Here is a 288,358-nt window from a genome sequence, read left to right as displayed (position 1 = left end):
CTCTTTGATCTGCTTGACTTGAGTTTCCCCAGCCCTCCCTTGTTGAGGAGAAAGGAGTCCTCTCTGCATCCCGCCTGGCTCCGGAAGGTCTGCATTGTGATTTGGGGCAAGTTTGACTATTCATTTAAGTGTTGCATTGCCTTATTTTGTCCTCCTTGCCTGGCGACTCTGCCAGAGAGGTCGCCCTGGGCAGGACCTAGGCAGTTGGTTTTCTCAGCTTGTGCTCTCCCTCACTCCCTCACCTCCTCACTCCCTCACCCTCTCACCTCCCCACCCTCTCACCTCCTCACTTCCTTACCCCCACACCTCCTCGCTCCCTCATTCCCTCACCTCCTCACCCTCTTACCTCCTCACTCTCTCACCCCCCCAACCTCCTAACCCCCTCCCCCCCACCTCCTCACCCTCCTACCTCCTCACCTTCTCACCTTCTCGCCCCCTCACCCCCCAACCTCCTCACCTCCCAACCTCCTCACCCCCAACCTCCTCACCCCCCCACCTCCTCACCCTCTCACCTCCTCACCCCCCAACCTCCTCACCTCCCAACCTCCTCACCCCCAACCTCCTCACCCCCAACCTCCTCACCCCCCCACCTCCTCACCCTCTCACCTCCTCACCCTCTCACCTCCTCACCCCCCCACCTCCTCACCCTCTCACCTCCTCACCCCCGCTACCTCCTCACCTCCACCAGAGAGTATGGAGAGTATTGGGGCTGAGCATGGGCAGGTGAGGGAGCGCTTGGGGAATGCACGAGCACCTGCGGGAGATGAAGGACTGACTGGGGCCACTGCGGGGAACGTGGTGACCTTGGGTCACTCCGGGGCCTGGGCAGATTTCTTCTAGTAAGTGGCAGGGAGGGACAGAAGAGGAGGCTGGAAGCCATAGCCTCGTGCCCAGGAAGGAGGAGAACCTCCTCTTCCCCTCCCTTGTCCTCCTCCCCGCACTTTCTCCTACTCCTCCAACTCCATCGCTCTTTTCTCTTCTCTTTCCTTCTTCTCCTTCCCCTCCGCTCCTTCCTCCTCCTATCAATCAAAAATGATACTCCAGGGCCCATTTTTAGGGCAGCCCTCCAGGGATTCCTACACTCTATGAAGGAAGGCAGGCAACAGGCGAGTAAAGTCCATGGGTACCATGGGCACTGGCAGATGCTGCAGGGACAGAATACAGGTCAATGAGGTGGGGGATGGGGAGCCACTTTAGTCAGGGAGCACCACTCGTAGCGGGAGCATTTAGGTGGAGGTGTGGGTGAGGAGGAACAAGCCACCATGTAAAAATCTAGGGGGAGGAACAGCCAGGAGCAGGCTGGAGGGTGTGAAGGAGCTGAGGGACAGAGGGAGGGAGCGAGGGAGGGCCGGGGGGAGCAGGAGGCAAGACTAGGACGGACAGCGAGGAGGGCTGGCAGGCCCCAGGAAGGAGGGCAGGGCATATTCAATCCTAATGAAAACTGAAAGGGAGAGATGTGATTATGCTGCATGAAATATGGATTATCAGCAGGCAAGGGTCGAGGTTGAGAGACCAGGAGTGGTGATGGTGGCTTGTATTGGGATGTAGCAGCGCTGATGATCATGAGAAGTGGTCAGACTTGCGAAAGGCTCTAGAGGTACAGACTATATGACTAACAATGAATTCAGTATGGGTGTGAGGGAAGACAAAAAGGAAGGAAAACTTGAAAACAAGTTTTTCATGTGAGCCACTAAATGGTGTCATTTACTGAGATCAGGACATGTTGTGTGGAGAGTGAGTTTGGTGGAAGGAGGGGTTAGGTGGAGGACCAGCTATTAGATTTTGGCCATCTTGGGTATGAGAGAAGGCATCTGAGAAGGCTGCACATCCTCCAGCCTGCTCTTGGCTGTTCCTCCCCTGAGATTTTTACATTAAGACAGCTGGCCATGCTGATGTGGAGTTCAGGAGAATGCCAGGCTATAAATTGGAGAGTCATTAGCACAGAGTTTAAAGCCACGACCCTGCATGAGCTCACTTGGGAGGAGACTGTGGATAAAGAAGAGGAACAGGCTGAGGACAGAGCTCCGGGGTTTCTCAAGATGTAGAGGCCTGGGGTGGCAGGTAGGGGGTCAAAAAGAAAGCTCAGAATGGCTGGCAATGAGGTAGAAGTTGAGAGTGGTTCTGTGGAAGCAGTAATTGTCAACTCTTGGTGTGTAAAAAACAACCCCCAAACCTCCATGATGTGTGAGGATGAGCGTTTACTTCACTTACCAGTCTGGTTTAGTTGGGCCTTGGCTCATCCATGCTGGCTCCGTTCTGCCGTGCACATCTCTCATTTTTCTCCCGGGACCAGTGGATTCTTCTCATGGTGATGGCAGAGGTGCGAGACAGCAGAGACTTTTCAAGTCTTTAGTCACAGCACACTGGCTAGCCCTCCATTGATCAGAGCAAGTCATACTGCGAAACCAAAGTTAAGGGGAGTGGGAAATAGACGCCCCTCTTTGATAAGAGGAGCTGCAAAGTCACTTGGTGAAAGGTGTGCCTGCAGGGAGGGGTGAAGAACAGCAGCTGTCAGGGCATGTACCAAGTGAGGCAGAGAGGAAATTGTTTCCAGAAGGAAGGCTTGGCCAGTAATGTCAAATGCCTCCAAGAGGTCAGGTAAGATGAGGACAGGAACGTGGGCCAGACGGCCACCATTGGAGACCTTGACGGGGCAGTTAGTTCCAGCAGAGTGCTGGGGATGACACGCTCACTGGAGTCAGCTGAGAAGAGACAGGAATCGAGAAAGTAGAAATAATGTCTACAGACAATACTTCCAAGGTTTGCTGTGAGAGCCTGAGGGGCACAAGGTATAGCTGGAGAGGGGTGCAGGAAGGGTCCCCCAACCCTTTCTCCCCTCCTCCTTCTCCTCTTCTCTTCCTTTTCCTCTTTTCCCTTCTCCCCATCTTCCTCCTTCTCCTCCTTTTCTGCCTTCTCCTCCTTATTGTCTTCTACCTCTTCCTCCTCCCTCTCCTCCTCTTCTTCCTTTGCTGCCTCCTTTTCCTTTTTCTCCTTTTCTCTTGCTGCCTCCTTGATCCCAGGAGTCAGCACTAAATCCATACTAATAATACTAAGTCAATATTTAACTATAGTTCAGCATTATAGATTAAATGAATTTCTGAAGGCCTGACTACTAATTATTAGAACTGTTCTTGGGGAAGTTGTATCCTGAGTAACAACAGCCAACTTAAAAAAAAACTTTTAATTTGGGATTGTAATGTGTGTGTAAACATCCATTAATAACACACACACCCCCAAGAAGTCCTGGTTTATGCCTAAGTCGTGCCCAGTCCTGGAAGTCACTGTCAGGTGTGCTTGATGAGAGACAGGGAGGAGGCTCTCTGTGATGCTGATTCATTTGTGGGTAAGGGGCCTGAAGGAAGGGGAATAGGGTAATGAAGAGAAGAACCATGGGAGGGAGAGGGGTGTGGTAACTGCTGTGGACATTGTGCTTTGGACCCAGGGCCCAAGAACTTCTGCCAGCTGTGGGGAAGGGACTGTGGGGAGAGGGAGAGCCTCTGAGGCTCAGGGCATAAAGCAGGCTCCCGGGGTCCCCAGGATGACAAAGTGCTGGGACAGAGTTGGAAGCCAGGATGCTGATAGCAGGGCTAGTGTTGGAGAGAACAGACAGGCCAGAGTGTAGCTGCGCTGGTGCACAACCATGGGGGCTCCTGGGTGTAACGGGACAGAGAGGACCTGGTTGAGTAAGTGGGGACAGGCACCAATGACATTTGAGTTGGAACTGATGTTGCACCTATATTTGTTGGCTGGCTTATACACATGGACAATGACACACACCCTTTAGCTTGTCCCCTGCGCTCATTTCAGTCATCTTTGCTAGGCATTGTGTGCTAAGGTGTGCAGGACAATGGGCTTAAAGAAGTTTGGGGCTGCTTATTCTTCTTGTGCAAGTCACTTTAGCTTGCTTGGCCTCAACTTCCCCATCTGTGACATGGATATAATTAAATTTAACTATTCTCTAGAGCTGTTTGGGAGCTCTTTGTAAACTATGATACACGCGCATATGTAATACATATCTATATAAATCTGCATCTCTGTAAAGCACAGCTGTACCTATGTGAATTCATACATAATTAGGATAGATTGTAGCAACTTCAAACATTCTGTCCCATCATATACAGGATGTCCCAGAGCACATTCTGGATCCAGGCTACCTTCCTTTCATTTCTCCAACAATTCTACTGAAATAGCCTAGACTCAAGGGGATGACATTCCTGATCTAGAATGTCCTCCAGCCTCACATCCACTGAATGAAATCTCACCCATCCTTTAAGACCCCCACTCAATGCCACCTTCTCCATGTAGGTTTCATGGATCCCCGGTGTGATCTTTACTTTATCCTCTGAACCTGCACAGCTCTTTGCACCTTCCTGTGGGATCGTCACATTCAGCTTTGGGTTATAGGTACTTTGTAAGTGACTCAAATTTGCATTTATCGAGTAAATGAATGAAGTGTGAATTACTCGTTTCTTCAACAAACACAGAGGGAACAAAGATTGTGTCCCATTGTGGGAGAAACGGTGTCTGCCCCCCAGGGGTTTACAGTCTGCTGAGGAGTCTAATGAGTCATCATGGTGCCTTTCGTGGTGGAGGCCACATGAAAGGGGTGCCAGGCTCATCAGACACTGCAGTTATGTGACCCCAGGCTTCTGCTGGGAGGCAGGGGTCATTTAGAATCTGTGTGGTACAAACTCACAGATGCCAGTTGGGCATGGATCGTTTAAATCAGCAAAAGGCCTGTGGGGAAGTTGTTTGGGTGTAGGGACTACCTCAAGAGTCAGTCTTCCCTCCCCGGTTTCTCCCACATTCAGGCCAATTTTCCCACTTTCCTTCTATAGTTACAATTTTATCTCCATAAATTCTCCAAGCTAGAACCTCATAGTGCATTAGGGCTTTGCCTTCAATGCATTACCAACTTAATTCATCATGCTGCTCTAACTGATGGCTGCTCAGAGTCCAATAAATCACTCTGCACTTCCAAGCTCATGGCTTAATGAATGTGGAGCTTCGGAAAGAGACGGAGCTGATTCTCTGTCTCCCTTCCCTGGCAGTCTCTTCATTAGGAAAACCCATTTTAACTCAACTTGGGGGAAAGGTGGGGCAACAGTGGGGTGAAGTATGGGGGCACAAGACTAGGAAGGGGCGGAATTAGGGTCCAGGTTTCCTCCCTCCCTGCTTCCCTTCCTTCTTTCCCTCTTTTTTTCTTCCTTCCTTTTTATTTTAACAAGTATTTATTGAGCACACACTTCAGTGCAATAAAAGCATGCCCGAAATTCCAGAAACCAAATCCCTGGGTTTGCTTATCCTTGCCTTAAATATATGCACCCTCCAAGAATCTTTAGTCAATGCTGTCTCTGCTGAAGGGGTACCCCCAGTAACCATGGACACCTCACCACAGTGTAAACTGGTGGATCAGGTAAACCCTGGCACACACTGAGCTCCCAAGGGGGAGCAGTGGAAGGATCCAGGGAGTGACCCTGGGGAGGATGGGCTCAGGAGGGTCAGCATGGTAGGGGGCTCTGATCAGTAAATATGAAGATTTTGGCTCCTGATAGACCCCAAAAGGAGATCTGCAAACATACATTGCATTTATGACATAAACTGCATAATGATGAAATTATGCTCATGGAAGTTTGGGCAAGTCACTTTACATCAATACTCTTTTCCATATTTGTAAAATGAGGATGTTCTCAATTATTTTTGCTTAGGAATTTATCCTAAGAGAATAGCTAAAGGCTATACACAATGACTCAGCTACAGGGATGCACAATGGCGTTGCTTGTAATTGCAAAACATTGAAAATAATCGGTGTCCAACAACCCTGCAAAACTAGCAAATTACATGCTGGTACTTCACATAATGGTACACCCGCACAATAGATTAAAATGCAGTCTTTTAGCTTAGGTAGCACTGTCTGTATCTATTCAGGTTGGCCTACCTATCAGAGAGGAAGAGGGAGACATGGAGATGTCATGCATGATAAAATAAGTTTAAAAAGTAGTTTTCAAAAACTGATATGTTTAGTGAACTTCTATCTGGTTTACAAATATAGCTACATCTATATGAATATCTAGATGTAGGAAGAGCCTGAAGGAGTATGAGAGAACATTTGGAAGGACAAACACTGAATGTTCATAGTGTTACCTCTCCACGATGAGGTTAAGGATGACTTTGCTTTTCTTTTCTAATTATCTGCATTTTCTAATTTTTCTACAATAAGCATGGGCTACCTGTGTAATAAAACATTAAAATTAATAAACCTGTAGACCAAGATTCACAGTGGCATTATTTACAAACAGCAAAAATGGAAATAATCTAAATATCCATCCACAGATGCCTGGATAAACAAACTGTGGTATATACACACAGCCTTGAAAAGGAAGGATATTCTGACACATGCTACCACACAGATGAACTTGAAGACATTTTTCTAAGTGAAATAAACCAGTCACAAAAGGACAAAGATTATATGATTCCACTTATATGAAATGCCTAGAATAGGCAAATTCTTAGAATCAGAAAGTAGAATAGTGGTTATCAGGGGCTAGGATATCAGGAGTGGATAACATGGAATTTATATTTAATTCTACATTTATTACACAGCAGTTAGTATTTAATGGATACAGAGTTTCTGTTAGGGATGAAAAAAAATTTCTGGGTGGGATTGTGGTGATGGTTGGTCAATAATGTGAATGTACTTAATACCACTGAATTGTATACTTACAAATGGTTAAAAGGGTAAATTTGGCCAGGTGTGGTGGCTCATGCCTGCAATCCCAGCACTTTGGCAGGTGGAGGCAGGAAGATAGTTTGAGCCCAGGAGTTCAAGATCAGCCTGGGCAACATAAGGAGACCTTGTCTCTACAAAAAATAATAATAATAAAAAATTAGCTGGGCATAGTGGTGGGCATCTGTAACCCCAGCTACTAGGGAGGCTGAGGTGGGAGGATCTCTTGATCCCAGAAAGTTCAGGCTTCAGCAAGCTATGATCACACCACTGCACTCCAGCCTGGATGACAGAATGAGACCCTGTCTCCAAAAAAGAGGGTAAATTGTATGTTGTACCACAAGAAAAATAGATAATGGATAGATGGATCAATCAATGGATAGATAGATAAAATCAAATGAAGAGGTGCTTCGCAGTGGCCCTTCTAGGTCAGACACTGTGCTGCTATCCATCTCTGCAAGTCTCAGCCAGGAGGAGAGGAGGAGAGGATGAGAAGAAACAGCTCAATTCTCTGGAGTCCAGGGGTGGAGCAAGGGCTCCCAGGAGTCCACTTGTGTTATTAGAGAGTCAGGGCCTTGGCTCTCCCCAGGACGCCGTGGCTCTGGCTGCCTAGTGAAGAGACCTGGAGGCTGGGGCAGAAGTGGGGAGCGTTATTTTCACAAGGCTAATTAACCAAATGTGTTTTCACATTAGGTTTTGCTGCAAAGAGGATATTAGAGCTAATTAGACTCACAGCTTTGGACGGACCTCTGAATAACCAATAAGTTATCTCTTATGGAAACATGCTAGCCAGCACAGCCATCCTCTGCCTTAATCGCACGTCTCTGCGGCCATAAGGTACCAATGCTCCCACGTTAGAAGATTTGCAGTTGATTGGAGACAGAATTCTAGGAAACCTTTCCATCTGCAGCAGGAAAGCTTTCCATGACTCAATGGAGGCTGGACTCTCACTAATCTTCATCATGAGCTCTTGCCTCAGGCAGGTCAGATTCTCTACCAATCTCATCTGTGCTGGGGCCCCCTGCCTAATCTCACCGTGGGAGATCCTTCATGGGGAGACTTTCCCAGCTCACTGAAAAGGTGTCTTCCTTCCTCAGCACTGAGCTGCCCCCAATAACTCCTAAGGATAGGCTGCTGTAGCCAAGTTTCTAAGGGGCTCTGCACCCCACCCTCACCCAGCCACAGCAGATTGGCCTTGGGGTGGACACTGGCCCAGGAGAAACCATTCCAGAGGTGAGGTTGAGCCAATCCAATTCTCTTGTGGGGGAATCTGGAATACAGACATGGAGAAAATGGTTCTGTTAGCTTCATAGTGCTTTTGTCTCTGGTTGACAGACTCTAACTGTTAAGCAAACGTTTAGTAAGGTTAAATAATTCCAGCTGACCCAGGAAAGAAAGGAACTGAGACAGCTTGAGACACAGAGCAGTAGGATCTCCTGGGCTGCCACTAACGTTCTAAACTATTCATTGTGTCTTCCCTTTCTGAGTTCAAATTTGCATGAGAAACCGGCTGGCTCAACTTGGGTCAGGTGTCTACCCTTGGGACAATCAGTTCCAACCAGGGGCAAGATCACATGGGCAGAAATAATTCCTGGGGGCTCACCTTGAGTTTTAGGTGTCTTCCCAGAGAAGGGGGCATTTTGAGGGCCAGGTAGCCACATTGAGAGGTACCTAGGGGGGTTACCAAGATGAAGACAGAGCAGACGAAGGCGGTGTGCAGAGGCAGAAGGGAGAGAAACAGAGGCAGGAGATGCGGCAGAGACTGGGAGGACAAGGAAGGGGTTGCCCTCACATTGAAAGTTTAAGGGTGGGCTTCAACTCACATCTTGGAGTCCCGTCCTCTGTGGCCATCATCTGAGAGGCTCTTGATAAAATCATTTTGCACATGTTCCATTTATTGCTCCCCTCATGAGAAGACGTAGCTGCCTGTGAATCTGACAGCACTTGTGAAGCTGGGGTGGAAGGAAGGATTTGCTGTTATCTGATCATGACCATTTTTGCCTGGCTATGCAGGCAAGGGCTACTTTGCTAAAACTTAATTCTAAAGGTGACTGCATCTGTTTCCACCTCCCACTGCTGCTTAGCTTCCACTGGCTCCTACAAACTGAATATAAAAAACTAAGAGACAAGTGAGCATCGGCACCCCTGCTGGGAAGGGCCCACTTTTCCCATTCAAGTTGGGGTATCAAGGTTTTGAGAGCTCAGAATATGATGAAGTGCACAGCTACCACCTCTCTGGGATGAAAGAACTGAGTTGTTCATGTACTTCCTGGCATTTCTTACCGTCTCACCAGTTTCTGGCTTGGAGGACATTTTGCTCAAATTCTCTGCAAACTACCTGCAGCTGTGGCCCCTTGGAAAGCATGGTGACCTGAAAGAATCAGGACAAAAGGAGAGCACCACAGGGCAGTGGGTGCCAGGCGTGTGGAGCCACCTGAGCATGGGACACCCCTCGGGAGGGACAGTCAAGCAGAGGAGAGAAGGTGAGAGTGTTCACCTCAGGAGATAATGAGTGATATGTATGCGTCAAAGGTGTTACTGATATGGAGGGTGGATATGGGGAAACTTTTAGGAAAGGGTAGTTGCTTTCAGGTTGTATTTTTGAAGGCAAGGACAGCTGCGGGTTGGTGGGCAGCACAAAGGTTACATGCAGGTAAAAGACAAGCCCAACATCTGGGCATGAAAGACAGTTGGCTGTAAGGGACCTGTGCAGAGTGGGTTGGGAGAGGTCAGGACTGGTCTTTAGGAATCTGCCAGAAGGAAATGGCTTACATCAGAGATTCAGAGCTGGGGCTGGAGAGAGAAGATGAAATCCACATGATGCCACTGACCATTAGCAGAGAGGAAAGACAGGCAGTTGGCCAAGCTCAGCCGTGGACCAGGCCCTGCTTGTGTCAGAGCCAACAGCCCTCCAGGCCCCTGTTGATTGTGAATTGACTTGAGGGTGTCTGGGAGAGGCCCAGGCCTGAGTGGGTGGAGGAAACGAAGCCAAAACCCAAGTGAGGTTTTGAAGGGGTCTATGAAAAGACCAGTGTCAGGAGGAACTGGGTTCTAAGGCAGCATCATGTCCCTCCTTTAGGACTTGCTTTTCTCTGTCCACTTGGTAGCAGTGACAGATTGCTAGCAGATGTTTTTGCACAAAATGACCCTGCCCACTGGCCCTATTGATTGTCTCAGGAGTGGACACAGTCTCTGACCTTGGCTAGGGGAATTCCTTCCATGAGCATATGGGATCAAGGCTAAAGGATTCCAGCTTCTGTTTGGGATGGATCCTTGAACAGAGTGAATGTAAATACTGGGGAGAAACGAGCAAGGTTTCCTCCATGTGTCTGCATTGCAAAGAAAGTGACTTTGCAGAAACGGAGAGAAGAATTGGGCAGGTAAACAGATAAGGTAGGGTGGGAGGAGAGAAGCAGAAGTGCGTTTTCTTCTTCTTATGGCCTCTTCCTCAGGCCTACGACCCCTGTGGCCTTGAGTCCCAGGAGACCCCTCTACAATATCTTACATTCTTAACAGTGGGGATATTGTTCCTTAGGGGACAAAATCAGTTCTTGGGGGTCAAAAAGAGCCAATGTTTTGTGGCCCTCCAAAGGGTTATGGTCCCTAAACAGATATGTAGTACATCTGTGGTATTGAAACTTTATGGGAGGCTGGGACCTTGACAGCCAGATAAAAATGTCTGAAATAGTTCCTAGGGGAGTGATGATGAAAAATAAGTATGGGAAACACAGCTCTAAATCTTTGGAATGTCTTCACCTCCCCACTTCTTTTTCTCTGTAACTTCCAGTCTACTCAAATGAAGACAGACATCCTTGGCTGGTGGCCATGTTGAAGGGCTGGGGAGGAAGAGGGGCTGCTGGGAATGGCTTGGCTGAGGGGTCTCTGAGACAGCAGAGACCCCTCAGGGTGACCAGCACTAGACAAACAAGGTGGGAGCCAATGGGCAGGACCAGGGAGGGGCTCTGGGTGGATCCTCTCGAGGAGACTGGGGTTGGGGAGGGAGTGAAGCCACTGGGCTTAGCCAAGGCCTTCATTGGAAGCAGTTGCAAGAGCATTTCCAACAGGAGAGGAACATCAGCTCTGATAGTCCTCATTGTTCCCAAGGTCATGGAATCCATTCTCAGCTCTATGTGGCTGTGTTTTATGATTGTGTCTGTATTTGCACTCCTGAGAACTGAGGTTAGAGTTGGATGGTGTTGAGTGCAAAAGTCCCTCAGGCATAAAGTAGGAGATGCAACCCAGTCCAGGGCAGACAGGGTCCCACCAGTACCCCAGACTTGGGTTATGCAGATGTTAGCACCAGGGCCTGTTTATTTCTTTTTTAAAACAACTTTCTTGGGATATAATTCATGTACAACATAATTCACCCATTTGTAGTGTACAAGTCAATGGCTTTTTGTATATTCACAGATGTGTGCAGCCATCACCAGTCTATTTTAGATCATTTTCATCACCAGAAAGAGAAATCTGGTATTCTTTGGCTATCAACAACACTTCCCCACCCTGCCCCTTCATTCCTTCTCCAGCCCTGGGCAGTTACTAATCTACATTCTGTCTCTATAGATTTCCAAATTCTGGACTTTTGTATACATGGAATCATACAATATGTGGTCTTTTATGACTGGTTTGTGTCACTTAGCATAATGTTTTCAAGGTTCATCTAAGCTGCAGCGTATGTCGTATTTTATTCTTATGGATATAGCAAATTCTTTTTCATCCATTTGTCCATTGTTGGGCATTTGGGTTGTCGCTATCATTTGGTTCTCAACAATGCTGCTACAAACCTTTGTGTACAAGTCTTTGTGTAGACATATGTTTTCACTTCTCTTGGGTACATGCCTAGGAGGGGCATGGCCAGGTCATATGACAACTCCATGTTTAGTCATTGGAGAAACTGCCAGAATCTTTCCCAAAGCAGCTGCACCTTTGTATATTTCACCAGAAGAGCATGAAAGTTCTGATTTCTCCACATCCCCGACAACGTAGGTTATTATCTGACTTTTTGATTCTCACCCTCTGAATGGTATAAAGTGGTATCCAGATATGGTTTTGAATCAGTGTCAAGTTTTGCAGTGGGACATGGTGGTAGGGGGGAGGAACATGCCAGAATACTTGAGGGTGGGCACACAGTGACTGTGACATGGTTCCAAGATCAGTCCCCTGAGGGCAGGGGCCTAGCCAGGGGTGGGAGGGACAGGCACTTAGGTCACTTCCCCAGGACAGATGGAAGGGACTGGGGCTCCAGTGAGGTGAGCTAGAGATCAGGCTGGACTTTAAGAATCAGAAGAGGATATGAGCTACTTAGGGAAACTGAGGTAGAAGCTATGTCAAATGGATGACAAACACTCCACATATAGACCCTCTCCACTGCTGCTGCCACAGTAGACATCACTAATTGATCATTTCATTCTTTCCTGATCATCCCAGGAACAGTCTGAACATTACAGTCTAGGCAGCCACTACCAGCAGATAGGGGTTGGCATAAGATAGAGCACTTACCTGTAATCCCTAGACGAGGCCCACATGGGAAGTAGGGACGGGGAGGCCTGACTCAGGAAGCACTCACAGCTCAGAACTGGAGCCTGGAGAACAAGACGGATGCTGGAGCCCACTGATCATGGGGGGATGAGGTTGTTAACACTCCCTGACCTGCTCAGGGTGGGCTCCTGACGGGGGCAGTGCAGCTGAGCACAGGCCAGGGACAAAGCGAGGCTGAAACAGATCATTCTCTTACACACCTAAGGATGAGCTGGAGAAGGCTGGTGGTAGGATGATCAGAGGGACAAAATGATCCTTCCATGAGGCACCACTGGACCCGGAAGACCATCTCACTAGGGAGAGAGCTTGCTGTATAGGAGGCTATTGGTGGGCATGGGTGTCCCTGGGGAGTAAGGGGCACTAGGCAGGACAAGAGGACAATAAGCCCCAGGGCCAGGCGTCTCTGGCAATGCATAGCCAGAGAAGACAGACAGGACTGGCTGAGGCATTAGGAGTCTGGTGACCAGGGTCAGCAGTGGGCCAGGCAGGCCAGGCACAGAGCTCAGATGTGGGCTGGGCTGGTTTGTAAAGGGTGCTGTCAGAAGTCAGCCTGGAAGGGGCCAGCAGACCAGAAGGAATCTGAGAAAGGCAACCTGGAGAGGTGGCACCCCCGCCACAGCCTGCCAACAACCAGAAGGACAGGTGCTCAGAGCAGCACCAGGAGTGGAGGCTGGGGGCTCTTTCTGGCCTTGGCTTTAGGGTGTCAGGAGCCTGGTATGGGGGACAGTGGGCAATGAGGAGCACCAGGCTGGGTGAGGATCATGTAGAAGGAATAATGCAGTGTCTGAGAGAGAAACAGAGCTAGTTCCAATGAGAGAAAGAAGTTTTATAAACATAAAATGTCAATAATGATCAAACCACAAGCAGGGGCTGACCGTTTCACTGGTCTCTTTATTCATGAAGCAGATTTTTGGCCAGAAAATGTCAGATCTGAAGCATATTGTATGCTCAGAGCTGGCATCCTTGAGGCAACAGATGGGGAGCTGGCATCTCTAGGTCTTTGAGTTGAAATGACAATTGGAAAAGAGACTTAGGAACCAGCTACTGTATTTTCAATATTATTATTTTTCCCTTTGGGTGATCCTCAGTTGCACACAGAAGCATGTTTGATAGATGTTCTACTAATCCTTTAATAGGACTTATTGGACCTAAACACAATAAAAGTTTTGCTTGCTATCTTGTAGTCCTTCTTATCAGAAAAATAATGTTTTGAGAAGCAAAACTGGAATCTAGAATGTATGCCTGTATTTATTCATTTATCCGGCAAACAGTAACTGAAATACCAGCCACGAATCTTAGAGAGACTCTGCCCCACCATAAACAACATTTTTTTCTGCATTCCAGTTCTGAACTAATTGAAAAATAAGATGAACAATGGCAAGGCTGATGGAGACCAAAATATGACCATTATTACTGATCAAATCTTGGTTGAAAGATGTATCTTGTAGCAAGAGCAAATGGGCTTATCAAACATACCTAGTTGCAGAAGGTGCTGGGTGTCCCCAGGCCCCCTCCCAAAAGCAAAGCCAGTGATGTATCAGTGAGCCCCTGACTCCCAGGAGGAAAAAGGAAGGAGCTGGGCCCAGGCAAGTATGCACAGTTTGTTCTTCCCCAAATCACTAATCAAATAAAATCACATTTCCTGCCTACGGTTAAGCAAATTGCAGGGCAGAAGACAATGATAGGAGTCTTACGTTTCCATGTGAGAGAAACCTTTAGGAATTGGTAAAAGTTGTTTCCCTCCAGGCATTTCAGGGGATGGAAATAATAAAATTAAAGATAGTTGGTATTTATTGAGAAAGTAACATATGCTAGACATTTTTCAAGCACTTTTATGTCTATTATATAATTTAGTCTTTAAAAGAACCTCATAAGGTATATATTTGTATTGTCCCCATTTTATAAATGAGGAACAGAAAGGGCAAGGAACTTGTCCAAGGTCACACAGCCTGAAGGAGGTGGAGCTGAGTCTTCATTGTAGGCAGCCTGACACCAAAGGCCCCTCTTAGCTTCCAATTAATAAAGCACAGGTCTTGCCTCAGCCTGGTGAGGAGATGATACTGGTTCATAAATCACTGATATAAGTGCATAGATGAGAGGTGCAGATAAAGATGAAAGGTTACTCAGAGAGAGAAGAGATGTCATCAGAGGTCCTTGTTATCCAAGGATAATTGGTGATAAGAAAAGCTCATGAAAATGGTGGCATTTACTAGCAAATGGCATGACAACACTTTGATTGGGACTTTGTCTTGATAAAGTAAAAACTATGAATAAGATTATTCTATTTTTGATTTAACACAAATTAAGTTATAATTACACATTTTCACCCATTTTTAGAATGAATGAAAACTGAATCCAGGGTTGATTAGAGATTTTTTTTCATAACTGTCAGTCAAAACTGTGTAAGTTTCGCATAAGACAACCTTCTTCACCTCACTTTTGACTTTCACAGATTGATCAAAAGGGCTGTCTTTTCCCCAAAAATACTTGAAGGCTTTATTCATTTTTCAAGAGCCTCTCCTAATTGTTTGGTATTCAATTCACTGTTTTCTAAAACTCAGAGTTATCATCCTCTTTGATAATCTCTTCTTCAACTATTATGTGTCAGTGACTTATCATGAGATCAACGTCACTTTTATTGACTTCATGAAATTCCTTATCTTTCCCAAGATCCATCATTGAACTATGCAATCAATTTGCATTGTATTGTGCATTATACTGTAGCTGTCTGTGGCAGCCGTCCATCAGGGAAAAACTGATCAGCAGAGGCTGAGTAGGGCGAGTGCTGGTGTTAACCAGGGTCAAGTGGGACTAATTTTATTAGGGGTCAGTTCCTCAGTCAAAATTTGCATAATAAGACAACTTTTATTTCCCATGCACCCAGTACCTGTGAGACACAGACATAAATACATAGATAACAATGGTAAGGCCTCAAAGAGGAGAAGACATTTGTGCTGGGTCTTAAGGAGGAGATGATTTAGACATGCAGAGACCAGGGAACAAGGCCTTTTAATAGGAGGAGAGAGCGCCAAGAGCAGCAGAGGTGGTTAAGTACAACGTGTGTATCAGAAGCAGCAAGCAGACCCAAGAGCAAATGCTGGCGAGCAGCGAAGATAATGCCAAGACAGGTAGGTTTGCAGCCAGATCATAGAGGTCTTAGAATAATGGACTTTGCCAGGCCCGGTGGCTCACGCCTGTAATCCCAGCACTTTGGGAGGCCAAGGCAGGCGGATCACAAGGTCAGGAGATCGAGACCATCCTGGCTAACATGGTGAAACCCTGTCTGTAGTAAAAATACAAAAAAATTAGCCGAGTGTGGTGGCGGGTGCCTGTAGTCCCAGCTACTCGGGAGGCTGAGGCAGGAGAATGGCGTGAACCCAGGAAGCAGAGCTTGCAGTGAGCCGAGATCATGTCACTGCACTCCAGCCTGGGCAACAGAGCGAGACTCCGTCTCAAAAAAAAAAAAAAAAAAAGGAATAGTGGACTTTATTTTGTAAGACAATGGGGAGCCATGGATGGCTATGAATCCTGAGCTCAGCGTGGAGTTTGGCCATATTTGAAATTCAAAAAAAATTGTTGAAAAACGCTGATATTAGCGATGATAGGTACTGAATTGCAGCACACACCAGTATAACAAAATCTGGATGTCAAAAATACCTATTTCTGACTAATACCTGGATGTGCAAACTAGCTAATTACTTGCTTACTTAAATGTTTGTTGCAAACAGAAGACTATCCCCTTTGGAGTTTCTTGTAATGAAATTTGAGTTCCATATTGGAAATTATCCTTTTTCAGAAGGGACACTAGTACATGCATTACAGATAGAGGAGCTATTTCTTAAACTAAGACTTAAATTAAATTCAGCCATTGTACATCCCAGTGTGCTTTTTGAAGCTGCTACTATAAAGCATGAACATTTGACCTGGCTATGGGGAAGATGAACACAGGGCATGAAGCTTGCTTTGAGATCTAATTGGAACTATTTGTATTCCAAATTTTAGTTCCTACTAATCTTTCAGTAACAGCAACCAAGGAGAAGCTCTGTGTTTGGTTGAGCCTGTGTGTGCACAGGCATGCACGTGATCCTGTGCCCACAGGTATGTTAAAAAATCAAGCACAGCCAACATTCCTTAGGAGATAGGAAGGTTTTGCTGGGGGAAAACAAGAGCTCCTAGAACTTTCTGAGGCCTATAGTCATGTCTGCTGAGCCACACTAGAGAACTTGCCGAGCCCTTTGTACCATGAGAGTAGCAGATGATGTTCAATTTCTCACTCTGTAACTGCAGTGATTAAAGACCTACAAACTCCCTCGTTCTTTTTTGGCAAAAAACCCAAAGGTATGCCAGAAATAAGATAAGATTTGAAATATGCAATAGGCAATGCTAATACCCTCTGCAGTGACTTTTCAGGTAAGGAAGAGGGAATAAAAAACAATGAATGCTAATTAGTTTACATTAATCAAAATTGTATTTTTTTTCTTTCCGGAGCTCTTAAGTGTGAGGAAGCAGATTATTCAAATTTCACCCCTGTTTTTCAAAAATTAATAAGGGCCATACATTAGTGTAACATTCTGCCTGCTTCATAGAATATATTAGTAAAGGTTTTAATTACTGAAATTATACAGTCATAAAAAGATGATTTAATGAAAGCAATCATATCATTTGCATTCTGGGCCTGCCTGCATGCACGCGCTGCACAGAGCAGTAAATTACACAGAAGTGCAGTTGAATAATTATCACCATTGCAATTCTGCCGGAGGACCCTGTGCTCAAATGACTTTAAGTTCCAAGTAAATACCTGTTTGTTGGACAAGAAAACAAGCTTCATTTGAGCAGGAGGATTAGACATGACAATGGAGTCCTAAAATCCCTTTTCTTTCCCAATACCCAGAGCTTGTCTTTCCTGGAGGAATCCATAATGACCTCACCTCAGATAAGGGAAAATTAATTGGTTTGCTCTTTTGTTGAAGAGGGTTTTGTGGTGGTTAAAATAATTAGAGCTGAGTCTGGAAGTGATGGCTGGGGTATTAAAAAAGACATGGTTTTATTAACATGCGACAGGACAACAGGTGGGCGTGTGGAACTGGGTACAGGGAGGGGTTGTGCCTGTCTGTTTTGCAGAGCCAGAAACTAAGTGTGGGTAAGTGGAGGTGGACCTGTCTCCCAGGGCCTCCTGGACTCTTCCCACAAAGGAGGGGCAGACATGAGGGACACATGGGTAATATGGACAAGGGCCACTGAAAACCCTTTAAGGAACCATCTGGAATTCTGTACCGTGTAGTGGTGGTGGCCAGTTGGAAGGGTCAAGGGCCTGAATCATTCTATTCTACTTAGATCTGCTAAGATGTGAATTCTGGTTTCCCAAGTTAAATTCTGCCAAGTCTCCCACCTATTACAACCTCCCAATAAAATACACCCCTCCATGGACTCTAGGGTCCATCCTTAAATGTGTGCATGTTGCCAGGACTGCAGAGATGAGGGGGTATGCTTAAGCCATTGTTTCTATTCTACCAATCCGGTCTTCTAATGTTCATTGTGAAGCTGCTATGCATAAGGCCCTGTGTTGGGTTGGCATAGGTTATGGGGTGTGGGGGATGACATTGTTCCCACCCTATGATAATGATTTTAATGCAAGGTAGACTGGCATTAGAAAGATAGATATTCAGTGTTACAGTGGCTTAATGATGGGTGAATAACAACACCACATTTAAATGAGCTGAGTAAGAGATTTGTGGGAAAAGCCACATTGAAGGACAGGGAAGAGACGGGGTCAGGGATTTCCAGAAGGTGGGCACAGCATGGGCAGAGGCAAAGGGTGAGAAAGTGTAAGGCGTGTTAAGAAAACAGGGAATGGTTTGTTTTAGGTGGGGCAATCGACTGTAAGGCTGGGTCGGAGGGACGTGGGAAATAGGTAAGAAAGGCAAGCTGGGGTGCCTTGGGAAGGAGGCCTTGAACACCAGGCCAAGGAACCTGCACTTTATTCAGGCAGCAACAGAGAAGGATTGGAGGATTTAATGAGGGATGCGTGTTGAGGCTGACATCTGGGGCTTTCATGTGCAGGAGAGGGAGGAAGCAGGGGTCTGCTGGGTCTTCGGTGTTACAGTTGCACTGATGAGCCACAGTAAAGCTGAAACAAGGGAGAGGAAACACTGGTAGAAAACCTCTCAGGCCCAGACAGCTGATGAGATGGGAGGGAACTGGGAGGAATCAAAGGTAACCAAGAGTCAATGTGTGCACCAGGCAGAGTGGATCCTAATGGAGAGGACGCTGATAAGTGAGAGGAGTGGTTATGTGGGGGAACACAGTGAGTGTTAGCACTGGCTTCCACAAGAAAGTGCAATCTGACCACTTTACAGGTGTGTCCTGGTGAGCCCGGCCACGTATGGGTCATCAACCGAGACAAAGGCTCACTCTCATTTTCCCTGTAAGCATTTGATTGTTGGTGATGGAATGAGAGCTGAGAAAAAGCCTGAGAGGCAAACATTTGCTTAGAGGTTCAAGTGCCAAACTGCACCATGATGTCACAACTCAGACACCTTCCAGATGGCCAAACATTTGATTGAAACCAGCAACTAAAACTACCATTGTGGTTCTAGTCATGACAGAGTAGCTTGTATCAGACTAACTCCTACCTGCTCAAACAACTGTAAAAGCTGGACAAAATACCTAACTGATTAAAGGCATTTGAGAGAAACCAGGGCAGGCAAGACTTGAGCTGCCATGATCTTTGAGAGAAGGCAAGCTTCACATTCTCCCTGGCTCTTGTCTTTTTCTTTTCTTTTCTTTTCGTTTTCTTCCTTTTCATTTCTCTTCTGTTTTCTTTTCTTTTTCTCTTTTCTTTCATTTTGAGACAGATTCTCACTCTGTCACCTAGGCTGGAGTGCAGTGGCACAATCATAGCTCACTGTAGCCTCAAACTTCTGGGAGTTTGCAGTGAGGTATGATTGAGTCTCAAACTCCTAGGCTCAAGTGATCCTCCTGTCCCAGCCTCCAGAGTAGCTGAGACTACAGGCATGCACCACCCTAATTTAAAAAAAACATTTTTTTGTTCGTTTTGTTTTGTTGTTGTTGTTTTTGGTAGAGATGGGTGTCTTGCTTTGTTTCACGGGCTGTTCTCAAACTCCTGGCCTGTAGTGATCCTCCCACCTTGGCTTCCCAAAATGTTGGAATTACAGACATAAGCCACCACCCCTGGCCCATCTTGGCTCTTTCTATTGAGATTAGAGCCCCAGCAGAGTGATATCTTGCTGAGCTAAGGAGATGGAGGTTAGCGTTTCCAAAGTGATTGGGATTGGAGAGTGAAAAACCTGGGGAAGAGGAAACTGCAAGGAGGGAGCCCCCGAGATCTGCACACCAATCCCCTCAAGTCGTTGCTGACTTCTAAACTGCATGCAGTGGCTCAGGGAACGCCAACAAAAATAACCACCAGGAAGAGAACAAGCTGAAGTAGAGTGTTCAGCTCTTGGGTGGTGCTAGGGACACAAAGATTGGAGTTCAAGTTCTGCCAAGGTGGAGGGCCTTTGTAAATACCCCGGGCTTTCAATAGAGCCCCTGGAAAGGTCACACTTAGAAGTAAGGACCATACCCTAAGAATAAGGGCAAAAAATATCTTAGCAGATTTATTTGGGGGGAATTTACATACTGATCCTAGAAGTCATATGGAAACTAAAAGGATCTAGACTAGCTAAGGTAAATCTTAGAGAAAAAGAGCAAAGCTGGAATATTTATACTAGTAGCTACCAAAATTTCTTATGTGGTAGTGGCAAAGATAGCCAAATAGACCAAAGGAACAGAATAGAGAATTAGGAGATAGGCCTACACATATGTAGTCACCTGATCTGAGTCAAGGGTGCCACTGCAATTCTATGGGGGCAAGGGCTGTCTTTTACATAAGTGGTGCTGGGTCAATTAGATATCCACATCCAAAAAAAAAAAAGAAAAAGAAAAAGAACCTTGACCCGTTACCTCCAAAAGTAATTTCAGGCATATTGTAGATATAAATACAAATGGTAAAAACAATACAGTCTCTAGAAGAACAACATAGAATATTTTCATAATCTTGGGGTAGACAAACAGGACAAAAAATGCAGCAGCCACAAAAAGAAGATTGATGGTAGGAACTTGTATTCTCCAAAACATACCATTAGCAGAGTGAAAATGCAAGTCATAGCCTGGGAGATGGTATTCACTGAATAGATACCTAAGAACTCACATACAGAATAGTTAAAGAAACTCTATAAATCAAAATACAAAGTAGATAATTCAACTTAACTTCATAAAAGGGTAGGCAAAAGACTTGAACAGGTACTTCATAACACAGGATATCCAATGGTCAGTAGCATATGGAAATGGATTCGACACAAGTACTCATCATGGAAAGACAAATTAACACCACAATAGATACCACTACACCCACCAGAACGGCTAAAATTAGGAGGACTGAAAATATGATTAGTAAGGATGTGGAGCAACTAGAACTCTCATATGTGAGAATGTAAATTATTACAACCCCTTTGGAAAACTATTGACAGTCATCATTAAAACTAAACATAGATGTAATGTACCATCCAGCAATTTCATTCGTAGGTGTACAACCAGTAAAAATGAGTGTTCATGTCCATTAAGAATGCAAATCAAAACCACAATGAGATACCATCTCACAGCAGTCAGAAGGGCTACTACTAAAAGGTCAAAACATAATAGATGCTGGTAAGGTTGTGGAGTAAAGGCAACACTTATACACTGTTGGTGGGAGTGTAAATTGGTTCAACCATTGTGGAAAGCAGCATGGCAATTCCTCAAAGAGCTAAAAGCAAAACTGTTAGGTTGGTGCAAAAGCCTCAATTACTTTTGCACCAACCTAATACCATTCGACCCAGCAATCCCATTAATGAGTATATGCCCAAAGGAATATAAATCATTCTACTATAAAGACACATGCTTGTGAATGTTCACTGCAGCACTATTCACAATAGCAAAGACATGGAATCGACCTAAATGCCCACCAATGAGAGATTGGATAAAGAAAATGTGGTCCGTATACACCATGGACTACTCTGCAGCCATAAAAAAGAAAGAGATCTTGTCTTTTGCTGGAACATGGATGGAGGTAGAGGCCATTATCCTTAGTAAACTAATGCAGGAGCAGAAATCCAAATACCACATGTTGTCACCTATAAGTGGGAGTTAAATGATGAGAATTCATGAACACAAAGAAGGGAACAACAGACACTGGGGACTACTTGAGTGTGGAGAGTGGGAGGAGGGAGAGGAGCAGAGAAAATTGGGTACTAAGGTTAATACCAGGTGATGAAATAATCTGTACAACAAACCCCCATGACACGAGTTTACCTGTGTAACAAACCTGCACGCGTACCCCTGAACCTAAAATGAAAGTTAAAAAAAGAATGCTTATAGCTGCTTTATTCATAATAGCTAAATGAATGGGAATGCTCATAACTATGTTATTCATAATAGACAAAGACCTGAAACAATCCGAATGTCCATCAACAATAAAATGGGTAAGAAACAACTTACTGCTTAACAGTGTTAAGTGAAAGTTTGCTGATGATTCCACTTATATGAGGTTCAAAACCAGGCAAAACGATAGCAATAACCTATAGTAATAAGAGGTCAAAATAGTAGTTACCCTTTGTAGGATATTGACTCTGAGGGATGTGAGGGAGCCTTCTGGGAAGCTAAAAATGTTCTGCATTATGGTCAGAGTGGTAGTAACACAGCTGGCATACATAAAAATTCACCAAGTTGTACCCCTAAAATCTGCACACTTCATTCTATGCAAGTCATGTGTGTATGCATGTATGTGTGTATATAAACACACACACTATTATGCTCAACAATAAGAATTGTTGCTTAAGTTCAGGATCCTTTTTGGGTGAATGCAAAGAGAGACAAATAATGAGCTATGGTGTACAAAATACTTTGATGTTGATGCCTTTGTCAGACCTCATGGGGGCTACAGTGTATAGTGATTCAGAGCACGGGCAGATGGTCCTAGATTGGATTCCTGATGCACTTTGACTTGACACACTTTCTAACTCTGCAACCTTGCACAATTTGCTTAACTTTGACAGCTCAGACTACCTATTGGTACAGTGGGGATAGTAATACCTGTACCATAGGATTGTTGGAGGATGATTTGGATATTGTATGTAAAGCACTCAGCACATGTCTCAATAAGGACTGGCATTATTGTTGTTAGGCTGGGACCTTCGTTTGTTTTTCAAAGATGAGGAAACTAAGGCTTAAAGGGATTGCTAAAAACCACATGGAGAGGGAGTGGCAAAGTCAGGACTGGAACTCATGCTTCTGATGAGTATACCTCCACTCGCTGCTCTCCCTCAGTGACGGATTCATGACTGTTAGAGCTGGAGGGAGCCAATGAGATCATCTTACTCGCCTCCCATATTTCAGGGATAAGTAACCCAGCCAGGTCCAGAGAAGTAAAATGACTTGGCCAAGGTCAGCCAGGAACAGAATCTGGGCTGAAATTTGGTCAGAGGACAGGCAGTTGAGAATAGCCCACAGAGGCCTCTTTGTGTGTGAGGGGGATTGCATGTCTTGGCAGGTTCTCAAAGCAGGTGCTCCTAACCAAGGGCTCCAGTGGAGAAGGTACCGGGGCAGTGGGAAACCTGCTCTCTGCTCTGTCTCCAGAGACATGCACTGCACTGCACAAGCAATGATGAGGCAAAGGGAAGGGGGATTGAGAAGAGAGATGTGGTGTTGCTGTCCTGTGGCCTTGGGAGAGAGAAACAGATGCAAGTCACCTGGGGCTCCGGGTGCCTTCTCATTTGTCTGGGAGGCCACAGAGCTGGGGTGGAGCTCCCATGTCACAAGGTCAGAGGTGCTGCTGAGGTCTGCTGAGCTCTCCCAAGGGGTCAACTTGGGCAGAATTAAAGCTACAGAGGCCTGTGTGGTGGGGGTGGATGGGTGGCCAGAGGCCCAGCTCTGGAGGGTCCCACCGCCTAAAAAGACTGAAAGAAGTCCATTCGCAAGTGCCATGAGGTGCAGGGTCCCTGTTGGGACTGCACTGTTTTCATCTCTGGGGCCAGTACAGCAAGACAGTCAGGCTGGCCAGTCAGAAATCTGCTGACGGAACTCAGGAGCTCCAGGGGAGCCAGTTAGACAAGGGTGGCCTGGTGCTTGGAGGGGAGGCCAATTCTCAAAAGAAGTGCTGTTACTGAATGCTTACTCTGTGCTGCACACTGTTCTAAGCGCTTTACATATGTTAATTTAAAAAATTCTCCCACCAACACTCTGAGGTAGAAAGTATCAAGTTTCCATTTAACAGATAAGAAAACTGAGACTCAGAGAGTTGCAGTAACTTGACTAAGAACACCCAGTAAGTAGCAGCGCTGGGCTCCAAACCCAAAGACTGCATTACTCTGAAGCACAGCACAGCAACTGTCACTTGGACCTGTCTCCTAGCCAAGTCCCAAGGACTGAAATCTGAGTCCAGTGGTGGAGCTGGGAGAGTAGGGAGCATGCAGGGAGAGCTGAAGTAAAGGCTGAAAGTTGTTTCATGAAATATCACATAGACTCTGAGGCACAGGTCAGCACAGCTTTAGTACTTAGATGATGAACCCGAAGAGGGAGAGAGTGCAGCATGCTTTGTGAAGTGGTATCCAGGGCTCATAGCCAGCTGCTTTGATACCCTGAGGGCTGTAGTACTCTGGAGGTGGCAACAGCTGTGCCTGGTGAATGCAGCAGTTCCCAGAGGAAAAGGCTGGAGGAGATACCTAAGCCCAAATGAGATAACCCTGTATCTCCTAGAAATACATGGGGGCACATTGCAAGGGACAAGGGAACTGACTCAGTAAGTGGCACCAGCCAACTAAACATGGGTTATGCCATGCAAAGCATCCAGGTTTTCCAGGTCTTCTGAATTTTGACTACACTGAACATCATCAGCTAGTGTTACTTTCCTTCACTTAGGGAGGAAGGTAGGCCTTAGGTTTCTCAAGCTGTAGCATGGGGGTCCAAATATTTGCTAGTAATTGTTTGATTAGGAGATGGGTTGTTGGACTAAGGTCAAGAGAAATTCTCCAGTGATGGTGGATACTGTGTGGGACTGCCAAATCCACATGTCCCCAGCAAGAATGAAGGCTTGATTCCCCCAGCAGCGGCTGGTTTATAGCCCTCACCTATATATACCCTCAGCAGAAGAAAGCTGCCTCACCCAAGTTCATGCCCCTTCCTGTGACCAGCCAGCATTCAGTGACTGGAAGATGCAAAGGTACAAAGGCTTGGGGACCCGTACAAAGGCAGTCCCATCTTTGGAGCTCCCTATGGGGTATGTTGAAGCCTTGGTTGTATCTCCATCTCAGCCCAGATCCTCCCCAACCCAGCCCTGCTGTCTTCACCTTCCTTTTAGGGAGCACAGCTCAATAGACTTCCTGTTGCCACTCCATCTCCCAGACACATGTCACAAGGGCCAAGGGATGGAATACGTCCTTCTCTTTAAAATCTTATGTAAAGCATAAGAAGAAAAGAGTTAAAGATCAGGATTGAAGATTTGAAGCCTGAAAATTCTGATGCCTGATCCCCACCTCACACCTAGGGATTGTGTAATCTTAGGGCTGAGGAACTCTGTAACGGCTGTTCAGATTTCCAATTTCTGGATGAATTTAAGAAGAGGAAAGCCTTTGAAAAATACTATCTCTGGTGAGCCAAATTAGCCAGATGACTGAACAAACAAGGAAGTATACAATCTAAACCAGCCATGGGACTTAATAATAAACTTAATAATACAAAAGGAGAACAGGCTTCCAAAACAAATGGCAGGAAACCACAGGATAAATGCAACTCTAGTTGCTATGGAGCTACAGTTAAAATGATGAAAGTTCATCATTAAGAAAAAAAAACAATAAGGACTTGTTGATGGGTTTCTCCATATCCTACTTAGATGGCCTCCTTGGGGAAGTCGTATAAGACAGCAATGGTTTGAAAGCAGAGATATGTGTTACCCCATGACCTTGGGCAATACACTTTCCCTGTCTGGAAAGCTGTGTAATTATAAGTTGAGATTGCATCGGTTTTCCCAAACTGTGTTCCACGGAACACCAGTGCAACACAAGACATTAACCATTGTTACATGCAAGAAAAGTTCTACGACTGAGCAAGTTTGGGAAAAGCTACATACTGTAGTACCCTTTTGAATATGCACGGTGCACATAATATATTAAAACACTGTTTCCCAGCATTTTTTGCATCCCTGCACACATGGAAACTGATGATACTTTATTTCTGTGACTCACTGGAGTAAACAGGAGGGGATTTATATTTACATATATTGCATTTGAAAAAGTTAATAAACTTGAGCTTGCTTTCACAGACTTTACTTTTTAATATCAGGTTTTATGTTTGAAATGAATGCATATAAATCTTAACCAAGATCTTAATAGTCAGCACTGGAAATAAAGTTTATTTGCACACATACATGATAGCAAATGGCACAATAATATCTCTTATTCTTCAACTGGCGGAAACTTCTCTCTCATCATTAGTAGGAATTTAGATAATTTGATCTCTTTAAGTTGTATTTTAAGGGTAAGATAACTCTTTAAAACTAGAAGCTCTGCCTTTTGTTTTATTGACAAATATAATGTCATGATAATATTAATGGATTTAGAATACAATCAAACTTGATCATATTGAGTATTTCTAAATAATGATGAAATTTTCCCTAAGCCTGCACATATGTTTCTCTATTGGTCTCTAGTCATTTTTAGAGTTGATATGTTAGTCCTGATTAATATTACTGGTAAATCATATTAACCTCAGTTTTCCTAAGTTAAATTTTTGTCCTGAATGCATAAACTTTGTCAAACACATTTATATGTTTTCACGCAGTTCTGGTAATTTTTAATTAATTTCAATCAGATGCTCAAAATTGTCAGTTAAACCATTTAGAAAAGTCATTAACTGTTCTTTAGTCTATCTGCATGGTGTGAATGATTTATAAAACAATTTTCAATTCTTCCTTTTGTTCATAGATTACTGACACAATACTTTCTCTGGCCAGCCAATGCACTTCATTGTGAAATATCAGAAATGGATGTTATGATACCATTTATTTAGATAAAGCTGAAAACTGATGGGACTATGCAGCTTGGATTTCATTAGACTCACCATTTTTATAGTATCATTCACGTGAAATTCAGATCTATAGGCAAACTTGTTCATATGAGGGCTTCCCTGTGAATAAAACAATGTATTATTTGCATCTCATGGTTTTCAGAATGAACTCTTTTTTTTTTCTTTTTTTTATTTATTATTATTATACTTTAAGTTTTAGGGTACATGTGCACAATGTGCAGGTTAGTTACACATGTATACATGTGCCATGCTGGTGCACTGCACCCACTAACTCATCATCTAGCATTAAGTATATCTCCCAATGCTATCCCTCCCCCCGCCCCCCACCCCACAACAGTCCCCAGAGTGTGATGTTCCCCTTCCTGTGTCCATGTGTTCTCATTGTTCAATTCCCACCTATGAGTGAGAATATGTGGTGTTTGGTTTTTTGTTCTTGTGATAGTTTACTGAGAATGATGATTTCCAATTTCATCCATGTCCCTACAAAGGACGTGAACTCATCATTTTTTATGGCTGCATAGTATTCCATGGTGTATATGTGCCACATTTTCTTAATCCAGTCTATCATTATTGGGCATTTGGGTTGGTTCCAAGTCTTTGCTATTGTGAATAATGCCACAATAAACATACGTGTGCATGTGTCTTCATAGCAGCATGATTTATAGTCCTTTGGGTATATACCCAGTAATGGGATGGCTGGGTCAAATGGTATTTCTAGTTCTACATCCCTGAGGAATTGCCACACTGACTTCCACAATGGTCAAACTAGTTTACAGTCCCACCAACAGTGTAAAAGTGTTCCTATTTCTCCACATCCTCTCCAGTACCTGTTGTTTCCTGACTTTTTTATGATTGTCATTCTGACTGGTGTGGGATGATATCTCATTGTGGTTTTGATTTGCATTTCTCTGATGGCCAGTGATGGTGAGCATTTTTTCATGTGTTTTTTGGCTGCATAAATGTCTTCTTCTGAGAAGTGTCTGTTCATGTCCTTTGCCCGCTTTTTGATGGGGTTGTTTGTTTTTTTCTTGTAAATTTTTTGGAGTTCATTGTAGATTCTTGATATTAGCCCTTTGTCAGATGAGTAAGTTGCAAAAATTTTCTCCCATTTTGTGGGTTGCCTGTTCACTCTGATGGTAGTTTCTTTTGCTGTGCAGAAGCTCTTTAGTTTAATTAGATCCCATTTGTCAATTTTGGCTTTTTTTGCCATTGCTTTTGGTGTTTTAGCATGAAGTTTTTGCCCATGCCTGTGTCCTGAATGGTAATGCCTAGGTTTTCTTCTAGGGTTTTGATGGTTTTAGGTCTAACGTTTAAGTCTTTAATCCATCTTGAATTAATTTTTGTATAAAGTGTAAGGAAGGGATCCAGTTTCAGCTTTCTACATATGGCTAGCCAGTTTTCCCAGCACTATTTATTAAATAGGGAATCCTTTCCCCATTGCTTGTTTTTCTCAGGTTTGTCAAAGATCAGATAGTTGTAGATATGCGGCGTTATTTCTGAGGGCTCTGTTCTGTTCCATTGATCTATATCTCTGTTTTGGTACCAGTACCATGCTGTTTTGGTTACTGTAGCCTTGTAGTATAGTTTGAAGTCAGGTAGTGTGATGCCTCCAGCTTTGTTCTTTTGGCTTAGGATTGACTTGGCGATGTGGGCTCTTTTTTGGTTCCATATGAACTTTAAAGTAGTTTTTTCCAATTCTGTGAAGAAAGTCATTGGTAGCTTGATGGGGATGGCATTGAATCTGTAAATTACCTTGGGCAGTATGGCCATTTTCATGATATTGATTCTTCCTACCCATGAGCATGGAATGTTCTTCCATTTGTTTGTATCCTCTTTTATTTCCTTGAGCAGTGGTTTGTAGTTCTCCTTGAAGAGGTCCTTCACATCCCTTGTAAGTTGGATTCCTAGGTATTTTATTCTCTTTGAAGCAATTGTGAATGGGAGTTCACTCATGATTTGGCTCTCTGTTTGTCTGTTGTTAGTGTATAAGAATGCTTGTGATTTTTGTACATTGATTTTGTATCCTGAGACTTTGCTGAAGTTACTTATCAGCTTAAGGAGATTTTGGGCTGAGACAATGGGGTTTTCTAGATATACAATCATGTCGTCTGCAAACAGGGACAATTTGACTTCCTCTTTTCCTAATTGAATACCCTTTATTTCCTTCTCCTGCCTAATTGCCCTGGCCAGAACTTCCAACACTATGTTGAATAGGAGTGGTGAGAGAGGGCATCCCTGTCTTGTGCCAGTTTTCAAAGGGAATGCTTCCAGTTTTTACCCATTCAGTATGATATTGGCTGTGGGTTTGTCATAGATAGCTCTTATTCTTTTGAGATATGTCCCATCAATACCTAATTTATTGAGAGTTTTTAGCATGAAGCGTTGTTGAATTTTGTCAAAGGCCTTTTCTGCATCTATTGAGATAATCATGTGGTTTTTGTCTTTGGTTCTGTTTATATGCTGGATTACATTTATTGATTTGCGTATATTGAACCAGCCTTGCATCCCAGGGATGAAGCCCACTTGATCATGGTGGATAAGCTTTTTGATGTGCTGCTGGATTCGGTTTGCCAGTATTTTATTGAAGATTTTTGCATCAATGTTCATCAAGGACATTGGTCTAAAATTCTCTTTTTTGGTTGTGTCTCTGCCTGGCTTTGGTATCAGGATGATGGTGGCCTCATAAAATGAGTTAGGGAGGATTCCCTCTTTTTCTATCGATTGGAATAGTTTCAGAAGGAATGGTACCAGTTCCTCCTTGTACCTCTGGTAGAATTCAGCTGTGAATCCATCTGGTCCTGGACTCTTTTTGGTTGGTAAGCTATTGATTATTGCCACAATTTCAGCTCCTGTTATTGGTCTATTCAGAGATTCAACTTCTTCCTGGTTTAGTCTTGGGAGAGTGTATGTGTCGAGGAATTTATCCATTTCTTCTAGATTTTCTAGTTTATTTGCATAGAGGTGTTTGTAGTATTCTCTGATGGTAGTTTGTATTTCTATGGGATTGGTGGTGATATTCCCCTTTATCATTTTTTATTGTGTCTATTTGATTCTTCTCTCTTTTTTTCTTTATTAGTCTTGCTAGCGGTCTATCAATTTTGTTGATCCTTTCAAAAAACCAGCTCCTGGATTCGTTAATTTTTTGAAGGGTTTTTTGTGTCTCTATGTCCTTCAGTTCTGCTCTGATTTTAGTTATTTCTTGCCTTCTGCTAGCTTTTGAATGTGTTTGCTCTTGCTTTTCTAGTTCTTTTAATTGTGATGTTAGGGTGTCAATTTTGGATCTTTCCTGCTTTCTCTTGTGGGCATTTAGTGCTATAAATTTCCCTCTACACACTGCTTTGAATGTGTCCCAGAGATTCTGGTATGTTGTGTCTTTCTTCTCATTGGTTTCAAAGAACATCTTTATTTCTGCCTTCATTTCATTATGTACCCAGTAGTCATTCAGGAGCAGGTTGTTCAGTTTCCATGTAGTTGAGTGGTTTTGAGTGAGTTTCTTAATCCTGAGTTCTAGTTTGATTGCACTGTGGTCTGAGAGATAGTTTGTTATAATTTCTGTTCTTTTACATTTGCTGAGGAGAGCTTTACTTCCAACTATGTGGTCAGTTTTGGAATAGGTGTGGTGTGGTGCTGAAAAAAAATGTAAATTCTGTTGATTTGGGGTGGAGAGTTCTGTAGATGTCTATTAGGTCAGCTTGGTGCAGAGCTGAGTTCAATTCCTGGGTATCCTTGTTGACTTTCTGTCTCGTTGATCTGTCTAATGTTGACAGTGGGGTGTCAAAGTCTCCCATTATTAATGTGTGGGAGTCTAAGTCTGTTTGTAGGTCACTCGGGACTTGTTTTATGAATCTGGGTGCTCCTGTATTGGGTGCATATATATTTAGGATAGTTAGCTCTTCTTGTTGAATTGATCCCTTTACCATTAAGTAATGGCCTTCTTTGTCTCTTTTGATCTTTGTTGGTTTAAAGTCTGTTTTATCAGACACTAGGATTGCAACCCCTGCCTTTTTTTGTTTTCCATTTGCTTGGTAGATCTTCCTCCATCCTTTTATTTTGAGCCTATGTGTGTCTCTGCATGTGAGATGGGTTTGCTGAATACAGCACACTGATGGGTCTTGACTCTTTATCCAATTTGCCAGTCTGTGTCTTTTAATTGGAGCATTTAGTCCATTTACATTTAAAGTTAATATTGTTATGTGTGAATTTGATCCTGTCATGATGATGTTAGCTGGTTATTTTGCTCGTTAGTTGATGCAGTTTCTTCCTGGTCTCGATGGTCTTTACATTTTGGCATGATTTTGCAGTGGCTGGTACCGGTTGTTCCTTTCCATGTTTGGTGCTTCCTTCAGGAGCTCTTTTAGGGCAGGCCTGGTGGTGACAAAATCTCTCAGCATTTGCTTGTCTGTAAAGTATTTTATTTCTCCTTCACTTATGAAGCTTAATTTGGCTGGATATGAAATTCTGGGTTGAAAATTCTTTTCTTTAAGAATGTTGAATATCGGCCCCCACTCTGTTCTGGCTTGTAGAGTTTCTGCCGAGAGATCTGCTGTTAGTCTGATGGGCTTCCCTTTGAGGGTAACCCAACCTTTCTCTGTGGCTGCCCTTAACATTTTTTCCTTCATTTCAACTTTGGTGAATCTGTCAGTTATGTGCCTTGGAGTTGCTCTTCTCGAGGAGTATCTTTGTGGCGTTCTCTGTATTTCCTGAATCTGAACGTTGGCCTGCCTTGCTAGATTGGGGAAGTTCTCCTGGATTATATCCTGCAGAGTGTTTTCCAACTTGGTTCCATTCTCCCCGTCACTTTCAGGTACACCAATCAGACGTAGATTTGGTCTTTTCACATAGTCCCATATTCTTGGAGGCTGTGCTTGTTTCTTTTTATTCTTTTTTCTCTAAACTTCCCTTCTTGCTTCATTTCATTCATTTCATCTTCCAACGCTGATACCCTTTCTTCCAGTTGATCGCATTGGCTCCTCAGGCTTCTGCATTCTTCACATAGTTTTTGAGCCTTGGTTTTCAGCTCCATCAGCTCCTTTAAGCACTTCTCTGTATTGGTTATTCTAGTTATACATTCTTCTAAATTTTTTTCAAAGTTTTCAACTTCTTTGCCTTTGGTTTGAATGTCCTCCCACAGCTTGGAGTAATTTGATGGTCTGAAACCTTCTTCTCTCAGCTGGTCAAAGTCATTCTCCGTCCAGCTTTCTTCCATTGCTGGTGAGGAACTGCGTTCCTTTGGAGGAGGAGAGGCGCTCTGCTTTTTAGAGTTTTCAGTTTTTCTGTTCTGTTTTTTCCCCATCTTTGTGGTTTTATTTACTTTTGGTCTTTGATGATGGTGATGTACAAATAGGTTTTTGGTGTGGATGTCCTTTCTGTTTGTTAGTTTTCCTTCTAACAGACAGGACCCTCAGCTGCAGGTCTGTGGGAGTAGCCGGCCGTGTGAAGTGTCAGTCTGCCCCTGCTGGGGTGTGCCTCCCAGTTAGGCTGCTCGGGGGTTGAGGGGTCAGGGACCCACTTGAGGAGGCAGTCTGCCCATTCTCAGATCTCCAGCTGCATGCTGGGAGAACCACTGCTCGCTTCAAAGCTGTCAGACAGGGACATTTAAGTCTGCAGAGGTTACTGCTGTCTTTTTGTTTGTCCGTGCCCTGCCCCCAGAGGTGGAGCCTACAGAGGCAGGCAGGCCTCCTTGAGCTGTGGTGGGCTCCACCCAGTTCGAGCTTCCAGGCTGCTTTTTTTACCTAGGCAAGCCTGGGAAATGTCGGGCACCCCTCCCCCAGCCTCGCTGCCGCCTTGCAGTTTGATCTCAGACTGCTGTGCTAGCAATCAGCGAGACTCCATGGGCGTAGGACCCTCCGAGCCATGTGCGGGATATAATCTCCTGGTGTGCCATTTTTTAAGCCTGTCGGAAAAGCGCAGTATTCGGGTGGGAGTGACCCGATTTTCCAGGTGCCATCTGTCACCACTTTCTTTGACTAGGAAAGGGAACTCCCTGACCCCTTGTGCTTCCCGAGTGAGGCAATGCCTCGCCCTGCTTCGGCTCGTGCACGGTGCGCGCACTCACTGACCTGCGCCCACTGTCTGGCACTCCCTAGTGAGATGAACCCAGTACCTCAGATGGAAATGCAGAATTCACCCGTCTTCTGCATCACTCACACTGGGAGCTGTAGACCAGAGCTGTTCCTATGCGGCCATCTTGGCTCCTCCCAGAATGAACTCTTGATGTACAACCTTGACCACTCCCTGTCATTGTAGCTATATCATCTGGGCACAGATTTATGCAGGGTTCTGATAATATTTGTTTCAGTGCTTCCATTTATCACTTTGAATATTTCATCACCTGTGGTTTGCTTTGGTACTCCTTTGCAAAACAAATAAGTTTCTTTCAAGCCTTTTTCTTCAGGGATTTTTAGCCAATGCAATTATTGAGCCCAATTACTAATATTTGTAGATATATCAACCTGCAACAGAAACATTTTGATTCATTAATTTGCCACCTGAAATGCCATGATGCACTTACTAATCACATTATTTAAAGGGGCCCCTTTTCTATTTTCCTTGCCTCATTGGTCCCAAATGCAGGGCAGACAATTCAGGCATGTGGGTCAAATGAGCCATTATGAAATAATATGAGATAATTTGGCTTTTAATTACTAATGCATGACTTTACAGGTAGCTCCTTGAGTTAGATTTGATAACTAACTGATCTTTTAAAGTTACTTGTTTCTTATTTTGCACTTGAAGATACTTAGAAAATTATTTTTTTTCCTGGTTAAGGTGGATGTTTTGAGATAACATGCTGACATATTTTGCTTGGCATCATGAGTTTTTTTCTTGTTTTCTTCTTAATTGTGATTAAATATACAGAACATAAAATTTACCATTTTAACAATTTTTAATTTTACAATTCTGTGTTGTTAAGTACATTCACATTGTGGTGCAACCAATCTCCAGAACTTTTTTGTCTTCCCAAACTGAAACTCTATACCCATTAAACAACAACTCCCTATTTTCACCTACCCCCAGTCCCTGGCAATCACCCTTCTGCTGCCTCTATAATTTTGACTGCTTTAGATATCGTATATAAATGGAATCATAAAATTTTTTTTGTATCTTATTTCACTTAACATAATGTCCTCAAGATTCATCCATGTTGTAGCATTGCCAGAGTCCCTTCCTTTTTAGGGCTGAATAATGTTCCATTGTATGTATGTACCATATTATGTTTATCCACTTATCAGTTGATGGACACTTGGTTTCCTTTCACTTTTGGCCATTGTGAAAAATGCGGCTTTGAACATGGGTATACAAATATCTCTTTGAGTCCCTGATTTCAATACATTTTGTTATATACCCAGAAGTGGAATTGCTGGATTATATAATAGTTTTTTTTAAAATTTTTTAGCAAACACCATATTGTTTTCCACAGTGGCTACACCTTCTTATATTTCCACCAATAGTGCACAAGAGTTCCAATTTCTCTACGTCCTTGCCAACACTTGCTAGTTTCTCCTTCCTTCTTTCCTTCCTTCCTTCCTTCCTTCTTTCTCTCCCTCTGTCCCTCACTTGCTTCCTTCCTTCCTTTTTTCTTTCTTTCTTTCTGTCTTTCTTTCTTTCTTTTTCTTTCTTTCTTTCTCCTTCCTTCCTTCCTTCCTTTCTGTCTTTTCTTTTCTTTTCCTTTCTTTCTCTACCTTTATTCCTTCCCCTCCTGCCTTCCCTTCCTCCCTCCCTCCTCCCTTCCTTCTTTCCTTCCTTGTTAGCCATCCTAACAGGTGTGAGGTGAAATCTCGTTGTGACTTTGATTTGCATTTCCCTAATGATTAGTGATGTTGAGCATTTTTACATGTGCTTTGTGGCCATTTGAGTATCTCCTTTGGAGAAATGTCTATTCAAGTCCTTTGTCCATTTTTAAATTGGGTTATTTGGGTTTTTTTGTTGTTACGTTGTAGGAATTCTTCATATATTCTGGATATTAGCTCCCTTTTCAAATATGTATTGCAAATACTGCCTATCATTCTGTAGGTTGCCTTTTCATTTTGTTGGTTGTGTCCTTTGATGCACAGTTTTAACTTTTGATGTAATCTAATTTATCTATTTTTACTTTTGTTGCCTGTGCTTTTAGTGCCATTGATTCATTTTGATAACTTGTCCATCCCAATAGGACAAGGTTGAGGAAGAATTGAATTATCATGCAGTTTAATCCACGTTTCAGGAAATGCACATATTAGGGCCTAATTAGTGACTTGACTTTTTTTTTTTTGCCATGATTTTGCACATAGATCTGATGGAGTTTCTTGTGCCTGCATTGGTTAGGCATACTGATTAGATCTGTATTAAAAGTTCTGAGAAGTCTTGAAGGGAAAAAACAGGTTTAACTTTTTTAAACCAGGTTAACTTAGAATTTTCTGAACTTATATGAAAACATTTCTTATTTTACACAACACTTTGCAGGTTAGTGGAGTTTCATGAAAGACCACGTAACCGATAAAATCTGGGTTTGTTGACTTTCTGACATTCCTGAGTATGTGTTGGATGGCTGGTTCTGCTGACCTGGGTCAAGCTTAGTTCATTTCAGCTGAGCTCATCCATGCATCTCTGGGCAGTCATTGGATGGGCTGCTGGTGGCCTTGGCCGGGATGGTCCTGGCTGCCTCATGTGGCCTGTCATGGAGCAGTCTGGCTCAGCCTTATTTTCATAGCAGAAGTGGGGGTCTGAGAGACAGTAAAAGTGCAGAAACACCCCTGGAGGCCCGCGCGTGGGGCTGGCACAGTGTCCCTTCTGCCACGTTCTATTCATCACAGTGAGTCACACAGACAGCCTAGGTCTGAGGTAAGAGGGGGATACATCCCATCTCTTAATAGGAGGAGAGAAGCCACAAAGTCATATTGCAATGAAAGGGTGGAGAAGTGGATAATTAGAGCCATTTTTGCAATTGCTCTTCCACAATGGTGGTCAAAGTAGCTTTTTAGCAGGAAAACAAGCTGCCTGACCTCAAAGCAAAGACTCTACCCTGATTTCCATAATCTTGACAAGAAACATCAACTCCTTACTCTGAAGTTGCAGCAGAACCTGGCCTCCAGGTGTGCAGGCTTGGGGCAGATCACACTAAATGTGTTTCCCCCTTTCCCCCACCCAATTCACACTTTCAATATTTATGAAATTGAAAAAAGATTGAAGTAAACATGAAGGATAACTCAGGAGGGGAAAAGAAAGCAGTAAAAGCCACATATAACATGAGAGTTATGTGATGCAGGAGGAGGGCAGTGGACCTCGGCCCATCCCTAATGGGGGGCAAGGCAAGAATACAAGTACAAGAGTACAAGTGGAGGCCCATGCATCAAATGTCTAAAGACATAAAATTTCTGAATCAAGCCAAAGCACTGTGAAGGGAAATATGGTGTAGCCTCCCCCTTGACAAATAGACTTTCCCAACATTCTGTAGGCCAGGCTTACATTTAAAATTCTTGAACTTCTTCTTGTTCTGTGCTGGGAGCATGGGAAGAGCTGGCTCCTGGCCCCCAGGCCCTGGCCATGGTCCCTCCCCATCTCTTTCACTCCTTACTCCAACACACACTTCAAAGGGCCATGTGTGCTAGTGTACCCACACGTGAGTGTGCACACCCATGAGGATGCACTCACAGACATGTGCAAGCTCCATCCATACCCTCTGCCCACAGCTACCTACCTTTCAGGCAGCTCAGAGCTGGAGAGCACCACATGGACATCCTACAAGTGGGCTGGAGTCACCTGGGCAAGTGATTCTGGGTCCCTGGCATGGAGAGTGTGGACAGGGTGGGGTGATGATGGTGCAGACTTTGGGTGGTACGTTAGGCCATTCTCATTCCTATAAAGGATGGCCTGAGACTGGGTAATTTATAAAGGAAGGAGGTTTAATTGACTCACAGTTCCACATGGCTGGGGAGGCCTCAGGAAACTTATGATCATGGTGGAACGGGAAGCAAACACGTCCTTCTTCACATGACGGCAGGAAGGGGAAGTGCCAAGCAAAAGGAGGAAAAGCCCCTTATAAAACCATCAGGACTTGTGAGAACTCACTTACCATCACAGAACAGTAGCATGGGGGTAACCACCCCCATGATTCAATTACCTCCCACTGGGTCCCCCCCAACAACATGTGGGGATTATGGGAACTACAATTCAAGATGAGATTTGAGTGGGGATGCAGCAAAACCATATCAGGTGGCCTCTTTGTGCTGTGAAGTGGGTGTGATTAGAGGAGGGCAAAAGGAGAAACTCCAGTTACAGGGTCCAGAGAAGTGGCTGCTGTTGCCTAGGTCTAAGTGTGGTTTTGCATATGCCAGCTGGTTTCCTGGGTGATAATGGAGGATTTAGAGTTGATTTTAAGAAAGTAAATCCTAGATCCTCTTAAAGGTACTTCTTCCCCAGATGTCTATTTTCCCTAAGTTCCAGTCTAGTCACTAATTATGGCAGCAGTAGGGGCTGAGGAACGAAGGAGAGCAAAGCAAAAGCCAGGGATGATGCCCTGAGGAAGAGGACGAGGACCCTAAAGATGGCCTGAGACGGCAGTCGCAGCAGGCCAGCCTCTGCTGAGCACAGCTTGGGGATCTTGCTAGAACTACTTGCACATACCCACATGCAGAAAGTAAAACCAGCCCCACTAAGCTGATATGCCACCACTGAACAGCGTGCCTCAGGTCCAAAGACTTTCCCATGAATGTTCACAGCAGCTTTATTTATAAAATAGCCAGAAATGGAAAACAATCCAAATATCCATCAACATGTGACTGGATAAACAAATTGTGGTCAATGAACATGCAGATCATGGACTGCTCCTCAAAAATGAAAAGGAATAAACATTGATGCACACAGCATTGTAGTATGTACCAAAACAAGGGTACATACTGTATGATCCCATTTATATAGAAGTCTCGAAAAAGCAAACTAATCTACAGCAACAGAAAGGAGAGTGGTGGTTGCCTAAGGAAAGGGATGGAGCATGGTGGGAGAGAAGGAGTGGGAGGAGGCTCTTTGTGGTGATGGATATTTTCATTATCTTGATAATGGTGATGCTGTCACAGTTGTATACATACATCACAAATTATCAAATTGTACACTTCAAATGCATGCAATTTATAGTATATCAATCATATCCCAAAGAAGCTCTTAGAAACCAAAACAATATAAAAGAACCATGTATCCCATATAACTTCCCCTTAGAGTTGATGTTGGCCTCTTTAATAGAAAGTAGTAAGGCTGTGTCATACTTGATCTCAACTGAGTTTTTCTGAACAAGATGCTCTACATAACTTGGGCTCCAAGTGGTAGCGTTTTCTGTTTCCCAGGTTGAAGGGATTCCTTTGAGTGTTCCAGGCACCTCTGCATAGCCCAGGTCACCCTGTGACCTTCATTCTTTTCCAGCCCATTCCTCCATAGAGCCCTGTCTGAGATGAGATAAAGTGTCTGCGCTCTACAGAGGGGCATCTTCACTTCCACATTCCCGCGGACACCACCAGTGAGGCTATCTCTCCCCATCAGGGCGTCCAGACACTACCAAAGCTGAAAACGTGGTCTTCACTCTTTAATGCTGAATATTCTGGGCCAATAGAAATGCTTGGGACTGTGGGGTGGCTTCAGGATTCTCATTTCTGGGCATTTCTGCCATAAATCTCCTTGAGAGTCTCTTCTCTAAGAGAAATCCCAGCAGGCATCATGAGGATTAACTGGGTAATGTTCAAAAGCATCTCAGAGCATCTCAGGGCTAAATAGCACATGATTGCTGGAGAGAGACTATCCAGTGAAACCACAGAGGTGGAAGACAGTGGGAGGGAGGAAACCATCTCTTAGGGCTTACTGTCATCTCATCCATCATCTACCATGTGCTAGAGAGAGGGAAAATGATTTTCCACAATCGCTGTCCCTGAAAGCCTCATCTGCACTTTTTTTGTTGTAGAAAGAGATCACTATGAGACCTTTACCACTGCTGACCCAGAACCCATTTCCTTGTTTCTTCTCCCTAACAGAATCCTGATTTTCATTTAGCTATCCCATCCACTCCTCCCTCCCACATGTTAGAGGTTGAAATGTTCTCCTTCACTCCCAACACATTTGTGTGATGAAGACCTAACCTCGGTACCTCTATACCGTATTTGGAAATAAGGTCATGGTATATGTAATTAATTAAGTTACAATGAGGCTATACTGGAGTAGGGTGGGACCCCAATCCAATATGACTGATGTCCTTATAGAAGGGAAAATTTGGACACAGTGACAGTCATGCATAGAAAAAAGACACTGTGAAGAGACACAGGGAGAAGATGACCATCTAAAAGCCAGAGAGAGAGGGGTCTGGAGCAGATCCTTCCCTCACAGTCCTCAGAAGGAACCAATGCTGTGGAAACCTTGATTTTGAACTTCAAGCCTCCAGAAGTACGAGGCGATCAATTTCTGTTGTTTAAGCCACCCAGGTTGCGGTACTACGTTAAGACAGCACTAGCAAACGAACACACCATGCAATTCTTAGGGAAAAGCTGACCCATCTCTGTTTCCAAAGGTGAGTCTTGTCTGTCTTCCCCTTCCCCTGGCCACTTTTTCATTCAAGCTGTGCATGCGTTCTAGACAGTGTGGTGTGTAAATGAGATGCCTGGAACTGCTTGCAGCTATTTGGCAACCATGAGGAAGTTAGTCCTGGAGAAAGGAAACTAACTGGGTTTATGTTCACAGTCTTGAGCTGCTGGGTCCAAAGCTTGCCCTGGCTCAAAAGTTTCCAGTTTGTGAACTAATACGTCAACTTTATTATTCAAGGCAGTTCAGTCTGGGTTTTCTGTTTCTTGCTCCCCAAATCACTTTACCTTAGTGTGATATGTGTGGAGCTTTTAGGTAGGTTCCCAGTGAAAAACATGTAAAGAGAGCATCATTCTCTCTCCATCCATCTCTACTCCACCCTCCCTGCTTTCCTGAGTTCTTTCCATTGCTAATACCTTGATCTGAGGTGGGGAATAGACTTGGATCCACCAACACTCATTGAATGTTTTTCATTGCAAGATATATACTAAGCACAGAACCAAGCTAGAACCCCACCTAAATCTAGATCCCACCTAAAGGAGCTTAGAGTTCAATAAGGTAGATGATATTTACACAAATGACTGATACAAGGTAGAATATAATGCATAGAATAAATACTTTAAGATAAGCACATGGGAAGCTGCATAGGATCATAAAGGAGGGTAGAAAGCTAATGATATAAAGAGGCCAGACACAGTGGCTCATGCCTGTAATTCCAACACTTTGAGGGGCTGAAGCAGGAGGATTACTTGAGCCCAGGAGTTGGAGGCTGCAGTGAGCTATGATCGTGGCATTACACTCCAGCCTGGATGATGACAGAGCAAGACTGTTGAAAGAAGGAAAAAGAAAGAAAGAAAGAAAGAAAGAAAGAAAGAAAGAAAGAAAGAAAGAAAGAAAGAAAGAAAGAAAGAAAGAAAGAAAGAGAGAAAGAAAGAAAAAGAGAAAAGAAAGAAAGAAAGAAGAGAGAAAGAAAAAGAGAAAGAAAGAAAGAAAGAAAGAAAGAAAGAAAGAAAGAAAGAAAGAAAGAGCAAGCTAATAACATAAAGAAAACAGAATCCTTGTTGACCATTGGGGATCAGGTTTGAGTTGAACACAGGCCAGTATATGTTAAGTGTTTTTAATACGCTCAGGAGTGTGTTGACTACAGAGTAAAAGGCAATGAGGTGGTTGTTACCTCCACAGTATTCATTTTTCCTTCCACTTCCCTATCATTCCTGGTTTTTGTTTGGAGATCCATGTGGCTTCAGGTCAACTAATTTTGCCCTAGCCCTAGAGGTAGCATGCTTGTCCTAGGCAAAACTAATCAGCCCAATTTACCTCCCACCCCACCCAAACACATCTAGTGTGGCCATTCAGGTGTGGCCATGGGACTTTTTTCTTGGAGTACCAGGACAAAGATGTTCTTTCTTCCTCTGAGCCACGTGGGGTGCCCCTGCAAGGCCTGGAACTACTGCAATCATTTTTGCTACAATGTGTAAAGACAATCTAGGATAAAGCCAAAAGACAAAGGAGTGTAAAGGCAAGAATATTGGAGACAGAGGACGTAGGGCTTTAATAACTTCGAACCTCTCGATTAAACCATGCCTGAAAGCCACGCAATTTATAGACTTTTAGTTGTGTGAGTCAATACATTCTTTTTATTATTTAAGCCAATTTGTGTGGGACTATCAGTTACTTGCTTCTGCAACTATATTGATTGATGCAGAATTCAGGACTACAACCTTTTATGCAAAATCTCTAGAGTCAGGTATGTTTCTAAGTCAGAATTTTTCACATTTAGAAAGGTATCTTAGTTTGTTCCTGCTGCCATAACAAACACCACAGCCTGGGTCATTTATAAAGATTAGGAATTTATTTCTCACAGTTCTGGAGGCTGGGACGTCCAAGAGAAAGACGCAGGCAGGTTGGGTGCCTAATGAGGGGTCTCTGCTTCCATAATGGTGCCTTGTTGCTGCATCTTCACTTGGCGGAAGCCTGAAGGGCAAAGGGGCTTGCTAGTTCTCCCGAGTTTTTTTAATCAGGGCTCTGCCCGCATCACTTAATCACCTCCTAAAAGCCCCACCTCTTCATACTGTCACACTGGCAATTAAGTTTCAACACATGAATCTTGGGGGACATTCAGACCATAGCAAAAGGTAATTCAGCTCCCCACTATACATTACGTAATGCCGCAAGTGGGGTCTGGGCCAGCACTAGGCGAGCAACACATTAATATTTGCAGTGGAATGTATGAATATTCATTCTATGAGGATAAACGAAGACTATAGTCTTATATCAGTTCAGGTCATGTTTTACCGCCAAGGGAGTTCACCTCAAACTTTGAACAAAGCCACGTTCATTCTCAGAACTTTTTGGTTTCTAGAGTTGCAGGAAAGAAGATGGTGGATCAATCTGTACTTCTTCCTGCCCTTAAGTTCCTTCTAGTCCAGTTGGAAGACAGTATTTTCATAACCGAAGCCTTCTAGATAAAGGCAATCTGTAACCAGCGCTGGGTTCTGTGATGCAATCACTGTGCTGCAAGGGCTCTTAACACACTTTGGATAGTATTTATTCACAGAATAAACAAACTGGTCAATAAGTATGCATTGAGCATCTAATATGTTCATAGCATGAGCCTAGGCCCAGAGGAAAAACCAAAGGGATGTAAGAATTAACCAGTTTGTGTTTAAAAGGATCCTGGCAGATACAAAAGGCTAAATAGCAATTAATTGGTCAAATTAATATATGGTAAACCTGCAAACCTTAAGTTGTCCTCTCCCTACCAGAGGCTCCTTCAGAAAGAAAGCCAGGGCAGGTCTGAGGCAGTAGGGGAGGGGTGGGAAGAGAGTGGAGGGAGGCTGCCTGGCTGAAATCTTGGAGGAAGCCATCCCCAGAGCGTGTGGGACAGAAGAGTGGGCAAGTTATGGAGGCCCTTGAGTCCCTCGGTTGTCAGTTGCTGGTTTTGCACACTGCGTCAGCTTCTCCCGTGTGCCTCTCTGGCTGGTGAGCCTTCATTCCCCCCTGACTGGCTGCCCTGTCCCTCTCTTATTAAAGGATGCCTTGGGCACAGGCTGTTATCCTCATTTGGAAGGGTTTGGAAATTATACATGAGAGTAAGAAAATTCTGCTGTGGCTTTTTATGGTAGGCATCACTCTTAGCAAGCATGAGAACCTAGTTCTGTCCTTTGTAGAGGTTGTAGTGGTTATTATTACTATTATTACTACAATAAACTCAGTGACACACTGACAGTATGTGCGTGATATAATAAAAAAAAATATGACTTTGTTCTTTGTCTCTGGTTCCTGGCACCAGAGCTCTTAAATCCCTTGGGATTTTCTGCATGATAACAGTGTCTTTTTTGTTCTAATGAGACCGCTGTTTTTGGGTCCCTTGATAGCTTCAGGCTGGGGGCTCGTCACCAGAAAGACCAAGCCATTGTTAGAGGGTGGGAACTCTCAGCCACAACCCCAGCCTCCTGGGAAGGGGTGGGTTGGGAGATTGAGCTTATCATCAATGGCCAGTGATTTCATCCATCATGCCTATGTGATGAAACCTCCATTAAAAACCCCTAAATGATAGGGCTACGAGAGCTTCCAGGTTGGTAAACATACTGAGGTGCTGGGAGAGTGGAGCACCAGAGTGGGCATGGAAGCACAATGCACCCCTATCCCCATCTCTTGCCCTACACATCTCCTCCAGTTGGCTGTTCCTGAGTTACATCCTTTATAATGTAAATAAAATGTTTCCCTGAGTTTTGTGAGCCATTTTAGCAAATTATTGGACCTGAGGGGGAGTCATGGGAACCCCCAACTTTATAGCCAGCTTGTCAAGAGTATGGGAGGCCCAGGACTTGTGACTGTCTGAAGTTGAAGGGCGGTCTTGTGGGACTGAGCCCTAGAACCTATGGGGTCTGCGCTAACTCCAGGTGGTTAGAGTCAGAATTGAATTGAAATGTAGGACACCCAGTTAGTGTCTGGAGAGTTACAGAATTAGTTGGTAAAATCCCAACCATTTGGTGTCAGGAGGGGTGTCGTAAAAACAGTTCATAGGGTAGGACACAGCTCAAAACCTACAGCCAGATTCAGTCTCTGCTCAATCCCCACATGTAGGGATCCCCACTTTTGTCCCTTGACTTTCAGAACCATTTAAATGAGCAGTGGTCAGTTTGAGTAGAATTCATTGCTATTGGTAACTGAGTCATGGACATTTTCACAAGGATCTTTATCAGGCTTTTTAGACATGACTTCTTGCAAATCGTCCTTGGGGTAGCCATGAGAATGTGCCACTTGGGTCTTCCACTGCATGGAGCGAGGCTGACTGGTGCTGCAGATGCGCCCATCGCTGTACTGGCACCGAGGCCAGGCATCCCCCAGGCTGGTCCCAGTCAATGACTGAGCAAGGTGGAGGTGCTAAAGCAGATCCATTCCTGCAGGACGGGGGCCTCCTTTGAGGAGCCACTTTGATTTGGGAGATCCCTCATGGGCCTCGTCAAATCTTTCTTGGAACAGCACTACTGCAACTCTTCCAGCCCAATCAATCATCCTGCCTTCTCTCTCTCCTCCACAGGGCCCAGGCCAGCATCACAGTCTGAAGCCTTTCCTCCCTTCTCCTGCTTTTTCCTCTTTATCCTTCTGACATTTCCCCCAGTAAATCTCTTGCCATCTGCTTCCCAGAGGACCTGGACTAACACAGTCCCGAACAATTCTTTGATAGGAAGACCCATCGTTATGACAGAGGCAAGGGCTGTGTGACCTCCAGGCCATTTCCACCTTCCTCCTTGACCTCAAGACTCTTCTCAATTTGCGCTAGGGGACAAGCACATCTTTGTGCCAGTTGGGTTAGATAAGATTTTCCCTCTTGGCAAAAGTTCCCGCTTGGTGTGTGCTTATCTTTCCGATTGCTCCTGGCTGCTTTTGCTCTGAAACAGACACCAGCCTAGATCAAAGATGAAAATATCTAGAGCTGGCAGCCTAAAGCAGCTACCATACAAATCAGGATCTCAACCCCCTTCATTGTTTTAAATAGGAAAATGAATCTTCTGGTCCCTCAAATTACACCTGGTCATGTAGAGATAACAATGAATTATGTGCATTAGAGAAGCAATCCTTTAAGGAAGGCATGCATGTTTCACGGTATTTAAGTCCAGATTTGAATGTCAAAGGGATTGTATGTGTGGCATTTTACTGTAAATAATATGACAGATTCTTTTTCATCACCTCTAAAATACCAAAGAGAGGAAAACAAATAATATGGCTGTTTGGCCAGGTTGCTTCACCGTATCCCTTAAGTCCCTACGTGATGAGAAAATTGTGAAGGGAATGAGCTGGGGATACCAACATAGGCAGAAAGCACCAATCAATTCTGAATGTACTTCCCTGTGGCACATTTACACGAAAAGGGCACCAAAACGCCCACAAGAGCACCTGCCTCTCTGAGATTAGCAGGCCAGCCCTCAAAATTATCCTGCTCATAGAATCAACAAGGTTAGAGGTATAGAGAGGACTTGTTTGTGAGCTGGGCCTGTGCTCAGCACATCTAACCTTCTCTTGGGCCTTGCTGCCCTTAGAGACGAGGTCGCCGTGGCGGGAGCCCCAGGGTCCTACCTGGGTTGGTTCACCTCTCCCACAGACCTGAGCAGATTCCCAGCCTTGTCTCTCTGTGGTTCCCTCCAACCTAGCCCCTGTGTTTTGGTGGCCATTTAGGGTCCAATCCTGCCCTTGCCTTCACTTTGTACCCATGCATGTCTTTCTTTATCCCCCATGGTCTTCGCTGCTGCGGTTTCTAATATGTTTCTAATATGCTGTTTCTATTCTGTGTGTCTACATCATTAACACATGCTCTGTGTCGTTTAATAGGTTCTATTAGGCCAGGAGTGGTGGCCTACACCTGTAGTCCCAGCTTTTGGGGAGGCTGAGGTAGGAGGATCCCTTGAGCCCAGGAGTTTGAGGCTGCAGTGAGCCATGATAGCACCACTGAACTCCAGCCTGGGCGACAGAGCAAGACCTTGTCTCTAAAAAAATTTTTTTTAATTAATTAATTTTTTAAAATTCTATTACTACCCCAACTTTACAGATGAGTAAACTGAGACCCACAGAGATGATGTCCATTCTTCAGCCTGACTTTATAACCTGACATTTTTTCTATGTTTTCAAGGGCGTAGAGTACATTTTTACCTTAATATGCCCACCCTTACCTCTAATGTATCATGTCCAAACCTCACATAATCATTTCATCCTAAAATACATTATCTTCCCATCCCTGTCCCACCTCCTCACCATCTATCTGTCTGTCTATCTATCTATCTATCTGTCTGTCTATCTATCTATCTATCTATCTATCTATACATTTTATATACATTTTGTGATATGCATTTTATGTGTATATCTCTATATAAAATAGAGATGGGATCTCACTCTGTTGATCAAGCTGGCCTTGAACTCCTGGCATCAAGTGATCCTCCCATCTCTGCCTCCCAAAGTGCTGGGATTACAAGCCTGAGCCACTGCGCCCGGCCCCTGCCATCTATTTTTATTTACACTCTTTCTTCCTTCCTAATTACATTATTTCTAATAGTGCAGCTCCAATTTTTCCAGCTCCCAAAGACAGAAATCTAAATTTTCTCTCTTCATCATCACAAAGTCCTGTCATTAAAATGTCCTTCCTTCAAACGGTCATTCTTCTGTGGGTTGGAAGAAAAAGCATTACTTTAAGAGGCTGGCATAGAACTCTTCTCAGGGAGAGAACAGTATTGTTTAGAAGTTAAATTTAAGGGTATGTCTGGGCTACTCTGGGCACACTGCCTATAGGGTAACCCTGCTCCACAAGAAGCAGAAAAAATAAATAAATAAAATAAATACATTAATTAAAATTATTATTATTTTTTTTTTTTTTAAAAAAAGGGTGTTTCTGGTTGGAAAACAAGGCCCTCCGGGTATGGCTGGAGTAGGCTGGGGAGTGAAAGTCCTGAGAGGTCAGACAGCTGAAAGGAAGGGGCCTTGTTCCCCAGTAGCCACTTCCCTTATTCCTCTATTAAAAAAAAAAAAAAAAGGAAAAGAAATTCCTAAATTTGACAGGGCACAGGACTTCCCAGAAGAAAGATAGCAAATCCTAGTCCCGTTTGCAACTAAAGATGAACTTTTGCCCCGGTTCTAGCCAGTGGTAGACATGCGGAAGTGGCCAAGGCAACTTCTGGATATGTTCCACTTGAGTCAGAGAGAAGAAACCAGCTCCCAGAAATGAGACAGGCCAGGTGCGGTGGCTCACGCCTGTAATCCCAGCACTTTGGGAAGCCAAGGTGGGCAGATCACTTGAGGTCAGAAGTTTGAGAGCAGCCTGGGCAACATGATGAAACCCCGTCTCTACCAAAAAATACAAAAAAACTTAGCTGAGTGTGGTGGTGTGCACCTGTGATCCCAGCTACTTGGGAGGCTGAGGTAGGAGAATCACTTGAACCCAGGAGGTGGAGGTTGCAGTGAACCAAGATTGTGCCACTGCACTCCAGCCTGGGTGACAGAATGAGACTCTATCACAAACAAACAAACAAGAAGTGCGACAGAGTGACAGCATGAGTTCAAACAAACAGCATGAGAAATGGCTGTGCAAGCATAAGCCTTTGCAATCATAGAGATGACAATGCAGGGAGGCCATAGGTCTTCCTGGGGGATATAGGAGGGTTGAATGTATTTTTACTAAATCCCAAATGTGACTCCACTGCACGTTTGCATTAGATTTAGATTTCTCCAGTTTCCATTCCCGTAACTACCACTTCATGTCTAGATTAAGACAGTTTCCAAGCCTGTCTTTCTGTCTATTGTCTTTCTCTGCTGCAGTCCCTCTTGTATAAAGGCCAGATTTGCCTTTCTACAACACTAATGCAATCACAAACACGAATTCATCTGCTCAGGAGTCTAAATCCTTCCCGTTGCCTACAGGGCAAAATCCAGTCTTTATACTTGAAACCCCACTTTCCTTGCCAAGTCCTCCCCGTACCCCACAATCTAACCACCTCCCTTAATACAACCTCCTTTCTTCCAGCTATTCAGGCCAAAAATGCTGGAGTCTTCCTTGAGTGCTTTCTTTCTCTTACATCCCAGCCTGTATCCTAGGCAACTGTCAACCTGTTCAGACCACCTTAAAAATATGCTCAGCCTCCCCTACTTTTCACCTTCATAGCCACCCTGCTGGTCCTGCCATCATGTTCATTTACCTGGGTACTTAGATTCTCTCCTGACCTGGCTTCCTGCTGCCTCCCTAGTGGCAGCCCAGTAGCCAGAGAGAGGCTGCTAAAGCTCTCTTCATGTCACTCAGAGTAAAAAAAAGTCCTCTCTTTTTATTTTATTATTATTATTATTATTTGAGATGGAGTCTCATTCTGTCACCCGGGCTGGAGTGCAGTGGTGTGATCTTGGCTCCCTGCAACCTCTGCCTCCCAGGTACAAGTGATTCTTCTGCCTCAGCCTCCCAAGTAGCTGGGATTACAGGCCTGAGCCACCACGCCCGGCCAATTTTTGGATTTTTATTAGAGACAGGGTTTCACCAACTGGCCAGACTGGTCTTGAACTTCTGACCTTATGTGAGCTGCCCCCCTCAGCCTCCCAAAGTGCTGAGATTATAGGTGTGAGCCACAGCACCCAGCCAGAAAGTCCTTTCAATGGCCTATCAGGCCATATACAATGTCTCCCCATTACCTCATCAACTTGGTCAACCAGGCTCTTCTTGCTTGTTTCACTCCAGTGCTCCTGAAGATATGCAGATTTAGCTCCTACCTCAGGGCCTTTGCCCTTGCTAGTTCATCTGCCTGGATCATTCCTCCTTCGGGTCTTCAGATAGCACAATCTATCAACTCCTTCAAACCTTTGCTCAAATGCCACTTTCTCAGTTAGCCTGAGAAATATAACCATTATATTTCTCATGTAACCATAAATATTTCTATACATATAACCATCATATTTACATTTTGGTACTTTTCATCCTCTCCAGGTTGCCCTTTCATCTTCCTTGCTTTTTTTCTCTTCCATAGCACTTATCAGGTTCTGAAAAATGTACAGTTTACTTATTATTTTATTTGTTACATTTCTCTGCCCGCCAGAATGTATGCTCCATTATATTTTGGTATAGTGGACAGAGAGGTTTGTCCATCTTGTCTTTTGCTGTGTTCTCAGGCCCCAGCTCAGTGCCTGCACATAGTAGGTGCTCACTCATATTAGCCAGAGCTCTCCAGAGAAACACAGCCAATAGGATATGTATAGCTATCTATAAGAGTGGACACATTATGGGAATTGGCTCACATGATTATGGAAGTCAAATGCCATTTGCAAACTGAAGGCCCAGGAAAACCGGTGGTGTAATTCAGTCTGAGGCCAAAGGCCTGAGAACCAGGGAAGGGAAGGGGTGTGGATGGGGTTGCTGGCATAAATCCTGGAGTCCAAATGCCCCAGAACCAGGAGCTCTGATGTCTGGTGGCAGGAGAAGGTGGATGTCCCAGCTTAAGGACAGGGAGACACAATTTGCCCTTCCTCCACTATTTGCTCTATTCAGGCCCTCAATGGATGAGATGGTACCCATTCACATTGGTGAGGGCAATCTCCTTTACAGGGCCCACTGGTTCAAATGCTAAACTCTCCAAGAAAGACCTAGAAATAATGTCTATCATCTCTCTGGGCATTCCTTAGGCCAGTCAAGTTGACACATAAAATTAACCCTTCTATCACTCTTAGCTGCTGAATGGACTTTATTCACCTCCTCTCATCACCCCATCCCCTCTGGCCCAGTGTGTCACCCTCAGCTGGCCCCACCTAGCCTGCGTAGGTCTGCGTCAGTTCCTCACCCTGCTGGGGTCCTCCTTCCTTCCCTTAGCATTCATGCCTCCTCCATGCCTCCCTCTCAGCCCATTTCATTCCACACTGACTTCTCCCTCCTTTGGGTTCCTTTGCACTTGTAATATTTTGGACAAACATGGTGACTTGGCTTGATCCCATCACATGGGGCAGAAACTAGCCAAGTGTAGAATTTCTCAGAGATGAATTGCTTCTAATTTTTTTCCCCTAAAACTTGTGATTCAAGCAAAAAGAGAGGAAGAGGAAAATGGCATGTGGCCATTGCAAAGAGATGACAGCTCAGATAGACAAACACAAAGGCCATTCTCTGTAACACAGAGGACAAGGGTGTGAAGTTTGCAAGATCCAGCTCCAGGAAAACAAGTGGCAATCATGCCTGCTGAAGCCACAACACACGGTTGTTTGGAGAGGCCCAGAGCCAGCACACTGGGAAGTCTTGAAGGAAAGAGGGAAAGTGGCCCAAGCTGGCAACTGGTGGGGGCACTGGCATCTTGACTTTCCAGGGCCAAGTTATAAGCTGTCACTGAGATGTTCTCCCAGTCCTCAGAGTTTATATACAGTGTCCATACTTGGTGTTTGCACTAAGGATTATGGAGTGTCACTTGCGGATGAAATTTATTCACATAAGAATATGTTAGAGCATTTGGAAGGAATGCCATGTTTGGAAGAACAGTGCCTAGTTAACCTGCAAAAATATTCCAGGGGAGCCCTATCCCATAGAAAGGAAGTCCCTCTCAGGGGTGGATGGCAGCCCATAAGTTATGCACAAAGAGTCCACATACCAGAGCATTGATTTTTTTTTCCTCATTGTTTCACATATATTAGTCATTTCAAGGAAGTTAATAAATCTGTGAAGGGCCAGGATCGTGTCATGCTATACATGTTATACTTTCTCCTCCAAAATGCTTAGTTCTGAGCACATGCTAGGTTCTGGATAATTTTTGGATTGATGAAGTATAAATTAAAGGCAAATGTCTTCCTATTTCTATGTGAGGGCTTAATAAGTACAGATCTAATACCTAGCTGTTTTCTGAGAATCCAGCATTGGCACTATTTTATATTACCCTGTCCACATTTAAAAGGTGCCCCATGTAAAGTGAGAAAATAGATTCTGAAAAGGATTGAGGCAGCCTGGGAATTATTCCAAGAGAGACTGTTAATCAACTCATGGCACAGAATCAGAGAAGGATATTTTGGGCTGCAGAGGGCAAGCTCATGCAAAGCACAGTCACAGCCCTGGCAATTTCAGGCCCATTTGGATGAGTCAAGAGCGGGCTATGACAAGCCATTTCCAGAATGGTCTGTCCACCCACCTACCACCAGAATGCACCAGAGGCCTTGGCACCACCAGCTACCCTCTCTCAGCCCATTTCTGCTTACAGAGAGGTGTCCTTTGGAGAAAGACCAACTCTGTCCCACTTTCTGGGATCCATCATCTCTGGGACAGTGGCATTTACAGCTGTTCTCCTCCCTCCCTCCCAGCAAAGGCCCAGAGTAAATCACGTCTCCCAGGGACTGTTTGTAGCACTTGCTGGTATGAGCTGTGGGGCTCTGCAAGGACCCCTTTTTCCCATCAGCCTGCCGTCCAATCTTGGAGTAATATAAGGGGGTCCAGCTATTGGGGGTCATTGGGAGGATATAAATGGGCATTTGAAAACTCACTTTAAGCACCTCTCAGGACTGCTGAGAACCTTCTCTGCTTCCAACCAATCATGTCCATTCCAGAGGTTTGCATAAAACATTTCATCCCAGGACCAAGCAAATGCATTGTATTAGGTGATCTCCAATATCCCTTAATATCCCTTCCAGCTCCTGGAAGCTATGGTTCTAAATTCAGGGCTTAACTAGCAGATGATGAAGGCTCTTCACTTATTTTCCTTTGCTGCCTGCATTTGGTATTTCACCTTGTTCCTTATCTCTTCTGCCTTATGGAACTAAGGGTAAGGAGAAACTCAAATCCATCATTTTTGCAGTTTGTTGGCAGCTCTAATTCACCAGTTTTGTAATTTGTTTGCACCTGCTAGAAAAAGGTTTGTTGGGGAGGGGTGATGGAACTTGCTATGGTTTGAATGTATCTCCCAATGTTCATGTGTTGGGAACTTAATCCTCAATACAACAGTGTTGGGAGGTGGGGCTTAATAAGAGATGATTAGGTCATAAGGGCTATGCCCTCATGAATGGATGAATGTTGTTATTGATGGAGTGGGTTAGTTATCAAGAGACTGGGCTTATTATAAGAGCAAGTTCAGCCCCCTCCTGCTCCCTTGCTCTCACACTGTCTTGCCCTTTCACCTTCTGCCATGGGATGATGAAACACAAAGGTCCTCACGGGATGCTGTCACATGCTCTTGGACTTCCCAGCCTCCAGAATCATAAGCCAAATCAACTTCTATTGCTTATAAATTACCCAGTCTCTGGTATTCTGTTACAGCAACACAAAACAGCTAAGACACAACCATAGCCTGGTAGGGGAGACAACAATGCAATGGAATAAATACAGGTAAAGTTTCTTGGAAGCATAGACAGAAATTGACAAATTGCTCAGGAAAGGGAGAGAATACTTTGAAAAGTAATGTGCTGGCATTGGCTTCGGGTCTTAAGGAAAGCTTAGGAGTTGCCCAGGCCTTTAACTTTCCATCTGCCAAGAAACCACTGTTCCATCTGCCAAGCAACACTCCCTTCAGCAGTTCCTGTGGCTGGGTCTTCTCATCCTTTAAACTCGCATTTCACCTGTCACTTCCTCAAACCCAAGTGTCCGTTGACAGACACCTGGATGTTTTAAAATGTGGTATAAACATACAATGGAATATTATTCTGCCTTAAAAAGGAAGGGAATTCTGACGCATGCTACAACATGGATGAACATTGAGGACGTTATGCTAAGTGAAGGAAGCCAGTGACAAAAAGACAAATACTTTATAATTCCACTTATATGAGATACCTAAAGAAGTCAAATTCATAGAGAAAAAGAGTAAAATTGTGGTTTCAGGGTCTGGAAGGAAGGGGAAATGGGGAGTTAATGTTTATTGATTTACAGTTATTGATTTTCGGTTTGGGATGATGAAAAAGTTCTGGAAATGAATGGTGGCGATGGTTGCTCAATAATGTGAAGGTACTTAATGCCACTGAACTGTACGCTTAAAAATGGTTATAGTGATACATTTTATGTTATGTATACTTTGCAACAATAAAGAAAGTTTAATTATAGCAGAAAAATACAAATTACCATCTCAGAGAGGCTTTCCCTGGCCACCTAATTTAAAGAATTCACCCCACCCCAGTTCCTTATTTACTCTTTCTTTGTTCTATTTATTTCCTTCCTGTCATTCACCGCAATCTTGTACTTGTTTCTTGATAAGCTTCATAAAGACAGTGACCTTGTCTGTTTTGTTCGTTACTGCATCATTCTTACCTGTGCTTGGCGGACAGTAGGTGCTTAAGAAGTGTTTATTGAAGGAAAGATTGAAAATTCTATAAAATGCAAAGTGCAATAGATATGTCAAAATTGTTATTCATCGCACATGGCCTTTCTCTATCTGGAAGGATTCCATGTAGTGAGAATAGTTCAAGACCAAGGAAATCCAAATGCAGATCACCTTGTTGCTAAAGGCAGCAACAATTTGACTTGGAGTACCTTTTGAGATTGACTAATAAAAGGCTGAAGCTAAGCCAAGAAGTGGATTGATGAAGCTTCAACAGGTCATGTCTCCCTGAGGCTGCTTTTGGCTGCAAGAACAGAAACTTTAGCTCAGAGTGGTTTGGACAAGAAACAGTGTATTTTCTCACATTAAAAAAAAAAAAGCCTTGAGGTAGGGCTTCAGGGATTAGCTAACTCAGTGTCCTAGTAAGCCAGCAAGGCTCCAGTTTCTTTTCATTCTTCTGCTCTGCTCTCTTCCTCAAGTGAGCTTTATTCTTAGGTCAAGATGACTGCCTTAGTTCCATGTGTCACACCCGGACACAAAGACACACTATTTCTGCAGAAGAAGAGAAACTGTCTTTCCTTGTGTCTTTTTTCTGGGCAAGTGAAGGGATCTTTCACAGAAGCCTCACAGATTTCCCATGATGTGTCCTTGGCCAGAGATGCAAGCCATGGTCATGCCTAAATCAGTCACAGGCAAGGGGAATAGGACCACTATGATTGGCTTAGACTCGTATTGGCCTTTGGGATTGGGGATGTGCCCTCCCCAAAGGACATGGCAAGCTGAGGAGGGGAGATAAATTTTATCCTTGGATAAACTTTGGCCCCTTAGGAAGAAGGGAATACCTGTTGAAAAGGCAGACAGTAGCATCTATAGCAGGGTGAAATCGGGGGTTTGGATCCATGCCACAATATCCACCCTGCCATGGAAGCATGGATCATTCGAGGTGGGACTGACTGTGGAGAACTATAGCAGACCTCAGACCCCTGCTTTTTGCCCACCACTCACCTTAGCTTATCTTGCCTGGGGTCAGACTGGCTGCAAAGGGTGGAATAAAGTGATATATCCCTAGGAACTTGCTATTAAGCCATGAAAGGACAGGGAGGACACTTAAATGCATATTACTACGTAAAAGAAGCTAATCTGAAAAGGCTACATACTGCATGATTTCAACTCTATGACATTCTGGAAAAGGCAAATTGATCTGATTGATCAGCTTTCAAAAAGATCAGCAGTTGCCAGGGGTTGGAAGGCAGAGGAGGGAGTGGTGCAGAAGAGGCAGGAAATTCAGCAGGCCTTGGAGGCCGTGATGATGGGACATCATGGAGGGCTTTAAGCAGGAGCACGACATGACCTAACCTCTGCTGTCAAAGGATCACTCACACTGCTGTGAGGAGGATGTGCTATGGAGCGGGAAGGTGGGTGGCAGGAGTGGAGGCAGGCAGGGTTGAAAGACCACTGGAATCAACTAGCTCAGAGACAGCACGGGCTTGGTTTAGGGTTTCAGCTGTGGAGATGGAGAGAGGTATTTGGACGAAAGGCCCGCTTTGGAAATAGAGCCCAAAAGCCTTGCCAAACAGACTAAGTGTGCATGAAGGAGGAAAGAGGCAAATCAAGGATGACTTGTAGGTTTTTGGCCCAAGCAATGATGATGTCACTAACTGGGTGGGAAATATCGGGAAAAGGAAGGACCTATTTCAGTGAGGAGGGAAAAATCAAGGCTTATGTTTTGGACATGTGAAGTCATCTGGGTGGATCAGCCCTCTAAGTGGAGATGTGAGGAGGTGCTTTTGTGGAGTCTGGAACACAGAGCTGTAGATCCGAATCTGAGCAGTTTATGGATGGGTTTTAAATCTGGAGGAAATCACTTAGGGAGAGATTGCAAAAGGAGAGGTGAACTTACTAGCTGTGTGAGTTGAGCATGTTATTTAGCTTCTCAAAATGAGCTTGATTTTGAACTTGTCTACAGCGAGTTTTTTACTACCTGTCTTGCAAAGTTTTTATAAGAATTAAATTAGGTAATGTGTGTGAAAGAAACTAGCACAAGGCTCAGCTCATCGTAGAGTCTAAGGAAATATTTTTAAAAACTCTAGTATCCTCCATCTCATTTCTTTTGGAAATAAAAGTATTCGTATGAGCCATTAAAATCAGATCTACACAAAGTGAGTGTCCAGGATTTGACCTTTTTGTTCTCTGATTCATCAACTTTCAAAATATTATTCTGGGTCAGTTTTGTAGCATGTGCTCTGAGGGATGGATAAGGAAGGATTTATATCACATTTCCCTGCTAAGAGAGCCCACATTTCCTTAGATAGATGTGCAGGCAGGTGGGGTGGGGTGGGGTGGTGGTGGAATGGGGCAGGCATGGTAAAGGAAGTAAAAGGAGAAAAATAGTATATTAGGCAGCATATAATGGAACAGGGATGAAAAAGCTCAAGATTTCAAACCTTATTCCTCAGGACAATGGTGTCATTGGGCCAGAAATAGAAACATCGGAAGTGGGGTTCATTTTGGAAGAAGAGAGAAATGACATGAGCTCAGTTTTGGCCAGGCTGAGTGTGAGCTCCAGGCAGAGCTGCCTAGAGGAAAGGTCAGGCCCACAGCTAAAAATAAGGAGTTTATGTAGCTCAAGAGAGAGGCTGGACCAAGAGCTAGAGATCTAAGGATCCCCTGATGGAGGAGATGTTTGGAGTCTTGAGATTGGATGAGGTCACTGATGAAAAGTCCATGAAGATAGCCTTTTCTAAGATGGCTCTTTCATTGCTATTTCATATTTCATGTGGTTATTTATACTTGGCTTCCCTGTTTAATGGTAAATTTAGTTGCTCCTTCACTCTCTCAAAGGAGGCTTGATAAATTGCTTTGCCTCTCTTAGCTTCAATACCCTCGACTCTAAAATGGGACTACTAACACCTGCATAGGATTAAATGAGATTTTCTATTAGGGTGGTTAGCACAGTGAAGGGCACACAATAAGTACTCAATGAATATTAAATATTGTCTTGATTTTATTTATTTGATTCACCAGTAACTAAGCAGGCTCAGAGAAATGCATGGACATGGAGCACTTGGCCCCTGATATGAAGTGGGAAAATGAGCCTGTCCTTCCTGGGACCCAGCCTCAGGAATCCCATGTTGCAGGGTCTTCCCACTGCCCATGCTCCCTCACTGGGATTGGAGGCTGTCTCCGCACCTCCCACCTTCAGGAGACACCCAAGCTGAACCAGACCATTGTCACTTGCTCTTCACTAGTCTGTGCTCCCAGAGAGGGGGTTGAATAAAAGTTTAATTAGATTTCTCAGAGTTTCCTAATGCCAGCAAGAGAGCCCTCAGGGTGTCTGATGAGTCAGTAGCTTCGGGCTACTTCTGAATTATTTTTAGGGCCATAACAAGTCAGCTCCTAAGGCTTGAGTCTCTGGCTCAGCCATCACTGAACAGGCTTAGAGACAGGAGCACATGGTCCTTGACTTTCTGATTTCTCCCTCTCAGCAGCCAAGAATATCCTATGGGACGACTGGGCAGGGGTGTATAGGGCATGTGTTCTCTTAGAAACGCAGCTGCTCCTCCCCACCATTCCCCATCATCACCAATTTTTTTCCTAAGCGATTTTGAAACAACCACAAAAGGTTTAGAACTGGCTCAAATTCAGATCACATGGTGATGTGGCTCACAAAGGTCTCAGAAGCCAGCTGTGTTCTCATGTCCAAGAAGAAGACCAGGCTTGGCCATTGCTTGAAAAGTAGCAAGCATTCCCAGCCCCCAACCCTGGCTTGGAAACATGTACACATGTCTTTAGATAACTCAAAGAATAGCCCAAATTATTTTTTAAAAAAATTTAGTTTTGACGTAATTTTTCAATTTAGAGAGAATTTACAAGAATAGTAGAAAACATTTTACTCTAATGCCTCAAATGTTAACATTTTACTACATTTGTCTTATCCTTTTCCTTCTTACCATATATATTGATTGTTGATGTAATAACTGATAAGATTGCTGCAATGTTATTTTCCAGTCTATAGACTTTATTCAAATTTCATCAATTTTTTCTGATAATTTCCTTTATAGCAAAAAAAAAAAACACCCAGGACTACGTATTCAATTGTTGCATCTCTTTAGTCTCCTTTAATATGGAACTGTTCTTGAGTCTCTCTTCATATTCATGATGTTGACTTTTCTTCATAGTACCAGACAGTTATTTTGTAGAATGTCCCTTAATTGGGGTTTTTCCAATGTTTCCTTGTGATTGCATTTGGGTTGCATGCTTTCAGTGGCAATGCTGTAGGAGTGGTGTTGGGTTCCTCTCGGTGCAGCTTATCAGGAGGCACCTGCTGAACCCTTGTCTCATTACTAGTAATGTGAACTTTGATCCTTTGGTTAAGGTATGAGGACTAAGCTCTGATTTTTTATCTTGCCCAAGTTCCTCTCTAAGGGGTCTGGGGAGTCATGCCCTGCAAACCATGGATTCTCATCAGATGGGTTTTATTTGACCCTGTATATTGTGACTTGCTTTTCAATCTGACTCTGGCATAACATTATGAGACAAGGAAGAAAATATTTCACTCCAAAATATATCTTCTTGCCATGACTTGAAATTGCCCTGCAAAACCTCTTGTGGGAAAAATCCACATTCTATAGGGAATCCCTTCTCCCCTTTGTTTTCCTTCCTTTCCTTCCTGATCCAGGAGATAATCAACTAAGAGCCAGGCACCCTTTTAGGTCTGAAAAGAAACATTTTACAACCTGCTCTCTCTTTGAAGTCTGCTGAGAGATTCCTCTGCACTGTAAAACTTGGTTGCCACAATCCTTTGTCTTAACCTGAACATTCCTTTCCATTAATCCCAGGTCTTCAGATAAACTCAACCAATTGTCATCCAGAAAACGTTTAAATTTACCAATAGCCTGGAAGCCTCTGCTTTGAGTTGTCCCGCTTTTCTGAACCAAGCCAATGTATTTCTTAAATGTATTTGATTGATGTCTCAGGCCTCCCTAAAGTATATAAAACCAAACTGTACCCTGACCACCTTGGGCACATGTTCTCAGGACCCCCTGAGGGCTGTGTCACAGGCCATGGTCACTCATATTTGGCTCAGAATAAATCTCTTCAAATATTTTACAGAGTTCGACTCTTTTCGTTGACAGGTAACATCAGCCAAGTTTCTCCATGGTAATATTACTTTCTAAAATAATAATGTTATTTTACTTTGTAAAGTTACTTTGTAATTAATAAGCATCTTGTGGGAAGGTACTTTGAGATTACAAATATGTTCCTTCAAATTTTACTCACTAGCTTTAGCATCCATTGATGGTTCTGGCCTGAATCTATAATAATGACGATGGTTGTCAAATGCTGGGTTTTGTTTTTCAATATTATTCCTTTTACATGTATTTGTTGACTTTCTACTGTAAGGAAATCTATCTTGTTTATTCATTTATTTATTTACTAATTTATTCCCTCATATTTAAAAAACAAAACTGTCAGCATAAAATTAATCCTGGTGTGAGCATTTTTCCTTGATCCCTCAGCGAGAGTAAACTTGTCTAGGCCTGTCTGGTGAGCTGGTCAGCTGGTTAGAGGAGTCATTTTGCAAGACGTGAATTGCACTGGAGCCCTGAGTGTGGCTGAGGGGAATTTGTGTTGGGTTTCTGGACCAGGGGCAGGGTTGAGACAGCAGCAGGTGAAGGCTGAAGACACTGTCTGGCATGAAAGACTAGGAGTCTAAGAATATGATCAGCAGGTATGTGTGTCCCTGTGACAAAGTAGGACTCACTGTGGGGGACAGCAATGTTCATTATACGTATTCTGGAAACACAGCACCCTGTACTGTAGAACACCTGAAACCAGTAGCAGTGGCAGTGCAGGGGAACAGGGGCATTGGGGGCTCACTCCAGCCATGCCAGCCACTCTTACTTTCAGGAGGATGGGAGTAGGAGAGAGGCAGAACATGGCCCACATGTCAATCATGATGGCTGCACTCACTATCCAGTTCATGAACATGGGGGCCTCCTCTGTGTACTTCCAGGGGCAACCTTGCAGGGGCCTAAGAGCTTATGTAAGCAGGCTGAGACCAAAGCCAATTAAAGTTGAGGGGTATTTCATGCTAGAGGCTGGAGACACCATGGGATATGAATTCTGATCCATACTGTGTTTTAGTCTGGCAAACAGTCCTTGAAATTTTTAACTAATCAAAATAGAGGCAGGGCTTGGATTTGATCCAGAGCATGGTGCCAAGTTGATAAGCGGCTCCATCTGCCAGCCTCCCATGCTTTTCAACACAATTTGGTTGTGTCCTGCTCATTCATGGGTCCTTCCTTGGGTTTTGCATGGCACAGCAACAATCCTTCTCCTGCAGTGTACTACACATACCCCAAAGGAACCAACTCTGAGCTAAGCACTTGTGTAGAATGGCAAATGCATAATAAGACTTGTGTCAAAGAAAATACCCAAGGAAGAGAGCATGAGGCTATGTGGTTGCATGAGAAAAGCAGCTTCACCAAATCTACCAATTAGCTCCCCAGGGAATTATTTAATCCCATCTTTCATTTAATTGAAGACCAGAACATTATTATCTCTGGCATGTGAAGAAGGTATCCTAAAGAAAATTTACAATAGTATTAATTTATCGTTGATTCAAAGATAACTTGAGCTTCCTAAATTACAGTTCCGTTGTATTTGGGTATCACATCAAATCAAGCCCAGTGCACCTGTCTTTAAGAATGAAGAGATATGACGTTAGGAAGCCTTAATTTGAAACGCTGGGTGCATTTTTCATTGTTTTCACTTTAGCCATTTTTGCCTGGAAGTTGCTGGTGGTACAGTGTTTTATACAATACAGTCTTTACATCAAGTTTTAGAAAACATGCCAAGATTTACAAAGCAGGATAGCCATGCTCTCAAATGTTACTTCTGAAGTTATTTTCTTGACACTTTGAGATAAGCTAAAACTTCACTCCTGTAGCGGGGCTAGATGGTGTCCCAGTATCTCAGACACCTGTCTGGCCACGTAGAGTGTACCAGAGGTAGTTCCCTCTTTACAGGTCAGGGATGGGCACAATGAGCTCATCTGTTGCCCTTGGAAGCTGCATGTGTGAGGGCCTCCCACGCCCCCTCATGCAGAAGTCATCCCACCTGGATTGGGGAGTCACGTGGAGCTCACCAAATAGCTGTCAGAGAGCCCTGACCTGGCCAGCAGGGCCCTTCTCACAGAGCTGTAACATTTCAATTTCAGTAAATTTTACTGGCAGCCAGCGCGGGAGCAGATGCTCTGGGATGAGAGTTCAGGAAGAACAAATAGTACCTGCCGTCAAAGGATGGATAACCTACTCGGGATTCAACCAATATTTATTGAGGAAAACATGGTAGTGAATGAACAGAGCCTGGGACTAGAATCACTGGGTTTGTGTTGGGCTCTGAAATCCTGTCACTTAGGGCAGTCTGCTTGACCTCTTGGCACTTCTGTGTCTTCCTTGTAACTGGAAAACAGCAGTTCTTACCTTGTAGTTTCTTGTGAAGATTAGCGAGAGAAGGAAGACACAGTGCCGGCATGGTGTTTAGAGCAAAGTAAACAGAGCTCAGTAAACAGTAGCTGCTTTAAGTGTCTCCTGAGTACTGGACGCTTTCATCTACGTGACGTTCCATCAACCCTATGATTAGGCCCCATTTACAGAGGTGGCATCTCAAGGCCAGAGAGCCGAGGGGCTTGCTGGTAGTTGGTGGTTCATGAGCAGTACAGCTGCGCTGGACTCTGGCCCTTCTGGCTCCAGGCTCAATGCTCTCCTCATCCCGACAGAATTGGCCCTTGTGGTGTCAAGATCATCGATTGAGAAGAAATATTCCAGCATCTTCGAAGCAAACACAGCACTAATAACAATGATCTCTTACCTTTATATAACCCCTTTAATTTTCCTGAGCACCTTCACATCTATTATCTTCGATCCCGTCTGTTCCAAAGCGTATTCTTTTTTGTTCAATAATTTTGCAAAAATTATTTCTACCAGGACTTTTTCTGCTGCAAAGCTCTGGATGCACTAAAGCGTGGCAGGATTAATGTTCTGGATGGTGTCTTCTTCAGCCTGGGCAGGGAGTAGGATGCCTTTCCTTCTGGGCTGATGAGGAGCTGTTTCTATTTTGGGCTTTGGGTGGCTGTCCTACCCAGCGCACCTCGCTGGAAGCTCCTTTCTTGCTTTATTTCGTGAACTACAGGAGCATTTCCTACTTTCCACACTACTTAAACTCATGTTGAGGTGAAGCAGAAGTCACGTTGGTAGGATGCTTGGACCAATTGCTCATTCCTATGTCCCTCATGTGTGTGTCTGTGCACCTGTGTGTATATTGGTTGTGCTCTCCAGTTGCCCTGTCTAATGAGGGAAGCTCAGTGAGCACTGATCACTAAAGTCTTGCTGATCTTGTTTCTTAGGGCTCCCTTCCAAGAGCCCAAATGTTGACCCTCCTCATGTTCCCTCTTTATCTCCTTTGCTTTGGGCTGCTTGCATTAATGTAGATTATCTCAAATGGGTTCATTATATTTCTTCTCTTTGAGCAAGGTTATTTTTCAAACACTAAGCACAAATAATTATTCAAGAAACACTTTGAAGAAACATTTGAGGAAAACGCTGCAATCCAAAATCTATTTTGGAAGCTTTTAGAAAAAAAAGAAAGAAAGAAAGAAAGAAAGAAAAAAAAAACAGGAAATCTGATGGGGGTTGGGGGAAGCAGGCGCTACATTCTTTTCATGATAAATGCCTGTGCCCCCAGTGGGCAGGGGTGAGGGTGGGCGCAGGAGGCTGCCTAACTAGTCCCTAATGGACTGAGAAGGTATTCCACAGCCTCTCAGCTCCAAACCAAAATGCCCTAGACTCAAGCAGCTCTTACCATTAAGATAAGAATGAAAGGTCACTTGTGCTCGTTCTCAGATTTGCAGGAAGGAGAGTAAAGTCAGCAGTTGACTTAACATCTCTAGAGGCCTCTGCCCCTCCCCATGCTGAATTTACCATCTGGCATTGGTGCATGTGACCTTGGCAGGAGTTTCAATGACAAGACAATATCAGTGCATGCTGAACAAGCCACCTCTGGGGAGTGGAGTGTTCCCAAAGTGTCTTTGGAGGAAATACATTTAAATGTAAAGTCATCTGCTGAGTTACTCTCTATTTGTTACCTCTGTTTTCTACTCACAAGTCACTAGATTTTTTTTTTTTTTTTGACAGGGTTTCATTCTGTTGCCCAGGTTGGAAAGTAGTGGCGCAATCACATCTCACTGCAGCCTCAACCTCCCTGGCTCAGGTGATCCTCCCAACTCAGCCTCCTCAGTAGCCCAGAATACAGGCACACACCAACACGCCCAGCTGATTTTTGTATTTTTTGTAGAGATGAGGTTTCACTGTGTTGTCCAAGCTGGTCTCAAATTCCTGAGCTCAAGTGATCCACCCACCTTGGCTTCCCAAAACTCTGGGATTATAGGTGTGAGCCACCGTTCATGGCTACAAGTCACTAGATTCTTAACGGAGAGGACCACGAGGAATAATAAAACTGATAACAACAATAGCTGCCATTTTTCAGAACTTTCTGAGCCAGATGTTTCACATATGTTTTCTTCTTCACTTCACACCAATCTGGTGAGCTGAGCAGCATTAGTATGTTCATTTTCTAGCTGAAAAACTGAGTCTCCCAGTGGTGATGTCCTTTGTGAAAGGCCAGTCAATTGGTAAACAGCAGAGCTAATATTTAAACCAAACACTGCTTGACTCCAAATTCCATACTTACCTCAATACTGCACACCACATTCCTGTGCCACTTCTGTCCATTAGTCCCTCATCGAAGGGTAACCACTAACCTGATTTCCATGCAGAGATTAGTTATGCCTGTTTGTGTTTTATGTAAATGAACTCATATAGTGGGTGATGTTTTGTGGCTGGCATCTTTCACTCAACATGAAATTTGTGAGATTCACCCACATGAATGAATATGGTTGTAGACCATGCGCTTTGCTGTATAGAATTTCAATGTGTGACTATGTCTCAATTTATTTATCCATTCTACCATTGATGGACATTGAATGGTTTCCAGTTCTTGGCTATCACAAAAAGTGCTTTTATGAATATAACATATAAACTTTTAAGATTGTGGATAAAATCACATCATCTATGTAGAAATCATATCATCTGTGAATGAGAGTTTTAAGGGTTTTTTCTCCTTTCCAAACCTTATACCTTTTATTTCCTCCCTCCCTCCCTCCCTCTTTCTCCCTCCCTCCCTCCCTTCCTTCCTTCCTTCCTTTCTTCTTTTCTCTTTTTTTTTTTTTTTTCCTGACAGAGTCTTGCTCTCTCGCCCAGGCTGGAGTGCCGTGGTGGAATCTCAGCTTACTGCAACCTCCGTATCCCAGGTTCAAGTGATTCTCCTGCCTCAGCCTCCCGAATAGCTGGGACTACAGGTGCATGCCAACAAGCACGGCTACTTTTTTTGTATTTTTAGTAAAGAGGGGGTTTCACCTTTTTGGCCAGTCTAGTCTCAAAGCCCTAGCCTCAAGTGATCCACCCACCTGAGCCTCCCAAACTGCTGGGATCCCAGGAGTGGGCTACCGCACCCAGCCTCCTGTCTTTTTTCGTCCTGATTTTAAAAGCCTTCTCTGTTTTATGCTTAAAAATAATATTTACTGTAGGTTTTTGGTAGACTCCCTTTATCAGATTAAGGAAATCTGTTTTTAATCTGAGCTAGTTAATTAAAAATAAATAAATAGTATTTTGAATTTCATCAGATGTGTTTTCTCCATCTACTGAAAAACAATATTGTTTCATTCTTTTAATATGCTAATGTGGTGAATGATAATTATGGATTTCCTAAAGTTAAGCATTATATTCTTGGAAAAATCCCAGCTTAGTCCTGATGTACAGTATTATCTTTTCCCATAAACTACACGATTCATTTTGCTGATATTTGTGTAGGATTATTGCCTGTATATTCATGAATGAGGTTTTCCTATCACTTTATTGGATTTTTTGAGTTTTAGTATCAAAGTACAGTGCACTCATATAAATAGTTGGGGACTATCCTTTTTCTTTTTTTTAACCTTTTTTTTCGGGGTGGGGGGCAGGTTCTGGCTCTGTCGCCCAGGCTGGAATGCAGTGGGAGCAATCTCAGCTCATTGCAACCTCTGCCGCCTGGGCTCAAGCAATCCTCCCACCTCAGCCTTCTGAGTAGCTAAGATTACAGGTGCCTGCCATTACGCCTGGCTAATTTTTGTATTTTTTGTAGAGACGGAGTCTCACTATGTTGCCCAGGCTGGTCTCAAATTCCTGAGCTCAAGCAATCCACTTGTCTTGGCCTCCCAAAGTGCTAGGATTACAGGCGTGAGCCACTGTATTCTCAAAGAGTTTGCATAAGATTAGATGATATACTCTGTGAATGGTTGGTAGAACTTACCTGTAAAATCATCTGTGCCCAGTGATTCTCTTTGTGGGAAAATTAGACAATTGATTCACTTGTTTTAATGGTTATGAGCTATTTGGACTTCGTAATTTTTTTTTGAGTTGGTTATTTTTAAAAGAATGTGTGTTTCTTCTAAGCTTCTGCTTCTTTATGCATTCTTTGGCATATAGTTTTTAATAGTACACTATTATCTTTATAGTCTCTGCTGGATCTCTCTGTATATCCCTCTTTTTATTTTTAATATTGCAAATCTCTTTTTTTCATTTTCTTTTTTCTTCTTTTCTCTTTCTTTCTTTCTTTTCTTCTTCTTCTTCTTTTTTTTTTTTTTTTTTTTTTTTTTTTTTTTTTTTTTTTACAAGGCCTCACTCTGTCACCCAGGCTACAATGCAGTGGTGCAAACATGGCTCACTGCAGCCTCGACCTCTCAGGCTCAAACCATCCTCCTGCCTCAGCCTCTTGAGTAGCTGAGATTACAGCCATGAGCCACCACACCCAGCTAATTTAAAACAAAAAATTTTTTTTCAACTTTAAGTGCAAGGGTGCATGTGCAAAATGTGCAGGTTTGTTGCATAGGTAAACATGTACCCAAACTGGGTTTGAACTCCTGGGCTCAAGCAATCTGCCCACCTCAGCCTCCCAAAGTGCTGAGATTATAGGCGTAAGCCACCATGCCCAGCTACAAGCTACTAGATTCTTAATAGAGAGGACCATGAAGAATAATATTGATAATACTGATAAAAACCATAGCTGTCTAACAATCCTGTTAGAAGTTTAGTCATTTTATTTTTGTTTCCAAAGAACCAATTTTTGGTTTTGTTAATCAACTCTGTCACATCTTTGCTTTCTATTTTATGAATGCCTGTATTTATAGTTATCTTTCTTTTACTTTCTTGTATGTATTCTGTTGTTCCTTTTCTGATTTCTTAAGTTGGTTGCTTAGCTCATTAATTTTTAGCTTTTCTTCTCTCATGTTAATAAGCATTTGAGTCTCTATATTTCTCTTGTATTACCTTTTTCACTTCATGCCATAAGCCTTGGTATATGGTATTTTTATTATTGTCCAGTTCTAAATACTTTAAAATTTCTGTTAATGATGCTTTAATCCACAGAGTATTTTAAAATGAGATTTTAAAATTCTAAGCATATGTTTTTGAGTTCTAATTTAACTGCATTGTGATTAGAAAACTTGGTCCATAGGCTATTGAATATTTGAAAATCTTGATACTTCTCTTATGGCCTATCCCATGGTCAATTTTTGTCAATTTTTCATTGTTATATGGACTTTACATGTGTCCAATAAACCAAACTTGCCGATTTTTTATATTTTGACTTTTTTGTTTATCAATAAATAAAAGAGGTATCTTTGAACATGTCTCACTCTGATGATGAGTTTAACTCCTCTTTGTGTTCTATTGATTTTGCTTTACATATATGTAAGATTTTCTAGAATTGCTTCATCTTCCAGATCAATCATTTTGTTATTATACAGTGGTCCTGTCTGTCTATATAATGCCTTCTCTATTAAAGTCTGTATTCCCTGACAGCAGAAAGCTTTCTTTTGGTTAATATTTGTTTAATGTATCTGTCACTTCCAACATTTCCTTCTCCTTATGTTTAAATGTGTCCCTTGTGAATAGCATAACTGAATTTTAAAAATATCTAGTGTGACAATATTGATCTATTGTGTGATGAATTTAGTCTTTTTCATTCACTGTGGTGACTGATGCATCTGTATTCCTCTGTACTATTTGTTACTTTTTGCATCTTATTTATTCCATTTTTACTATGCCTATTTTCCTCTTCTTGAATGTTAACACTTTGAATTTTGGTTGCTTTCTTATTCCATTTTTTCTTCTACTTGTCTGGAAGTTATGCCATATTCTATTTCTGTTCTTTTGCGGTTTCCCTTGAAATTTTACCATGCAAATCTACTAAACTCTAACATTAGAATCTCAACCCTCCTATCAAACCACGTAATAATTTCTTTTTCTTTTTTTATTTCAACAGCTTTAGGGGTACAAGAGGTTTTTGGTTACATGGATGAATTGTATAGTACTGAAGTCTGGGCTTTTAGTGTGCCTGTCACTCAAATGTTGTACATTGTATTCAATGAGTAATTTTATTTTATCTCTCATGCCTCACCCACCCTCCTCACTTTTGAGTCTCCTGTGTCCATTCTGTATGCCTCTGCATACCCATAGCTCAGCTCCCATTATAAGTGAGTAGAGGCCACTCAAATTTATTTCTTCTCCCAACTTTCATTCTATTGTCTTTTTGTATTTTGATTTTGTCCTTTAAACATTTTTATTTCCATAAATTAGATGTGGAAATTAGATGTCATTTTTATAGATGATGTTTGTTAACATTTACTTATTTATTTATTTTGCAAGATCATTTTTCTTCTTTCCAGAGTGCATTTTATAAATGTTTCTTTGGCTTCGGTCTGCTAGTAGTAAATTCTGTTTCTGTTTCTCTGAAAATGTTTTCATTTTACTCTTATGAGTTAAGATATTTTTGCTGGGTGGACAATTCTAGGATGACTGTTATTTTCTCTTGGCACTTAGAAGGTATTATTTCACTGTCTCTTGGCTTTGGTTTTTGCTGTTGAGAAAGTTGCTGCCAGTCTAATTGTCATTCCTTTGTAGGTGATGCATTTTCTTTTTAAAATGCCTTTAAGAGATTCTGTTTGTTTTTGGTGTTCAGCATGTTACTTTCAATATGCCTACAGTTGGATTTACTGTCTTTGTATTTTCTGGAGACTGTCATGGGATGCTTACTGCGTCAATGTACTCATTTTTCATTGTTCTAGAAAGAAATCTTTAATTTGTTCTCTCTCCCATTTTCTCTATTCCTTCCTCCTGGACCCTGATTTGCTATTGAAACTTCTTGTTTTATCTTCTGCATCTCTTAACGTCTCTTTCACATTTTATATATTGTTTCTCTGTGTTGTATTCTGGGAAATCTCTATGGACCTATCTTCAAGTTCTCTAATTCTCTCCTCAGCTATGTTTAGTATGCTATTTACTGCCACCCTTTGCGGTTTTTGAAATAGCAAAAAACTATATTTTTTATTTCGAAAAGTTGCATTTCTTTTTCAAATATGACTAGTCGTATATGCCATTCCCTTCTGCTTGCCCGTTTTTGTGATGATATTTTTTCTTAAACATTTTATATGTGGTTTTTCTCTCCTCTGATTCTGATAATTCTAATATTTAAAGTCTGTATGGGTTTTAATATTTTTATTTCTATTGATTATCACTCATTATGATTTGTTTATTTGTGTGAATGATCTTTGTGAACTCATATTGGACTCATCTTAATCTGTGAAAAACTTGAGAGCTTAAATTGAGGATGCCTGCTCAAGAGTGGATTTGTGTTTGCTTCTGCCAGGAACCAGGGACACAATTACCCTGGACCAATGTCATCTCCTTTCAGGGTCTCTGGTCTAAACTGGGAATCTCAGAGTCAGCTTATCCTTATTGCTATATTGTTGTTTGTCCTCAGAGGAATTCTGCCTTTATGCATACAGACTCTCTCTCTCTCTCTCTCAATGTGTGTGTGTGTTTGTGTGCATGAAGTCCCTGTGGAGGTTTCCCTTACTTCCAAAATCCCAGCAATGCAAATAAATTGTATTTTAGGAAGCAGATAGCTGTTTGAAAGCAGGAGGGCCCTCAAGACAGCGAATCCCCCACACTGTGGGAAGTAGAGGTTTGGGCCTGTTTTTTGCATTAAATGGAGAGGGAGTATGAAAATCCAAGGAAACATGGAAACATTTCATTGCCATTAAAGCTACCCCAAATAAATGTTGGTTACTGTTTGTGGCACATACTTTCCTACATCTCATCTTATGATTGTTCTCAGGCTCTCTTGTGTGTACAAAGCTGTCCAATAACACCCTTGCCAATTCTACCCCATTCTGGTAACAGCCCCCATGGCCCAATTTGCACACTAGATCAAGTATAATGCTATATGCTCTAATACTATAATGGACACAGGTCCAAGGGAAGGGCTTGTGACCAAAGCTGGCCCCATCCAAGTCTTCTTCTGGAATTCTCCATATCAGAGGCAAAGAAGTCTCTCTTCTTGCATTGCAAATGGGATGCACATAAGCCTGAGGCTTTTGGTGGCCATCTTCCATGCCACATGGAAGTGTCCATCTTTAGCCTTGATTAACACATGGGTCTATTTCTGAGCTGAGGCTGTAAGGAAGATATTTTAAAAATGATTATAAAGAAGGAGGGCTTGTCACTGACAGCACATACATTCAGAGGGCTACAGGAGGACTCCCTCACTGTGCCACAACTGGGACCTAACCCTTCTGCCCCTTTGCCACTTTCAAGTCAGTAAAAGAGACATGACTTGTAGCAAGTGCCATCACCCACACAATACAAGTGACAATTAGGCCAATGCAGAAAATAAGACTTAGAACCTTTTGGAGTGGCTCCCCATTTTTTGAGAATTAGCTCACTTCTACTTAAACCACAAAATATAAACTTGCCAGCGAATCTGACTTCCTCGTTCCTTTGAGTTAGAACATCTGCAACATCAAAATGAAACAATAACTCCTTCTGAAGCACAGGAAAATTAGCTGGAAATAGTACTATTCTGGTTTCAAGTGCTATTAGAAGGGAAATGGGTCTAGTTATAACTAGACATAGAACTGGAAAATACCCAGAACTTTCTGACTTCTGAAAAAGACAAAATCAATTGGCAAGTGTTTGATGTCTCAAAAATAATTTTTTAAAGCTTATTATTGAAAGACTCTTGGATTATGTAAGATATACAAAAAGGAGAAGAATGCAGCTCCAGATAATTTTAATGACATTCCAGACCTAGGAAGGATTAATGCCTGAGAACACCCAATTGGGTCAGCATTTCCCCCCCAACCAATGCGGAATTGCTGCTATAGGATTAGGATGGAGGGAGAACATTAACAAAGGCTGTTCCAATGTAGAATTAATTCAGTTATGCAGTTGGGGGAGAAACACTTACATCCCCTAAAGTCACAAGTAACTTTTTTTTTTTTTTGAGACAGAGTCTTGCTCTGTCACCCAGGCTGGAGGGCAGTGGCGTGATCTCGGCTCACTGCAACCTCCGCCTCCCAGGTTCAAGCAATTCTACTGCCTCAGCCTCCTGAGTAGCTGGGATTACAGGCATGTACCACCACGCCCGGCTAATTCAAGTAATTTCTTTAAAACTTCTGAGGTCTATAAGTTTAAATGCAACTAAGCCAACAGTCAGTCTTTAAATTTCTACCATAAAAGACATGTATATTTTAATATTTGACAAGAGTTAGGTTAATTTGCCATTCATTCCTCCCAAATTCTGAGTGCACTTGCAATTCAGATTTTTTTAAATAAAAATTTGTGTCCGGCACTAGACTCAAGAAAAAATTACATAATAAAAACCAACATGGAGTTCTTATCATGTGTTAGGCACTGTTCTAAATTCCTTACATGTATTAATTTGTTTAATCATCACAACCCTATGAGTTATATACAGTACTTTATTCCCTTTAGTTGGATAAAGAAACTGATGCATGGATGGGTTAAGAATCTTGTCCAAAGTGACTGATTAGTTAAGGAATGAATCTTGGATTTTAACATGAGCAGTGTGGCTTCAGAGCTTGTGTTCTAACCATTGTGTCCTACTTCCTTTTAATTGTTAAAAGGCCACATAATGTAAGAAGACTGCATTGGGAGTCAGAAAAACCTGGGGCTCAAATTCCAGCTCTATCAGAATTTACTAGCAGCAGCATATCAGAAATCTTGCTCAACCTCACTGCTAAGCCTTAGTTTCTTATCTGTGAAATACTGTAATATGTACACCACAGAGATGTTATGAAATTAAAGGAGACAAATGAATATAAAAGAGCCTAGTATGTGTCAAGTGCCTGGCATATAGTAGGCCTTTGATAAGATTTGGCAATAGCCAAAGAGGGTAGGATGTTTTGATCTTGTAGCTTTGATCTGATATGTACTTAAATACAAATGTTTAAGTCAGAAAACCAAGGCTAATACATTTTCATTGAGCATTGAGAGAGTATTTTCCAACCACAAATCCCTTTAAGCCAATTCAATTCTGTGATCAGTTTTTAATGGTATAGTCTCTGCTTCCAATTTTTTAATTTTTGTTTTCAGTTTACAAAAACTTCTTTGTGTTAAGATCAATTGCATTTCTTTATTAGCGTTTTTGGCGATATCAAATGTGACCAATTATAGCCTCTGTCATTGTGGGCTTTCCTTTGTGGCAATTATTTCTTCCAAGTTCAACTTTCCTAGGTTGAATTCTGCATATGAAAGTGTTATAAAAACTTTGGTTCCATCATTCAAATTTAGTGTATCACAAATGTTACTATTTGCAGTTTTAGCCATCATTGAGTTTACTTTGTGTTAATAAATTTCTACCAAACCTAGTTTTTCTGGTGTCAACTTTTGAGGTTGTTATTGTTGACAACAAAATGTTATTTCTTTCTGCCATTTTCCCCTAGCAATATACAATGTGCAGTTTTAGTAATGTCAGTTTTATTTTGTTTTCATAAACTTTTTATTTTGAGATAATTATGGTTTCACATGCAGTTTTAGGAAATAATACAGAGAGATCCTGCATGCCTGTTACCTGGTTTCTCCCAGTGATAACATCTTGTAAACTACAATACAATATCACATCTAGGATATTGACATTGATAAAGTCAAGATACAAAACATTTCCATCACCAGAAGGATCCCTCATATTTAGATTTTATAACCACACCCACTTTCCTCCATTTCCACCCATTTACAGTCCCTGAAAGCCACTAATCTGTTCTCTGCAATTTTGTTATTTCAATAATGCTATATAATTAGAATCACACATTACGTAACTTTTTGGGATTGGCTTTTTTTTTTTTCTCAGCATAATTCATCTAAGCTATTGGATGAATCAGTATTTGGGGCCAGGTGGGGTGGCTCACGCCTGTAATCCCAGCACTCTGGGAGGCCGAGGTGGGTGGATCACCTGACGTCAAGAGTTTGAGACCAGCCTGGCAAACATGGCAAAACCCCATCTCTACTAAAAATACAAAAATTAGCTGGGCGTGGTGGTGGGCGCCTGTAATCCCAGCTACTTGGGAGGCTGAGGCAGGAGAATTGCTTGAACCCGGGAGGCAGAGGTTGCAGTGAGCCGAGATCGCACCATTGCACTCCAGCCTAGAGTGAAACTCTGTCTAAAAAAAAAAAAAAGTGGCTTTCTTTTTATTGCTGAGTGGTATTCCATGGTCTGGATGTACTACAGTTTGTTTAACCTTCAGCAATTGAAGGACATCTAGGTTAACCCTGTTTTTGGCTATTACAAATAAAGCTGTTATATTCACATACAGGTTTTCGTGAGACTGTAAGTCTTAATTTCTCAGGGATAAATGCTCACGAGTCCTATCACTGGGTTGTACAGTAGTTACGTCTTTAGTTTTTGAAGAAACTGCCACACTGTTTCCCAGAGTGGCTGTACCACTTTACATTCCCACTAGCAACATATGAGTGATCCAGTTTCTCTGCGTTCCTGTCAGCAATTGGTGTTGTCACTATTTCTTATTTTAGCCATTCTGACAGGTGAATAGTGATATCTCACTGTGGTTTTAATTTGCATTTTCCCACTCTGCAGCTTGTCATTTTATTCTTAAGAGTCTTTCATGGAGTAAACATTTATGATTCTGATAAATTCCAATTTATCAGGTTTTTTTAATCGATTGAACTTTCCGTGTCAAGTTTAAGAACTTTTTGCCTAACCCTGGATCCTAAAGATGTTCTCATATTTTTTTCTAAAAGTTTTGTAGTACTACAATTTACATTTAAGTCCATGATCCATTTTGAGTTAATTTTTATATAAGATGTGTGACTTCCCCCGTGCTTCCCCCCACCTCGGAGATATCCTCTTGTTCCAGCATCATTTGTTGAACAGGTTATCTTTCTCCATCAAATTGCTTTTGCGTCTTTGTTGAAAATTAATCAGACATATTTATATGGGTCTATTTCTGTTTTCTCTTTTATGTTCCTCTGATGTATGTGTCCCTTTACCAATACCACACAGTCTTGATTATGGTAGCTATAGAAAAAGTCATAAAATTCCTCCCACTTTTCTTTTTCAAAATTGTTTTAACTATTCTAGTTCCTTTGCTTTTCCAGATATATTTTAGAATTATCTTTCTGTATTTATAAAAATCTGGCTGGGATTTTGACAGAAATTGCAATTAATCAGTATGTTAGTTTGGGGGGAATTGACATGTTTATTATGTTGAGTCTTCTGATCTACGAAGAGTATGTTTCTCCATTTATTGAGGTCTTTTATTTCTTTCATCAGCATTTTATAGTTTTTAGCAGACAAGTCTTATACATTTTTTTTAGGTTTACATCTAGATATTCCTTTTTTTTAGTGATTGTCAATGGTATTGTATTTTAAAATTTTGGCAACACATATTCATTGATAATATATAGAAATACTATTGATTTTTTTAAATGTTGATCTTGTATCTTTCTACCTTGCTGAACTCATTCACTCTAGAAGATGCCTTAAAATTTTCTACATAAGCCATCCTATTATTTGCAAATAGGGGTAGTTTTATTTCTTTCTTTTTAATATGTATGGGTTTTATTTCCTTTTCTTGCCTTCCAGGCCTATGTTGAACAAGAGTGGTAAGTATCGACATCCTTGCCTTGTTTATAATTTTGGGGGGAAAGCATTCAGGCTTTCACTATTAGGTACGATGTTTGCTGTAGGTTTTTGTTTTGTTTTCTTTCATTTTTTTTCTTTTGTAGATACTGTTTATCAAGCTGAGAAAGTTTCCTTCTATTCTTACTTTTCTGAAAGTATTATCCATGAATGGGTGCTGAATTTTGTCATATGCTTTTTCTGCATCAATTGATATGTTCATGTGATTTTTCTTTTTTAGCTTGTTAATATCGTGGCTTATTAATATGATGATTGATTTTAGAATATTGAATTTGGAATCTAAATTGAATTCTTGGAATAAACTCCACTTGATTGTGGCATATAATTCTTTTCATATATTGTTGAATGCAATTTGCTAAGTTTTACTAGAGATTTTATGTTTATATTCATGAAGGACATTAATTTGTAGTTTTTGTTTATTTCATCCATTCTCTTTGCCTGGCTTGGAATTAGGGTAATACTAGCTTCCCGAAATGAACTGGAAAGTGCTCTTGGGCTAGAGATTTTTGGGGGGAGTTTTTAAATTGTGAATTTAATTTTATTAGTAGTTATGGGGATATTCAATGATCTATTTCATATTGGGTGAGTTGTGTTAATTTGTGTTTGGTCCATTCACATAAGTTGTCAAATTTATGTGTGTAAAGTTGTTCATGGTATTTCCTTATTATCCTTTTGATGTCTGCAGGGTCTGTAATGATATACCCATTTCACTCATTGTATTGGTAATTTGTGTCATCCTTTTTTTCTTTGTCAGTTTTTCTAGAGGGTTGTCAATTTTATTCAACTTTTCAAAGAACCAGATCTTTGTTTCACCCATTTTCTCTATTGTTTTTTATTTTTGCTTTGTTTTCTGCTCTTTATTATTTTCTTTCTTCTGCTTGCCTTGGGTTTATTTTGCTCTTTTTCAAGGTTCTTGAGTGGAAGCCTAGATAATTGTTTTGAGACCTTCCCTCTTTTCTAAAGTATGCACTTAACGCTATAAATTTCCCTCTCAACACTGCTTTAGCTGTGTCTCATGAATTTGACAAGTTTTATTTTTCATTCAGTTCAATGTGAATTTTTTATTTCCCTTGAGACTTCCAGTTTGATTTGTGGATTATTTAGAAGTGTTAAATTTCCAAGCACTAGATGTTTTCTTATTTTGTTATTGATTTATAATTTTGATTCTATTGTGATTGGAGAACACATTTTGTATGATTTCAGTTTTTAAAAATGTGTTGAGCTTGTTTCATGGCCCAGAATATGTTCTATCTTTGTATATGCTCCATGGCCTGGAAAAAAAATGCATATTCTCCTGTTGTTTGAGTCTTCTAGAAATGTTGATTAGATCTTGTTAGTTGATAGTGTTTTTGTATTCTTCTGCATCCTTGCTGATTTTCTGCTTATTGAAATCTTCAACTATAACTGTGGATTTATCTATTTGTCTTTCCAGTTCTATTAGTTTTTTTTTTCTTTTATTGGTTTAATTTTTTTTGAGATGGGGTCTCACTCTGCCACCCAGGCTGGATTGCAGTGGCATGATCTTGCCTCATTGCAACCTCTGCCTCTCAGACTCAAGTGATCCTCCCACCTCAGCTTCCTGAGTAGCTGGGACCACACGCATATGCCACCACGCCCAGCTACAGTTCTATTAGTTTTTGCTTCACACGCTTTGTAGCTCTGTTGTTTGATACATGTTTAGAATTGCTATGTCTTCTTGGTGGATTGACTGTATTGTAAATTTATAATGTTCCTCTCTGTTTCTGGTAGTTTTCTTTGCTCTGAAGTATACTTTATTTAATTTTAATATAATCAGTATTTTGCAAATATTCTCTCAGTTTATGGCTTATTTTCTCACTCTCTTGATCAATAATTTCTTTGTCTTTAGTTTTAGAAGTTTATGTTGTATCTTATGGATTTCTATGGGTTTACCCTTTTAGAGTTTAATACTTTATCACATTTGAAAAGTTTTCAGCCATTGTTTCCTTGAGTACTTTTTCAGCCCTCTCCTTATTGTACCTTTCTCCTGGATTCCCATACCATGAATGTTAGATCTTTTGTTATAGTCACATAGGCCCATAAGACTCTACTCATTTTGTTCCCCAATAAATTTTGTTTCTCCGTTTGGGTAATTTTTATTGTTCTCTCTTCCAGTTCACGGATTCTCTGCTTTCTCCCTTTATTCAGTTGTTGAGTCCATCCACTGAGTTTTTGATTATTGTTATTGTATTTTCCAGTTCTAAAATTTTCATTTGGTTCTTCTTTATACTTCTTATTTATTTGCTAAGACTTTCTATCTATTTGCAGATATTTCCTTTTTTTTTGTTTCAACGTGTTCATAATTGCTTGTTAAGGTATTTTTATTATGGTGGCTTTAAGTTCTTTTTAAGGTAAGTCTAACATTTGTCCGCATGTTGGCATCTATTGTTTACCTTTTCATTCAGTTTGGGATGTCCTTGGTTCTTGGTATAAAGTGTGAATCTCAGTTGAAACCTAGACATCTTGAGTATTATAAGGCTAGAACTTATTTAAACCTTTTGTTTTATCTGGCTTCCTCTGACACCACTCCAGAAGAGAAAGGGGGCCACTGCCTTATTACTACCAGCTGGGGACAGAACTCCAGGTCCCTACTCAACCTCCATTGTCACCTGAGGTGTGTGTGTGCGCACCTTTATTACTGCTGGTGGGGGTGGGAGTCCTGGCTCCCCTTCAGGCCTCTACTAATACCTCCCTGTCTAGGAGGTGTAGGAATGCCTCATTACTGGTTCCTATGTGGCCTCTACAGGGTGGCAGGGGCTGGGGGCCAAAAAAGGGGTATTCAGCCTTGTTCCTGGTGGATACTGATAGAAGTCCTAACTCCACTCATCTTCCTTTGACATCATCCAATGGGGAGGTGGGGAGGTGGGGAGGTGGGGAGAGATGCCTGGGGAGGCGGTGGTTGGAAGTCTGAGTTCCCCTGTGGTCTCTGCTGGCATTGCTAGGGCAGGAGGAGGGAGCTCCTTGTTTCAGCTTGCGAGGGTAAAAGTCTAGGTTCCCCCCTCAGTCTTTGCTGGCATGGGTAAGGGTGGAGTTTGTTGGAGTAGAGTGGTTATTGTCTAAAGTTTTTTTTCTTGTTAGCCTGCCCTTTCTTGATCCTTTGACTGGAAAGAGCTGACTTGTGTTGGGGCTTTTTTGTCTGCACTTGGTTTCTTGGGGTTATTCCTTTCTTTGGCTCCTGGTCTGAGATATATGAGGTCAAAAAAAGCCCAGGAAATTTACCACTGTGTGGCTCCTTGGGTCCCAAGGTCCCTAGCTGGTCTGTCGTCTCTCCACCTTTCAGTGTTCTCATGTTTGTTTTATGTATGATGTTGAGGGCTTTTAATTGTACTTAAGGGAAAAATAAGAAAAAGTAAGTCTACTCCATTTCTGTTAAATTCATTTTGTATAGATTAGTTCTACCAGTAATATTCACAAAGAATTGGAAAAAATACAAGTCTGTATTTATTTCTTGGAGCAAAAAGCAAAGAACATTAGGAAAAAATGCATGGGATATGGAGGTGAAGTCAAAACATCCTGTTTTATGGCCTTTATTTTGACTATGTATTGACCACCATGTTAAGTACTGTATAAAGAAGTCTAAGACGATGATCCTGGCTTCAAGTAGCATGTAGGCTAGTTAGGAAGCCAAGATGTGGATTGCAAAATAGGTATGCCATACAAGCAGTAACTACTAAGTACTCCATGAGCCATGCAGTTTGTCAGTGAAGAGTGATGTCAAGATGGGGCAGCCAGGGAAGAGGCAGAATGTGAACTAAGCTCAGAAAACCCAGGCATGGATATGGTAGAAGGGGGCAGCTGGGGAAAAGACACCAAAGTAGGGATAATGGAACTGAGAAAGGTGCAAGATCAGTGTTATTAACCAAAAAACCCTGCAGTACTTAACTATAGGGTATGTATCAGGTTCTGGGCACTGTGCCAAACACCTTACATGGATTAGTTTTTATCATCCTTTGCAACGTGCCTTTGAAGTACGAATTATTTTCCATTTTACAAACAAGAAAACAGGCTCAAAAAGGTAACTTCTCCAGTCTCACACAACTGTACTAAGAGGAAGAGCTAGGATTCATAACAAAGTCTGTCTGAAATGTCTTAAGCATTACTCTTGAATATTTGGGTTGCACATGGCATTTGGCCGGAACAGAGGATTAACTTGGGCAAGGAGAAGAGAATAAGGTTGGAAATTGAGGCAAGATATGTGAGCCCTTCCATTTTGAGCAAGGGGGCTGTCCCTGAACATTTCTGAGGAAAAGAGTAAGGGTCCTACAGTAGGCCTCTTTGGGCATACCAGGCAGAAGGGATCTGGGGCAGGGGAAGAAAATGGAATGGGGAAGAGGGCGTGGTTTCCATGATAAGAGCCAAGAAAGTGGACCTCAAACTGACCTCTGCACAAAATCCTTTGTCAGGTTACCTTTAATGTTTTAGAATTACTAATAAGATATAAATCTCCCAATGGGGCTTATTCTATTTCTCTCTCTCTAATACAAACGTGACACTAGGGGCTTTTTAAAGAAAGCATTTAGAGATTTCAATGAAGACTCTGAGATATGATGGGTTAATTTCTATTTAACTTTTGGCTCCTTATTTTTAAAATGTCATATTACTGAGTCATGCTTAGTCATTGACTCAGGGCCTGGTTAGGTTAATTAGACACAATGTGGGTAGACAGAATGACATCACATACCTCCTCCAAAAGAGACAGAGGAGAAATAGAGGGGAAGAGAAGGATTCCAATAGAATTTTATTTCATAAGACTGGATAGGACTGACCAAAAAAAGAAGCAGACCAAATAGATTCTAATGAGCTCTTAGATGATGTATTAGTCTGTTTTCACGTTGCTGATAAACACTTACCCAAGAGTGGGTAATTTATACAGAGAAAGAGGTTTAATGGACTCATTCCATGTGGCTGGGGAGGCCTTACAATCATGGTGGAAGGTGAAAGACAAGAGAGAATGAGATCAAGTGAAAGGGGTTTCCCCTTATAAAACAGTCAGATCTCTTTAGACTTATTCACTACTATGAGAATAGTATGGGGGAAACCCCACCCCCATGATTCAATTATCTCCCAAGGCCTCTCCTACAACACCTGGGAATTACGGGAGCTACAGCTCAAGATGAGATTTGGGTGAGGACACAGCCAAACTATATCAGATGGCCTGGCTGTGGTGGAACAGTCAAGACATAGTGCTGATGGAATTATAAACACTTCCTATCAACACAGGGAGGGAAGGCCAAAGAAGTTCACAATCATATAGGAACTACAGAGTGCTGTTTCCAAAAATGTTTCACAGAACATCAATTCCATGAAATTATCTGAGAAAAAAAGGGGGGAGGGGCATTAAACAAATAACTGTCTTTACTGCATGCCTTTTCAGAGTCTTTAAAATTTTAAAGTGCATTATGAACTCCCAAGAGAGGATATAATATGCAGGGTTCCCAAATCTACTCGTTCACAGGAATCCTCCCACTTCGCCCTTTTTAAAATTTCTTTTTGTCTTGGAGATTTCTTATGACCGGTACTTTATACTTCACCCTTTCATAAGTTCTGGGACAGGAAAAGACTTAAGACATATCACAGAATTGTATCCCTAACTATAGATTTTTCTCTGGTGTCTCCAAAATGTGCCTGTTGTGTGTTTCTAAGATTACTTGAGAGCTAAATGAGTATTTTCTATTCAAATCGAAATTCACAAAGCGAAGTCATTTTCATAGAAATTCCCAAAATTGGGAGGAGCCAAGATGGCCGAATAGGAACAGCTCCGGTCTACAGCTCCCAGTGTGAGCGACGCAGAAGACGAGTGATTTCTGCATTTACATCTGAGGTACCGGGTTCATCTCACTACGGAGTGCCAGACAGTGGGCGCAGGCCAGTGGGTGCGCGCACCGTGCGCGAGCCGAAGCAGGGCGAGGCATTGCCTCACCTGGGAAGCGCAAGGGGTCAGGGAGTTCCCTTTCCGAGTCAAAGAAAGGGGTGATGGACGCACCTGGAAAACCGGGTCACTCCCACCAGAATATTGCGCTTTTCAGACCAGCTTAAAAAACGGCGCACCACGAGACTATATCCCACACCTGGCTCGGAGGGTCCTACCCCCATGGAATCTCGCTGATTGCTAGCACAGCAGTCTGAGATCAAACTGCAAGGCGGCAGCGAGGCTGGGGGAGGGGTGCCCGCCATTGCCCAGGCTTGCTTAGGTAAACAAAGCAGCCAGGAAGCTCGAACTGGGTGGAGCCCACCACAGCTCAAGGAGGCCTGCCTGCCTCTGTAGGCTCCACCTCTGGGGGCAGGGCACAGACAAACAAAAAGACAGCAGTAACCTCTGCAGACTTAAATGTCCCTGTCTGACAGCTTTGAAGCGAGCAGTGGTTCTCCCAGCACGCAGCTGGAGATCTGAGAACGGGCAGACTGCCTCCTCAAGTGGGTCCCTGACCCCGACCCCTGAGCAGCCTAACTGGGAGGCACCCCCCAGCAGGGGCACACTGACACCTCACACGGCAGGGTATTCCAACAGACCTGCAGCTGAGGGTCCTGTCTGTTAGAAGGAAAACTAACAAACAGAAAGGATATCCACACTGAAAACCCATCTGTACATCACCATCATCAAAGACCAAAAGTAGATAAAACCACAAAGATGGGGAAAAAACAGAACAGAAAAACTGGAAACTCTAAAACGCAGAGCGCCTCTCCTCCTCCAAAGGAACGCAGTTCCTCACCAGCAACGGAACAAAGCTGGATGGAGAATGACTTTGACGAGCTGAGAGAAGAAGGCTTCAGACGATCAAATTACTCTGAGCTACGGGAGGACATTCAAACCAAAGGCAAAGAAGTTGAAAACTTTGAAAAAAATTTAGAAGAATGCATAACTAGAATAACCAATACAGAGAAGTACTTAAAGGAGCTGATGGAGCTGAAAACCAAGGCTCGAGAACTATGTGAAGAATGCAGGAGCCTCAGGAGCCGATGCGATCAACTGGAAGAAAGGGTATCAGCAATGGAAGATGAAATGAATGAAATGAAGCAAGAAGGGAAGTTTAGAGAAAAAAGAATAAAAAGAAATGAGCAAAGCCTCCAAGAAATATGGGACTATGTGAAACGACCAAATCTACGTCTGATTGGTGTACCTGAAAGTGATGGGGAGAATGGAACCAAGTTGGAAAACACTCTGCAGGATATTATCCAGGAGAACTTCCCCAATCTAGCAAGGCAGGCCAATGTTCAGATTCAGGAAATACAGAGAACGCCACAAAGATACTCCTCGAGAAGAACAACTCCAAGACACATAATTGTCAGATTCACCAAAGTTGAAATGAAGGAAAAAATGTTAAGGGCAGCCAGAGAGAAAGATTGGGTTACCCTCAAAGGGAAGCCCATCAGACTAACAGCGGATCTCTCTGCAGAAACCCTACAAGCCAGAAGGGAGTGGGGGCCAATATTCAACATTCTTAAAGAAAAGAATTTTCAACCCAGAATTTCATATCCAGCCAAACTAAGCTTCATAAGTGAAGGAGAAATAAAATACTTTACAGACAAGCAAATGCTGACCGATTTTGTCACCACTAGGCCTGCCCTAAAAGAGCTCCTGAAGGAAGTGCTAAACATGGAAAGGAACAACCGGTACCAGCCGCTGCAAAATCATGCCAAAATGTAAAGACCATCGAGACTAGGAAGAAACTGTATTAACTAACGAGCAAAATCACCAGCTAACATCATAATGACAGGATCAAATTCACACATAACAATATTAACTTTAAATGTAAATGGACTAAATTCTCCAATTAAAAGACACAGACTGGCAAATTGGATAAAGAGTCAAGACCCATCAGTGTGCTGTATTCAGGAAACCCATCTCACGTGCAGAGACACATATAGGCTCAAAATAAAAGGATGGAGGAAGATCTACCAAGCAAATGGAAAACAAAAAAAGGCAGGGGTTGCAATCCTAGTCTCTGATAAAACAGACTTTAAACCAACAAAGATCAAAAGAGACAAAGAAGGCCATTACATAATGGTAAAGGGATCAATTCAACAAGAGGAGCTAACTATCCTAAATATATATGCACCCAATACAGGAGCACCCAGATTCATAAAGCAAGTCCTGAGTGACCTACAAAGAGACTTAGACTCCCACACATTAATAATGGGAGACTTTGACACCCCACTGTCAACATTAGACAGATCAACGAGACAGAAAGTCAACAAGGATACCCAGGAATTGAACTCAGCTCTGCACCAAGCGGACCTAATAGACATCTACAGAACTCTCCACCCCAAATCAACAGAATATACATTTTTTTCAGCACCACACCACACCTATTCCAAAATTGACCACATAGTTGGAAGTAAAGCTCTCCTCAGCAAATGTAAAAGAACAGAAATTATAACAAACTATCTCTCAGACCACAGTGCAATCAAACTAGAACTCAGGATTAAGAATCTCACTCAAAGCCGCTCAACTACATGGAAACTGAACAACCTGCTCCTGAATGACTACTGGGTACATAACGAAATGAAGGCAGAAATAAAGATGTTCTTTGAAACCAACGAGAACAAAGACACAACATACCAGAATCTCTGGGACACATTCAAAGCAGTGTGTAGAGGGAAATTTATAGCACTAAATGCCCACAAGAGAAAGCAGGAAAGATCCAAAATTGACACCCTAACATCACAATTAAAAGAACTAGAAAAGCAAGAGCAAACACATTTAAAAGTTAGCAGAAGGCAAGAAATAACTAAAATCAGAGCAGAACTGAAGGAAATAGAGACACAAAAAACCCTTCAAAAAATCAATGAATCCAGGAGCTGGTTTTTTGAAAGGATCAACAAAATTGATAGACCGCTAGCAAGACTAATAAAGAAAAAAGAGAAGAATCAAATAGACACAATAAAAAATGATAAAGGGGATATCACCACCAATCCCACAGAAATACAAACTACAATCAGAGAATACTACAAACACCTCTACGCAAATAAACTAGAAAATCTAGAAGAAATGGATAAATTCCTCGACACATACACTCTCCCAAGACTAAACCAGGAAGAAGTTGAATCTCTGAATAGACCAATAACAGGAGCTGAAATTGTGGCAATAATCAATAGTTTACCAACCAAAAAGAGTCCAGGACCAGATGGATTCACAGCCGAATTCTACCAGAGGTACAAGGAGGAACTGGTACCATTCCTTCTGAAACTATTCCAATCAATAGAAAAAGAGGGAATCCTCCCTAACTCATTTTATGAGGCCACCATCATTCTGATACCAAAGCTGGGCAGAGACACAACCAAAAAAGAGAATTTTAGACCAATATCCTTGATGAACATCGATGCAAAAATCCTCAATAAAATACTGGCAAACCGAATCCAGCAGCACATCAAAAAGCTTATCCACCATGATCAAGTGGGCTTCATCCCTGGGATGCAAGGCTGGTTCAATATATGCAAATCAATAAATGTAATCCAGCATATAAACAGAGCCAAAGATAAAAACCACATGATTATCTCAATAGATGCAGAAAAAGCCTTTGACAAAATTCAACAACCCTTCATGCTAAAAACTCTCAATAAATTAGGTATTGATGGGACGTATTTCAAAATAATAAGAGCTATCTATGGCAAACCCACAGCCAATATCATACTGAATGGGCAAAGACTGGAAGCATTCCCTTTGAAAACTGGCACAAGACAGGGATGCCCTCTCTCACCGCTCCTATTCAACATAGTTTTGGAAGTTCTGGCCAGGGCAATCAGGCAGGAGAAGGAAATAAAGGGTATTCAATTAGGAAAAGAGGAAGTCAAATTGTCCCTGTTTGCAGACGACGTGATTGTTTATCTAGAAAACCCCATTGTCTCAGCCCAAAATCTCCTTAAGCTGATAAGCAACTTCAGCAAAGTCTCAGGATACAAAATCAATGTACAAAAATCACAAGCATTCCTATACACCAACAACAGACAAACAGAGAGCCAAATCATGAGTGAACTCCCATTCACAATTGCTTCAAAGAGAATAAAATACCTAGGAATCCAACTTACAAGGGATGTGAAGGACCTCTTCAAGGAGAACTACAAACCACTGCTCAAGGAAATAAAAGAGGATACAAACAAATGGAAGAACATTCCATGCTCATGGGTAGGAAGAATCAATATCATGAAAATGGCCATACTGCCCAAGGTAATTTACAGATTCAATGCCATCCCCATCAAGCTACCAATGACTTTCTTCACAGAATTGGAAAAAACTACTTTAAAGTTCATATGGAACCAAAAAAGAGCCCACATCGCCAAGTCAATCCTAAGCCAAAAGAACAAAGCTGGAGGCATCACACTACCTGACTTCGAACTATACTACAAGGCTACAGTAACCAAAACAGCATGGTACTGGTACCAAAACAGAGATATAGATCAATGGAACAGAACAGAGCCCTCAGAAATAATGCCGCTTACCTACAACTATCTGATCTTTGACAAACCTGAGAAAAACAAGCAATGGGGAAAGGATTCCCTTTTTAATAAATGGTGCTGGGAAAACTGGCTAGCCATATGTAGAAAGCTGAAACTGGATCCCTTCCTTACACCTTATACAAAAATCAATTCAAGATGGACTAAAGATTTAAACGTTAGACCTAAAACCATAAAAACCCTAGAAGAAAACCTAGGCATTACCATTCAGGACACAGGCGTGGGCAAGGACTTCATGTCCAAAACACCAAAAGCAATGGCAACAAAAGCCAAAATTGACAAATGGGATCTAATTAAACTAAAGAGCTTCTGCACAGCAAAAGAAACTACCATCAGAGTGAACAGGCAACCTACAACATGGGAGAAAATTTTCGCAACCTACTCATCTGACAAAGGGCTAATATCCAGAATCTACAATGAACTCCAACAAATTTACAAGAAAAAAACAACCCCATCAAAAAGTGGGCAAAGGACATGAACAGACACTTCTCAAAAGAAGACATTTATGCAGCCAAAAAACACATGAAAAAATGCTCATCATCACTGGCCATCAGAGAAATGCAAATCAAAACCACTATGAGATATCATCTCACACCAGTTAGAATGGCAATCATTAAAAAGTCAGGAAACAACAGGTGTTGGAGAGGATGTGGAGAAATGGGAACACTTTTACACTGTTGGTGGGACTGTAAACTAGTTCGACCATTGTGGAAGTCAGTGTGGCGATTCCTCAGGGATCTAGAACTAGAAATACCATTTGACCCAGCCATCCATTACTGGGTATATACCCAAAGGACTATAAATCATGCTGCTATAAAGACACATGCACACGTATGTTTATTGCGGCATTATTCACAATAGCAAAGACTTGGAACCAACCCAAATGTCCAACAATGATAGACTGGATTAAGAAAATGTGGCACATATACACCATGGAATACTATGCAGCCATAAAAAATGATGAGTTCACGTCCTTTGTAGGGACATGGATGAAATTGGAAACCATCATTCTCAGTAAACTATCGCAAGAACAACAAACCAAACACCGCATATTCTCACTCATAGGTGGGAATTGAACAATGAGATCACATGGACACAGGAAGGGGAATATCACACTCTGGGGACTGTGGTGGGGAGGGGGGAGGGGGGAGGGATAGCATTGGGAGATATACCTAATGCTAGATGACGAGTTAGTGGGTGCAGCGCACCAGCATGGCACATGTATACATATGTAACTAACCTGTACAATGTGCACATGTACCCTAAAACTTAAAGTATAATTTAAAAAAACAAAAATTCCCAAAATTTTCTCTCCGACCCTCTAAACTATCCAAGTGAATCAATAAACCAGTTCATGAGAGGAAATTGCAGCTATTTTACATGCTTTTTTAAAATCAATGTTCAATTATAATCAGATTACAAAAGGAATCACATTGCCACATCTCCTTCTGGCTGCGCACTGTAAGCCAGGCGTCCTTGGTTCTCAGTAACCCCTGTTCTGCTGACAGGCACGGAGCTGGGCCTCTAGTACCATCTGATCAAGGGAGCTGTTGGGAGGCGCTCTCTCCTCTCTCCTGGAGGCCTGAGGGAGCTTCTGGAACTCCTGGAAGTTTGGGTCTTTCCCTTGGGAAATGTGCTGCACCCTCTGCTCCTTTTTCTTAATGGCCTCCTTGATGCCCTCAATGTGACACTTTTCCTCCTTCTCGGCTTTCAGTTTCAGGATGTGGTGGTTTTTCTCCCTCAGGTGGTTGAGCTCCCGGAGGTGCTGCACCTTGTCCCTAGTGGTCTTGTGCACGTGACTCCTGGCCTGTCGGATCTTCTCATCCGCCAGCTCCACCAGAATTCTTTTGCGCATCTTCCTCTGTTCCTCTGACTCCCCTGCGCGCCACCTGGCCTGCTGCAACTGCTCTTCCTCCTTCTGGGCCTTCTCCCTCAGCTCGCGTTGCCGCTCCTTCCTCAGGCCCTGGTGTATCTCCTGGGACCGCTGGAAACTTTGTTCCAGGGACAGCTGCCTAAGGAGCTCCTCAGCCTTGGCCTGGCAGTCCATGAGGACCTTCCGGGCCTGGTAATTGATGAGGGAGCTCAGGTTGGTGTCCTGGACCTTCTTCTGGCCCTCCACGGCATGTAGGTGCCTCTTGCGACAGGCTTCCACCAGCCTCCTCTGCAGCTGCAGGCTGTGCTGCTCCCGGAGGTTCCGTAGCATCTTCTCCTGCTCCCGCAGGCGCCGCACCTGGCACTGTTTTCGGTGCTCTGCCTGGGCGCGCGCCTTCTCCAGCTTCTCCTGGCGCGGGCTCTCCTGGTCCTCTGGTTGCTCCTTCCACCGGCTTTCCCCCGGGGGCACGTTCTTCCTCTGGCTGTCCCGCCGCAGGCCGCGCTGCTCAGGGCTCTGGAGGGTCTTGCGCTGCTCCTTCTCCTGCCACTGCTCCTGGCTCTGCCGCAGCAGCAGCCGGCGCTCCCGCTCCAGGGTCATCTGGACCTTCTGATCCGAGCGCTTCAGCTCCTCCCAGGCCTTAGCCGCCTGCTGCTGCAGCTCCCGTATCCTCTGGGCCTTCTTGAGACGGGTCAGCACCAGGGCCACAATCTGCTGGTCCTGGGAGGACACCACCACCTCTTCCAGCTTGCTCTTCAGGACCTGGGTGTGCGGGCTCCGCATCTCTTTGCTGGAGGCCAAGGGCTGGGAGTCCCGGCTGGCTAATGACTCAACCTGGTCGCTGCTGTCTCTCTTCTGGGCGCACACGCAGGCTGAGTGCCTCTTGAACTTTTGCGAGGGCACAGAAGACCGCTCCGAGGGAACTGAGGAAGGGGACCAGCGACCTAGATGTCTGCCGAGTGGCACTGCCCACTGGTCTCCACCCTGTGCCTTTTCTACCCTGAATGTGCCACTCAGGGGAGTGCCAGCTCCTCCGGGGCAAGGCGGGGGCGAGTCTCCCTGGGCCAGAGGGTAATGCGGGCAGGGCTGCGGCCGCTGGGGTGGCAGCTGGGTCTGCGGCTGCCAAGCCGGGCGGGGCTTGGTTCCTGTCTCTCCCCAGGCATCTTCCAGGCGCCTGCTGCGGGGCCGGTGCTTCCTGGAACGTTCCAGGGGCCTGCGGGCCACATCGCTCAGGCTTCGGCTGCCCCGCAGTGAATCTGAGCACCCGCGCCTGCGAGGCCGCGGGGTGAACGAACAGTGCGGGTGCAGCCAGCACGCCCCAGCTTCGCTCTCCGCACCCGGAGTCCCGGCCCGGGAGCACGCGGTGGAGTCGGCTCCGGACCTCTGCCCGCCCAGCCGCTGCGTGGACTCTCGTTCTCCGCCGGGCCGCGGGGGTTCCCAGAGATCCCGGTAGGGCGGCTGGGAGAAGTGGCTGAAGCCTGCCATCCCTCCCTCTGGGCACGCGCAGCGTCTGCCCAAGGGGCCTGAGACCTCCCGAGGACGCTGCAGACACCCGCCCTGCCCCCCGGTCCCGAGGTCCGGGTCGCCTGTGACGCTCGGGCCACTTCACAATGCGCCTGGCAGCTGGGTCCTCGCAGTCTTCAGACCTTGCCCGGCGCCGCCCACCCCAGCTTTGCTAGCACCCGGAGCACCTGGAATGGGAAGGACAGGAGGCTGGGGATGGGGGTGGTGGGGGTCGGGTGGGGGAGAGAGGGGTTGTATGTTGGAGGAGGGAATATGTAGGAAATCAGGGTGACATTTAAAGCTGAGGGTGCATAGTGTCCCCCACCAGTGTTTCAGGGAGAAATTTGAACTCGCATTTGCACACAAACAGCAGGATTTTAAGAGAGCCCAGGTGAAGGCGTCACCCTCAGAATGGAAGGGGTGGGGAGAAGGGCCGGGGTGCAGTCTCAGGGAGGAGGTACCCTTAGCTGCAGAATCACCGTCCTGCACGTGTGTACCTCTGCAATGTGGTCAAATAGAACGGCTGTGGACGCGACACCACCCATTTGCCTTTTAAGTTAGCAAGCCCAAAGTATGCTTTAATGTTTACTTTTTAAGATTTTTAGAAAAGGTAGAAGACGACTCTATTTCCTAATATGGTAATTACTGCTTTTGTCAAAATGTGAATGCTGCGTGCACATTTCTGCAATAGCATTAGTGAACACCATGTTGAAATCACATTTTTTTTTCCCTTTTCCTCCAATTTTGTGGGATTCTCGTTCCTTGTTGAGGCACCCTTGGCTAATGGGAAAAGCACTGGATCTGGTAGAGAAAAAGAATTTGAATCTCCTCTACCACTCTTCACTCATGGGCTCTTGGGCAAATTCCCTAAGTTTCCCTGACCTCCAGTTCCAGCAAGGTGGAATGGGAAGTGGGGCCTCATCATATGGGCATTGCAGGACTGTTGTGAGGGTCAGATGAAATTATGCATCCAGAGGTTGGCACCAGAATACATTCAATAAATATTATTTTGGTGCCATGCTAAGCGTCAGTTAAAAGTTTTAAGGGTTGGGCTGGGTGGTGGCTCATGCCTGTAATCCTAGCATGTTGGGAAGGCAAGGCAGGAGGATTCCTTGAGCCCAGGACTTAGACCAGTCTGGGCAACATAGAGAGATCCTGCTTCTATATAAAAATTTTAAAAATTAGCTGGACATGGTGGGTGCATTTGTAGTGCCAGCTACTCTGGAAGCTGAGGTAGAAGGATTGCTTGAGCCCAGGAATTTGAGGCTGCAGTGAGCCATGATTGTGTCACTGCACCCCAGCCTGGGCAAGAGTGAGACTTTGTCTCAAAAACAAAGTGTTAAGACTTAAAGTAATATATGAATTTACAAATATTTCTGCAGATTCCTAGCTTAAGAAAAGAATGAAATTAATGTAATCCTAAAATAGTTTAAGTAAAGGATAGAGTGCTAGAAAGGGGAGACTCCAAGCTCTGTCGTGTCCACATCATACTGTGGATCTTGGCTAAGTCATTTCTCTTCTCTGGGGTTGCTGTGGTCTGAAGGTTTGTGTTTCCCCCAAATTCATATGTTAAAATTCTAACCCTCAAGGTGATAGTATTAGGAGGTGATTAGGTCATATGGGTGGAGCCCTCATCAATGGGATTAGTGCCCTTATAAAAGGAGCCCCAGAGTAATCCCTCATCCCTTCTGTCACGCGAGGACACAGTGAAAAGATGGCCATCTCTGAACCAGGGAGAGGATCCTCACCAGACACCAAATCTGATGTCTTGATCTTGGACTTCTTAGCCTTCAAAATGGTGAGAAATAAATTTCATTCATTTATATGCCACCCAATCTGTGGTATTTTGTTAATAGCATCTGGAAGAGACTAAGGCAGGGTTGCAATGAGGAAACAGTTCTGGATAGCATTCTCCAAGTATGACCATTCCTTAAAGAAGAAAAATGAGTATTTACCCACACCAGTCCTCTTCATTCACGTCTCCTTGAAGCATCACAGCAACCCCAGCTAGGAAGGACCAATAGCCTTGATAATATTTTCCACTGGACAAATCTGGGACTTGGCCATATTAACTGATTTCCCCAGGGTCACTTGGTCAATGGCAGGAGTTTTGACTTCAGATTTACTTCTCTTTCCATGATAGCGTGCTGCCTGCCTCTCGGGGAATACACTTTAAATTGAGCCATGCTTTTAAGAGAATTATGATCTGATGTACAGCAGAGGGTCATGGACACCATGTCCTTGAAGCCACGTGGTAGCAGCCTTAACTACAGTGGAAGGAGCCACTCTGCCTGGTTAGGATCTCACCAGCATGTCTATAGCTGGGGATAAGAAGTTTTTCTACCCTAGATTTTATTGGCACCATTTGTATCCTTGTTAAATAAATTATTTTATGTGAATATAGTCCTTACTAGATGGTAATTTAAAAAGTAAACCAAATTTGAATGGAATCATTTAACTTTTGAAGTTAGGAAATTTTTTTCATGTATTGAGTTGTGCTGATAGCTGAGTGTCATATCTCTCTGTTGATGCTTTGTAAAACATTTTGCAGGGACAGGTCAATACCCAGGCTACTCCCATAGAGCAGTGTTATGTGGGTGAAAGTATACTCACCTGAAAGCCAGGAGACCTGCCACCAGCCAGTTCTGCTAGCAGCTGAGTCACCTGAGCAGTCATTTCACCTTTCCTCATCCCTGTAAAGTCTCTTTCAGTCCCAAATGCAGCTGGAGAAAGGGTTCAATCTAGTAAATGCTTCAGCCTTTGTTCTGTAAAGCAAAAATGAGTTAATCCATGAAAAATGCTTAGAGCAGTGTCTGTCTGCATGTGGTAGCTGCCTTATAAATATTAGCCATTAGAATCATCATTATCATTATGCCAAGAGCACTAAAACCATGGCAGCGTAGAGCTGAATTTAAAGACTTAGTTTGGGATGGAGTCAGAATGAGAACCCAAGGGCTCAGATTTCCAGTTCGGGGCTCTTTGGCCTCTTGCTTCCTCTGAAGGTTCTCAGGATTCCTCAGGGAATTGTGTATGGCTCACTCACCTCTGCTGACGATGGAATAAAGGACACAGTCTTCACTTCATAATGTCACACACATTTATTGATAATCTGGGCCAGGATTAGAAAGATGATATTGCTATGAGAAACAGGTCTGGGTAGCAGATGTTTTAAGTGGTTAAACAGTTCACCTTAACAGATTTCCCAGGGGAAGGTGGGGGTGTGCTCTGTCTGAATTGTTTATAAGAGAGGGCTCCATACAGGATGACACTGGAGTGAAACCTGGAAGGACAGTTAGGATTGTCCAGACAGGGATGAGCAGGAAGACACCAGGCCGAGGAAGCTGCATGGACTGCAGTGTGGAGCCTCGAATGCCTGGCACATTGGGGTTGTGTGATTTGTGTAGCAGGGGCATGGAGAGTGTGTGCAGTGAAGTGGCAGGTGATGAGGCCAGAAAGGTAGGCTGGGGCAGATTCTGGAGGGCCTGCTATGCCAAGCCAGGAAGCATAGACATCCTCCCGCTGGGCTGCAGCATCCCAGCTGTGTCCGGAAGAGTTCCGGGATTCCTCAGAGCTGTGTTGGGCCCAGAGGGGCAGGGCTGGAGGACTTTAGGGCAGGCTCTGAGGCCTCTGTCCTTGCTTTACCCAGGGCAGCTTAGACTTTATCTGTTTTATATCTTGGAGCTCCTGATAACACTTCACTGAAAAAATTTGGGGTTCTTCTGTTTCAATCCTTTTTTATGAGGGTTGAAATCCACTGTATAGATCACAGGGAGAAGTCAATAAAACTCTTGAAACCAGGAAAGAAACCCAATGGGATCTAGATTTTAGAAAGCTCACCCTGGCAGCAGCGTGGATGATCAATTAGTAGGCTGGTTCAGCAGTCTGGGTGGGCAATAAGGAAACGCAAACCAGGGCAATAGCCAGGGGACAGGAAGGAATGGATTGGAGGAACAGGTCAGAGTTTGAGGGTTCATGTCATGGGGATGCTTTGATATGGAGAAGGAGGGTTTCTAACCCAAGTGGCAGTGATAGCAGATCTCCAGTCTAGGTGATCTTGAAGACAACAATCTTGGAAATTTGGTAAAAGAAGTTATAATAACAAGTGACCCCTACACAGAACAGCAAATAGAATGTCTGGAGTAAACCACCAAAACTTGAAAGAGAAACCTCTTCCTTTGAGGGTCCTGGTGGGGAAGCTCCAAGCCTTAGCACATCGTCACAGAGCCAAGGAAATCTTCCTCACCTGCATCTGTAGCCTGTTATGGAGACCCCTCAGAGGATCCCAGGCTGGAAGCTAAAGTCAGCTCTTTCCTGGGGCAGACGAAGGAGATGTTTTGCAAATGCTACACTGCCAAACATTCCCTTGATACTAAGAACAATCATTTTTATTTGGCAGAAAAAAATCCTCAATGTATTTTGCTGGATGCCTTAGAATGTGAGCCTTCTGCCAAATGAAGACCTGGACCTCCTAATTTGTTGGAGACTTGGCAAATATGGCAGAATGTGCTCTGACCCCACAATTCAAATTCATCTGTGGAATTGAAATGCGTTCCACGCCCTTCCTCAGAACAGATTGTTAGCTGTTGTGGTGACTTCCAATTCGATGTCTTAGCAGAGCATCTAATTCTGGGATGGGTCAAATGGGAGAAAAAAGCTATAGCTACTCTGTCTAATATGGCAGCCCGTACTCATACATGGTAGGTGCCCTTGAGCATGAATAATTTGAATTGATGTGTGCTGTAAGTATAAAATACACACTGGATCTCAAAAGCAGTATGAAAAAATGTAAAATATCTCAATACTTTTTTTTATATTGGTTACATGCTGAGATGATAGTATTTTGAACCCATTAGGCTAGATTAAATGTATTACTGAGATTAATTTCATGTTTCTTGTTACTTATATTAAAGTGGCTCCTAATAAAAATTGCACATGTGCATATACAATAGATATCACAGTACATGTCCTTTGGACAGAGCTGCTGTAGATTAATTGAGGTTCCCCAATATTCATGTAGTAAGCACAAGCTTTTAATATTTAGGTAATTTTTATTCTATATAAATGTATTGCTTTGAAACCACCTTTACTAAGAGGATAATATTTATGTGGAAAGTTCTTTTTTTCCTTAATGGCTGGATGATAGGGTAAATTATTAATTTCCTTTTTGTTTTGTTTTGTTTTTGAGACAGAGTCTCACTCTGTCGCCCAGGCTGGAGTGCAGTGGCGCAATCTTGGCTCACTGCAACCTCTGCCTCCCGGGTCCAAGTGATTCTCCTGCCTCAGCCTCCCAAGAAACTGGGACTATAGGCGTGCACCACCATGCCCAGGTAATTTTTGTATTTTTAGTAGAGATGGGTTTTCACCATGTTGGCCAGGCTGGTCTCGAACTCCTGACCTCATGTGATCTGCCCACCTTGACCTTCCAAAGTGCTGGGGTTACAGGCATGAGCCACCGTGCCTGGCCAGTTTTCTTTCTCTCTCTCTCTCTCTTTTTTTTTTTAGACAGAGTCTCACTCTGTCACCAGGCGGGAATGCAGTGGTGTGATCTCACTGCAGCTTCGACCTCCCAGGCTCAAGTGATTCTCCCACCTCAGCCTCTTGAGTAGCTAGGACTACAGGCATGCAGCACCATGCCTGGCTAATTGTTGTATTTTTTGTAGAGACAGGGTTTCACCATGGTGTCCAGCCTGCTCTCAAACTCCCAGGCTCAAGTGATCTACCTGCCTCAGCCTCCCAAAGTGCTTGGATTACAAGCATGAGCTACCATATGCGGCAATTATTAATTTTCAAAAATCAGTTTTGCAGTACAATTTCACAGGATTTCTGTTCTTTTATGCCCCACCTCCACTTTTTCCTCACTACACAGGAAAACATTCCCCTAAGTAACAGTATCTGAGAATACAGTACAGGACCACTCTCTACATGAGCCTATGAGATATGGACTGGTTAAAAATATCAGACCTGCAAAACAGTGAAAAAAAAAAAAAAAAGTATGCAAACACCCAGGGCAATAAGTGAAAAACTCATGTTAATGTAGTGCTAAGAATGAAAACTGCAGCCTATAAACTTCTTTTTTAAAAAAAGAAAATAGTGGGATAAGGGCCTAGAAATAGGAAAGTTGTTACCATGGAAACAATCACTTACCCACAATGCAAATATTCCATGAGTATGAGAGGTTATATGTATAAAAATGGTGGCAGATACATATTGAGCGGGTGTTAGATCATGGCTCTAAGTGCTTTATGTGCAAACCCTACCACAACTATGTGAAATAGGAACTGTTCTTTCTGGGCCAACTGTTCTTTCTAAGAGGGAATTGCTCAAGATCACGAAATTAGTCGGCAGGGGAGTCAGGATCAGATCCTGGTCCCTCACCCCAACCTCACACCGGATGGCCTTCTTGCTAGGACTGCATAATTATAGCCAGAGAAAATCACGTGTAGCCTGGACAGCATAAGAGTATTTTAAACACTTCTAGTTTTGCTGCACCTTAGGATTTTAATGTTTTTCACATTTGTAAACTTCATGCAATTAAAAGCAGGAGATGATAATTAACCAATTCTTATGAAGAAAGGAAGAACTCGAAATAAGTATGCTTAGAGTTGACAGTGAGTTCAATTCCACAGGGAGATAACAGGACTGAGCTGCAGTTACTGGATCACTCAAAACTGACACAGAAACACAAAACGGTGTGATAAAGTTGCTGATTTTTGAAATGTTATTACAAATAGTTTGTAATGTTAAAACACAGGAAGACATTGACCCAGTGGAAACTTGAGGAAATAGTCTCGCTTAATAACGTATCCACTTTGGAGTTCCTTCATCCTCAGCATCACATAGGCATTACATTGAATAATTTTATTTTTAATTTTAAAGAACGTGCTTTGTTGAAACTTTAAAAAAATGTGTGAGGCTTTTAAAGTTCCATTTTTAAAATGTTTTCGGTTTTTGCTAAAATTGAGCATGAAGTTTTCAACCTTAAAGGAAATTTGTTTTTCAGAAAGATAGAAGTGAGGGAAGATAGCACTGCAATAGAATTCTGGTGATGGATGGTTTCCTGTGATGGCTAACTGTGCATATATTGTAATATGCTGTGCATTGTGAATCCTTTGCTGATGTTAGGTAGGGTAGGGCACCCTCAGCCCACTTAAATTCTAGCCTCTGCATCCAGCAGATTTATTATACTATGAAAGAATTTTCAGTGGGCAACTCATAGTGTTCTTTTCACTCAAAGCCACCCACACATGGGGCTGGAGTAGAATTCAGAAACTGTGGGTGGCCCTGTCTGTGCATTCAGCAACTGCTTCTGTCCACAAGAACCGTTTGAAAGCACCTTCCTCCACCTACCTGGGTCTCTGCACGGCCATACCTCTGGTGAGAGTCATTAACTGTTCTCCCCTTTGCATGGAATGGGGTTCCTTCTTGAAGTCTTGGTTCAGACAAAGCCATCCCTGATCAGATTAAATTCTCTACTATACACTCTCACAGCTCCTTTAGAGTAGCAGCTTCTCGCCTTGGTGGGTGTGTTCATTGCAGGCCTACACTTGAGAGTTCTGTGAAGATTTGATTAACCAAGTCATCCTCCAGTAAGTTCCACGAGAGAAAGGATCTCACCTGCTTTTTTCACCCCCACTCAGGAACTTGATAAATATTTGTTGAATGAATGAAATAAATGATTGACTGCACTAAAAATTCACAGTGGCTCATGCCTGTAATCCCAGCACTTTGGGAGGCCGAGGCAGGTGGATCACGAGGTCAGGAGATTGAGACCATCTTGGCTAACACGGTGAAACTCTGTCTCTACTAAAAATAGAAAAAATTAGCTAGAGTGGTGGCACATGCCTGTAGTCCCAGCTACTCGGAAGGCTGAGGTGGGAGAATCACTTGAACTCAGGAGGCGGAGGTTGCAGTGAGCCGAGATTGCGCCACTGCACTCCAGCCTGGGAGACAGAGCAAGACTCTGCCTCAAAAAAAAAAAAAAAAATCAGTGTCTAAAGGTTGGGTGCAGTGGCTCATGCCTGTAATCCCAGCACTTTGGGAGGCTGAGGTGGGAGAATCACTTGAGGTCAGTAGTTCGAGACCAGCCTGGCCAACATGGTGAAACCCCGTCTCTACTAAAAATACATAAATTACCTGGTGGCATGGTGGCAGGCACCTGTAATCCCAGCTATTCGGGAGGCTGAGGCAGGAGAGTTGCTTGAACCCGGGAGGCGGAGATTGCAGTGAGCAGAGATTGCACCACCGCACTCCAGCCTAAGTGACAGAATGAGATTCTGTCTCAAAAAAAAAAAACCAAAAACAAAACTATAAAAAATAAAAATTCACAGTGTCTACGCACTGCTAAGCCAGTCAGTGGTAGGTGTCAGTGCCTCTATTTGCATATGTGCATCTAGTGCAGGGATGATTTCTAATCTTTTCTATCTGACTCAAGCCCCTGTCCACACTTTTGCCCACTCACTCTTTGCTCCTGTTCTCAGCCCCTACATTTTAAACAAGATCAAGGTCATCAAAGCAAACTTCCTCAACTTCCCCTTCCTCTGGGTCTTCATCCATTTTCTCCTCCTTTCTGACACAGGGTGGAAATTGACCCTGTCTCTTGCCAAAGCCCATTCCCCCTACTCTAATTCTGTACCTCCATCTTCCCCAGGCCCTTGCTGTCTCCTGCATCCCCTATTTTGACTCCTCTTTCTTCTTTTCTCTCTCTCCTTACAACTATGTTCAGGTGACTTCCATCTCCCATGACCCTTATAGTTTAGCTCTAGGGCAGCACTGTCCAACAGAACTTTCTGAGATAAGGGAAATGCGCTGTATCTGTGCTATCCAATATGGAGCCCACAGGTAGTTACTGAGCACATGAAATATGGCTGGCATGACTGAGGAAATAGACTTTTAATTTTATTTAATTCTAACTTATTAAAATTAAAAGAGGCACGTGTGGCTGGTGCCCTCCATATTGGACAGCAGAGTTATAAAATGTGAGCTCTGAAGTCATATTGCTTAGATTAAAATAAACTATAGTTTTGATCTCTGAACCATATGACCTTGGGCAACTTACTTAAGTTCTTTAAGTATTCAACTTCTTCATCTAAAGTTGTGATAGTAGTACTGAAGTATAGGTTTGTCATGGATGAGATAATTCGTAGCATTACATTTAGCAGATAGTGTATACTCCTAGCATAAACACTCAAAATTTGCTTCTTGTAGTTATCGTCATCATCATCATCTTTGTTATTCAGACATGTTCACATTGTTTTTTCAAACTTCAGCTCAAGATGCATTAATAATCAACAACATTAATTTCGTGGACTTTGGCTAGTATTTTTTAAAAAGAAATACTTTACAATAGAATAAGAAATATGAGTGGTTTTCATGTAGTAGAGGTAGATATGAAGTCGTGAAATGTTTGTTTCTATGGGTGAACTATGTACCAGGTGTTGAAGTAAAATATATTTCTTACCATAGGTTGCATTTTCTAAAAAAGTTGTGTTTCTCTAGAAGTGTTGTTTTAGAGTTTAGAAGGTCAAGACTATGTCCTAGAGGCCAAATCCAGTGGTCTCTTCTCAGTCTCATCTTGATTTCTTGGACCTATTTGGCACTGAGGTCCACCTTCCATTCGACTGAATTTCTTTCCTTCCTTGACTTACTTTGCTTACTTTTTCTTCTCTCCACCCAGTGTTTCTCCAAGGGTCACTTGGGTTCTTTTTTTAAAAAACAGTCTCACTTTGTTGCCCAGACTGGAGTGCAGTGGTTGGATTATGACTTACTGTAGCCTTGACCTCCCAGGCTCAAGCAATCCTCCTGCCTCAGCCCCCTGAGTAGCTGGGACTATAGGCACATGCCAACATGCCCAGCTAACTTTTAAAATTTTTGTAGAGACATGGTCTCACTGTTTCCCAGGCTGGTCTCAAACTCCTGGGCTAAAGCCATCCTGCTACCTTGGTCTCACAATCCCATGCCTGCTGGGATTACAGACGTGAGCCACAGCACCCGGCCCTCCAAGAGCCATTGGTGTCAAAATCAGTCTAGAGGTGTAAGAACATGTTTATTCTCCAAGGTGGGCCTCCTGATTGTGTCTCCTGTCACCCTTGCGACCTCTCCTCCCACACTGAATTCAGCTCATCTATGTAAACGATAGGATTTTGCAGACACGACAAGTGTGACTTATGAGGATTTGTCATAAAAGATCTTGTGGTCTCTGCCTTTCTCTCATGGATCACTTGCTCCTGGGGAGCCAGATGCCGTGTTATGAGGACACTCATCTTCATTTGGATCCTTTAGCCGAGTTAAATCTTCAGATCACTGCAGCCCAGCCGACAACTTGACTGCAACCTCGCCAGATGCCTGGAGCCAGATTCCTGATTTATAGAAACCATGAGATCAAAAATGTTTCCTTGTTTTTTAAGATGCTGAATTTTGGGGTAATTACATCAATAGAAAAGGAAGCGGGTGTGTGCTTTAAGCTGCATGTCCCTAGACCCCGTCCTGGGCCTACTGAATCTGGTTCCCCAGGGACAGCCTCAGGATGGCCTCACAGTTTGCATTAACATCTCTGGGTACTTTTTCTACCCTCTACAGTTTAAGACCCACTGCTCTTTTTTTGTTTTCACTGACTGTCCTCCCTCCCTCACTCCCTCCATTTCTTCCTTTTCCTATAGCACAGGTCCCAAAAGTTCTCTCCAGGGCCTCCTCCCTTTTCATCGTGCACTCCTTAAGCAAGTGCATCTATTCTGTGGCTTTAGCCGACAGTCTTGGAGCAGCTCAGGGACCTGCTTCTCTTCCTTGGAGCCCTCTACAAAGCTCGTGAGACTGAGTTTCCAACCGCTTACTGGGTATCTCCATATGGATTTTTTTCTGGCAACTCAAACCCAACATTTCCAACATTGAATTCATAACCATCCTCACAAAATCTCCTTTTTATTTGTATTCCCTGCTTTTGTTAGTAGGTTTATAGCTCAGTCTCTTAGACTCTAAGTCTTGACGTCATCTTTGCATTCTCTTTTTCCCTCACCCTCAGCACATAGGGGTCCCTGAGATCTTAACATTGCCCCTCTTCAGAGCCTCCCTTGGCTGCGGCTATTGCTCTTGTTCACACTTCATTATCCCTTCCCTGGATGGTTGGGAAGCTTCCTGATTGTCTTCTTGTCCTATTCTTTCCCCATCCAAACTTCATGCTTCCTAAAAGACTAGTATCTGGTTCAACTGATCATGACACTTCCTCACTCAAAATCCTTTGATGCAGTCTATCATTAATGGGCATTTGGGTTAATTCCGTGTTGCTATTGTGAATAGTGCTGCAATGAACATATGCATGCATGTATCTTTGTAACAGAATGATTTATATTCCTTTGGGTTTACACCCAGTAATGAGATTGCTAGGTCAAATGGTATTTCTGGTTCTAGATCTTTGAGGAATCGCCACACCATCTTCCACAATGGTTGAACTGATAGCATTCCTATGTATCTGCAGCATCACTGCATCTATGTGGTACATATACATCATGGAATACTACGTGGCTATAAAGAGGAATAAGATCATGTCCTTTGCAGGGGCATGGATGGAGCTGGAAGCCATTATCCTCAGCAAACTAACACAGGAACAGAAAACCAAACACCACATGTTCTCATTTATACATGGGAGCTGAACAATGAGAACACATGGACCCAGGGAAGGGAACAACACACACTGGGGCCTGTCGGGGGTGGGGTGGTGGGGAAGGGAGAGCATTAGGAAAAATAGCTAATGCATGCTGGGCTTAATACCTAGGTGATGGGTTGATAGGTGCAGCAAACCTGCCTATGTACCCTGGAACTTAAAAAAAAAATCATTTGATGGCTTCCCACTGTCTTTTGATAAAGTTCAAATTTTTTGGAGTAACCCCAGTAAGATGTTCCATCCGTATTTCTATCAGCCACCTTGCAATCCATCCCTAAACACACATGCTCCCTAGGCACAAAGGGTTGTCCACAATGTCCCAGACATGCCTTGAAGTTTTCCAGATATTTCTCATACTGTTATGATAACTATAGAATTAAAATTCTCCCTTGAGAATAAAAAATCATGATATAAAGCCCATTGCAAAATTTACTTGTGATGCAATCTACAATGGTAGATGTAGTCTGCTCCTGTGCCCTTCCATCCCAGCCCCCAAACCAGCCAGGGAGAAGGCAGGGTAGGGGTGTGGAAGCAAATCCCATCTGGCTTCTGGTTACTTTGTTGCCCTCTGATATGGTTTGGTTCTGTGTCCCCACCCAAATCTCATCTTGCATTATTGCTCCCATAATCCCCACGTGTCATCGGAGGGACCCAGTGAGAGATAATTGAATCATGGAGGCGGGTTTTCCCGTGCTGTTTTCATGATAGAAAATAAGTCTCAGCCAGGTGCGGTGGCTCACGTCTGTAATCCCAGCACTTTGGGAGGCTGAGACGGGCGGATCACCTGAGGTCAGGAGTTTGAGACCAGCCTGGCCAATCTGGTGAAACCCCGCCCCTAGTAAAAATATAAAAATTAGCTGGGCATGGTGGCGGGCACCTGTAATACCCCTACTCAGGAGGCGGAGGCAGGAGAAAGGAGAATCACTTGAACCCGGGAGGTGGAGGTTGCAGTGAGCCAAGAACACGCCATTGCACTCCAGCCTGGGTGACAAGAGCAAAACTCTGTCTCAAAAAAAAAAACGAAAGGAAAAAGAAAATAAGTCTCATGAGACCTTTTGGTTTTATAAAGGGCAGTTCCCCTGCGCACGCCCTCTTGCCTGCCTCCAAGTAAGACATGACTTGCTCTTCCTTTGCCTTCTACCATGATTGTGAGGCCTCCCCAGTCATGTGGAACTGTGAGTCCATTAAACCTACTTTTCTTTATAAATTACCCAGTCTTGGGTATTTCTTCATAGCAGTATGAAAATGGACTAGTATACCTTCAGATAATGGAAATTAAAAAAGCCCATTCAGCATCCTGTGAGTCTTCATTTGCTTTGGCTACACTGGTTATGCTTTTGGGAAAAGACAAATTCATTCATTCATTGAGCCAGTAAGCATTTATCAACCCTGTCCTAGCCATAGTGGTAGATATAAAGATTAAGATCCAGTCCTTGTTCTTTTTCAACTTGGATACACCAGCTAGATAGTAGCAGTTGCCAAAGGAAAGATGCTAACATATCAGAGAACTTCACAGGTTAAAAAAAATCACTTCTGGATTGGAGATGTAGGGAGTGGAGATAAATTATTGCCTATCTCTCTCCACTTGTATATAAGCTCCAGGAGGACAGGAATCTTTGCTTTGTTTAGTTGTATATTTCTAGCATGCAAAGCAGTGCCTGGCACATAGTAGAACTCAATACATATTTGTTGAATGAATAGGTGCTTGAATTTTAAAAATGTATATAAAAGAAACATAGGCCTGGGTTTATGACTATGAGCTCTAAGGCTGAGATGATGTCTATTTGTATTTTTACGGATTTGCATTATGTTCAGCATATTTTAGGCACTCAATAAATTCTGAATGAAAGTTGAGTAAGTGATTTCATAGCTGAGGTTTGTTTCCTTCTCACCCGTTTTCTTGGTGTCATTAAGTATTAACCTTCCTGAAGAAAATGTCCATGCCAAGCTGACAGTGATTTTAAAGGTAAGAGTCTTTAAGAAACCAAAAAAAAAAAAAAAAAAGGCAGTATGATAGAAAATGAAGGCAGTGTGACAGAAAATGAGATGAAAGGAAAAGGTCAGGAAAATAACATTTTAAAATTTAATTCACTACTGAAAGTATTTTTGAGAGCACTGATTTACCTTTACCTGGTAGTCAACTGAAACGGAAAACATGACTATAGGTGATGATGACGTTGAACCATCCCATTAGCAATATTTGTTTGATTTAATCCAAGAACCAAATATTGCTATACAGATGCCAAAGCTTAAAGTTATTGGAAATGTTTTATCCAATTCAGAATTAAATAAAAAAGTGAAAGGCCCAGATAATATTTCTGTTGCTGTTTTTTACCCCAGTGATATAAATTTAACTAGCTGAAATCATATTCTAAGTATCAGATATTTACACCGACTCTGAAGTGGCAACTACCTTTGCCTATTGAAATTACTTGGGGCTTGTTTAATGAGAAGATTATCCATTAAGAACCCCACCAGATACAGAATTAATTGCTGGGGAAAGCATCAAAAGCAAGAGAACATCATAGTCCTTGCTCTAAAGGAGCTTACCAGGTAAGCAGGTGAAACAAATATGAACAAAGCAAGAAGAAAAAGCAAAAAGCAAGAGAACATCATAGTCCTTGCCCTAAAGGAGCGTACCAGGTAAGCAGGTGAAACAAATATGAACAAAGCAAGAAAAAAAAAGCAAATAAATTATGAGTGTAGATTAATTTACAGCCCTTTGGTAGAGTCAGCTAGTTGCCCATTGAAACCTGAGCTTCCCTTCAACTTTAGGAACAGTTGTTCCTGGGACTACATTTCTCAGGTCATTTTGCACTTATGTGAGACCATGTGACTAGTTGGCCATGTGACCTCATTATGGTCAATGGAATGAGGGCAGGATAGATGTGGGCCACTTTGGGGCTTGGCCTATATATGCCTTAGCCTTTCTCCCCATGGGCTGATGTAAAGAAAACAATTATATGCATATAATAATACATTTATATCTAATTATATAAATATTTATGTATAATAGATATTTATATATAATACATTATTATATATCACATTATATAATATATAATGATATAAAATATATAATTTTAATTTTAAGTAAAATTATATAATAGACAAAATTATATATAATATGCTATATATTATACATTTTATATTAATTATAATTAATTGATTATATAATATGATTTTATTATATATTTATATAATTAATTATATTACATATTATATAATAGGTAGTTATATAATATATAATTATATATTATGTAATATATGTTACATATTCTATAATGGATAATTATATATACTGTAATATATGTAATATAAAAAGATATATACTGTAATATAGATAACATATATTATATATACACACATATATACATATTATATAAATATAATATTGTCTTGACCCAAGTTTTGAGGCCCTGGCTTAAGGCTGGTCAGTTCTGCTTCTTGATTTGCTGATTGAGTCCACAACCCCAATCACTCAACCAATTCCCGTTTTGGGCACTCATATGGGGCCACTGCCCTGGTTGCCCCAGGTACCAGAAAACTAGGGGTAACCACTATGCTCCACAGCCCCCTGAAATTACTCAAATTGCTCAAATCAGACAGTCCACAGGGAGTTCATAAAACCTAGCTAACCCCATTCCACTTGCTGTACATAAGCTGACCCAAACAGCCCTGGCACAATCTCTGTGTGGCCCTGTGTGGCAGTCTTTTCTTGTTTGGAGCTATAAGTAACAAAGAATTCTACCTTTCATCTATCCAAATGCCTTTGTGGTGTGTCCAGCCATCTTTAAATCTTACAAAACAGCTGAAATTGCAAACACCAGAAACTCTTGGAAACCATGTGTTGACTGGAACAAAGTTGCTTTCTGCCTGGGTTCCTGAATGACTGCTGTGCCCCAACTCCACTCATCCTCAACTTCCCCATTCGTGCCCCTCCCTTATCACCCTGGACTGTCCTATGAGAAAGAAACTTCTATTATATTGGAGTCATTACATGTTTTGCCTTATCTGTTATGGCAGTTTAACCCGCCCTAATTATCACAGGAAATCAACCAACTCGCAGCGAAGGATATAGTGTGGGCTGAGGAAACTTCCATGGAGGGACGGGGGGGCTCCTATTCCACCTCCTATGAGAAGGGGAAGCTCTGGAGGGGAGCTCAAGGTTGATCTTTAACAAAATGGCAAACGAGTTTAGCAGTTAACGTTATTGCACATCCCTCCCTTCCTCGTCCAAGGGAAAGCCTTCAGTCCAAGGACTCCTTATGAGACAGATCTTATTATTTCTATTTTTCATGGTATTCTCAAAGTTAACTCCATCTCATTAAGCACCAAGTTCATTCCCACTTTCTACCCTCTTTATCTTTTTTCTCGCATCTCGTGCATTTCAAATTAGTTCCTAATTACCCTAGTATTACATAATCTCCTCACCACCCGCCAAATAATAAAATAAAAGTCATAGCAATAAAACTAAAGTATTTTTGACCACCCCTCCCAAACAATTCAATCTGCTCATGCTAACCTGGATGTAACCCCACTGCTGTGAATCATTTCAGACTTTTTTCTTTTGTGTAATATAAATCCATAGAAAATCTATGGTATTGCCTTTCCATAAATTGTATCTTGCTGTACATTGTGTTCTACAATTTGCTTCTTTTGCTCAGCAACAATGTTTCACAGAGCTCTCCTGTTCTTAGGTGGAAATCTAATTTATTCCTAATGGCTACACAGTGTTCCTTAGTATGACTAGACCACAATTTATTTAGTCATTCCATCATTCAGCTTGTTTCCAATTTTCCATTGTTAGAAAAATATCTGCAGTGAATATCTTTGGACCTACTTTCCTGAGCACTTACTATGTGCTAGGTGCTCTTCAGGTGCTCCTAAGGAATAATGCCATTCCCCTCAATGGTCGTGTGAAGTAAGTACTGGCATCATCTCTGTTTAATAGACGAAATATCCAAGTGAATGCATCAGGGTTTCTTTAGGGGTAGATGCTGAACAGTGCAATTGCAGGATCACTTTCCCCTCTTTTTGTTGTTTTTTTTTTTTTGAGATGGAGTCTCGCTCTGTCGCCAGGCTGGAGTACAATGGCGAGATCTTGGCTCACTGCAACCTCCGCCTCCCGAGTTCAAGCAATTCTCCTGCCTCAGCTTCCCAGGTAGCTGGGACTACAGGCGCGTGCCGCCATGCCCAGCTAATTTTTGTATTTTTAGTAGAGTCGGGGTTTCACCATGTTGGCCAGGATGGTCTTGATCTCTTGACCTCATGATCCACCCACCTTGGCCTCCCAAAGTGCTGGGATTACAGGCATGAGCCCCTGCGCCCGGCCTCCCCTCCTTGCCAGTGGTGGCCTGTTCTAAAAGTGCCTGGGATTTGTTTTAATTAGGTATGTTAAGACACACAGACGTAGAAATGACTGTCATGAAGCTAAAAGTTTTTAAGAGTCAGAGATGCCTAGAGGCGGGGGCATGGCATGCCATGCAGGGCCACGTGGGGAAGCACCAGGTAGGTCTAGAGGCAGAAGGAGTGAGAGTGCGGTGGGGAACATGGACAAGAGCCTTTATTGTACTTTCATGGGAAGGAACAGGTGAGGCAGTGTAAACAGATTTAAGATGGGCCAGTTTGAATGGTTTCAGCAGACTCTGGGGCATAGGGGCTGTGCCTAGTTGTCTGGTACCTGGACCTGGGGTGGTAAGGGCAGGAGAATAGTGGCCCTGAGTGTGACAGCTCATAGAGGAGGGTGGGGGGGAGTGTAGTCTACCATTTCTTTTTTGTGTTTTGAGACGGAGTCTCACTCTGTTGCCCAGGATGGAGTACAGTGGCGCCATCTCGGCTCACTGCATGCTCCCTCTTCCGGGTTCACGCCATTCTCCTGCCTCAGCCTCCTGAGTAGCTGGGACTACAGGCGCCCGCCACCATGCCCGGCTAATTTTTTCTATTTTTTGGTAGAGATGGGGTTTCACTGTGTTAGCCAGGATGGTCTCGATCTCCTGACCTCGTAATTCGCCTGCCTTGGCCTCCCAAAGTGCTGGGATTACAGGCGTGAGCCACTGCGCCCGGCCGTGGTCTACTATTTCTAGGAATTGTCTAGTTCTGGGAAGCGCAGCCCCTTGAGGGTCACCAAGGTCCCAAATGTCAAAGCATCAAAATACAGAAAACAAAAGACATGGTCAATATACAGAAATTTACACTCGTACCAGCAGAATATTGGAACTCCCTTTTCCCTGCATTATCACCAAACACCTGGTATTATCAAACTTACAGTATTTGTAATCCATCTGATGTGTGAAAACAGTGTCTCTTAATTGGTATTCCCCAATTAATTAATGATGTTGAGCATCTTTCATGTATCTGTGGGCCAATGGTCAATAGTCCCTTTCTGGTTCACCTCTCCATTTTCTTCCCACCCCTCCATGGTCTTCTCCCTTGGTCTGCAGACACAAGCTACACTTTTCTGCATGGCTTTCTAAGCCCTTCTTGATATGGTCCGAGTGCTTCTCAGAAGTTTTATCTCTTGGCATTTTCCAACTTGCATTCTAAATTCTAACCTTGGTCTCTGTCCCCATCCTTCCCTCCTGACCTTTGCACAAGCTGTTCCTTCTGCCTAGAAAACTCACTGTATGTCCTTTCCCCTTTATTTCTGACACACACACACACACACACACACACACACACACACCCTCTACTCATATGACATATGAGGTCACCTCCAGGACCCCTTTCCTGCCACCTTCTCTTATGTACTTTCCAATCACAGCAATTACCCCATGATTGTGTAATTGCAGGTTTGTCTTTCAACTCTCCCCATAGATTGTAAACTTGTTAAAGAAAAGGATTATGTTTTTGTTTTTGTATCCTCCATACCTGACACAATGATGGAAATATACTTGGTACACAGTAGCGCACTTCGAATGGAAGGAAGAATGGATGGGAGTGTGACTGAATGAGCTTATTTATCCTGTTCCACACTCTAGCCCCTGAAGCTTGTCTCCAAGGCTGAGGCAATGGGTGAATCAGATACTGTGAAAATTCTAGATTTGCACCCAAACAGCATTTGGTACAATGCTAGCCTCATGTTCTGGTATGTTCTGGGCTCATTAAAGGGTTTGTGGTTGATTATGTGTATTCCTGGGTGTGCAGGATTGAGGAAAGCCAGAAGAGAAGAACAACTGGCTCCAGTTTGGTTTTCAATGTCAGGAAGAGATTGGTGCGAATGATTTATTTTCCTTTGAATATTAATTAAGGAAAATAAGTCACCATCTATCTCTATCTTCACATGGAAGGTGCCATAGACTGCCAGTTTCCCATGTCCCCTCCAATCCATTCTCTTCTTTCTGGTCACCAGGCTGTCCAATAAAGACTACATTTCCCAGCTTCCCTTGCAGCTAGGTATGGCCATGTGACTAGGTTCTCAGTAATGATATGTGAGAGAGCTAATTTGTGTAACTTCTTCCTCATTTGCCTGAAAGAAAATTGTTGCCTTAGACTTTTCTTTTCTTTCTCCCCGTACTGCCCCCTAACGGCTTTCCTTTGGGCTAGACCCCAGAAATGCCAATGATCCAGCTTCAGTGATGCAAATGAAGACCTCAGGGATCAACAGAGCAATGAGAGAAGGAACCTAGGTCCCTGAATGACTCTGGAGCAGAGATGCCCCAGACATCTTACCATGCCCCTTACCTCGAATGGTAAGAAATTTACATATATGAGAAATAAACTTCTATTTAAGTTACTATATATTTGGAACACTTTGTTACAACAACTTAGCCCATACTGTAACCTACATTTTTCCTCTACCTCTTCCCAAATTTATTATTCTGCCTAGTGCTTAACATCATCTAACACAAAAAATGTTTTCCTTCTTTTCTTCTCATCTGTCTTCCTTAATTAGAATAGTTCCTGAAAGGCAGGGGTTTTTCAGTTAGCAATAATCACCTCAGATAAACTTCACTGGCTATAATACTGCTACTGCACAAAGCTGAAGGCAAGGGTTTTTGTCTTTGTTCACTGTTGCATTCCCAGCATCTAGAAGAGTGTCCAGTTCATAGTAAGTGCTCAACAAATATATAGAGAGTGAACTATTATTGGCCACCAAAAGTGAAATCATAATGTATGCCACGAGGAAAGAAGAGTGAAAACAGTGGGGAACTTCATGCATGGAGGGTAGAGAGAAGGTGTGTAATCAGAGGAGGGGCACAGTCTCTAAGAAAAAAAGCCCCTGGTGCTCTCCTGTGTTTGGGAGGAGGACTCTGAGGCTTTGCTTTATTTCCTGTCCCCATTGGTATTGGTTCTGGAGTTGAGACAGGAAGAGAGATAAAGTCAGGTTTCCATACCTGCTCCCACTTAATAGGAAGTAAACCATATTCTCTTCTACATTCCATCTACCCTCATTTTCCTTCCTCTTCTTGAGAAAAACATATAACAAAATAAATTCAAGATGACTTATTTTGTAAACTCCCTTAGGTAGAAGGTATTCATAGAAATAGCTGTGGAATGGCAGAAAAACCATTAGGAAGAAGTTGAACTGCCTTAACTTCAAGTCTGAGGCTTTCATTAGCTGGGTGGTCTCCAAAAACTGGACTGACCTCTTTGGCCTTCACCATCCTCACCCATGATGAGTATGTTTTTGTTTTATATTTTACACTTTAAAAAATATACCATATTTTTGTTGTGGGATGTTACAGGCTCAATTGTGTCCCCCCCAAAAATTTATAGGTTGAAGCCCTAACCCCCAGTACTTCAGAACAAGAACGTATTTGGAGACAGGGTCTTTAAAAGGGCAATGAAGTTAGAATGGGGTTGTTAGGGTGTTCCTTAATCGAATATGACTGGTGTCTTTAAAAAAAGAGGAGATGAGGACGCAGACACAACAGAGGAAAGACCATGTGATCACACAGAGAAGATGGTAGTCTACAAGCAATGTACAGGGACCTCAGAAGGAACCAACCCTGCTGGCACCTTGATCTTGGACCTCTAGCCTCCAGGACTGTGAGAAAATAAATGTCTGTTGTTTATGCCACCCAATCTGTGGTATTTTGTTTTGGCAGCCCTACAAAAATAATACATGGGATAATGTAGAAAAAGATTAATAATAATAACATATGTAATAATAATAACCAAAATGGCCAAATAGGAACAGCTCTGGTCTACAGCTCCCAGTGTGAGCGACGCAGAAGATGGGTGATTTCTGCATTTCCATCTGAGGTACCGGGTTCCTCTCACTAGGGAGTGCCAGACAGTGGGCGCAGGTTAGTGGGTGCACGCACCATGCGTGAGCCAAAGCAGGGTGAGGCATTGCCTCACTAGGGAAGCACAAGGGGTCAGGGAGTTCCCTTTCCTAGTCAAAGAAAGGGGTGACAGATGGCACCTGGAAAATCAGGTCACTCCCACCCGAATACTGCGCTTTTCCGACGGGCTTAAAAAATGGTGCACCAGGAGATTATATCCCGCACATGGCTCAGAGGGTCCTACGCCCACGGAGTCTCGCTGATTGCTAGCACAGCAGTCTGAGATCAAACTGCAAGGCGGCAGCGAGGCTGACGGAGGGGTGCCCGCCATTGCCCAGGCTTGCTTAGGTAAACAAAGCAGCCTGGAAGTTCGAACTGGGTGGAGCCCACCACAGCTCAAGGAGGCCTGCCTGCCTCTGTAGGCTCCACCTCTGGGGGCAGGGCACAGACAAACAAAAAGACAGCAGTAACCTCTGCAGACTTAATGTCCCTGTCTGACAGCTTTGAAGCGAGCAGTGGTTCTCCCAGCATGCAGCTGGAGATCTGAGAATGGGCAGACTGCCTCCTCAAGTGGGTCCCTGACCCCTGACCCCTGAGCAGCCTAACTGGGAGGCACCCCCCAGTAGGGGCAGACTGACACCTCACTGGGCCGGGTACTCCTCTGAGACAAAACTTCCAGAGGAACGATCAGACAGCAGCATTTGTGGTTCACGATAAACTGCTGTTCTGCAAACACCGCTGCGGATAGCCAGGCAAACAGGGTCTGGAGTGGACCTCTAGCAAACTCCAACAGACTTGCAGCAGAGCGTCCTGTCTGTCAGAAGGAAAACTAACAAACAGAAAGGACATCCACACCAAAAACCCATCTGTACATCACCATCATCAAAGACCAAAAGTAGATAAAACCACAAAGATGGGGAAAAAACAGAGCAGAAAAACTGGAAACTCTAAAAAGCAGAGCACCTCTCCTCTTCCAAAGGAACGCAGTTCCTCACCAGCAACGGAACAAAGCTGGACGGAGAATGACTTTGACGAGTTGAGAGAAAAAGGCTTCAGACGATCAAACTACGAGCTACAGGAGGAAATTCAAACCAAAGGCAAAGAAATTAAAAACTTTGAAAAAAATTTAGACGAATGTATAACTAGAATAACCAATACAGAGAAGTGCTTAAAGGAGCTGATGGAGCTGAAAGCCAAGGCTCGAGAACTATGTGAAGAATGCAGAAGCCTCAGGAGCCGATGTGATCAACTGGAAGAAAGGGTACCAGTGATGAAAGATGAAATGAATGACATGATGAAGCGAGAAGGGAAGTTTAGAGAAAAAAGAACAAAAAGAAACGAACAAAGCCTCCAAGAAATATGGGACTATGTGAAAAGACCAAATCTATGTCTGACTGGTGTACCTGAAAGTGACAGGGAGAATGGAACCAAGTTGGAAAACACTCTGCAGGATATTATCCAGGAGAACTTCCCCAATCTAGCAAGGCAGACCAACATTCAGATTCAGGAAATACAGAGAACGCCACAGAGATACTCCTCGAGAAGATCAACTCCAAGACACATAATTGTCAGATTCACCAAAGTTGAAATGAAGGAAAAAATGTTAAGGGCAGCCAGAGAGAAAGGTCGGGTTACCCACAAAGGGAAACCCATCAGACTAACAGCTGATCTCTCGGCAGAAACTCTATGAGACAGAACAGAGTGGGGGCCAATATTTAACATTCTTAAAGAAAAGAATTTTCAACCCAGAATTTCATATCCAGCCAAACTAAGCTTCATAAGTGAAGGAGAAATAAAATCCTTTACAGACAAGCAAATGCTGAGAGATTTTGTCACCACCAAGCCTGCCCTAAAAGAGCTCCTGAAGGAAGCACCAAACATGGAAAGGAACAACCGGTACCAGCCGCTGCAAAATCATGCCAAAATATAAAGACCATCGAGACTAGGAAGAAACTGCATCAACTAAGGAGCAAAATAACCAGCTAACATCATAATGACAGGATCAAATTCACACATAACAATATTAACTTTAAATGTAAATGGACTAAATGCTCCAATTAAAAGACACAGACTGGCAAATTGGATAAAGAGTCAAGACCCATCAGTGTGCTGTATTCAGCAAACCCATCTCACATGCAGAGACACACATAGGCTCAAAATAAAAGGATGGAGGAAGATCTACCAAGCAAATGGGAAACTAAAAAAGGCAGGGTTTGCAATCCTAGTCTCTGATAAAACAGATTTTAAACCAACAAAGATCAAAAGAGACAAAGAAGGCCATTACATAATGGTAAAGGGATCAATTCAACAAGAAGAGCTAACTAACCTAAATATATATGCACCCAATACAGGAGCACCCAGATTCATAAAGCAAGTCCTGAGTGACCTACAAAGAGACTTAGACTCCCACACATTAATAATTGGAGACTTTAACACCCCACTGTCAACATTAGACAGATCAACGAGACAGAAAGTTAACAAGGATACCCAGGAATCGAACTCAGCTCTGCACCAAGCAGACCTAATAGACATATACAGAATTCTCCACCCCAAATCAACAGAATATACATTTTTTTCAGCACCACACCACACCTATTCCAAAATTGACCACATAGTTGGAAGTAAAGCTCTCCTCAGCAAATGTAAAAGAACAGAAATTATAACAAACTATCTCTCAGACCACAGTGCAATCAAACTAGAACTCAGGATTAAGAAACTCACTCAACACTGCTCAACTACATGGAAACTGAACAACCTGCTCCTGAATGACTACTAGGTACATAATGAAATGAAGGCAGAAATAAAGATGTTCTTTGAAACCAACAAGAACAAAGACACGACATACCAGAATCTCTGGGACACATTCAAAGCAGTGTGTAGAGGGAAATTTATAGCACTAAATGCCCACAAGAGAAAGCAGGAAAGATCCAAAATCGACACCCTAACATCACAATTAAAAGAACTAGAAAAGCAAGAGCAAACATATTCAAAAGCTAGCAGAAGGCAAGAAATAACTAAAATCAGAGCAGAACTGAAGGACATAGAGACACAAAAAACCCTTCAAAAAATCAATGAATCCAGGAGCTGGTTTTTTGAAAGGATCAACAAAATTGATAGACTGCTAGCAAGACTAATAAAGAAAAAAAGAGAGAAGAATCAAATAGACGCAATAAAAAATGATAAAGGGGATATCACCACTGATCCCACAGAAATACAAATTACCATCAGAGATTACTACAAACACCTCTATGCAAATAAACTAGAAAATCTAGAAGAAATGGATAAATTCCTCGACACATACACTCTCCCAAGACTAAACCAGGAAGAAGTTGAATCTCTGAATAGACCAATAACAGGAGCTGAAATTGAGGCAGTAATCAATAGCTTACCAACCAAAAAGAGTCCAGGACCAGATGGATTCACAGCTGAATTCTACCTGAGGTACAAGGAGGAACTGGTACCATTCCTTCTGAAACTATTCCAATCGATAGAAAAAGAGGGAATCCTCCCTAACTCATTTTATGAGGCCACCATCATCCTGATACCAAAGCCGGGCAGAGACACAACCAAAAAAGAGAATTTTAGACCAATATCCTTGATGAACATTGATGCAAAAATCCTCAATAAAATACTGGCAAACCGAATCCAGCAGCACATCAAAAAGCTTATCCACTATGATCAGGTGGGCTTCATCCCTGGGATGCAAGGCTGGTTCAATATACGCAAATCAATAAATGTAATCCAGCATATAAACAGAACCAAAGACAAAAACCACATGATTATCTCAATAGATGCAGAAAAGGCCTTAGACAAAATTCAACAACGCTTCATGCTAAAACCTCTCAATAAATTAGGTATTGATGGGACATATCTCAAAAGAATAAGAGCTATCTATGACAAACCCACAGCCAATATCATACTGAATGGGCAAAAACTGGAAGCATTCCCTTTGAAAACTGGCACAAGACAGGGATGCCCTTTCTCACCACTCCTATTCAACATAGTTTTGGAAGTTCTGGCCAGGGCAATTAGGTAGGAGAAGGAAATAAAGGGTATTCAATTAGGAAAAGAGGAAGTCAAATTGTCCCCGTTTGCAGACGACATGATTGTATACCTAGAAAACCCCATTGTCTCAGCCCAAAATCTCCTTAAGCTGATAAGCAACTTCAGCAAAGTCTCAGGATACAAAATCAATGTATAAAAATCACAAGCATTCTTATACACCAATAACAGACAAACAGAGGGCCAAATCATGAGTGAACTCCCATTCACAATTGCTTCAAAGAGAATAAAATACCTAGGAATCCACCTCACAAGGGATGTGAAGGACCTCTTCAAGGAGAACTACAAACCACTGCTCAATGAAATAAAAGAGGATACAAACAAATGGAAGAACATTCCATGCTCATGGGTAGGAAGAATCAATATCATGAAAATGGCCATACTGCCCAAGGTAATTTATAGATTCAATGCCATCCCCATCAAGCTACCAATGACTTTCTTCACAGAATTGGAAAAAACTACTTTAAAGTTCATATGAAACCAAAAAAGAGCCCGCATCGCCAAGTCAATCCTAAGCCAAAAGAACAAAGCTGGAGGCATCACACTACCTGACTTCAAACTATACTACAAGGCTACAGTAACCAAAACAGCACGGTACTGGTACCAAAACAGAGATATAGATCAATGGAACAGAACAGAGCCCTCAGAAATAACGCTGCGTATCTACAACTATCTGATCTTTGACAAACCTGAGAAAAACAAGCAATGGGGAAAGGATTCCCTATTTAATAAATGGTGCTGGGAAAACTGGCTAGCCATATGTAGAAAGCTGAAACTGGATCCCTTCCTTACACCTTATACAAAAATCAATTCAAGATGGATTAAAGACTTAAATGTTAGACCTAAAACCATCAAAACCCTAGAAGAAAACCTAGGCATTACCATTCAGGACATAGGCATGGGCAAGGACTTCATGTCTAAAACACCAAAAGCAATGGCAACAAAAGCCAAAATTGACAAATGGGATCTAATTAAACTAAAGAGCTTCTGCACAGCAAAAGAAACTACCATCAGAGTGAACAGGCAACCCACAAAATGGGAGAAAATTTCCACAACCTACTCATCTGACAAAGGGCTAATATCCAGAATCTACAATGAACTCCAACAAATTTACAAGAAAAAAACAAACAACCCCATCAAAAAGTGGGCAAAGGACATGAACAGACACTTCTCAAAAGAAGACATTTATGCAGCCAAAAAACACATGAAAAAATGCTCACCATCACTGGCCATCAGAGAATTGCAAATCAAAACCACAATGAGATACCATCTCACACTAGTTAGAATGGCAATCATTAAAAAGTCAGGAAACAACAGGTGCTGGAGAGGATGTGGAGAAATAGGAACACTTTTACACTGTTGGTGGGACTGTAAACCCGTTCAACCATTGTGGAAGGCAGTGTGGTGGTTCCTCAGGGATCTAGAACTAGAAATACCATTTGACCCAGCCATCCCACTACTGGGTATATACCCAAAGGACTATAAATCATGCTGCTATAAAGACACATGCACACGTATGTTTATTGCGGCACTATTCACAATAGCAAAGACTTGGAACCAACCCAAATGTCCAACAATGATAGACTTGATTAAGAAAATGTGGCACATATACACCATGGAATACTATGCAGCCATAAAAAATGATGAGTTCACGTCCTTTGTAGGGACATGGATGAAATTGGAAATCATCATTCTCAGTAAACTATCGCAAGAACAAAAAACCAAACACTGCATATTCTCACTCATAGGTGGGAATTGAACAATGAGAACACATGGACACAGGAAGGGGAACATCACACTCTGGGGACTGTTGTGGGGTGGGGGGCGGGGAGAGATAGCATTGGGAGATATACCTAATGCTAGATGACGAGTTGGTGTAGCGCACCAGCATGGCACGTGTATACATATGTAACTAACGTGCACATTGTGCACGTGTACCCTAAAACTTAAAGTATAACAATAATTAAAAATAATAATAATAATAACAATATGTTATGCTGTAGTTGCCCTCCAAATGCTTGTCTTCTTCAGCTGAATTAATAGAAGCAAGTTGTTTAAAATACAGAAAGCAACAGTACCGGCCTGTACTGGTCAGAACCCACAGAGGGAAAGTAGGGCCTCTTTCTGGAAACAAACTTTGATTGCTGGGGGTGGATATCATTGAGAAACTGGGTCAGAGAAAGGCCACAGGCTGGTGAAAAGTCTGGGAATCGTCGCACTGAAGGAAATGGCTATGCGTGACCCAGAGAAGAGAAGACTCAAGGGAACACGAAGCCATCTCCAAAGCCATGAGATGCTCTCTTAAGAAAGAGGAATTCTATTTAGCTGCGTGGGCCCACAGAGGAGAGCCAGAATCAGTGGGTAAAGGTTTCAGGGAAGTAGATTTCAGTTCAATATAAGAAAGACTTTTCTAAGAGACCTGCTGGCAAATATAAACAGGCTACCTTGATGAGTATTCAGTGAGGCTGAATGACCACTTATTAGAAATGTCAGAGAGGAAACTCAAGCATAGATCCCATGTTTGGATCAGATAAACTTGAATGTTCCTTTCAGTCCCAACATTCTCTGTTAAAATTAGATTGTACTCCAGCCAAAGAACAGATTTCAATGGCACTTAGATATATCTCTTATAATTGTTAAGAACATGTGCATGGTCAACAAATATTTCTGACCGTTGTTGATTTGGTGGATATTTAAAAAGATTTAGAAAATTTACTAAGAAAGAAAAATGGAATAAATATACAAACTGTAGAGGACAGTCACAGGACCTTGGGAAGGTGGATGGTCCCCTACTAAGATTTTGGGGTCCCAAAGTACAAGCTGTAGCAAAACTGGACTTGTGCTAGTCAACATCTTGTTTATTTTGTGCAAAGCTGCCATCTCAATTTCACACACACGCAAAAGCAAAAAACAAAATAACGGAGCTTGACTTATCTACTAAAAGCTAATCTATCCTGAAAGAATGTGTTAAAATTACTCCCAGTAAGAGCTGACACAGTATAAAAGCTGTAATTTCCCAACTACCATCAGTATGTGAGATTTTGGGAAAGTCGATAGAAGCAAAGGATGATTTAGTAGCTGTATCAGGAACATAGTTTTCATATCCACAAATTGCTACAGAATCATGGAGTGTCACTGGCTCTAAAGCGCTGCCGGTGGACGCCACCTCATTAGCTGACACCTCTTAATCACTGTGGCTGGAATGTGGGCTTCCCTATCTTGAAACCGACCGCGGGCGATCAGAGCCGGCGGCGAGTGAGAGCTGCAACCACTGCGGGCTGAGCTCCGACACCAGAATCGGCGCAGAGACAGGGGACCGACCAGGCCAACTCTCTCCACTTGGGGCTGGGAGGGCAATTACCACCGACCCCCTTGGCTTCCCATCTACGACCCCGGAAGCCTCCCCTCCTCCAGGTACCCAACCTTCTGCGTGTCACCAATCACCCGCTACCCCCGCCTCCCCGCCCCCGGGAGCGCCTCCCAGGCCAAGGCTCCGAGGGCCCCGCGCATCTCCAAGACCGGACAGGGGTCCTCACTCGCAACACCTGCGGCTGGCAGAGGGAAAATACCAAGGGTGTGGGGGAGGGGGAGAGTGTCTCTCAGCCGCCTCAGATGGTCCTTCGGGCTCCCTGGGGACGCGCAGAGCTTCGGCGGAGATGGGAGCGGGGAGGGGTTAACGCGGGAAATTAAGAGACTCGGGCAATTGGCGGTGCTCAAGTTAACCGGGTCTGTGGCGAGAGTTCTGGGGTTGGGAGCTGCCGGCCGCGCACTCGCCCCGGGTCTGCAGCCACCGCCGCGGCGGTAGTTCTAGGGCGGAGCGCTCTCCCGCGCCGCGCCGCGGGCTGGGGGCACCAGAGGCCGCGCGGAGGCCGGGGCGGGCACCTGAGCTGGCGCGCAGCCGGGGCAGGGGCTGCAGTCCAGCGCCGGGGAAGGGGCGACCGAGCTGCGTGCGTGTGCAAGACCGGCCGCCGGCGCCTCGCGCCCCGACAGGTGCAGGCGCGCGGGCTTCCCATTGGTCGCGGCGGCGGGCCCCTTTCCCCGTCCCCGCCCTCGCCAGTCTCCGGCCACGCCGCGGCGCCGGCTGGGTTGGCAGAGGCGCGTGCTCGCGCGCCCGCGCACCCCTCGCCCCGTCCCCGCCCCCCCACTCACCCCGTCCCCACCCACTCCCTCTCTCCGCGCCGCCGCCGCCGCGCGCTCGCGAGTTCAGGTAGCGGGCGCGCGGGCGCCTCCGCGGGGGCGCGCGGCCGGGCTCCCGTCCTCCCCCAACACCCGCCCGCTCGGGGGCGCCTGGGGAGGGAGCGCGCGGGCGGGGGAGCTGGAGCCGAGCGCCGCCGCCGAAGCTTCCGTCTCGCTCGCTCGCGCAGCGGCGGCAGCAGAGGTCGCGCACAGATGCGGGTTAGACTGGCGGGGGGAGGAGGCGGAGGAGGGAAGGAAGCTGCATGCATGAGACCCACAGGTAAGACCGACAGTCCCGGAAGGGTCTTCCATTCCGAGGAGGCGCGCGCAGGCCGGGGAGGGGGAGTTGGTGCCTGGTGCAGCTCCCCAAGGGAGAATTTTTTTTTTTTTTTTGACAGCGCAGAGAAATCTCACTGGGGACTGGGGCAGTAGGATCGATCCCAATCCCGAGGAAAACCAGAGAAGTAGCTGGGGGAGACGGTGCCACATTGTGAGATTCCCAGAGTGAAATGTATAGGCCCAGGGAAAAGTGTCTTCGCGGCCCCGAGACGCGGGGAGGCTCTAGACTTTCCTGTGGTGGGCACAGCTGCTGAATCCCGGGGACCGGCGCGGAGCCAATGTGCGCTAACCCCTGCCCTCCCTCCTGTCCTCCATCCCCCAGCACGCGCAGCATCCCACGGCGGCTGTTACTCAGTGCACCCGGCTCGGGGGAAGGCGGGGGACCTCGCCGTGGGAAAGGGGGCGGGGGCCGCGCGGGGGAGGAACCAGGATGGAGCCTGGGAAGCCGAGGCGCCGGGTCCCAGAGCGGAGGAGGGGGAGCGTGGCCCCCGAGCCCGGACAGACTGGCTTATTGTGGTGTTCCGCTTCTGGTTGCAGACTCTTGCAAGCTGGATGCCCTCTGTGGATGAAAGATGTATCATGGAATGAACCCGAGCAATGGAGATGGATTTCTAGAGCAGCAGCAGCAGCAGCAGCAACCTCAGTCCCCCCAGAGACTCTTGGCCGTGATCCTGTGGTTTCAGCTGGCGCTGTGCTTCGGCCCTGCACAGCTCACGGGCGGTGAGTGACCCAGCTGTGGTGGGAGGGCCTGGGGATGGCCCAGAGGGGAGAAAGAGCCTAGCTGCCAGGACAGCCCTGCACCCCTCCCCCATACACCCAGACTTCAGGAGGATCTGACAACGCGAGGGTGCCTGCGTCCCAGCCTATGGCCGCCCTTCTCCGAAACCGCTGGAGTTCCCTGAAAATTCCCATGTGGAGCCCGCACAGATTCACACACCCACATTCTGTCTGGAGCTTCCCACCAGCCTCCGGGCCTGGCTTCTCCCAAGGAAAGACAATAAAGCCTGGCCCATTATTCCCACTTTGGCCAAGGAAGCGGGGGCGGGGGGGGGAGGGGTGGGGGGTGGGGGCAGTGGGGAGTGGTGTATTTGTGGACCTCTTGCCAATGCCTTCAGCAGATAGAGGTCAGATTTCAGCCTCTGGATTTAAGCAAGAGTTTAAGAACCACCTTTGAGAATGTGAAGGGTCTGGAAACGTGGTCAGACTGGCTGCGGGGCAGGTTTATTTGAAAGTTAACTTTCCCTTCCCCTGTGTGTGCAGCATGTATGTGTATGTTGGGGGCGTGGAGGAGGTGCAGAGGTATTCTTTCAGGTGTGCCTCTGACAGATTGCTTTGCTCATCGAGGTATGATTTCAGGGAATAAAGTCAGTTGCTCTTCTATGAAGTAGAAGTTAGCTGAAATAAAATTGATAGCCTCAGCCTCCGTGGGCGGCTAATCTATAACATATTTGGTTCTGGGGGAGGGGTATCTTTTAGTTGTGGTAGAGGAAGACAGATGGAGTTCCTGTCTGAATTTGAGAGCCTAGTCTCCCTGCCTCCACTGCTCATTGCTGTCCATCATTCCTGTCCATTGCAAACGTTCTCTAGAGCTTGCTGATGTGGACGTTAAAAGGAGCTGAGATACTGTTAATATATAAATAAATTATCTTTGGTTGAAAAGCAAGTATTGACTGATGTAAATAAACCATTTTAGCGTTTTAAAATATTGCTGTTTCAGAGAATTCAAAGGTGAAAATGGAAAAAAAATGAGTGAAAAATTAGCAAAAGTGGAGGAGAGGTGTAATAAGTTGGGCTTTAACACAGAGTAATCAATAACCCAGGCATTCCACTTAGACATCTGAAAGATGCCCAGAGTATAAAGGTGTTTATTGCAATGTGCATATCTATCAAAATTAGTGAGAAAACACTTGCTTTGGGTGGACATTGGTTTTTATTTTTATTTTTGTATTTTTTTTTTAAGAAGGAATAACTTTTTGGATGCTTGTAGTTTTTTATAGAGATTTCTCTGAGGCAAGCTTCCTCTTCATGGAGGAGAAGGTCAAGTGTGAGGCCAGGCCAGCACCTGTGTGCCCTGCCAGGGCTCTGGTCACAGCCTCTAATCTGCCGTGGACACCAGCTCTGCTTCACATATGAGTGGGAATAGACGGGCAGAACAGTATTGCGTGGATCTGGATCATTTCCTCCCCTCCTCTCTGCTTTTGCCTCCCAGTTCTAGCTTTCATTCTCTCAAACCAGGTCCACATGATTTTCCATCTTCTTGGTCCATTTCTCTTATGTAGATGACAGACTAGTTAATCAAGGTTCATTTACATTTGTCTTGACTATTGTTATTGGATGGGTGAGGTCTGAGCACAGCTGAGATTTGTTTTGTGCTCTTGGTTCTGCTTGGTCGTGTTTACAGAGCATCCTCCTCAACATTTCAGAGCTCAGTGTACATCATGGCCACCTCGGTCTTATGACAGTCACCTATGAGGTTCCTATAGCATGTCTTTTTTCCCTGCCTTCCTGTGGGGGATCATGCCAGGCAAAAATATCCAGAGCCTTGGAGAAGAGGATGAGAGTAAGGGTTGCCTGTCACCTGTCAGTCTCAGAGCTCTTTCTTTTTAGGCACTCATATGCTGCAGGAAGCTAGCCATCAGCTGCGTTTCACTTTGAACTCCTTCAGGCTGAGAGTGTGATTTCTGGAAGAGTATTTATCACTTCACAGTTCCTCTATGAATAAACCGTTTGGGCAAGCAAGGGTGGTGGGGGATGTCCTATAGAGTTCATTATACAGAGATTTTCTTTTTTAGGAAAGAAATGCACATGGAGGCTCCAATAAGGCAATAAAAGCAAATACACCTTAGCTCTAGACTTGTGCTTCTAAAACTTTAATGTGCATACAAGTCACCTGGGATCTTGTTAAAAGGTGGATGCTGATTCATTTGGTCTGGAGTGGGGCCTGAGACTCGGCATTTCTAATAAGCTCCCAGGTGAAGCAGTTACCACTGATCCAAGGACCACACTTTGATTAGCCATGCTTGAGACCAAGGCATTCCTTAAAATAAGTTGCTTCTGCTCCAGACTTTCTGCCATCATTCTCAATTACTGAATGCAAATGGCCTGTGAGGAGCAGAAGTCTCACCCAATATCTAATCTTCAGGTGATACACAGAGCTGAAAATCAGCCCTCGGAGAGTGCTTTTTTTTCATCCACAAAAAAGTGTATATTTAATGGACACTGTTCTGAAATGTGGATTTTCATTTTTGATTGCTTTCAATGGAAAAGGAACACCGCAATGGCAAGATATAATCGTCTCAGCTAGGAGAAAAAAAAAGCATGTGCCCAGTACAAGTATTGAAGAAAAAGCCTGAACTAGAAAGGCAGAAATTGAGAAAATGATCAAAGAAAAGTAGGAACAGGAACTCCATCAAAAATGAAATGCTTTGTCTTAGAAAGCCAGAGCTCCGATTCAGTTCTTTGAACCCTAGGGAAGCTTTTATGAGCCTGACTTGTCCTGAGATGATGTTTGGGTGGCTCTCTCCAGGTTGTCTTTTGTCGTTAAGGAAGAGTGCCCTCATTTGGGGCCACTGAGACCAAATGCTGTGCAAGAACTCATATTAGGTTGGTGGGGAGATATAGGACCCTGCCGTGTGTGGAATCTGCATGGAGCATGGCTTCAGCTGTTTCTCCCCTTTCTGCCCCAGTACACTTGACCAGAGACCTGCTGGGCTTTGAGGGATGCCCAGAGTGCCCCCCACCCCCAGGCTTCAAGGAAGAGAGCCAAGAGTTTGCTCAACAAGTGACTCCTTTAAGGTGAATTCTTTAGCACATTTCTGTATTATAAATAACTCAATCAGGCTCTGCCACTTGATAGCTTTGGGGTCTCAGGACTTGGGAGCCTCAGCTTCCTCATCTATAAAATGAGGATGACGGTGCCTAATTTATAGGGTTGGTGTGAAGGATGGAAATCATGTAGGCACTTAGTAAATGTAAATAATAGTAGGGCGGAGGGGGCTAAGACAATGCCGTGATTTTGGAGACTTTTGCTTTATTCATTCAATAAACATTGAGTGCCTACCCCGTCCTGAGCCAAGCACTGTTGCATAAATGTTATTTTTACCTAGAACTCTCTCTTACTCATTTTTTTCCTAAATGAGCAAATTTTCTCAAATTTCTTTCTATCCCCAACTTTTAAATGCCATAACTTCTCTCATATTTCCCTAGTCAGTAAGTTCTTCCCTTACTTGGGCTCCCATTGCACTAGCTGTAACCCTCTATCATAATATTGCCTCATTTACTAGACCACAAGCCCACTGAGGGCAAGAAACTTGACTTTATTCATGTTTGTGTCTCAGGCACCCAGCACAACATCTGACACACAGTAGATGTTCAGCTAATTTTGATTGAGAGCAAGAAAAAAGATTCCCAAATTACTGCCACACCATTTAGAAAATAATTGCTATGAGTGAGTTACTTTTTACAAAAGTGCAAAAGTTTCATGATAGCTGGGGCCACATCCAATTAATGGTAGCCTATGAGGTTGGAAGGAAAATCAGGAAAGGCTCTAGAGAAGAGGTAGCACTTAGGATAGGATGGTGGGGAGGGAGGGTGCATCTCAGGTGGAGGGATAGCTTGTGCAAAGGTGTGGAAGGTGGTTACATGATTGGACCCTTCAGGGAGCAGAAAATAGTCCGTTTAATCTGGAATATAGTATACCTGCAAGGAATCAGTAGGGTAGAAGGAAAAATAGGTTAGAACCTTATTGTAAAAGTCCTAGAAGCTCCAATAGGGGTTCTGAAAGTCACACAGCAGGCAGTGGGGAACCCACTGAAGGGTGGAGAGCAGGAGCAAAATATCATCTGAGCTTGGCTTGTCTTCCTTTTTCTGTTTCTAGGTCTCTGACTCATGCAAACCCCTGGTCCAGCGGCCCTCTCTGCATACCCAAGTCATGGTCCTAGTGCAGCTGAATTGAGCTCCTGGAGCCCTCATTTGGTTCATGTCGCTGTAGTGCTGTGCTCTGTGCCAGCAGGTGGAAACAGATGCTTTCTGACTGACTCACTGATTTGTAGTGTTAAGTCCCTTAGTTTTATTGAGAAACATTTTCTTACATGGTAGAGTGAAAGCTTTTCATTCAATGCTACATCTAAAATTCACAATTTCAAACTGCGCTTAATCTGTAAGCAAAGTCCCAGCTCCTCTAACTCTAATGTATGTTTCTTCAACAAAAGGCTACCTTAATATAAGCAGCATGGAGACTCTTTTGATTTATCCAGTGGGTAAAATCTGAAAGCTTTTGGAGGCAAAAGGATTTCATATAACAAGTAGCAAATCTCTTGTCTCAGAGGCCTGAAGAGGCAAGTCAGAGAATCAGTGGTTCTTTAATTTTTGAATGTAATGAAAAATGTAGGTGAAGATCTCTCTCCAGTAAACACTGATTAGATACGTGAATAAAAGCACCTAAATTATTCTGTTCCTGGTTTCAGAGACATATTTCCAAAGCTTGCAAAAGACCAACGAGGCTTGCCTTTAGATGGGAAACTCTGGTATAAACAAGTGCTCTGCATTCTTTATAGGACGGATAGAACTCAAGTTCAGCCTCTGTCCTTAAATTGCCACCTAGCTTTGGTCAAGTGGTGTGACTTCCCCTTGACTCAGTTCCTTTCATATCACTAATATTTGATTCTGCGATTACAGGAATTTGATGGATTCTAAAATCTGAGTAAAGCCAGCTCTCTTTTTCCCACCCATCCATCCATCCATCCATCCATCTTTTTCCAGTGTCTATTGTACATCCTGGGGATACACAGTTAAGGGGATACAGTCCTTTGTCCTGAGAAAACATTCAGATAAGCGTTGGTGTCTTCTCAAAAGTTTAAATGCAAAAAGCATGCATAAAATTATTTTTTCACACATATTTTAAATTCGATTTAAAATTCCGTGTTAGTGTTATTTATTGATTCTGATGAGAAAAGTGATTTTGCACACTGCTCCTCTTTATCCTTGCTGTGCTTTGAAAGCTCATTTGCTGTTTGACAATTGAAATAACCACACATAGTAACAGTATGTCTAAATAGATCATTGGGATCATTGCCTCTGAATTGAGGGGAAGAAAGGGGCAAAAGGATAGACTTTCAAATTTGTGTACAAATATGGTCCTGCTTCACCAAAACCAATCACAGTATCTAGGACTGATGGATAGATGTATATTCTTATGTATTTTATTGATTTATTGGTCCATTCTCATAAGAATGAGCTGTTCAACTATTGTTAACCATGGAAGGTTGGGAAAAGGGACAAAATTTTAAGTTGGCCGACATCTGCGTGATTGACAAAAGTTTCCAAATTGTTAATAGTACTTCAATAATAATTGAAGAGTGCTTATTACGTACCAACTCAGTTTTCCACACTTTGTGGATAGTAACTCATTTAATTCCTCACAACTGTATGAAGTAGATTTTATTATTTATCCTTATTATATAGAAGAAGAAAAGAAGGCATGGAAAGATCAAGCAACTTGTCCAAGTTCACCTGGCTTACAAGTGGGGCATGGTGACCCAGATTATTCTTTTAATGATAATCTTTCTTTTAGCATGCCAGGACTTGGAAATCCCAATCCCTAAATACATTTTTTTCTTTGTATTGTATTTGATTCAAACATTTTTCTTTAAGCTGAGTTAGCAAGTATTTTGGAACACCCCCTGCCCTGAGAGAAGGGAACTCTTGTGTGTTGTGAGCAAAAAGCAGAAAACATATAAACAAATCAACACAACAACAAGAAAATCCCACAACCCAAGACAAAGTGAAGGCCAGAGTGCCTGAATCTTGGGCTCTGAATGGTGAATGGTAAGAGGACAGAAACCCATGTGCCAGTCCTTTTGTGCCTGTTGGAAGAAGGTAGTCAGAATGGGTTGTGCTTGACTCTTACCTGCTTTGCCAAGGGTGAGTAAACAAGTGGCTGGTTTCTGGGGCCTTCTGCTAGTGACTGTCACTGCCGTCACCATTCCCTTCTGATGGTTCTCTGAGCTCTGTTGCTCCCTTAGAGCCTTCCTAAGAGTGGTTCTTTTTCATGTAACTTGGACAAGCACTTGACAAGTACAGTTTGCAAGATGTTTTTAGCTGTATCGCCACCTTTAATTTTCTTAACAACCTAGTAAGATAAGGAAGAGATTTTGAGTATTTCTCTCTCTCTTTTTTGCTTTCTGCCTTTTTTTGTTGTTGTTTGTTAAATTTCAAGAGACGTCCTCAGTGAGATTGCTGTCCTAGGGTTCCACAAATATCAGACAAAGCCAGATTAGGAGCAATCTCTTCTATTGGTCAAGACTTTCCTCTTTGTTTCCTCTTTGTCATTTTGGTCCAGACTTTGAACTTATCTTCTCAACCGTATGCTGTAGATGAAAATCTAGTTAGTATATGTCAAAAGGTAATCAAAAAACAAAATCTGGCCAGGCACGGTGGCTCATGCCGGTAATCCCAGCACTTTGGGAGGGTGAAGTGGGAGAATCACTTGAGCCCAGGAATTTGAGGCTGCAGCGAGCTATGATCATGCCAGTGCACTCCAGTCTGGGCAACAGAGCAAGACCCTGTCACTGAAAAAAAAAAAAGAAAAAGAAATCTGAGATTTGTGAATGTGTGTAGAAGTTCCCCCTAAAAGGTTAAATTTGAAGTAAAAATAACATTTGATAGTTTGTGAGATCTGAGAGTCACTTACTCAGAAAGCCATGTTTCATGGTATGAGCTTAAGATGCTGTGTTTTAGGAAAGAATTTGGCCCAATATTTCTTCTTCTCTCAAGAAAAGGATGCCGTACTACCCTAAGAGAGAAGAAAACTATCCACTCAAGAAAAAAAAAAAATAGAAATAATTGAGTTGCTCAAATAGCTTCTTAATTGAGAGTATTGTAATTGCTTTATTAATCTTAAACAAGGTAAACTGGGAACATCAGAGAAGTCAAACAAAATAATTCTTGACATTATTTGGAAAGGACAATAAAGTTGGGAGTGCCATTATAGATGACTCTCCCCTGTGTAACAGAGGCATGTGCAGGCCCCAGCAGGTCAGGGCCTGCAGGCAGACAGAAGCATAACCCTATATGTGTACCCAAGAGTGCACACCCAGTCTCCAGGAATGGATTTTGGTTCTAAGGAGTGAGAGGAATTGCAGAACCTGGTAAACCTGATCAGTGATCATTTCATTATCATCCCAATCCATTGAGTTTTCAAGAGAGGATGAGTAAGGGTGACGTTCTTTGCAAATGAAGGTGTAACCCGGTTATCTCATGTTTCTGTTTGAAATTTGTGACCTTTATCTCCCAGAATTACCACCGTGGAAGTGGAGATGAGCAAGGAGGGTCACTCATGCATTATATTCCTTTTTTTCTCAGAGTAACAAAATATAAAAAGACCTTATTTTTGGGGTCTGATTACATTTATAAAATACATATGTGGTTGAATTGGGTGAATCAGGAGGAGGGAGATTCTTTTTAAGAAAGAAAGAAAATGGGCCTGGTGCGGTGGCTGACATCTGTAACCTCAGCACTTTGGGAGGCGAAGGTGGTTGGATCACTTGAGCCCAGGAGTTCAAGACCAGCCTGGGCAACATGCAAAAACCCCGTCTCTACCAAAAGTACAAAAATTAGCTGGGTGTGGCCGGGCACGGTGGCTCATGCCTGTAATCCCAGCACTTTGGGAGACCGAGGCAGGTGGATCACTTGAGGTCAGGAGTTTGAGATCAGCTTGGCCAATGTGGCAAAACCCCATCTCTACTAAAAATACAAAAATTAGCTGGGCATGGTGGCATGTACCTGTAATCCAGCTACCCAGCAGGCTGAAACAGGAGAATCGCTTGAACCCAGGAGGTGGGGATTACAGTGAGCCGAGATTGTGCCACTGAACTCCAGCCTGGGCAACAGAGCGAGACTCCATCTGAAAAAAAAAAAAATTAGCTGGGTGTGGTGGCACGTGTCTGTAGTCGCAGCAGAAGTGCAGTGAGCTGAAATCAAGCCACTGCCCTCCAGCCTAGGGGACAGAGTAAGAGCTTGTCTCAAAAAAAAAGAAAGAAAGAAAGAAAGAAAATGCATTCTTATGGTGGATTCTTTGATGTCTTTGTGTCCACAGCATTGTTCCTGTTCTAACTAGTTTCAAATTCAGATTCTCAGTACATAGAAGAATCCTTCAGACTTCCCTAAATACTTAACACCTAGAAGATTCTGATTTTCTCCAGGCAAGAAACAATAGGATCTGCTTGTTTTGTAAAAATTTAATAGGTTTAGAGTTAATCTTGTGAAAGGCTCTCAACAGTCCTTTTAAGCTACCACTGTTAACCAACTCTGAGTGTCAATGTTAGAATCTAACCCAAGGATGCATTTTCAGTTAATGTTTTGTGTGTGTGTTGGGGGGCTCATCTGTATGTTTCGGTTATAGCATGCCAGCATATACTTGGTGGCTGATGAAGGCTACCTAAGTGTTTTAATTATACTTACACAAAATGGGGGTGTAATATTTTGGAAATGTACAGTTCCTCTGATTTAGAACGATATGGTCTGAATTGCTCTGTGACATTTAAAAGGCTTGCCCAGATTTTTCCCCTTGGATTGTAAATGGTGGACTAGGCTTTTTTCTATCATTCTTCCGTTTATAGCATTGCTTTGTGGATGCGAGGTGTTCTTTTTTTTTTTTTTGGAGGCTGAGGAGTTATGCTGACCATCAGCATTGGTCATAATAAGAATTTTTAAGAAACCAACAACACTTTATTCTGGCAATTGATTGCTCCTCTTATTTGGGGGCGGGAGACTTATTTGTGTATTATTTGGTTAATGTTTAAGTAATCTGAATTCTGGATGCCCATGTCAATGAACAGAAAGTTGACAGAGCCAGAAGGGAGGAAGCCTATGATGAGGGGGTGGAGAATCCACATAGAGCTGTCCGAGGCTCAGCTGCAGAAGAGTCAGAACCTTTTCTTTTTGCTACTTTCTTTTTTTTTTTTTCTTGAGACAACGTTTCACTCTTGTTGCCCAGGCTGGAGTGCAGTGCCACGATCTCGGCTCGCTGCAGCTTCTGCCTCCTGATCTCAAGCAATTCTCCTGCCTCAGCCTCCCGAGTAGCTTTCTAACCTTCAATGGGAGGACAAAGCTAAGAGGAGGAGTAGAGTACAGCAGGGTCAGTGTGGCCATGAGTGGCTTTGGGTGTCTCCCTTCCTAGGGACATTGAGCAGAGGGGTCTGTCACCTGAACACTGCAGTGATGGTGGCCAGGGGGCGTCATCCCTGCTGCTGCCCCTTCCTCTGTCCTGGGGCACCGGGATTTTAAAAAATGTGCTCAGCCCTCCGGATACAGATTCTCCCTGCACAAATTTTTTGGCAGCGCTGTCCCTGAGTTTTTCAAAGATTCAGTGTTCTCTGGCTGTCAGTTCATCTTCAAAGTATTCAATTGTTAGAGAGTGATCTCTCCATCACCCCACCCTCTGTGACCAGCTCTGTCACCTCTGAAGCAGGTCCCTTAACCTTGCCATTCATTGGTTTCTTCATCTGTAAATCAGGGGCCATAAGACTTGTTCCTCTGGACTTCACAGGGACATAGGATGTGCTGGTATACAGGAGGCAGTGTCAGAGGCATTTCGTAAATACAAAACAGAGTTATTATTGAGCGTCTGGAGGGAGACACCTCTCCACTGCACATAGGGCTATTTTTGCCTTTTGCCTCCCTAATTACAAAGGGAGGGTAAGGGATGCTCTGCACAGCATGTAAACGCCTTCCCACGTGCAGGTCCTGACCCCCGTGAAAACTCATTGTGTGTGGACATGATGTCAGGCAGCTAGAGGAGCTGTTTTGCTGCAAAATGGGATGTGCCAGTCTGTTCTCAGTGCCTGCTGCTGGCATGTTCAGTGAATGGTGACGTCTGGAAATGGAAAAGGTCCTTGTGGTGTTGAGAGGAACTTCTCAATAGCTGTTGGCCCAAGCCCGGTCAGCTCCTTTTGTGTGCTCACAGAAGCCTCAGGAAAAAGAGATTAAACATGTGAAGCAGGCGAGTGATTTGTTATAGGTGCTCCGGAGGTCCATGAGGGAGGGAGGTGGTCCATGAGGGAGGGAGGTGCTCCATGCATCCCTTGCTCTGCTTCCCCCTTATCTAGCATGCTATTTCTGTTGCTGGATGCTGGAGGTGTGCGGGCATGGTGAGTTCGCCCCCATGGGCTCAGGTAGGACAGTGGGGTGAACTGGGAGTTGCATTTGAATCCAGTGACTCACTAAGTGCTTATCCTTGTTGTTGACTGCCTCCTCTCACCTCCAGCTGCCTGCTATCTCTAACTCTTGGGAGTCCTCTATAGCTTTGCAGGTAGGATGCTGCTTCTGGGTGTCTGTGGGCTGGAGATCTTGGGATTCCTAGTCCTTTGCAGGAATGCCTGGAAATCCTCTGCAGTCCAGCCTCAGAGCCCTTCAGGAAAGCAGCCTGATAGCCTGCCAAGAGTACCTTGCTGCAGCCTCTTCTCGGCCCCAGACCTTCCTAGATCTTTGCCACCCATGGGCCCCTGGAATGCCAGGGCCTGATTTGAGGAAGCGCTCCTTAAAGTGCAGTCTGTGCAATGGGCTTTGAATTAATCAGGGAGGGTCTTGTATGGTTTAAGGAGGTAGCAGGGCATTTATCTATCCCCTCGAGAGTGGCTTTGCTGAAAATCTGCTGCTGCAGTTTTCATTTACATGGAAATGAGCACACAGAGAGCTCTTGCCCCTTGTCATCTCCAGATGAAGGAAGACCCAGTTCTTTGGGAGCTCTTCAAACACACAGATTATCTAAAGCTGGGAGTGAACCTACCCTATCTCTGTAGCAGTTGCCTTTGCATCTTGGGTGGAATACTGCAGCCACACTCAAGGGTAGACTCCTGTTACTCTGTCATTGCTGCTATTAAAATTGCTGTTTCTCAATTTCCTCCATGTAGTGTGGTTAACAGGGGCTTTAATCGAAAGCAGAGCTGGCTACCTGGCCTCTACCTTCACTTTGCTACATGGTTTCTGTGCATCTTGCTGCCTACGTGCCTTGGTCTTCTAATACTTGGCGTTTTCCTATAGTGCCTGCTGTGTTGATGTTGTTGCTAAACTGGGTCATGTTCTCGGTGATGTAGCCTAAGCTAACGTCCATGGAAATGCAAAAGACTGTACCAGCCCATTGCTTCCTGGACCTTCAGTTTACATTGAAACTATTCTTTCAGTACCATTACTGGATTAAGATACACACACTTTCATAAGGTTGAAGAGTGAGATGGCCACACGTTCACATGAATGAATGCACCCAGGATGATGCATGGACTTGGAAAATCTAGGGTGGAACAAAATTCATGTTAGCCCTGCTGACCCCATTCATTGACTCTACCCTAAGCCTCTGTGCCCTCTCCTCCAGCTGGCCTTTCCACAGCTGTTCCTGCATCTGGGCGCCCCTCTGTCAGCTTCCATCTCACTGCCACAACCTCCTGTGACTCTCAGATGGTCCTTGGCTTCCTCCCCAGCTCCAGGAAATCTCTGTGTTCTCAGAACTCCCAGAGCACTAGAATCATGGTGTGGTGTGCTGGAGAGAGCCTAGGAGATGGTCTGGGCCAGGGTTTGCATGGAGCCTTTTGCTCTCCTGCAGGGTCTTCCTGGACAGAGTGGGGACTGAGGGCACCTGGCTGAGCAAGCTGCCCCTGGACAAACCTGCTCCCACTTGACTGTGCCCCTACTTTAGATGTTGTGCTCCCTCATATCCTTTCACCAACATATGAAAATTTTGCACATAGTGCAGCTGTATCATTCTAGAGATGAGGGGAAATAAGGGCCCTGTCACCATGTGGCAATCCGGGGGGACTGGAATCCTTGCTCTACTGCTTTGGTGGCTTTATATGTGGGGCAAGCCCCTTAATTGCCTCTGCCTCAGTTTCCTCTTCTGTAAGATGGGGGATAATAGTACCCATGTTATAGAACTGTTGTGAGAATTAAATAAGTTAAATCTATAGAAACACACAGAAGAATGCCTATTATGTAGTAAGATTTCAATAAATATTGGTATCTTCATTGTTATTGTTATATTTTTAGTTATAAAAGCTCCTTAAAGCTAGGATCCACAACCGATTTATCTTTTTTTTCACCTGACTGTGGCCTGTGTGTTCTAGATTCTCAGTAAACCTTTGTCTACCAAGTTACAAATGTGGGAAGGACTGAGAGCAAACCCTAATGTGAGACCTCTGCAGCCCACATTACAGATTCCTCCAGGGCAGGCACTGTACTTTTCCTCTTGTTTATCTCTCAAACCACAGAATACATACATACGTAATCCCAGTTGAGTACTCATAGCTTGATTAGAAGAGGGCTGAAGGACTCCACAGCCAAGTTCAACAGCTAAGACCTGCTACTGTATGAATAAAGGACATCATTGAGCCAAGGGTTTTATTATTTCTAAATGCTCTGTCCTTTCCTCTTTGCTTCTGACATCTGAGTCAGGCAGCAACGACAGCTGCAGTGATGGGCAGGGAGGACCGTGAGAGGATTGATGTCTGGCCTTGACTTGCGCCTTGCCCCTCTCTTGGGAGTGACAGCACCTGGAGTATTGAGTTTTTCACTGACAGTGATGAGGGTCCAAACATGGCTTTGCAGTCAGTCCTAAGGGTGGGAAAGGGAGGAAGTCTTTCCGGCTTCTTATCTTCATCCACTCTTACATTTGTTCAACAATAATTTATTGAGCGCTTAACTATGTTCAAGGGCTGCCTTAGGTGCTAAGACTAGAAATAAGAACACAGTACAGTCCCGGCCCTCAGGAGCTCGAGCCTATGTGGGATACTGTCTCCGTCAGCTTGGGCTGCCTTAACAAAATACCATGTTGGATGACTTAAACGATGGAAATTAAATTTTGTCATAGTTCTGGAGGCTGGAAGTTCATGATCAAGGTGCCAGCACGGCTGGGTTCTGGTGAAGGCTCTCTTCCTGGGTTGCAGACAGCTGCCTTCTTGCTGTGTTCTCACATGGCCTTTCCTTGGTGTGGGTGCAGGGGTGGGGACGGGAGAGAGCTCTGTGGTCATGTTGGATTAGGGCCCCACCTTATGACTTCATTTAACTTTAATTACCTCTTAAAGGCCCTATCTCCAAATAGAGTCATATTGGGGGTTAAGGCTTCAATGTATGAATTTAGAGGGATACAATTCAGCTCTTAGCAGATACGAAAGGAAGACAAATGTTAATTCTTATGAAAAGGTGCTGTAAGGAATCCAGAGCTCTTATCCCAGCTAGGGGAAATATGGGAAGGCTTCCAGGAGGAGATGATGCCGGAGCTCAGTTCTGAAGGAAGTGGCAATTAGGTGAAGAAGGGGGAAAGAACATGAGCAAAGGTGTAGTCATATGAAACTGCCAGTGTTTGTATATGGTGAGGGTGATAGGGGCTACAAACCATTAGCTTACCTATTCATGCATTTCATTAAGTCATTCATCAAACATTTCCTAAGTCTGCTATTCATGCAGGCACTGATGATGGAGTCCAGAGATGATCTGGAAGCTCAAATTTGCAGAATTTCCCAAATTACAGGGCCATAACATTTGCTCTAATCTAATCAAACTACTGCTAGACACTCACATTATTCGATTACAGCTGCTGGCCACTAAAAATCAATTGCAAGTGGTGCCCCAGGCCATCCGCTGAGCCCACCCTGGTTTAGGTCAGGTAAATATTGAATTATTATGGGGAGGTAGCCTGCGGAGAAGTGATGAGTTAATATCCATAGTAACTGGAGGCCATCACATATATATATATTTTTAAGTCATTTTGAATTTATCTTTTAAGGGACATTTTCTTCTCTCCTACTCAAAACATTTTCTTTGTTCTTTTTTCTTTCTCTGATATTTAAAGTTAAAACCTCTGAATGATTCGTGAGTCCAGGTTTGGTGCTGGTGCCATTCTAACAGGCCCATGTTATGAGACTTGATGGCCTTTTTGTTGGAGAAGGAGCCTCATGCCTCCTGGCAGACAGCATAGTGGCCGCATCCATTGTGGTCTCAGTCTCCTTGCTTGCCCCTCTCTGCTTGGCACCTCCCAGAGCTTCTGAGCTTCATGCCCATGGACCAGCTCCTGGAGGTCTCTGAACCGTCCCCCAGCCCCACACCTGAACATGTATGAAGACTTGTATATGCATTTCTCTGAAGTGGGTTTGTAGCTTTCAGCAGAATCTCAGATGGGTTCATTAACCCAGAAAGCTTTTAAAAAAAATCACAAGCTTAGAACAAACTGCTTAGAGTAAGTCTGTACCTAAACTGTTGATACAGGTCACAAAGAGAAGGAAACAGTTCTCAAGAGATTGAGGTTTTGGGCTTACGCACCTTTAGGCTAGGGTTGGTAGTGTACCGGGGAGGCCTAAAGAGAAAAAGTGGGCAGTGCTGGCCAGCAACTCTATTTGGACTGGTAGGCATCAGAGCTGTCCCTTTAATTTAACCCTTCACCCACCAAGGCAATTGAAAACATCCTGCAATTTAGAAAAGTTTCCTGCCACAACTGGCTTGGAAACTTCTTACAAAGTGGCTTCTGTCTACATGGCATAAGAATAAATAGATATAGAACAGGTAGACTGATCAGCAAATATATGTGGAGTCTGTTACATGCAAGGCACTGTGCTAGGCAGGATGGGAGAGTCAGAGATGAATGATAGGTAAGATTCAAAAGCCTGAGTTATTATAGAAAATTATGAGTGGAAAAAAATTCATGTTTATTTTTTCCCGCTGAAAATATGAGCAGAATGAGAAATATTCCAATAAACAGGCAAAAACAGTGCTTTTGTCTCAGTTATCTCTGTAATTCAGCATGTTGTTATGACATATTGAAGCATTATGGACTTGATAACTGTGATTATGCTACTGCTTCTAGTGTTCTAAACGGATGGTTTAGTTGCATATGAACAAAGTTTTTTTTTTTTCCATTTGAATATTAGAAGCGTAATGAATGTTCCTGTTGCTTAGATCTGTAGTCCACTCAGTCTGGGCTTGGGGTTTGTTATGTTAGAGCTGAAGGGGCCATAGAGGTTGCCTTAATTACCGATGAGGAAATGAAGGCCCAGAAAGTAGAGTGAGGTGCTGGTTTCACAACTGGTTAGTGGCAGAGCTGGGACAGGGACCCCAATATGTTCTCTCAGATGGGGCTTCTCTATAACATCATTTGCTTTCCTCCAGACAACTGGGAATCATCACAACAGGATCCACCTCCTGAGGGTTATGTGGATTAAATGAGATAATACGAGGAAAAGTATTTACAGTAGGTATGACTCAGAACACAAGCCTTTATTTACTTATTGTAAAATAGCGCCTTAGATTAATTATTTCATGGATGCATTTGAGCATTAAGTTACCAAGTACTTCGGAAGTACATAGTAATTCTCACTTAAATGCGTGCATGAAATAATTAAGGCACTCTATGTCAGCTTCTATAGGGGATCTACTGATCCCCCAATAGTGGCTTCTACTGTAGGGGCTGGGATTTATTTAGCTGGGAAGTGATTCTGTCATCTACAATCATGACATAAGATGTTGGGCACATAATCAGAGGGTTGTGGCATTCAGGAATGGGAAAGATTGTTCTCACTGTGAAGAGGGGAGAATTTGTGACAGAGATGACATTTAAGTTAGGCCTTGAAAGACGTCTGCACTGGGAAGGGGAGGCGGGGTAGGGTAGGAGGGAAGTGCGGATGGTTAATGGGTACAAACAAAATGTACTATTGGAAAGAATGAATGAGACCTAGTATTTTATAGCACGACAGGGTGACTATTGTCAAAAGTAATTTAATTGTGTATTTCAAAATAACTAAAAAAGTGTAATTGGATTGTTTATAACACAAAGGATAAATGCTTGAAGGGATGGATGCCCAATTTTCCATATTGCTTATTGCTTGCCTGTATCAAAACATTTCATGTACCCCATAAATATATGTACCTGCTATGTACCCACAAAAATTAAAAAGCATTTTTTAAAAAAGAAAAATAACATTCACACAGAAAAAAAAAGTAGGAGCTTAATAGACATTTGTTGAATGAAAAAAAATATTTGTGAAATTTCAACAGGACGAAGTGAACTGCAGGGGGTTTTAGCAGAAAGAACATGAACATGGGCCTTGCTGGGGCAAGCATAAGATAGGTTCATGGCCAGGGAAGGACTGACTTTGGCCTGGACCAAGGGCATGTTTTGGAGACAGACCAGCAATATAGCAAGAAATGTAGTAACAATAGTAATAATATTAATGGGTAGCATTTATCAATTACTTGTTCATACCAGGCACTTTTGAAGTGCTTTACATAAATGAAGTCACTGAGCCTCACAGCAGCTTTATGAATTAGGTACCGTTTTCATTCCTATTTTCATATGAGGAAACTGGGGCAGAGAGAGGCTAAAGGGTAGGTTGAGGGTCCTAGAATTAGAAGTGGTGGGGCTGGGTCCCAAATTCAAGCCATCTGGCCCTGGAGCCTGCTGAGGTATTCATCTCTCCTTGCCTCACTGCTTCCAGGCTGGGGGGCACTCAGCCATGGGAGTTTGGGATGTAACACCGTGGATGGATTTGCCAGCTAACGTCATCTGCTTTTCCTCTTTGACCTTCTTTCTGCAGTACGCCTTGAACCCTAGCCCAAATGTGGTTAAGCCCAGAACCTCAAGAGAAAGGAAATCATAAATAGGAAAATGAATTTCCTAATCTTTGAAAACTATTTTCTTCTTATTGATTCCTCAGGAGGCCATCGACGAGCCACTGAGAGTTTCTGAACGGAGGAGCATGTTTAAGTCATACGTTAGGGTTTTGGTTCTCAAATGGGGTGATTTTGTCCCCCAGGGGACATTTGGCAATGTCTGAAGACAATTTTGGTTTTGGGGTAAGCGGATGGAATAGAGGGTGTGTGCTACGACTGTCTAGAGGGTGGAGACCAGGGATGCTGTGAAACATCTTAAAATGCACAGGACGGCCTCTACAACGGAGAATGATCAGCCTCAAGTGTCCGTAGGGCTGACTCTGAGCAACCCTGCCCTAGGGTGATTGGCCTGGCTGCTGCAGTAGGCAGGGGAGGCTGAAGGGAGACATGGAAGCTAGTAGCCAGGAGGAGGAGCTCCAGGTGAGAGGTGCTGAAGGCCCGGAGGAGGTACTGGCAGCAGAGAAAGCCAGGGTGCACATTTCAAAGGCTGAATTCTGGAGGGCAGAGGGCAGACCAAGGAAGATGTTGCAGCCAGGGGTTTCTAGTGTAGGCATGAGAGAGAAGAAGCATGGAGTCATTAACTGCAATGGAGATGTCAGGAAGAAAAGCTTATTTTAGAAAGATGATGAGTTTGGTCTTAAGATACTTAAATTTTGACATGCAGGTGGAATTGCCCAGCAGGCATTTGAGAATAAGTGATAGAAAGCCGGACGTCGGCGTTATAAATGTGATGTAGGAACCATCTCATGGGCAGCGGTAATTATAATCAGTGTTCAGTAGTGGTCCTGGGAGAGGACTGAGGGACACAGGGACTGTGAGGGATCCCCCTGAGGGATGCAGGAGAGGGAGCGGCAGGGCCTGGATCTGAACCCTGGCTCCATCTCTTAATAAGCGCATGATCAGAGGGAGCGTCAGGGCCTGGATCTGGACCCTGGCTCCATCTCTTAATAAGCACATGATCTTGGACATGTCCTTGAACCTCTCTTTGCCTCAGTTTCCTCACAAGATACCAAGAGAATATTCACAGAGATTGGTGGGGAGCCAAGATACAGCATTACCAAAGCCAGGGATGTGAGGGTTTCAGAGAGGGGGTTAGTGGTGCGGACCTCTGAAGGGGTTGGGGGGATCCATGAGAATGAAAGACCACCTCGTGTTCTCAGCTCATGAGTGACTTTGGGGACAGCATTTTCACTGTATGTTTGTGAGCACCACTTCAATGTAAGTTATCCTCACTGGTGTTACCACAATGTCCAATTATCTATTTTCTTTACAGTGTGTGACAGGAATAGTGTATATGTAGACTTAATAACAAATTACTTATATTAACTTTAGTTTTCCCTTAAGTAAGAGCAATGAGCTGTAGAGAAGGAGAGGGTAGATAAGTTATAAATGAAAGTGAAGAGAGGCCAGAGAGGAAGTTTCGATTATTTCTGCAGAATCTGTTTTTCTTTTAGCTTCCAAATTCCCAGCCTTGAACATAACAAGGAGTGCTAAATGTTCTGAACTCAGGAAAACTGTCCAGATGGGCCCAAGGAAGCAATCTGCCTACCCTCCACGTGTACATATCATGTTAGGGCGGCCTGCTTGGATTTAGGAAGAGCACACTCAGTCCCCAGTGGGAAATGTCCATCCCGATTAAATGAGGGCTGCGGAGTGTGGAAAACATGAGAAGTGGTGGAGAGTTTTTCTGGAGTTGAAGTTTGAGTCTCACTGTGACCAGACTGAACCTACTGAACCCACACTGATAAGGAAAGCGAACATTGTCCTTGGCAGCCCTTCAAGGCTAAGCTTTTCTCGGGGGTGAGCAGTCCTTGAGCAATTCCTTCAGTGCATTAAGTGCAAAGTGGCTCTTCCCTTAGCTACAAATAAGCAGACCACTGTTATTCTCAAGAAAGGAGACCCCAGGAGAGTGCAACATCAGCACAGCCTTACCATGTTCACTGCGCCAGGCAGGTGGAGGTAATTGAACACTCACAAAATTTATTTTTGTGTGAGACACTCATCTGAGAGGCTGGGTGCCATTTCCACTCTATCCCTAGCACCCGACAATGTTGCCTCCCTAGATCTTGCTTATCTTGTACACCATGTATGCCAAACACATCACCCATCTCTTTGAAATATTGTCAGAATGATCTTTGCTGTGCAGTATTAAAACCTGCAAATGCCCTTGCTCCGTTTTCTTAGGTGGTCAGGCTGTCTGTATATATTTATTGAGAAGACAGTTCTGAAGGCTAAGCATAGACAGGTTTCTGAAAAATTATGACTCACATTCCATTTTAACTGTTTTTGGGAATCTAGCTATTTAGTGGAAGTCTCAGGTTTTCCTAAAGTGCTGTGTGCTCATACATTTAGTTTTTATTTCCTGAAAATGGCTAACTTGGGACTTGGAGGTGGCTCAACAGAGGTTGACACGTTGGTTTGGATCTGGGCCATGTTCTCGTACTCTGTTGGTGGTGGAAATAAAGCTGGAAGGGTGGAGAAGGGTCAGGGAGAAGATAAGGAAAGGGAACACACTGTGGTTCCTACAGCAGTTGCACAGGGACTTCACGGGTTTACAGAGGGAAACCATAGCTAGGTTTAAGCTTTTTCCCTTATTAAAAGCAGCTATATATATGCAGATGTATGCATATTCATTGTTGAATTTTTTAGAAAATATGGATGAGCAACGTTAACAAAATAAATGTCACACTAACCCTCTGTTAGAAAAGTGATGTGTGTCTCTTTTCTATATATCTTCATTCTCCCCCCAAATAGTATATAGACATTGTTTTGTTACCTACTTGTATTACTTAACAATATATCATATTTTTATTAATCTTTTAAAAATAAATCTTTTAGAGCATCATTGTAACTCACCGTATTGTATTCTATTTTGTGCATACCCTATAATTTTTTTCACCATCGTGCTGCACATGCACTGGTCAGCAAAAACAGAGGCAGTTTGTCCAGTGGGGGAGATAAACAATCCAATAATCACAAAAATAAGTACAAGCTGTAAAAAGTGCCATGAAGGAAAGCAACTTAGCTTTGAAAGAGCTTATGAGGGAGAAGAAGGAGAATCTCACTTGGTCCAGCTGGGCGGGGTGCTCAAGGAAGGCTTCCGGTAAAAGTTAGCTTTGCGTGGAGAGGTGATAGATTTGAACCAGGTGAAGATCAAGGGAGAGTGTGTTCTCAGTGGAGGGAACAGCCAGCACAGAGGTCTTCTGTTGGGAGGTAGCATAGAATGTTCAAGAACCTGAAAGAAGGCCAGTGTGCCTGGAGTGTAGAGAGCCTTCCTCTTTTTATTGGCTATTTGTGTTTATTGTTTTGAATTCTGGGCTTATGTTCTTTGTCTGTTTTTCCGCTAATGTTTTTATCTTTTTCTTATTCATTTGTAAAACTCTTTTCAAATATTTGACCTTTCACATATCAACAATGTTCATTCTTGCAGTTTTTACTGGCCTTTAATTGCATTGATGATAATGCAGTCAACTTTTTTTCTCTATGGTTTCTGCCATAGAGAAACCGGTATTGGTATTAGGCTTAGAAAGTTTTTGCCAACCCAAGGTTATTTACATAGTCACCTGTATTTTTCATATTTTATTTGTTATACTTAAACATTTAGTCAATTTGCGTGCTGGGAAATGTAAGGATATTGTTAATTTTTATCCAGATGGTTAGCCAATTGTACCAACAGTATTTATTGAATAGTCTATCCTTTTCCCAATGTTTTGAAATAACACCCTCATAATATACTAACATTGTATAGATATTTGGGTCTGTTTCTTGGCCTTCTGTTATATTCCATTGATTTGATGTCTCTTCCTGTGCCAGAACCACACTATTTTACTACTTGTACCTTTTAAAATCAGATAGAGCAAATCCCCACTCATTACTCTTCATTTTCAAAATGTTCTCAGCTAGTCCTATGAAATCACTCTTCCAGATAAATTGTGGAATCATTTTGTTAATTTTGTAGATTAATTTGGGGAGAAGGGACATCTATTCAATAATAGTATTCTCAGAAAAATGGCAACCCTCTCCATTATTTTAAATCTCCTTTTGGGTTCCTGGGTAGAAAGAACATTTTTAAAGACAACATCAGCCCTGAGGACATTGCAGTTTCATCTACAAAATATCACTGACCTAGAGAACATGACTTCAGTGAACACTAGAGAAACAGTAGGACACTGAGGGCCCTTTGAGGATCTCTGTCTTGGGTACCCAGGCCCCCGCCTGTCCTCCTAGCCCTGGTTTCACTGTGGCTGTGGTCCACCAGGGCAGACCTCAGCCATGACTAGGAAGGAAATAGGAAAGGCAAGGGATGTTTATTTTTGGAGACTCGTCTGGGCTGGGCACCCTCCTCAGTGCTTTGCCTGTTGCCTCATTTACACTCGACGTGACCAGCCAATGAGCGATCTTTAGCTCTGTTTCATACCAGACTCTGAGGCCCCGAGAAGTTACTTAACTTGGCGCAGATGGGGGTGGTGATAGGCAAGCAGGAGGCATGGTGGTCTCTGTTGGCAGATGGGTGAAATGGGTTTGTACCCAGGCCTCTCCAAGCACAAAGTCCGCCTCTTTCCATTCTCTTCTTCAGGCTGGGAGACACACCCACCCTCACCACTGGTCACTAACTGGGAAGGGGGAGTTGGGAGCACCCCTGTGGTTGTAGCTGCGTGTGCAGTTGTTTTGGTGCCTGAGGCATGGGGGAGCCATGCTGATTGTCCCTCCGTTTGTGTATTTAAAACAAGACCTGAACCTGAGAACACTTGGGTGCCCCGTCAGTGGATCTGGAGACCGCTGGCATTTCTGCATCGGGTGTTCTGCGTGGGGGAGCTTGATGGGAGCCGGCCCCTTCTGCTTCCCACTCAGCCTTCACAGCTGGAAGGTGGATCTGGGGAGGACAGAGAGGGGGTGGGTGGGAGGTGGGACCCTCTCCAGGCTCTGCTGGCGGCAGCTGCCCTGCCTCGTGTGGAGCCTGGGCTAGAGAGATGCAGCCGTGGCTTTGCTATTTTTAAGCTGTCCGCTATGCTCTGGTGGAGGCTGCCCGCGTCAGATGCTGAATCATGATCCAGCTTGCTAATTGCAGCAGTGCCTGTGGACTGCCAAGTACCCAGACAGGCATCTGGCTCTGCCTTTCGGGTTCCCATGTTATAGTGGGGGACAGATGGGCACCCCATGACAGGAGTACCAGGCAGGCCCAGCACCATCACAGTTCTTGTTACCTTTGGGCTTCATAAAAAATTTACAACAGCAGCAACAAAAAGAAAAATAAAAACACCTCCCCAAAGAACACCAGATTATTACAGTATCTGTTTCGAGAGGAGGAAGAAAGCTTTAGGACTTTCCATATCAAACATGTGTATTTTAGCAATCAAGGTGCTTTTATTCTCTCTTAGAACAATCGGCACCTAACATGCAAACCACATTAAACGAATATGTGTAACACAGAGGGAATTAGGTGGATGAGGTCAAGTGTGTCTTTTTCTAGAGGTCAGTTTCAGCTAAGTGCTTACTATATTTCTGAAACAATAGAGATTTAAGAGATGTTCCTCCGGGGAGTTCAGCAGCCTTTGACATACTCTCTATCAGTGAGGGCCTGTTTGCATGTGTTCTGTCTCTCTGACTACCTGTCTAACTAGATCACAGGGCTGAGAAGGGACACATTTCCCCTCCTGTGGGAAAGAGCTCACCTGACCTCTACCTGGATCTTTTGCCTGGAGCCTCTAAACCCAGCTCCCCAGCTGTCAAAGCAGGCTGAATATCATGACTGCGGACAGAAGCTGCTTTTGGATTAGCAGGGATGGAAAGGACTGCGTGTTGACAGCTCCTTCCTTACCTTTGATTGTGGCACACTACTCTCAAAGCCTTCCCTTCTCCAGGACACTTTTCCTGTCTCTTCTCTAACACAAAGGTGACTCATTTTTCATTGCAGCTGCAGCATGGAGTGCTGGCCCAGCTCTGCACCCCAAGCAGAGGTCTCACTGGGTCAGGGCATCTTTTTGTATCTATCAGATGCCCATCTGTGCCCTCTGCCCCCTCAGAAGAATGGACAGGCCAGTGCCTGGATTCTTGTCTGTTCCAGGAGATGGGACCAATTTCACAAGAGCTGAGCTGTCTGAACAAAGAAGTGATGGGCACACATGAGCCTCCCTAGTTCTCAGACAATGGGGTGTTTAACTTCTGGGTGTTATTCTGCTTTTTTCAGGGTGCTGGGCCTAGACTGAAGCCCATGGCACCAGCCACAATGCTCCTGCAGGATTTGGCTGCGTGTGGTCTTTGTCAGGGAATGCGATTGGAGCAGCTGCTTCCAGGGCTTGATTCCCCACAATTCTTCCTGGCCTGTTGTGTAAAGGAGACGGCTTTAAGGAGATAAGGAGATAAGGAGTTGAGTGTCGTGGTTCTGCCAGAGCGGAGCCGGTGGAATGAGAGCCCCCTTTTCTTCAACTTGGCAAATTAGTGTCTGCCTTTCAGACTGTTGGAAACAGCTCAGTGTGTGTAAGCGGAAAAGTGGTCGGTGGGCCTCAGGCCCAGCCAGTCCTGGGGGAGCCGGGGCCCAGCCTTCTGCTTCCTGAGGGGCCTCAGGTGTATACACATGAAGCTTGTTGAGTTAGTGGTGTCTGAATGCCTCAGAAATCTCTAGGGAACTTCTGCAAAGACGATTCCTCGGCCTTGCCCCCATAGACGCTGAGAAGGTAGATCTGGGAGGATCACAGAAATCATACCATTAAAAGGTGTCGTGAGATTCTGATGGGTGGCTCTCTAGGTTTGCTAACCCTGCTGCAGTGACTCCCTCAGTCTCACACCAGATCTGACAGGGACCTGGCGGGGGCAGGGATTAGACTTTGGGAGCATGGCAGGTGAGAAGGGAGATGGCGGGTTGGAGGGATGGGTCCCTCTGTCCTGTCCCACCCCTGCCCCGCTGGCTCATTCTCTGCAGGCAAATGTATACAACCTCTCCCCTCTCAAATGAACCTTCCCTTGATCTTGGCCCTGCCCTGACATTTTCCTCCCTCCACAGCTGAGCTCCTAGAGATAATAGTCCACATTTAGTCTCTTTCCTCATCTCCGACTCACTGTTCAACCCACAGCAATATGGTTCCACCCCCATCGTTCCTCTGAAATTATCCTGGTAAATGTCACCTTCAGAGACACGCAAACACCAAACTCATGTGCACAATGGGTCTTGCAGTTCTCCTCTTTCTCAGCCTCTTTGTAGCACTTGGCTACTTCATTTTCTTGAAACGGTCTCCTCCTGTGACTGCCAGGATATTACTCCCTTCTGCTTTTTCTTCCTCTAACCAGTCCTTGCTGGTCTCCTTTGCTTTTCCTCCTACACTCTCCCTGGAGTTCTGTCTTGGCCTCTTCCCATCTCTCACCACACAGTCTTCCCACGTGACCTCATCTCCCCTTGTGAGTTGAATTACCACCTGGAACTGGATGTATTTCTCCTGCTCAGATTTTTTCCTGGTTCTGATGAGGACATAGATGCAAGTGCTTACTGGACATCTCTGAGTTGTTCTCCACATATCTCAGCTTGTCTAAAACAGTTATATTCTTCCCTCAGATTGCCTCTCCCTCCATGTTCCCCATCTCAGTGAATGGCATTAAGATCTGCCTCATCCTACAAATCAGAGGCCTGGAGCCACCCTGCAGCTGCATGCGCAGCCTGTCCCAGCAGTTTCCTCGCATAAGTGCATCACCCCTTCTCCCCATGCTCTTATCCAGCCTCTCTTCCAGCTACTCCTGGACTGCTGGAAAAGCTTCCTGGTGGGTTATCTGCCTCTGGCATTGCCCCCTTCCAGCTCATCCTCCTTGTGGTGAACAGAGTTGTTCCAAAACACATATTTGATTGCATCCTTTTACTGCTGAGTGCCCCTTGCTGCAGGGGGAGATAGAAACTCCAAAGCATAGCACACAAAGCCCTCTGTGACACGCACCCTGCCTCTCTCCTGCCTCAGTCTTGGCCGCTTCCCCCATTTTGTTTCTTTCATTTTTTCAGTTGTACTAAATGGCTGAAGGTTCCCTGGGTACTTGTGCAGCCCTGGGGGATCTGATGACAAAGCAGAGGACCCAGAAATTCGGCTGAGAACAGCGGCTCCCGGCCTCACTCCTCGGGGTCCCTTGTATTATTTTCAGTCCACTGACCTTCCATTTTAAAAAAGCCTGACTGCCTTTATGAAGCGATGGTTAATTTGTGTCTCTATTTTTGGTGAAACATGTACGTTTACATAAATATCACTGTGTTCAACATGGGGGAAGTTTTTTCACTGCACTGTGTTTCCAATCCAGTCAAAGAAACCTGAATTTTTGCATTAGCCTGGCAGATCTGTCCTGGATAAATGTACTATTTCCATTCACCTTTTTAAAGAAATAAAAAATAGCTCAATTATTCCCTAGGAGTCCAGAAACCTTGAGTAGAACAGATTGAGTCTTGCTTGAGAAAGAGGCTCTGCCCAGAGGGCTGGGTGGCCTCCAGTTGTCAGACCCTGAGGGTTCCTCATGTCTTTCTTAAGGGGTTTGGTGTGCTTTGGCCTCATTTTCTCCCTCTAAGCCTCCCTTGTTTTTGCCTCTGTTTATACTAAAAACAGCAGCCCTTCCTCTTGAGAACAAAAGCCACCCTGAGGGATGGCTCTGTAAACTGACCATGTAGTCGGTGACTATGCAGTGGGCACAGGTGAGGGAGGGGACAATGTGTCCTGACGATTTGGTACACAGCTCACAGAAGCAGGCACTGGAGTCTGGGCTTCCAGGCTGCGGTGTCCTAATTGCCACCTTTTGAACAGATGGCTTACTCCCCTGGTGTTAGGTTGCAGTAGAGCTTCTGCTATTAACACCCAATTGCAGCAAGAACTTCCATTACCTCCCCACCCGTATTTACAGGAGTTCATTACTTAGATATATTTCTCCCTCACACCTCAAGCTAAATTTAGACATCTGAGGTTTCATCCACTCAACACAGTCTGTGGGTAGGCTCTATAAAGTGCCGTTCATTCATTCATTCATTCATTCATGCATTGTACTAACATTTGAGCTCTGTAAGGTGACATTCATTCCTTCATACATTCAACTGACGTTTGAGCAATGGAAGACATCATTCATTCCTTAACACATTCTACTGACATTTGAGCTCTGCAAGGTGGCATTCATTTCTTCATGCATTCTACTAACATTTGAACTCTGTAAGGTGGCATTCATTAATTTATTCAACTAATACTTGAGCTCTACAAAATGTCATTCATTTATGCATTCTGCTGATTTTGAGAACTGAACAAATTACGGTGCCTGTGAGAGATACAGCTCATACCGTTATCCAGTGTACAGTAGGAGAAAACAAGTTAACGACAAAGTATGAAGAGTACTTATGAAGTACTTCCTGTGGGAAAGCTGGTGGTGGTGTCCTTTTCCACCATCTTAGTGGCCAGCTCTCACCAGGTTCCATGGGCTTCAAGGGAGAGTTTCTGGGCTGTTCAAGGTGGGCTGGAGTCATGAGTATGGCATAATCATCACATTTCACCAGATACTCTTTGAACACCTCTAATGTGCCAGATGCTGTGATAGGACTCGCTGAGATAGAATTAGCATTTGATTTGGAGCCAGAAGAGCTGGGTTCCAAGCACACTTGGAACATCAGCTTTGTGAATTTTGTCAAGTCCCTTAAAAAAAAAAGGATTAAAGCTCTCTGTTACAGTCACCCAGATACTACTGCATAAATGAAGCCAGTTCATACAAGTCCATAGAGGAATTTACCAAAATTCTTACCTGTTAAATAAGACACAGGCATGAATTCTACTAAGCACAGAAACCATGACCTCTGGACAAAGATTTCAGAAGAGAAAGAGCAGTCTCTGTGCTGTGCTTCCAGTCCTGAGTGCTATTCACGCCTCAGAGGCAGCCACTTCCAATACTTCTGACTGGTCATGCGGCTACCTTCATGTTTCTTGATAATTGCTTATACTGATATTTTTTGATTTATAAAATTTAGATACTAAAAATTGTAGCTATTACCTATTGATTTCTTAATATGGGGAATGACGACAGTTTCCTTCCCCATTTCCCATTCTTCTTTCTCTCAAGGTAGTTGTCTCCCAATTGTTGTTTAAAATGATAGTCATTATTGGCCGGGCACAGTGGCTCACGCTTGTAATCCCAGCACTTTGGGAGGCCAAGGCGGGCAGATCATCTGAGGTCAGGAGTTCGAGACCAGCCTGACCAACATGGAGAAACCCCGTATCTACTAAAAAACACAAAATTAGCTGGGCGTGGTGGCGCATGCCTGTCATTATTTACATCTTGGCTTTGTACATACTTATTACTCCTGGGCCAAAAAGTCTACTATAATGACGTTTTCTTTTTTTTTTTTAAACAACTTTTTGTTCTGTCAGGAGTCAACAATCACTTTGTTGTTGCTTTGCAATATTTTCTTTCTACAGTATAATGAATTCTTCCCGAAATCGACCAAAGAATTAAAAATTTTTCTTAACACCATTTCCTATTTGTCAAGTGCAACAAGTAATCTAGCAAATCTCCTTTTTCCCTGTAGACATTCTTCTCAGAGCCCTCTGATCACCGTCTCAGTTGGGACTGACTCTTCGCTAGGTTTGCTGCCTGGTTATCTTGATGCTTGACTGCTTCGTGTTAGATTCTCTGTTTTCTGAATCTGTGTTTTCTCATTTCTTAGATTATGCCCTAAATCAATGGAGCACATCTTTTACTAGCTTTCTTGTGTCTCTGAGGGTATTAATGACTGCTTGTTCTTTCTGTATTGTTTTATATTTCTTCATGGTTTGCCTTTCAAATTGGGGGCTTCCTTGACCATTATTGTTAAGACTGAGACAAGAAGAGAAGCCCTGTGTTCATGGATGGGTCTTGTCTATTCCTGGGCATTACTGAAAATTGACTGAAAAGAGATATGGGGTAAATATTTTAAGATTTGGCTGTTCGAAATGCCTTTTGTTCACACTGAACTGATAACTTGGCAAAGCATAGCATTTTAGGTTAAAAATCATTTCCGTCAGAACACTTCTACACTGCTGGTGGGAATGTAAACTAGTACAACCACTAAGAAAAACAGTGTGGAGATTCCTTAAAGAACTAAAAGTAGAACTACTGTTTGATCCAGCAATCCCACTACTGGGTATCTACCCAGAGGAAAAGAAGTCATTATATGAAAAAAAATACTTGCATACACATGTTTATAGCAGCACATTCACAATTGCAAAAATGTGGAACCAACCCAAATGCCCATCAGTCAACAAGTGGGTAAATAAACTGTGGTATATATATATATGATTGAGTACTAGTCAGCCATAAAAAGGAATGGATTAATGGCATTTGCAGCAACCTGGATGGGATTGAGACTATAATTCTAAGTGAAGTAACTCAGGAATGGAAAACCAAATATTGTATGTTCTCACTCATAAGTGGGAGCTAAGCTATGAGGATGCAAAGGCATTAGAATGACACAAGAGACTTTGGGGACCCAGGGGGAAAGGGTAGGACTTTGGGGACTCGGGGAAAGGGTAGGAAGGGGGTGAGGGATAAAAGACTACAAGTGGGGTTCAGTGTATACTGCTTGGGTGATGGGTGCACCAAAATCTCACAAATCACCACTAAAGAACTTACTCATGTAACCAAATACCACCTGTTCTCCAAAAACCTACGGAAATAAAAAATTTTAAAAAATTTCCCTCATAATTTTGAAGGCATTACTCTGTAGTCTTCCAGCTTCTAGTTTTGCTAATAAGAAGTATGATGTCACCCTGATTCTAGTCTTTCATATGTGACCCAGCCTCTCCCCAGATTTTCTCTTTATCTTTGGTTCTCTGAAATTCCCCAATAAGGTAGATGGTATGGGGTCTCTTCATTTATTATAGCCTTGTCAGTTTGGAGACTCATGCCTTTGATTTCTGGGAATTTAAAAAATATTCTTCGATGATTTCCTTCTCTTCATTTTTCTCTTTTCTTTCTGGATTTTCTATAAGTAGGATGCTGGCACTCCTTTCCTGATCCTTAAATGTTCTTATCTTTTCTCTCCAGTTTTCTTTCTCTGTGCTTTTTTGCTGTCTTTTCTGAGGGATTTCCATAACTTTTTTTCCAGGTTTTTTTGTTGAAGCTTTTCAGCTACCATATTTTAATGATAAGGAACTCTTCCTCTGTTTCCTTTTAAAACAGCATTCTGTTCTTGTTTCGTAGATGCATTATATTCTCTTGTATCTCTGAGGATATTAATTATAGTATTTTCTTTCTATATTGTTTTGTATTTCCTCATAGGTTGCCTTTCAAATTGGGGGCTTCCTTGACCATTGCAGTTAAGACTGAGACAAGCAGAGAAGCTCTGTGTTCATGGGTGGGTCTTATCTATTCCTGGGCAATCCTGAAAATTGACTGGGCTGAGATTCAGCCATTTTACTGAGGATAGGAGGTAGGGGAATGTGGGAGGTGGTTCCCTAATGTCCACATCTATAGGGCTTTTCTCTAAGGCTTTTCGTTTTCTCCGAGTCTGGGGCTTCCACAGAGTGAACCTGTCCTCTCATGCTGTGGTGGGGAAGGAGGTGGTCATCTGGAAGCCCCAGCCAGGAGAGAGGACCTGGGGTGGAATGACCTCTTTATGCATTTCAGCCAGTCCCTCTGCTTTCAGCCCTGCACCCCTCCCCACCTCTGCAGAACCTGGTGCTTCCAATTCCCCAGCGTTTCTGGGACTCCATGGCTCTGCAAGGGTGCCCCCTACTTAACCTTTCTCTGTTCTGCTCACTCCTTTATCTACTTCCCATTTTCTAAAGAAGCAGAGACGTCTTTTGCATTGTCACTTCTCCTACTTTTTGTGTTGTTGGGGGTATATGCCATTTAATTATTTCTTCTTATATCAGTGGAGCTTTGAAGAGAAAAATGATCACATGTTCAATCTACCATGTTCAACAGGAAGCACTAATTTTAATTTGTTTCAGAAAAAATTTTTGATTGAGTAATAGGACTAGGCACTCTTCTTGGTGGTTTGTGTATAATCTCACAGAATCCTCACTGTTGCTCTCAGGAGGTGCTGATAGCCCCAGTTTACAGGTGTGGAAACGTAGGCAGAGAGAGGTTAAGTAACTTCCCATGCAGAGTGGTGAGTGGTGGAGTGTGGATTGAAATGCACGTAGATCTAAGCTGCACCCCCTGCTCCTGGCACTGCCTCTCAGTAAGGAGGGTGTGCACCCGTGGGTGTGTGCACCATTTTGCCGTCACCGTAACGGGGGAGGTTACAGTCAGTGCCTGGATTGGCGGGTTTCTTTTAGGAAGAAAGGCCATGCTGGGCTGTGGATGGAGAAGCCTAAGGAAAGAGTTTGGCCAAGAGGTTCTGAGGGTCCTGCACCTGGTGCTGACATGATTTCCCCAGGACAACTGTGTGGGAGAGGAGGGTGTGGTGTGCAGTTGCGGCAGCTTCCACGCAGAGTATCAGGAGCAGGTGGCCATTTCTTCCGTCAGAAAGAACATGGTAGAAGATGGGAAGATGGCCATTGCAAGGCACTCCCAGGATGGTCCCCACCCTCCCCAGTACCCGCTTAGCTGGAGGTAGGCATAAAGGACAGGGGCAGGACAGAGAAGGAGCAAACCTTAGACCTCCGAGCCTCAGCAGGAAGTTTTACCCCTGGTTCCGTTTCCCTGTGACACACGCCCTGAAGGAGAGGCTTGTCCGAGGAGATGCCTGTCTCCCCACGGCTACCCGCAGTCACTGAGAATTGCAGAATTACTTGCTACAGTGTGGTCAGGCCATGTTTCAGTGCCTGAGATGTATTTTTTACGTCTTGAATCCAAATTACAGCATTAAAAATAGCTAACGACTTCTAGTTTAAATGGACAGATCCTAAGAAACTTTATATATCTCTGTGCAATGAACTAGGAAAGCTGGTGTTAGGTAATGCTAGTGCCTGAAAATTGTTACAGATACTAGCAGCAGTAAATATCCAATTTTTGTAAGAGACCTCACCAAAGCAATTTAATCCTTTTGATGCTTGTTGGAAATTCAGGTACCGTGTCTGAATATAGATATGCCATTTATACATACACTATGATGTTTTCTGTAGATATGTGTGTATATGAGCTTGTATAAAACAAGTTGCTTTGAGGTAGCCTAGCCATGCTTCCTACTAGCACCCTCCAAATATTTTATGAACCACATCTTAGGTATTTTATGGCTACACAGAGCATTCCTGACACACCACCCTGAGTGCTGTTTCACTTAGCAATTGGCATTTGCCCAAGAGGACTAGAAATCAGCAACTGGAGAATAGGGGGCTTTGTAACCAGGCTCACACTGTGCCCCATCACTCAGCTTTCTCTGCACGGGTTCAAGGAAGCCCTCCAGAAATGCCACATTGGGATTTCATGAAGCAGAACACAGGTGAGAGGTCAGCATGGTGAGGGGGATGGGAAACTGGGATTTCAAACTGTCCCTTTAGGATTAAAGTTTTGTCTCGCTGTTGTTTGCAATACAACCTGGACATTTCATCATTGGCCTTCAGTGGGTTTGCAGGGTGATTTCTAGGGGAGGCAGAGGAGAACACACGTCTTCCTTAGCATCTCTGAGTTGACACCACCAGGCTGGGGTGCAGCCTTGAGCCTTGCTTTGGGGAGCAGATGGCTTGGTCAGATGGAGTCGGTCTCTCCTGATTAGGAAGAGGACAAAAGGTCCCATGAGTTGAGGCCTCGAAAAATGTGTGAGTTTGTCAGGCAAGTTGCTGTTTGAAAGTCTCAGGCCCTGAGCACCTCCTTTTCTGACTTATGCAGATAGCATCAAAGGCCTCGGAGATCAACCAAGGGCTTTTAAGTAGGCGGAGTGGAAAGACTGTGATTGCCAGGCCGTGCTTGCATTTGCCTTTTGGAGGCCCTTTTAGTTGTGCTCAACCCCAACCACAGGGGGACACAGGTTCAGCTGTGTTTTTGCTGGAAATGACAGAGCTTTGTTGGCACACAAGGTTTCACAGCTGGCTGGGAATGAGAAGAATAAAGAAAAAAGGAAAGGCTTGCAGTTGCAACCTCAGTGGCCCAGGGCAATGTTCTGTGCTAAGGAGCAGGTCTCTCTGTGATGCTGGAATGTGAAAACACCTTGTGAACTCCAAAGCGCCCCCAAATTGAATCTAAGTCAGGATTATTACTCTTCTGATTCTTGGCAGTCATCACCATCCTGAGCAGTTATGATTGCTAATTCCGTCAGCAAAAATAGTAGGAATCTGCTGTTAAAGTATAAACAAACGAGTTTAGTAGGTGACCTTTGAGTGGATGCACTGAAGGGCTTGGGTAGGCCTGCCGTGGAGAAATGCCCTCACCCATGAGACAGCTGGTGCACCTCTGCCAGTGATTATGACAATGGGAGGGGGCGGGGAGGGTGCAGCAAAAGGAGTATGTAAGTACAAGGCATTTTTATTAGGACAGAGGTCCCAAATCACCACTTGACAGCTTTCTGTTCCCTTCTCTCTGCCATCCTTCCATCTTCTAGTTCTGATAGGTGAATACTTCTGTGATGTGGAGGCCCTAGCTGACTACATGGGGCTGTCCCACCATGAGACTCCCTTGTTTTTACATGAAACCCACCAGCTATGGTGAATAGTGCCATGGAACTAAATGCTGCAATCAATTGTGTCTACAATCTGTTTACTTGAATTTGTCTCCACTGTACTTGAACTCTGTGGCTCCTGTTGCCTGGGGTGCTAACTGTACATTAGCTGCATGAGGCCGGAGACATGCAGTTTTATTTCTATTAATGCCAGGAGAGAGAGCAAGTTAAAAGCAGTAACTAAGACAAATGGTGTTGTTATTGGCAGATATTCCTTTTGCCATCGACTAACCTGTTTTGTTTTTCTTTGTGTGGACTTTATTTTCTCGTTTGTTGTTTTCTGAATCTTCTTACTTATGACTTAAAATTTGATGAAAATAGGCAATGAGAGTTTTAGGAAAGAATAAAGATATTCCAGCAGAACTTGGAAGGCATATTAAGCAGGTGAGAGAAGAAAGGCCTGGGGAATTTTCCAAACAGAAAACTTTTATTTCTTAAATATGAGTGAGAACAGTGATATGTGGATTGTGGTTTAGCTGGAAATCTAGCCCTTCAAGTTTTGGACCTTTTATAGCTTTCCCTTGCTACAGTATGCCAGTGTGCTTTTAATTTAGTGGTGGCAGTAGAGAAATTGCAAAACCTCCCCAGCTGAGAACGTGCTTAGGAATCAAATGAGTGTGATAATGAGAATGAATGCGAGTTGCTTTCCCAAAGAAATACAAAAGGAGAGGAGGTTGTAGTAGCATGCATGAAGAGAATGTCCCTTCTTCCCTCCTTCCATCTATACACTTATTATCCATCCATCTATACTGCCATTCATCCACCTGTCCATCCACACATTTGTCTGTCCAGTCATCCGTCCATCTTTCCGTTTGTTCATCTATTCATCCATTTATCCATCCATTCATTCATCTGTCCATCTGTTCATCCATCCATTCATCTATACTGCCATTCAGCCATCCATCCATCCATCTGTCCATCTGTTCTTCCATTCATCCAATCATCCATCCATCCATCCATCCATTCATTTATCTATTCATCTCTCTATCTGTTCATCCATCCATCCTTCTGTTCATCTGTCCATTCACTATGTCATTTTCACTGAACTCCAGTGCTATCGTTCATCCATCCATCTGTCCATATGTTCATCCATCCATTGTTCTGTCCATCTGTCCATTCATTAAGTTATCTTTCACTGAGCTCCATGCCTGTGAAAGGCCCAGAAGTAAGAACTTTAGGGATGCAGAGCCAAATCAGGAGTGTGTGCCTTTCAGGAGCTTAGAGGCAGAGATGAACACAGAACACAAATGACTATAAAATAGAGAAAGCAAAAAGGAATGTGTAGGTGGAATGCTGGGAAAAGCTAGAGGAGGGAAAGTTAGAACTTTGGGAAAAGGGACATTGGGCTTGCACTTAGAGAGTGCACATATGGGGAAAGGCAGGGCAATTTCAGGCAAAAGTGTTTTTGGAATGAGATGATAAATTATTAAGTCAGAGCAGACAACTCACAGCTATATCCTTGTTCATTATTGATCAAGAATAGGACAACTTGAGTAGAAATGAAGGCCATTGATAATCCCAAATTTTATCTACATGTGAGTTTCAGCCTTCTCCATGATGATAAATACAATACTGGACTTCAAAGCCCCCCATTCTCCCTCTTGTTTATGCCCGTTGATAAAGCTGTGAATTAAAGTGAGAATTACCCACAGAGAGGTCAGGGAGCTGGAGAGGAAGGGGAGATGCTGGTGGAGGGAGGCAGTAGGATGTCTGAGTCTTAGGACGGGGTCATCAACTTTGCACAACTGAAAGTTGTTGGGCAGGACTGAACACAGTGACTAATTTTTGCTTTCTTGGCCCTAAGCTGTCCAGTGACAGAGAGATTTGGAAGTCTTGTGGATGGAGAATGGTGCTAATAGTCATAAAACTCCAGGCCAAAATTAAAGTTTGTGGAGTCATGGTAGGGACAATACAGCCAGGACTTGCCTCCACTAGGGAGCCAAATTTAACCCTGAGTGGCAGAAACCCTGATGGATTCTGAGGTGCCAGCTGGTCTACCAGCCAAGGAAGCAGAGCCTGCCCCTGAGGTGTAGCTGCTGACACATGGGTCTGGTAGTATTGGCTGAATCAGGTCGACACAAGCCAGGAAGCTTTGCAGACACTCCTAAAATCAGAACTTGGGGAAATAATGAGAGGCTTGGGAGGCGCTTGATGAGCGGCAGAGGCAACAGCGAGCATTGTCTTTCTTCACCTGGATGGTAATACTGTGTCCTTGAATGGTGTGGGCAGTCAGGTGGAAAAATAAACACAGAGGTACCTTTTGACAGGGAGAAGTCACTGAAAAGTCTCACCAGAAGAATTGAGAACTTCTCAAGAACAGAATAGGTGTATTCTATCTTCAGAGCAATTCAGGCAACCCTGCCCAGAGAATTGGATGGCCAGAGAGGAGGAAGGGGACTGGTGGGGCTTAGTCCTGGCTCTGCCACCTACTGTGAGACCTTAAGCAAGCCAGTTAACATCTCAGAGCCCCGGCTTCCTTATCTTTAAAATAGAGGCTGTAAGGACCGAATAGGAAGGATTAAGTGAGATGCTGTACTGGAGAGCCCTTTATAAAACATGAGTCCAACAAATGTAAGATGTTGTTACTAATAGTCATGCTTGGACATGTTGACATTGTGATTATTATGTCTAATAACAGAGTTGAAAGATGCCAATATTCTTTTAAAAACTTTTTTTTTTTTTTAGAGAACACTAATTAGGAATGACAGATGACATTACCCCTGTAGTGCTCTTTCTCCACTCTTGAGTATGGAAGAAAAGGTTGCCTTTGTGGATAAAGAGATTGGAGACCGGTGTTGGGATCTCTCTTCTCCCTACTGTACTCTTTCCTGGGGATCAGAGCCAAGCAAGACATCACCCTTCAGGAAGATATATTTTCTACACATTGCTGCTTTCCAAATGATTAGAGGGTTTGACCAAGGAGATTTTGTACTTAAATGCAACCTCTTAACGAATTTCTGAGGCGGGTGACAACTGCCTGTGATAGGGTTAGGCAGATGGCACCTGGCCCAAGGTGCCAGGTGAGGAGATGCTTTGCTCATTATGCCTGGGCCATGCCGGGGCCCTGACCTGGAATTGTGTCTGCCTTTTTCTAAATGCTTGAAGGCTCCCTATGGGCCAGAAGTGGCCTTGTGCCCCTTGCTGGGTTATCGGAACTGTGGAGTTTGTAGAATCTAGGGCCTTTCTCCAGGAGCTCCTTTAGCCTTGTGGCCCCAAGCATGGCAGGGTCACACAGTCAGGTTTGAATCATGTAATAGGAAGGTCATTTTCTTTGTTTTTAAAACATTTTTATTTCAGTAGCTTTTGTGTTACAAGTGGATCTTTTGTTACATGGATGAGTTTTATAGTGGTGAATTCTGATATTTTAGTGTACCCATCAGCTGAGTCATGTACATTGTACCTAATATGTAGTTTTTTATCCCTATTCCCTACTCCCAGTCTCCTCCCACTTCTGAGTCTCCAAAGTCCATTATATCAATGTATGCCTTTGAGTACTCATAGCTTAGTTCCTACTTATAAGTGAGAACATACTGTTTTTGGTCTTTCACTGCTGTCTTACTTCAGTTAGAATAATGGCCTCCAGCTCCATCCAAGTTGCTGCAAAGACATTATTTTGTTCCTTTACATGGCAGAGTAGTATTCCATGGTGTATATATGCAATATTTTCTTTAATCAGTGGACACTTGGGTTGGTTCCATATTTTTGCAATTGTGAATTGTGCTGCTATAAACATACATGTACAAGTGTCTTTTTCATATAATGACTCATCTTCCTTTGGGTAGATGCCCAGTAGTGGGATTGCCGGATTGAATGGTAGATCTACTTTTAGCTCTTTAAGGAATCTCCATACTGTTTTCCATAGAGGTTATACTAGTTTACATTTTCACTAGCAGTATGTCATTCCCTTTTTCCCACATCCATACCAACATCAATTGTTTTTTGACTTTTTAGTAATGGCCATTCTTGCTGGAGTAAGGTGGTATCTCATTGTGATTTTAATTTGCATTTCCCTGATGATTGGTGATGTTTAGCATTTTTTCATGTTTGTTGGCCATTTGTATATCTTCTTTTGAGAAATATCTATTCATTTCCTTTGCCCACTTTTTAATAGGATTGTTTGTTTTTTTCTTGCGGATTTGTTTGAGTTTCTTGTAGATTCTGGCTACTAGTCCTTTGTCAGATGCGTAGTTTGCAAATATTTTCTTTCATTCTGTGGATTGTCTGTTTACTCTGGTTATTATTTCTTTTGCTGTACAGAAGCTCTTTAGTTTAATTAAGTCCCATTTATTTATTTTTGTTTTTGTTGCATTTGCTTTTGGGGTCTTAGTCATGAATTCTTTGCCTAGGCTGATGTTTAGAAAAGTTTTTCCAATGTTGTTTTCTAGAATTTTTATGGTTTCAGGTCTTTAAATCTTTCATCCATCTTGAGTTGGTTTTTGTATAAGGTAAGAGGTAAGTATCCAGTTTCATTTTTCCACATGTGGCTTGCCAGTTTTTCCAGCATCATTTACTAAATATGGTGTCCATTCCCCAGTTTATGTTTTTGTATGCCTTGTTGAAGATCAGTTGGCTGTACGTATTTGGCTTTATTTCTGGTTTCTCTATTCTGTTCCATTGGTCTATGTGCCTATTTTTATACCAGTACCATGCTGTTTTGGTAACTACACCCTTGTAGTATAATTTGAGGTCTGGTAATGTTATGCCTCCAGATTTGTTCTTTATGCTGGGCTCTTTTTTGGTACCATATGAATTTTAGGATTGTTTTTTCTAATTCTGTGAAAAATGATTTTGGTATTTTGATGGGCATTGCATAGAATCTGTAGATTGCTTTGGGCAGTGTAGTCATTTTCACAGTATTGATTCCTCCCATCCATGAGCATGGGATATGTTTCTGTTTGTTTATGCTATCTATGATTTCTTTCAGCAGTGTTTTATAGTTCTCCGTAGGGAGATCTTTCACCTCCTTGGTTAAGTATATTTCTAGGTTTTGTTGTTGTTTGCAGCTGTTGTAAAAAAAATTGAGTTCTTGATTTGATTCTCAGCTTGGTCATTGTTGGTGTATAGCAGTGCTACTGATGTGTGTACATTGATTTTGTAACCTGAGACTTTACTGAATTTGTTTATCAAATCTAGAAGTCTTTTGGAAGAGTCTTCAGGGTTTTCTAGATATATGATAATATCATCTGCAAATGGGGATAGTTTGACTTCCTCTTTTCCAATTTGGATGCCCCCTTTCTTTCTCTTGCCTAATTGCTCTTGCTTGGGAAAGTCATTTTCTCTTGTTCTTTGTGGTGAATGGGTGAAACCATAGGATGAATTAAACCTGGTTTACAGAACATTATGTATGTTGATGAAGCTTGATATGAATTATGAATTTTCTTTCCTTGGAATTTGGTAGAATTACCATAACTTCCAAAATTAATCTCCCCATCACTCTCGATATATTTCTGTTAGAATCATGTCTTTTCTGAATTTCTTCTCATGGCTCATGGGGAAAAAATGATGGTATTATTTGGAAATTTTTATTTTTTAATTTGCTTGGGGTTATTTTTTGTTTGCTTCTTGTTTAAATAAAGACCTCAGCACACTGCAAAGTTTTTCTTTTCTTTGGGGGAAGACAGGAGAGAAGGGATACTGATGCCAAGCTACATAATGAGAACTGGCTTTCGTTCCAGTCCTGGCTGGGTATGACCTAACCAAATCATAAGAATTTCCAAATGCCTTGGTTTCTTCCCCCACTTGGCAAAATGAAGGCAGAAGAGTCATAAGCCCATCTCAACTGCATTGTGGAGTGGGTATCAGAGAGAAACACAAGTAAAGTACCCCTTCCTGGAGTACGGTGCATTGATCTTAGGTAGGAGGTGGGGGAAATGTGAGTACGTGTTTACAAATAAAGACCCTGCTAGTGAGAACAGCAGATGCAGTTAGAGTTAGGCTCTGCCTGCTGCTTGTACCCATCAGTGTCCATTGCCTCCTCTTTCCTCATTCATGAAGGGACCTGATTCAGCCTTTACCCTCCCAAGTGCTGTTGTGGGTGGTATCTCGTCCATCTAAAGGAAGTCTGCAGGCCCCTCTAAGAAAGTTTGCTGCCCTACTAGATAAAGCTGGGTATCCATGAAGGGTCACATGGAAATAGATCCTGGAAAGGGAGATAACTGCATTTCCAGACTGATCTTGAGAGAGGAGAAGCAAAGTGCATTTGTGTCTTACTGATCCAGCATCTTTGGAGGAGTGGTAAGTTCTGTGGAAATTAATATTATTATGAGCTATGTTTTAAGCTTTTAAGATACCTTTTTAAAGTAACCATTTTGGATGGGAATCTTTGTAAATATGTATTTTCCTGCCTCCTTAAATATTGGTGTCTTGGGTCTTCATTGTGAACAGTCACTATGAAGTGATTCTAGCAGCCAATGGATGACAGTCACAGCAGCCATTTGCCCATACACCCAATGGCCCCAAGACACTCTGCCTTTGTCACAGCCCTTATGTCTTTGATTCTGTGTTTTGTTTTCCTTTCTCTTCATGGCCATCTGTTAGCTGTCACTTGTCATTGCTTCCTGTGTACCTAGGCTGAGCTCATCTTCATAAGCATTTACTGCATGCCCACTATGTGCCTGATGCCATACTAGATACTGGAATTACAATGGGATGTGGAGGGATGGAGGAAAGTTGAAACTTATGCATTGCAGTCAGTCGGATGTGCCAAAAAGTAAAGATAAGAAATACATGTGCTCTTTACTTCCTGTGGCTTTTCATGTGGCAATGAAACCTCACATCCACAGATGGTGAAAGACCCCTTAAATGTATTTCCCATAAGCTAAATTAGCTGCTTCAGTTAAGGTCTCTTTTTTTTTAAAATAATTGGGCAGATTGATTCCAGGTTCAGACTTTCTATCTGGGTTGTTTCTGCTTCTCAGATGTTCTCCCTTTGCCCTCCTTCTTAAATGGCATCTGGAGTAGAGGAAGCCTCGATGTCCTCATAGCAGTGGGCCAGAGCATCCTGGCCTTGAGTGCTTCTCCTGAGTCCTTGCCCTTTTGTCATCATGCATCCTGCTGGCATTCAGGGCTGGAGTTCACAGCTACTGTGACTCAGTCTTGAGGTCTCTTGGCACAGTCACTGGCAGACTGGTCTCTACCCTCTGAGTCTTGGCCTCACCCTGCATCCTGTACCTGGCCTGGGTGGTCTACCCTGCCATTTAGCTATGAAGCCCCCATCCCTGTCTCCATGGCAGCCTCATGGCTGGACCCTTCCACCCTCAATCTTCAGCTCTATTACATGTCTCTCATTGGATCCTTGCATGCCACATGGAAGTCAAGTGACTCTTGTGAGTGCTCTCTGGGGCCCCTGTTGATCAGAACTCTACACACCACCATTTTCTGTCTACTGGGGACATCTCATGTTGATGTGGAGGCATTTGCATGCTGGTTTCATGCACCCATAATCTCAAAGGGATGCAGAAAACAGCTTTTAGCTTCTTCACTTAACCTCTCTTCTCCTTTTTTCCTCCTTCTTTTCCTCTTTCCTTCCATCCCTCCCTCTCTCCCTTCCTTCTTTTCCTCTTTCCTTCCATCCCCCTCCTTCCTTCCTCCTTCCTTTTTGTCACTCTCCCTCACTCCCTTCACCCTCCGTCATTGTGAGATCAGCCCCTAAGAGAGGAGGAGCAGGAACATGCTCCCCAGCACTGCTCTTCAGCACCTCCTTTCTCTCTTCTTTCAGTCTCTACCTAAAGGCGAAACTGGAAGGGCCGTCTGCTTCCTCTGCCTGTGGAGGCAGGTGCTACCCTTTCTCCATCATATCCTGCTTTCCTCTGTGGCCTTCCTCAGTGCTCTGCTTTTCTTCCTTGGGGAAAGGCTTAGCTGTAATTGTGTAAAGGCTGCAGGGAGCATGATTATAAGGGAATGAAAAACATATCAGTTTAATATTTTCAAAATACCATGCCTGTTGCCTAAGCATAAATAACACATGGTCTCTGTCCATGAAAAGCTTACCCTAGTCAGGGGGTTAGATTCATGACGAATAATTTCAAGATAATTTGGTGAATGCACTGTTCCCATTGCAGTCTTCTGCTCCCCGCCTCGCATGCATATGCACACACACACGTACCTACATGTCAACAGACACACATGCACACACCACACACTCACCATACACACACACACACCCCAGGGCTGCCTACCCTTCTAATCTCCTACCTCATGGCATTTGCCACCTCTTATCTTATATCACAATTATTTGTGTACAGATTTTAGCTTCTAGAGGGCAGGAGCCTTGTCTGTTTTGTAGCACCTGGCACAATGTCCTAAATTCATTAATTGAAAAATCGATGTGTTAGGTCTTTCCTGTGTACCATGCTCTATGCTTGACACTGAAGTTAGATAAATAGGACACGAACTCTTAGAAACTCACAGTCTGCCTCAAGGTTCTCAACAGAATTCAAGAGGTCTGTGAGCTTAGATGAGAAAACAATTTACCTTTTAATTTTACTAATCTCTAACCAAAGTTTAACATTTCCTTTTCTTCTGGAGGTAGGAAATTGACTAGAGTAAGCTGAGCAGTACCTGTGACTCTGTCACCTGTAGGAGTCACAGATATTTTCGTATCGCCCACAGTTGTTATAAATATCTCACAATCTCATATCATCAATTAGTGTTATTACAGGCTAAGCATCTCCAATCCGGAAATCCGAAATCCAAAATGCTCTGAAACCCAAAACTTTTTGAGTGCTGACCTGATGCTCAAAGGAAATGCTCATTGGAGTGTTCTGGGTTTTGGATTTTGGGATTTGGGATGCTCAATCGGTAACTATACTGTAAATATTCCAAAATCTGAAAACATTTGAAGTCTGAAACACTTCTGGTCCCAGGAGTTTTAGATAAGAGATACTCTACCCGTATTAGACCCAAAGTAAACGTTATTTGATGTTTTAATAAAGAAGCACACATACTGCCATATCACAGATCTGTTTAAAAAATATTTTGATAACTATATTTCAGTATAACCAGTTTCCTTCATAATACTATGCTTTTTATTTTATGCATTTAAAAACATTATTTTGAAAGGGTCCATGTGCTTCACCAGATTGCCAAAGGCATCCATGGTTCAAAAAGATTTAGAATACCTGGTTTCATTGGATCCACAAACACATGATTCCAGCAACAAGGTAAGTTCTACGCTAGTGATAGAAACATGGCATTAGAAAGGGACAAAGGAAGAAACACATGCTGCCCAGAGAAGTCAGCAAATTCTCCCCAGAAGAGATGAAGGGCACTGGGTGATGGTGAAGATAATAACAGATATTGATTACTTACCATGGACCAGGCAGAGTTCTCAGTGAGCTACATAGAATATCTCCTTTAAACCTCGTAACAGCCCTGGCCAGTAAGTGCTTTATTATCTCCATTTTATAGATGAGAAAACTGAGACCTAAAGAGGTTCATTGACTTGCCCCAAGTCACACAGCTAGAAATGGACTGAGTCAGGATCGCATGCAGGTCTCTGCATCTGTCTTTGCCGTGTACTGCCTCCCAAAATGCTGAAGAAAAGCAGGAAGGAGCCCTCAGGTCTGGTACCTGAGCCTGGAGTAGGCCTGTCTCTGCTTTTCACTGGCTGTGCAGTGTCAGCGTTTCTTTCAGAGAGTGGGCACGTCTTGTGGAGTAGGGCAATGGCCTGATCAGATGAGAAGCGGGCTGTCACTGAAAAGACACCTGTGAACACTAGGACTCTTTGGTCTGGACAGGTGAGGCATGAGAGAGGTCAGGATTGAAATTCGGAAGATCATGCCACATGTGGAATGAGAGGCTATTAGAATGAGGGTAGTACCTTTGAAACTTGCAAGAAGTAAATCTAGAAAAAACTTAAAGGAAATACCACTTCACACAGAAGGCCAGGTGCAATTTAACTAGTTTCAAAAAGGATTGGGACAAATTTGTGAATGACAGAGTTGTTAGTGGAGCCAGGTCCTCAGCTTGGGGCTTGTGGAGATGAGGCACTGTCCTGGGACGGCCCTTCCTGAGCTCAGGGCATTGAGCAAGAAAACATACTTTTGTAACAGTAGTGCTCTGAGACTCTCAGACTAAAGAGAGGTGTCCCTCTTCCTGTGTGAGCTGCAGGGTACTGGATCCCACAGCTTCCTTTATTTTCTTTTGTAGGAATTCTTTCTGTGTGTCTGCTGCCCCCTTGCTCTGTTCCACTCAAGGAAGATGTTGATGTTAGCAGACAAACCCATTGCCCCCACTTCTGCTACCCGTGTTTAGCCAGATGTCCTTGGGGGCCTCTGTGCAACACCCCGAGAAGCGGAGGGACACAACCACCCAGGGTATGCCTGTGTGGAAGGAGAGCAGCTAGCTCAGGCCCAGAGGGAGCGCCTAGTGTCCTGGTCTTGTTCTACATGCTGAGTGCATTTCAGCTCACAGGCACAGCACTTCTTAAGGACCACCCCATACCCACCTTCCCTCCCCTGATGATGTCGTCACATTACAAACAGAACAGGGCAAATACTGCACTGCTGTCTCTTTTAGATGTGCGATATTTATTGAGATGTTGGGGACAGAGAGAGAGGAGGTAAAAGTTGCTTTTTCTACATTCACCTACTTTTTTTTTAAAGGACAAAAGTGTAACTCCCAGAAGAAATCATTTAACAAAGAAATCTCTCCTGGATGAGCAAGAACAAAGGGAAGCTTCGGGAGGGCTTAGGAGGCGTCCCTGCATCAGGCATTGTGCCAGCTCTTAGGAGCACTTCTAATCCTTATCACAATGCCGTGGGTGTTCACCTGGCTTCGCTGATGAGAAAATGGAGTCATAGGAGGAAAGTAACTTGTCCAGCCAAGACCACCTTCCTAATAAGTGGTACGACTGGATTTGAACCCAGATCTGATTGGCTTCGAGCCCTTGCCTTTTCCACCATCCACCCCTCCTACCAATAGTTCTGCAGTGAAAAAGGTAAGGGAGGGGAAGCATGCTCCTAAGCATTACTTTCTTTGCTAGTTGGAAGTGTCAGTGTGAAACTTTTGATTTCATTGACAAACATAAAGAAACCGTGGATTAAAATTCAGCAAGAAGAAACATGCCCCCAGAAAAGAAGCTGGTCCTATTGAAAGGGCCGCTGTATTCCCTCCTACCTGTGAAAACCAGTCTGTCTTGTGTTTCCTGTTGTCTCATGTTGGTGTGTTGGTGAATTTTCAGTGTGTCCTTTGGGTAGATGAAGATGACCCAGGAGTGGATTAAGGGGGTGTATTGTGAGCAGGTTATTAACCCAGCCTGCTGAGAGGGACAGAGCCTGCTGGACTCGTTCATCTTGTATTAAGAAGGGCAAGCATTTTCTTGTAAATTTGTTTGAGTTCATTGTAGATTCTGGATATTAGCCCTTTGTCAGATGAGTAGGTTGCGAAAATTTTCTCCCATGTTGTAGGTTGCCTGTTCACTCTGATGGTAGTTTCTTTTGCTGTGCAGAAGCTCTTTAGTTTAATTAGATCCCATTTGTCAATTTTGGCTTTTGTTGCCATTGCTTTTGGTGTTTTGGACATGAAGTCCTTGCCCACGCCTATGTCCTGAATGGTAATGCCTAGGTTTTCTTCTAGGGTTTTTATGGTTTTAGGTCTAACATTTAAATCTTTAATCCATCTTGAATTGATTTTTGTATAAGGTGTAAGGAAGGGATCCAGTTTCAGCTTTCTACATATGGCTAGCCAGTTTTCCCAGCACCATTTATTAAATAGGGAATCCTTTCCCCATTGCTTGTTTTTCTCAGGTTTGTCAAAGATCAGATAGTTGTAGATATGCGGCATTATTTCTGAGGGCTCTGTTCTGTTCCATTGATCTATATCTCTGTTTTGGTACCAGTACCATGCTGTTTTGGTTACTGTAGCCTTGTAGTATAGTTTGAAGTCAGGTAGTGTGATGCCTCCAGCTTTGTTCTTTTGGCTTAGGATTGACTTGGCGATGCGGGCTCTTTTTTGGTTCCATATGAACTTTAAAGTAGTTTTTTCCAATTCTGTGAAGAAAGTCATTGGTAGCTTGATGGGGATGGCATTGAATCTGTAAATTACCTTGGGCAGTATGGCCATTTTCACAAACAACCCCATCAAAAAGTGGGCGAAGGACATGAACAGACACTTCTCAAAAGAAGACATTTATGCAGCCAAAAAACACATGAAGAAATGCTCATCATCACTGGCCATCAGAGAAATGCAAATCAAAACCACTATGAGATATCATCTCACACCAGTTAGAATGGCAATCATTAAAAAGTCAGGAAACAACAGGTGCTGGAGAGGATGTGGAGAAATAGGAACACTTTTACACTGTTGGTGGGACTGTAAACTAGTTCAACCATTGTGGAAGTCAGCGTGGCGATTCCTCAGGGATCTAGAACTAGAAATACCATTTGACCCAGCCATCCCATTACTGGGTATATACCCAAAGGACTATAAATCATGCTGCTATAAAGACACATGCACACGTATGTTTATTGCGGCACTATTCACAATAGCAAAGACTTGGAACCAACCCAAATGTCCAACAATGATAGACTGGATTAAGAAAATGTGGCACATATACACCATGGAATACTATACAGCCATAAAAAATGATGAGTTCATGTCCTTTGTAGGGACATGGATGAAATTGGAAACCATCATTCTCAGTAAACTATCGCAAGAACAAAAAACCAAACACCGCATATTCTCACTCATAGGTGGGAATTGAACAATGAGATCACATGGACACAGGAAGGGGAATATCACACTCTGGGGACTGTGGTGGGGTCGGGGGAGGGGGGAGGGATAGCATTGGGAGATATACCTAATGCTAGATGACACGTTGGTGGGTGCAGCGCACCAGCATGGCACATGTATACATATGTAACTAACCTGCACAATGTGCACATGTACCCTAAAACTTAGAGTATAATAAAAAAAAAAAAAAAAAAGAAAAAAAAAAAAAAAAGAAGGGCAAGCATTGACGAGCTCCCAGTGAAGTCAGGGCAACTCAGGGCAGCGAATCTGGAGCAAATGGGCTTCCTGGCCTCATGAGAGACATTGATTTAATAATAATCATAAATATAATAATAAATTTCCTTTTGGGAGTAAAAGAGAAATATGAACTGTTGGCAAAGACCATTTACCCAAGTTTCTTGAGGACTTTCTGAAAGACTAAATGCAATTTCAAAACAAAGTACTTCCAGGACCAGGTTGAGACACAAGAACGTCCAAAGACTCTGCTGCTTGACCTGAAGGCCTTCACCTGTTCCAGGAAAGGGGTCCCAATCCGGACCCCAAAAGAGGGTTCTTGAGTCTCATGCAAGAAAGAATTCAGGGAGAGTCCATAGAGTAAAGTGAAAGCAAGAGGAATAAAAGAATGGCTACTCCATAGACACAGCAGCCAAGAGGGGCGGGTTGCCCATTTTTATGGTTATTTCTTGATTTTATGCTAAATAAGGGGTGGATTATTCATGCTTCCCCTTTTAAGGCCATATAGGATAACTTTCTGATGTTGCCATGGCATTTGTAAACTGTCATGGCACTGGTCGGAGTGTAGCAGTGAGGATGACCAGAGACCACTCTTGTCGTCATCTTGGTTTTGGTGGGTTTTAGCTGGCTTCTTTACTGCCACCTGTTTTATCAGCAAGGTCTTTATGACCTATATCTTGTGCTGACCTCTTATGTCATCCTGTGGCTTACAATGCCTTAACCATCTGGGAATGCAGCCCAGTAGGTTTCAGTCTCATTTTATCCAGCTCCTAGTCAAGATGGAGTTGCTCTGGTTCACATACCTCTGACACTTCCATCAGCCTAACCTCTGGTTGATGATGCCTTTACAAGGTCTGCGCTGCCAGACTCATCGTCATCTCCAAGGCCCCCCTCCTCTCCTAGGTGCCTCTCCTTGCCTCAGACACCCTCTCTTGCCTTCTTTGGCCAACCAGATCCTACAGTTAAGGCCTCTAGGGACGGTTGTGCAGGGAGGCGGAGGGGGCCAGACAGACCTGCATTTGGATCCTGCCCTGTGACCTACTAACTTGGGGACCTTGGGCAAATTACTTGACTTCTCTGAGCCTCTGTCTCCTTGGTTATAAAATGGGTGTGTGAATGTGAGCCCCAGCTCAGCCTCCCTTTTGCCCTCCACTGGGCATGGTTCTGACCTAGTAGTTCCATCCTGGACCTGGCAGAAGTCCTTTTGAATGGGGGAGCATTCTGGGACAGACTCATCTTCAGAGAAGGAGGAGGCAGGTCAACGGGCTTCTCCAGGGGCAGTTGTCAGGGGTGAGGAGAAACGTCCAGTCCTGCTTGGTGTCTGTCCTGGCTTTGTTCCAACCCCCTTCCTCCAGGTTCCCATGTGGCCAGGAGTGTGGAGGAGAGTGGAGAGGAGCTTGAAGACTGAAGGAGCCATTCCTAGCGATAACCCTGTAAGCCATGGGATGCAGCAAGGCAGTATTATTTCGGCACCCCCATCAGAATGCTATAAAAAGGAGAGATATTCTCCCTCACTTCTCCCCAGAAGTGGCTGGCCTTGTGCCAGCAACTGATTTCTGGATAAATGCACCAATGAAGTTTCTCTCCATCCCCATGCCCCTACCTTTTTTGGGTGCTTAAGATTTTCCCAAGTCATTTTGGGTTGCAGCCTCTCTTCTGCCCTGTTATTCTCCTTGCCAGCCCCCGCTGCACCTCTCTGCATCCTTGATCACCTTGGTGCCCTTCCTTGCAGGCTTTGTATGCAGGTCTCACATCTGAGCCACTTTCCATGGGTGGCAGAGCTTCTCAACACTTGTGTGTCCCCTTTTCTTCTAGAGTCACACTATAGAATCAGCCCTGTTTTTCTTTGACCTTTTGAAAACCTGCCATTGTAAATGTAGGCTTCTAAGACAGACTGTATATGTCTAGCATCCCCTTCCCTTGCAATCAAGACTTCTAATCAGCAGTCTCTTCCTCCCAAGGGCTTGTCACTTTAACTTTGATGTCTAATTCTTGAAACTCAGGCTCAGGTGCTGAGGAGCAGCTGCCGTAGTGATCAGATCTGTTCTCTGAGACCAACTTAAAGAGAAATAGCGGAAAAATTTTTTTTTCAGATGAATTTTACCTGGAATTGTAGCCATCTGATGGATTCTTCCTTCTCCCTGCATAGACAAAACCAGACCACGGCAATGCGATAAAGAAAGCGTTTAATAGTCAGAAGGCCAGCTGTGCTACATGGAAGTTGGTGTTATTACTCAAATCAATCTCTCTGAAAATGCAGACGCTAGGGTTTTTCAACGATAGTTTGGCGGGCCAGGGAGTCTGCTTGTGGGTGGGGCCACAGGACCAGTTGGCGGAGTCCGCGGGTCCAGTTGGAGCCATTGGTAGTCAGAAATGCAAAAACCTGAAAAGCCATCTCAAAAGACCAATCTTAGGTTCTGCAATAGTGACGTTATCTGCAGGAGTAATTAGAGAAGTTGAGTAATTAGAGAAGGTATCTTCTGACCTCCAGAATAATGGCTGGTAATGGTTTATGTCTACACTTTAGCAGAATTCAACCTTCTAACGTCCTCCTAACCTGATGGCCCTTCATTAGCTCTGCAAAGGCAGTTAAGCTTTGGGGGAAGACCCGCTATCATTTAAACTATAAACTAAATGTCTCCCAAACATAGCTTGGCTTACACCCAGGAATGAGCAAAGACAGCCAGCCTGTAAGACTAGAAGCAAGATGGGGTCAGCCATGACAGATTTCTTCTACTGTCATCATTTTGCAAAGGTGGTTATAGAACTCTAGTATAGAAAATATAAATTAAGTAGTGGTCTCAGAGCTCCACTCCCTCAGCCTCCTCTTTCCCATCTGAGGCAGAGCCTGAAAGACACAATCTTTGTTCTAGGGGAGAAAATTCTCGGCAGATAGAGATCTCATCAGACACTGTCAGATAAGATTTCTGGAGTGTATTAGTTTGTTTTCATGCTGCTGTTAAAGACATACCTGAGACTGGGCAATTTACAAAAGAAAGAGGTTTAATGGACTCACAGTGCCACATGGCTGGGGAGGCCTCACACTCATGGCAGAAGGTGAAAGGGACGTCTCACATGGTGGTAGACAAGAGAAGAGAGCTCGTGCAAGGAAACTCCCCTTATAAACCATCAGATCTCGTGAGATCTCTTATTCACTATGATGAGAATAGCACGGGAAAGACCCGCCCCCATGATTCAATGACCTCCCACCAGGTCCCTCCCATAACATGTGGGAATTATGGGAGCTACAATCCAAGATGAGATTTGGATGGGGACACAGCCAAACCCTATCATGGAGCCTTTTCAGCTCATCTTCCTATTTTTGAAATCTTTCTGTCCCACTCATGTCTCCCCCAGTCTGTGTGGGTCATGGCATCATCACTGCTCACCAACGAGCATCCTACCCTGAGTCTTAGATGTGACACAAGTTGTAGATCTATGTAACTTTCAGCTCTGTTCCGCCACCCCGCTGAGGTCAGATTTCCGCTCACTGAATGTTTATCCAGGACTTGGTGTGGTATTTCATTCAGTCCTCATTACTCCATGTGTCAGGTATTGTTTTCCCCTTTTGCCAGAGTGAGTTTGGGGAGATGAAAAGGTTTAGTAACAGGCATAAAGTCACAGAACTACGTGATGGTAAAGCTGTTACTGATCCGGACCCCAAGAGAGGATTCTTGGATCTTACACAAGAAAGAATTTGAGGCAAATCCATAGAGTAAAGTGATAGCAAGTTTATTAAGAAAGTAAAGGAATAAAGAATGGCTACTCCATAGGCAGGGCAGTTCTGAGGGCTGCTGTTTGGCTATTTTTTATGGTTATTTCTTGATTATATGCTAAATAAGGGGTGTTATTTGTGAGTTTTCCCGGGAAGGGGTGGGCAATTCCTGGAACTGAGGGTTCCTCTCCTTTTTAGACCATATGGGGTAACTTGCTGATGTTGCCATGGCATTTGTAAGCTGCCGTGGTGCTGGCAGGAGTGTCTTTTAGCATGCTAATTAATGCCTTATAATTAGTGTGTAATGAGCAGTGAGGATGACCAGAGGTCACTTTCATAGCCATCTTGGTTTTGGTGGGTTTTGGCCAGCTTCTTTACAGCATTCTTTTATCAGCAAGGTTTTTGTGACCTTACCTTGTGCTGACCTCCTATCTTATCTGGTGACTTAGAATGTGTAACCTTCTGGGAATACAGTCCAGTAGGTCTCAGCCTTATTTACTCAGCCCCTATTCAAGATGGAGTCACCCTAGTTCAAATGCCTCTGACACTACTACCCCCTCAGGTTTCATAATTTACTAGAACAACTCACAGAACTCAGGAAGATAAAGGATATATAGGATATAAAGGATGCAAATCAGAACCATCCCAAAGAAGACACACATAGGATAAGGTCTGGGAGGGTCCCAAATGCAAATCTTTCATGTCCTCAGAATGCATCACCCTCCTGGTACATCCACGTATATCACTAGACTCACCCAAGCTTTGGTGTCCAGAGTTTCTACCAAGGCTCCATTACATAGGCATGATTGATTAACTCATCAGCCACGTGGTTGGACTCAATCTGCATGCCCCCTCTCCTTGTCAGAGGTCAGACTGAGATCATGTGACTCAAAGTCCCAACCCTCTAATCACATGGTTGATCTTTCTGGCATGGCCAGCCCCCATCCTGAGTCACCTCTTTAGCATAAACTATCTGGAGATCATCAGTCACCTTGTGAGCATAAACTATCAAGGTTCGCCATGAATAATAAGATACTTCTATAAGGAAATTGCAAGGAGTTGGACAAAACTCCGGAAGCAGGGACAAGGCCAGCCAAATTCTTTGTAACATAGTGGAGCTCTATTGACTCTTTGCCCCTTGCCTATTTCCCCAGACTTGCTCTGCTTAGTGTCTTGACTTCTATCAGCAAGTTGCCATGACTTGTTACCAGGTAACATCACTGTGTTCCTACGCTGGAAATGACCTAGGAAACATGCTGGCTTCAGCCTTCCTTTCCTCATCTGCCTCACTGGCTGATGGGTGACACTGTGAGTAGAGAGAGAGAATGTAGGGATTTTCCTTGAATCCTGAATGAGGGAGCCCAGCCTCAGGGCTGTACCTCTGTGATTGCAGTCAAATCTGCTACCCTTGGGCCTCAGTTTAACAATCCAGGTATCCAGGTCATTCTCAAATTGCATTTGAACAGCCTTTTGGAGTTTTCAAAGCACCAGGGATTCTTGCCTCCCAGGTGCTCCACAGCTCTGAGAGATGGACAGGGTAATTCCAAATTCCTCTGTTTTTAGATACGGTCATGAGGCTCTGGAACCTTCTGTACTTTGCCAAAGGTCATGTATCAGTGAGGTGATGGAGCCTGCCTAGCAGCCAGGATTTGGAGCCAGGTGCCCTTTCCCCAGCACCAGCCAGTCTAACCCTATCCCCAGGAGCCCGAGTGAGTGATTTGATACAGATCACTTTTTTTCTGTCCTGCAGAGTTGAGGCCTAGATAGCTTTTAGTTCCCAGCCTGTCCTATTTGCCCACTAATGAGACAAATTGTAGGCTCCATAAAAAATTAAATAGCAGCTGCTTCATTTTCTTCCTATTGAACTTTGAAATGATGACACTCTCATTTGCATGGCTGCTCAAGGTATGAATATCTGGGCCTGCAGGATCCAAGAGTCCTTAAATTTAACCAGAATCATATGTTTTTTCAGATTGGCTGGTGTAAAATATTTTGAGAACCATTCATGAACCGAACCATTAGCTGTGCAAATGGAGCACGTGATTTCTGCTCACCCTGTTGGCTGCTAATTAATAATATCTTCCTGGTGGAGGTACTACCTGCAGGCTTCTCACTGGAATAACATCAAAGAGATGAAATTAGAAAATGAATTGAGTTTAGAGCAAATCAGCAAACAGCTGAATCCTGGAGCGTAAAGTTCTACACTGCTCTCAGCAATGAAAGGACACAGACAGATACAATGCAAGCCCCTGTTTCACCTAAGTTCTCAGTGCAGATTTTTCTGTTTTGTTTTGTTTTCTGCCCTATAATGATAGTACAGTCTGCATTTCGACACTAGAGAAAGGAAGACTTATTTGCTTCTATGTTGTAGAGGTTTGAGGATTTATAATGTTTTGCAAGAAAAACAAACAATAAAAAATCTGAGCCTATTTCTGTATAAACAAGAATCTGTTTGCAATTTTTTTCTTGCACTCATCTTACATGAGTTTATTCCCATATTTGGCTATTCACAAACACCATCTACCTCCGTCACTACTGTAACATGCCACTTAAACCGTAAATTAGGATAGAAATCTGCAGATAAAAAGGGCCAATACCTCCCTGCCCTTTAGTGACTGTGATTGTCATTATTAGTATTATTATCATTATTTTGGAAGCAAAGCTGTTCAGCAGCAGCACAGGCTGCCTGGAGAGCACTTACATCATATGTAGCATTTCCTTTTATCCTCCAGGTAGTGTTCAGGCTAAAACCAGAGAGAAAGATATTTGTTTTGGGAACTGGTGGTATTTCGTCAACCCATTTCTGATTTACTTCCTTTCTTCACAAACCAACTAACTCCATTGACAGCATATTTATAAAACAGTGTTTCGGAAATTAAGTAGCTTCAGATAGGATGTAATGGTTCATTATCAATCCTGAACAGACGACTGCTTTTTCCTCGGCATCCATCTGTGTTATTTCTCTCCTTGTCTCATGGTACCTGCCTAGTGTGAACACCATTTATTTGCAGCACACAGGCTACCTTCTTGGGGAGGAGAGCTATAAAGCACACCTGCACATTCTACATGTCAGCACTGCAGACCTTCAGAGTCTTGGGCATCTCAGAGTGAACGCCACTTCTCAGGCAGGGAGATGATTTAGAGGGGGCACTAAAGGGACATTATGTTATTTGCAGGTACCTCTGTGGAATTTAATACCCACCAAAACACAGCTAGTCCTCTGTGCCACATGCCTCTAGAGGCACCTCACTGCTTCATTTTGAATCTTTGAGACTGTGTCTATAGAGGGCCACATGGGCCATTTCTGACCTACCCTCAATTTAACAGTCTGTGCCATTAGAGTTCATTTTTTTAAATAGCATTTTTTTCTTGATTATGAATGTTCATTGTAGAAAATTGGAAGAAACAGAAATATGTAAGGAAAAATAGAAAAATCACCCATCAACATTCAATCTTAAATAGCATGGTTAATATTTAGGTATATTTGTTTTCATTTTTTTCCATGTGCACACGTCTTTTTTGTGTATTCCCTCAAAAAAGAATCATGCTGTATACACTTTTGTATTGTATTTCTTTTATTGTTGTTGTTTAGTTAACATATATATGGGGAATTGTCCCTTAATCATTAACACTAATAATTAGCAAATCTTCAAAAACATAGTTTCAATGGTTTCTGAATAGACTGTTAGGAATTGTTTTGGCTCAGGTGCCTCATGTACAGGTGCTCCTGAGAAAGTCTGACCATGCTTGGGAATCAGCGTGCTATGAGATTTTATATAAGGCTTTCCAGTGGAGGGATAGCAGGGAGTCCACATCCTTGCTGCAGCCCAAGGTCATAGCATCACAGCTGTGCTTATATAAGAATCACAGCACTGGGTTCAGAGGCTGGTTCTTCCACACAGAGCAGCATCCACATCACTGACCTCTCTGTCTGGTTAAAGGCACTGTCCCAGGGCTGTCCAACTTAGGGAGAGAAATGGCCCTCCAGGACCATGGGACTCAGTAAAAGATAAAATGAGCAGCCCCTTCAGGCCTGCACCTGAAAGTGTCCAGGTCCAGCTTATCACCAATGGGCCATCAGTGAAGCCCACCTGCCAGTCCCAGGCACGCCGTGGTCCTGTCCAGCCACAGTGCTGGAGTTCTTGTGTAGACCAGATGTTAGAACTCAGAGACACAACTCCAGTGGATTTGATGTGGAACCCTGTAAGCACAGAGGTCACACAGGAGAAACCAAATTATCCATGATTTATGAGTGACAAAATAAGATCAGAGAAGTCTCTGCTAGTCAAAGATATGTCAGGATGTTATTAAAAAAGACTAGTCTTCTGGTGGAATGCATCTTGTCCTCAGAAATGCCTTTCATCCAGGCCTCAGGCATTCTAGAATAGCTGCTACCAGGATTCATACCTGTTCACACCAAACTTACACACCAGGATTGATGCTTAGTTTGGAGAATGAGACAAGAAATGTCACCTTCCTGTATTTCTCTAAATTAAATATAATCTAGCCAGCATCTTGGGCACTGCTATAGTGAGAGGGCTCAGGTTGCCCCTTAGGAACTCAGTCCTACTCACGGTAGCCCCTCCCCAGTCCTGAGCACCACTTCAAGCCCAGTGCTCTGACCTGCGAGTAGAACCTAGAGAGGTCCTGTTGTTTCCCTCTTATCCCTGGAGAAGCTCTCCGGGGTCTCTGTCCTCCATTCTGCTTCCCCCAGAAGAAGCTTTCTTCTGCTAACAAAGATAACCAATAATGAATAGGTAGACAGCAGAGTGCGGGTGTAAGTGCACTCCTTTTATCTGCAGCCATTCAAAAGGATGAGGCTGATCCATGTGTAGTGGTGTGCAGATATCTCCAAGATAGTTGGGGTGTGTACTGGGCTACCTCTTTATATTTAATTATGCTACCTCTGTAATTTTACTTTGAATCCCTGTTGGTTTGTTACAGCAAGGTGTTTTTGTTTTTGTTCTATGTCTTACCCTGTTAAGAGATGGTTGATTGGAAGAGGGAGAAAAACAACAACTCTCTTTCTGCATCAGAAGAATAATGTTTCCCCAAATTTTTATAGTCAGAGAATGACATACTCTATACAAGTCTTTTTGGATGAGTTCATATCGTCATCCTTATAAGTAAATCCTTTATGTTTCATCCTTGTTTAGAGGGAATTCTTCATATTTCATGGTCTTTGTGATTTTCTGGGAGATAACTTTTGGTAGTGGTCTGAAGTACAAGTGCCATCAGGTCAAGATGCCATTCCAGTAGTAGGGGGCAAAGTATTGCAGGCCCACCTCAGAGGATTGTTTTGCTGCCCTCAGAATAGAAGGAAACCCAGATTAGAGATCTGGCTCCCAGGTTCTACTCCCTCTTGTCACTCAGAGCTGTGGGAGCTGGCACAGTTGTTTACATTTTTTGGTCTCAAATTTCTCTACTATAAAATGAGGGAAATTATTTCAGTAAATTCTAAGATTTTTATCCAGCAATAACATTCTGTAATTTTGTTATTCCTGAACAGTTTCAGCTTATATATGCTTATATATTATTTCTTAATGTATTAGGCCATTCTCACATTGTTATAAAGAAATACCTGAGACTGGGTAATTTATAAGGAAAGAGGTTTTATTAGCTTACGGGTCTGCAGGCTGTGTAGGAAGCATGATGCTAGCCTCTGCTGGGCTTCTGGGGAGGCGTCAGGGACCTTACAATCATGGTGGAAGGTGAAGGGGAAGCAGGTGTCTCACATGGTAAGAGCAGGAACAAGAGGGTGGGGGAGGTGCCACACACTTTAAAACAACCACATCTCAAGAGAACTCACTCACTATCACAAGAACAGCACCAAGGGGATGTGCTGAACCATTCATGAGAAATCCAACCCCATGATCCAATCACCTCCCACCAGGCCCCACCTCCAACACTGAGGATTACAGTTCAACATGAGACTTGGGTGGGGACACAGATCCAAACCATATCACATAGTTTTCAGAATATTCTTATAAAAATCCCATTTGACTTAAATAGCCTTAAAAAAAGATGAAAACACTTTGTATTTAAAATAAATTACTATTTAAGTAAGTTATCCCACTATATTCAGATAAAGGATTTGCTGGCACAAATCCGAATAACTGATCAATAATTAGCTGTTGTTGTCCAAGGACAGCATGGGGGGAAAGAACAGAATTGGTGGCTACCAGAACATCTGGGAAAGTTTTTCATGATAAATTTATAAAGGTGATAGGAGCAAGATTTTCCTCAAGCTAATCTTTAAAAAAAACAAAGTACGACAACAACAACAAAACCCAGAGCCCTAATCTTGTTGCTTGACTAAGCATGTACTGAGGTTCACCTGTCACCAGCACCGTGGATAACCCGGGTAGTGAAAGAACACAGTCTTCTTGCACACACTGTCTGGAGTCAGCCAGCGCTTTCTATTTCCCATAGTATCTTCTGTTTCACATAGTGTCTTGTTCTTCCTCCCCATCTCCAATCCCCCCGCAAAAGTCCCAGTGGCACTTGAGAATCTGCATAGAGATTGAAAACCTCACATGCTATCTGGACTCTAGTTTACAAATGAGCTATGTAAGGGAAGGAATATTCAGTATCACTAAAAAAAGAGTGTTTGAAAGTTGTTACTATTAACAGTTGGATTTTCATAAAGCAACTGTGAGAACTAATCCTATCAAACTGTCATTGATCTCATGGGGTTGTTGTATGGATGAAATGAGATTGTATATGTAAAACGCATTGTAAACTGTGAAGTTGTATCCATGTGGAAAACGTATTTTAGTATTGCACTAAAGCTGTTGCTCACAGAAAAGAAAGGAAATTTGATTTCATAAAAAACAACAAATAGCCATAGGCATGTTGAGATTGCCCCATGCATTGTCTTCTGGGCTGCTTCAGTCTAAGTGCTTGTGCTTTGGGAGGTTTTTTCAAGAAGAGACTGGCTGGATGTGGTGGCTCACGCCTGTAATCCCAGCACTTTGGGAGGCCAAGGAGGGAGCCACCTAGGAGTCAGAGACCAGCCTAGGCAATGTGTTGAGATCCTGTCTCTATAAAAATAAAATAAAAATACTTAAAATAATTTGTAAAAGAAAAGACTATAAACTGTAGAATTTAGAAGTGGAAGGGACACCCCCCCCCAAAAAAAAAAACTCATCCATATGCCTCATTTAGTGATAAGATATTAACACCCAGAAAGATCAAGTTACTTGTCTAGCATCACAGGGTTAGCTAGACAGGTAGCTTTCATTATACTTAATAAGGATGTGCTTTAGAAAAGAGCCACATCTTTGACCATATTAATCAGTTAAAAAATTATCTGGTGGCTTATGCCTGTAATCCCAGCACTTTGGGAGGCCAAGATGGGCAGATCGCTTGTGCTCAGGAGTTCAAGACCAGCTTGGGCAACATGACAAAATTCTGTCTCTACCAAAAACATAAAAAATTATCCAGGCATGGTGGCACACACCTGTAGTCCCAGCTACTCAAGAGGATGAGGTGTGAGGATCGCTTGAGCCTAGGAGGTAGAGGCTGCAGTGAGCTGAGATTGTGCCACTGCACTCCAGCCTGGGTGACAGAGTGAGACCCTATCTCAAAAACAAAAAAATTACCCATGCCTTCTTCAAATGTTTCGACAATTGATAATCTTAAAACTTACAAATGCAAGACTTCCCTGCCACCATCTTCCTGTTGATGAAGTGAATCCTCAGATTTTCCTGATGAGTGGTTTTCTGTGCTTGCTTGATTTTGAATAGATGAAGGTTTATTCTGTTTTCCCATGATATAATACCACAATCTGGAAGAATTTTGTGAAGTTGCTGGGCATGCTTTTATAGAGCAGTTTCATGAGACTGGAGTGAAAATCACATTATGAGTTAGCATTGTTATCAGTTTTATTGGAGCTGAAACTGAGTGAAAGGATTTAGGAATAATTGGGTAATCAAAGCGAATTAAATCAAGAGAGGGGAAAATATCAGTTCTGGCATCAAATGGGGACTGCAATGACTTCCACATCTGTGGTCTTTATCCATTTTAATCAAGTCTAAATTATGCTATTAAGACTTATTTTTGTGACGTTTACTTGTTCAGACATAGCCGACTTTATATTCATCTCTGAATATTTCTTGAAACATTAAAACATTCTCACTATTTCTAGGCAAGAGTTACCTAATTTGATTAGCATCCAAATATTCAGAGTTGATACTGTGTTTACAATCATGAGTGCAGTGTTCAATGTAGTTTCTGGGTAATAGAATCTGCATACTAAGCCTTTAGCCCACATGGATGAATTCTGCATCCCCCAACTCATTCCCATGTCTTCAAAAAACTAGGTTTAAGTGTGCCTTGTTGGTATAAATTTGCTATAATAAATAGTATATCGTGCTATATGGCAGAAGTATGACTATACTAACTAGCCCAGTCTTGCTTTCTGGTTTTCTTTTGTTGTATTTCCCAAGGGGTACTGCTTTTGCAGTGAAAAATCTATTTTGCCTAATAAATGGTAAACAGTAATCAGCTTCCCCTCCCACCTCTTAAATATATGACTGACAATACACTGAATTAAGGAATGACATAGCACTAAATTCACAAACAAGAAAATTAATTTGGGAACCTTTGATTTTCTTTGATGAATTTTTTGTATTGTCTCTTATTGGAAAATTTGTCTTCAGCCTCCTTTTTTGCTCTGAGCTCTTTCCCCATAAATCTTAGAATCCTTGGTGTTCCCATTTGGTGGTTGGGTTTTGCTTTTGCTTAGTCTCATGGGTGCCCAGAAACATGCACTTCCCTGTGCCCAAATCAGGGGGTTCTTTGAAGCTTGATTGCACACCCCCAAAGAGACCAGTGGAGAGCTTCCCTCAGGAGCTGGCTGCTGTCTCTTAGAACAAAGGCCAGAGCTGAGCTGTCTGTGCATGAAAGGCTGCCGGCCCTTAGATTTCCCCTGCAAGCCTGGCTCTTGAAGAAATCACTTTAATTCTCTAGAGGTTTGTGGCTTACCATCAACTGTTTCATAGCTTGACCTTGTGGCCAAGAGAAGGACTCTATTTAGAAATATTTGTTATTGCTCCTAAGTTCAATTGTCATCATCAAAATCATCAAAGACACTTTATTCTAGCAAAAGTTAGGAGAAAGAATAGGCTTGAATATTTTCAGATATTAACATGGCTCTAGGAATTTAGAGAATTGCCTCTGTATGAAGCAATATGTTTTCATTCTTCGGGGAACTGGTTGAATATTAATCACATAGCATATATATATATATATATATATATATATATATATATATATATATATATATATATATATATATATGGAAACCTGAGACACAGAGAGGTTAAGGAACTTACCCAGAGTTACACAGCTAGAGGATGGCAGAGTCGGGATTCAAAGTATACATTCTCACTCTACAACCTGTGCCTATAAGCACCAGCTACATTATTGAAAGTACGTATGTTTTTGAGTATCATGACAAGGTGGAGTGTATTGAAAGTAGTGTTTTTCAAACCTTTTTGACTGTGACCCACTGGAATATACATTGCAAACTAGCCTGTATGCACAAATAAAACTAGTAAAACCACACAAAACAATACTCACCGTTACCATGCAGGGTGTGTATGGACTTTTCTTTTCTGTTCCACTTCATTTCTAAAGGGTGCTGGTCAAGACCCTTAAAATTGATTTCAGGACCTACTATGTAGGGAGACCCCCTGAAACTATTGCTACAGAATAAAAGATGAAATGCTTCTGATTATTGTAAATACAAAATTGCATGCAGGATTGTGTAAAGACAATGCCAGGTTGGACTGCCAGAATGAGCCAACAGCATGTGATGTGCTTCCCCCTGCAGAGAGCCTGTGAACGGACCTGAAGTCAGGGAGGTTTAACATCACCAAGATTCCTATCCCAGAAAAGCAGATGTTCATAGCTCTGGGAATGGAATGCGACCCTTGTGGAGAGCCTATAAACGGACGCATGAGGGGCGCCTGTTCATATGGATAAGACAGGCCTATAAACGCCCTCATCTTGCCACGGCTCTTCTAGGCCTCTTTAGGGTTAAGACATACTCCCTTCTGAGAATTTCTAGTCTAACTGGTTGTCTAGCTTCACATCCTGTTTCTATGGATTGTTTGTAACCAGCTTTTGCTGCAACTGTTACTGCTGATTAATATCTTGCTAATCATAGGTTATAGAAAGACTGTGTTTCTGTTTTAAGGCTCTGTTAGAAATTACTGATGCACACACTATATTGTAAATTCTTATCTCTGTATACTGTACTGCATACAGATGTTATGTTAAAGAATTACTTCATCCCCATGTGACCATCTCACCTCATAATCAAATGACCCTAAATCCCTCACTAACCTTCCCCTGCCCTCACTAAACTTAATAATAAATGCTGGCATATCCAGTACATTGGCGGCTCATGGGACCAGAAGGTGGTGACCCTCCTGGACCCAGCTTTCACTATCTTGTGTATGTCTATTATTTCTCGACCTGCCGATCCACCTGGGAACAAGGAAAGAGCCCCATTGCATTGCGGGCTGCTGGCCAGATCCTGCAATACTACTATAAGGTCACAATTTGCAGGTCAAAAACTATTGAATGTCCTGTAAGGTCACAATTTGCAGGTCAAAAACTATTGAATGTCCTAGATGTAAGCTCACTCTTTGGAAGACTCAGGTTCCCATTGTTGGTTGAATGAATGCCTGTCCGCTCCTTCCCCCAGTGCCCAGCACTGTTTGTTGATGGAGTGAATATATAAACAGATTATAATTTTTCTTTCTTCATATCTATTTTTTAAAATTATTTTCTCTCTTTCCCTTTTCTTTTTAAAAACCAAGAGCTGAAGTTTTCCCAAACAGAGATTGTTTAGGCTGGAACAGAGGTCAAGGAATACTTAATAATGATCTTCTTATGGACATATGTGTTATCAATGATTTTGGGGGTGTTTTTGAGATAGGGTCTTGCTCTGTTGCCCAGGCTTGGGTATAGTGGCACAATCACACCGTAGCTCACTATAGCCTCGAACTCCTGGGCTCAAGTGATCTTCCCACTTCAGCCTCCTGAGTAGCTAGGACTATAGGAGCATACCACCATGCCCAGATAATTTTAATTTTATTTATTTGTTTTTTTAGAGATGTGGTCTTGTTGTGTTGCCGAGGCTGGTCTGAAACTCCTAGACTTAAGCAAAGTGATGAATTTTTATAAAGCAATCACGTTTCCTTATTAATGTTAGTTGTAATTTTCACAGTGTGTCTGTATCTCCTGCTATTTCTAGTGCTTGCTGGTTCTGGGACCTTCTCTTATTCTCCTGGCCCACGCGGGCATCTCCTCCAGAGGCAGGTTAGTTTGGATGTGCTTTTCTTCTGCTCCATCTCTTTGACAGTTGAGGTATTCCCAGGCAGCCCTGGGGTCCGGGTTAGTCAGTCTTTCTAACATTTTCTGGAAAATGTTTGGCAGTCCTTGAGCTACCTATCATTGGGGCAGGGGGCCCTCAGAATGTTTGAGCCTGACCTTGGCTCAGGGTGGATCTCCAGAACATGTAGAACTTCTCTAGACTCAGGCTCAGGAGGAGTCCTCCATCTGTTGTTGGTGCAGGCACACACCTGGAAGCAATGTCAGGATGGACATTGGTGGCAAGGGCACGGACCAGCCTGAAGTACAGTTGTGCTGATGCCTTGGTCTAGATACAATATTAGCTCAAATAGTTGCTGGGCATTTGTCTTACCCTGGATAAGTTAGGCTATCACTGGACATGTTCATTTATGAGTTAAGGTCTGTATTAGTCTGTTCTCACACTGCTATAAAGACATACTTAAGACTGGGTAATTTATAAAGAAAAGAGGTTTAATTGTGCTCATGGTTCTGCAGGCTGTACAGGCTTTTGCTTCTGGGTAGGCCTCAGGAAACTTACAATCATGGTGGAAGGTGAAGGGGAAGCAGGCACATCTTACGTGGCTGGAGCAGGAGGAAGAGAAAGCAAAGGGGAAGGTGCCACACACTTTTAAACAACTTGTGAGAACTGTATCAGGAGACAGCACTAGGGGGATGGTGCTAAACCATTAGAAACCACCCCCATGTTCCAATCATCTCCCACCAGGCCCCACCTCTAACACTGGAGATTACAGTTCAACATGAGATTTTGGGTGGGGACACGGAGCCAAACCATATCAGGTCATTCTAAGAGCAAGGGATTTTGAGATGATGGGAAACTCAAGGTGGTGTAAGGTGAGGTGTGTGTTGGCAGTAAGGAGATGGTTAAAAGGCCCCTCATCAACAGATCCTCAGAAACTGACACGGTTCATTTTAGTTCGTATCCTTTACTAACATGCCCAGATGACTAAACTTTGTCTTTAAAAATAGGCAAGGTTTTTTGAAGTTTTTCCTCTCATGAGACGGAAAGATTCCCTCCTCAGCATAAAGGGTTATTGATGCACAGAGATATTTTAACAGTTGGGTGGTTTACCTGCATTGCTGGTGATGAGAAAAAGGCTGATCTCAGCCTGTGGGAAGCTAGATGAGAATGTTTAGAAGTAAGGGGGGAAAAGCTCTTAAGTGGGTCAAGAAGGGACTTCTTCAAGTTTACCACATCCTTCTCTCTTTATTTTACTGCTGAGGGCAATGTGTACTCCAGTCTCTAGAACTAACTCTGTTTCATGAAACCAATATCTGGCTTAGGTTGTGTTCTCTCCAAGAATACCTTTCATCCCCAGGAATGTGGTACAGACCATGCGGTGGTCAATAGATGTTTGAGAACTGACTGCCTGGATTCTGGGATGTTTTAAGTGACAAGTCAGGATCCCTGGCCCCATCACACTGAGACTGTGTGCTGGGAGGTGTGGGCTTTGGGGGAAACATGAGGATTGTATTCTATTGAATCATTAAATATTCCAGCATTGCTATTTGCTCAGCCCTGTTTTAACAGATATAAGGACTCAAAAACATGTTAAACTGTTCTTTCCCTAAAGAGTTTATATAATATCATGAAGATCTGAGTCATTCACAAACTGAAATATGGTAGGAAAAGGCTAAGTAGAGACAACAGCAAGAACATTGGACTGCAAGTCAGAAGCCTCAGAGTTTAGTCCCAGCCCTGTGATTAGCTGTTAGAGTGATTTTTCAGTTAGAATAACCCCAAAGATTGCTTTTCACACCTTTCATTTTTATGATTCTTTTAAAAGACTTCTTATGTTGTTCACAGCCTCAGTGTCCTCCTCTGGGAGACAAAGGGGTCAAACTAGATGACCTCTAAAATGGCTTTAATGGCAACCATGTGAGACTGATAGTGCTACTGCAGGATGGAGGATGGGCATGCTTTTGGGGTTGGTCTTGATTCCAGTGAGCATTTGCAAATCCGTCTGTTTAAACTTTCACAGGGATGCCCTTTTTCACTAGCCCCAGGACCCTCTCACTAAGTCAGTGCATACAAAATCAATTTTTGTGTGTATATCCTTTTTCTTCCTCCAAAGCCTCATATAGCAGTTTACAGAGAAATGGAAACCCAGCCTTAGTTCTAAATTGATTTGGCTACATTTGATACACTCTTCCTCTCTAGAATATGACTTTTCAGTTATAATAACCCAAAAGATTGCTTTTCACACCTCTTTCATTTTTATGATTCTTTTTAAAGACTTCTTATGTTGCTCACAGTAAAACTGGTAGGTTTCAGCAGGCTCAAAAGTAACCAAACCAGAAGTGTCAAGACCTTATAAAGAAACTGAGGGTGTCTTTGCATGAGAAGAGAGGGGCACTCTCAATCCCTGTTACTCACACAGTTTTTGGTTAGGAGAAAAGAAAGAGGGGATCTCAGCCTTCATTGAGAACCAGAGTCCAAATTACAATACTCCTCCTGATTTGTTCCTGAGGTCACAAATGCTGGGCAGGAAAATGGGTGCCAGTGACGGTGATGCCAGTAATGGAGAGGGTGTGTCAGCCCCAGGGGGTACTGCAGGCCAGGACCCTGCCCCTGGTCTGCTCTGACCCCAGGACCCAGGTGCTTTCCCCACTAGATGACTGCTTACCAGAACTCAGGGATCCAGAGAGAAAGAGCATCCTCTGGGTGGAGGGACATTCAGCATATGTGTCATTCACATTTGTAAAGTACTCTAGTATTTTTAGGAAGACTGTATGAGTCTGGGTTCTCCAGAGAAACAGAACCAGCAGGAGGACAGATAGATAGGTATCTCCTTGGAGACCCAGGAGAGCCAGTAGTATAGTTCCAGCTTAAGTCTAAAGGCCTGAGACCCAGGAGAGCCAATGATGTAATTTCCTGTCTGCTCAAGTCCAAAGGCAGGAGAAGATCCACGTCCTTGAAGACAGTCAGGCAGAGAGAAGAGAATTCTCCCTTACTCAGCTATTTGTTCTATTCAGGCATTGGACAAATTGGATGAGGCCCACCCACCTTAGGGAGGGTAATCTGCTTGTCTCAGTCTACCAATTCAAATGTTCATCTCATCCAGAAACACCCTCACACATACCCCTAGAATCATGTTTGATTGATGTCTGAGTACCCTGTGGCCCAGTCAAACTGGCATATAAAATGAACCATCACAAAGGCTATCTCTTATATATAAGTGCTCCACTCTGAATTAAATTTAGGAAGAACTGCTAAAGGATGCCACTTCTGAGGGCTGATTAAAATGGAATGTTTTCTTCTCCTCCCACTCCCCCCAAAAACAAACATATTGGAATCATTCTGTGAACTCTTTTCTCTTCTCCAAGCTGTGACTACTTAGTTCTCATGCGTGAGCAGAATATGAAGAATGGGGAGGAAATAGGTTTGGACTTTGAGAACACTGGTTCCTAGGATAAGATTATTTGAATGGGCCTGCATGCAAATGATTTTCCACTCTGCTTCCCTAACACCTACACCAGTCCACTCCTTAATGGATATGTTATTTGAGGGGGCTGATCATTGTCATTATGGAAGCACACTAACAGAACAGCTCTTCAGAAAAATGACCCAGGCTGGGAATTGATCTGCTAGGGGATAATTTGAAAAGTAGAATTTAAAGCTCTGGCAGGCCCTAGAAAATTACTGTCTTGCTCAATGGAATTAGTTGTCCAAGATGAAGAATATTTTCTTCTTGTACCATCTCATCTTCTGATGGCTCTCTTTTCACCACTTATTCTTAATTCCCTGTTCTGTGCCGACGGCTGGAGCCCATGGCCGGCAGCATTCCTGATCCTCAATGCTGTCACCGGAACATAAACAGTCAGAGGTTAACTATGCTTACTTGAAAACAGAGGAAGTGCATGGGAATGTTCTTTTAAAGGGAAAGGAATAAGCGCAGAAAGAATACAGAATTAAATTCATGAGGAAATTGTGCAGCTCTCACATTGTAACTTCCATGAAACTCTCATCATTTATTTATCAGTGCAGGAGTCATTTTTCTGATGGATTCAGGGCTGGATCTTCAGTTATCCCTTGAATTGTGTGTCCTTCTCTGAGAGAGAACAGCTTTATGGCAAAGAGTGGGGGATACGACCATCTGAGGGTTCTGTACCTATCATTCAGCTTTCAGCACGCCTTGTTTGTTAGCAGAGGGTGACTGGCCAAAAAGTGTGTGCTGGGGAACTTAGATGTCTCAGTCAAATCCCTCGTGTAGACCTACCTCTGGCCCCCCATACTGGAGAGGGAGGAAGAGGGCTGAAGTGTTTGGAGCTGTGGATTGGGGGAAGTTTGTAAAAAGTAATTAAGGAATATAGTCTACTCAGCTTGGGAGAGGAGAGAAAGGTGAAAGGGTGTTAGGAGAGAGTGTGTCTGTGCTATAGGAGGGCATTTCACATCTCCCTTGTCTGTGGAATTCATAAGCTCCTGGGACTGTCAGTGCCATTGGTGTTGCTGTTTGGTGGGTGGAGATGGTTCCAGATGGGTCCAACAGGGTAGTTGGCATGAGGCTCCATCCATCCATCCATCCATTCATCTATCTGTTTATCCATCCATCCAATCCAACCCATCCATCCATCCATTCATCCATCCATCCATCTAGCGATGCATCCATCCATCCACTTATTCACCCATCCAGCCAGCCATTCATCTATTCATCCATCCATCCACCCATTCATCCATCCATCCATTTATCCATCTATTCATCTACCCATTTATCCATTCACCTAGCCAACCAGCCAGCCATTCATCTATTCATCTGTCCATTTACCCATCTATCCACCCATTCATCCACCTGTCCATCCATCCACCTGTCCATCCATCTATCCATCCATCCATCCATCCCTTGCTTTATCCTTCATTAGCAACACTTGTAGAATGTCCACTTTATACCACACACCATGCCAGATGCTGAGGAGGTGAAGAATAAGACCTACTCTTTCCCTCCAGGAGTTCACAGCCCAGTGAGGGAGACCGCTAAGTAGAGCAGTGATGATGGTCAGAGTGAGGAACACTGAGAGAGGTGAGCCCAGGTTGCCTTGATGAGAAGAGAGGCCTCCTATTCAGACTCTGCAGGGGAGGGAAGGCTCTCTGGAAGAGGCACTATTTCAGCTGTGTCCTGGATGATGAGCATGTTATTGGGAAAACTTTCCGTTGGTAGAGGTTCTGGCATGACTTCCCTTCCTGCTTCAGTAGGAGACAAGTCCTTTGTTCAGGGCCTGGGTCACCTTCCTGCCCACATTCAGGTGGGGACAACTTAACCCCACCTGTCTCTCCGTCACTTGTCCTCATCCACAGGCTTTTATTTTCCAGTGTTTTTCTTCCTGCTGTGTAGAGACACATTCAGATCTCTTTCATCTTAAAATTTTAGTACAACAATAATAAAAACCATCCCTTGGGCCTAGTCCATGAGCAGCTGCCTCCCTATGTTCTTCTGTTCACACTAAGCATCCTGAAAGAGCAGTCCACACATACTGTGTCACCCTTCCCTCTCCACATGTTAGCAGACAGGCTTCCTACCCAGGGACAGTCCTTTCCTGTCCCTGCAGCTGCATGGGCAGTGGTCCCAGTGTTCTCTGTCTTCAGTTAGTGGATGCTTTCAGATCTTTATGTAGTTGACCAATGGGTCACATTGATGTGGCTGTCCATTTCTTCCTTCCTGAAACTGTTTTCCTTGCTTTGGGGACACTGGTCAGGTCTTTCTTCTTGATGGTCCTGGATTTTCCATGCCCTTTATATTAGTCTGTTCTCACACTGCTATAAGGACATACCCGAGGCTTGGTAAATTATAAAGGAAAGAGGTTTAATTGATTCATAGTTCCACAGGACCGGGGTGGCCTCAAGAAACTCACAATCATGGCAGAAGGGAAAGCAAACGCATCCTTCTTCACATGGCGGCAGCAAGGAGAAGTGCAGAGAGAGAAGAAAGTCCCTTATAAAACCATCAGACCTCATGAGAACTCATTCACTATCACAAGAACAGCATGGAGGTAACCACCCCATAATTCAATTACCTCCTACCTGGTCCCTGCCATGACATGGGGATTATGAGAACTACAGTTCAAGTTGAGATTTGGGTGGGGACACAGCCAAACTCTATCATCCTTTCTGGGTGTCCCTTATTTGTGTGTCCTCAGCTGCTCCTCCCTTCACACTGTGCTAGTTCCAGGAGGGCATGCCCACCTGTGCCTTGGACTGCTGCCTATACATGGATGCACAGCACAGGCCATGCAGAACTTCTGGCTCATGCTCCAGCTGATGGCTAGACATCTATACCTGGCATCCCCAAGAATTCAGATTCACCACACTCCACACTGAACTCTTCCCCCTTCTCCCTAGGCCCACTCTTCATCTTGTTCTGTTAATCTGAGCACATGGCACTGCCATCTACCCTGACATTGATGCCAGAACCAGGAAGGTATCCTGGACGCCTCTCTCCTCTCTCACTCCCACTATCACTCCCCCATCCAGGAGGTCACCAGGTTTTGTGACTCTGTGTCCTTAATGTCTGTGTAGCCCTCTCCATTCCACTGTCTTTGCCTTGTTTCTGACTCACCTGGAGTACTGCAGGAGCCTTGAAATTCCACAGTTCTCAAATGCCTGCCCTCAGACAAGTGCTAGACTGGCTGTCCAAGAGCAGCCCCACCCCACCCCACACAGAGAGAGCCAGGCTCAATTGATCTGTCCTTTGATAAAGGTGCCCAATGATCCTGAGGTGCAGCTGGTGTCCTGGGAGCCATTTCAAATGATCTTCCCACCCTTTTCCTGGTCTGTAGCCATCAGTCCTTCACATGGGCACCAGAGAGATCATTCTAAAATGCGAATCTGATCGTAATCACTTCCCTGCTCAAACCTCTCAGTCTTTTTTTTTTTTTTTATACTTTAAGTTCTAGGGTACATGTGCACAAAGTGCAGGTTAGTTACATATGTATACCCTCAGTCTTGACACCCATGCCCCTCTCTCCCACATTGAATCCAAACCCTGAGCTAACACAAAGCTTCCACAGTCTGCCTTCATCTCTTTCCCTTCCTTTATCCCCACAGCCCCACCCCTAGCAGGCACCCTGTCCCCAGCTGGCAGAGCCACCTCTTTCCTGACAGGTGCTGGTCAGCTTCCCACCTCCATACCTTCCGACCTGCACCCACAGCACCCTTCCTCCCTTCTGGCTACTCTTCACAAGGATCCCACTCAAGGCTTTGCAGAGGTTCCCATCCTCTATTATGGCACACTCATCTTGCCCTTCTGTGGCCACCCATTGACTGATACATGTGCCCCACCCCAACATTATGAGAGCTGACACTGGTTCTATTTGACATAGTATGAGAGAGAATGACTTTTACCTATGGATAGCCAGAAACGTCCAGATTACCCAGGTTTCAGGGCTCTGGATATCTGTGCTTCTAGGCCTTCTAAACTATATAAAACCATGAATTCCATTGCTGCTAATGTTTCCACCTCAATAGCATCATGAATATATGTTTCAATATATGTAACAGCAGGCCCTCCCTTATACTTGGCCCTAGCTATGGCTCATGACACTATGTTTGCTTATCTGCCTTCATCCCAGCTATCTGGGCACAAAATGTCTTAGACCTCTTCCTAACCCCAACATCCAGTCAGTTGATAAGGGGAGCCTGGAACCCATGGCTCAGTACCATCGTGAATATATGTTTCAATATTCATGATATTCATAAATATATGTTTCAATATTCATGATGGTATGAAGTGGAAAAACTAGCAGCAATAGAATGGGCATGAGATTGCCCTTCCTTCCAGATGAAAGGAAATGGTTGACATTCATCATTTAGGAACCACTTGATAATTAGAATACTTTCCCCCAAATTAAAAACATGCAGCCATCATTTAATGACTTTCAAATACCCCTCTGCTGGGCTGCAACACAACTTGTATTATTGGGGTATTTAGTCCCAACAGAGTGGCAGCAGGAGGGCTGAGAAGGCTGGATGCTATCTCCTTTGTAAAAGCATCATCAGTTTGGTAAAATATCAGACCTGCTCCTACTTAATAAGTACAAGTGTCAGATGTGGATGCTGTGCCCTCCTCCTTCCTGCCTTCGAATGGCTTTTCCCTCACCCCAATTCTTTGTCACCTCTGCACAAAGTAAGCACTGTAACAATGACTTCTGGACATCCTGCCAGTGCCATGCCTCCTGTGCTGTGTGGCTTTCAGCACAGCAACAGTGGTAGAGGGTCTAGCATCATAAGCCAGGTGGGGAGGGAAGCCAGTGAATCCTACACAAGCACATAAAAGCTGGGGTGGGGGAATTCACCTGCAGCTGAGGAACTTCTGCAAGTGCAGTATGTTAGAGAAAAACAGATATGAGTTCGATATCTGAGCATCCTCCTGGGAACCAGGTAAACCTTGCAAGAGCCCCAATGATACTTACTGTCTCCTAGGTCTGGGTTGAGACTTCCCCATCATATCTTGATGGTGTCCAGCCTGTCCTGGCACCAGCAGGCTGTGCTGGGGGTGGGGATGGATGGGCACACCAGTACACCAGTCCCCATCTACATAGAGTTATGTATATTTGTTGTTGGTACCCATTCAGTAAGGATTTGTCTATTGATTTTGTGAGTAAGAGAATGGAGTAGAATGCCTCTGTAGGGCTCAGGAGTTTCTTGTTCTGGAGTTTGCATTGTTCCCTTTGAGGACACGGTTAAAGCATTATGCACACAGCAGAGCCTCCCTTATCCCTGGCCCTCGCTGTGGCTTATGACATCAGTGTTTGTTTCAGGGATCTGCCTTCATCCAAGCTGTCTGGGCACAAAAATCTCTTAGATCTCTCACTCACCCCAACATCTAGTCAGTTGAAAAGGGGGGCCTGGAACTCAAGTGTCCCAAGTTTGGAGCATTTAGAGTAAGGACATATTAGGAGCATTATGTACACAGCAGACCCTCCCTTATCCTTGGCCCTAGCTGTGGCTCATGATGTCCATTTTTGCTTGTCCGCATTCATCCCAGCTGTCTGGGCACAAAATTTCTTAGGTCTCCTCCTCACTCCAACATCCAGTCAGTTGACAAGGGGAGCCTAGAATCCAAGTGTCCCAGACACCAGCATCCTCCTTGTGTCTCCACTGCTCTCAGCCCATCACCCCTTACCCACACCCTTGCTTGCTCTCCTGCCTGGGCTTCTGGGCTCTCTCTCTTTCAGTCAGTCTCTCAAGCTGCTGTCCTCCAACCTCATTTATTCATTCAGCAAACTGGTATGGAGCACTGAATACAGAAGACACTGTGGTAGATTCTGGGGATGTCAGGATGGAGTCATAGGACTTGTTCTTGGAGGGCGCACAGCCTGGGATGAGAGGCAGCTGTTCTGCAGGTAATTCAGCACACAGCTGTGTTGACGCTACAGCAGTGGAACAAAGTAGGGATGAGGCAGGCGGAGAGTGAAATTAAGAAAGGCAGCCGGGTGGAGGAGAAACTTGGATAGGTCTTGAGGAGTGAATGTTCCCCTGGCAGATAGGGGTAGGGGTAAGAGGAGGAGGAAGGGCATTCCCAGCCACCCCTACCATAGACCCTGGGTTATAACTACATTCCACTTGCTGCTCCCTCAACACACGCTGCCGTCTTCCAGTCCCCAGCCATTCACTGTTCATGCCATTTCTACCGTTAGAAAACCACCCATGCCTCCCTGCACAGAGTTCTGTCTTGAAATTTCACCCCTTCCTCAAGGCCAGGCTCAGATGCCATCTCCTTGAATCCCTCCCACCTACTGTTCCCTCCTCAACTCTCTTCAGCATTTTGTACATCTTTTGTGGCACTTGTCATGTGAAATCCTTTTTGTCTGTTTCCTTCTCCCTCCTCCTGTAACTTCCTTGAAAGGCTAACTTGGCCATTGAACAGAAAACTCTACTCAGTGCTTTTCTGAGCAAAGAGCTAAAAGCAGAGTAGAATGTGCACTAAAATGTCCTTGGCTTTGGTGGTGGGGTAACTGGAGTGTCCAAGGCGTATGACATCATGCAGGGTCTGCCATTTATGTAGGAAGGCCCTTGGCATTGAGAGAACATATTCATAGGCACCTTTTCCTCTCTTTGTTGATGTAGGGTTCGATGACCTTCAAGTGTGTGCTGACCCCGGCATTCCCGAGAATGGCTTCAGGACCCCCAGCGGAGGGGTTTTCTTTGAAGGCTCTGTAGCCCGATTTCACTGCCAAGACGGATTCAAGCTGAAGGGCGCTACAAAGAGACTGTGTTTGAAGCATTTTAATGGAACCCTAGGCTGGATCCCAAGTGATAATTCCATCTGTGTGCAAGAAGGTAAAGTGCTTACTTCTCCACGGAAGCCACTCATGTGGTTCAAGTTGCATGGCCACAGGGGTGCAGGGCTGTGTGACAGCTCAATACCCTGGGCTCTTCTCTCTGATGCAGGGCTGCACCTGCATGCTGACCAGAAAGCAGGAGTGGGTAATGAGGGTTGGGATAGAGGGTTAATTAATCTCTGCATTAGAAGTAATAGTCTTTTTTCTCTGTCTCAATTACAATCTAATTTATCACCATTTTTGTCAATGCAGGAGAGCAACTCAGATAACATTACGGGTATTTATTATTAGGCTGCCAACTCAGCACTCATTTTCATGTTACTCAATAAAATGTGCAGTAAATATACTGTGCAAAAACTGTATTTAGTCCTACAGAAGATGTGCATTACTCAGAGGATTAAATCAATTACTACTTATCAGTTCTGTGTTAGATGTGATGCATTTAGGAAAAGAAAGAACTGTGACAAGCAGTGACAGATTAACGAGGTAGACATTTATTTCTAGCAATTATCCCTAAATGTATTGGTAGTGACAAGATATTCATTCACTTCTAGCAATTACCCCACATCTGTTGGTTGAAACAACTTTATATACTTTTTTTTGTTTTTACTTTATGTAGATACATTCAGACTTTTTAAAAATGCATGGAGTTTAACCAATTAGAATGTCAAATTGTTGATGATATATCTCAGAAGACCAGCAGGGCTGAAGTTGGAATAGGCATGAATCAAGAATTAATTCTGGTCCCAAATTTCCATGAAGCACAGAACTTATATTTCATTGAGTTCATTTGAAATTAGTTTCAGTTTCTCTTAACACTGATTTTATTTTGGAATGGAGCTTTTATAATAATATGGAAACTATTGTCATGATTTAGTGTATATTTCCTTTATGAAACTTTTTACTTTTTAAATAACTTAATAAGCTTTTTTTTTTTTTTTTTTTTTTGAGACAGTGTCTCCCTCTGTCATCCAGGCTAGAGTGCAGTGGCACAATCTTGGCTCACTGCAACCTCCACTCGGCTCAAGTGATCCTCCCACCTCAATCTCCCAAGTAGTTGGGACTACCTGCGTTCGCCACCATGCCCAGCTAATTTTTGTATTTTTTGTAGAGATGAGGTTTCACCATGTTGCCCAGGTTAGTCTCAAACTCCTGAGCTCATGCAATCCACCTGCCTCAGCTTCCCAAAGTGCTGCGATTACAGGCATGAGCCACGGCACCCGGCCGTGATAAGCATTTTATAAGTGCCTATTTTGCTCCTCCTTCTGGAAATTGTAAAGGATAGATAAGATGGTGTCTTGCTCTTAAAGTACTTGCTATCTTTGCTTTTATTTTCAAGGTATAAGAAAAAGCCATAATAAATATAATAAAGACTTAAGGTTTTTAAAAATAAGTTCATTTTTTCCTCTTGCATGCAGCCTATGCAAGCTGTGGTTTCCCTGAGATTCTATTTAAAGGTTACTTGGTTCATATATATATATATATGTATATAGACTTCCCTGCCAAAACCTATGGCTTATGTTACCCAGTGCTTTAAAAACAGTCAGGCTTAGGAACATCAGAGAACAGAGAAAACCAAAATAGGCTTCTTAAATATTGCCCAGAGATGAAGGCCTTCTGTCAAGCTTCTTTCCAACCCTATACATAACTAGGTACTACGTAGTCATGGCAAGAAAGGGGGTGAGAAATCACCTTAGAGTAGGGGGCTTCTATTGTACTGGTCTGCATGTGTCATTCTTTTTTTTTTCTCTACTTATTTAATGGAATTCATGTACAGTTCTTAACACTCAGCCCCAGATGTGCAGGGAGGGGCTTGTACATAGGCATGGCAGCAGGAAGTCAGCTTTTTTATTAGGCAACCTCAAATAAGACCACGTGTGTCCAAAGGACATTCAGGTCCTTGGATTCCAGTCGTGATGTGCTCCAATCATTTTTGGAAGTTTGGAAGAGCAGATATTACCTTTCTAAGACAATGGTGTATTTATTTTTAATTTGAATGGTAATTTTGTTGGTCTTTGAAAGATCTGTATAAAGAGATTGTTTGTGTTGCCCTGATAGTAGAGAAAGTCATGATTGTTAACACTCTAGGCTTTCTTTATTCTATGTGGTTTATAGGGGGCTGGAGGGAGACCTAGAAGTCTATACCACCGATGTCACATAGCAGTGAAAAAGCTAAACTTTCAGAATGTCTTTTTTCTGCTTTGTAAATAGCCATGCTCCCTGATTAGGATTTATGCTGGGCAAGTAGTAAGGGCTGCTGAATTCATTTGTTATCCTTGCCAGGTAATTCTTAGAAGGCTAATGAATTTCTGGAATGGTGGTAATAATGGTAACAATAATAATTTATCACATTGTTATAGGTCATTAAAGTTTAAAAGTGCTTTCAGATTCACTATTTCATTTAACATGCACAACAATTCTATAAGATGAGTCTTATTGTTTCCTGATTAGGAAACTGAGGTTCAGAGAGGCTCACTCACTTTGTTAAGGTCACACAGTTGATGAGTAAGCAGCCTGGCTGGAATTAATCCTACAACAGCATTGTTTTTCCTCTACAAGGTTGAGTCTAACCTTGTTTATGTCACAACAGCCCCACTCTAATCTGTTACACAAGAGCACCTTGTTACAACAAATGACATCATCCAGGTTTGGAGTTGAAGGAACTCAGAGAAATCACGTAATTCAAGCCCTCATTCCGATTTAGTTTTTGTTTGACCTATAGAGAAACTGAGTCTCAAATAAGGTAAGAGCCTTCCCAGAGTTAAATGACAATTTAGGGAAAGACCTGTTGCAGCCCCCGGGCTTGTCACTGTTACCTGGACTCCTTTCACACCATGGGTCAGTCCTGTCTGAGATGCAGATTTTTTAAAAACTAAGTTCATATCCATTAAAATGCTTTATGACAGTAAAGTGCTCTACAGAAGCAAGGTGGTATTGGGCAGCTGTTCTCTTGGGTGCGCACAGATCCCTTTCTTTTATTCCCACCTCATCCTGCCACATGTACAGCCATTCCCCCTTTTCACATGGCCCCCTTATTCCAATTCAACTTGCTTCTTCCAAGTGAACTAAATTTATAGAGGTCTGAATTTACAGAACTGAATGAATTCACTTTATGGCCCCCAAAGTCTCCAACCTCAGAGATGTCTGTGCTTCTTCAAGCTGCTTCTGCAAGACTGGAGCCTGCATGACCCCAAGCATGGGTGAAAATGTCTATGGCCCAGGGAACAGAGGAGGTGACCTATATGGTGGAGAGGAGACCCTAGAATTGGCAAAGGACTGAAAATACACCCCGTGGGCGCAGGGCTGCTGACCTAGTAAGTACAGTGACTAAAGGCCAGGGTGCTGGCCACCATCTGGCCGCTTCCTTTCCAAAACCAACTCAGTTATGTCTACTTGGGGATACTTTTCCAGAGTAAATATATCCCTTTCCTACATTTCATAAGAAAAGACAGAGGTGAAGCAAGATTGACTTTACCTGAATTCACTTGACAAACACTTACTCAACACATACGTCCTCAGGACATAAAAAATGCTGCATCCTCACTGAAGCTCTTGCTGCAAGGAGTAGCAGTCAGACTTTGTGTGGTGATGAACTTCGGTTTGTACATCATAAAGAATTAGCACATTTAAAAAGTAAACATCTTAAAGAGACTAAAATCAATTCAGGATTCATTTATATTATAAATAAGTATTATATGAGAGAAAGGAGAGAAGAATCAACCCTTGTCTTGCCAAAATCCATTGTCATCATTGATGAAAATATTTCCTTACTTAAGCATCTTTTGGGTTACAGAGTTCATCTCAGCTCTTATGGCATTGGCTATACTAGCCAGATAGGAGTTTTTGGTTTTGTTTCTTATATAGAGAACCAAGTAACTAATTGCACTCAGCTCCTGGTTTGGGTGAGAATCTTACATAGGCTATGAGATAATGTTGTACAGCACCCAAATTCCTCCTCCCTTAGGATTCAGTTCCTGGGAAGGGTGGTGTATTAGTCCATTTCACACTGCTATAAATATACTATCTGAGACGAGGTAATTTATCAAGAAAAGAGGTTTAATTGACTCACAGTTGTGCATGGCTGGGGAGGCCTCAGGAAACTTACACTCATGGCAGAAGGCGAAGGGGAAGCAAAGTACGGCATACATGGTGGCAGGAGAGAGAGAGCACACAGGGAAAACCCCTGCTTTTAAAACCATCAGATCTCATGAGAACTCCCTCACTATCACGAGAACAGCATGAGGGAAACTGCTGCCTTGATCCAATCACCTCCCATCAGGTCCTCCCTCAACACATGGGGATTACAATTCTAGATGAAATTTGGGTGGGAACACAGAGCCAAACCATATGAGGTGGTTATGACATTTTTAAAAGCCAAATCCCTCTAGCAGGAGCTTCAGCACCTGGGTAGATTCAGGGTGTTCCTTGAACACCTTTGGGTATAGACAACATGTTCCTTGTGCAGAAAGACAACTCTCTTTTCTTCTTTGAGTTTCCTCTTTGCAGGGGGAGTGTGCTTTTGGAGACTAAACTGGAGCCTGCTGCAGACTTAAAATTTTATGAAATTAGATTTTAATGTTGAAGGACTTTTTAATAGAGCTTTTCTCTGTAAGGTGGAAGAAGACCCTTTCTCTTTTTATTTAACCATTTTTCTTGAGCAGCTCTGAGAGTAGTCACTGGTTGCATCGGTCACTTGGTTTCAAGTAAACTTCAGGTAAATCCATATTAAGTGAATAAAGTATTTTCATGAAGCTGGAGTCCCATAGGTCTGTCAGATAGCTTGTTTAAGTGAGAGTCTTAAACAAGCAGGTTCTGAGAACACCTTAAAACCACTGTGCAGGGCTCTTCTTAATCCCAGCATAAGGTCCTTAAGAGAACTTACGGGGCCTCCACAGAGCAGCACTTGCTTTTAAAATGAACTGCCTGAGCAGAAGACTTTTTCAGGAAATTCTTCCTCTGTAGTTGGCCAGTCAATTCCTTTGAGTGGGAGAGGAGCAGAGGGGTCAAGCAGAAGGATTGTTGAAACCGCACATTTAATGTACCTTCAAAAGCTACCTCTGGGCTGGGTGCGGTGGCTCACGCCTGTAATCCCAGTTCTTTGACAGGCTGAGGTGGGTGGATCACTGGAGGCCAGGAGTTCGAGACCAGCCTGGCCAGCATGGCGGAACCTTGTCTTTACTAAAAATACAAAAATTAGTCAGGTGTGGTGGCTCGCGCCTATGATCCCAGCTACTCTGAGAAGCCAAGGCATGAGAATTGTTTGAACCCAGGAGGCAGAGGTTGCAGTGAACCGATATCGTGCCACTGTACTCCAGCCTGAGCTACAGAACAAGACTTGCCTCAAAAACAAAAGCAAACAAACAAAGCTACCTCTGTAAGTCGAGCCCATCCCTAGGATGGTTTTCCTTGCTCTGACAGCAGTCACCCACCAATGTAGCCACAGGCTCTGGCTCAAAATCCTGGGTCCAACCTACATCACCCAGAAGAGTGAAGCTTCAAGATATGGCCATGGAGTGGAGGGAAACATGGCTTGTCTTCATGAGATTCACCTAACAACACAAAGAACAAGCTCATCCAACCTTGCGGTGCTTCTCTAGGGAGAGGTTCCTTGATCTGAAAGGGAGATGTAGGCACAAATGACACGCTTGAGACATTCTACATCTGATGGCCAGCCCCAGGCACTCACTCGATGTTATTATTTATTACCTGCATAACCAAGCAGGCAATTCTCATCCATGAAAGGGAGGCCCGATGGCAGCTCCATTTTCCTTGCCTGTCTTCTTTAGTCACTTGGCCATGAGTGTGGTGGAACCCATTGCCTCTGTCTTTCCTGATGCTCCCCACAACCTTTTGACAGGTGGTCTGGTTAAGATTTGCATTTCTCAGGCCAGCTGCGGTGGCTCATGCCTGTAATCCCAGCACTTTGGGAGACTGAGGCAGGTGGATCACCTTGAAGCCAGGAGTTCTAGACCAGCCTGGTCAACATGACGAAACCCTGTCTCTACTGAAAATACAAAAAATTGGCCAGGTGCGGTGGCTCGCGCCTATAATCCCAGCACTTTGGGAGGCCGAGGCAGGTGGATCACGAGGTCAGGAGATTGAGACCATCCTGGCTAACACGGTGAAACCCCATCTCTACTAAAAATACAAAAAATTAGCCAGGCGTGGTGGCAGGCGTCTGTAGTCCCAGCTACTCGGGAGGCTGAGGCAGGAGAATGGCATGAACCCAGGGGGAGGAGCTTGCAGTGAGCCGAGATTGCGCCACTGCACTCCAGCCTGGGCGACAGAGCGAGACTCCATCTCAAAAAAACAAAAAAACAAAAAATTAGCCAGGCATGGTGGTGTACACCTGTAGTCCCAGCTTCTCCCAGGTGGGCCTTTGCCCATGGATATTCACACTGAGTTCCTTCAGCTGATTTTTTCCCCGGACTTTTTGTTTTTAACTTTTATTTTAGGTTCAAGGATACCTGTGCAGGTTTGTTATGTAGATAAACTGGGTGTCTTGGAGGTTTGGTATACAGATTATTTTGTTACATAACAAGCCTAGTACCCCATAGGTAGTTTTTGATCCTCTCCTCTCTCCCGCTCTCCACCCTCAAGTAATTCCCGGTGTGTGTGGTTCCCCACTTTGTGTCCACATGTTATCATTGCTTAGCTCTCACGTGTAAGTGAGAACATGAGGTATTTGTTTTTCTGTTCCTGTGTTAGTTTGCTTGGGATAATGGCCTCCAGCTCCATCCATATTGCTGCAAAGGACATGATCTTGTTCTTTTTTATGGCTGCATAGTATTTCATGGTATATGTGAACCATGTTTTCTGGCCTTTTACTGCTTTTGCTGACATTTGGGTTCCATTGTTAATCATTTACACACAAGGAAAGCACATGGGTACTCTTTCCTTCCACATTTCTGATTGGCTTAGTGCATACCTTATCGTTGCTTTGGCCACAATTAATATTGTCAGTACAGTTGAATCTGAGTTCTCTGTGGGGCATTGTGAATTGAGTTGCCTGTCCAAAGTCATGTATTTTGGGGATGCTGACAAAGATGGACAGGGATTCAGAGAGGCAGCAGTTGAAGGAGAAGGAGGAACGTCGCTACACATCTGTCCAGAACCTGGCCCCATCCCCAGTCACTGAAGGCAAAGCCTCCCTTGGTGTTCCTGCCCACCCCAGCATGTATCCCTCTTCCTGGTCTGCATGTTGCCCTTGTTTTCCTGTCCCCAACAAGACTGCAGTATTTTAAGGAGATGTCTGTCATATGGATTGGGTACCTATGTTTTATTTTTTAAATTGGCATATAATTATACATATTCATGGGATACATAGTGATGTTTTAATACATATATGTGTAATGGTCAGATCAGGGCAATTCACATGTCCATCATCACAAATATCTATTATTTCTTTGTGTTGGGAACATTCAATATCTTCCTTCTTATGATTTGAAACTCTGTAATATATTATTGTTGACCGTAGTTATTTTACAGAGGTATAGAACTCTAGAACTTATTCCTCCTATCTATCTGTGACTTTATATTCTTTAAGAAATCTCTCTCACCCTTTCCCCTACCCTTCCCAGCCTCTAGTAGCCTCTTTTCTACTTTTTACTTCTATGAGATCAGTCTATATTAGCTTCCACATATGAGTGAGAACATGCAGTGTTTAACTTTCTATTCCTGGCTTATTAAAATAAGCCTTAAAATAATGTCCCCCAGTTCCATCCACGTTGCCATCAATGACAAAATTTTATCCTTTTTTATGGATGAATAGTATCCCATGGCATTTATGTACCACAGTTTCGTTACCCATTCATCTATTGTTGAATACCGAGGTTGATTCCATATCTTGGCTATTGTGAATAGTGCTGCAATAAACATGCTCATGCTTTATATACATCATCTTCTTTAATTACTACAGCAACCCTACAAAGTAGGTTCTACAGCCTTATTTTACAGATGAGAAAGTGAAGCCTCTGAGAGGCTGAATTTCCCATGGTCTCCTTGGTAGTGACAGAGTTGGGATTCAAATTTGAGTTTTCTTTCCAGTATGGTCATCTCACCTGACCAAACATGATGTTTCCCAGGCAAGGAGAAGGGAGGGAAGGCAGGTGACACATTATAATGGCCCCAGGCCCATACCCAATTAGGGTTGGATCTCGTTACCAAATCTGTTCATGCAGGGGACTGGTTCTTTTCTTTTTTTATTATTATACTTTAAGTTCTAGGGTACATGTGCGCAATGTGCAGGTTTGTTACATATGTATACATGTGCCATGTTGGTGTGCTGCACCCATTAACTCGTCATTTACATCGGGTATATCTCCTAATGCTTTCCCTCCCCCCTCCCCCTATCCCACAACAGGCCCTGGTGTGTGATGTTTCCCTTCCTGTGTCCACGTGTTCTCATTGTTCAGTTCCCACCTATGAGTGAGAATATGCGGTGTTTGGTTATTTGTTCTTGTGATAGTTTGCTGAGAATGATGGTTTTCAGCTTCATCCATGTCCCTACAAAGGACATGAACTCATCCTTTTTTATGGCTGCGTAGTATTCCATGGTGCATATGTGCCACATTTTCTTAATCCAGTCTATCATTAATGGACATTTGGGTTGGTTCCAAGTCTTTGCTATTGTGAATAGTGCTGCAATAAACATACCTGTGCATGTGCCTTTATAGCAGCATGATTTATAATCCTTTGGGTATATACCCAGTAATGGGATGGCTGGGTCAAATGGTATTTCTAGTTCTAGATCCTTGAGGAATTGCCACACTCACTTCCACAATGGTTGAACTAGTTTACGGTCCCACCAACAGTGTAAAAGTGTTCCTATTTCTCCACATCCTCTCCAGCACCTGTTGTTTCCTGACTTTTTAATGATCACCATTCCAACTGGTGTGAGATGGTATCTCATTGTGGTTTTGATTTGCATTTCTCTGATGGCCAGTGATGATGAGCATTTTTTCATATGTCTGTTGGCTGCATAAATGTCTTCTTTTGAGAAGTATCTGTTCATATCCTTCACCCATTTTTGATGAGGTTGTTTGTTTTTTTCTTGTAAATTTGTTTCATTTATTTGTAGATTCTAGATATTAGCCCTTTGTCAGATGAGTAGATTGCAAAAATTTTCTCCCATTCTGTAGGTTGCCTGTTCACTCTGATGGTAGTTTCTTTTGCTGTGCAGAAGCTCTTTAGTTTAATTAGATCCCATTTGTCAATTTTGACTGTTGTTACCATTGCTTTTGGTGTTTTAGACATGAAGTCCTTGCCCTTGCCTATGTCCTGAATGGTATTGCCTAGGTTTTCTTCTACGGTTTTTATGGTTTTAGGTCTAATATTTAAGTCTTTAATCCATCTTGAATTTAATTTTCATATAAGGTGTAAGGAAGGAAGCTTTCTACATATGGCTAGCCAGTTTTCCCAGCACCATTTGTTAAATACAGAATGCTTTCCCCATTGCTAGTTTTTGTCAGGTTTGTCAAAGATCAGATGGTTGCAGATGTGTGGTATTATTTCTGAGGGCTCTGTTCTGTTCCATTGGTCTATATCTCTGTTTTGGTACCAGTACCATGCTGTTTTGGTTACTGTAGCCTTGTAGTATAGTTTGAAGTCAGGTAGCGTGATGCCTCCAGCTTTGTTCTTTTGGCTTAGGATTGTCTTGGCAATGCAGGCTCTTTTTTGGTTCTATATGAACTTTAAAGTAGTTTTTTCCAATTCTGTGAAGAAAGTCATTGGTAGCTTGATGGGGATGGCATTGAATCTATAAATTACCTTGGGCAGTATGGCCATTTTCACAATATTGATTGTTCCTACCCATGAGCATAGAATGTTCTTCCACTTGTTCATATCCTCTTTTATTTCGTTGAGCAGTGGTTTGTAGTTCTCCTTGAAGAGGTCCTTCACATCCCTTGTAAGTTGGATTCCTAGGTATTTTATTCTTTTTGAAGCAATTGTGAATGGGAGTTCACTCATGATATGGCTCTCTGTTTGTCTGTTATTGGTGTATAAGAATGCTTGTGATTTTTGCATATTGATTTTGTATCCTGAGACTTTGCTGAAGTTGCTTATCAGGTTAAGGAGATTTTGGGCTGAGACGATGGGGTTTTCTAAATATACAATCATGTCATCTGCAAACAGGGACAATTTGACTTCCTCTTTTCCTGATTGAATACCCTTTATTTCTTTCTCCTGCCTGACTGCCCTGGCCAGAACTTCCAACACTATGTTGAATAGGAGTGGTGAGAGAGGGCATCCCTGTCTTGTGCCAGTTTTCAAAGGGAATGCTTCCACTTTTTGCCCATTCAGTATGATATTGGCTGTGGGTTTGTCATAAATAGCTCTTATTATTTTGAGATACATCCCATCAATACCTAATTTATTGAGAGTTTTTAGCATGAAGGGTTGTTGAATTTTGTCAAAGGCCTTTTCCATGTCTATTGAGATAATCATGTGGTTTTTGTCTTTGGTTCTGTTTATATGCTGGATTACGTTTATTGATTTGCGTATGTTGAACCAGCCTTGCATCCTAGGGATGAAGCCCACTTGATCGTGGTGGATAAGCTTTTTGATGTGCTGCTGGATTTGGTTTGCCAGTATTTTATTGAGGATTTTTGCATCGATGTTTATCAGGGATATTGGTCTAAAATTCTCTTTTTTTGTTGTGTCTCTGCCAGGCTTTGGTATCAGGATGATGCTGGCCTCATAAAATGAGTTAGGGAGGATTCCCTCTTTTTCTATTGATTGGAATAGTTTCAGAAGGAATGGTACCAGCTCCTCCTTGTACCTCTAGTAGAATTCGGCTGTGAATCCATCTGGCCCTGAACTCTTTTTGGTTGGTAGGCTATTAATTATTGCCTCAATTTCAGAGCCTGTTATTGGTCTATTCAGGGATTAAACTTCTTCCTGGTTTAGTCTTGGGAGAGTGTATGTGTCGAGGAATTTATCCATTTCTTCTAGATTTTCAAGTTTATTTGCGTAGAGTTGTTTATAGTATTCTCTGATGGTAGTTTGTATTTCTGTGGGATTGGTGGTGATATCCCCTTTATCATTTTTTATTGTGTCTATTTGATTCTTCTCTCTTTTCTTCTTTATTAGTCTTGCTAGCAGTCTATGAATTTTGTTGATCTTTTCAGAAAACCAGCTCCTGTATTCATTGATTTTTTGAAGGGTTTTTTGTGCCTCTATTTCCTTCAGTTCTCCTCTGATCTTAGTTATTTCTTGCCTTCTGCTAGCTTTTGAATGTGTTTGCTCTTGCTTCTCTAGTTCTTTTAATTGTGATGTTAGGGAGTCTATTTTAGATCTTTCCTGCTTTCTTTTGTGGGCACTTAGTGCTATAAATTTCCCTCTACACACTGCTTTAAATGTGTCCCGGAGATTCTGGTATGTTGTGTCTTTGTTCTCATTGGTTTCAAAGAACATCTTTATTTCTGCCTTCATTTCGTTATGTAACTAGTAGTCATTCAGGAGCAGGTTGTTCAGTTTCCATGTAGTTGAGCAGTGTTGAGTGAGTTTCTTAATCCTGAGTTCTAGTTTGATTGCACTGTGGTCTGAGAGATAGTTTGTTATAATTTCTATTCTTTTACATTTGCTGAGGAGTGCTTTACTTCCAACTATGTGGTGAATTTTGGAATAAGTGCGATGTGGTGCTGAAAAGAATGTATATTCTGTTGATTTGGGGTGGAGAGTTCTGTAGATGCCTATTAGGTCCCCTTGGTACAGAGCTGAGTTCAATTCCTGGATATCCTTGTAAACTTTCTGTCTCGTTGGTCTGTGTAATGTTGACAATGGGGTGTTAAAGTCTCCCATTATTATTGTGTGGGAGTCTAAGTCTCTTTGTAGATCTCTAAGGACTTGCTTTATGAATCTGGGTGCTCCTGTATTGCGTGCATGTATATTTAAGATAGTTAGCTCTTCTTGTTGAATTGATCCCTTTACCATTATGTAATGGCCTTCTTTGTCTCTTTTGATCTTTGTTGGTTTAAAGTCTGTTTTATCAGAGACCAGGATTGCAACCCCTGCCTTTTTTTGTTTTCCATTCGCTTGGTAGATCTTCCTCCATCCCTTTATTTTGAGCCTGTGTGTGTATCTGCACGTGAGATGGGTCTCCTGAATACAGTACATTGATGGGTCTTGACTCTTTATCCAATTTGCCAGTCTGTGTCTTTTAATTGGAGCATTTAGCCCATTTACATGTAAGGTTAATATTGTTATGTGTGAATTTGATCCTGTCATTATGATGTTAGCTGGTTATTTTGCTCATTAGTTGATGCAGTTTCTTCCTAGCATCGATGGTCTTTACAATTTTTCATGTTTTAGCTGTGGCTGGTACCGGTTGTTCCTTTCCATGTTTAGTGCTTCCTTCAGGAGCTCTTGTAGGGCAGGCCTGGTGGTGACAAAATCTCTCAGCATTTGCTTGTCTGTAAAGGATTTTATTTCTCCTTCACTTTTGAAGCTTAGTTTGGCTGGATATGAAATTCCGGGTTGAAAATTCTTTTCTTTAAGAATGTTGAATATTGGCCCCCACTCTCTTCTGGCTCATAGTTTCTGCCGAGAGATCCGCTGTTAGTCTGATGGGTTTCCCTTTGTGGGTAACCTAACCTTTCTCTCTGGCTGCCCTTAACATTTTTTCCTTCATTTCAACTTCAGTGAATCTGACAATTATGTGTCTTGGAGTTGCTCTTCTCGAGGAGTATCTTTGTGGCATTCTCTGTATTTCCTGAATTTGAATGTTGGCCTGCCTTGCTAGAATGGGGAAGTTCTCCTGGATAATACCCTGCAGAGTGTTTTCCAACTTGGTTCCATTCTCCCCATCACTTTCAGGTACATCAATCAGATGTAGATTTGGTCTTTGCACATAGTCCCCTATTTCTTGGAGGCTTTGTTCGTTTCTTTAACCCTGTTTTCTCTAACTTCTAACTTTTTCTAAACTTCTCTTCTCACTTCATTTCATTCATTTGATCTTCAGTCACTGATACCCTTTCTTCCAGTTGATCGAATCGGCTACTGAAGCTTGTGCATTTGTCATGTAGTTCTTGTGCCATGGTTTTCAGCAACATCAGGTCATTTAAGGACTTCTCTACACTGGTTATTCTAGTTAGCCATTCATCTAATCTTTTTTCAAGGTTTTTAGCTTCTTTGCATTGGGTTTGAACTTCCTCCTTTAGCTCGGAGAAGTTTGATCGTCTGAAGCCTTCTTCTCTCAACTCGTCAAAGTCATTCTCCATCCAGCTTTGTTCCATTGGTGGCAAGGAGCTGCGTTCCTTTGGAGGGGGAGAGGTGCTCTGATTTTTAGAATTTTCAGCTTTTCTGCTCTGTTTTTTCCCCATCTTTGTGGTTTTATCTACCTTTGGTCTTTGATGATGGTGACGTACAGATGGGGTTTTGGTGTGGATGTCCTTTCTGTTTGTTAGTTTTCCTTCTAACAGTCAGGACCCTTCTAACAGCTACAGGTCTGTTGGAGTTAGCTGGAGGTCTACTCCAGACCCTGTTTGCCTGGGTATCAGCAGTGGAGGCTGCAGAACGGCAAATATTGCTGAACAGCAAATGTTCCTACCTGATCGTTCCTCTGGAAGCTTTGTCTCAGAGGGGTACCCAGCCGTGTGAGGTGTCAGTCTGCCCCTACTCGGGGGGTGCCTCCCAGTTAGGCTACTTGGGGGTCAGGGACCCACTTGAGGAGGCAGTCTGTCCGTTCTCAGATCTCAAACTCCGTGCTGGGAGAACCACAGTACTCTCTTCAAAGCTGTCAGACAGGGACATTTAAGTCTGCAGAGGTTTCTGCTGCCTTTTGTTCAGCTATGCCCTGCCCCAAAAGGTGGAGTCTACAGAGGCAGGCAGGCCTCCTTGAGCAGTGGTGGGCTCCACCCAGTTCGAGCTTCCAGGCTGCTTTGTTTACCTTCTCAAGCCTCAGCAATGGTGGGCACCCCTCCCCCAGCCTCGCTGCTGCCTTGCAGTTCGATCTCAGACTGCTGTGCTAGCAACGAGCAAGGCTCTGTGGGTGTGGGACCCTCCCAGTCATGCGTGGGATATAATCTCCTGGTGTGCCGTTTGCTAAGACCGTTTGAGAAGCGCAGTATTAGGATGGGAGTGACCCAATTTTCCAGGTGCCATCTGTCACCCCTCCCCTTTGCTAGGAAAGGGAATTCCCTGACCCCTTGTGCTTCCTGGGTGAGGTGATGCCTCGCCCTGCTTTGGCTCACACTCGGTGGGCTGCACCCACTGTCCTACCCCCACTGTCTGACAAGCCCCAGTGTGATGAACCTGGTACCTCAGATGGAAATGCAGAAATCTTCTGTCTTCTGCGTCGCTCATGCTGGGAACCATAGACCGGAGCTGTTCCTATTCAGCCATCTTGGAACTCGGGACTGGTTCTTAAAGTATGTGCCAAGGACTACCTGCATCAGAACTTAGGAAAAGTACATATTCAGACCTCCTGCATTAGAATGCTAAGGGTGGGGCCAAGGAATCTGCATTTAAAAAAAAATCTCCCAGCTGATTCTTACACATAAAAATGTTTGAGACTCACTAATTTAGGGATATGGTCTGATATTGCTTTGTAAGAAGGGAGAATAACATAATTTTCTCTAGTGTTCGACAAAGATCCTTAGAGATGTTTAATTCTTAGAATCAGAAATGTCAGTGTTGTCATTTTCCAAATGGAGACACTGAACCATATAAGAGCTTTAGTGACTTATAGAAGTCACACAGCAGGAAAGCTGGGAATTAGACCAGTGTCTTGACTCCTTGTCCAGTGCTCTTTCTATATCCTGGTGGTGTGCAACCCAGGCTGCCTGTCAGGATCACTTGCAGAACTTTTAAAAATAGAAGTGCCTGAGACCCACTTCAAGTGACTCTATTTTAATTGTTCTGGGTAGTGGGAGCCCAGGCATAGGTATTTCAACCTATGCCTGGGCACACCCAGGGACCTCTTTTCAAGGGATCCAAGGTAATTTCAGTGTGCAGCCAGGGATCCCTTCCACCTGTGCTTTTTGTCCCAGGGTCCCTGGTTACCTGATTGTGGCTAAAGGTGGCATAGAGCACAGGAGGAGGAGCTGTTCCTGCCACAGCTCCAGTTTGCTCTGTCTCCATGCTTAACCTTGTCTCGGTTCCTTGCAGAGTGCAAAAAGGAAAAAAAAAAAATATCATCCATTCATCAAGCATTAGTTTTAAGTACTCGCTAAAATATTTTGGCTCCCATAGACCTGACCGGGATTGCTATAAAAGATGAATAATTTGATGTTAAGAAGGTTCTTTGAGCTTCCTGGGGAAAAGGTGCAATATGAGTTTAAGTATTATTATTACGTTATAAATTTTTAATTAAAAGATTCAGCTCAACTCATAAGCTAAAGCTGGCAGTAAAATTGGCAGATAACTCCTTTATTCATTGAAACTGTGGGGTGCAGGCATTTTTCAAAAGCGGGGTGGTCATACTCATGTTTCCAGTTACTTATATGTTAAGTGAGCTGTCTTCTAGCTCCAGAGGCTTCATCAAAACAGATGGATGCTTTAAAAATATTTTATTTGGGATTTTTTTTTTCTCATGTGCATTCTCTATCATCTAAAATTTCTTTCTTATTGCCTTAGATGTGGATTATCAGAAATGACAGCCTGTGCCCACAAGGGCAAGTATTTGCATGTCTTCCCCCAAGATATTCTGTCCTCATTTTCCATCTCCTAAGAAGGGAAGGAGCAGAGGGATGCTTCTACCTGTCCCCAGGACCACTGTCATTTCTTATTTATGCTGCTGTTAACAGAAGCCACTGCTATCCTGTACTTGCTCCCTTGTGGCTTCCATGTGAGTTTAGTTTTTGTTTTCTAAAATATTTATTTAACTTAAATGTGGCCAGACTTGAAAGGGAAAGAAAATCCATAGGAAATAATATCAGGTCAGGTCGAGGCAAATCCTGCAAAGATAAGTGACAGAAGTGATCAGTTATGATGGTTGCAAGATGACAGGTGGACCACCACAGACAAGGGTTCTCAAGCCTGTGCAACCAAGCCCCCAGTAAGTGCAAATCTTGACAGCTGTTACTCCTGAACCAGCTGCCTCATGCGGTCTTGCACACGTGAGTGCTGAGACCTCACTCTTTCTGTACAGGGGCTGTGGAGGTAGGGAGTTGCTCAAAGTCCCAGAATTGTCAGGCAAATGGAGAACAACAACATCATCAGCACATACACAGATCCTTGTCAGAGCCTGTATAAAGGTCGCACAGTGACTGTTAGCAACCCTGAACACCAAACTGACTTGGGGGGATTTCCCCAGAAAGCAGTTTTTCACAAGCTTGCAACTGAAACTATCCAGAATTATGTTGGCTACTTATGAAAAATGCAGACCTACCCCCACTCGGGTCCTTCCAAACCCACTGCAGATGAAATTCATCTTCTCTCATGCCAGTCTTTGAGCAGTTTGGGGGCTGACCGAGGCTTTCAGGCAGCATCCTGTGAGTCCTATTACTGATTCAGATCTCCTTGGCACCCCATGCTGGGTCTGCAAGAGTGTGAGGCCTCGGTGTGCCTTGGTGCCCCAGCTTGCGCGGATTAGGTTCTGTTTTTCTTTATTACATTTGTCTGAGACACCTGCTAAGAGATGGGCCAGCGCTTGTTAAATTCCAAGCCAGCCTTTGAGTTTTGATTGCTATTCTTCAGTCTATTCAGTCACGCAGACTGACCTTGCATAGCCCATCACATGGTGGTTCTCAGTGTTTGACTTCATGGTAATTGCCGGGGGCGGGGGCTGGGAGCCATAAAAAAAGGCACATTTCCAGGCCCCAAGCTCAGATGCTTGTATGCAACAAAGAATCGGAATTTACCAGGCATTTCCAGGTGATTCTCATGTTGTGGAGCCTCAGAGGATTCCTTGAGATGCTTACCATGTGCACTCTATGAGCAGAGCATGAGACATGGGGTAGAACCTCTGGAAGTCATCAGCCCATGAGAAGGGCATTTGACATGCCTTCTTTTATTTTTCTTGTGAGTTCACCTCTGGCCTTAAAGTGCTTTCTGTCACTTCCTTGTTGTTGAACTTTCCAGAAGGTGGAAAGTGACCTTAAAGTTTCTTTAAAGATAAAATAATTAAAATTGGGTTTATTAAGAGAAAAGCAAGAAATCAGGTTAGATTTGCCTTCTAGGACAAAACTCTGAATCAAACCCAGTTTTTCCAACAACCTACATAACCTACATTCAGAGGTCAAATTGTCTTCTGAAAATTTGCTGGCAAATATTTGAGGTTTTATGCTTTTGAGAATTTCAGCACCACCCCCAATATGTTTAGTCGTTCACTCCCCAGAATTCCGTTAAGCACTCTCTACTTGCCAGGCCCAGAGGCTCCAGATGAACTGGGAAAGACAGCTACATAGGCAGTGATGTCCTTGTTCTTCTTTCTGGATTAATTCTATTGTTGTTGTTTTAACTTTTAAAAAATATATGAAATAAAATACATATAGCAGTGTACACAGCACTGAACAGTCAGTATTTTTGGACTCATAGGTTGTTTAGAAAGGTACTACTCAGTTTCCCAAAATATGGAGATTTTCTAACTATTCATTTCTATCTTTATTTCATTGTGGCCAGAAAAAAAAGAGCTCTATGATTTTGTTGTTTTGAAATTTTTTTGAGACTTTCTTTATTGCCCAGGTATGGTCATTTTTTGTAAATGTTCCACGTGTGCTTAGAAGAATGTGTAGCAGTCTCAGTCCCTCCAAGTGAATAGCTAAGAACCCACAAATAATTGCCCTCAATGCGTTAAATATAGAAATGAATGTTTTAAATAATGAAATACGAATCTACTAATTGCCTTTGTCAACCACAAATAAATAAAATATTCCAATCTATGCACCAGACAAAGACACTAAGTACAAGAAGCATGCTTATTATAATAACTTTTCTTTGACCAACTGTTTTTCACGGGGCTTTTTCTCAGTGAGTTTAAGCCAGGGCCTAACTACCTTCAGCTGCAAGCCAAAAGGTCTTAAGTGTCTGGTTCTAGTTCTTCTTCAGGTTTCAAAGAGTCAGTGTCCTTTAAATATGAAAGAAACAACCTGGACCAGCCCTGCTCACAAAGCAAAACTATCCCACATGGTGGTGCCTCCTGTTCTATGAAGCATCCTCTCTCTCCAGTCATCTCTGAAGAGCATTGATTTTTGCCCCTCGTTTTCTCTGCCTTTCGTTAATTGCTGGTGGTCAAATCATTCGTCTCAGTTGGTTTCATTCAGCTTCTTCAGCCCGATCCTGAGTAAATTGTGGTGGTTGGGACAGTGTGCTCTGAGCTGTGCTGGAATGACAGTTCTTTAGAACAGCAGAAGGGTGGAATGGCACTGATATGGAACAGTGCTCCTGAGGGATGTTAGTGGATAGTAAGTGAAAAAAGCATTCTGTGGTACTAAGTTCAGAGTCCCCAAGACCCCCCTCACTTGTGATACCAGCTATAAATCTGGGCTCCCTGAGACCACCATCAGGTTCAAAAATTCACTAGGACTCAGGAACTCAGACTCACAGAACTCAGGAAAACTATTCTACTCATGGCTAAGGCTTTTTACAATGAAAGCACATAGATTAAATCAGCCAAGGGAAGAGGTGCGTAGGGCAGGGTTCAGGAGTCACCAGACATGAGCTTTCAGTTGTTGTCTTCCAGTGGGGCTATATGGACAACACCTCTTTTTTCCAGCAACAATGTATGACAATATACACGAAGTGTTGACAACCAGGGAAACTCACCAAGCTTTAGTGTCCAGAGTTTTAATCAGGGCTTAGTCACGTGGGCATGGCTGACCACAGTGTGGCTGATCTTCTTAGTTCCCTCTCCCTCCAGAAGTTGACCCGATACTGCATGGCCCATGACCCAAAGCTTAAATCACATGTTAGCATGGACTAAAATCCATGTTAGCATGGACCAGATGGCATGGCGAAGGCCCCTGCCATACATCATACTGTTGGCATAATCTGTCTAGCGTGGCCCAGAGCCCCCAGACAAACAAAGACACTCATCTCAAGCCAGACATTCCAGGGGCTAAAGGTTACCTCTCAGGAGCTGAGGGCAAATGCCTAAACCTCTCCTTGGGTAAGTTAATCCTTTACTGTACATATGGGAAACCCTTTGAGGATATAAATCAGATCATGCCTTGGCCCATGCTTAACAAACCCCAGTAACTCCCTATCACACTAAAATAATTCCCTGCCCTAATCTACAAAGCCCTGCATGATCTGGCCTGTCCCTCCCCTTCTTGGTCACTATATTCCAAATACACAGGTCTTCTTTAGTGTTTTTAAGGACACCAAGCTCTTTCCTGGCCTTTGCACTAGCTGTTGCCACTGCCTAACATGTTCTTCTCCAAGACCCATACATAATTAAATTGTTCTTGTCATTCAGATCTCAGCTTAATAAATGTCATTTCCTCAGGGGCCCCTTTCCTATCTACCCAAATTAAAAGAGTTCCTGAGTCAGTCCCTATCATGTCACCTTGCTATGTGTTCATCGTGGCAGTGAGTGTTGCCTGCTACTTTCTAGCACCTTTAGCTGTTAATTTGCCCATTTGCAGTCTTCTCCCATGCAAGTGCTGTAAGAGTAAGGCCCTTGACTCTTTATCCCCAGCACCCAGGACACCCTGAGCCTAGAGTGAGTGCTCTGTAATTCATAAAATGGATGAATGAACAGCTGGATGAATAAACAAGCTTGACAAATGCTGGTTTAAACAAAATTAAGTAGAATTCTTTACAGTAAGACCGTTCGAGCCTTTAATCTACTCTGTGGATTGTGAATCTCTTGAGCGTGTATTATGTATTCATGTTCCTGGGAACAGTTTTGGGGGAGTATTAATGTCAAAACTTGGTGTGTTGAAGGAATTGGATTCATTTTCAAGTATAACTAACTTTTAAAGAACAGTAAATCCTATGTATGGCACATTTTCTTTAAGATTTCTTTTACTGTTACTATTTCTGCTCCATCCCTTAGGCGCTGCTCTCTGCTAACTAATCTGATAAATTAATTTGTACTTGGGTATAAATATGCAATGCTGCCTTAGGATCTTTTACTCCTTCTTTTATTTATTCACTATATTGAATCCCCATTGATACCAGAAGCAGGATATAGAAATAATGACAGTGTTGGGCTGGTGAAAGATGATTTCCAGAATGGAAGGCTTTGATATCCTTCAAGTTACACCCTGAATGGCCTATTTATGCCTCATACACGTAAGTTCTAATTGTTGACCAGATTCAATAGGACAGAAGCAGATTTTGATGAATATTTTTGTAGAGTGCAGTGGTGTGATCTTGGCTCACTGCAACCCCCACCTCCCAGGTTCAAGCGATTCTCCTGCCTCAGCCTCCCGAGTAGCTGGGATTATAGGCATGTGCCACCACGCCTGGCTAAGTTTTATATTTTTAGTAGAGACGGGGTTTCACCATGTTGGCCAGGCTGGTCTCAAACTCCTGACCTCAGGTGATCCACCCACCTCGGCCTCCCAAAGTGTTGGGATTATAGGGGTGAGCCACCTGCCTTCAAAATTCTTTCTATTGACTAGATTAGTTTATGCTATAGAAAATTATGTTATTTCTGTTTGAGACTTCAGAATTGATGGATATTAGACATTTACTGTCAGACACTAAAGATCCTAGATTCTTTTTTTCTGTGGAAAGAAGGTCCATGGTTTTTCACTACTACAGAGAACTCACTGGGCACATACTTTTTTCTAGATACCTTCTTCCTACTTCACCCTCCTTTAGGGGGAGGATCAGATGCCAGACTTTGTGGGTAAAGAAATCATAAAGGCTCTGGTTAATGTTTTCTCTGTCAAGGTTGACTTTTTTGATAGAGCTGATCTGTGTTTGTTTTGTACTCATTCCTAGGGCACTGCCCCTCCTGGCCTCTTCCCCTTGTTGGGATTTGGACCCTACTTCTTACTCCCTAGTTGATATGTGGCTCCTCCCACATAGTAAATTGGCCTGGCATCACTCCCTATGGTGACTCTTCTTTCAGGAGGGCACATCATCACTGGGATTCAGGAAGCTGTGAATTCCCTCTAACCCTGTGTCTTATATTCTGCAATAGTCCCCATGCCATGTTTGGGGAAACTTTAGCTCTAACTAGAAGTTGAAAGCGTTCTACATTACACAACACTATGCTGAGAAATCACTCTTAGAAACAAGGCTTGGGTGCTTCTGCTCCCAGCCAGCCAATGTCCACGTGTCCATAATGCCCAAAGGGACGCTTCTATCCATTGACTTTATTCTCTATAGCTGGTCACCTCCTGAGTATACCAGCTAATTGCTGAACAAGTTTTAAATCAATCATGAAAATAGTTGTTTCAATGTGTAAATTACTGCCGCAGTACCTATTTACAGCCAAGATTTTACAGACGGATGCCTTGATAAATGTGTTTTTATTTGCTGTGAATAATTTCTGTAGAGTGCGATTGAAAAAACGTAATTCACATTTTCTATTAAGGCAGCAGCAGTGTGCAAAGAATTGTCAATGATCTTGTGACCCCAGTTAGGATTATTCTGGGATTGGGGTTGATTCTGGGGAACTCAACTATGCTAGCAGGAAAACTGTTTGTTAAACATGAACAGTTAGAAAACCCCTTTTCAGGCTGGGCGTGGTGGCTTACCCCTGTAATCCCAGCACGTTGGGATGCCAAGGGATCATGAGGTCAGGAGTTCGAGAACATCCTGGCTGATATGGTGAAACTCCATCTCTACTAAAAATACAAAATTAGCTGGGCACAGTGGCATGCACCTGTAGTCCCAGCTGCTCGGGAGGCTGAGGCAGAATAATTTCTTGGACCTGCGAGGTGGAGGTTGCAGTGAGCTGAGATTATGCCACTGCACTCCAGCCTGGGTGACAGAGTGAGACTCTGTCTCAAAAAGGAAAAGAAAACCCCTTTTCGCGGCCTGAAACATAAATATGAAAGGTAAAACCAAAGCCAGAACACAGTTCTTCACCCCAGACTCTCTTTGTTGAAATCATGGGCAAAGGGAAGACCTGATGACAGGTGTCCTCAGGGAAGGCTGAGCTGCAGGGCTGTGCCCCAAGCCTGTTAGCCGTGCTCCAGAGGGCTGTGCCCTCACAGCTTGCTTGGGCAGAGGTTCACAGAACTCCTTTCGGCACTCTTTCGCCAGGTGTGTGCGCAGGTCAGAAGCATGGTGGGAGGGTCAGAGGAAGTGAGCAACACAGTCCCTGCTCTCAAGCTAACGGTGATGACAAAGGCTGAGATAAGGGCAGACCTGGGCTTACAAGCATTTGACTTCAGGTGACCCATGCAGGCAGTGAACAGCCACCACCCCTGCATCCCCAGCTGCCAAGCTCTCCTCTAACTTGGAAGCCCCTGTCTGCCTGAGTCTTTCCCATCATTGACATCCTATTTTCTGAAGTCTGTTGTGCCATACTTCCCATTTCTCCCAGTAAACCCAGCCCCAACCCCACCTCCTAGCTCCTGGATGTGCCCTTTTCCGAGCCACCAAAGTTCCTAGCCACGAGAGTCACCCACTCACCCACTAGCCACAGCATTTCCCTTCTCTTCCACTCACATCAGGGCTTCCAGGGCCAAGTGCCTCAGAGCCGACAGTTCAAAGCTTAGAGCAACTTAAAGGTGAGGGTTCCTGTTAGTACTATTCTGGCCATATTGTGGATTTTGTAGGATTTGGGGAATGGATAAGAGACCTACAATCTTTTAAAGCGTTGAGAAATTTCTGGAGGAAATTTCTATGATTCACAAAATGCTGTTCTTGGTTTTTGCCTTGTTTTAAAAAGTTAAGAATCAACAAATTTGGAACATAACCCATCTGTAGGTCATGCTTACAAACACGTATGCATATAAAACCAGAAACATTAAACAGACATGTGCTCATAAGAGATGGAGAGAGACACATTGCGATCAATGTGCCTTAAACCAGATGGGATGACTTAGGCAGTGTTTAGGGTGGAAGTGGGATCCCAACTTGGCAGCAAGGGGTGGCGTGGCCTGCACAGTGAACTGGAAGTAGATGCAGTTGGAAGTGGGTAATGATCACTTGTTCATTTTATTTGATCTTCTTATCATTTGCTGCATGGCATGGGCTCGTCGTTCCTTCACTGGCATTCTCCTCCCCCAGCCCCCAGCCTTGCCTCTTCTCCTATAAACGTGCCTTTTGCTCTTACTCCATTTTTAGGAGGCAGCACAGTGGCTTGCTCTGAGCCTTTGTGAGATTGGCAGTAGTGTGTGCTGCTCTATCTGTTATCTCTTTTTAAACAGATAAGGTGGACAGGAAATGCTAATGGCAAACACAGCCACAGCTCAACCCCTGTGCTGTTTTGCAAAGCATATTTTCTTATCAGGCTCAGGGCCGGGACCCTTAGACAGAGGTGGCATGGCTGGGCAGCTGTGAGACTAGCCCATCAGGCCACACTGTGTTCTGTTCTGTCCACAAACACAGTAAAGTATGTAACCAGGTAGTTCAGGCTAATCCTCAACACTTCTCTTTTTCCACTTATTTCCAAAATTGTTCATAAGATCAGCTGTACGGTTTGAAGTGTCACAGGCAGGAAATAAAGTTCTTTTTGTGGTTGGATCCCCACGCCCTGGGTCCCTCTTTTTGAGCCACCTTCTCGTTACTCCCGTGAAGCCACCTCTTCTGCTCGTCATTGGCACCTGAGCCTAGTGACAAATGAGGTACCATTTATCAGATTGCTGTGTAGGTTGAGACCAAGTCTGAAAATAAGAGCTTTCTCGTGAAGCTGTGAACCACAACCGTTTTAAAATTCCAAAAATAATGTGTACCTTTTACAAAATTGCAGATTGCCGTATCCCTCAAATCGAAGATGCTGAGATTCATAACAAGACATATAGACATGGAGAGAAGCTAATCATCACTTGTCATGAAGGATTCAAGATCCGGTACCCCGACCTACACAATATGGTTTCATTATGTCGCGATGATGGAACGTGGAATAATCTGCCCATCTGTCAAGGTACGGGACTGATGCTTCAGTTCTCAGCTGGGCTATTATTCTCTCGGACTTTATTGTAGACTGTGTACATGTTTATCTAATAAAGTGATAGAGATGATGGGCGAAATGAACAAAGCCATCTACCCCACATGGATCCAGTTGCATCTTTACTACAATTGCCAAAGCTCTGTTTTTGGACTCTCCATCACCACTCCTTGTAGCTTGCTCAGCTCCATACACCCAGTTTTAAAGGATAAACAGGAAACACCTTATTCCTTGGAATGTTGGATGTCTCTTTTACTCCAAAATATCAAAAGTAGTTTAAGAATCAGGAGACTTGTAACTGAGCTGCTAACATAATGATGAACTATTATATATTTAATGGAAATAACAGAGCATTTGTACTTATTTCAATAGTGGTGAAAATATAGTTAAAGCCAATCTTTAACAGAGGCTGTTTTCTCTTAACAGTGTGTGTGTATATATATATATATATATATATATATATAAAAAATGCATGAAGAGCAGAAAAATTATCAAATTCAAATTTCATCCGAACAAGCTGGTGAATATTTATTCCCTTGCATTTTTTTAGATTTGCCTGGGCCATCATAGAGGGCCCTGTTTGTGAAAATAAACCCTCAAGTTCAGAGTAATTCTGATTTTATTTTTTGACGTGTGACTTCGACCAAAGAACCAAGAAGGCAATGCATAATTCATAATTTGAGGGAGAAGGAGAGCAATCTCATTTGCTCCAAAAGCACCAGCGTGCTCAAGCTGAGATGAATGTTAACTTTGTGCTTGGAAATCACAGCTGGCATACTCTGATATTGCTTTGGGTGCCCTGTTCTTGGAAATAAATAGTTTCCTTACATGAGAGCTTAAAAGTCGTGACCCCTTGAAGGAAGAGAGGCTTGAGCATAAGAAGGACGAAAGCAGCCCGGACCATCACGCTCCCCTGGTCTCTCCCAGGAACTGCCAGTGTTGCTGAGCATGTTCTGTGTTGCATTTTTAAAGGAGACAGGATTTATTTACATTTTCAGGTGTCTACAAAACAAGCAGCTGGCTGTTAAGTTGGGCTGCTTATTCAAATAAACTTTATTACCTGCTGATCCGTTTCAGTCCTCCGACACGATCAGAGTGATGGCCAGGAAAACAACCCCGGACTGCAGCCACTTCTTCCCTTCCTGTTTTCCACATAACCTTTTGTTCTCCCATCCTTTCTGTTTCCTTTTCTGTCACTTAAATACAAGATGCTCCTTTAGGAGTTCTTTTTTCCCCAGTGATTAGAAAAAGAAATACCCTGTGTTGGTGTGCCTCTCAAAGTGTCATTTTGAGGCTTTAGACCCAGGCTTTCCTGCTGCTCTTTCTGGCCACTGTTGCCCCTTCTCCACCTCCCCTTCCTCAAATCCCAGTCAAGACATAGTTTTTCTAGGTCTGCAACAACAGAGCCAGTCGGTTACCCTGCAGAGGTATGCTTCTTTAAACGATGCAAGCCCTGCCCACCTCTCCCTCCTCCTCAGAGGCCTCTGTCCCACAGAGGGGGTGGGTGCCCTGGCCTGTGCCCTACCCTCTAGTGCACCCCACATCTTGCTGCACAGAAAGATAGGTCCTGCCTGCTGGAGCTGCCACTGCTCCAGTGTTGCTCACTGGCTGCTTGCCTGGCACACCATAGGAAATGAGGAACTGAAGTTGCCTTGGACAGTCTGACACCCCTCTGAGCCCCCAGGGGGAATGTAATTGGCCCTAAGAGTGACATTTCATTCTCTAAGTTGTATTTGCACCTATAGATCCAGGAGCTAAAGCCTGAGGAGGCCTCTCTCTATTATCTAGAAGTGCAAATGGAAATCACATTGAACTATTGAGTTGAAGCCCATTTTCGACTGTTACATTTAGGACAGGCTGTCTCTAACCAAGAGTGAGAATATCTTTCCTTCTCCTGTGATTAACTGCATGAATTATAACCTTACTCTGAGTCAGAGTTAGTTTTTATTTGAGAGAAACCAGCTTATCTGTGTGGGTAGTTTAGAACTACAATTCCTTCCTAGGAAGAAGAGCGAGCACAATCATTTGTGCCAACTCATTTGAACTACACTTAAGGGTTCTAAGGCACTCACTTGTTCACGTTAATGTGCTTCTCTTTTTTTCTCAATTATTGAGTCTGTTTATTCCTGATCCCCAACCTCCTCCCCACCACATAAACACACATACACTTCACTTTTACTATAAACATTGTCAGTTTTCAGCTCAAGAAAACAATAATAATAACCTAAGGTTATGGGACTGTCTACAAAGATGGCTGAGCTCCATACCTTTTAGGGTATGGTGCATCCCAAATGTTGGCCAATTCAAAGCTATGATCTGCTTGGTCTGCAGAGCCGCATGGCCCCAGGACACAGCAGTGCAGGATTGGCACTGCCCAACCACGACAGTGAGTGCCTCAAATTCTGCACCCGCCTTACCCTCACCTGCTCTGATGCACAGACACCATATACTGGGGTTTCAACCAAAGCAATTTGCTGAGAGATCCCTTCAAGATACTTACAATGTCCAACAAAGTCAGCTTAGGAGAAGGGTTCAGTCATCTGCTGCTGTGCATGGGACACATACAATCTGTATCTGGTGACTTGGAAGGGAAAGTGGGTATTTTCATTATACATTATTTACTTCACACACAATTAGTTCTCTCCTGGAAGAACACCGGCTCTGCAGTGTCATTATTCTCTCCAGTGAAACTGCTGAAGCAATAAGAAATGCCCTGATCACAGTGGATGCCACACACAACAGAATTCTCTGCCACCAGGAGTGTTCTACTGGCTGCACAGGCTTCAGGGCAAACAGGCTGCTTAGTGTTTCACAGAAGGAGTGTGGGATCCAGGTCCCACTTCCACACTATTGCACACAGCATGCTGTGCTCGATGCACAGACTCAGGACATCAGTGGTTCTGAGTGTGGTCCCGAGCCTGGCAGTGGCAGCAGCAGCAGCAGCAGTGCCTGGATGTTGGCAGTGCAGTTGTCAGGCTCCCTCTGCCCCAGACCTGCTGAAACAGAAGCTCTGCAGGTGGGCCCAGCAGCCTGTGTCTAACAAGCCCTCCGGATCATTCTCGAGTTTGAGAACCACTACACTGTGGGATTCCTCATCTGTTTTACATAAAACACAACTGGGTTTTCAGAAATTTAAGGCCACCATCTCAGGCAGATTTCTGTCCCCAAATCCACTATAGTGGAATTCAGTTTGGAACCTAAGCTTCTGAAGCTGCTCTCACCACCACTGAAACCACTGGCGGTGTCTCTTTCCTCTTACAGCACCTCGGTGATTCTCAACCTGTCCTCAGAGCCTGGGCATGGGGCCCAGGTACTGGTGTTTTATAAAAGCTTCTCAGGTGATGCTGAAACGCAGTCAGAGCCAGAACACGTGGCCTGAGGGTGTACAATCCACAGTCAGACATTCACCACCCTCCCTCTGTCTTAACTACTCCTCTGACCCTCTTGGTGCCATTTTCAAATAGCGGAGCAAATACCTACATGATAACTAGAATAAGGAACCTGAGTATTTGAGACCAAGGTGCTTCATTCTTCAGAGGTGGTGCCATTTTCACCTTCAGAGGTGGGGGAATCCTAAAAAGTTCCAGTGTTCTGTGTGACTTTTCGATGTACAGAGATGACAGAGTGGAATCTTTCCCTTTTTCTTTCACCTTCCACAGGCTGCCTGAGACCTCTAGCCTCTTCTAATGGCTATGTAAACATCTCTGAGCTCCAGACCTCCTTCCCGGTGGGGACTGTGATCTCCTATCGCTGCTTTCCCGGATTTAAACTTGATGGGTCTGCGTATCTTGAGTGCTTACAAAACCTTATCTGGTCGTCCAGCCCACCCCGGTGCCTTGCTCTGGAAGGTAACACATCTCATTCTTTCGGAAGTTGTATTTTGTATTATTAAAGGGAGGAAGAAGATCAGTAGGAGGAAGAGCTGTGAATTATGATGGGCAATAACTTTTCTTCTCTGAATACATCTTTCTCACTTTTCTCCAGAGCAGAGATCAGCTGCCGTGAAGCCATATTTACAATTAGATGTAAAACTTGCTTCCCTCATCCTTAGGCTTAAAGAGGAGAGCAGATAAAAGAAAAAGTTGCGAACATTAAAGGTTAAATTACAAAATATTGCAAAGTTAAATGAAATGTCTTCAAAAATTAATTTTCTCTGCACCAAATGGGAACAGATTGTATCATGTCATTAATCTTACCCCTCGTTTTATTGTTGTGTCGCTGTTTCCTCCATATTTCCATGCACTTTATGGCTTAGCTGTAAATGTTTTGCTGCAAGCACACCCTTGGATGCCTGAAAGCAAGAGCTCTTTCCTCCCTGTTTTTATTAAATCTCTATGACTATAGATTGTGATTCACGAAAGACCACTAATCAGTAGTATGAAGTAGTGAGAAGGACAGGGCTTCCACTGGCGGAGTCAAGGCAGTGTCTGCAGGGGAAAAGCCTGTAAACACTTCTGCTAGGCAAGTTGGACATGCTGGTTCAGCTCTTGCTTTAACTCAGATCTTGAAAGTATGCCCGAAGAGAACAAGCTCCAATGTGTTTCTCAGCATCTGAGTATAGTGGGTAGGAGGGGTCTATATGGGGAAAGAAAAAAGTGAAGAAACCTCAAGTCAGGAGCCGCTTCAAAGCCTATTTGCAGCCTTGTTTGGGAAACAAAGCAAAACAATGGAATATGGAAACAAATGAGTTCTTACAAGTTTACAGCATCTCTACAAGTGTGCACCTCTGTGTGGGAGGAAGTCAGGGTAGGACGTGTGTCATGGAGGGTGACTATTGCTCAGAAGGATCAGAGACGGCCTCTCTAGGGATGTGGAGTGGGGTTGGCTGGAGCCATGGAATCTCTTTGGAGAAGGATGGGGGAAGGAGGGAAGGGAGCCAGAAGGCCAGCCCTTCCCATTGGTTTTGTCATACTCCTAGGCTGATCATTAGAACTCCCCTCACTCCACTTCCCACCCATCGCAAATCCCCCAGGGAATTGGAGCCTAGCCTAGAGATGCCAGATAAAATACAGGATACACAGATAAATTTGAATTTCAGATAAGCAAATAATGTTTTAATATGAGCATGTCGATATATGGGACATACTTAGTATAAAAAATTATTCTTTCCTTATCTGAAATTCAAATATATTAATAACTGAGTGTCTTGAATTTTTATTTCCTAAATCTGGTCGCCCTAGCCTCAAGGGACAAGGTCATCTCTTTTGCTTCCAGTGGGAATAGCCTTCCTGTTATCTGGATGCTGCTGGTAGGCCGTGGACCTCTGATGGAAGGGGCTCTTCCCTAGTTCTGGAGGCTTCTCCCTACTCAGATAACCAGACAGAGAGGGCCCTTTAAAGATATCGTTGTTACGATTTTATCAATTTGAAATGCCTGTTTTCAAATCTTTTCAAATTTGGTTTAAATGTGTTTCAAGCAGTCAGGTTCTGATAAGCTTTATTTTGGGACTTGTAAGCAGTCTTTATGGAGACTAGAGAATATGATTGGATAGGCATAAAACAAAATCTAAGGTTAAAAACAGGGAGCCGAGAGTGGCTTTGGGTTGAAAATGAGTCTTCTGGCCTAACATGTCCCCTTTCCTCTGCCATCCTCCACTATGAGTAGATGGGAAAACCCTGGCTGACAGCTGCCTGTGCCAGGAAGGCCACTTAGCGTCTTTTTTCCCTAGGGTTTTTGTTTTTTTAATAAGGTTTACATCTCCGTTTTCAATAGACATCCCTTTAAATTGTCTGATGGCATTTGTTGGTGAGCACTTTCAATGCAACACTGGCTAAAGGTACAAAGTGGTGATTCTAAACTGAGAGGCACAGAGGGGACTAAAGGATTATTTCTTTCAAGACTTGATAGAAACTGGGTTGAATTAAGCAGTGGGTTAAACTAAGAGGTAAGGATTCGTGAACAAGTTATCCAGATGTGCCTAGAGGTTTGCATTTCTCTCATTCTCACTTTAATTGTGTATCATCTTTTTAAAAGATGGTGCCTTAGTTATGCACTGTTGTCATAGGGTATTCAACATAGACGAACTGTCACAAAGGAATCGACCCTTTTCATAGATCACCCACACTTTTAACTCCTCATCTTTCTGTCTTCCTAAGCACACGATTTGCACAATTTGATTTTTCTTGATGACATAGTGAAAATTATTGCACTGGGCTGTGGAATTATGATGCTCTAAGGGGCTTTTAGATATGTTAGAACTCTCTGACCCCTGCAGTAATGGTGTGGACAGTTCTGCTGTGGAAGTCTTTCTCTTTGAGTTTTCTGTCCCTTTCCCGTTCCTCTTTCACTGTCAATCCATCAGCTGTCAGTGTGCCTGTCACACTCAGGGTACCTGTCGCTGCAGCTGTCCCTCACCCCCAATTTCTTTTCTAACCTGCTGTGAGCCAGGAGGAAGGTTCACCAGGCTGGTCATGGAGGGAGCATAGCATATCAATTACCAGTGCAAGCTGACCTCAGACGGACTGGCTTCACATCCTGGCATCCTACTCAATCACTTCACCTGGGGCAAGTCACATAGCCTCTATCAGCCTCCATTTCTTCCTCTGTAAAATGGGGGTGATGAGTCCTACTTGGCTTGTGGGACTGGGAAGAGTCAGTGAAATAACAAATCCACCCATTTAATGAAGTGCCCAGCCCATAGTATGTGGTCAATCACTTGTCTGTTGTTATTAATGCACTAAGAGTTTTATATAAAATCTCAATAAATAAGAGAGAACCTAGCATGACTCTCTGTGAATACGGTCTCCAGACTTTTAGACATGTACACTGTGACACAATTTTGGTTGTTCAGGTGCTATTTTGGTTATTTGTGTATTCTAAGCTGTGTCTACGTAAGATGACTCAGATACCAAGAGGACATACTGAACAATAAGAACAGCCACCATTAATTTTGAGAGCTTACTACATAGGTGTCAGGCTACTGCTCAAAGTGTTTGACACAGTGTCTCCTTTAATCTTAACTTTTAATGCCATTTGGAAGCAGGTACTATTGACCCCCTTTAGCCACTGAGCAAACCCAGCCTTCTAAAGGTTCAGTAACTTGCTCAGTCACAGCTAGGAAGAGGGGGAGCTGGGACTATAGCATGGATCTTTGTCACTTCAAAGCTCATGTTCTTGATCACCAAGGTACATTGTCTATTTAACATGTTCTGATTACAATCTAACAGGGGGAAAGCAATTTGATACTTTTATAGGCATTTTCTTAAAGCAAAACAATAAAATAATTATTGCATAGAAAAGAGTTTGTCTTTCTAGTTTAGTTATCATCCCTGAGAAATCCCAGCAGCAGAGAGGCTCTGCTGCCCGCTGGGTGGCCGCAAGCTCTTACTGCTGCCGCCCCACAATGCCCGTTAGTCTCCCACGTGGCCATGGAACCCCACTTCAGCCAGTGAGCCAGGCAGAGGTTGTTGGCCTCCTTTTACAGATGAGGACATGACCCCTTGGAGAATGCCATGACTTGTCCTGACCCTTCAACTCTTGGCGCATGGTCTCTGCCGCATGGCACCTCCTCTCCCTAGCGGAGTGGAGAGCACTTTGTGAGGGTCAGTGTTTGAGTGACAGCTGTCACACTGACATGTCAACAATCTCATAGTTGATACCTGGCTTCATGAAGGAGTTGATAATTTGGAAGGAAACGCTTTGGCAGCCTCACCAAAGGTGGCAAGAGTTTGGAAGCCCACTACGAAGATGTGGGTCGCATGTTTTAAGGCCTGCACTATTGCACTCATGGATAGTGGGAAGATTCTGGAGCGTATATGGGTCCCCATAGCTGTGTTGTCAGATAAAGCACCCAAAATTTCAAAGCATTGAACCAGAATGATGGCTGTAATGTTTTAAAATCAATGACTGTATAAAATTGGAGCTGGAAGGAGCTTCCTGCATCCCTGTGTGTCCCTGTGGGCCCTGGCTTGCTGTGGGCCTGTGTGCTTTGCCTTGTCTGCGTGTATCTTAGTGCTTTCCACTCTCGGGTTCTCTTCCTCCCTGAGGCCCTCACCTCCATCTGTCTCTTTCATGTGCGTGCACACACACGCACACATTGAATGCAAGAAATCTTTAAAAACTAAAAAAGCTCTGACAATAAATGTGGGGAATTTCTCATTGTTAAGTGCTAAGAACTCAGTTTATGTTGTCACCAGTGACTATTGAACACCTGCTAGGCCAGAGCAACACCGAATTGGGCACTGGGGAATTACAAAGAAAGGAAAGGACATAATTCCTTCTTTTGAAGAGTTTACAGTCTAGAGGGAGAACAAGATGGCAAAGTCCATTTCCTAGAGAATAGCCTCATTACAGATGGCAGCCACTACACACACAGCTACTTTTACCAAAGGGCACACGGGGGCTTCTGCATTTAGAAAGGGTAGAAGGACAGTTTCAGGAGATGATATCACAATTGTAAAATGAAATTTTCTACCCAGGCATTTATGGCATTTTTGTTTATTTTCCCCAGAGACCAATAGTAGCATGTTTCTGTCTTTTCTGTCTCCACTTGAGCCTTGGGGAAAGAGAAAGTTCTGAACATCTCACTCCTAGGGAAGGACTGTGTATTTTGAAGTGTGGTGGAGCTCATCGGTATAGACGCAGCCTGCCCTAGTGTGTGTGAGAGGCTCCAGCACAGTGGTTTGAAGGGTGGGAATATGGAAGGATATTGAGGAGCATAACAATAAGTAAATGAACCAACCATGTAGCACATAGTTGCAGGGATGGACACAGACACACACGGGGCAGTCTAGGAAGAAGAGGCACTAACTGCCCAGAATCCCCAAGACACTGTGTGCTTGGGGCTGTGAGAGCTGCTGGTTATGAGCGGTTGCAGGAAAGGGCTCTTCTCTACAGGGGATAGGACCACCCACAACCCGTTAGTATCTGGAACATTCTCTTCACATTCAGGTTTTCAGACAGCCTGGAAACAGCACAGAGGTGCTGGGTATCCAGTTATAGAAATTTCTGGGGGCAGCTCTTTCAACAGCAGAGATCACAGCACTGTGCCTCTTTGAGACAGGTTGCAAGGGTCAGAAGAACAGACGATGGAAGCAAAAACTTGGAATTTGGGGTCCTTAATTGTAGCTGCCATCCACTTAAAGATTCCTGTTGCCCTAAGTGCTAAATTAGAGGACTTAGGATCCTGGATCCTTTATCCAGAAGTCCTCCCTTCAACAACACTCTAGATAAAAAGATGGAATCAAGTTTAGAAAGGACCAATCAAACATTTAGGGAGATTAGAGTTTAAAAGAAACCAAAATCAGTGTCATATGCTATTTCACGTAAGTGCCTCTGAGGTGTATGGTTTCATTCAGCCAACATTTTTATGCCTATATGCTGAGTATTTTGCAAGGTCCAGTGCAAACAGTGGCAAATGAGTTGTGCAAAGTCTCTGTCCCCCTGGGGCTCACATAGCATGTGTTGCTATTCCTGAAATTGCACTCTCCACGCAGGCAGAGCTAGGTTCTAAATATTACATTTGTAAGTTATCCAGGGCCTCCCGTGGTAGAGAAGATTGTTACCTACACTGAAGGCCACCTAGAAGGAGTTCTAAGGCAAGGTCTCCATGGTTTCGAAAGAACTGGGAGGGTCAGGCTGGTGAGTCACTCTTTGCTGTGTGGGGTTGGCTCTGAGACGTGATGCCTGGTCTGCTTTCAGAAGGCAGCCGGGTTTTCAGGGAAAGCAGTGAGCATGATCCCAGAGGCCCCAGGGAGTCTGGTCTGCTCATTTGTTTGCTTTTCCGAAACAGGGGAATACATCACTGTAGGATCTGCAGGTACCTAAGGTTTCATTTGTAATGACTTGGGCAGTGGCTTCCCTGATGCTGACAATTTCAAAAGATTTTTTCAGCCTCGTGGCTGCCATTTCTCCCAGGAACCAGTAAACCCGACCCCCTTGGAAGCCGAACATCTGAAAGTTTAGGTTTTTAAATCTGCCCAGTCCCCAAACCCAGAATGCCCCCAGGTGACTCCCCCCAGCCCCATTCATCTCAGAGCCCACATGGACAGAGATGTAGTTTTCATCAGACAGCATCCAATTCAATCACAGGGAATGCAGCAGTGTGATTTCCTAAGAACCTACAAGTGCCCAGGGGTCCTTTCAGCTCTGTATCCTTTTATAAGAAAAGGAGGAAAAATAAGAAACTGAAGAACCTTGTTTGGCCAAATGTGAAATGACTTGAAAGGTTCCAATTTGGGATCAAAACTCAAAGCCAGCTTGGATGTGGAGGGCTCCCCAGCTCTCAAGCTACATTTGCAGTGTACTTTGTTCCTGAGTCAAAACACGTTCAGGTACAAGAGGCGCCTGGTATAAGAGGCGCCTGAAGTGATTTCTCCCTCCAGGAATCCTGCCTTCACTCAGAAGTGCCTCAGAACTTCAAAGTGAATCCTGTGTAGGGAACAGGAAAGACACAGCAGAGAATCCAGGCCTCCTTGGATGACAGAGTCTACCCTGATCCTGGAGGCAGGCTGCAGGGGACACTCAAAGGGGGTGTGATGAGGGCCCACCCTGGGACAGGCTGCTCCCGTTTTACAAATGGAAACTTCAGACATAAAGAGGAGTCCATACCGTTCCCAATAAGGTCGTAAATTACTGTTCATGATGAGGCCCAGTGTCACCTCGGTCACTTCCCCAGACCCGAATCAGGGCCACTCTATTCTCCCTATGGAGTTCCTATCTTCCTCCTGCCACCTGTCCCCAGACATGTGGGGGAGACGCAGGGTCTCTCAGCTCCCTGCCCGGTGATCCACAATAAGAAAGCATGAGCTCGGGTCCATCCTCTGATAAACTTGAAACTATTCTGCATTGGATTTGAAGTAGCACATGGGAAATGACAGAAGAAAGGTCATATTGGGGATTTCATGCCACTGATTTTGAATTACTGGTCATAGAATACAGAGCTTAGGCATCACCAATTTCCCTTTCTCCTAAGCCAACCCACCGTACCCCAGTGTATCCTTGTAGAGATGAATGGGAAGTGCCAGAGAGTAGCAGGCTTGGCCACAGTGGTGGCCTGGGAGCACCAGTCAAGGTCCAGCATCCACCCTGGGCTCTGGCACCATCAGGCTGCCTTGAGTAGGGAAGGCCCATGCCACTTGATCTTCACTCCCTTCCTTGCCTATGTTTTTTTTTGTTTTTTAATTGTAAAAATGTTTTTGTAGAGACTTGGTCTCGTTGTTTTGCCCAGGCTGGTCTCAAACTCCTGGCCTCAAGCAATCCTCCCACCTCGGCCTCCCAAGGTGCTGGGACTACAGGCATGAACCACCGCACCCAGCCCGTCATCTACATTCTTGAACAGGGACAAATAATATTTCAAATTTCTTCCTCCTGTGAACAACTGACTGCATGGCAGAAAGCACCTTGTTCCTCCCTGCACTCCTAGCCCCGGCACATGCTTTATATTCTACAAGTTGCAGCTGTTATAACTAAAACTTCTTTTGATTCATTTGACATTTTTGGATGCCTACTCTATGCCAAGCACCGTGCAGGTAGTTTATTTCATGATCTCTCCTAACAACAGTCACGAGAAGCAAGTGTGGCGCCAGCCTATAGATGAGGAAACTGAGGTTCAGACAGCTCCGGTGCTCCTTCCCCAAGGTCACTCTGTCCACAGCAACCGGCCCCTGTGCCTCCTGAGCCCACACCTTCTACTGACACTACTCTTCTAGGCCTTCTAAGACCCAGACTACCTGCTGGAAATTTTGATCTGGGTTCTAATCCTAGCTCTGTCCATTTCCTCAGACAGAATGGAAAGGAGTTGGAAGGGTTGATCTTAGAGGCTCCTTCCTGGTGGTCAGATTCTTTGATTCTGCTCTTAACCAGAACTCACACTGTTCTCAGAGAGGCTGCCCTGTCCCTGGCTGGCTCTGGAAGGCAGGTGGCAAAATGAAGGGGAGAGGTGCTAGGAGAGCTTCTCCCCCCAATGCTGGCTAACAGAGTTTTCCTGAAATTCATGTTTATACAGTCAGCCTGTGAGCCTGGAGTCATCTGCAGGAGGAGAGCGGCAGGAAAGGAAGAGATGTGTGGTGAGGGTCATCTTGGTAACAGGCACATCACCTGCTATCTTTAGTCAGCCTCTAGACAACTCCAGGTATTACTGTCCTCTATTTTCAGATAGGAAGCAGGCCTGGTCACACCCCTTGGCCTTAGGGAGTAGGCTGCAGAGCCAAGATTCTAAACCAGCCCTGACCTGACTCCTAGGCTGTGCTTTCTCCTGTACTGCACTGCCTTCCGTGGGAGAGACCAGCCCGGCCACCTGAGTAATCTGCACAGCCACCCATTGATGACTTCTTTACCATTAGTGTTCTCAGGAACCTGAATTTTTATCATGTAAAAGGCTTTGGAGGAGGGAGAGGGCAATACCATGTGATCTGCCCCAAGCTACACTGTATACAATGGTGAGCAATGGGGGAATTTCCATTTCTTCCTTCCCTTCCTCCCTCCTTCCCAGGCAAGGCGCTGGTGCCAACCAGGGATGTACAATGTGCCAAGTGGCCACTGCTATTAGAGACTCAAGTCTTGTGCACCTCTGTGTAAATGATAATAGCAGTGACCACCTGGACACTGAATACCCACTCAGCCTCCCACAGTTCTGAATAAACCCGCTGGCCAGAGGCGTGGTCTCAATTAGCCTCTCCTGGGCCCTCAAGCTCCCTGCAGGCTTATCCGTGATCCTGCCAGTAGCTGGACCCAGCATAAAATTTAATCGGCAGAAAAGGAAGAAAAGGGCAGCAAATGCCTTTTTTACTTGATATAGCAGGGGAGCTTCTTTCCATGGGACAGTAGAGGGAGGGCTTCTGATTAATCTGCTTGCCCTAAGCTCTGCCCTTCCCTCGCCTCCTCTAGCTAATACAAGGTTAGGTAATGCTTGGCCAGGGGTTCTGGAACATAAGGCTCTAAGGCCCTGGGAGTTCCCTGGGAAGCCCCAGGTAACTTTGACCCAGGCTCCCCCAGCCCCAATGGCTCTGTTTTATATATTTACATATTATGTTCTCACTCAAGATTTATTTGAAGGAAGAGTTTGCTGGCGTGAAATATGAAAATCATACATCGGGTTCTGCCTCCTTAGGAACTTGAGACCAGAGCAATGAAATGATTGGCTTGGGTCATAGAAACCTCCCACCCCCCAACCTCTTTAGACTCCCAGCCTTCAAGGATGTAAGTAGATGGCTAATTTATAATCCTAATTAGGAATCCAGCTTACATCAGTCAAAGTTTTACAGGATTTTTAGATCTTATTCTCAAAAGAATCTTCAGTTCCCTTTGAAGATGAATGTGTGTTCCCTGGGCCTAGGAAAGAGAAAATCTCATGCCCTTTCCCTCCTGTGTTTCTCCCTGTCTGAAACAAACAGAGGTCCCTTTGTGAACTGAAAATGAATTCTATGGCCTGGGCACATACATTAGTACATACCATCCCCTTTTGCCATTTTGTTCCCTGGCAGTGAAAATCCCTGTGTCTGGTGCTGTTCGTGTTACTATCACCTTGCCTGTGACCCTGGTGGGTGTTTTATTAGAGGGAAATGCAAAATAGCAAGCAATCCTGTTAATTCATTGTTCACCAGCAATAGTAAATTATTCTAATATCATTTCCATGTACTGTTCATATATTACAGCAGAGTGATTACCAGAAAATAGCTGCTTGCATGCCATACAGCATTCTCAAGGATCACTGTGCTTAATTTTCTCTTCTTCTTTTACAATAAGTAATTGCCACTGTAGCTTCCTCCTCTTCTTGGTCACACATCTCTCTCATACTCAAGATAGATTGTGCCATGGCATCAAGAAGCTTCATTATTCTTTTTTCTTTTCCTATATCAAATCCAGAAACACTGATCTTTTTGTCTTAAGAAAACCAAGAGACCTTATTCCTTTTTTTCAAGTAGATCCAAGTTTTCAGGCATTCCTGCTATTACTTTTTAGACTCTTTTTCTCTTGCGTTTTCTGATTCCCAACATGATAGATGGTCCTCATCCTCTCTCTCCGAATCTGCTGTTCACTAGCTTAAGACCCTTGGCAGGCTCCTGTCTCAGCACCTTGCCTTCCTTTTAGCCTTGGTGGAAACACAACCATTAACCCTCTGTCTCTCCTGGACTCCTATAATTATCTGTCTCTTTTTTTTTAATCCCGTGTAAGTGCAGAGATCTAGACTGAGGTCAGAGGAAGAAGAGAGGTGATTCTTCTCCCACCAAAGGGGAAAGAAAGCTGACAGCTTCATTGGTTTGAACTACCTCTCCCGCCAAATCAAGAAATGAAGAGATCACCCAAGGGAGGACTCAGATAATCCCCTCTCCCCACCATTCAGAGATGGGATTTCACCAGTCTCAAGCCCAACTCTACCCAAGCCCCCATCCATGGTTCTCACCTGGGCAGGTCGCCTGTCCCGGGGCTTGCATGAGCCTGGCAGGATTCCCTGTTTGGAGCAGGGGGTGGAGAACATGTCCCTTTCTTTCACTGAGTTCACAGTTCTCACCAAAATATAATCCTCCTTTGCCCTGTAGTCCCCTCCTATTTTTGCAAATCCACAGACATGCAAGCTGAGGTCTTTATTTTGTGATGCTTAAATGTCAGGTTACTGAAGGAAGTGCAGAGCTAAGCAACAGCAAAGCTGTGACCAGGGGTATGAGCCTCTAGCTTATGCCACGAGTGGGACCTCATTATGCTCAGAAAATAGATGACCGGTACAAATGGGAGATTCTCAGTGTTTGTCCTTAAACTCTAGAGTATCTTCTCTATCCCTGCTCCAGGCAGGATTTATTTCTTTCTTTCCTCTCTGGGAAGTAAGATGACTTGTATTTCATAGTAATAAAACCTCTTGCAGTCAGGTGGAACACAGAAGGTAATAAATGCCTGCAGTCATTTCAGGGGCCTTTTTCAGGCTGGGAGTCACTCGGCAATATTCGGCAGGGTGTTTGGGGTCATTCCTCTCTGTTGTTCCTTTCTTCCTTCTCCACCCCAGTTCCCACCCCCATCTCCACTTTCCTTCATAAACCATTGCCGTAATTCCCTGCCTTTTCTCCCAAATTAATTAGACATTTGGAGTGATGCGTGGGTAAAATAGTCATACCTTTCTATTCCTATCTTTTTGTCTCATGTCATTCATTTTTTTCATAGAAATGGTAACCATCATGCCTATGTTCATGATCATTTTCTTTTTTTTTTTGTACTGAAGCAAGTTTTTGTTGTTTTTGGCTTGCGTTCTGTAAAAAGATAATGCCTGACTCCGAACTGTGCCCACATCCTCTAAAGTTAGAGTGTGCAGAGAGGACAGAGCCTTCATCCCATGGCACATTTTTTTTCTTGTGGCTTCTGAAGAAAAGTCCAGGACTTTGTTTACATTCTGGCCAGTTTGTTCTTTGATGGATGACAACCTAATGAATTTTCTTTTTCTTTTTCTTTTTTTTTTTTGGAAACGGAGCCTCACTCTGTCTCACCCAGGCTGGAGTGCAATTGTGCAATCTCGGCTCACTGCAACCTCCGCCTCTCAGGTTCAAGCGATTCTCCTGTCTCAGCCTCCCAACTAGCTGGTACTACAGGCTGCACTGCCATACCTGGCTAATTTTGTGTTTTTAATAGAGATGGGGTTTTTTACCATGTTGGCCAGGCTGGTCTCAAATTCCTGACCTCAGGCCTTGGCCTCCCAAAGTGCTGGAATTACAGACATGAGCCTCTGCGCCCGGCCCCTAATGCATTTTCTGACCCCGTCTTCTCCATTCCTAGGAAGGGATTTCATTGGTCCAGGCCTTAAGAAGGGGAAGCATGACTGGAGTTTAAAAAAAAAAGCCAATTATATGGAAATTCATATTTTAAAACTAGTCCTTAGTTCAAGCTATCACAAGTAAACACCTGTGCCTACATCAGTCTGTATTTTCATACTATAAGTATATTATTCTGATGGAAATTATTTTGAATTGGGAAGAAAAGTTAATTTGTTCAGGAAGCTGGGAAGCCAAGAATTCTATAGCCAACCATGGCTAAAGCAGCATGCCAATGGGACCTTTGCCTACCATTCTGCTTGACATTTTTAAAGACTCTGTGGCCCTTGGAGTTAGCTGTGGGGGACTCTACTGTCCCTGGAGCATAACGATCCCCAACCTGGTTTCAGCTGCTGCCTCATTCCTTGGCGTTCGATGGCTTGTCGCCGCTTCATTCCAGCCTCTGCCTCGGTCATCACATGGAGTTCTCCCTTGATGTCTGTGTCTTCACATGGCCGTCTTCCCTCTGTGTGTCTCGCCTCTTCTTCTTTTATATATATATATATATATTTTTTTTTTTTTTTTTTAATTATACTTTAAGTTCTAGGGTACATGTGCACAACGTGCAGGTTTGTTACATATGTATACATGTGCCATGTTGGTGTGCTGCACCCATTAACTCGTCGTTTACATTAGGTATATCTCCTAATGCTATCCCTCCCCCCTCCCCCCACCCCACAACAGGCCCTGGTGTGTGATGTTCCCCTTCCTGTGTCCAAGTGTTCTCATTGTTCAATTCCCACCTGTGAGTGAGAACATGCGGTGTTTGGTTTTTTGTCCTTGCAATAGTTTGCTGAGTTAGAATGGCGATCATTAAAAAGTCAGGAAACAACAGGTGCTGGAGAGGATGTGGAGAAATAGGAACACTTTTACACTGTTGGTGGGACTGTAAACTAGTTCAACCATTGTGGAAGACAGTGTGGCAATTCCTCAGGGACCTAGAACTAGAAATACCATTTGACCCAGCCATCCCATTACTGGGTATGTACCCAAAGGAATATAAATCATGCTGCTATAAAGACACATGCACACGTATGTTTATTGTGGCACTACTCACAATAGCAAATACTTGGAACCAACCCAAATGTCCAACAATGATAGACTGGATTAAGAAAATGTGGCACATATACACCATGAAATACTATGCAGCCATAAAAAATGATGAGTTCATGTCCTTTGTTGCCTCTTCTTCTTATAAGGACACAAGTTGATATGTTTTGGATGTTATTTCCTCCAAATCTCATGTTGAAATTTGATTCCCGGTGTTGGAGGTGTGGCCTGGTGAGAGGTGATTGGATCATGGGGGTGGATCCCTCATGAAGGGCTTAGTGCCATCCCCTTGGTGATGAGTGAGTTCTTGCTCTGAGTTCACATGAAATCTGGTTGTTTAAAATCATGTGGTATTTCCTCCCATGTCTGGAACCCACTCTTGCCATGTGACACACCTGTTCTTCTTTGCCTTCTGCCATGATTATAAGCTTCCTGAAGCCTGTGCCAGAAGCAGATGATGGAGCCATGCTGGTACAGCCTGCAGAACCATGAGCCAATTACACCTTTTTTCTTTATAAATTACCCAGTCTTGGATATTCTATTATAGCAATACAATGAACAGACTAACATAACAGTCATATTGGATTAAGGGCCCACCCTACTATAATATGACCTCAATTTAATTACATCTGCAGTTACCCTATTTCCAAATAGGCCCACATTCACAGGTACCAGGATTTCAGTGTAAGAATCTGGGGGATACCCAATTCGATCCACTGCACATGCTCTCCCTGCCTTAGCTTTGGAAGAAGCAAACTCCCTTCCATCTTCCCTCTAGCTCTTGCTCCCAGGTTTAAAGGGCTGTCTTCGAATCTTCCCAAACCCCAGTTGGCCAGCATCCTTTGGCCTGCCCACAGCCCCTTCCTGAGCTAACCTTGCCTCTAGCCCGGTACACCGCACCCTGCTTATGCCAGCTGAGCCAAACAGAGGCTTCCCTGTATCTGTCAGGGTTCCTCCAGCTCTCTTTTCCTCTAGCTCTGGAGGCCTCAAGGCTTTTCCGAACTCTAACCCCATTGTGCATAATACATGTCTTAGCAGATAATGAAATCGTTGCTCTTCCACTTGGCTGTTGGGAGGCACTATGCTCCCTTTCTCCTGTGTTCACTTAAAACCCCATGGCATGACTCAGTAAGATATGGCAGCTTTGGAGTCAGCAGCACATAAGGTCCTGTCCCAGCTCGCTGTTAGTTTGCTAGATGACCTTGGGCAAATAACTTCATCTTTCTCAGCCTCAATTCCCTTATCTTTGCAAATGAGGCAATAGCAACACCTGCTCTGCAAAATTGTTGTTAGGATTGAGTGACATAATGTGCATATGTTGCCTCATAGTACGTTCTTGTGAAATGTCATTACTGCTCTCATTTCATCTCACTGGCCTGTAATGTAGCTAGTAATAGTCACTGTCTCTTTTTATTGAGCATTTCCTTTTGTGCCAGGCACTTTGTGCTTGGTGATTTACGGATATTATTTCTAATTCTTATAAATTTCCTGCAATGTAGGTATTACTATTTCTGTTGACAGATGATGGAAACCAAAGCTCAGAAAGAAATGAAAGTAAAATGAATGAAAATGAAAATAAGATGAGAAAGTAAAATGCCCAAGGTCATGGCCACTAAGTGTTTGAGCCAGGATGTGAACCCAGGAAAGTGCACCTTTGCACTCTTGCACCTTTGCACTAGAGGCAGTGCAAAGCTGCCTCTCTAGAGTCTCTCATTAATCCACTGATTTTCTTATGTCTTCTTAGCCTGTCCTTTCTCACATTCTCACCCTCACACTTTCTCCTATTCTGTTCTCCTAGCTGACTTTTCCCTTTCTTCCTCTCTTTTCACTGTCCATGTCTTCTAAGCCAGTGTTTCTTAAATTTGTTCAGATGTCAGAAAAGCATGGTGCCTTTCACAGAATAGCATGCATTTTTTGTTTTATGTTTTTTGCAGAACACTAAGAAATACTGATAAAATTCTATCATGTAAACTTTAGAATTACCTTTGCTAGTGGAAACTGTGGCTGTTTATTTTCTATGGATAATATAAACTTATTATAGAACTAACTATAATATAGAACCCATAAGTGCATACACACATACACTGAAGCATAGCTAGGAACAAAGCATGACCAATTGCTTCCTCCTCTTCTTAACTCACTACTCAATTATGTATTTCCTCATCTATTAGGACTTGCTAATAGACAAGAATGAGAAGGCACTAAGGATTTTCCTAAAAATTTATGGGAGGAAGACTGGAGGCTCAGAAAATTGTATACATGAATGTATGTGTGTCTGTGTGGCACTTTGGTCCAGTATGTGGATACACTAGCAACATTTAACTTCAGTGTCATCTCTGATAATAGACGGGTTTGCTGATTGCAGAGAGGGTCAGAAATGATCCACTCTAAATGCTCCCTTACCTGTGGGCTTCCTGGGTTACATGGTGGGACACACGCTCCATTTTAATCTTGTGCCCCTGATTTCCTTCCCTTACAAAAAATTCAGATGCCCCAATTACCTTTAGGAGTCCTGACTGTAGGGGGATCATGTATTGGAAAATGTTCACAGACGTCAAAACACTCTGACGCCACAGATGTCTTGTGATTTATTTTCACCTTGTGGTGGTGAAGACTGACCTCAGTGTAGCCACTGTGGCTCCTATCAATGCAAAGAAAGCAAGCAACCTCATCAGAACACAGAAACACGTGTCAGCTTTTGATTTCAGCACCAGCCATTCCCCGCTGCTGTCAGAGGAAATCACGGGTTTGCACCTGCTCCCTCACCTGTGTGCTCCTCTGTGGCTTCCTTGTGGCTTCGAAACTAGGCACACTTCAGATTTCTTATGTGAAGCCATTTTTTTTTTTCAGTGAAGTTTCACAGTTGTCATCACATGCATTTTGTATTCCTTCAGGGACATCCTAACGTAGTGACTCAGAGATGGAAAGCAGGTGAGAGCCCCTCCCTCAGCGCTGCTGGGTACTATTGATCTTAAATTTGATCTGTCAGCACATCTCTGAGTAGGTAAACACCATGCTCCATCCTGCTCACAAACAAGCAAAGCCCCAGCCTCATGATCATTGGCTTCCTTCAGTAGACACATGTGTTGGCCTTCTGTGTTGTTACAACAAAACACAAGTGGAAAATGTAATGTGCTGTATAATGTTTATTGATTTTCCCTGAGCTAAAAGCAAAGTTTCAGACGTAGTCATGGAGATGGCCAGGACTTTGGTACAGAGGGTTCCGTGCAACTTCCTGGAATCATTACCCAAATTTAGATCAGACTGGGGATGGCTGGTGCAATGGCAGTTTTGATGATTAGAATTCAGCAGAACTCCTGCAGGCAGAGGTTGGGTGGTTCTGTACAATATGGGAGCAGAGTCCCTGTCTTCCTGTTCCCTCTCAGAGCCACATAGACAACATGCTGGGCTGTCTTGATGCGATGCCTTTGCACTCAGTATACAGGCTCACTGGCTTTCCTGCCACTTCTCCACGCTCCTCAAGGCCAACTTGAGACTTGAGACCGTAGCATTAAGAGTCAGCTTTACTACTGAGCTCAGCTACAGAGTTTCCTCATGATCTGGAACAGCACTTCACTTCCCAAACTGCACTGTGCATGTGAATCACCTGGGAATCTTGCTGAAATAAAGTTTCTGATTGAGTAGGTGTTGCTAGAGAGTACCAATTTCTAATAAGCACTTAGTTGATCCCAAAATGGACAGTCCATGGACTGCAATTCATATAGCAAGAGTCCGGTGAAAGGTGAAGACCCAGACCAGATACCATGACAATTTAATTTGCATACTGGCTCCACTGAATGTTGTAAACCATCCATCCTTAGCACGTAGGGGATGGAGGGGGTCTCCTGACCATTGCAACTGTGGGGACGGTGCTTCTCAACTTTGTCTACCCGTTAGAATCACCCCAGGGCTTTAAGACCCATCCAAGCCCAGGACCCCCTCCAGACCAATTAGGCAAAGCTCCCCAGGTGATTCTGTGCAGCCAGGGTTGAGGAACCAGTGGCTTAACTCATTATTACACTCTTCAAATGCAGCACTAACATGGCAGAAAGAGGTGTGACAGTAATAATAGCAACAAACATCTGGAGCATGCATGTTCTGCTGTTTCACAAAGCAGATTCACATCTGTTATTTCTTCCTTATACCAACTGTATATGGTAGACCGCTGCTGTAAGAAGGTTACCAAAAAGGGATGATGGCTCAAACAAAATAGAAGTTTATTTTCACCTAGTGGCATTGAGTGAATATTGATCCGCCAGTGCCTCTTCTCCACCCAGTCATTCAGGGGCCAGTGGAAGCTCTGCTGGCTTCAGGGTGGGCTTCTGAGGTCCCCTAGGAGATCATTTCCATTCTAGGCAGCCAGAGAAGCATGGGAAGGCTTCATGGATCAAGCGTGAAAGTAGTAGTTATCATTTCTCTTCATATTCCATTGGCTAGAACTTAGAGAAACAAGGGACAGTGGGCAATGTGGACCAGCTGGGTGCTCGTGGAACATGGGTTATGGTGAGCAACCAGCAGCCTCTCCCACGAGCTGTGTGGGGTAGATGTGAATGCACAGACTAAAGGAGCAAGTCTTTCCTACATGAAGAACACCCGGGGGGCTGTATGGACCTTTGGAACTAGTAAGAATGAAAATACTCAGTCAAAGCACCTGGGCTCAGTGGCTCAGAAGGATTTAGTAGGTTAAAATATTCTATAATACTACATTAGTATTCATTCATTGTACATTCTAAATATTCATTTAGTAAGTTAAAATATTCTACATTCTTCTGCTTCCCCTGCCCCATGCCCTGGAGTTATTTGTATGGATAGTTGCAAGGCACACACTGGTTTTAAGCCTCATTTTATTATTTTGCATGTAATGAAACATATAAATTGGTTAAGGACTGTGATAAGTGATACATAGTTCTCATCTCAGCCCCCCTCCCACCTCTGAGTGGTGGCCTTGCCTCACACTTCATTCGGAAAAGGGGAGCCTTCAGAGGGCAGCTTACTCACATCTCCACCACCCTGGCCACCGATCTGCTGAGGCCTGTGTCCAGCACTCATGCTTCCCTCCAGCCCCTCCTACGCCTGTCAGAGGCCAGCCCCTCCTTCCACTCATGTGGAAGATCACATCTTTCTCCTCCTGAATGACTGCCCTCCTGCCTGGATTACCAACCTTGTACCCTGTGTTGAACCACTCCTGCCAACGTCTTAACAAGATCAAGAGCTCTGGGGTGGGGGCGGGGCTCTCCCTGGACCCTCCGGCCTCTGCTTTACTGCTTCCCTGCAGCAAACTTCTCTAAAGAGTCACCTGAGGTTTCCATCCCCTTTTACTCCCCAACTCACTGCAGAATGGCTTCCCCTCTGCCACTGTATCAAAGCTGCTTTTCTTAGGGTCTCTACTGACTCCCATTTGGCCAAATCCAATGGCCACTCTTCTTTTTCCATCCTTCTCAGCTTGTGAGGAGCTGCTCCCTCTTCCTTGGGACAGTCTCCCCTCGCGGCTTCCATGATGCGCCCTAGTCTCCTCTGCCATCTTTTTCGTCCCTGTAGGGTGTCTCAGCATTTGGACTGGGTCCCGTTCCCTTTTCTGTCTGCCCTCTCCCCTTATGTGAGTGCGTGCAGTCCCGTGGCTGTAAAGATTATTTCTATGCTCATGATTCCTGAGTTCTGCATTTATCCCAGACTCTTTCTCTGGCTGCCTAACTGACCTGGATGACTTTCCCACTGGAAGCTCAAACCCGACCAGTGCAAAACCAAGCTCTGTACCACTCCCTTGCCATGAAACAAATAAACCCAACAAAAACCTAGCATAGTCAGTAGTACCACAATCGAGCCAGGTCAGAAATCTGGGAGTTATCCTTCTTTTTCTCCTAGCCGCCTAATCACCAAGCCCTATTTAGAAACAGAGGAATAACATTCAAGTCACTCTTCTTCCCACCACATTGGCTGCCACTGTCCTGGTCCAGGCCGCCATCATCTCTCCAGGCATGGTAGCCACTTCCTGGCAGTCCTGCCATGTCTATCCCTGCTCTCTAACAGCCTGTTCTCCACCCAGCTAGCTTTTAAGAAATATGCCAGTTCCCACTCTTTGCAGTGTCCCTTCACACTATGATAAAATCCCAACTACTTGCCGTGGTTCCATGCAGCTGCACACACAGTGTCCCGCCTGCCTCCCATCCCTCGTGCTGTGTAGCCCTCTGTCTCCTGCACACTCAGCCACCATCGGCCTCTCTTCACTGCCTCCAGCCCACCTTCACATGTGCCATCCTCTCTGCCAGGCACATCCTCCTCCAGCACTTCCTGGACCGAGTCCTTCCTAGTTTTTATGCATCGTGCATTCCTGTATGCATTTATGATCGGATTAGGGCCTCTCATCTCTCTGTAGTGAAGGGACCAGTGATTTGGTTACTGTTTTCTAATACGTTGCAGACCAATAATACACAATAAAAACAGATACTAGATAAAATAAAAAGACAAACACATAATACAAGTCCCATTTTTAACTATCAGATTCAACTGTAGTCAAATTGCATTATTTAAATGCAATTTAGATATTGAAAGTATCTATCAAAATAGAAATTGAAAACACATGGATGTTGTGACAAGGTCAGATTGATTTCTCTATTTATTTGTCATGGATTTGTAGCCAACAGTTGGTGCACCAGTAGGGTGCACCAGTGGTCTATGGACCCCACTGTGAATAGGGCTGTTCTAGATTTCAGTTTAAAAGTCATCTATTTAGGGGACTTTCCTGGACAGCTCATCTAAAGCAGATTCTTGCACACACACCCAGTGCTGTTAGTCTCTCTTCTGTACCTCCTATTGGTCTCCAGTGTGGCACAGAGAATTTGTGATTAGATGTAACGTGAGCAGTTTCTTATCTTGAAATCAGTCTGTTGCTTAGCTGATGAGTAATTTCTTCCACCTCTCTGACCACCCATATTCCCTGCTGAAGGTACTTTGGGCACCTGCCTATGATTGCGGGGACAGAGCAGCTCCCTACCACCCTGTATCAGAAAACAACACCTGAGCCTACACCAAGACTCAAGCAGATTTTAGTCACCAGTTCTCAGTGGTAGAATCCAATCTGTAGCATCAGGGTGGGGTTGGAGACTCAGCAGGGTCCCTGCATTATCTACACTGAGGGACCAAGACCATGAGACATCCCCACGTGACCTGCCCTCTCTTGATAGAGACTGTTCCATCCACAGACTCTCCTTCTTCCTGTTTATTTTGTCTTTTCCATTGCTCCCCAGCTGCACTGGCCCCTTGAAGTCTCACCTCTCACCTTTCCTAGACCCGGGCCCTTTTCCTGGCCTCCTCTTGTGTCTGGAGACTCCTCAGTTTCTCCCACATAGGGTGCACATGGCAGCTGTTCTCTCTGGCCCATCTCCATTGCAGAGGAAGCAAGGTGGGCTGGCCTTTAGTTTTTTAAACCTTCTGACTCCTGGTTGTCTAATCCCCTGCTAGTACCAGCATATGCTTTGGATCTTACTGTGCATAAAAGAACATCTACCTCCTTTTGGTCCAGGTGCCTTCCAAACCCCGGTGGGAGATGTGGTGCCCGAGAGCTCCATCCCAACTCCTGTGTGTGTGAGATTGTGCTATTAATGTTTTTCTCAGCAGCTAGAGGAGAAGGCCTATCCAGCCACATAAATATCTATGCGTTTACTTATTTATCATCTGAGGATGGGACCAAGGTAGTATCAGTGGTTGTCCAAAAAATATTTGTTAAATAAGTGAATTTTAAAATGAGTGAAAGAACATAATTACTATACTTAGGTAACAGAATAAAGAGGCTCTTATTTCAGAAAGTCCAAAATGCAGATTGTCCAAACATAATAGTCTCCCTTATCTATGCTGGAGGAGGTGCCATAGTGCTGATAACGCAAAGCAGGAAGAGACGATGGAGGAATTCTTTCTTTCTTTCCACTTAGTGCATCAGGCTTGCTTTCTAGCTTCATTGTGCTTTGGGCAATAGGATTAGTTGCCCTTCCCTGAGCTCAGACAGTGCCGATGGGGGCCTGGATGTACCTAAAGACAGGCGGGAAGTGGTTTGAGATTTATTTGCCTGTAAGCAAATGAAAATGCTCCAGCCACATGCTGGTAGTGGAGACAGCATGGGCTTCTGCGGCTGACACCCCCAAATCACAAGGTGGCCTTTGCTGCCTGGCCCTGGGGGCCCTCTGAGCCACCCACCCTCAGTGCTGTGAACAGCATTCACCAAAAGGGGCAGGGAGTCACCTGCAGAAAAAAATCAGAGCTGGACAGATGGAAGGGTGACTTCAGTGGGAGAAGGTGGCTCTGAGTCCCCTGCCAGTGCGCAGGGAGGCTGGGTGACTGTGTCCCCAGGAAGCCCCATCTCTCCAAAGGATGGTGTAGTTCATCTCCCAGAAGAAGACAGCCAGGGTCATCCAGGGCAAGGCGGGCAGCCCAGCCCTGCTTCCTTAAACCCGTGGGGCAGATGTGCATCGCAGGCCTCCCTGGAGCGAGGCAGCTTCTGTCTCCCTGAGAAGGTCCTGTGGTGTCTCCATGTGGGAATGGCCACAGAGCTGGCTGATGTGCTCCAGGGAGGAGCCTGGAGCCTGGAGCCACAGGGCTCCCTGTGGCCACTGTCACCCGGCTGCCCATCATGGGGAGCATCTGGCCAGGGGGACACTTTTCCAGCTCACACGCTTAATTGGACCACACCATGGGATGAGGAGAGGATCTGCCTTCAGTCGCATCTCTAATGAGACAGAGAAGCAGCAGGGTAGACACTTTTGCCTAACCTACAAGTGGGACGTGAGGAATTTGGGGACTCAGACAACTGGCAGATGCTTTCTTTTCCCCACACTCTCCAGCGACTTCACCCTGTGGCAGGGCCAGAGTCATGGATCCCCATCCCAGAAAACAAACCAATATTGGTACCTGATGTGAGCCTCCCTTAGCAAGCCACTGGCCCAGGCCCTTAGCTCATACAGCCCTCACAACAGCTCTAGTGAGCGGGTATTATTTTCTTCATCGGACAGATGGGGAAACTGAGTGAGGGGAGTAACTAACATGCCTGTGGTTATTCAGCCAACGAGTAGCAGAGCTGGGCTTCAAACCCTGACTCATCTGCCTCCCAGTCACTATCAGGCATCCTGCCACGTGGACAGGGATGGGCCTGGGCCAGGGATGAAAGTGAGGGACAAGTAGAAATTCCAAGGGGTGATTCCAGGGACATTGGGAGCATGGCAAGGGTGGGGCAGTGGAGGAGTTGGGGTTGTTCCAATGGCTTGGAGATGCTGCTCTTATTTCTTGGACAGGCAGAGGTGTTGTTAAACCCCCACAGCATGCCAGACACCAGACTGTCCCACTCAAGAAATGAGTGCCTGGCCCAAATGCCACAACACTGGAGAGGCTCTGCAGGCAAAAACCCTTATGCTTACTTTTTCTGGGTTCATTGAGATGCTGCATAATATTAAGAAAGAAGTCTAATTTTGGCTGGGTTCAGTGGTTCATGCCTGTAATCCCAGCACTTTGGGAGGCCAAGGTGGGTGGATCTCTTGAGCCTAGGAGTTCAAGACCAGCCTGAGCATCATGGTGAAACCCTGTCTCTACAAAAAAATACAAAAATTAGCTGGGCATAATGATGTGTGCTTGTAATCCCAGCTACTTGGGAGGCTGAGGTCAGAGGATCACTTGAGCCCAGGAGGTTGAGGCTGCAGTGAGCCATGATCATGCCAGTGCATTCCAGCCTGGGTGACAGAGCAAGACCCTGTCTCATACATACATACATACTCTAATTATTACTAGCTTCCCAGGCCACCGTAAAGGGGAGGTGGTAGGATTGTCTTCCCCAAGAAGACTAAGGAACAAATTTCCAGGACTCTGAAAGGCACTCCTTTCTTTGATAGTGGATGGCAGTCACTTCTCGATTGCTGCTCAGACACAGAGCAGCCAGGCAAGCACTTAGCTCCTAAGTCAGAGATTGGCTGAGGCCCCGTCCGGAGAGGACTGCTTGTCCACAACCATCGCTGGTCTAAAAACTTCAGTAACCCCTTGAAAAGCCTTTGGGGGGACTTTCAGTTTCTGGTTCTGCGTGTAAGGAGTTCGGAAGTCACCAATCTGTCCTAACAATGAGTAAAAAACTGAACAGACTGAAAAATCAAGAACTCTTCAGGGATCCATAAGAGAAGTAAGGTCACAGGGCAAACTGCTGCTCTCAATATAGAGAGACAGAAAAGTAAAGAGAGTCACGGCTTACCTGAGTGGAGATACACAGGTGGAAACCACCAAGGGAAACAAGACAGGGGTTGGGGAAGGTGTAAGAGAACCTGACTGTAATTGATGAATTGCTGCAGCCTCAGTGTGGCCAACTGTAGAGGTAAAAGCTCTAGGGGCACCCAGTCATGGGGGGCCTCCATACTTTTGTGAGTTTTGCCTCCAGAAGCTCTACCAGGTTCTCACAGGAAACATTTTTCTCACATAAAAATCCCCTTGTGCTTCTGGCAGGGGGAGGAGAATGAGCCATTTTGAATTATGCTGGAGCAGTCCGTCCTTAACATGGTCTGTCCCCCAGGGAAACTTGCTAACCACAGCCAAAACTGCTGGGGTATTATCAGAGCCCAACTGACTCGGAGGAAGGGAAGCACCCAACTCCTGCCCCCTCTAGCCATCCTGTACCACCTAAGAGAGTGAAGGGAAACAAAACAAAGCTGAGAAGCACTTGTGAAGCTCACAGTGCAGAGGCTCAGGCTCACTAAAAGACTGAGACCCACTCTTAGGGCTACAGAGTGCTTCTCCTTCCCCTGCGTGGCACCACAACATTACCAAAAGCCTCCTTACAGCAGTTCCCTTTACCTGGTACACCTTGTCCAGTTATCAAGAAGAAACTACAAGAGATATTAAAAGGCAAAAAACACAAATTTGAAGATACAGAGAAAGCATCAGAAGCAGACATGACAGGAATGTTGGGGTTCACAAACGGTGGATTTAAAACAACTATGATTAATATGCTAAGGGCTCTAATGGAGGAAATATTCAGCATGCACAAAAAAATGGGCAATGTAAGCAGAAAGATGGAAATCCTAAGAAAGAGCCAAAAAGAAATGCTAGATATCAAAAACACTGTGATGGAAACAAAGAATGCCTTTGATGGGCTTATTAGTAGACTGGACATGGCTGAGTAAAGAATCTCTGAGCTTGAGGAAATGTTAGTAGAATCCTCCCAAACTGAAAAGCAAACAGAACAAAGACTGAAAAAAAAACCCAGAATATCCGAGGACTGTGGGACAACTACAAAAGGTGAAACATATGTGTAATGGAGATACCAGAAAGAGAGAAAGAAAAGAAAGAAATAGGTGAAAAAATAATGACTGAGAATTTCCTCAAATTGATGTCAGACACCAAACCACAGATCCAGGAAGCTCGGAAAACCAGACAGGATACATGCAAAACAAACAGAAAACAAAAAAACTAAAACAACTGCAACCAGAAATATCATTTTCAAATTACAGAAAAATCAAAAATAAAAAAATTCTGAAAGAAGCCAAGGAAAAACACCTTACTTACAGAGGAACAAAGATAAGAATTATATCTGACTTCTTCTCAGAAACCATGCAAGCAAGAAAAGAGAGGAATGAAACATTTAAAGTGTTGAGAGAAAAAAACCCAACCAACCTAGAATTCTGTACCCCACAAAAATTAACGTTCAGAAGCGAAGGAGAAAGGAAGATTTTCTTGGGCAAACAAAAATGTGGAAAGTTTGTTGCCAGTAGGCCTTGCAAGAAATGTTAAAAGAAGTTCTTTAGAGATAAAGAAAGTAATATAGGTCAGAAAGTTGGGTCTACATAAAGAAAGGAAGAACACTGAAGAAGGAATGAGTGAAGGTAAAATTAAAACTTTTATTTTTCTTATTCTTGATTGATCTAGTGGATAACAGTTTATTCAAAATAATAATATCAAAACAATAGTAATGTACTTGATCACATATACTTAGGTATATTACACACACACACACACACAGACGCTTATATATAAGTGAGATGAATGACAGCAATGGTACAAGGGATGAAAAAGAGGAAAAATTAGTATCATTTTGTAATTATAAGGTACTCATACTACCTGTGAAGTGGCATTGTGATATTTGAAAGTGGACTTGGATTCATTGTAAATGTTAATTGCAAACTCTAAGGCAACCACTAAAATAAGTTAAAAAAGAAATATAGCTGATATGCTAAGACAGGAGAGAAAATGTAATCAGATAAAATGCTCAATTAAAACCAAAAAGAAATGCTGGAAGTGGATGAAAAAGTGGAAGATAACAATAGCAACAAAGAACAAAGGCACCAAACAAAAAACGATAACACATATGGTAGATAACTCAACTATATCAATAACCACTTTGAATGTCAGTGGTCTAAATGCACCGATTAAAAGACAGAGATGGTCAGAGTAGATTTTTAAAAATGATTCAACTATCTGTTTTTTACAAGAAACCCATTTGAAATGTGAAGACAAATTAATATAAATAAAAGAAAGTATATGGAAAAAAATGTACCCTGCTAACAGTAATGAAAAGAAAGGAAGAGTAACAACTGTGTATTTATTCCAGACAGAACAGACTTTATAGCAAGGAAAGTTATCAATGATAAAGAAGAGCATTACATAGAAACAAAGGGGTCAATTCCCCAAGAATACCTAACAGTCCTTAATGTGTATGCATTTAACAGAACATCAAACTACATGAGGCAAAACCTGATAGAACTGCAGGGAGAAATAGATAAATCCACTATTATAGATAGAGATTAACACACCTTTATTGGAAATGGACATATCCAGCAGGCAGAAAATCAGTGAGGACATAACTGATTTCAACACCATCAATCATCAAACAATAATTGACATACATAGACTACTTCATTTAACAACAGCAGAAAACACATTCTTCTAAGTCCATATGGAACACTCACCAAAATAGTCCACTCCACATTCTGAGCATAAAACACACCTTAACAAATTTAAAAGAATGGAAATAATACAGTGTCTGCTTGTAGATCACAGTATAATTAAACAGAAATCAACACCAGAAAGATAATAGGAAAATCTCAAAATGCAGACAATGTACTTCTAAATAACATGAGTCAAAGAAGAAATCTCTGGAAAAATTTTAAAAATATTTTTAACTAAATGAAATGAAAACACAACTTGTCAACATTTGTGGGGTGCAGTGAAAGCAGTGCCTAGATGAAAATTTCTAGCATTGAGTGCATCTGTTAGAAAAGAAGAAAGATCTAAAATCAATAATCTAACTTTTCACCTTAGGAAACTAGTAAAAGAAGAGCAAATTAGATACAAAGTAAGCAGAAGAAAAGAAATAAGAATTAGAGCAGGAATCAATGAAGTTGAAAATAGGAACTCAATAGAGACAATCAACAAAGTCAAAAGCTGATTATTTGAAAAGATTAATAAAATCAATAAACCTCTAACCAGGCTAACTAAGCAAAAAGAGAAAGAACATAAATTGCTAATATCAGAAATGAAAGAGTGGACATCACTACAGATCCCATGGACATTAGGAGGATAATAAAGGAATGCTCTGAACAACTGTATGCTCACATATTTGATAACCTAGATGAAATGGAGCAAGTCCTTGAAAGACACAATCTGCCAAAACTCACACAAGAAGAAATAGACCATCTGAATAGGCCTATATCTATTTTAAAATTTGAATCAATAATTAATAACTTTTCCAAACAGAAAGCACTAGGCCCAGATGTATTTGCTGGTGAATTCTACCAAACATATAAGGAAGACATTATACCAATTATCTATAATCTCTTTTGGAGGATAGAAGCAGAAGGAATACTTCCTGACTCATTTTGTGAGGCCAGCATTACTCTAATACCAAAACCAGACAAAGACATTGCAAGAAAAGAAAATCGCAGATCAATATCTTTCATGAACATAGATGCAAAAATCCTCAACAGAATACTAGCAAATCCAATCCAATAAAGTGTTAAAAAATTATACACCATGACCAAGTGGAATTTATCCCAGATATGCCAGGCTGGTTCAGCATTTAAAAATCAATTAATGCAATTCATCACAACAACTGACTAAAAAAGAAAAATCATTTCAATATATGCAGAAAAGGCATTTGACAAAATCCCACACCAATTTATGATTTAAAAAAAAACTCCCAGTAAACTAGAAATAAAGGGCAACATCCTCAACCGTATAAAGAATATCTACAAAAAAGCTATAGCTAACATCACGCTTAATGAAGAGAAACTAGAAGTTTTCCCGTAAGATCAGGGACAAGGCAAGGATGTTCTTTCTCATCACTCCGTTTCAGCATCATACTGGAAGTTCTAGTTAATGCAATAAGGCAAGAAAAGGAAATAAAAGATATATAGATTGGAAAGAAAGAAATAAAACTATCTTTTTCACAGGGGACATGATCATCTATGTAAGAAATCCAAAATAATTGACCAAAAAACCCTCCTAGAACTAATAAGCAATTATAGCAAGGTTGCAGGATACAAGGTTAGTATACAAAGATCAATCACATTCCTATATACTAGCAATGAACAAGTGGAATTTGAAGTTAAAAACACAATACGATTTACATTAGCTGCCCCTAAAATGGAATGCTTAGACACAAATCTAACAAAATATGTACAAGATCTATATGAGGAAATCTACAAAACTCTTATGAAAGAAATCAAAGAACTAAATAAATGGAGAGATAGTCCATATTCATGGATAGGAAGACTCAATATTGTCCAGATGTTCGTTCTTCCCAACTTGCTCTATAGATTCAATGTAGTCTTAATCAAAATTCCAGCAAGTTATTTTTTGATATTATTAAACTAATTCTAAAGTTTATATGGGGAAGCAAAAAACTGAGAATAGCCAACACAATATTGAAGGAGAACAAAGTGGGAGGACTGACATTGCCTGACCTCAAGACTTATCATAATGCTACAGTAATCAAGACAGCATGGTATTAGTGAAATAATTGACAAATAGATCAATGGAACACAATAGAGAGCCTAGAAATAGACTTACGTAAATATAGTCAACTGATATTTGGCACAGGATCAAAGGCAATATAATGGAACAAAGACAGACTTTTCAACAAATAATGCTGGAACTATTGGGCATCCACATACAAAAACAAAAAAAAAAAAAGCTAGACACAGACCTTACACTCTTCCATAAAATTAACTCAAAATAGATCGTATACCTAAATGTAAAATGCAAAACTGTGAAACTCTTAGAGTATAACATGGAAGAAAATCCAGATGACCTGTGTATGGCGATGTCTTTTTAGATACACCAGTGGCATGATGCATGAAGGAAATAATTGATAAGTTGGACTTCATTAAAATTAACAACTTCTGTTCTGCAAAAGACAATGTTAACAGAATGAGAAGACAAGCCACACACTTGTAGAAAATATTTGCAAAAGGCACATCTGATAAAGGACTGTTATCCAAAATATTCAAAGAACTATTAAAAGTCTACAACAAGAACACAAACAACCTGATTTTAAAATGTTCCAAAGACCTTAACACCATCAAAGATATACAGATGGCAAACAAGCATATGAAAAGATGCTTCAAGTCATATGTCATCAGGAAATGCAAATTAAAACAAGAGAGATCACTACTTACCTATTAAAATGACCAAAATCTGGAACACTTACAAACCGAAATGCTGAAGAGGATGTGGAGCAACAGGAACTCTCATTTGTTGCTGGCAGGAATGCAAAGGGATATAACCACTTTGGAAGACAGTTTGATGGCTTCTTACAAAACTAAATGTATTCTTACATGATCCAGCAATCCTTCTCCTTGGTATTTACCCAAAGAAACTGAAAACTTATGTCCACACCAAAACCTGCACACAAATGTTATAGCAGATTTATTCATAATTGCCAAAACTTAGAAGCAACCAAGATGTCCTTCAGTAGGTGAATGGATAAATAAACTATGGTACATCCAGACAATGGAATATTATTTAACACTAAAAATAAATTAACCTTCAAACCATGAAAAGATATGAAGAAACTTCAAATGCATATTACTAAATGAAAGATACCAATCTCAAAGGGCTATATACTGTCCTATTCCAACTATATGACATTTTGGAAAAGGCAAAACTATGACGACAGCAAAACGATCAGTGATTGTTGGGGGTTTGGGGGTGGGTGGGGCAATGAACAGGCAGAGCACAGAGGATTTGGGGGGGCAATGAAACTACCCTGCATGATAACTTGAATGGTGGATACATGTCACTACACATTTATCCAAACCCATAGAATGTACAACACCAAGAGTGAACCCTAATGTAAACTCGACTCTGAGTGATAATGATGTATCAATGTAGGTTCATCAGCAGTAACAAATGCACCACTCTGGTGGGGATGTGAATAATGGGGGAGGCTGTGCATGCGTGGGAGCAGGGAGTATACGGGAACTTCCTGTACCTTCTGCTCAATATTGCTGTGAACCTAAAACTGCTCTTAAAAATAAAGTCTTTATTTTTTTTAGAAAGAAAAGGGCTTTAGGTTTTTTTTTTCAATCAAGAGAAATAGTCTTCTTATGTTTTCATATTTACACTTCTTTTTTTCAGGAGGAAGACCTGAACATCTTTTCCCTGTCCTTTATTTCCCACACATCAGGTTGGCAGCTGCTGTGCTTTATTTTTGCCCTGTGTTAAAGTCCTCTCCCACCCCAGCACCTACCTGTTCCTCAACTAGCACCACCACATCTCTGTTCTAAATGTTGTTCTCCTGCAATAAAGGACGTTTGAATTAAACATTCCATTTTTATCCTATACTGTATTTCACCATGATCTGCACACCTGTTAGTGCATCAAGGGAAGAACCAACTGGCATTGTTTTGAAGGTGTTAGAAACGTTGGCCTCTTTATTTTAGTGTGTATCTCAGAGGTGGGACTGGCAAAGCTCTATTTCACGTCACTAAGACATCCCTAAAATGGACACAAATCCTGGTGTGTGGTGTCCGTCGGGTGAAGCCATGAGGCTATGATAAAACTATTATCATGTCTCACCTTTTTTCCCCCACTGAAAAATGAGACCAGACACAGCATGAATATTGCAGCTCATTGCCAACAGGAGAGAAGTGGACAGGGAACCACCTCTGGTTTATTGTGAAAACTTTGACATTTCCATTCACTCAAATAGCAAATGTTTATCAAGAATCATGCTGGATGCTACAGGAGTTAGAAAAACTCTAGAGACACGGCCCCTGCTCTCAAAGAGTTTATGAATCTGTACAAGTATTAGGCATGTAAAATGCACAAAGTGCCCAGGAACTCCAAGATCACTGCCTGTGCACTCAGGGAAGGCTTCCCAAAGAGGCTGGTGTTTGTGTTGGAATTAAATCTGCATAGGAGGAAATAGCCAGAGGGAGGGTGAGGAAAAGACACTAAATTGAAAGGAGGCTGGAAAATGAGGGAAGGCTTATTTGGGGAAATTGCAGTCTTATAGCAGCCCCATCCAGCCCAGCTCAGGCCATTCTTGGCCAACACAGGGAAGACTTCAGGTCCCATGCCTCAGCACCCTATCCTTTGGTCCCGCCTCCCCACATGTAGCCCACCTCTGGGAAGTTCCACAAGAGACTAAGTATGGTAAAAACTGGACTCTGCTGCCTTTTGGGTAGGTAGGAATTTTCCAGCTAGTCTGAAAAGAGCCGTAACCCTCTGTCATGAAACAAGGAACAGAGACTTCACACCTCGGGGACAGGAATCATCCGTTTCTGGCTGAGTGTCAGCAGAGCCTTTCTTGGATTCTGCCTATAACCACTGAATGTCCAGACTCCCAAGCCTCACAAAAGCCCTGTTGCTAATAATGTCTAAAGTAAGAAACATTAAGAAAAATGGAGTTGCAGAAGGATCTTTGTTCATGCCACCCACAGGTTTTCCCTGGGTGTGTTTCCCTTAGAACTAGCAACTGACGGGATATGAGTCACAGGCTGAGCCTAAAGGAGTTCTAAGATAAGAACAGAAAAAAGTGCCATAGCCCGGTCCACTTTTACTCACCGGAATTTCTAGGAACACACAGGTTATTTCAAACGCCAACCATGTGGCCGTTGTTCATGGGGCTGTTTGCCATGTGTCTGAGGCCTCTGGGTGTGGGAGTGTGTCCATCCGTCTGTCTGTCTGTCTGTGTGGAACTGTCTGTCTGTTAGGGAAGGTGTAGAGAGGAGACAGTAGCAGTACTCAGTCGAGCCTCATAGTGAGAGGCAGTGTTGGGTGAGAGGTGGAAGTCCCCTAAGCCATGGGTATTTTTATATTGGGATTTTTAAATAAGCCTCCCTAAGTTTATAATTAATAATACTTTTGTTGTTGTTTCCTTCCAAGTTAAAAGAAACGCTCCCACCCCCTACCCTCACCACACCACATGGGGTTTCCTTTACAGCAAAGCTAATGGTCTGCCAGGTGCAATCATTACAAACACTACAAGGTGTGAAGATAATTGTTTCTACTTAAGGGGAAAATGCATCTCCATTACCAGCCGATTATGACAGTCTCAGAGTTAAGGCCTCTACAATGGATGGTTTTTATCTGGCCTCTGAGAAAATGTGGTGATGAGATGTGTTCACATTCTCTGAATGTTTGGGGCTTCCCTGGTGCAATCCCAGGTATCCTAATTGCATAAGGAGCCTGGTAGTGCCCCAGTACGGGAAGGGCAGCATGGGAACCCCAGCAAGTTTGGACACCAGTGATACTAATAGCTATTATTTATTAAGTGCCTACTGTGTCCCTGACCTTTGTGTTATGCAGTTTTCATACATCTTCAAATCCTCTCAACAACTGGAGGAGTTGGGAATTGTTTCACTCATTAGACAGATGGGAAAGCTAAGACCCTGAGAAGTCAAACAAGCTGCCTAACACCCTGAAGCTCATCAGTGGTAGAGCTGAGGTTTGAACACAAATTTGGGTAACTCCACAGCCCACGGCCCTATATGCCACTCCGTGCTGCCTGCCTTTGCTCATTAAATGATTGATTAAATGGTTGATCTGTATGGTACAGAAATTCTTGAGCACACCATGGGACCATTTGCCTCGGGGTGAATGCAATGATTTGAACAGTCGTTCATCTTTCAGGCCCAGTGAGAAAAAAATGCTGCTGATAACAAACTTGCATACATTTATGTGGGCTCTTTCATGACATTTTCTGTGCTTTGAAAAGAGTTTTGGTAATTTTCTAATCCTACAGTGGCCCTCAGGGGCTTGTTTAGAGAGCCTTTGAGGAGAAGTGCCTTCCTGCTCTGTGTACCTCTTTTTCTCTTTCATAAAAATGTTAGATATTTAAGGTGTACAACATGATGTTTTGAGATACATCTACACAGTGAAATGACTATTACAGTCAAGTAAGTTAACATAATCCATTTCCTGAAATCTACTCTCTTAGTGAATTTCCAGTGTATAATACAGTATTATTAACTGGAGTCTGGATACTATACATCAGAGCTCTGGGCTTCGTCCTATGGAACTGCACCCTTTTACCCTTTGACCTACATCTTCTGATTCCCTCTACCTCCCCAACCCTGGTAACCACTGTTCTGCTCCCTGGTTTTATGTATTCAACTTCTTTAGATTTCACATATAAGTGAAATCATGCAGTATCTTGTCTTTCTGTGCCTGGTTTATTTCACTTAGCAGAACGTCCTCCACGTTTCTCCATTGTGTCCTAAATGGCAGGATTTCCTTCCTTTTTAAGGCTGAATAATATTCTGTGGTGTATATTGCCTATATTTTCTTTATCCATTCATCTGTCAATGGACACTTGCCATACCCTTGACCACAGAAAGGGGCTCCTGTCCCAGAGAAGATGCCGGCCTCCTGAGCGTACAACAGCGCTGGGGAATGCTCCAGCAGTGCAGGGAAGGGGGCCCCCAGGCAGTCCCGGGGCCACTGGAGACCCCTTCCTTGTGGGAAGAACCAGGAATTGAGTAGAGGAGAAGCAGCACGGAGGAGGGCCTCCAAGGAGAGAAGAGCCCTTACGGCCACATCCCTGGATCTCCCAGGACCAGTTCAACAACGTGGCCAGTGCCTTTTTCTCTCTCCCTGTTCCTCATCAGCTGTCCTTCCCTTTGCTTCCTTCTGCTTTATTTCCTGGAGATGCTCCCAGAGCACCCTGGTGGTAGCAAACTTGAAAAGAGCCCCTGTTTGTGGAAATGCAAGGGGTTGTGTGACTGCATTTGCCAGCCCAGGAGAGACCCTGAGGCAGAGCAGCAGAAAGCTCCTGGGCCTCAGAGTCAGAGCTCAAAGCCTGTCTCTGCCAGTGTCCACCTGTGGGATGCTCACAGCAGCCACCTGACAGCCACCATTTACTGAGCACACCTGGGCCTGCCAGCCTCAGATCTGCCCTGGACCTTCCCTGCACTGCACCAGATCTAGACAGGCTGTCCACCGCAGACCCTGTTTCCCAGACCCCCTTGTCACCTGGCTCCCCACTGGCTTTGTCCAGAGGGAGCCTGGAGGGTGGGCAGGTGGAGAACCAGGCTACTTCTCCCTCACTGTTCCTGCCCTGGGGACATCTCCAGCGGGGTCTGAGTTTCCCCGGGCTCCAGTTCCCGCGGGATAGACCTCCATGGTTCCACCTTCCACTAGGGACCCCAGCAACGAGACCCCTTCATCCCACCAGCCCAGGAGCGGTAGTGGCTTCCTGCTCTCACTAATCTTGGGGTGTTCCTGCTGGCTTCTCCACTTTGCCATCACCTCGTTAAATTCCATCTCTTTAGATACTCAAGTCCTGGTTTTCCCTGAATAATCACAGTTTGTCAGCTCTGAACTAAGCCCTCACCAGCATTTCTCGAGATAGCCCTCAGAGACTCTTGTTGTACAGCTGAGGACCCTGAAGCTCAAAGATGCACAGGGATTGGTTTAGGGTGACTCGGCTGGTGAGTAGTTCAGCCGGAATTCAGACCTAGGCCTGTCTAGAGCATACCTGGGCTTCTACTCACTCCTCTAGTTGCTTCTGTGAGTTTCCGTTTCCCCTTCTCTGAAAGAACCAACAAGATCTACACTACAGTGTTGTTTGAAGGACTAGAGAGTGCCTGTAGTGTGCCTCCAACCCTGCTTCACACGCATCGGGACACCTCCGGCAGGGTGGCCTGCTCTGCAGGGAGGGCCATCTTGTTTTCCAAGTGGCACCCACTGCTGCCAGTGAGTAGTTTCAGTGGCCAGTGTGGAGAGGGCACCTCTTCTGGCCTGTATGGTGGGCAGTGCCTGTTCTGCACTGGCCAGGGTGTTTGGTTACCCCAAGGGAGGGAATCAAAAGTTAACTCTTTTTCGTTTAGGTTTTTTTTTTTTTGGTCAGAATTCTTACTGGTTTCTGTGAGTGTGGGTTTGAAGTTGGCACTGATAGAATCTGTGGTTTGACTGTTTCTTGAAGAATGTTTAAGCAGCAGCACTGTTTATTTCTGAGTCCTCATCCAAGAATGAGCTCCTTGTGGCATAAAAAGCACCGAACTCCCACTGAAGCCGTCTTTGTGGTGACAGAGATGGAACCGTCCTTACCTCGCAACCTAGAATGCAGTACCAAGATACTAAAGACACTAAAAACAACTTTTTCTTCCCCTAACATGATGGGATATTCGAGTCAGAACCCTAAGGCGTCCTCCTAGGGTAGAATAAGCTTCCATTTGACAGAGGAGAAAAATCAAGGCTCAAAGAGGTTAAGGGATCTGCTTAAGGTCACACAGTGTGGTGTTGGTGGCAGAACCAAGCCTCATGCCCAAGGCACCTAACTCTGGTTGCCCTGGAGGCTGTGCCCTGGCTCTGCAAGCAGAGCTAGAAGAACTGCTCCATGTTCGTCATTGGCTAAGCCTCAGCAGAGCTGTAGGGGATCAGGTTAGGGACACTGCCCTGTGATTTTAATAGACCCAAATTACTACTGTGGTCACAGAAACAGGCTTGGGATAACTATGCCTTTCAGTAAAGATTTTGTACAGAAATATGTTAATTTTATTTACTAGGTTGTCTGGCACATAATAGCATGCATTATTAATACAGTAGCTTAATACTCTCTATTAAATAGGCATACTCTTTGCATTGTAAAACGAACCTCTCTTTTACGATGTACTTCACAATGCCATGTCACAACGGCACGTGCTCAGAATATTACAGCAGGCTTCCATTCCGCCTTCCATGAAATACTAAAAAAGAGACCATCTCTAATGCAACTCAGTAGCCTGGTGATTAATCCATAAGCACATTTTTAACTGAGTTCTCCTAGGCCATTCTTCGTCTTAGGGGCTTCAGACAAAGGTGAGCTTGTGGTTCTGAAACTTTTATTCTCCCCTACTGCCCAAGTCTGTCCACTACCTCCAATGGTGAGTCACGGAGATTTCGTCTGCCACCCGCGGCCTTGTGAGCGCTACAACCACGGAACTGTGGTGGAGTTTTACTGCGATCCTGGCTACAGCCTCACCAGCGACTACAAGTACATCACCTGCCAGTATGGAGAGTGGTTTCCTTCTTATCAAGTCTACTGCATCAAATCAGGTAAGACTGAAGGCCTCACCCTTGGAGGAGATGGACCCTCCTTGGACCATCTGCACATAGTGGGTGGTGGTTATGTACCAAGCTGTATCTCTCCTCCCCCACCCAGTGTCAGGAACAGGATATCGAAACATATCATTGCGGGTCGATGGGGCTGCTGTTGGGCTCTGTGCCAGATGCTTGTAGGTCCTGTTCAGACAGTCAAGAGTATTAACTGTCTGCTGGAGGTCCTTCCATGGATGCTAGGGGCCTAGGGACCCTATTCAGAGGGTCAGGAGTATTAACCTGTCCATTCCCAGGTTAAAAAGCTGACCATCTAAACAGGGTCCCTAGACCCCTAGCATCCATGGAAAGACCTCCAGCCTCCACACTCTTTTTTCTCCCAGCCTTGTCCTTTTCCACTGGTAAGGACACAGGCCTGTGGGTGTGACCAGAATTAGATGCATTGCCCTGGACCCAAGCAACGCATAACTTTACCTTTCTCTTCCACTCAAGGACACATATCAGAATACAGATGATACTGTGGGTAACACCTGCTCTCACTTGTAAAACTATAGGCCATTTGCAAGCTTCAGGGCTTCATAGTTAAAAGCAAATGACTTAATTGCAAACCACCTTCCCCACTGGCCTCAGTGCACCTGGGTAGTGACCACAGGATAGAGACTGGGGCACCAGCACACACCCACTGTCTCCTTCCCACTCTCTCCAGCCCTTTCCAGGCTGGGGATGCTGCCCTGAGCAGTGCTGATGACTGCATGCCTTTCCCCTGGACACAAGGAAGCACTTGTTAATGCCAGGTCTCTGGAGGCGCACACATGATCCTGTGAGCCAGCCGGGGGAGAAGTGCAAAGAGAGTGTCTAAGAGGGTGGTCATGACAAGGCAGAGAGACATTTAAGAGACAGGGTGGCCTGTGCCCAAAGGATAAGTCTCTTCTGGAAAGGTCTGCTCTTGCTGCCCCTGACCTGGCAGGCAGTTGATGGCTAGAGGTGGTAGGGCATGAGAGCTGTGGAACAGGGGTCCCCTTTACCCTCTGTTTCTTGCTTTACCCAACCCCACAGCATATCCCAGAACATTCACAAAGGGCCCAGCTTCCCACTCCCCCACCCCTTGGTCCATTTCGGAGCAACTTCTCCAGGCAAGAGAGATGCCCACCTCTGTTCTCAAGAGGCAGATGCATTATTTAAGCCTGTGCCAGGCCTGCGCCTGGGACTGGAATGTGAGCATGCAGGTCTGCAACCTGGCAGAGCCCATGCTGGAGACAGGTTTTTAGTGTTGGGTGGATCCTGATGCAATTTACATGAGCTACAGGGGCACATGGTATCTCTGCCGAGCCCTGGGGGTCAGAGGCACCTTGCACGCATCTCTTGTGCCAGATGAATCCAGCAAATGAGCCCACGGGGAACCTCGGCACCTCTCATGGTCTGGGAGCCTCACGTACAGCTTTGTTCTCCCTCATGCAGAGCAAACGTGGCCCAGCACCCATGAGACCCTCCTGACCACGTGGAAGATTGTGGCGTTCACGGCAACCAGTGTGCTGCTGGTGCTGCTGCTCGTCATCCTGGCCAGGATGTTCCAGACCAAGTTCAAGGCCCACTTTCCCCCCAGGTCAGTGTCATGTCTTGGCAGCTGTGGCTCAAGGTCTGACTCAATGCAGCTACCCTTAGCAGCAGAGGGAGAAAGTGATGAGTGAAAAGTTGAAGCTCTAAAGGGAAACAGGGGAGAGCAAAAACAATGTTCTGGGATGTTTTGAGCACAAAGCTGGAGACAGACCTCATTTTCCTCTTTCTTTCTTTCCTACCTCTCTCCCTCCTTCCTGCAGTAGACCATTTGCAGGTGGGCATCATGGGGGGCTAGCGATGGGATCACAGAGTTAGGGCTACAGGCTGTGGACTGCTCCACCCAGAGGCACCATTCCCACTGTGGTCCCCCTGCATGTGGCCCTGGAGTGAAGCACCACACAGCTCAGTCTATAGGGAGGGTAAGATGCGCACACAGCTGACTGGGACACAGGTCAGAGGTGTGTGAACAAAAGTGTTATGCATTGAGAAGCCTCAGGAAGGAGAAAAGACTTTTCTGATTCCAGGAGCAATCAGGAAAGGGCTAGTGAGAGTCTACCATGAAGTCTTATCTGAACCCCTGGAGTGGGACATGTGGAAGGCGCTTCTACATCCTTCTGAGCTGCACCAATCAGCTCGGGTTGGTATCTTCAGCCTCAAGTCATCACCACCAAAGAGGACTGCACCAGCACCCTTAGGAACAAAGAAGAGCCACCCAGCACTACTGCTGGCAAATCATTGTTCCTGGAGGGAGAAGTAGTTTAGACAGCAAAAGGATAAGTTTATGAACATTGAGAAGAAGAGGTGAGGACAGCAAAACACCACAGAACACTAGCCAGGGGCCATTGGTACAAGCTGTCTTTTCCTTGCCTTCTGTGGCCATGTCAGAGTCTTCTCATTTCAGAACCTAATGCTTCAGAAAAGGGCATTTGTTTTTTGCCCACAGGGACAGCCTAGTCCCCAGAGTCATATGTACCTGAAAAAGGGACTATTGCTCATGGAGGAGGAGGCTCCTGGAATTAACCACTTCTCTCTTCCCTTCAGGAAAATGCAGTGTGTTGCTCACATCTCCCAGCTGTGAGAGGAGTGAAGGAAATGGGCAGAGCTGCTGGAGACAGCACCTACCCGCCTTTGCCCTTAACCTCACACCTCACAGGGCGGCCTCCCTCACTTAGCAATTCTCCCCTGCCTGGCAGCAGGGACCCGCTATGGTCACAACCTGATAGGTGCATCCCTCTTTCCCCAGCCACAAATGTGTGCTAGATGTGGGTGTCACCTGCATCCCTCCCCAGGCCCAGAGGTGTGTCAGTGCCATCCTGGTGCCATAGCAAGCTCTTGCTAAGATGCTGAAACCTTCCTTCCTCTCCAACCTGCCATCCACTCTCTGTCTTCCACATTATTATATATTCATCAAGGGACCATGTTCTATCATTGAGCAATTACAGTATCTCAAGAAGGCCTAAGGATTACAAAGAGAAAGCCAACCCACAAGGCTGTGATTGATAGTGCGTTCAAGTACTTTAAAAGAGCCCACAGAGCTATTTTTCTACATATGCTTGGAAGAAAAGTTTCCAGGATATCCACTAAATATTAAGATGTTTTTAAAATGTTCTTGAAACCCTTTCATTTGATGTTCTTCAGCCCTTGAGTCTTTCATCTTATATTATTCTTGAGTTGTTTTGGGAAGGTTGGCTTCAAATACATGACATGAATCCAAATGCATGACAAGAATCTCAAGGGCAAACCAAGAATGGACTTTTTTTCTCCAGGTTCCACAAGAGTAGAGCCTGCAGGGATGTTGACGAGGGGTGTATGGGAGCTGAGTGGCATGGCGGGGACACGTGGAGGGGAAGCTGCCAGATCTTGGGAGCTGTATCCTGGGTGTGGACTGTTAGGGTGAGAAATGGAGAAGAGAGGCGTCTGCTCACCCTGGCCTAGACAACATGGAGGTGCCAGGGATGGTGAGGAGGCAGGGAGTCCTGAGTGAGAAGAGGAGGCCAGCACAAGACAGTGAAGTGGCCGGAGAGGAAGGGAGCATCATTGTCAAGGAAGCAGTAACTACTGGTAAGCAGTAACTACTGGTGGCTGTGGAGGGAGAGCAGTCTGGCTCGGAGCAAGCTCCTCCTTTCCTCCTGCCTCTTGTCTTCTGCCCCCTGAAGAGCATGGTCTTGGTGGTCTCCCGCCCTCTCTGGGCAGTCTTTAAGAGCTGCGGGACAAGGAGTCCACCACCATAATCTCCAAGCCTTTGCAAGATGTTTCAAAAAGTCAGTGGACTTGAGCTTTAGAGAGACGCACAGCCTGTGCTTCCCCTCCACCCCCAGACGTTTCATCTTCTTGGGTTTAGAGCCCCTGCCGCCAGCACTCAGAGATTCAGGGTCTGCCCACCCAGCTGGGTCTTCTCTTCCTCATATTTTACCTTTGGCCTCCTCCCTCAGCACCAGTTCCCAGCAGAGACAATAAGAAACCAAGTTCCGGCCGGGCACAGTGGCTCACGTCTGTAATCCCAGCACTCTAGGAGTCTGAGGCAGGTGGATCACCTGAGGTCAGGAGTTCAAGACCAGCCTGGCCAACATGGTGAAACCTTGTCTCTCCTAAAAATACAAAAATTAGCTGGGGGTGGTGGTGCATGCCTGTAATCCCAGCTACTCGGGAGGCTGAGGCAGGAGAATCGCATGAGCCTGGGAGGCGGAGGTTTCAGTGAGCCAAGATCGTGCCACTGTACTCCAGCCTGAGTGACAGAGTGAGACTCTATCTCAAAAAAAAAAAAAAAAAAAAAAAAAGGAAGAAACCAAGTTCTATTGGCTACTTATTAGCCACCCTGGGTTCCTCTTGAGGCCAGGAGCAGAGTATGGGGGTCACACGGAGCCCAGGCTGTGATGTCAGACGCCCCGGGCTCCAATCAGGCAGTGTTGAATGTGCAGAGGGCTGAGAAGCAAAGGGAGCAGGCCAGGAACTGTGTGCGCGCCCACGTGAGGGAGCCCTGCAGACATGCAGACTCACTTTGCCGCCGCTCCTGGAGCCCTCACACCAGCAACCCGGGCCTTGCTTAGAAGAGTGGCGGGGGGTCAGGAGGTGGCGGTGAGCCTGCGTAGCTTGAACGGGGTAGTGACATAGTGCTCACAGCTTTCCTTTTTTTTCCTTCTTTCCTTTTTCTTTTTCTTTTTTTAAATCTAGACTAAAATGTAATGATTTTTATACTGAATGCAGAAAACAACAAAGAAACATGATGAGCATAGGGCCAGCTAGTCCCTCTGGGCACTGAGGGTCCACAGTTACTGTTTTTTGTTTGTTTGTTTGTTTGTTTATGAGACAACATCTCGCTCTGTTACCCAGGCTGGAGTGCAGTGGTGCGATCATGGCTCACTGCAGCCTCAAACTCCTGGGCTCCAGGGATCCTCCTGCCTCAGCCTCTTGAATAGCTAGGGCTACAGGCACGTGCCACCACATGTGGCTAACATTTTTATTTTTTGTATAGGCAGGGTTTCACTATGTTGCCCAGGCTGGTCTCAAACTCCTGGGCTCAAGCAAAACCTCCCAAAGTGCTGGGATTGCAGGTGTGAGCCACCACACCTGACCTATTTTCTGTACTTTTAACAGTGCTATCCCACTTTCAATCCCATCCTACAGGACACTTCAGAGGTGCACTGGGCTGCTCTGTTAGAAAGGGTTATGTTGTCCCTTGCTCCATGAGCTTATGGCCAGAAGGCCAAAGCCCACAGGTCAAAGGAGCAAGGGAAAAAGCATGAGGAGATAGTAAGGCCCAGAGGCAGGAGGACACGAGAGAGTGACAAAAAGAAAACCTCCTCTCTCCGGAGCATGGGCAGCCGGGATGGCAGCATCATCTTCCAGAGGAGTCCCTGAAAGGAGGCTGGTTCTTCCATATTATCCTCCATACGGGACTCTGCTGCCCATCGTGGGTCCTGAGGACCCCGAGTGCAGGAGGGAGTATGGGTGGCCTCATCCCCAGAGTGGCATGGCTCTCACATGTTGGCACTTCTTTCCTTTACACAGGGGGCCTCCCCGGAGTTCCAGCAGTGACCCTGACTTTGTGGTGGTAGACGGCGTGCCCGTCATGCTCCCGTCCTATGACGAAGCTGTGAGTGGCGGCTTGAGTGCCTTAGGCCCCGGGTACATGGCCTCTGTGGGCCAGGGCTGCCCCTTACCCGTGGACGACCAGAGCCCCCCAGCATACCCCGGCTCAGGGGACACGGACACAGGCCCAGGGGAGTCAGAAACCTGTGACAGCGTCTCAGGCTCTTCTGAGCTGCTCCAAAGTCTGTATTCACCTCCCAGGTGCCAAGAGAGCACCCACCCTGCTTCGGACAACCCTGACATAATTGCCAGCACGGCAGAGGAGGTGGCATCCACCAGCCCAGGCATCGACATTGCAGATGGTAAGTGCTTGCCCCAGGGCCCAAGCCACACCTGCAAACACCTCCGCACCAGCATCTTCAAGCCAGCTCCTTGCTACGCACGCTCCACCCCCCAGCACAGAGTCGAATCAATCTGTTTACCTCTCACTCAGCTTAAATTGCTTCATGCTCTCTCTCCATGTAGAGGCCTTGGGCAAGGCCAATTATTGTAGGGAATGATCATCATCTTGCAAGTAATGAGCCCATTAATGGAAATTTCAAGAGGCACCAAAAGGCATCGAGCCATCCAGAGTAGAAAGGCAGCAGTGGCCGGTGCTTCATTTTTGTGGTGTCTGTATGATCTGGAATGTATTTCTTCTTTATTCCTTAATTAGATAGGACTCCTGGAAGTGGGGCTTAGGGACAGGATGGCACATACATGCCAGGAAGAAGGATCCAGAGGCACGCACTAGGGCCCAGCAGTGTGTTCTAGCCCCAGAGTTCTGTGTACATAGAAGTTATTTTTACCAGATGTGAAGTAAAAGATGCATGTGTACCTGTCACAAGGAAGGGTAGATTCATGGTAAAATAAGGAAAATGTGTCAGATTGATTAGGTCTCTGTTTCCTACAGAAGGGGAGCCCCAGTGCCACTTTGCAAATGAGAGCACTAATTTGGCTTATATTGAGAGTAAATGGCAGTAATGACGTGGAAACAGAGGTCTCCTGGGCCACCACAGTGTTCCTTTTCTGCAAACCACGCTGCCTTTCTGTACTTGAATTTGCAACTTTCTGGCTTGTGTGACCATTAAGGCCTATGGTTAAAATGTAACATTTTATTTTTTATGAACTGGAAATAAGATCATAATTGTTTCCTGGCAAAGAACAATTGTTACAGAAAGATGTTGTATAGGAGGTTGATTTATTTGGTTATTAACTGGTATGTGGAACTTAACATTTTCTTCTCCTCACTGATTTGAGAAACTGTAGATATTTTAATGAGGCATATAATTCCAGATCGTCATGGTGTTTTCTGGTTATGTTAAGCTAATAACCGTCTCTTCTTTTACAGAGATTCCTCTAATGGAAGAAGATCCCTAATATGGGTCAAGATCCAGATGACTCTCCTGCTCCTTCGGGGAAAGGACCTTGTATCTTGGAGTGAGGTCACAGAAGGATAGAGCCTGGGGGCAAAATGTCTAACTTGTCTACATGGGGACCACAGTTCACATTATGCATCTCAGGCTCCACAGTGAGGCTGACAAACTGCAATGGCAGTGCTTTTAAATGAGATTTGAGGATTCACCAAGACCCATGGGGAACCGGGGCAGCAGGGAAGCCCTCGCGTGGTCTTGGATGAGGGGTGTTAAATGTGTATCGTGCTGTGGAACATGGGACAATTCCACGCACATCCCACCGAATCATCACGCATCCCATTGACTGGCAAGTACTCCCCGCCCCCTCTGAAAGCATGTCACATCATGTAAATTTGCTTCTAACATCTGCTTCAAACTGTCTCTGGACTCCAAATTTGGATGGGTCAGCCTCTGCAGAAAGTTTGTGTTGAGATGCTGGAAGAACAGCAGAGCCTCCTGCACCCTCAGCAAGGGACCAGCTCCCAAAGGAAAGGTCCTTGTGTGACATTTGGAGAATCTTCCTTCATCCAGACAACTCTACTCGAAGCAAGACGAAAGCAGGATGTGGCAGTTGCAGTGAGAAAGGAAAGGAAAGATGGGCAGACTCTGCTTTCTGGAAATTTCTTCACAAAGTAGAGCTCATGAACTCTGTGCTGTCTTCTGGTAACATATCATCAGTGTTTGTATTCATGGTGTGGCACATGGATCCATGGCATTGGGTAAATCTGGTGGTTTTTACACATGGTCAGAATGTGTTCAAATACATCTCATGATGGAGACAGTAACCAAGGTAATGTTTTGTTTCAGCATTTTAAAAAGACTCCACTTAACATTTATCTCAGAATCATGAGCCTCTCTCTAGTTGACAATTGTCATTGTTCCCCCAGCCCCAAATTGAACCATACATTTATTTTCCAAAACAGAAATTGTTTCTGTAAACATATCCGACCTTCAAAAGAAGTGTGAGGTTGGATTTTTCCCCCTTTTATTTGTCCTAAGATTCCAGGAGGCTGGCCTCCCAGCCCAGATAGCTCAGCCACCTCACCTGCCTATCATTCCTGCATTCCTACTTTGAGGGTCTCATCATGCCCACTGGGTGTTGTTCCTAAGAAACTGATTGATTAAAAAATTTCCCAAAGTGTCCTGAAGTGTCTCTTCAAATACATGTTGATCTGTGGAGTTGATTCCTTTCCTTCTCTTGGTTTTAGACAAATGTAAACAAAGCTCTGATCCTTAAAATTGCTATGCTGATAGAGTGGTGAGGGCTGGAAGCTTGATCAAGTCCTGTTTCTTCTTGACACAGACTGATTAAAAATTAAAAGAAAATGACAGTTTGAAGCGTGACTTTAATAGTGCAGTAGAGTCGGGTGGGCAGGAGTGGGGTGGTGACAGTGATCATGGATGATGGGATTCAATGTAAGATTAAGAACAAGAGATGGAAGGAGATAACACACAGGCAATGCTCACCTTCTAAATGGAGGTTGTCTCAGAGACCACTGGGCAAGTGCCTCATTTTCTACTAGGCAGTTCAGAAGAGGCATGAGGGGCTATCTCTGATATTCTCCCCTACAAAGTAGACAGCAGCAACATCAAGCTGCCTGACTGGCAGACCAAGTACAGGGTTGCCTCTCCAGCCCGCAGCACTTGTGAAGACAGGTAGCACAGTGTCTTAGTCCACTTGTGTTGCTATATAGAATATCTGAGACTGGGTAATGCATAAAGAAAAAAGGTGTATCTGGCTCACAGCTCTGCAGGCTGTACAGGAAGCATGGCACCAGCATCTGCTTCTGACGAGGGCTTTAGGGTGTTTCCACTCATTGCAGAAAGGGAAAAGAGAGCCGGCATGTACAGAGATCACATGGCAGGAGGAGGCAAGAGAAAGGGGAGGGGGCCAGGCTTTTTTTAACAGCCAGCTCTTGTGGGAACTAATAGAGCAAGAATTCACTCATTACTGAAGGCTGGCACCAAGCCATTCATGAGGGATCCTTCCCATGACCCAAACACCTCCCATTAGGCCTCACCTTCAACACTGGGGATCACATTTCAACATGAGATTTGGAGGGATCAAATAAACCAAACTGTAGCATTCTACTCCCTAGGCTTCCAAATCTCATGTGATTTTCTCAATGCAAAATACAGTCATTCATCCCCCAAGTCTTAACTTGTTCCAGCATCAACTCAAAAGTCCATCATCTCATCTGAGACTCAGGGGAACTTCCTTATAGCTGTGAGCCTGTAAAATCAAAATCAGGTTATTTACTTCTAAGGTACAATAGTGGAACAGACATTGGGTAAACATCGCCATTCCAAAAGGGAGAAATCAGCCAAAACAAAGGAGTAAGAGGACTCACAGAAGTTCAAAACCCAGCAAGGCAGACACTAAATCTTAAAGGTCCAAAATAATCTCCCTTGACTCCATGTCCAGCATCCTAGGTGAGGGGTGAGCTTTCAAGGCTTCAGGTAGCACTGCCCCCATGGCTTTGCTGGGTGCAGTCCATGTGGCCATTCTTGCAGACTGGAGTCTAGTGCCTGCAGCTTTTCCAGGCTGAGGTTGCATGCTGCTGGTGGCTCTATAATTCTGAGGTATCCATGGCAGCCTCATTCCACAGCTCCACTAGGCACTGCTCTAGCAGAGTCTCCCTGCAGGGGTTCTGCCCCTGAGGGAGGTTTCTTCCTGGGCACCCAGGCTTTCCAACACCCTCTGAAAGCTAGGAGGAAGGTGCCAAGCCTCCACCCCTCTTGCATTCTGTGCAGCTGCAGATTTAGCACCACATGGAGCTGCCAAGGCTTACTGCTTCTGTCTCTGTAGTAGAACCAAGCAGTACCAGGGACCCTTTGAGCCCTGGCTAGAGCCGGAGTGCAGAGATGCAGGGAGCAGCAACCCAAGGTGGTGGTGAAGAGCAGCAACATCAGGGCCCTGTCCCTTGAAACCATTCTGTTCCCTTAAGCCCCTGGGCCTGTGATGGGAGGGGCAGCCTTGAAGATTTCTGAATGCATTTGGGGCCTTTTTCCCATTGTTTCGACTATTAGCACCCAGCTCCCTTTCTCCTTGCTAATCTCTCTAGCCTTGGGTTCTTTTCCTGAAAATGCTCTTTCCTTTTCTACCACAGCCAGGCTGCAAACTTTCTAAGTTTTAATGCTCTGCTTCTCATTTAACTACAAATTTCAACTTTAGGTCATTCCTTTGCTCTCATACCTGAGCATAAGCTGTTAAAAGCAGCCATGTCACTTCTTGAATGCTTTGCTGCTTAGAAATTTCTTCTGCCAGATACCCTAGGCTGTCACTCTTTTTTTTTCTTTTTTTTCCCCCTAGACAGAGTCTTGCTCTATTGCCCAGGCTCACTGTGTGATCTTGGCCCACTGTAACCTCCACCTCCTGGATTCAAGTGATTCTCAGTGATTCTCAGCCTCCCAAGTAGCTGGGATCACAGGTGCACGTGCCACCATGCCTGGCTAATTTCTGTATTTTTAGTAGAGACGGGGTTTCACCATGTGAACCAGGCTGGTCTGGAACTCGTGACCTCATGATCTGCCCGCCTCAGCCTCCCAAAGTGCTGGGATTACAGATGAGAGCCACCGCGCCCAGCCAGGTCGTCACTCTTAAATTCAGCCTTCCACAAAGCCCTAGGGCATGGACACAAGGCAGCCAAGTTGTTTGCCAATTTATGACAATGCTGGCCTTTGCTCCAGTTCCCAATAAGTTCCTCATTTCCATCTGAAACCTTGTGTATGGCCTTCACTGTCTATATTTCTAACAGCATTTTGGTCACAAAAACTTAACCAATCCTTAAGAAATTTCAAACTTTCTCGTATCTTTTTCTCTTCTTCTGAGCCCTCTAAATTCTTCCAGCCTTCACCCATTACTGGGTGAAGTTCCAAAGCTGCTTCTACATTTTCAGGTATCTTTGTAGCAATGCCCTACTCCTCGGCACCAATTTTCTATCTTTGTCCATTTGCGTTTCTTATAAAGAAATATCTGAGGCTGGGTAATTTATAAAGAAAGAGGTTTATTTGGCTCAAGGTTCTGTAGGCCATATAGGAAGCATGGCACTGGCATCTGCATCTGGTGAGGGCCTCAGGCTGCTTCCACTCATGGCAGAAGGCGAAGGGGAGCCTGCATGTGCAGAGATTACATGGCGAGAGGAGGCAAGAGAGAGGGAGGGAGGTGCCAGGTTATTTTTAACAACCAGCTCTTGGCCAGGCACAGTGGCTCATGCCTGTGACCCCAACACTTTGGAAGGCCAAGACCAGCAGATCAGCAGAGATCAGGAGTTTGAGACCAGCCTGACCAACGTGGAGAAACCCCATCTCTACTAAAAATACAAAATTAGTAGGGCATGGTGATGCATGCCTATAATCCCAGCTACTCGGGAGGCTGAGGCAGGAGAATCACTTGAACCTGGGAGGTAGAGGTTGCGGTGAGCTGAGATTGTGCCATTGCACTCCAGCCTGGGCAACAAGAGCAAAACTCCTTCTAAAAAAAATAATTAAAAAAACCCCAGCTCTCATGGGAACTAACAGAGCAAGAACTCACTCATTGCAAGACTGGCAGCAGGCCATTTATGAGGGATCCATCCTGTGACCCAAACACCTCCCATTAGGCCCCATTTCCAACACTGGGGATCACATTTCAACACGAGACTCAGAGGGGACCAACATCCAAACTACAGCACACAGGTACCACGTACATCAAGGTATTAGTGTCAGCATTGTCCTAAGAACAGAGGCTGATAGGAAGCCAGGGCCTGCTTACTTGCAGCATCAAACAGTGTCTAATCAAGTCACTGGGCCCCTCCCCTAGATCCATCTACTTTGGGGCCACATCAGAGTCTCGCCCACAAATATTGTTTACAGTGATTGTTTTTTCCCATTATAGTGCACTTACATGGCAGGAAAAAATCCTCGCCATATTCCAAGCATGTCATGATCCCAATTTCCTTTTTTTTTAAAAATCCCCAGAGGCCTCCTGGATATGACTGAACAGAGCCAGCCTCTCTCACAGTGCTCGGGAATGAGGAGATTTGGAACAGGTGGGGCTGTATTGTGTCTTGTGCCTTATCAGTGTGCTGTGAGAGAACCATGCCCAGCACGGTGCTCTCTACTTTGGGAGAGGGCAAGAAGGCTGCCCCTCAGCAGTGCATTCAAGAGGGTGCAGTGGTGAAGCCAAGTGTGTGCCATCAAGTCAGCCTGAGAGGTTCAGCTAAGTGTTGGATCCAAGGAACTGCAGAGCAGCAGTTTTCTGGCTGACTTGCTCCCCATGATAAGCACAGCAGAAGTCACAGGCGCCTTCACACTGCACTTCCATGTAGCTTTTTTTAATTGCAAGGTTGTGATTTGCCTGTGTGGAACATTTAGAGCCTTTCCCACCTAATTACACCCTGCCCAGCAGCTGGCGCACAGACAAAGCTGCCTCTCCTGTCCCTGCAGAAGTGTTTGCCCCTGGCCACACAGCAGGCCTAGGACTGTCAAATGCAAAGGCTGGTGGGCTGCAGCCCTGCCAGCCCAGATGCCTCTCCCACTTCTTTGTTCTCTCGCTCTATGCCCAGCAGGCAGACCCCATTCCCCTCCCCTAATATGGTCCTAATCTCTAGGAATTCCTGCAGAGGCAGTGCAAAATCATGAGAGAGCATGGGCTTTAGAACGGGCTCATTGCCTGGCTTCAAAACTTACCTCTACCACCAGCTGGCTGTGTATCTCAATGTCTTCATGTAGAAATTAGAGAAGGTTTACCTCTGCTTTCCTCACTGGGCTGTGGCAAAGATGACAGCTAATGTAAGTCAAGCACCCAGTGCAAAGTGGGCATTTGATAAATGACAGCCGCTGCCCCCTGTGAGAGGGCGGGAGGGTTTATGTGGGTGATGAACTCCATGTGCATACCCGTCACCTGTAACCTGCCTTGGTTCTTTCCCCCTCGAATGTGTTTGCAGGTGAAGCTTATTTGGGTCTGCCTGAAGCAGACAGACTGACACGTGCTACCCCCATTCCTCTGGGATCCTCTTCCCGGAGCCCATCTCTGGCTTCTATGTGCTGAGTTTGCCATGCAAAGGGAAGTTTTCACTCCTTGGCCCAAGGGGCATTTGACCTCCTTCCAAGCACAGCCCTTCTCTGCATGCTACAGAAAGTTTTGCTCAGGGAGGGGAGGACAACCTCAGAAATCCCCTCAAGGACTCTGAAGGACTCAGATTGTTTCCACAGGCAACCCTGTAGATTAACACTAACCTGCTTCCTTAATTTTATCGTCTATTTGGATTTAAAGCATAAAAGTTAATGCCCATACATTTCCAAGGCAATAAAGGGGAAAGACCACAGTAAAGATGACTGGTCTAGCAGGCAGAGCAGAGCCCCGGAGAGCAGCAGTCACTTGTCAGGGAGGGCAAACACTGAACATGGTGGTGTTGAAAGCATAAAACTTAATGCAGAGTGTGTGTGCGTCAACCAGCCGTGTTCAACTGCCATAGCAGGCATTGTACCATCTCCACACAGGGATAAAAACCAGTCATGCCTTGTTTTAAATGGCCAAGGAAGTAGTCTAGCTACTTGCATAGGAGCCATGAACCTGCCTTACTTAGAGCCTCATCCCATCCACATGTTCAGAGCCATTGCGGTTGCCCCTGGTGCCCTGGTCCACTGGTTCTCCAGGGCCATGGGGAAAAGGAACCTAAACACCAGCAGATGCATGGAGAGGTGGGGGAAGGGGATGAGAGGGAGCCTGAGGGAACTGAGACTAATACTTTCTGCTTGTAGCCTGTAAGAAATATTTGTAGACCCAGTTTCAGTCAATAAATATTTATGAAGCACCTCCTCTGCGCCAGGCTCTGTCGGTGCTCTCTGGCCCAGTGGGAAATAAGGGCTGGTAGGCAGACAGCTACAATGGAGGGACTACAGGACATTTGACCTAGGCCTGGACTCTCGGGGAAGGCTGTCCTGGAAATGGCAGCCCCGCTGGTAGCAGGCAGAGTGGGAGATGAACTGGGGGTGGAAGAGCACACATCCCATCCCGGAGACAAAGGACACCTGGCTGGGTAGGAAAAGTAGGGGTCTTCAGTGCTTCCAGGGCCTGGGGGTTGGGGATGGAGAGGAGGCTGGGTAGGGGCGGGGAGGTGGGTAGAAGGGGAGAGAGATGGGACTGGAGAGATGAGAAGGACAGCCTGTCAAGGCCTGAGATACCATGGTAGGGGAGGTAAGTGGTTCCTCTCAGAATGAGAAGCCGTTAAAAGGCTCAAGGCAGAGGAGTTACTTGGGTGAGATGGGAGAAGTGCTCAGGCTTGAGAGCTGTTTTGCAGGCCCATTCAATTTTGCAAAGCATGAGCCTAGGAGTCAGGGACAGCCCAGCCTAGTGTGGGACTGCCACTGGGTCTCTGGGGGATCCCTCCAGGCCCTGTTTCCTCAGCTATAGAGTGAGAAGATGGAAGAGATGGTCTCAAAGGTCTCCTAGCTCTGGCAGAGTGGAAATTCTCTTTGCTTGCTTAAAAAATTTTTTTAATCCAGAGTCAAACATCACCCAGCTCCACTCCTGCCAGCTCTCTTAGCAACTGCTCGCTCCTTCTCCTCCACCCCTCAGCAACTGCCTGACACTCATCCCAGCTCCTTCTCCCAGCTCAGGAGCAGCCCCATCCCAATGCCCCCTTAGGACGGGGGCCACACTCTAGAAACTCTGAAGCCGCCCTCACCCTCTAATCAGGACAAGAGACACCAGTTACAGCCATTCTGGCCTCCTGTGGATGTGCTCGGGACCCCAATCCATTTGGCCCTTGGCCAGAAGGAGCAGATGCTAAGGCTACCCCTCCCAGAGTCCACTTGAGTATAATGACTTGAAGCAGCTCTCTTCAATCTCTTAGATTGATTTAGCCCACACGTTTTTAATAATTGTGTAGCATTTCCCATTCTATGAAGCATGTTCACCTACTGCATATTTATTGAAGGGAAGTGGAAAGAAAGTGAGCAAGTTACATCTGATGTTGGCTGAGCCTGTTTCTATATCTGTCTACCCCAAGGAATGAGGAGGGCGCCCATCTCTGTATAGTTCTGTGATTCCTGTGAGTGCACATGAGTGCATCAGCAGTATTTCCCGGGTATGTTCTAGGTGCGATCACAGAGATCTCTGTATTGTTTTAATAGATTTTACTTTTTAGAACAATTTTAGGTTATGGAAAAATTGCTAAAAAAAGAGTTCCCATACACCTCATCTGTTTCTGTCTTTCTGTTTCTCTCTCTCTCTCTCTCTCTCACACACACACACACACCTTTTTTTATTTTAACATCTTGCACTAGTGTGGTACAACTGTTACAACTGATTAATCAATATGTGGTATATAATATTAACTGAAGTCAAGAGCCAAGCCTAATGTAAACTATTGACTTTAGTTAATATTATATACCACGTACTTTCCAATATATCTTTACATTTCCTCCATGTCTTCTTGATCTCTTTACTCTAAAAGGAAAAGGTGAGCAGCCCAGTGTGCAGCACTTGAAACTCCACAGACTTCATAGGCTTCTTGGCTTGTGGAGCTGGAGAAGCTTATGAGAGGCCAGTGAGTCTATACCATGGTCTCTCCCCGCGAGGCCATCGAGGCCTTGGGGAAAGACCATCCCACAGGTTCCCTCAATACCATGCTCCAGGGGATGACAACTTCTTCCTTCTATCTTCTCATCCCCTGTGGCCTTTGGTTGAGATTTTGTCACACATGCATGCCCCCTGGCCCCAGGGCCTTCTGTCTCTTCTTCAGACTTTACAATCTTTACATTCATTTCAATCCCCTTACCAACACTTCTGGAAACCCCAGCGTTGCCACTGTGCTCAAAGCTGAGGGTCCTAAAGGGATGAAATGAATCTAGAGGGGAGGCAAACATGCACATAGGAAATTATAAACCTCGGGGAGGGGCAGGGACAGCGCCATGTACCGGATGCCTTGTGAGTGCATAGGAGAGGCCGCTAGCCCCACTTGGGAGGTAGAGAAAAATCTCCCAGAGAAAGGGACAGCTAAGCCCCTTGGCACACCGTGATTATCTTCTTTTTGTGCACATACAAGCCACTCTTTCCCCACCTTCCAATACAATCTCAGAGCTAAATGGGACTCTAAATCTCAGGCATCTGGTAACTATGAAATCATTCTCCGCCTCAGTTTCCTCAACTGTAAAATGTGGAAAATAATATAACCTACTTTGTAGGGTTGTTGGGAGGTGCTAAAGGAACTAATTTATGTAAAATGCTTAGAACCACACCTGGGGACAGAGTACATACTTAAAGGTGTTACCTATTATCATCATCATTAAATCCAGGCAATTTTGTAATACTGGCTCCCCTCCCTGGTATCTCAGATATAGTGAAAATCTACTTGCTTGGTGCTGTTTGCTTTTCTCCACAAGTATGTCACGGTGACATTTTTCATTCTGATTGTTGAATCATCTCCAGTTTGCCACTGAGAATTCCTCTAAGCCCATATTGGCTAATCAGTTCCCTTGGAGCACAGGTCTTTAACCCACCAGAAAGCAGCCTGCCCTGGTATTGTCTAGCTCATGTTTCCAAATCTGTCCTCACGGATTTCATGAGAGCTGGGAGCAGATGCTCTATGGAAAGCCATCTGCAGATTCCCCTCCACCCCCACCTCCCACCAAGCCATCAGGAGAGCAGAGCCATAAAGAAGAACGAAGTTTGTCTGGCATGATTTGTTCTTTGTTAACTTATGATCTTACAGTGATTTGTTTGTTGTTGTTATAAAAAAGAATATTTATTTAGAATAAAAATACCCAATCTCATACCAGTCAGAATGGCTATTATTAAAAAGTCAAAAAATGACAATGATTCTTATCAACCACACATTTGGCATCTAAGGGCTGACGAGACGTAGGTTTAGTAATTGATCCAGATGCTTGTCTAACATCGGCATGGAATTCACAAGGCAAGGAATTCCCAAGTCCATAGGTCACAGGAGGTCCACAGAAGGCCCGCCTTCTCCTGCATTTTTGTCAAACACTGTCCCAGATGAGCCCCTTCAGTCTCTTAGGAGTGCTCTGACCTCTGTAGTTTCTCACGGGCCCCTAACCTTTGTTTAGCAGTATCAGCTTTGGGTTTTCTGGGTATCTGGAATGGCATTTGGGCAGTGCTACCTATTGATTTAACTCATGGGCACTGAAATTAGACACATCTGGGCTTACATTTCAGTTCTGTCATTTACAGAAGGAAAGTCAGGCAAGACAGTGGACATTTAAGCCTCAGAGCCTTGCCAAATGAGGACATTGACAGCATCTACCTCCTAGTTAGCTGTAAGAATTAAGTACCATGTTGACATAGGCTGCTTAGAACAGCACCTGGCATGGTGTCAACACTCAAAACCAGTAGCTTCTCTCACCATTCTGTTATTTCCCCTTCAGTACTCCAAAAGAATTTAAAAATGCCCCCTTCCTCTTAATCTCCTGCAGCACTGCATCATCCTTTAGGGCAGCTTGTGGCCCTGCCATCCTCATTCTTCTGGCTTTAAAAGAACCAAGAATCCCCTGAGGTTGGAGAAGGCATTTTCTACACTCCTGCCTATCTGGGGTTAGCCCCTGCTGTCTATCTTTCAGGTCCGGGGCACCCGTAGGCACCCATGAGTCACTGTTCTTCTCCATCCCATCATCAGCTCGCCAGGACTGGGCTCCCCTGGACTCCCAGTTGGAATCACCCCAGTGCAGGCTGCCAACCCTCCAGAGGGACTTCCTTGTGGACCCTCAGGCTGAGAGACCAGTCCCTCTTGACCCTGAACTTACTGAAATCTGGTGTCCTAACAAAAACAGGATAGAGCGCCACATGGAGCACTCAGGCATTGAGGCATGATCGCAGTGTACTCCCAAGAATCCTCTAATATCACATTGCACATCTAGCACAGCAGTTCTCAACTGGGCCATCTTGCCCACAGGGGCATGAGACAATGTCTAGAGGAGGCATTTTGGGTTGTCACAACCGGGGGGTGAGGTACTATTGCATCTTGTGGGTCAAGGCCAGGAATATACTGGGGGGTGGGGTACTATTGCATCTTGTGGGTCAAGGCCAGGAATGTCACACATCCCACAGTGCACGAGCTAGCCCCCATTCACCCCCATACCATCCCCAGCAAAGAATTATGCAGCCCTAACATCAACAGGGCCAAGGCTGAGAAACCCTGATTTAGGAGAGACATCCCACCAGGCTACAGAACTTAATGTCCTCCAGCTGGTATATGAGACAGTCAGGATTTGACTCAGTCACTCTTGCTGAGTCAGGGCATCGAGACCGTTCTGTATCTGGAGTCCTCTGACAGTCTGGTGGGGCATATGGAGGCTTTTCCAGAAGAATATTTTTAAGTGCACAAAATAAGACCAATAAATTATATTAAACCACAGTTATCAAAACACTTTTGAAAACTAATTCATAACATAATTATATATATATATATATATATATTCTGTGAGTAACAAACAACAAGGTCTGCTGCAGGTCTAATTACTATAAATGCAAAGTCATGACAAATTGCATAAGCAATATTTTGAGATATTGGTAAACACTGTAACGTGAAATGCAAATATCTGTAGTTTCTTTTAATGACAGAGTTACAGGTCTGGCCAACACTGATTTATTGCCTACGTGATAGGTGAGAGAGGTGCTAAATTCAGTGAAAAGTTAGTGAAAATGACGCGGAAGTGTTTCTTGTCCAAGTTCATAGATCCCATGAATTCCATCTGCTGACCTGGGTTAAAACCGTTTGCTCTAAAGGCTATATTCCTAAGGCTTAAGTTGGCTTCCAAACAGACTCAATTTCTCTGCCCTGACAGGCATGCATGTGTTCTGGGTCTTAGGAGCTGTCATTGGCCCCAGAGTAGCCCTTGTCATTTAGCCTGTGGTCAAGTGATACAAGAAAACCTGAATTCACAGCCCACTCCATCATCCACTACCCATTTGGCTTGCATTAGTTACTGAGCCTCCGTGAACCTCAGTTTCTTCATCCATGAAATGGAAAGAATACCACTGCTTTGTAGGTTTATTGTGAGAATTAAATAAGACAGCAAACATAAGATACCTAATACAACATTTAGTACAAAAATAAGCATTCAAACTATGAGAAACAAACTTAACTGTTCAAACTCAAAGAATGGACTTAGAGACCCACAGGACAGCAAAGTGAGACTTGTAACGACAGTTTTGCAAGATTGGGTGTTTGACACACAGGCACACCCAGCACAGTTTTAACAAGCAATTTATCCCCTAGTGTGCAGGTCCTTCCCTGCCATTCTTCATAGGTTGAGTACTACAGGGTTACAATTTTCCCAGACGGACGTCGCTATTGATTGTTAGGCAGGGGCTTTAGGTGTTTTCTTTAGGGTTGTCTTGCTGCATTTTGTTGCAGCCCACAATGCATAGCAATCCTAGTTAGCTCATGAGCTCTTCAAGTATTTGACTTATGACCTAAGTAGCTGGACAGACTGATAAGAAAAGACAAAGCGAGCTATTTTGCAGACTAGTAAACTTTTATTTTAGACTAAACTTTTTTGGTTCCGGTGAGGGCAACTAAGTGGGGTGGTGGGGGGAAGGGGAGGCTGACAAGCAGGCATTGGCTATTCAAGCAGGGACCTAGTATTTTCAGTTTCTTTTGTAGTTTGCTGCCCTAAGATGATTTAAGGCACTTTGTCTTGGAAATGGACGGCTGTATACATTACTTCCTTCAATTCCCTCCTCTTTTTCTTTTTACCCCTACTGGTCCCATTTTCACATTTATTTTTGTGTCCTTTAGTCCTTAAATTCATTAAGTACTCCTTTAGTGGCTCCTATTGAGTTAACATAAATGTTGGGATTAAAGGAATTTCTTAGATCTCTCCAACTTTGGTGGCCATGTGGATTTTCGGGGATTTTATGGAATTTGCCAAAGCGAATGGAATGGCCAGTTAAACTAAGGCACAAGTCCCGGTTCAATTGGGCAGTAACAAGTTGCAGAGGTTCCTTTTCCCACAATACCACTAGACATTAGCCGGGGGTATATGAAGAGGCAAGTAGTTGCCTTTGTTTGACTTACCAGTAACATTTAAGATGTGGGTACAAGTTGAGAGTTGAACTCTGCCCCCTGCCTAGAGAGACAAGAGGAGTGGTTTATATTTCCTATGGAGAACGAGGGGATTGCTTTAGGATCTGACCTCCGCAATGCAGGAAAGAGCAATAATAGACTTTTGTAGATCTTATTTCCCCATGCATCCCTGTCCTGGTATGGAGCCAACATACAACGCATTCCTTTGGGACTGGTATCCCTTCCTAGGGGAAACGGAACTACCCGTGCCTGAGGCTGCCCAGCAGAGCATGCAAAACAGTCACTTTTATTAAGAGCTAGTACCGAAAATTTGACCCATTCAACCCAGGCATTTACATCCCCATAGCCAGTCTTAATTTCTAAAGTTTGCCTTAAGTTAGTCACCTTAATTATTTTTACTTTTTTAGGGTTATTGTTTGGTGGGTTAAAGGAAGTAGTGGGATGGGGAGTTACAGTAACCCTGGGTGGGCTCGGAGTGGAGTTGGTGACTAGCCTAAAAGCTAACCGTCCCGCGGGATCCCTTCCTGAGATATTTATTCCTAATCCATACCTCCAAGGTTCCTGGTCTAGAGTAGCCGGGTTGTTTATGGTAATTAATATAAGATTGCATTTTAAATTTCTACAGTTAGGTGGTGTAGGGCCCTTATACAAATGTATTTTATTTTTTAAGGGTTTGTTTTTGGAAGAATGACTCACCCAGCCTTGACACTGGGTGGTCCATCAGACCTCATTCCAGTAGCACAGGGCTTTCCCTAACAGCGACCTGTTTCAGGACACAGATATTGGTTTGCTTGCAACGGCTGCCTTTGGTTTTCTAAATTCCCACAATGTAAGACTTGGCAGGCATTGAACTTTATAGTCTGGTCTGGGAGGTGGAGGTTCTAGTTATGTTGACTATTAGTTTGACTGGATATTCCCTATTTTTCACCCCTAGTACTGGGCCCTATTTAATATTTAGGTCTCCTTTTACCTCTCGTGTAAATATATTCGCCCCCAATGATGGCGCCTGCTTATAGCTTCCTTCTAGGTTTTCCTTAGAGTTAGCTTTAAAGGTTCCTTAGGTGATTTATACACTTCCCATCTACCCTTTTCCCTTCCTTCCAGGGGTTCTTTTTTCAGTTTTTTGATAAACAGTGTTTCCAAACTGCTGAATCAAAAGAAAGGTTTAACTCTCTGAGATGAATGCACATGTGTTTACCCCATTCAGCTGTTCGTACATCTGTCTTAGTGATCAGGAGCCCTTGACAGGAAACTTCCCAGCATGGCTGGAGCTTGTCTTCTTTCCAAGTCTCAATTAGCACGGAGTTCCCAGGCTGGAAGTGGTGAGCTGTAAACTTAAGAGGCGGGGTTTGAGTTAGAAGTTCTTTTAACCTAAGGGATGACAGGGTGGAGGATATGGCCAGTATATAATTTCTTAAAAATTAGTCTTTGGTTTCCACAGTAGGAAGGTTAGTAGTCCTGCCTAAATATGGGAAAGCTTTGAAATGGCCTTAACCCAGGAGGTCTTCTTCTGGTAGTCTGTTTTTTAACTACCTTTTTGTTCATTCTGTGGCAGTTTACACAACCCCTGCACACTTGTTTAGCAAGTGTATAAATCTCTATACACCCCTAATTCTTGAGTATTGCATCATACATGGTCTGGGGACCCCAATGACTTCCCTTATGCAGTGTAGACATTGATTCTCTTATTATGGGTTTGCTTATTATTTCTCTCCCATCAGGTAGCATCCACCTCCCATCCTTAGTTTGAGTGGCCCCTATTTTGCCCAGTTTTTCCCCCTCCTCCTTAGAAAATTGAGGTTTTAATGCCATCTTAGGGATACCTGGGATCAGGCTAAAAAGTTTAACCTCTTCCTTCATAGAGCCTTGCTTAGCAGCTTTATCTACAAGCCTGTTCTCTAGAACTTCTATAGTGTTTCTTTTCTAATGGCCATTTACATGAACTGTGGCCATCTCTGCTGGAAGCAGGAAGCTTTTTAGAACTTATTTGACCAGTACCCTATGTACCAATTTTATCCCCCTGCCATTTTTTAGGCCCATTTTGTTCAGATCTTTCCAAAGGTGCATATGTACCGTGGGTAATTGTTATTCTTAAGGGAAGTCAGGAGCTGAATAATACTTTCTGCAAGATTCTAGAGAGCTAAAATAACGACCTATGGTGTCTGCTTGATGTCCATCACATCATCCATTTCTCACACCTGGTCAAGTTGCTTTTCATGATTTCTGCACCAGTCCTTCCTTTTCCCTTTCCTGTTATCCACATATAAATCCCTGGAGGGCCTTTTACCCCCAAAGCTACAGGTTAACCTGTGTGTGTCTCCTATACCTGCATATCTTTCCTCTGGGAAGGTCTAATCCTTATGACTGGAGCTCAGCCACTCAAAGCACAGCTCATCCAGATTCTCAGCGGTAGGTCTGAGGCTTTGGTTTTTAGGTAGTGATTTCTGTTTTTCTTTTTTTTTTCTTTTGAGACAGAGTCTTCCTCCGTCACCCAGGCTGGAGTGCAGTGGTGCAATCTTGGCTTATTGCAAACTCTGCCTCCCGGGTTCAAGCAGTTCTCCCACCTCAGCCTCCCAGGTTCAAGCAATTCTCCCACCTCAGCCTCCCAAGTAGTGGGGATTACAAGTATGCTCCAACATGCCCAGCTAACTTTGTATTTTTTAGTAGAGACAGGGTTTTGGCGTGTTGGCCAGGCCGATCTTGAACTCTTGGCCTCAAGTGATCCGCCCACCTCAGCCTCCCAAAGTGCTGGGATTACAAGTGTGAGCCACTGCAACCAGCCCAAGTTCTGATTTTCTGTCTTCAATTTTTCTAAACTCCGAACGGTATCCCTGTCCTCCATGCTTGGATGCCCCTCTTGCCCGAGTTTATCCAAGCTCCCTCCACTCCTAGTGTGGGCCTATCTAGGTTTTCTTTAACTAACTCGAAAAGTTATGTTAAATTATTTTCTTTTTTTTTTTTTTTTAATTGACAGAGTCTCACTCTCTCACCAGGCTGGAGTGCAGTGGTGCAATCTCGGCTCACTACAACTTCCACCTCCCAGGTTCAAGTGGTTCTCCTGCCTTAGCCTCCAGAGTAGCTGGGACTACAGGCACGCACCACCATGCTCAACTAATTTTTGTATTTTTAGTAGAGACAGGGTTTCACCATGCTGGCCAGGATGGTCTCAATCTCTTGACCTCATGATCTGCCCACCTCAGCCTCCCAAAGTGCTGGGATTACAGGCATGAGCCACCACACCTGGCCTTCTTCTTCTTCTTTTTTTTTCTAATTGACATGGGGTCTCACTGTATTGCCCAGGCTGGTCTTGAACTCTTGAGCTCAAGCAGTCCTCCCACCTTGGCCTCCTAAAGTGCTGGGATTACAGGCATGAGCCACCATGCCCAGCCTGGTTATGTTAAATTAAATCCAATCCGAGCCCGTGTCCAGTGAGTGTGAGGCTCCTTCTAGCCTGAGTTGAATGTAACATCACTGAGAAAGATGTGCCACAAAAGTGTCTTATATCCCGAGGAGGAACCCAATTGTGAGGCCTCCTTCTGTGGGGTCTGGGACCTTCATTACCCTTGCTTCTCTCTCAGGAAGTCTCTATATGACAGTGTTTTCTTAAGTGCGAGATGTTAATACATGTTGGATGAAAGAAGGGTTCTGTGGGAAACTTTGGGAGAAAGTTTCATTGACCCAATCAGGTTTCTTCATTGAAGGGCTTCTCAGAGTATTTAACATGGTAATGGTAATACAGGGTCTCCCACATGTTATGGACTGAATGTATCGCCCCCCCCCACCCAATTTATATGTTGAGATTTAATCCCCATAATGAGGGCATTAGGAGGTGAGGCCTCTGGGAGGTGATTAGGTCATGAGGGTGGAGCCCTTGTGAATGGGATTACCAACCTTTTAAGAAGAGAACAGAGCGCTCCTTTGCTCTCTTTCCACCATGCAAGGATAGAAGTCAGCTGTCTGCAGCCCAGAAGAGAGCCCTCACCAGAAATCAGTGGTGCTGGCACTCCAGCTTGGAGTTCCAGCCACCAGAGCTGTGAGAAATCAATGACTGTTGTTTATAAGCCACCCAGTCTATGGTACTTTGTAGCCTGAACTAAGACAACTAGGGAGCCTCTTCTCACAGGGCATCCCAGGCCCCTCTGGGAAATGCTAACCCAGGACCAGAGGGGGACTGACCATGAGGCCACCAGAGCCCGCACCTCATGGCCCCACACCCAAAACTGGCCTTTCTGTGCCTCAATGCATTATACTTGAGGGCTGGCTGGGAGGCCACAGTGGCCCCAGTAGGGCACATTGCCCCAGCAAATGTCACACACCACTCCCCAGCAGGGTCCTAGGACTACAGGTGCTAGCCCACCTTCAATGGCAGGGCTCCCACGTGTTTCTGGGGGACTCACTCACCAAGGCTCCACACGCTTCAACTCCAGGAGGAAAGAGCCAATAAGACCCTGCTCAGCATCCCACTCAGAGGTCATCACGACCAGGTCCCATAGCCACTCTGTCCCCTACCCCAGGACTGGAGCAGCAGAGGCAGGTGAGGGGCAAGTGCCCATGTGGGCAAGGCTGTGACTGAGCTGACGCAGCTGAGGGGGAATTGAGGGACAAAGGCCTGGGAGGCTGATCAGGAGCTCACATAGCTGAACAGAGAATGGCTGAGGTGTGACATTACCAATGCCAAGCAAAGAAGCCAACAGATGCACGTTTTCAAACTACCGAGGGCCAACCAAACTAGGGCCAACCATGTTTACAGGAAAGATAGAATTACCTTTTTTCTCCCTATAGAAAATGATAATACAAAATTATTGTCCTATGAAGAAATCAGAGAACATATAGCCAAAACATGCAAGATGAAAACATTGTAGATGAGTGGCAGCAGAGGATCAATAATAGTTTATAAAATATATTTTTATTCTTTTCTGGGTTTTTGTGATGTCTATGTTGTCAACTTTCAGCTTTTTGAAATGTATAATTTGCTGTGATTTCTCATTCTGAATAAATCTTCATTTCTGTATTAATGTCGCTTGTAGCTTTACGTTCTTTTTCTTAAAGAGGATCCCCCTCCAAAACTCTGTTCTCACCCCACCCAACCCTGGCTGAGAGGTAGCGGATGGTCTGGGTGACCTGCGAGATCCCTTCCAGTGCTGTCATTTTATCAGCCTCTATAAAACCCAGGTGTCAGGAATGCAAGCCTGATAATAAAGTGATAATAAGGACTAACATTTGTAGAGTCTATCACGTTTTCACAGCACTTTCATTCCATTATCTCCTTCAACTCTCCTAACAACTCCAGGGTAGGTCTGTAAATAGGCCATGGGCCTGAATAATACATTCGGTTTTTTAGAAGAAAGGAAGGGAGAGGGTAATAAAATCAACATGCTACTTTTTCTCCATGGGCTGACGTGTCCCTCTGGCCTTTTCTAGTGCTGCCCCCACTCTCCTCTTTCAGCCTGGGTTCCTCTGGGCTCCCATGATGGCCTCAAGGGCACCATGTGCTCAGTTAGCTGTTGCCACCATTTATCTAGTTTGTTTATTTACTAGACAAAGGACATTCTCTGGTGAGGCCAGGATGCCTGGTTTCTGGGCCTGGGTCTGTCATGAAAGGCATGACCCTGAGCAGGTCTCTCCCTCTCTGGTCCTAAGTCCTCTCTCACTCCTTTCCCCGACCCCCACCCTCACCTCCCTCACTCTCCCAGGCCCACCAGATGGAGCAAGTTAGAAGAGACTGGATAACTTCCAGCTGAAACAGCCCCTAGGGTGAGGACCCCTAACTCCCTCTCTGCAGATGTTTCAGGGCATGAGCTCACTCTGCCCTCAGAAGGGGCCATGCACCATCTCACCGGGAGCAGCACCTGCCTGCCAGGCCTGCTGTGTGCTCAAGTGTGGTGAGACATACCCCAGAGAGAAAGCGTCCAGAGCCAGACTGAACCGCGCATGGGGCCACAGTTAGTGCTGAGGGTACAGCCGGTGGCTCTCTACTCTCCCTCAGCAGAGACAGCGGAGTCTGTGAACTGACGCCAGGGGACACAGACACCTGCACAGCTTGTTCCGGAAATGCCAACGGCAGCATGAACAGACTGACCAAGCTCTCTCCTCCCTCTCCCAGGCAGGGGGCTGATGAGGGGCTATAGGACAGTTCCAAAGATGAGGGCTAGGTGGATCCACACCATGGAGCCAGCCCTGGGGATCCCAGAGCTGGTGGGAATGGACAGAGCCCTGAGCCAGAGGCCCGGGTTCTGACTGCCTATGGGAGTCTGCCTCCCACTCCTCCCCCCACGCACAAGCACAGGGTGCCCACTGTGCCCAGGAGCTGCATTACCCAGTGCCTCCATTCTTCACACTTACCCACTGGCCAGGGCCTGACCACAGTCCCATCTGGCCCACTTCCCTCCCAGATCACCACGTTGTCCCGCTCCCACTCCTTCCGTTAGCTTCAACTCCTGAAGGCTCCCCGTCACCCTCCCCTCCCCATCCCTGCTCTGCCCAGGGACTCAGAGAGCCCCCCACTGCACTGGGGAACGGAGTACAGCCTGCAGCACCTGGAGCTCCTCATTCAGACAACAGAGGAGGCAGAGGCCAGTGCACAGCCAGCACCCAGGAGAAAGGAGCTGACCTCGCTGAAGAGCATCAGAGGAATCCCCGAAGGACAGCGGCTCCTAAACTCGATTCCATATGACCTGGACAGCCCAGACTGGGAGCGGTAGGAAAGAAGAGTGAGGGATCAGTGGGGGAGGGAGAGGGGAGTCACGGAGAGCAGAAAGCTGGAGGAGGAGGGAAAAAGGGAGGGGAGGTGGTATATGGAGAAGAGGTGGAACCTGGCAGGAGAAAGAGCCCCCACCACCCCAGGGCTGGCCTGCAACCTGGCACTCTCAGAGCAGACAGACAAGTACCCTGGGCCCCACCTCACCACCTGCACACCTGCTCAGCATGTTGGTCAATCCCTGTTCCCAAGCATGATCACCAAGGCAGCACCATGCTTCATGACTCAGGCGGCACGGCTGGGAGGCTGATTCCCTGCCAAGTCCCCTCTGAATGCTGATTTGGCTGAAGGGAGAGACACAACCCTCTCCTACTGGACTCCTCAAAGGTCAGATAGAGCCTGGCCCATTACTGTCTCTATTGATTTTCCTTCTCCCCAACCCCACAGGCCAGGGCAGTCTAGTGCTTCATAAAGGAGCCGGGAAGGCAGCTCGGGTGTAGGAAGAGCATGGGAGGGGGAGTCAGGAAAAGGACTCCTACCATGGTTCAGCTGTCTGGGCCTCAGTTTCCCCATCAGGAGAGAAGAGAAGTGAACACTGATGGCTCCTAGGGTCCCTCTGGCTCTGATATTCTCTGCTTCTACTTCCTTCAGTGTATGCTCCATATGAGCACAAGGAACATAACATGGCCCAATTGGCTCAGAGTATAATTTCTGAGTCTCTGAATGCCTGCGTGCCACTAGGAGCAAGCTGTTAGGTCTGGGAGCTCTGGGTAATGATGAAGAAACATGAAGGATGAGCATGGAGAAAGAGTCACGTGTTGGCTGAGCTGGGGTGGCCAGGCATAGTGTAGGACCAGCCTGGTGCCCGTCACATTGGGTCCTCCCATGGCCTGAGGGAAAAATCCAGGGCTGCTTTGGGAGGAGGCATCCCACTTGGATGCTGGCAAAAAAAAAAAACATTGCCTCCAGCCCTCCCGTGTAAGCTAGTTTCCTCATTGGTAAAATGGTCAAAGCCAACCATTTTGAAAGTGCAGTATTTTATTTTATTTTGTTTTATTTTATTTTATTTATTTGTAATTTATTATTTAATTTTTGTATTTTTAGTAGAGATGGGGTTTCATCATGTTGGCCAGGCTGGTCTCGATCTCCTCACCTCAAGTGATCCACCAGCCTCAGCCTCCCAAAGTGCTGGGATTACAGGCATGTGCCACCGCACCCGGCCGAAAGTGCAGTATTTAACAGTCTGAACGGGATACTTTGTCTGCAAAGATCTGAGAAAGAGAAAGTGAGAGGAGGAATTGACTGTGGGCTGACTCCTCATGGTGCCACTGTGGGACTCCCTGACGTTCACTATCTTGCAAAATCCAATGATCCAATGATGTCACTGGAGGTCCTGTGACTGGGTCAAGCCCACCCTGCTGTACTTGAATTCAACTTTTCCTGATTCTAGACCAATCTCTGTCAGCCTTAAATGGGCTAAAAGTGGCAAAAGTTCCTGTGAATTGGCAAGACCTGGGCTGTCCTATCTTCCTCATAAAGCTGAACTCAGGCTGGGTTCCCAAGGCACCTAGAGGAAGGCATGTCATGCCAGCCTGGCACCAGGGCACAGGAGGTGAGGCAAAGGGCTCCTGTGTTAGCTCTCCTTGATCATGTATTTATTTGACAATATTTTTGGAGTGCCAGGGATTGTGAGAGATCCGGGGATTCAGGGTAAACAAGAGTGACAAGGACAGCCCTTAGATCACTTAGAGAGCAGAGGAGACAAGCACAGGGCAAATGCAGCCATACACCAAGCATGATGGTAGGGGACAAACGGTTTGCCCACGGAGGCTCCACCAGGGTCCCCAAGCCTTCTGCCAGCTGCCGGGGGCCTTGTGGCCATGTTGAGGAGGGTGGGCTTCATCTCTAGGGCAGCAGGGAACCATAGGAGGGTTTTGGGAGCTCTCCCAACGCACAGTGTGGCATGAAGCAAGACTGGGGAAGGGAAGCCGCGAGGGGGCTGCGCTGAGAGGCATTGTGGCTGGGCAAGGCACGTGGGAAAGGGACTGGACTGGAAATCATCATTCTCAGTAAACTATCGCAAGAACAAATAACCAAACACCACATATTCTCACTCATAGGTGGGAACTGAACAATGAGAACACGTGGACACAGGAAGGGAAACATCACACACCGGGGCCTGTTGTGGGGTGGGGGGAGAGGGGAGGGATAGCATTAGGAGATATACCTAATGTTAAATGACGAGTTAATGGGTGCAGCACACCAACATGGCACATGTATACATATGTAACAAACCTGCACGTTGTGCACATGTACCCTAAAACTTAAAGTATAATAATAAAAAAATTAGCCAGGTGTGCTGGCACATGCCTGTAGTCCCAGCTATTAGAGAGGCTGAGGCAGGAGAATCGCTTGAATCTGGAAGTAGAGGCTGCAGTGAGCCAAGATCGCACCACTGCACTCCAGCCTGGGTGACAGAGCAAGACTCTGTCAAAAAAAAAAAAAGAAAAAAGAAGAAGAAGAAGAAGAGGAGGAGGAGGAAGAAGAGGAAGAAGAGGTAGAAGAAGAAGGAGGAGGAGGAGGAAGAAGAAGAAGAAGAAGAAAAGACGAAAGAGGAACCAAACACCGCATATTCTCACTCATAGGTGGGAATTGAACAATGAGATCACATGGACACAGGAAGGGGAACATCACACTCTGGGGACTATTGTGGGGGGGGGAAGGGGGGAGGGGGGAGGGATAGCATTGGGAGATACACCTAATGCTAGATGATGAGTTAGTGGGTGCAGCGCACCAGCATGGCACATGTATACATATGTAACTAACCTGCACAATGTGCACATGTACCCTAAAACTTAAAGTATAATAAAAAATAAAATTAAATTAAAAAAAAAGAACAGAAGAAAGAGGAAGAAGAGGAAGAGGAAGAGGAAAAGGAAGGAGGAGGAAGAGGAGAAGGAGGAGAAGAGAAGAAGGAAAAGAAGGAGGAGAAGAGAAGAAGGAAAAGAAGGAGAAGAAGGAGAAGAAGGAGAAGGAACAACCAGTGGTGGAAAGCACTCAGGACACATAACGTTGCTCCAGGAATGTACAGCTCTGCAAGTCTGGCTGCTGAAGCTGCTGGTTGTAACCTGAGGCCAGTTGTTCACATAGCTGCTGAGCTAACTTGCTGCAACTATGGGACTACCTTCATGGCTTTTGCCCATCTTCATGGCTCACCAGTCAGAGCTTGCCAGTTCCCAGGGCTTTGCTAATACCAGTGAACTTTCTCCCAATAACACATGTAACATTTCCCTTTTTTTATAAAACCCCCAACCTTCTCTTTGTTCTTCAGGCATACCATCTTCAGAAGACCACTCTGTCTGTGTGTATGCCGTGAATTGCAATTCTTTCTTCCCAAATAAAATGCTACATTTCGAGATTCATCTCTCTATTTTTATTTTGGTTCATCTCCACTTTTTTATTTTGACTTCAACAGTAGACAAGGAAACAATTCACACAGACAACTTTTTTCCAATTTTAAAATTTTCTAAAAGTATTAAATTTTTTAAAATTTTGATAAAATATGTATTTTGTAACATAAAACCATCTTAACCATTTTTAACTGCATATTTCATCAGCATTAGGTACACCCACATTGTTGTGCAACCATCACCACCATCCATTTCCAGAACTCTTCATCTGGTGAAAGTGAAACCCTATACCCACGAAACAATATTTCCCTGTTACCTGCTACCCCTGGTCCCTGGTAGCCACCATATTCTACTTCCCGTCCCTATGACTTTCACTATTCCACGTACCTCAAAGAAATGGAAGTATATGGTGCTTGTCTTTTTGTGTCTAGCTGATTTCACTTAGCATACTGTCCTCAAGTTTCATCCAGCAAGTTGTAGCTTGACATAAGTTGTAGTTTGTGTCATAATTTCCTTGCCTTTTATGGTCAACTAATATTCCTTTATATGGATAGACCACATTTTGCTTATTTAGTCATCCGTCAATGGACACTTGGGTTGCTTCCAGCTTTTGGCCATTGTGAATAATGCTGCTATAAACATGGTGTACAAGTATATCAAGACCCTGCTTTCAATTCTTTTGGATATATACCCAGAAGAGGTATTACTGGATCATATGGTAACTTTAGTTTTAATTTTTTGAGAAATAGCTATACTGTTTTCCATAGCTAAAAGTTTAATATTAAGAAAGAATGACAGAGAAGGAAAGGAAAGGAAAGAAAAGGAAATGAAAGGAAAGGAATGGAAAGGAAGAAGGAAGGAAGGAAGAAAAGAAAGAAAGAGAAAGAAAGAAAAAAGAAAGAAAGAAAGAAAAAGAGAGAGAAGGAGGGAGGGAAGGAAGGAGGGAGGGAGGAAGGGAAGGAAGGAAAGAAAGAAGGAAGGAAGGAAGGGAGGGAGGGAATGAGGGAGGAAAGGAGGGAGACATGTTGGCAAGCATGTGGAGACACTGGAACCCCTGTGCACTGTTGCTGGGATGTGAAGTGGCGCAGCCGCGGTGGAGAAGGGTATGGCAGTTCCTCATAGAGAGGAGGGAACAACAAGGCAAGATGCCGACAGGTATACCTGCTTGAAGCTGATGGCCTCACCAATGGCCACAGGAAAAGAGGGATCTATCCAGAGGATGAAAGGTGCAGACAAGGTGGGCCCGATACAATGCGTTAGTCATCCTTGTATACTTAGCACATGGATGTGGCCTGGAGATAGTGCTCAAGAGATAATTGTCAAATATCTCACATTCATATGGCACTTACCATATGCCTGGCACAGTCACTGGGCTTTCATATATTAATTCGTTATTTAACCCTCACAACAACCCTATGTATGCTGTTATCTCCCCATTGTACAGATCAGGAAGCAGAGACAGAAGCAAGTTTAGTCATGTGCCCAGGGTCACACGGCTGGTAAATGGTGAAGCAGGGACTCAAAACCACTCTTGCAATTGCAGACTGCCTGACTATAATGCAAATCAGTCAGATGAAGGTAAAATACACATCCCATGGTATACTTTACTTCCCAGGCCACCCCACACCACGGAAAGCAAACATATCACAAAGGAATTAAAAAGAAAATGCTTTAGGCTCTGGCATCTGACCAATCTGGCTGAGTTCAAATCTTGGTTCTGCCCCTCATGACCCATATGACCTTCAACAAGCCACTTAAACTTCCTGAGCATCACTTCGTTATCCCTAAAATGGAGATGCAAATACATACTTATTTGCAGTAGCCGAGAGCTGAAAACAGCCCAGAGGCTCATCAGGAGAAGTGTGGCACGTCCATACAATGAGATACTACTCAGCAATAAGGAGCAATGAATTACAGATACACACTACAACATTCATTCAGCACGGATGAAGCTTGACAACATGACGATCAGTGGAAGAAGCCTTAAATGAATGAGTAAATTGCATCTGATTCCACTTTTTATGAAGTTCTAGAACAGGCAAAACTAAGCTACAGTGGAAAAATCGACTGGTGGTTGCCTCTGAGGGGTGGAGGCAGAGATTGGGAAAGGACATGAGGGAAATTTCCATGGTGATGGTAATGTTCTATATCTTGCTAGGCATTTGGATTACACAGCTGTTTGCTTTCCTTAAAACTCAATAAATGTATACTTAAGATTTGAGCACTTCATTGTACCTCAGAAGAAAAATCTGTAAAGAAAATATTGAACTCTAGTTAATGATTGACTGCTAACTTTAGGGAAAAACGTATTGATGTTTGCAATTTACTTTGAAATGCACCAGAAAATAAGGTGGATTAATGGGTGGATTGAGGATGAATAGATGGACAGATTATGTGACAAGGCAAATAAGGTAAAATGTCAATAGTAGAATGTAGCTAGTGGGCATATGGGAAGGGTGCTCACTGTAAAATTCTTTCAGCTTTGCTGTATGTTTGGGTTTTTTTTGTTTTTTTTTTTTGAGACAGAGTCTTGCTCTGTCGCCCAGGCTGGAGTGCAGTGGTGCAATCTCAGCTCACTGCAAGCTCTGTCTCCCAGATTCACGCCATTCTCCTGCCTCAGCCTCCCGAGTAGCTGGGACTACAGACACCCACCACCACACCCAGCTAATTTTTTGTATTTTTAGTAGTGACTGCTGTATGTTTTTAAAATTTTATAATAAATAATTAGAAAAAAATGTATAGTATTTTTATCACAGAGTTGTTGAGCACATTACCTGAGATCAAGAAGTCAGCTATAGAACTAGGTGCCTGGTTGACATTATCGTCTCATGTTATGGGTGAATTGTGTCCCTTCAAAGCCATACACTGGAGTCCTAACCAGTACCTCAGAATGTGACTTCACTTGGAGAAGAAATCTTTACAGAAGTAATCAAGTTAAGATGCAGTAATACTGGAGAAGGGTGAGTCCTAATCCAATATGACTGATGTCCTTATAAAAAGGGGAAATTTAGACACAAACATGCAGACAGGGAGAACATCACCTGAAGACCAAGGCAGAAATCAGGTGATGCTTTTACAAACCAAGAAATGGCAAAGATTGCTGGCAAACACTAGAAACCAGGAGAGAGGCCTAGAGCAGATTCTCCCTCCTAACCCTCAGGAGGAACAATCCTGCTGACCCCTTGATCTTGGACTTCTGGTCTGCAGAACGATGAGAAAATACATTTCTGTTGTGTAAGCCATCCTGTTTCTGGTGCTTTATTATGGCAGCTCTAGCTGACTACTACATCCCTCCATGCCCCTTAGACTCCAAGCCCCAGCAATGAATCTGAGACTCTCTCATCCTTGCCCAGCCCCTGGAGTTGTGAGGTGGCAGCTCACTTCTTGGGCCTCCTCAAAGCAGCCAATCACCACTCCCACAGTTGCTCCATCAACTGCCAGCAGCAGGTCCTTGCACCTGGGGAAGAGGTTTCCCTTTATACTTTACAGCTCCCCAGGCCAACCCCATAGAAGGCGGCACTCAGTGAGTTACTGCTGTATTTTTAACAACCCTGAAACATGACCCAGCCTCCTCGCCTGAGTGCTTCTCTGGAGAAAGAACCAAAGGCCACATGAGAGACACCACCCTGAGTGACCCCCTTGGCGCCCCAACAATGCCAACCACCAGCACAGACCCTCCTTCCTGTCTTTCAAATCTCCCCATCCTAGATTAGGTCCCTGCTTTCTGGACGTCTCCCTGTACTCCATCCTGCCTCTCAGTTTGGGGTGGCTTTGTCTCCCTTTTGGTTTAAACCTGTTCATCTGATCTTATCCCTCAAGGGCCCCTGCTTCGGTTCTCACAGGAAGCCAATAATAATGTCCAGAATTCAGTCACTAGAGTGACATGTGCTAGGACACTCCAGGCCCAGCCTGGCTGCAGGGAAAGGAAGAGGGAAGAAGCCAGGTGGGACCAGATCCCCTTCACTTCATGAGATAAGGGGAATGAGGGTCTCCCGAGTAACAGATGTCCCTTCTCTGAATGCCAGCACCAAGTCTGTTTGTTCACCCCTCACTGGGCCCTCAGTGTGACACAGAGCCTGGCATGAGGCGAATGCTCACCCAATGCAAGTTGAACAAATGGCTGATCACCCAGGAAAGTGGTAGGGGTTAAATGATCAGAGCAGAAGCTTATAACAGGGTTTTGGTCTTAGTGCTCTGCTGCCAGAATTGTGGCACCAATTATCTATTGCTGTTTACAAATCATCCCAAAACACGGTGGCTTAAAACATGAGCAATATTTTTATTATCACCTCTCACAGTTCTGGCGGTTGAATGGGTTCAGCTAGATGTTTCTTACACAATCGAGGTTAATTGGGGCTGGAGCCATCTCAGAAGTTTCCATAACCAATCTGGTTGTCAGCTCAGTCAGAAGAGCCACACATGGCCTCTCCAGGAGGCTTGGGCTTCCTCACAGCATGGTAGCTGGATTCCAAGAGCAGGTGTCCCAAGAGAACCAGGCAGAAGCTGTATTGCCTTTTAGGAATGAGCCTCACATAATGTCACTGCTGGAGTTTGAATGTTTGACCTCTACTAAGCTCATGTTGAGATTTAATTGACACTGTAACAGTATTAAGATACGGAGCCTTTAAGAGGTGAGTAAGTCACAGGGACACCATTCTAATGAATGCATTCAGGCCATTATTGTGGGAGCAGGTTAGTTATCATGGGAGTAGACTCCTGATAAAAAGCTTAAGTTTAGCCTCCATTCTCTGTCTGTCATGTTCACTTGTCCTTCCACCACGAGATGCTGCAGCAAGAAAGCCCTCACCAGATGCCAGTGCCATGCTCTTGGGTTTCCCAGCCTCCATGAGCCCAAAAAAACCCCTTATTTTCTTTATAAATCACCCAGTCTGGGGTGGGCACAGTGGTGGCTCATGTCTGTAATCCTAGCACTTTGGGATGCTGAGGTGGGTGCATCACTTGAGCCCAGGAGTTTGAGAACAGCCTGGACAACACGGTGAAACCCCATCTCTACAAAAAATACAGAAATTAGCTGGGTGTGGTGTTGTGCACATAGTAGTCCCAGTGACTCCAGAGGCTAAAGTGGGAGGATCACTTGAACCCAGGAGATGGAGGTTGCAGTGAGTCGAGATCAAACCACTGCACTCCAGTCTGGGCAACAGAGCAAGACCCTGTCTCAAAAAAAAAAAAAATCACCAAGTCTGTGTTATTCTGTTATAACAATAGAAAACAGATGAAGACAGTCACTTTTGTCATAGTTGTATGACATAGTCCCTCCCAAATTCAAAGGCACCCCCACCTCTCAATGGGAGGAAAGTCAACAACACATTGTAAGAAGAGCTTATGGGATGGGAGGTCTCAAGGTGGCCACCTTAGAAAGCACATTCTGAGACCTGAAGCTCAGCCCCCGGGCCCTCATCTAGATTAACAAAGACCCCAGTCTGCAGTCAGGGCAGGTTCTCAGAGCCCAGGCAAGGAAGGCTACAGGGAGGAGGGGGCCAGGGGCCTGGCTGTGGGGAAGAAGAACTGCTGAGCTCAGAATGTAAAAAGGTTCCTGTGGAGCTGGCTGAGTGAAGAGCAAGAGGCTGTAGGCTGAGAGGGTGGCAGTGGGGGCACAGCCAGTCAGACAACCAGGAGGACTGGCACTCCCTCAGTACAATCTCTGAGAGGTCAGGGCCTGCAGGGCAACCTCACAGACACCTCCAAGCCCTCCAGCCCACCAGGCCTCCACCCAGACAGATTCTTCCCTGAAACACTGCCTTGGACCATGCAGGAGTGTGTCCTCTGAGTGTCACCATGCTTTGGGCCTGGGCTCTACCAAGCCCAGATGACAGGACGGCCATCACTAGGGTCCCTCTAACCCATGCACACCTGTGTGCAGAGTCAAGGGCATCCCTTGGTCCAGACGGGCTCAGCCCCACACCAGGACACACAGCTCGACAAGCAGAGCATGAGCTAGGTTTCAGCCCCCACATGACCCTAAACCACCTTTGTATACAAACTTTCCAGCCATGTCAGTAACTTTCTTTACTGCCTAGAATTGCTGCCACCTCATCCTGGAGCCCCTAATCCCTTAATGGTAAGAAAACACAAAGCTGCTCATTGAAGTCCACTTAGTCTCTTTCTGGGGTTTAAGTCTTTTGGGGTTAACTCAATCTCATTGAGTACACTCTTGGTCCATTCAAAGTTCAAATACCTGATTCAGGCTTTTCTTTCTTCTGTCAAGGGCAACCATCTCAGTTTGCCCAGGACTAAGGAGTTTCAAAACTAGGAGACTCCTGGGCAAACAAGGACAAGTTGGTCACCCTAAAACCTTAGGTGGCCCTGTTGCCTCATTTGTTGAATTTCTGTTCTCTGAGTCTCCTTTCATGTGTTTTCTGGGTGCTTGGATTGCTTCTTCTGCAAATTAGCAGCTCATAGTCCTTTAGCATTTTCTTGCTACAATTTAAATTTATCTTTTAAAAGTATAATTAATTCATAGTTTTTCAATGGTTTAAGAGATTGATTGTGTGTTGGAAATACATTTCCTAGTCTGTTGTTTGCTCTTTGATTTTGCTCATGGATCCTTCTCTTATAAAATGTTTAATTTTCATGTAGTCAACATATATCTCCCCCTTTGTTGATGGCTTCTGGGATTTCTAGCTTGTTTAGAAAGTGCTCCTTCTGGCTGGGCGCGGTGGCTCACGCCTGTAATCCCAGCACTTTGGGAGTTTGAGGTAGGCAGATCACTTGAGGTCGGGAGTTCAAGACCAGCCTGACCAACATGGAGAAACCCCACCTCTACTAAAAATACAAAATTAGCCAGGTGTGGTGGCAGAGGCCTGTAATCCAAGCTACTCAGGAGGCTGAGGCACGAGAATCACTTGAACCCAGGAGGTGGAGGTTGCGTTGAGCTGAGATCACACCATTGTACTCCAGTCTGGGCAACAAGAGCAAAACTCTATTTAAAAAAAAAAAAAAGAAAGAAGGAAAGAAAGAAAGAGAGAAAGAAAGAAAGAAAGAAAGAAAGAAAGAAAGAAAGAAAGAAGGAAAGAAAGAGAGAGAGAGAAGGAAAGAGAGAAAGAGAGAAAGAGAGAGGGAGGGAGGGAGGGAAGGGAAGGGAAGGGAAGGGAAGGGAAGGGAAGGAAAGAGTGCTCCCTCCCTCTATGATTATATAAATAGACCCCTAAATTCTGTCCTAATATGTTAATGTCTTATTTTGACAAGTAAATCTTTAAATCACCTAGAATTTGTTTCTACATATGGTTAAAGTAGAATCTCTGTTTGTTTTTCTTAAAGTTGGATAAACAGTTGTACCTGAACAATTGCTGGAACCACCCTTTCTCTCTGACTGAAAATGCCATCATCATATTTTAGATTTCTCTACTCATCTATTTCTGGGCTCTCAGGTCTGTTTCCTTAATACATTGGCCAGATCCGGTGCCAGCAACATACTGTTTTGGTATTGGTTGCTTGAGTCTGAGTTTTATTGTCTATACTAGAACTGGTCCCCATGCATTCGCATTTTCTTCACTATTTTTCTCTGAACATTTGAAATGTATAGTTATTTTACATTTACTTTACAATTATTTTATCTACATAGAATCTAAAATTACTTTATCCGGTTCTTAGAAGTAAAATTCTAACTGCAATTGCATTAAATTTATATAGTAATGTCTTAAATTTAATACATTAGTTTTTTAAGAACTGGTATTTTTTGATGTTACATCTTTCCATACAGAAGCATGGCTTGTACATATCCATTTGCTGAGGGTTTTTTTTAAAATGTCCTTCAATACGATTGTATCATTTTACTTCTGT

General features: G+C 44.0%; 2 protein-coding genes, 1 long non-coding RNA gene and 1 pseudogene across 16 annotated transcripts, besides 6 other annotated features; 2 read left to right on the top strand and 2 right to left on the bottom strand.

Annotated features, from left to right (window-relative positions):
- Nucleotides 1-84,108: 84,108 nt before the first annotated feature.
- Nucleotides 84,109-86,159, bottom strand: CCDC185 (coiled-coil domain containing 185). Its single transcript, NM_152610.3, has one exon. The coding sequence runs from the start codon at nt 86,096-86,098 to the stop codon at nt 84,227-84,229; it is 1,872 nt and encodes a 623-aa protein (NP_689823.2). The 5' UTR covers nt 86,099-86,159; the 3' UTR covers nt 84,109-84,226.
- Nucleotides 85,094-85,595: an enhancer, noted in NCBI's record as "H3K4me1 hESC enhancer chr1:223567321-223567822 (GRCh37/hg19 assembly coordinates)". NCBI's record gives its function as "activates a minimal SCP1, AML or CMV promoter by ChIP-STARR-seq in naive and primed H9 embryonic stem cells {active_cell/tissue: H9 hESC(naive and primed)}" and the evidence as "EXISTENCE:reporter gene assay evidence [ECO:0000049][PMID:30033119]".
- A 231-nt stretch (nt 86,160-86,390) lies between the features above and the next one.
- Nucleotides 86,391-106,763, top strand: LOC105373025 (uncharacterized). The gene is made up of 5 exons (XR_922645.2): nt 86,391-86,920; nt 87,824-87,914; nt 105,315-105,460; nt 106,236-106,390; nt 106,620-106,763. It is a non-coding gene; the product is annotated as an uncharacterized LOC105373025 (long non-coding RNA).
- Nucleotides 105,618-105,752, bottom strand: RNU4-57P (RNA, U4 small nuclear 57, pseudogene; annotated as a pseudogene).
- Nucleotides 106,764-114,338: 7,575 nt separating the features above from the next.
- Nucleotides 114,339-258,743, top strand: SUSD4 (sushi domain containing 4). Of its 14 annotated transcripts, XM_017001585.2 has the most exons (11): nt 115,398-115,517; nt 115,636-115,727; nt 116,114-116,296; nt 182,684-182,847; nt 186,923-187,135; nt 210,899-211,072; nt 214,756-214,944; nt 250,180-250,377; nt 251,836-251,980; nt 255,943-256,325; nt 257,354-258,743. In XM_017001585.2, exons 3-11 carry the CDS (start codon nt 116,142-116,144, stop codon nt 257,380-257,382), a joined length of 1,650 nt encoding a protein of 549 aa, XP_016857074.1. In that variant the 5' UTR covers nt 115,398-115,517; nt 115,636-115,727; nt 116,114-116,141; the 3' UTR covers nt 257,383-258,743. The 14 variants fall into 14 exon arrangements, with proteins under 14 accessions (XP_024303704.1, XP_016857074.1, NP_001397858.1 ...); NM_001410929.1 differs by lacking the exon at nt 115,636-115,727 and having other exon boundaries at nt 250,186-250,377; XM_017001583.2 differs by lacking the exon at nt 115,636-115,727.
- Nucleotides 137,370-137,547: a silencer, noted in NCBI's record as "fragment chr1:223515369-223515546 (GRCh37/hg19 assembly coordinates)". NCBI's record gives its function as "represses an EF-1alpha promoter that drives an FKBP-Casp9 reporter gene in an ReSE screen in HepG2 liver carcinoma cells {active_cell/tissue: HepG2}" and the evidence as "EXISTENCE:reporter gene assay evidence [ECO:0000049][PMID:32094911]".
- Nucleotides 138,038-138,538: an enhancer, noted in NCBI's record as "H3K4me1 hESC enhancer chr1:223514378-223514878 (GRCh37/hg19 assembly coordinates)". NCBI's record gives its function as "activates a minimal SCP1, AML or CMV promoter by ChIP-STARR-seq in primed H9 embryonic stem cells {active_cell/tissue: H9 hESC(primed)}" and the evidence as "EXISTENCE:reporter gene assay evidence [ECO:0000049][PMID:30033119]".
- Nucleotides 159,033-159,327: a silencer, noted in NCBI's record as "tiled region #8379; K562 Repressive non-DNase unmatched - State 13:Ctcf". NCBI's record gives its function as "represses a minimal TATA promoter and a strong SV40 promoter by Sharpr-MPRA in K562 cells {active_cell/tissue: K562}" and the evidence as "EXISTENCE:reporter gene assay evidence [ECO:0000049][PMID:27701403]".
- Nucleotides 234,764-234,883: an enhancer, noted in NCBI's record as "active region_2588". NCBI's record gives its function as "activates an Ori minimal core promoter by ATAC-STARR-seq in GM12878 lymphoblastoid cells {active_cell/tissue: GM12878}" and the evidence as "EXISTENCE:reporter gene assay evidence [ECO:0000049][PMID:35858748]".
- Nucleotides 236,254-236,754: an enhancer, noted in NCBI's record as "H3K4me1 hESC enhancer chr1:223416162-223416662 (GRCh37/hg19 assembly coordinates)". NCBI's record gives its function as "activates a minimal SCP1, AML or CMV promoter by ChIP-STARR-seq in primed H9 embryonic stem cells {active_cell/tissue: H9 hESC(primed)}" and the evidence as "EXISTENCE:reporter gene assay evidence [ECO:0000049][PMID:30033119]".
- Nucleotides 258,744-288,358: the final 29,615 nt, after the last annotated feature.

This window comes from Homo sapiens, chromosome 1, assembly GCF_000001405.40.
Source record: "Homo sapiens chromosome 1, GRCh38.p14 Primary Assembly".
Classification (NCBI taxonomy): Eukaryota; Metazoa; Chordata; class Mammalia; order Primates; family Hominidae; genus Homo; species Homo sapiens.
The sequence above is the reverse complement of the archived record's forward strand: the minus strand, read 5'-3'. Positions and strand labels throughout refer to the sequence as shown.

Excerpts from the sequence above, each read along its gene's own strand:
- CCDC185 (NM_152610.3), bottom strand. The coding sequence starts at position 86,098 with ATGGCAGGCTTCAGCCACTTCTCCCAGCCGCCCTACCGGGATCTCTGG.
- SUSD4 (XM_017001583.2), top strand. Across the intron at positions 187,136-210,898 it reads TTCCATCTGTGTGCAAGAAG|ATTGCCGTATCCCTCAAATC; the intron begins GTAAAGTGCTTA and ends ACAAAATTGCAG. Across the intron at positions 256,326-257,353 it reads AGGCATCGACATTGCAGATG|AGATTCCTCTAATGGAAGAA; the intron begins GTAAGTGCTTGC and ends CTTCTTTTACAG.